At 37.1% G+C, this 288358-nt stretch overlaps 5 protein-coding genes across 13 annotated transcripts in view; 3 read left to right on the top strand and 2 right to left on the bottom strand.

Annotated features, from left to right (window-relative positions):
• Positions 1-57150, top strand: part of Ir76b (Ionotropic receptor 76b) — a 510549-nt gene extending 453399 nt beyond the window's left edge. Inside the window, exons 7-9 of the mRNA XM_081737781.1 lie at positions 15208-15304; positions 44901-45090; positions 53800-57150. Coding sequence (XP_081593907.1) covers positions 15208-15304; positions 44901-45090; positions 53800-54235 — 723 coding nt within the window. The 3' untranslated portion in view covers positions 54236-57150. The remainder of the gene's footprint in view (positions 1-15207; positions 15305-44900; positions 45091-53799) is intronic.
• A 4251-nt stretch (positions 57151-61401) lies between these two features.
• Positions 61402-106872, bottom strand: LOC145669566 (uncharacterized). Of its 3 annotated transcripts, none has more exons than XM_081737779.1 (3): positions 106744-106872; positions 79854-79991; positions 61402-61795 (listed from the first exon to the last, which is right to left on the bottom strand). In XM_081737779.1, exons 1-3 carry the CDS (start codon positions 106766-106768, stop codon positions 61554-61556), a joined length of 405 nt encoding a protein of 134 aa, XP_081593905.1. In that variant the 5' UTR covers positions 106769-106872; the 3' UTR covers positions 61402-61553. The 3 variants fall into 3 exon arrangements, with proteins under 3 accessions (XP_081593905.1, XP_081593904.1, XP_081593906.1); XM_081737778.1 differs by lacking the exon at positions 106744-106872 and adding an exon at positions 105032-105193 and having other exon boundaries at positions 79854-79989; XM_081737780.1 differs by lacking the exon at positions 106744-106872 and adding an exon at positions 88789-88937 and having other exon boundaries at positions 79854-79989.
• LOC145669565 (maternal effect protein oskar-like) lies at positions 67574-209638 on the top strand. 2 transcript variants are annotated; one of them, XM_081737776.1, is made up of 6 exons: positions 67574-67847; positions 169641-169731; positions 176221-176351; positions 181335-181515; positions 189633-189711; positions 208420-209638. In XM_081737776.1, exons 1-6 carry the CDS (start codon positions 67695-67697, stop codon positions 208619-208621), a joined length of 837 nt encoding a protein of 278 aa, XP_081593902.1. In that variant the 5' UTR covers positions 67574-67694; the 3' UTR covers positions 208622-209638. The 2 variants fall into 2 exon arrangements, with proteins under 2 accessions (XP_081593902.1, XP_081593903.1); XM_081737777.1 differs by lacking the exon at positions 67574-67847 and adding an exon at positions 161415-161570.
• Positions 135324-152676, bottom strand: LOC145670545 (uncharacterized). The gene is made up of 3 exons (XM_081739349.1): positions 152615-152676; positions 143048-143168; positions 135324-135940 (listed from the first exon to the last, which is right to left on the bottom strand). The coding sequence occupies exons 1-3, from the start codon at positions 152630-152632 to the stop codon at positions 135324-135326; spliced, it is 756 nt and encodes a 251-aa protein (XP_081595475.1). The 5' UTR covers positions 152633-152676.
• A 12357-nt stretch (positions 209639-221995) lies between the features above and the next one.
• On the top strand, positions 221996-281385 carry LOC145669563 (maternal effect protein oskar-like). Of its 6 annotated transcripts, XM_081737773.1 has the most exons (7): positions 223229-223653; positions 230586-230731; positions 231654-231744; positions 235624-235754; positions 238932-239112; positions 246617-246695; positions 281113-281385. In XM_081737773.1, the coding sequence occupies exons 3-7, from the start codon at positions 231696-231698 to the stop codon at positions 281240-281242; spliced, it is 570 nt and encodes a 189-aa protein (XP_081593899.1). In that variant the 5' UTR covers positions 223229-223653; positions 230586-230731; positions 231654-231695; the 3' UTR covers positions 281243-281385. The 6 variants fall into 6 exon arrangements, with proteins under 6 accessions (XP_081593897.1, XP_081593896.1, XP_081593901.1 ...); XM_081737771.1 differs by lacking the exons at positions 223229-223653; positions 230586-230731 and adding an exon at positions 221996-222049; XM_081737770.1 differs by lacking the exons at positions 223229-223653; positions 230586-230731 and adding an exon at positions 222578-222742.
• Positions 281386-288358: the final 6973 nt, after the last annotated feature.

Genomic DNA, 288358 nt, shown 5'->3' with positions numbered 1-288358 from the left:
AACAGATTTTCTTCCATGACAGTTTTCTCCTGTTTGATTTACTTTCATTACTATAGTGTGAAATAAAACAAAATAATCATCATGTATGGCAGTAGAGACATAAATTTCAGGAATGAAGACAAATGCTACTCTACTCGCTTCAGCGATGTTTTTGATGTTATAATGTTAACACTATTACAGGCAAAAATATTCTAAACGTATATCTTCTATTATTGCGTTCGTAATTTTATTTATTTATTTATTGGAGTGAAGAAAAGTAAATTTGTTACAATTCTATTTTTTTTTAACAGCAGATTCAAAATAAAAATTCCTTGAAATTTATTTTTAGTTGAAACAAATATATGCATAAATAAGTATTTTTCCTATTCTGTTAAAAATTTGTACGTCAAGTTGAGGGGCACAAGACCCTTGTCGGCCGAGGGGCGACAAAACATTCAATCTGGTGCCACTAACTAGGAATCCTCACAAAGACAACATATTTTGTCCACGAAAAAATTATACATTTTTCGAACGTTATCGTGGAATAGACAAAGAGACGCACGAATACGCTTTACGTTAGATAGTGAGTGTAAACAGATAAAACGTTCACAAACGTATAGTAATCAATGTTAAGATGACATGGTTTAGATTGATTACAGTAGTAATTAATCATTTCTTTTATTTGCAAATGTAATTATTGTACTGTTTGTGGCGTATTCTACTAGTATGATATTGAACCTAATATAACACAATCAGTTTTCTTTTCTTTGTGTCTGACCGGTGAGACACACAATTGTTTCCATTTGAGAAAATGAAAAATAATATAAAAAGCAAGTTAGGGGGTCTATTAGAATAATATGGCACAAAAGCCTTCTTTTTATCCTCTCCATAAAGCTACCGGTACATTTATTAATGGCAGTTACAAATTATTCATATTGTGTTGGTACGTATTAATTCCCATCAATTCCAACTTATCCTTTAATTAATAGGGGACGCTACAAAGTCACCAGTGCGAAATACAAAACTACGGATGGCAGAGTAGCCATTTTGTAACTAGGTAGTTACAAGGTCTTTGAGACTTGAAATCTCTTCATTCCTTCCTTTCAATTTTATTCAACTTACCCCTGGAACCTGGCTTGTGTCAACGCAATGCAAAAACTGCATTTTAGTTTGCGATAATAGGCATAGCAGTTATTGATTTTCGCATCTTTTGCGTTGCGTTTCCCTTCGCAATTTTTGCGTATGCTGGCATGAAAAGACCACTCCTTTTCTTTTTTTTTTATTATCATAATGTGATATCCCAGAGCCTTTTTACAATGGTAAAGCTTCACTTTGTGAGTATATACGCATGATTACAGATAGTAGGCTATGCACGTAACTTTGAGGAGTATGTGTGTCACCGTCAGAAATTTACCAATTGCTACGTAATTGCAGGCACGTAGCCAAGGGGGGGAGGTCCGGACCGCCCCCTTCGAGACCAGAAATGAAAAAAATAGGGAAGGATGAAAGAAAATGAAATGAAGAAAAGAAAGATCAGCGTTAAAAATAAACTACAGGAAGCTTTTGGTTACTCTTTCTTATGAGGAAATTTGTATTACTTGCAATACATGGTTGCGAAGTGAGCGATATATCCTGGATGAGTCAGGGAATTTGAAATTTCTAGAAAAGTTGTGGAATTCTCAGAATTTCTGCTACTAGTCAAGGAGATTTCAAGCTTCCGAAAGCATAGTGCTGTTGTGTAACAGCGTGGACATTTTTTATCATAATTTTTCGTCATCGCTTCCTTGCAGTATCAAACATGTTATTTCAAAAACAATTTTCTACTGCTCCTTCAACCTGTCATTTGAAACAGACAGTAGTTGACGGAATAATAAAAACAAAAATATATGTGGAAAGAAAGTTCTGTTAACATTTGATTCAACAAAAAAAGGAACGCAGATATTGCAAAATATTTTACAAGACATTATTGAGTATGTACTTTTTATAATAGTGAATATGTACTTTTTATAATAGTTGAGGTCATAATGAAAGGAAAATTGGTATATTTGAATAAACAGAGGAAGGATGTAAATATTGTATAATCTTTTTCAATACTTTTTTTACTCGAGATTTCTTCATAGTTTATTAAAATACTTACCAATATATCCTCACAAACCAATATATGTTGATAGTAAAGTAGTTTAGATTGATCGAGCTCCTGGGCCTTCAGAATTTCATTATCACCCCCCCCCCCTCTTCCCCCGTTATGAAATCATGGCTAAACGAACCAATATATGTTCCAGTAAAATTGTTTAGAATGATCGAGCCCCTGGTGTGATGACCACAGCATTCCATGTCACGGACCCCCCCCCCCCTTCACGAAATCCTGGCTACGTGCCTGGTAATTGTATATTCTTGCTACGTAATTGTATAGTGAATACAAACTATTAATTATTTTTGGCAAACTGTTAACATACCTTTTAACGTCATAGAAGTTAATTTTAACTATTTTCCTAAAAGCAACTCATCTGAAGTTTCACTCAAGTATGTCTTTATTATGTTCAGCTCGGTTGTATACACATACACACATACACATACACATATATATACCCTGGGCCACCCTATATATATATATATATATATATATATATATATATATAGTAAAGTCCCAATTATTCTCGATAGCCACGAAAAAAGTAACTTGCTTTTTGTGCTCAGTTACTTTCCATAAGTAGTCGCTGCAGACTGATATTCCGCGTGCAAATAACTAGTTATGTTTTAAAACATTAAAATAAATTGCATTGTAAAAATCAATATTTCCCACGTTTCGAAGTGCAGCTCTACTCTGATACGCAGAAGCCGATTGTTGAAAGGTATAAAAAACGGGAATTGGGAAGAGTGAATTTGTGATAGTAATTAGGCCTACATTCATTGTTTACTGGGGAGTGAGAGTCTGCGGGAGACCACTGGAGGGTTAATTACGAACCTAAAACATAATAATAATAATAATAATAATAATAATAATAATAATAATAATAATAATAATAATAATAATAATAATCTAAGCCAACAACCGTGAAATTACAATGGATCCTATGGTGCGAATGTCGAATATTACTGACAGCTTTATTGTGCATCTAATCAAGCTTAGAGCTAAGGTTTCTGCTGTACTCTACACATTTTAAAAGTTTTATCATGTTTTCTGTACAATAAAACACTTTTTTATGGTGATTTTTTTCGTTCTTATGCCTTATTTTTAGTCCTTTTTCGAGTTATCCGCAATTTTCGTTATCCGCAGTGGCCTTGCCACCTAATTCCGCGGATAATCGGGGCTTTACTGTATATAATTTTTTCGATATTTTTATTGTTGAACACTAGTAATATTCGAGATATCCATATATTAAGCTTTTACGCTTTAGTTTTACAAGGAGTTTAGTTTACCAAAACTCCTTTATACCTATATATTTACGCTGTCCGACTGTTCGTCCGTCCTCAAGAACTAGATGATCATCAGTTTTGGCCAGATTGTAGCGTGTCAAATAGTAAGAAATGAGTTCATTGGTGGAGGTGATTCATCCACCGGAAGTAGTAGGAAGCAACCATTTCCGGTTCTACGTTGATCGCTATAAAGCAAATAGGGTAACTGATACTAAAAAGCAATTTCCTACAATTGATTAAGAATACCAACAATGTTAATATATGATCTCCATCCTTGAAATTTGTACTAAAACCGGAAGTGACTGAAATACACTCTAACTTCCGGTTTCAATATTGATCTAGACAGAGCAAAAACTATAAAAGCGAGAAGCGGTTTCTTGTAATTGATTTATCGCCTTCTAACAAAAGGAACCATCTTTTTTTAAGCTTGAATTCAAATACCGGAAGTAGCAGAAATCAAACCCTTCTAGTTTTAACGTTGACTATTATAAAATATAATTGCTCTATCACATGTGCAACACATGCATTTGACGGAGCGGTGAGTTTCGAGGGGCGGCAAAATCTGTCAAAACTATATTATTTAAAATAAAATATTTCTTCTTGGAAACAGACTTTATGATTTTGGTAGTTAAATTTACTAAGTTGACTTTCTATTTCAGTATTACATTCATAAATTATGTTTAGGTCGCATTAGTTTAAAGTCACGTGGACAGTACTAAAGCACATGATCAAACAAATCCCAGCACGAATTGCTTGATTGTTGTCAAATACAAGAACTCAATTCTTGAACAGTGGTAAACGCCTGTTTCCATTTAGTTAGTTATCACAGTTTTGATATGAAAACTAGTCTTGTCTTTGTCACAAAGAAGTTCCTTATCATTGAAGATGAAAACAAGTTTTTAAAAATTATTATTATTATCTTAATAAGTGTAGAAGGAAAATCAAGAAATAAAGGTAAAAGAGCTACTTGCACTGGAATTACAAACTGAAATAATTGAGATTGATGTTCGATATTGAATTCTATAAAAAGGATCTTTGTTTATGATGGGATAGCATAATTAAAATTCTGACTTTTAAGATATGTTCTTTCTGGAGAAAGAAAGGGGAATAAATTATGTCATTGCAATGCTGCGGCAAATTGCCTAGGTGCTGCCCTGGTAAAGATAGCAAGACGACCCGCTCGGGAGAGTAATACTCCCGGAAGTACGTTTTTTCGCGCGCTACTCTAGCCAGCTGTTTTACGTGCTATCCTAGCCAGTTGTTTTAAGTTGGTCACAAAATTTATATCATGGAGTACAAGGGGAACAAAACTAGCCCTATATCGTGGAGTACAAGAGCTCTGCGGGGCTTCTAACCCGTTCCTACTACTACTACTACTACTTATCCGCACAAAAGTAAGTAAATCACTTTTTTGAGTATCATTTTCATATTATTGTAATGTAAAAAGTGTTATAAAACTAAAAAAATGTTAAAAAAACTTTCCTCGGGCCGGGTTTGAACTCACGCCAAAAAAGATTTTTATTACTAGCATATAGCGCTAACCAGCTCTTTTTTTTTTTAAGTTCGTCCCAACCGGGATACTGTTCGCCATTGGCAATTCGCGCAATTTCTGCGTAATCCAAACATGACAGGGACACAAACACAGAAAGATCCAGGACAGTTAAAATTCCGACCTTGCTCTTCAGGGGGATTCGAACCCCCAGTGGATTGCGCCTCATGATCCGAAGCCGAACGCCCGAGACCACTCGGCTATTGCCACCGGCTGCTCTGCCACGAAAACCGACAACAACAATCGTTTGATTTCTGCTATTTCAATGCAACGTGGCAAGAAATGGATAACGCCAACCAATCAGAACTGTTTTTTTCGTTCCTACTTCCGGGAGCATTACTCTCCTGAACTAGTCCTATAGCAAGTAGCTGTTTTCTGCAATCAGTGAAATATCTCAAGAATATATTCCTTTACCACTCTAAATCTCTCTACTAAACCTAGAAGCGGTTGAAACCTACTACCACGTCCGGTTTCAGCATTTTGGTAAGCTATCACACCGTACAAACCAAACTTCTTCAGTTGGAGTACAAGTGACACTACTTGTTTAAAATTATTCTTTTGGAATTAGTTTTATCTGGATCCTTAGATAACTGAAATCATGATCAGGTCAGCAACCATATGGCTGACGTGGTATTATGCTTTATTATTATTATTATTTTTTAAATACTTTGTGTTCTACTTAGTTACGACATTTACTTGGTTATAATAAAAGTCATTTTTGTAACGCATATAGACATCTATGTATTGATTACTGAAAAGACCTTTAAAAGAAGTGCCTTTTTAAAAGTGTCACAATGTAAAGAGAGAAATATAACCAGTTAGAGGCGGAAAATGTGACAGTCAGAAGTTATATTCTCCAAGAAACTTATAAACATGTCAAGAGGATAGAATGCTATTTATTACATAAAAGTTTCAAAGAAATGACGCAATGTCTCATGTCACTGTCGTCGTTAAACGAAGTGTATTGAATTCAGTGTTGCCAGTTTTAGTCATTTTGGGCCTTATCCAGAGTCGTTTAGACTAAGGCTAGTTTTAGACGGAAGCATTTATCGTAGCAAAAATCGTATCATCGATATCCTACCGTGTAAAGTAGCAAATGCTATATAGCATTTCCCATTGCATGGCATATCCTATGGCATTTCTTGTCAATAAAACCTGCCCTATTTCGTAGCATTTTCCCCCAGCATTTCTAGTCCGTTTGCAGCGCCGTGGTGTGGTAAAAGCAAGCGAAAGATTTTGTACCAATTATCCATGCTCTTTGTTCTGTGTGGGAAATTGAATTGTAGTACAGAAAAATGTGTTGGAGAAGCAGGGATGCTATTATTATGCTAATTGAAAAATATGAGGAGCATCCTTGTTTGTACAAAGTTAAAAGTCCTTTGTATCATAATAAGAACTTTAGAAGAAATAGCGACTGAAATCTTTGTTTTTAGTTTCGGAGAAATTGCGCTTTTCCTTCCAGTGATTTGTTTGCTACGTCACGACAAATTGCTACCGTGTAAGATATATACTTTTGATGCCATAAAATACTATACGAGATTTTTGACAGCACATCTGCTACGAGAAATGCTTCCGTCTAAAACTAGCCTAAGGGTTTTACTAACGCATGGTTATCAGCAGGCCCGCGACTAGAGGGGGGCTAGGGGGGCCTGATCCCTCTAAAGTTTTCGTGGCTCTTCTAGACCTCAACACAAAAAAAAAAATACAATTTAGATATGTGCAAGAGAATTTTTAATGACTTGGCTCCCCTAACATATCCATGGCTCCCAAATCTCTATGGCTGGTTGCGGTCCTGGTTATCAGAAGTGTTTCCAGAATCTCTAATTGCACGTAGTAGTTGACTACGCGCCGTATGGACTTTGTGGTGGACAAACCAAGCCAACCCAACCCAGTGCCTGAAAGCAAACATGTTCCTGTCCTACCAATTGATACTTGTTACGTGTCTGGTTTTCATTTATTTATGAAACCGGAAAAGATAGTACTTAGCCAACAATGACAGAATAATTGTATATAATCATGATATAATGCTTATGGTTCTACTGTGAATATCTTAGATACAATTTTAATTTCGATTTTGTAGCTACAAAGTCAAATAAAACAAAGCATAACTAAAATATACGCCGTCTAGTTAATATGATAAGGCAACAGAATCCACCAAAATTGTTCCTGATGCATAAACCATGATGTTTCGATGTGCATTCTTTGAAAACGAACACATATAGAAATTGGCTCTATTATGTGGTTATAAATACTTCAAAACACTACAAGCAATCATAGAACGATTTTGTGTCATTATCTCTGCAAACATCAGACAACCTTCAATATTTTGTCACGAACTGTTCTTGTCTTTCAGTTTCCATAACTTCCTTTCATATTTATTGATTCTAAATGACCAGAAATAACCTGGATTCAAAAGTTAGTATCTTATCGTTTTCGTTTTCTTTTATTCTTTTTAAGAGTTTGCGTTACCAACACTTATACATATTTACCCTGTCTATCCATGTGTCTGTCCAAATTCCTTTATATATTTACTGGAGGTGTTGTCCAGTACAAACTTACAGGGGCTGGGATCGAACTACGAATCCCTGCACCGGAAATGAACGCTATATCACTTTTTTTAAAAAAAAGGTTCAACTTTTTCTTTCATTGTTAAATTTCTACCGAACTGAACAGGGACACGAACACTAAACCATCCAGAAGAGTTCCATCATCTCCTGTAGTCCTTCTGCTTTTGTTATATCCTAATAACCGTGTCATCTTCATGTCTGATCTTGTTAATGATCTGTCCTCCAATCCTGAAATCTCCAGTTGCCATTAATGCTTCCTTCAATAAACGTTTACTGTAAATATTGAATAATTGGTGTGGTACCTTGTAGGGTCTATATGACATAAATTATCGCACTTTCCTTTTATCATTTATGATTCGCTCTTCACTAGAGAAATATATTTTACGGAGAAGGAAATGCTAGTACTTTCCCTGCTACCGCAAATAGCTGCATCAGTGATACCAACCTGAAATATTATACAATCCCATCTCGACACGCAGAAATTCCCATTTTGTTCTTGAATTTCCCACGCTATAGTAAATACAAAATTAAAATTTAAAAAAAAAATGTAAAGTGAAACTATCGTATGTGATACGTTTCGGTCAATATATGAGTAAACTATCTATAAATTTCGAACTTCTACTTATCAAATGTTTGATGAATAACTAATTTTCTTAATTGAAACTAGCTGAACCTGCGCTCTCTACACAGCGCATCATTCATATATGAGCATGAATCTCCTTGTCATTACTCACAACATCTGTACATGTCCCTTTATAGACATAAGTGAAAGATACATTTCTTGCGGCTTATTTTCTGAGAATCATGAATTATTTCCGCACTAGCATGCAAATTCCGGTTAACAAAAATTGACAATCACCAGTGATTTCAGGGTTATTGAGGAGTCATTGGTCTATTACTTCTGTCCATTGAGAGTTTTATTGTTATCGGTGAAAATTATGGGCGCCCGAAGGGAAGGGCAGGATGGGGCCCGGGCCCCCTCCTGGCTCAAGAAAATGTCCTAAATTTCTTAAGATTTTCTTAATAGAAATTTTAAAAAATACCAAACATAATATAGTAATCAGCGGGATGAGCCCCCGTACGAAATTTTCTTCGGGTGCAATTCCATATTTGCAACCAGTTGCGTCGAAAATTCCTTTATCCCTTTGCGAGAAATTCTTTTTAAAAAAATCCCATAGAATAGGTTTTTCCTCACGGGTTGGCATCATTGAGCTCCATGAAGTGTTTCTACATTTTTCTTTCGACAGGTGGCAGCTCTGCTGCTGACAAATGAATATACAAAGCAATCAAACAAATACAAGTTTCGAGCTGATCGCAAATTGTCTATGAAAATTTTCAAAGTAACATTATTAGTCCTACTTTTAAAGCTGAATACGTATTAGTTTTGAGAGTTATACAGGCCGGTAGCCAGCCCCAAAATTTAGGGGGACTTGGTATAAGTTAGGGGGGGTCCTGATCCAACCATATTATAGTTCATTTGCAAGCCTACCGTCAAATTATTAGGGGGACCGGCCCCCTAGAGCCCCCGTGGATACGGGCCAGGAGTTATGTGATCATGCTAAGTTGAGAAATCAACACTTATTTAAGTGACAGTCACTTTTGATATAAAATTGAGTGGATTTTAACGTGCTTTTTAGCAGTGATGCTATATGAGACCACGGACCTACTGATTAATGTGGAATCCGAATCACATGAGCTCCCGCCGGGAATTTTTGGTAAGTTTATAAAGTTATTTGCAAATAGTATGTGCATGTATAATAATCATTAGGAATGTATGGGTCAATGTTAGAAGTATGTATGTCAATGTCAACAATATATGTGTCATCGATAGCAGGAGAAAATAGCCACAGATAAAATCAACCACTTAACATTATTGCTTTTACATATAGAGTCAGGGTCATCTCCCACTTATGTTAGACCTTTTCATATCAATGATAGTGATATTCCAGTAAATTCGCATTTAAAACAAGATGGAAATAATACAGTGAAACCTCTCTTAAGCGGACAGCTGTGGGGAAACAATAATTGTCCGCTATAGAGAGATGTCCGCCTTAGAGAGGTGTCATTATTTTCTTACATAAATTAATAAACAAGGTGGTATGCAATTTAAAAAAATGTGTTTTTGCATGAATCATATTTACGAATAATACCAAAATGTTACTGTACCTGCATTATCCTCCGCCATCTAATACTCTGTGTTCGAGGTACAATATGTTATAGTTCTCTGCATTTTTCACTTGTCACTACTTACTACGTTTTCGGTATATTGCTTTTATTTGTGAGTTATTTGCGGTCCAGTAATGACTTTTCTGAGACAATATGTGTACCTGTGGGCAAAAATTACCAAACTTGTTTTTTGCTTGGTTAGAGATTCCAATAGAATAACGTGGTATCATTCCAAACGGCGGGCAATTGTCAATCACTTTTGTGTCTAAAACAAGTTGGGTGGGAGTGGAATGCAAACAAAAGACATGAAGGTGTTGTTATATAGAGACGCTTCGTCTGGTTTGCTGAGCAGACAGTTGACGAGACAAAATATTGTCAGGGTACTTCCTTGGTGACACACGTATGAATTACTAAAATGTGTTTTTACTGTACTTTTAAACTTGTTTCTAGAGAAAGTGTCTGTAATACAGAGGAAAATAACAGACAAGAAAGGCTATCCGTGTCCGTACTAGAGAGTGTCCGCTTTAGAGAGATTTGCCAATGTGTGTGTGTGTGTGTGTGTGTGTGTGTGTGTGTGTGTGTGTGTGTGTGTGTGTGTGTGTGTTTTCCTATCACAGTGTTTGGGGACACAAAATATGTCCGTTAGTAGAGGTTTCACTGTAATTAAATTATCGGTGCATTCACTTGGGAAATACTCACCCTTCCTTTTGATACCCACCCATTTATTTCCTTATTATTATTATTATTATTATTATTATTATTATTATTATTATTATTATTATTACAAGTTTTATCGCAAACTAAAACGAAAATTGTGCGTTGAGCTGATGCAAATTGTTACGGAATGAGGATCCAGGTGTGGATTTTCTTTAAAGAGGGATGAATAGGGTGTCTATGTATGTCAAGGTGTCATTTCATTCCATGTAAAATATAGTCAAATATAGTGTTGCCCTTGAGACTAAATAAGATGAGAATTTGGAGCGGTAGCTCAGTGGTAGAGCGTATTTGTAGTACAAGGGATCTCTGGGTCGATTCCAGCTTGCACCAAGTAGACTTTGTGATGGATAAACATCGTGTGCGTGGGTTTTCTGGGATTCTTACTTTTCTTCCACTTTCTTCATTCCACTATTTTTTATTCATTCTCATCACCTCTCCTTTAGCCTATAGGGTATAACCAAGGAATGTAAAAGTGAATGAATTGTAATTTCACTTGGAAATTTGACAACCCATCATATCTGGTAACACTGATTTGTGGTATCACTCTTCGGCAAAGGGAGAATCGGAGTTCCAATCATGAGTTAAATTTTATGTCTTGATAATTACAAAAATATGTTTTATGTAATTAGTTTTGTAAAAGGAGATATAAAGACAACCATATGGACTATTGCATTAACTCCTGTGGAATTATATCTTTAAATAGAAAAGTATGACTGAAACATTGACCTCATTTTATTCCCTTTTATCCTCACAAACAAGGCAAAAGGGAAGTTTATTCTTTGGAAATAAATGTTTACACAACGTCCATTTTTATACATTCTATATTGTTCACGCAACGTTGCATGTGATAGGTTTCACGGTCAACATAGAGTGGACAGAAGAATTAATACTCAAAAGGCATTACAAGCGAATGTCACTGAATGTTAGTTTGGTAAGAATTTTTCGTGTTGTTTAAAATTATTTTAAAATTAATCAATAATCAATAGTGAAGACAAGTATATAAGAATCAATATTGTAATGTCTTCCTTATTGTAACTTTACCAATAGGGATGCGCACGAGACGAGTCGAGATAGGATTTTCCTGACAAAATTCGAGTCGAAACACGGCTCTCCCAATAGTGAAATATACATTTTTCGAGTCGAGACATCACTTTTACAGAACATTTTCGAGACGAGACAGCCACAAATCTTGTCTCCTGCGCATCCCTATTTACCAAGTATGTATCGTTGCTAAATTTGCGAAGTATGCATTCATAAATCATAACATCGTACTTGCTTTTTTTTAAAGGATACACGTAAAAGAATAGTGCAATTTTGTAAGGGATTTAAATAGCTGTTTACTACGTGATGAACCCGATGTGGATATAATCAATCATTCTTAGATGCGTACGATACTTCATCAAGCAATAAACAAGGATCTTTACAACGTGGTAGCTTTTGACGATGTTGAGTTCTATAAGAAGTTGATTCCTGGGAAATATAAATGCCTTGTACACAAGGGCGCCCATGTTGGGGTTTCCAGGGGGCGACGTTTCAAAAATAGTTTAAAATTTTGCTGTAACTAATTCGATATTCTGAAGTACAATTTCCTCTAGGGGGCGAGCGCCCCACCTTGTCCCCCTGATGGGCGCCCTTGCTTGTACAATCTGCTGATATGATCTTTCGTCTATTCAAAAACATGGTTAAGTTCGCCATAGATACATACATTAGTCTTATTATCCATCATTAAAGTGTGGCAACCACTGGCGGATCGAGGGGGGCGATGCCCCCCTCCAGAAGAGGAAACATTCTTATTTTATATTATAAATAAAACCCATCTCACAGTTTGGAGCTCTTAAAAGTAGCTCTAAGTAGCAGTGTTACAACCCACCGCGCCCCCCAGAAGTCCGTCTTGAATCCGTCCCTGGTGGCAACGCGAGGCCTTTCTCCGCCTCAACCATTTGTTCACTAGCAGTTTTCCGCAAGGATTCACTCAAGCTTCGCAGAACCAATAAGAGCAACGAAAATTCTTATGAGATTTATTATTTATTTTGTTCGAAATGAATAAACACGGGTTTATTTTATTCGAAAGCCTCCACAATGACGATTCACTTAGGTCTTAACTCTAAAAATGCGTTTAACTTCAGATGTTTTCAGTTGAATCTAAAAACAATCTTCTTTCACCCAATCATATAATGAAGAGTAACATGATCTAGTTTATGCTTTATCCGGAATTTCAGAATAGTTGTTCCTTACACCCTTCAAAATTGTTAAACTACTTGAAGCAGTTCAGTCTGATACAAGAATTTTGAGACAAGTTCAGACTTACTATTTACTTACCAGTGGATCGTGAACCATAGATTGAGAATCGCTTTTACATATATATAAACAAGGGCGGATCCAAAGGGGAGGCTATAGGGGCTATCAGGTATACACTGGATAAAATGGACTTCAATCCTGTTTTACACTGGATAAAGCGGCAAACTATGGTTTAGCCCCTCCCTTGATTATATCCTGGATCCGCCACTGTAACACTGTGATTAACGTAAGGCATTCACATGAGCTCCTACATATTTTAGACTCAATCATTAATCATATTTAGTACATTCAGCGTTTCAATTTTCCCGTTTCTTTTTATACCTTATCTAGAAAATTGGCCCATACTCCACTAACTGGCGCCGCCACTGCTTGACTGCTTGGTTTTGCATGGAAACGACTATCACCACTAGATTCAGCGACCTCAAATTAGTTAACTGTAAAATTTCATCCGGTTTCTCCTGTTCAAGTTCGCGGGTGTCCCTTGTTAGTGCAAAGAAATAAGTGTCTATCAAGGAAATAAGTAAATCAAATTAAAATTCAACTTTAAAATTACACACAAACACACACACATCCCTCCCACTCGTATAAAGTGATTCTATTGATCGTTACGTATATGAAAAGGATAACATTTAATAGGATCTATATTTAACGGAATCCATGACATATTGTACTGTAGAATATAATATAATAATTGACAAATGACAATATAACTAGAAAGGCTAAATTTATATATAATGTTTAAACGATATTTCACTAGGAATTGTTTTATGGTAATGGCGAGAATTAACACAAAGCACACTGATTTTTTAAAAAAGATAGAAATATAAAATTGTCAAACCTACGAAGTTAAATTACGACTCGGCACGAGGACTCAGGTCCAGGCACGAGCAACTCTGGGCGGGGTGCCTTGTTTGGTGGAACCCGTTCATTAAAGAGACCGAACGATCGCGGGCATGCGATTAAGCGTGGACTAGTAGACCACTAGCATCAACGTGTTGTTGTCACCATCACAACCAGTTCTAAACCATCACTTCCGAGCTCCGCGCAATGTCTGAAATGAATTGCTTATCATATGCTTGGTAAGGTCGAGCAATTGTTTAGAACTAAAGCAGTCATGAACCAGTGGTGCCAGATTTTAACATGAGAAAGGTTACTTTTATATAACGCGTATTCGATGGTGAAAGAAGAGCTGAAAATCAAGTTGAAAAATACCAAATGTTTTGAAATTCATAACATTTCACAATTTAAAAACCATATGTAAACATCTTTCTTTTCAGAAATATTGTGACTCTCGCTAAATCAATCACATCAAAGTCAGACCGTTATTGAAAATTAGGAGGAATATACATGGAACAAACCTATTAAAACGTTAAGTAAATACCGTGTGAGATCATAATAAAAATTACTAAAATTAATGGACAAATCTTTTCCTCAATCACGAAACTTACTTCTATTAATAGCGATAATAAACAAACAGTGAAAAATGTACGACTGGGTTGTGAATCGAACTTGGGTCTCTGACTTATGATTCCGATGCGTCAGCGTGATAAGCTGGAGACTTGAAGTCGATTCTTAACGCAGTCATAAAATTTTTCACTCTGTATATAACTGAATTTACACTTGGAGAGATTTGGTGAGATATGAAATTAGTTATTTCTTTTATTCATCATATATAGTTAACTTAGTGTTAAATTAGTAATAAAAATATATAAACATAACAATTGTAATTTTTGTGTGTAGCATTATTTTTTTAAACCCACTGCAAACAAATTTTGCAGGAAATTATGACTGAAGCAACTCCTGCTTGACACATTCATAAATAATTAATGATGAAAAATTTTAAACTCTAACCTTTAAAATACAGGGTGTTTGAAAAAGAACTCCCTAATCTTAAGTATAAATTTAATTGGAAAATGAATGAAAACTTACATTAATGAGTACATATCATGAAAGAGAATTCCTTCAAGTTTTGTTTAATGTTGGTAAACTTCAACGTGGGATCCATTTGTACACTACCGGTTTCCATTTGTACACTTCCGGTTTCCTTGAAAGACTTTAGCTAATGGCGGATAGTTTTAGCTGTAGGTGGTTCACCACCATACTGATATCTAAAATTGCGTTGCACTGTTACAACTGACTCAGTTTTCACGAGCCAACTAACACACTGCGCTTTCTGTTGCGGAGTACACATTGCTGCTGAGGCGCTCTGCACTGCACGCCTGCCTGGACTGAACTGAGGAAACAGAGGGAAAAAAACAGGTCAAGCAGACCTGCCAACTGCAGAGGAGCCAGACTTGGAGAGTTAATGGATCAAACACCACAAACTAGAATAGTGCATGTCACTTTGTACAGATTCTAGGACACATTAAAACTAGGGAGTTCTTTCTCAAACACACTGTATATTTTGCTTTACGGCAGAGATTACATATATGTATTGATAAAGCATATATTGTAGTATAAAATCTTAACACCAATGGTCTAATACGAATTCTTTTCTCCATCTATCTTTTCTAGTTTGATGAAACGTTTGACTACCTGAACAACTCTAGATATGGAGTGTTTGCGTCCAGTCCAGATCCTATGATTATGGAAAAGGAGATCATGAAACAAGGTAAATAATCCTAATTTGTATTGAATCTAACTTTATATTCGTGTTTCAATTGTCTGTTTGAAATAATAATAATAAAAGTGCCCTTAAAGTTACTGCAAACTGAAAAATCTGGGATTATATGAAAGTGTTATGCTACGGTACATTTAGTTAATGACAGTACTATTAATGACAGTTTAATGAGTGTAAGGTTAAAGAAAGTCGGTTTCAACATGATGGAGTAATGACACACATGACTGGTCCACCATTATAATTTTTGGAAAGATTCCTTAGAATTTTGGCCTCTTAGATCTCCTGATCTCACTTCCCGGAATTTCATTTGTTCTACAATTAAACTGTGGACATATAAGAACTGAAGGATATGAAGACGGTACGAATCAATCCTCAACAATGTGTTCGGTAATATACAGACAGCGTTTATACACGATTGTAAACACTCTGAGGGGAACATCTCGAGTATTTGTTGGGAGTAATTACAATTACATAAGTACAAAATTTATCAAACGTCCTTAAATAAATATTTCACTGAAAGAGATATGGAAACACGTCTTCGGCGCACATCTACCATTATTGAACATCACTCATAGTGACGCTTCGCAGCTAATACACGTTACCACAGCAGTAACAAATCGAACTCACGAACATCAAACACAGCCTTAGTTTCCAACATGATAATGTTCCGATACTTACGGTACGGATTAGCGCACATTTAATGTGGGCCAAACACGATTCAACCCTGCTTAGATCTGATTACGGCATGGCTCAGCGATTGTTATTTCGCACTGACGAAAACGTGCTGACTCAGGTCAATTTGGACTAGGGTCACAATGCGTAATGGCCTAGAGTGAACTTGTGTGAGGCTTATAGAAAATAGTCATTCTTAAACTACAATATACACTATACGACTAAGACAACAAGCATATTTGAGTGAGGAATGCCTTCTGAGCAATGAATGTAAAATGCACACTTTGGAGACCGTCACATTTATATATTATCTGGCCTTAAGGCATATCGCTTTTTATGAACCACATCATTTAGATTTTCATTATCATGAAATGCTCATTGTAGACGCTGGTAATAGTATGGTATTATGTGTTTCCTGCTGTATATCATCTATTTCCTCGTAGATGCATTGCTGGTTTTAAACAACTTTTTCCTCTGTGAAAGGTCTCGCTCCGCGACATTATGGGAAGTCAGATAGCTTTACACAGCAGGAAGATGAACTGATTTAAACAAGAGACATCTGTACAATGAATCTATAATTACGAAATTTTTACATACGTGATACTCTAATCCTAATTCGCTACCAGCACCACTATTACTAAACGCAATGTTAACTTGAGAGCCGGATCACAAGCGCATTACTACATGTCGGCACGCGAACTTTTATCAGGGAAGCCTTTGTGTGTGTTTTGGTTTGTATCGTCTGTTTGGTTGGTTCTCAATCACAATTATTTTGACTGGCGCTGCTTGGGTCGCAGCTGATATGCACGGAGCGGTGATTTCTTGTCCATTTCCTGCCACTAACAAAAATATGTTTTTTGGCCTGTTTGTTTTAAATAATTCATGAAGACACAACAGGAATAAATGTAATGGTAATTCGCACGTGATTTATTTGGAATCCTCACAATTAAAACCCGGGAGCATGTACACTATTTTGCTTATTCATTTTCATTGATTAAGGTAAGAAAGGATAAGAAATGAAGTTACATTCATACGTCTACCTGCAAAAGGTCAATCGTAAACAGAAACACACGAACAGCTACCCTCACACACAATACATTAAAAACACCTTTTTTTTTTTAACCAAGCACCGCAACTCCTACCTTAGCAATGAGTAAAGCAGCAGCGACCCGACAAAACAAGCGCTACGTTACGTTGTTAAAACTTCTCCCGAGTTTGATTCAGCCAGGATTTTCAGTTTGGGAGTGTAAATAGAGTTTTGCACGATTTCTATGTATTTTTGACCAGTAGGGACAGTTTTTTTTCTTTTTTTCTTTCTTTTCTTTCTTTCTTTCTTTTCTTTCTTTCTTTCTTTCTTTTTCTTTTTAGAATTTTGAGATGATACACCTTAAAAAGGCCGGGGGTCTGGCATAATCACTGTCCCGGTCCCCTATTAACTACAGAGAGAGTGCCAGACAACTTATGATTTACTGAAGTTCTTCAATTCCATCCATATCATCGGAATCTGAGTCACTTCTAATTTTGGATTATCACAGGTTCTATATCATCCGTCAGCCCATCCATTCTCCACAATTTTTCCACTTCTGTGATGGCATGCGACACATAGAATTTCCATCTTTGTGCTGTTACTTTACGAAGTCCCTCTCTCAGAAAATTTTCAACATCCGACATTTTGAACGTGCTATTTTTAACAGCAATATATCTTTTTCACTTCGTTCCAGACACTCTCGATAGGGTTTAACTTGCAACGTCTTGGTGGCAATCGTAGAATTTTGTATCCCGTCTTACAAGCCATTTTATCCACTTTATATTGTATCTACTTAAGTTTAACTTTTTTCCACAATGTCCAGCAGATCGCATTTCAGCATTTGCGGAGTACATGTTAGGAGTTGCCTTTCTTCTTCAGAAATCGTCTCTGCTTTCTTAACGTCCAACCATTGTTTAATTTCCTCTTTTTTTACTTTGAATTTGGAATCTTTTCAACGAAAACAGTGCGATATGGTGTGTTGTCCATTACAATTACACTATTTGGGCGTAGTTTTGGAAGAACAGATGCAAACCAAGCCTCGAATCTACTACTGTACATCTCTTGATGATCGCTATGTCCCTTTTTCGCTCTAAATATTAATTTTGCACCAGTCACAAATTTCTCTTCACTTCCAATGTGCGCAACGATCAATGTTCCTCCTCTTCCCGACAGAAGTTTAAATCCAGTTGTTAATTCTTCTAGAAATGCCTGTTTACTACTTTTTATAGTCGTATCTGTCCAAACATGCCCCTCGTTGATCTAAGTTTAATACAAATAATAAATATGTATATCCTTCTCCCTGTACCGCCTAATTTCGCGACGATATCTATGTCGCCAATTAATTATGTCTTCCCTATTGCTCATGGATGATGAGTGTTTTATACGACCATATTTAAAACCAATTTCCTTCATTATGTTTCGGGTTGTAGTATTACAAAAGGCAACTCTTCATCTTCAGCAATAGCACGAGAAAATTTTTTTCTACCGTTGGTACTTCGTTTCTTCTATAAAACTCATGAATTTTCTTCCATACACTACCCCTCCCAAAATTATCTAATTTTTCTGCACTTACTTTCCCCACGATCACTTCGATTTGGCCGCTTTTTGCCCGGAGTTGTAAATTCTCCTGCGCTGTTGAATTCACGTTTCACGCGAAATATTGCTGCGGCACTAACACCAGTAAAGTACGCTGTCACATCAACAATTTCCTCAACAGTTTTGTCTGCATATTTTTCTCTTAGTCGAAAGTACGCATTGATGACAATTTGCTTTGCTTGACTTTGAAGAGGTTTCCCTTTCTCGTGTTTTCGATAATACCGAGAAGGTGAGTAGAGAGGGAATGGGGATTCTGCAGACAAATTTATTATTAGCCCATTTTAACTATATGTCACCCTATCATCTCTAATAACTTCTTATCTACCCCTAATAATTTCTAGCGCACTTCCTATCCCAAATAACTTCTATCACATCTCAAATAACTTCTATCTTACTCATAATAACTTCTAATGCATTCTATCACTAAATTTAGTTCAAAAAATCACTAAATCTGGTTACAAAAAAATCACTAAATCAAGTTATAAAAACAAAAAATTACTAAATCTAGTTACAAAATCTGGTTATAACCGGTTTTGACTTCAAAAAATCACTAAATCTGGTTAAAATCACTAAATCTAGTTACAAAAATCACTAAATTTAGTAAAAATAAAATTATAAAAACACTTTTATGATTTTACCATAAAAGTTAACTAAATTTTACCTAAAACTAAACTATACATAAAAGTTAATTAAATATGACCTAAAACTAAACTACACCACACACAAAAGTTAATTAAATTTTACCTAAAACTAAACTATACATAAAAGTTAATTAAATATGACCTAAAACTAAACTCGCATAAATACATTTTAACTACATCTTATAATGCCCCCAAGCTAATGTACTTACACCACCCTCTAGTATATATCTTTTATCATCATTTGAATCTAATGCTAACTTATTTACAGCTATGGTATACACATCATGCTTATAACTTCGAATTAGATTTATATTTTTATATGTTTTCACATCATTGAATAGGGTTTGCTTATAATCATCAAATTGTAACTTTTGCTACTACACATTTTGTTATTCCTTTTGCTTTTTTCTTCTCTTTATTTTCAACTTTAAATGCATACATCTTTGATCTTAACCCAATAAATTCTGTCATTATTTTACCATTGTTTTCATCCTTCATCTTTCCTAATACATTTTTGTTTACTAATGGTATTCCATATTGATTATCCTTTCCATATTCACTTGTATCAAATAAATCAACCATTTCTTTTAAGTCTTTGTAGAAGTCATCTGTCTCAATTTCATATATAAAACTATCAGTATCCATATAACATAATCCTATACCAATATCATATTTAGGTTTCATAATGTTGTAATGGAAGTCATATATTAATAGTTTTGACAAATCTAGCACACTCATACCAACATATATTGGTTTGTTGAAGATCAATTTTTCTTTTTTCATATGTATCGCACACAAATTTTCAGTAAATATTGTTCTGTAATCAAAGTTCGGTTTCGCTATTAACTTTTCCACCCTCATTGGATCACATTCTAAGGTAATAGATGGCCTCTTTCTAATGTTTTCCATTGTTTTACCAAGTACACTATTGTTCATTAACTTGTAAAAATCTTTCTCGAAATCATTCTTAGCTTTTGTTCTCATATTTGTATTTAGATCAATATATTCCTTTAACCAGTTTGATTGCTTGAACTCTAATACTCTATGAATTTTCTTTAATATCATCCCAAGTGACATATACAATTTTAAGTTTCTGTAGTGAATAACATATCTTTCTTTATTGTAAAGCGTTGTTAATAATTTTGAATGTTTCGATCCTGGTGGACACATATTTTCTGGAGCTAATGGTAGATCTGAATGTTTATCATGTAAGTATTCTGGATATTCTAAATCAACTTCTAATATGTAGCCAGTTTCTGAATCATCTGGAATATTCATTATATTTATGTAAGGTTGAACCCATTTAAAGTCTTTGTAAGGCATGTGCTGACTCATAGCCCATCCATATAAATTATTTGCATCTAGATAAGCTAAATACTTTGAAGGTTCGTCTTTGTTGTAATTTTTCATATACTTATTATTTGCTTTTACATATCTCTTACTACATTGTGAAATTCCACCTCTTATACCTTTTTCTATCATTAATATTTTGTCATAGTCAGTTAACATTTCTAGTTTAATCTTAGTCATCTTTAACATTGAATCCCACGATAAACCAGGAGCAGTGAAATACCAAGCAGGATCTAAACCATATGCCTTTAAACACACATCTCTAAAGTTTTCAAATATATCTGTTAATTGAAGGACATCTGTTTTGTTATAATGTTCAGTTAAGTCCTCCAATAACTCTAGATTGAATTCTTCACAAACTCGTACATGAAGCTTATGACGTTCAGGACTCATTTTTTCTCCTGTTAATCCGTTTGTAAATTTGTCTGGAGTTAATGGAACAGGTTCTTTCAATTTTTCAAATGAATCAACATAATCAAATGGATAATCACCTTTAGTATTAACTAGATCAAGTTTATCAATCGGGAAAATCTTTAATGTTTCTCGAAATTGTTCTGGCTTTAAATTCTTTGTTAACTCTGCTAAACTCTTTGGCATAAATCTAAATGAATCAACAAATCTTAAATTTATTCCATCTTTTTTTGGTCCTGCTTTTACATATTTTTCATATGTTATGTACCTTTCTTCATTGTTTGCAATCAGTTTAATTTTCTGTGTATCATAAGCTAACTCCCTAATAAACAAATGTGTATCATAGCCAGTTAAGTTGTGAAGAAATACAGGAACAAAGTTAGGATTTTTATAGTTTAAATTGCAATAACTGTGAGCTGCACCTCTAAACTTCCCAGTTAAATGATCATGATCTCTTACTTTTGCTTTATTTTTATTTATATCCTTTAAACATTTTCCTAATTCATGTTTCCATTCTTTTAACTTTTCAATCATGCTATCATTATCTTTAGCGAATTGTATTTTCTTATTTAACATATTTATTTGTTTTTCAATTGCTGGTGGTAAATCATTCAAGTTTCTCTCACATATATGACAAATATTGGAATTACTATATATCTCGTTCTCATCTTTAGTTAGGCCATTCATTTCAACTTTTTTGTTATATATTTTCTTTATTTCTATTGCTTCTTGTTTTAAATTCTCCACAAACACCTTTGCAGCATCTGGACCTATATAACTAACAGGAGCTTTATAGTTCCCATTTGAATATTTGACATAGTAACAAAAACTCATTGGCTTATTCTTTTGATATTTTACTGTTTTACTACAATTATGCTCTATTTTTAACTTACATAACATACATTCAAAATCGGCATATATCGCAAATGGTACTCTAAATGATCTATTATAATTTTGGAACTGTATTTGATTGTCATATGGTTTTGGAAGTTCTATTCTAACAGATTCATGCTCCTTACAATATAGCTCATGTTGTTGTAATTCCTTCTCATTTCTAAAATGTCTTACCAAACATCTATCACAAAAGTACAATTTCTCCTTATATTTTGTTACTTGACTTCTTATTAATCTCGATACATCCTTTATCCAACAAAAATGACTATTATTTTCATCTTTTACATATAATAAATTGACGTGTTTGTCCTGCTTATTTTTTGTGATTTGAAGTAGGTATATATTATATTCATTATCATAACTATACACGTTAATGGATATGTTACTTCTCTTTTCAAACTTTACTATATCTTTTAATTGTACAGGAAATTCAATACCATTACAATATTTATCTTGTAACTCATTCACAATTTTTGTATAGTGTGAAGGTCGTTGATATTGAGAACATCTATCAATAGGTTTTAAATAACTTGCAATTGAATATAAGAAACATTTATTATCTTGATTTTTAATATTGATTACTGCTTTCTTATCTTTAATTGGTTTAGGAAGGTCAATATAGGAAGAAGCTCGTAATGGTACATATTTATTTAGTCTGATTTCTAAATGTTTAATTTGATGTAATGTCCATCCTGATCCTCTACCTTGAAATTCCTCCATCTCTCTACATAGTTTTTGTTTAGCATGGGTTATATATTCATCTAAGTCAGTTGATTGTAATATTCGTTCATTCATAGTTTTAAAATTGCGTTCTTGTACTTCTTTATCTTTAATATAATCACAAATGAATACAAGGTTGACTTTTAATGGGTGGTGCTTTAATTCTTCCTTGATTTTGTTAATAACTACTTTCCCACTTATATTTAAAAACTTCACCGGATCTTTATATCCTCCTATGTTTTCAATTGTGATAGTTTGTAATCGTTTCTGTATTGCTGTTTCCTTTGTTTCTACTTTAATTGGTATTCGTTGTGGTTTCGAATCTTCAAAAACATCTTGTTTAAATGGAAATGTTTCTAATTTGTGATCTGTTTTGTTCATCTTCATATTTTTAATACGGTCAATAAGTTCAGCCTTTCTTAATTTAAAATAACCTTTTATTCCTTTCCTTTTACAATGTTTTTTTAATTCATCAACTTTCATTGTGTATATAACTTTCAATTCATCTGGTTCATTTTGATATTCGATTTTTTTGATTAATTCACTCTTATTTAAAGAACTATAGTTACGGATTTTCTTAACTTTACATATTAGTTTTAGTTTTGTAATCGACATCTCCCTCATCTCTTCACCAGTAAAATTAACATTATTTATATTCATCTTATATGAAAAAGTACTGTATCGTTTTTTAATATTTACCAAATTTTTTAGTTCATTTTCATAATATTTTTTCATGTTATATATACCAACATTAGCATACTTATTTTTCCTAACACAACTGCTAATACTTATACACTCCTGCCATTGTCTACATATATTAGTGTGTTGTGTTAGTATAGGGCTTTTATGGGATCACCCCATCAAAGTCATTATTAATATGATAAAAACTGAATCATTTTCATAAACTCACTCATCATCATAATTATCATTCACCTACTTACCCTATTTACCTTTAATGAAATAACTATAAAAGATAACATTTATAATATTATATTACTTATATTTATTTAATTATTATGCAAATTATTAAACCCTAACCATTTAATAAACCCTAGTTACTTAACAAACACTTTATTACTTATATTTATTTAATTATTATGCAATAATTAATCCCTAACCATTTAATAAACCCTAATTATTTAGCAAACACTTTATTACCTTTTATGAAATAACCAAAAAATAACATTTATAATATTATATTACTTATATTTATTTAATTATTATGCAATAATTAAACCCTAACCATTTAATAAACCCTAATTATTTAACAAACACTTTATTACTTTTATGAAATAACATTTATAATATTATATTACTTTTATTTATTTATTTAATTATTATGCAATTATTAAACCCTAACCATTTAATAAATCCAAGTTATTTAACAAACACTTTATTACCTTTTATGAAAATATTCATAAAAGTTAAACATTAAATTTACACTACAACATTTTCCTTATCTTATCAAACTATTATGTGAATTATTAAACCATAAATTATAACATTTATAATATTACATTATTTAATTATTATGTGAATTATTAAACCATAAAATATATAATTTATAATATTACATTACTCTTATCTATCCAACTATTATGTGAATCATCAAACCCTAACCATTTAACAAACACTTTATTACCTTTCTTTCTCAATATTTTTTCAACCAAATACTCATCCTTATATTTAGTTTTCAATAATTCTGGTTCATAAAATCTTCCTCTAACTTCTTCATTGTTTAAATCTTTAATTTTATATGTTGGTGGATTAGATGGTATAACCTCATTAATAACAAACACTTCTGCTGACCAATTTGGTGTATAACCTTTCTCAAACAAACCTTTAATTTTACTTATACGAACATAATCACCAACCTTATACTTTAACTTAACAGACTTATATTCTTTCTTATATACTTTTTTCAATATCACATGCTCATTTTTCTTATTCACTTCTACAGGTTTCACACCAATTGTTCTATGTACTTTGTTATTATATTCATCAACCAAACCTTGCAATATTTTTAACCACTTATAATTACCTTGAACAGTAAATTTCTTCCACATATTTTGTTTAAGTGTTTTGTTAAATCTTTCAACAACAGAAGCTTTTTTACCACTATATGTTGAGTAATGATTGATATTGTTTTTTCCCATCAAATCTTCAAATTCTTTATTATAAAACTCTTTACCTTGATCTGTTTGTAAGTTACTAGGTTTTCTTACTTTTAACACTGATTCAAATCCTTCTGTAACATTCTTACCACTCTTATCTTTAACAGGAACAGCAAATGCATATTTTTGAAAACACATCTATAATCGTTAGCAAATACTTATACCCTTTATTGATTTTGGAAATACCTTTTAACACACCACTATCCATTTCCACAAGATCTGCCTGCCATAAATCATCTATACCTTTAACAATAACACTTAACCTAGGATAATTCTTTCTAGATGGTTTATGAATTTCTTCTATAATGTCTTCTCTAATACCTTCACCTTCATATAGTCAATCGGGGTTTTTAATGAATTGGGATTTATTAGTACCACATACAACACATATACCTTTCTTAACATATCTCCCATTCTTTGTTTGTTCTATTCTAATGTTATCTATTTTTGTATCTGTTGATTTCTTACACTTAACACAATACATCATACTATTTATTATATGGAAAATTATTAACCTCAATCTATAATTCAAACACTATATCAACTAACAACATCATTCTAAAGATCGGCCTAATTCAAACTATAATTCAACTAACAACATCATTCTAAAGATCGGTCTAATTCAAACTATAATTCAAGCATATGTTTGTTTGATGCTGTTGCCGATATTTGATGATTAATACTATAATTAACGGGTGTCGGTATTTGATGATTAATACTATAATTAACGGGTGTCGGTATTTGATGATTAATACTATAATTAATGCTGTTGTTGATTAATACTATAATTAATGCTGTTGTTGGTATTTGTTGATTAATACTATAATTGATCATGAACTTCAATCTATAATTCAATCTATAATCAATCTATATAATAACTTCTACAATTCAAACACTGTTCATCTATATAATTTAATCAATATAACATTCTATAACTTAGTCTATAATTCGAACAATAATTCAATCTATATAACAATTTATAATTCATCTGTATAATTCAATTTAGAATGTTGTTATATAGATTGAATTAAAACGTTGTTATATAGATTGAATTAGAATGTTGTTATATGGATTGAATATAGCAAATGGTTTTATGAAAGCTCTCTTTCCATATACATAATAACTTGCAATGGTTGCCCTTCTTCCATAGCTGAATTCTTATTGCTTGAAACCTAATTATATCACCCTTTTTAATGTTTACAGGTAAATTTTCAATCAAAGTATCACCTAAATATATCTCTAGAAAGTATTTACCCAAACTTAATTCCATGTGCATTATTTTCCCATTATAGAGAAATTTGTAACCATTAGAGAGATTAAATATTCTAAAGATTGGTTCCTTAACATTTTTAGCTCTCAATCGACATATTAAGGGTATAGTTTCTTTCTGCATAATCAATTTAGTAGTATCCATTCTAATCTTTTGAAAATCATCTTTTTTTATATATGTGTCTTGTAATGTTTTTAATACATCTTCAAATTTGTTTCTATCACCTTCCAATTGACTATTAACATTACTATTTATTAAATCTAGCTGTTGTAAAGTTACTACATCATGTTGATCAATTGCATCACCTACATTAACAAGTCTTTTGTTTTTGAAATCAACCCATGTTATATTATTTGATGTAAAAACTTCACTTACATGATTGAGGTTTGTAGTCCCCCTTTTAGTATTACCAAAGATATCCATATTTATTATATAACAATTCAAATTATTTAACAGCAAGTAAAACAGTTATACGAGCTCCACCAAAATCAATCAAATTACCATTCTCATCTTTAATTGAAACTTTGAAATTATTAAATTTATTGTGATGTATTGGGAAAAATATCTTTTCATCAGGTTCATATATAATTGGTTCTCTAAACTCTGCATTTGTTCTAAATGTTGCAATTAAGTCTGTTTCGTTGTGTGTTGTATCATTGTGTTTTAAAATCATACCTTCTGCTAAATCACAGTGAATATTTATAGTATCAAACGGATGAAACTTTGGTGGCTTATCTCCTACATGTTCTATATTATTAGTTAACTTTTTCTCACTAAAACCTAATACAGTATTAATGGTATCTAAGGTTATATCACAAACCTCACTAAATATTTTAACTCTATTTCTCTTCCTGTCTTCCGTAATTTCAAAAGTATCTTTGAATTCATCAGTGTAGAATGGAAGGTTTGATTTAATATATTCTTCTGATTCTTTTAAACTATATTGACCAGGTTGAACTATGGCTTGTCTTGTAACTTCAGGTTCTTCACTGCAAAATGTCAACTTATTATTTTTTCTGTAATGTTTGGTGTTAAGTATGTTGTGTAAAATCCTGCAACTGCTACTTCTAAATCGTTTTCAAATGGGAAATGCAATGACATGTTTAATACAGATGAATAACCATTTAAATTAAATACCTTCATTTATTATATAATAAATAACTAATATGGATAATTGGGATATTAAAGTAAGGTTAACAGAAGAAACAGCGAAGAGAAAGAGGAATGGTGAGTTGTTACCTGATGATATAAGATGTTTAATAGTTGGGCCTAGTGGTTGTGGTAAAACAACGCTAATGATTGATAATTTTTTGTTGGCACCTAAATGGTTAAAATATGCAAATGGTTATATCTATTCTAAAAGTTTAAATCAACCTAAATACCAACACTTAATACAACTTTTTCGAGATATAGAACGTAATATTAAAGACACAATAGCAATAATAAAAGGAAACAATGAAGAGATTATTCCATTAGATGAATGTGAGGACTATTCTGTGGTAGTATTTGATGATTTCATATTAGAAGAACAAAACCACGTTAAAGAATATTTTACTCGAGGTCGTCATAAGGGTTTGAACTGTTTCTATCTTGGACAAACATATTCTAAAGTACCAAAACAATTAATTAGGGACAACTTAAACTTTCTTTGTATATTTAGACAGGACAATGTAAATTTAAAACATATATATGATGAATTTGTTGCATCTGATATGTCGTTTGAAAAATTACAATTATTATGTAGCAAGTGTTGGAGTGAAGAACATGGTTTCTTAACAATAGATATGACTAGGAAGGTGAATAATGGTAAATATAGAAATAAAATTAAAGAATTTCTAAAAGTGTAAACAAAACGTATATGAGTGAACGTATATGTTATGTTATGTTATGTTATGTTATGTTATGTTATGTTTTTATTTTTTCTTTATATAATAAATGGGTGTTAATAAAGCTAAGAAGTATATTAAGTTAAAAGAAGAACTTATTAAAAGATTTAAGGAAATTAAACAGAGTAATCGAAGTAAGTATGAGAAATTTAAAGAACAAGATCAGCCTGTTATTGATGCAATTAAAGATTTAGGGCAAGATATATCAAAAGTAGCAGAAGAAAATAAAAATCTAATTCAAGAGTTAGTTCCAGTTGTACATAAAAGTGCGAGAGTGGATTCAAGCTTATTAGAAACACCACCTATGTATGATAGTCCTATAAATGAAAGTAATACGCCTATAACAGAAGAAATAAAACACATGAAAAAACAAATTAAATATAAAGTAGAAGGAATAGAATCTTTAGCAACAACTCATTTTGGTAAGATTGCCTCAAGATATTATGCAACTAGAGATGATAAAAGTTTTGGAATACAACCATATGATGAAGATGGGAAAATTATACTCGTACATATGATAGGAAATGCAGAAGTTAAAATTCATGGTGACGATTTAGTTATTAATAATCGACATTATACAGGAACAGAAGGTTTATGGGAATTATTGACAAAACATAATCCAACAAATTATAATGATGATGATCTAGAAAAATATAAACAAATAGTAATTGATTCTAGTGTTGCATTTCATAATAATGATCCAAGTACAAGAAAACAAAAATCTAGTAAAGGTAAAAAATATAAAGAAATTATCAAACCTATTTGGGATGAATATATAAAACCAACAACACCTTCAAAAAAGACACCAAAATCTAGAGAAGGAATAAAGGTATATAACGAATTATCCAAAGAATATATATGGATGGATGATGTGAGGAAGTTAATTGATCGCTTGATTGTTATTGATGGGGAAGAAAAATCTGGAAATGATAACTTTTATAATGAGAAAGTAGGTATTATGGATATGATTAATTCTAAACTCATACAATTTATACCTAATGATCCAAAAGGTATAGGTTATTTGATAAAGATATTGAATACGCTACCACCAAAATTTTGGAATAGTGAAAAGTATGGAAAAGGATTAATGAATAGGATTTTAAACATGAAAGGAATTCCAGAGTTACATATACCAGGTTATGAATTTTGCGGGACTTTTACTAAGTTACAAGAAAGATTAGAAAGAGGTGATAAAGGTATTAACCCATTAGATGAGGGTTGTAAAGAACATGATATATACTATAGGGATAATAAAGATACAGAATCAAGACATATTGCAGATAAGGAATTAGAAAATAAAGCTTGGGAAAGAGTTTTTGCTAAAGATGCTAATTTAATAACTGAAAAACTACCTGCTCTTGGAACTGCTTATACAAAAGTAAGATTTGGTTTAGGTTTATAAGTAACAAAAGTAAGGTTTGGTTTAGGTTTATAAGTATTTTTTAGATTTAGGTTTATATGTACTTTTTATGGAAATTTTTCATAAAAAGCTTTTAATTATATAATAAATATGCAGTTAAAAGGTTTTACATTTACGATTCCTAATCAGGAACTTAAACAATTAAATATAGATCACATTTTAACTAACAAACAACTCAAACAAAAGGAAGCAAAACTAAGTAAAGGACAATGTATGTCTCTATCTCTTTCTATACCACAACTTAAGAAAATAAACAAAGAAATGAAGGCAAATGATAATAAAGCTCATTATGGTGGTTTTATATTTACTATTCCAACGATTTTAGCTTTAATAGGTGCTCTAGGTTCTATTGCTGGAGGTGCGGCTGCTATTGCTAAGACTGTAGATGATGCAAAAAAGAATAAAATGGAATTAGAGGAACAAAAGCGACATAACTTAGCAATGGAAGAAAAACAAGGTGGTAAGCTTTCAAAAAACGTAAACTCCAAAACAGTAAAGAAAAAGAAGAAATTAAACCTTTAAGTAATTTAGACCTAATACAACTTGTTAAAAAACTTAAGATAAGAAACTTTAGAGGTGTATTTATGAGTGATGAATTGCCTAAACAACCAAGGAAGAATGAGTGTGGTATTGTTAATTTTGATACGTCTAAAAATACAGGAACGCATTGGATTTGTTATTAAAAAAAAGGAAATAGAAAGTATGTGTTTGATTCATTTGGAGGTAATCCGCCAAAAACACTCGTAAAATATCTTGGTCATAAAATAGAGTACAATAGCAGCCGTATACAACATTTTAACGAGGTAATTTGTGGACATTTATGCATTACAGTGTTAAAAATGTTTACAGATGGGTATAGTTTTTCAGAAATTATTAGTCAAGTGAATAGGAATAAGGATATTTGAAGAAGTTATATTTAATTTTTTATGGGTTTATTTTATGGACATAATTCATAAAACAATTACAAATATTTTTATAATAAATATGGATAAGATAGAATCATATGAATTACAATCCTTTAAACCTAATCAAAAAACAATCGAGAATTTAAATAAGCCAAACAGGTCTATTGAATTTGATATTGACGTGGGTGATGGCTTCATACATCCTTATTTTGCTGATATTTATGTAACTTTTGAAATTAGAGGTAGAGATGCTGATGGAGAATATACTACTGGCCAAAATATAGACTTATTAATAATTTCTTTCCACATTTGTTTTCTCAAATTCAAGTTAGTAAGCATGGACAGATATTAGATATTATTGATTATCCTGGTTTAACTTCAACAGCTGTAAACACATGTACGATTTCAAAACCAGAGGCAAATTACTATGATGAATGTGGATGGGAAGGAATTACGTGGGCAAGAACAGATGAAGAAATAGTGTTTTTGCTCAGACTTTTGCCAGAATTTTGTTCAGATTTTAAAGATATTATGTGGAAAGGAGGTTTGAAATATATATTTAAAAGAAGTGGTTCTGATGATAATGCATTTGCTATTTGGAAAACAAAAAAGCAGGATGGAACATATGAGAATGATCAACCGCATCCAGGTAAAATTAAGATTACAAATAAGGAGTTAAGAATGCCTATTGTTAATTATGAACCTAACTATGCCACCTTGTTAAGATCTAATATGTTAAAAGAAGGTAAGATTCCTATTTCATTCAACACGTATCAATGTTTACAGAAATCAGTTACAGGCAAATATTTAGAATTCGATTTAACCACACAATTTAACTCAAGTGAATATGATATGCCTAATTTTGTGATTGCCTTTTTCCAAACTGATAGAAATGATAATCAAGAAAGAGATTCAAGCTATTTTGATCATTGTAAAGTTCAGAATATCCATTTTCGTAATTCTAGAAATGAATCTTTCCCATTAGAATCTTTAAACTTAGATTTTGCAAAACATAAGTATTTGAAAGTTTATGAAATGTATACGGTATATAAGCGAGCTACAATTGGAAATACTGAGATGTTTTATTATCCTAAAGAATTTTTAGAAAATAGACCGATGTTCGTAATTAACACAAGCAAGCATAAATCAGTAACTGTAAATGATAGAACTAATTTGAAACTGACTGTTAATTTTGAAAGCGATGTACCAGATAAAACAATTTGCTATGTTGTTATGATTGGTAAGAAAAATTTAGAGTATGATGTTGAGAAAGAAAAAATAATTGAGAAGATATAAACCAATTATATGTTTATTAGATTTGTTTAGTTTGTAAGTGTTTTTTATGACAATATCATAAAAAACTTATTTAATAAAATGACTATTCCAGATAACATTCCACGTGAGAATTTAATTGTGTTAATTGAAGATACTATATTAAATCTTGAGAAATTATTAATGAAAAACAAAAGGAAGTTCAAGAGAATAAAATGTGTTTATACTACTCTTATTACGTTATCAATTCTATTATCAGCTTCTACAGGGTTCATCAATGTATTTATTCCTGTTACAGTGTATTCAATTATTACAACTGCATTTGCTTCGGCTTCTGCTGTTATCACTGGTCTATCAACACGGTTTAATATAGCTTCAAAGAAAGAATATTATAAAAATATGGTAAATCGAATTGGGCTATTTAAAGATGAGCTTAATGTAATTAAGCTCATGAATGGTGAATTAACAGATGAAAATGTAAGAGATATTGTTAACAGAATCAATGACATACTTAACGAAATTCGAGACTATTAGAAAAAATTCTATATAATAAATACGATGGCGAGTCATATTGAACTTTTAAATAAACTTGGAAGTCTTGAACAAAAACAGGTTATTGGATTAAGAGAATTAGAATTAAATACAGAATATAAGATTGTGAAAATGGAAAAGATTAAAACTAAGTTTGGAAAGAGTATTTTAGTTGAGTGTGAGGAGTTTAAGGTATTTCTTCCACCTAGATTTACAAAACACTTAACAGATAAAATGATTGATGAGATCGTTAAAGATGGAATAAAAATCAAATACACTGGTTTAAAAGATAATTATCCAACTGTTGAGTTCTGTATGTGAATCCAAAGAATGATAAAAATGATCAAAAATATGTCGTCAGAAGTAAAAAAATGGAGTGAATAGAATGGATCCTCAAAAGAAATTTATACTTACTAATAATTTCAATGTAATTGTTAAAAATGTGCAAACCGAAGTTCAAGTAGTTTTTGATATTAATGGCTGTCTATTCAGCTTGAATTATGATCAGTGGACAGAGTTTAAGAAGTCATTGTTTCCTATAGAGAACGAGGTTAGCAGAAGATTCCATTATCAATATCCAAACTTGTAACTATCAATATACTAATTTGTAACTATTATGTAATTATGTAGAATTTAGTTAACTTTTATGGTAAAATCATAAAAGTGTTTTTATAATTTTATTTTTACTAAATTTAGTGATTTTTGTAACTAGATTTAGTGATTTTTAACCAGATTTAGTGATTTTTTGAAGTCAAAACCGGTTATAACCAGATTTTGTAACTAGATTTAGTAATTTTTTGTTTTTATAACTTGATTTAGTGATTTTTTGTAACCAGATTTAGTGATTTTTTGTAACCAGATTTAGTGATTTTTTGAACTAAATTTAGTGATAGAATGCATTAGAAGTTATTATGAGTAAGATAGAAGTTATTTGAGATGTGATAGAAGTTATTTGGGATAGGAAGTGCGCTAGAAATTATTAGGGGTAGATAAGAAGTTATTAGAGATGATAGGGTGACATATAGTTAAAATGGGCTAATAATAAATTTGTCTGCAGAATCCCCATTCCCTCTCTACTAAGGTGATAATTCGGATTCGTTCATATTTTCAATTTTGCGCTTAACACTCTCCATGGTTTCAGTTTCACTACAACCACGTACTCACCCTCACTCACGCGCGCAGACGATATTTAGTAGAGTAGTGTTACCATCTGCACAACAATTGCAGACGTTACAGGTGACTCCCGTCCTTTGTTTTGTTTCATTTGCAAGCAGGCAAAGAGGTTTCTTACGGGGTAGCTACTATATTTAATTTATATATAAAATTATTAAGCCATTTCCTATCCATTGTAGACAATTTCCAACATTGATCAATCAACTAATTTTACTGGTCTTCTGTTTCTGATATAAGATTTTTCAAGTTTATAATTTTGCAACACTTGCAAGAGACTCGCATCTTAGCTGCCGGCCGCCTTTTCACTCCTTTCTTTCCTTCTCTCTTTCCAGTTCTGAATCGTAACGTCATTTTCATAACCCATTACTAATAAATCTAGTATCTTTTATTTTAAATATTGTTCCTGTATTGGCATTTTTATATATTTACACTCAATTGGCTCTTTGAATTGATCTCCCTAAGTAATGTTTTTCGTGTGTAACGCGAAGAACTGTGTAACGTGCGCGGATTGGCTCGAATTGAAGCTGCGTGCAGCGTTGCCAGATCTAGCATAATGATGCTAGATCTAGCATAATTTGCATGTCTTTAGCATCTAGCATCTTGCTTTTAGCATCCTGCCCAAATCTAGCATAATTGCAGCAAGTTTATCAAAAAGCCGTAAAACCTGGAGATGAGAAAGAAGTTGGTCATGGGAAGAAAAAGAACGGCAGAAATGTATCCTCTTCCATTGATTCATACAGTTGGTAAACCATACAGTCAGTCTTATTTTCCGAAGTAAGTTAGAAATTGCTTTGGGCTTTTTGTGGCTCCACCCAGGGTTTTCTAATCCTTTAACTGCAAGGCATATGCGGAGCTATGGAAGCCATTCTACCCCCAACTTTTTGACAACTTCACCATCTTTATTTCTGACTTCATGACCATCTTTATTCCTGAAATAAAAGGTCCGAGACCGACCAAACATCTGCCCCCCCCCCCGCAAAATTCCCAACTCCGCTTATGCTGCGAGGTAATTTTCTTTCAAAATATGTAAACAAACACTTTGCATTCATTTATACGATATATACGCCATTGAGTCTGGCAACGACTGCACTAGTTTAGTTGAGTTAAACCTTTGGTGCGTGAAGTATTATTGAGTTCTATCCACGCATTCTTGCGCTCTGCGTATTTTAAGTTACGTTATCGTATCTCAACTTCGTTTTTTTTTTCTTTTAAAACTCCTGAATTAGTAATTATGAGGATCTAGCATAATTTGACCGAATCTAGCATAATTTCGATCAGGTTTTGGAATAATTCCGAGCTGTGAGTCTGGCAACGCTGGCTGTGTGTCTCGGCTGTCAGGATAAGGTTGCGTGGGGAATACTCTGACAAAGTTCAATGTGTAGTCTCAAACGGTTATAATCTCGTGTAATTATTTCTTTATTACTAGGACAATCGTAACCTACTAGGCTATGCAATCATCTTAATAGCTAGTTTGTTAAGCACAAAACAATCTGTTTTCTACACATTTAATAATTTACTAGAATTCTTTCTTTACACAACACAAATTGCAGTGATGCCCACCCCCCCTTATGTCCATGACGCACCTTCCAGCAATTGTCTATCCATAGGTGTTCTTCCATGAAAAAAAATCTTTTCGATTAATTTCTACACCCCCTCAAACATATATATATATATTTTTACCCCCCCAAATATTTCAATGACGCAGTTTGCGTCATAGCCCCCCTTCTTGTGGGCACCCCTGCAAATTGATACATCCAATTCTTTTAAAAAGTATATACTTCTAGTACTTACACAATTAACCAGCTACTGGTGACAGTTCGTTATACACTGCAGTATGCGTAAACTAACAAAATTGCAAATAACACTTTTTCAAATGCTTATAAACAACATAAACTAAATGACGTTAACACTTGGCTTTTCACGCTGACCATACAAACTTCAGCTCTTAATTTCCAGTTTTCTACAACCCTTTATGTTTGTATATGATCATCCATCTAATCTTAATTCTCAACCTATTCATTTATTCCTGTATTTAACTTCTAGATTGCTATAGCTCTTTGTATACATAGGGTTCTGTTGGATTATGTCAATTAAGGTGGATCACCACCCGGAAGTCAGTACATATTTTAGCTTATTTCCTAAACTACTGCGCAATGAAACGTTACATGATATAAATATTGTACTATAAGATACAGTTATGTTTCAGCTACAACACAGGACACTAACTTATTTGGTTGTGTCTTCTGATATCGGAAAAGGTAACAAATAAAAGAAAATATTAGATTCGTTTTACAATGAGCACACAAAATGGCACTTGTTGTTAGATCTTACTAGAAGTGCCCATTTTTATGACATGTTTATTTGTATATGTAAAGTATGTTAAACAAACAATCTTATTATGAAATAGATATATTGTTTGACAGTTTCTCGTGTTATGTTTCACATTTTATTTTAATATTAATTTACATTTGAGGAAATAGATTTTCAGAAGAAACTTCCGCTGAATGCGTTGTTGCCAAATTTGTACATTTAATTCCTGGATTCTAGCGTTGCAATTCGAGAAGCGAAACTTAGCTGTGAATTCCGGTGAGGGTCTAAAATTAATTTCTCCAGTAAGTATCCTAGCAGAATTCTATGATAACTTCCTTTATTATCTGGCATAAGTAAACACTGGATAGTATCTGGCAACGCCACACTATACAAACAACATTTAGCATAGCACTGAGAACACCTAGTGATCCACCTTAACCGGACAAGGTGTTGATTTTGAATAATCGGACGAAGTTGGAAAATTGTAACAGCAAATGAAGGATGTTACTATACAGAAATAAATAGTGTGTTTTTGTATGAATGTTTGGAATGGAGCCATAAGCACTGATAACGCTGATGCACCACTCCGTATATAGACAGGGAATATTCACACTTGCCTCAATACTTATTGTTATTTCTCTTTTTAAATTTATTTATTGAAGCAAAGATTTAAGTTACCCACACTGCTTCTTCAAAAATTACATATATGTCTTTTATTGTATTATGTATATTGACATTCATGACAGGCTGCTTTTTTTTTTTTTTTTTTTTTTTTTTACACTGTTAAACCGCAGACGATAACGTCGTCTCTTCGGGAGTGATATATATGGTAAACATTGGTTATGATTGATACACATATATGGTCTATGAGATTCGGCTACAACAATAATAAAGAAAGTCACTTTATTCATACAGAGGTGAATTATTATTGTTGTGAAACATGTGATACAAAACAAGAAAAACAGATATGGATGGGGAAGGTTGAGATGTAAGTGCGTAAGACAGACAGCGGTCAATGTTTGGTTGAAATAATTAAAGGTATGTTTATTTGAAGAGCGGAGCGAATGATGTGATGAAGTGCATGGACGCCACAGTACACAGGGATGTGTTAGTATTCACAAATGAGCTTATCTTCTGTGTTGGGGCTACTCAACACTGATGATAGACATGGGGGAAGCCCTTGTTAGAAGGAAACTCACTGTGCAAACGATGGGTATATGTGCGGATTGAATTCTGATGGATGATAGGTAGCGAAGAAATGATGGTCAGGGTGCTCCGGATGTTTCTGGCCATAGATGGAGAGTAGATGCCGCAGTGGAGGATAGTAATACTTCGGCGAGGTGGAAAAGTTACTATCAAGATATATAGTGTCCATAAGCGTATGGTGCTGGGTTCTCCATTTCTTATCTACGTAGCGGGAGCGAAGATCTTCCAGATGGCGTGTGATGTGCGGAAATGTGATTCTTTCGTATAAGAGACGTGTGGGACTAGGCAAGCTTATTCGAAATGCGAGTCGCAAAGCGTGGCGTTCTATAATACGTAGGCGCTCGTAGAAATCATCATTCGCACTAACCCAGGCGGTGTGACCATGAGTGAGACATGGGCGAAGGAATACCTTGTAGGTGTTTAGGACGGTATCCGCGTGCAGGCCCCAGGTAGTACCAACCAGGCGTTTCAATAGATTTAATCGGTTTTGTGCTTTCTCTTTAATAGATAGAAGGTGAGGTTTCCAAGATAATTTGGCATCAAAAACTACCCCCAGGTATTTAACAGTAGTGCTGGGGTGGATAGGTACACCATCTACGTTAATAGCAAGTAAGGATGGATTGCGGCGTACTCGACTGCGTCTCTTATTTGGAAGTATTACCAGGGCTTGTGTTTTAGTACAATTCAATTTTAACTTCCATCGATTGCACCAGTTGCTAAAAGCATCTATAGCTTTTTGCAGAGAAATGTTGATTTGGTGCATAGTTTTGCAACAAGCCAGCAGTGCAGTATCATCTGCAAATGTGAAGGTGTAAATAGGCTCAGGCATCACGGGCAGGTCACTAACATACAATATATATAATAAAGGTGATAAGGCTGAACCTTGTGGGACACCAGTACAAGGAAAAATTGGAAAAGATAAACTATTATTAATGGAGATATATGCGAGACGATTCGTAAGAAAGTGGTACACCATACGTATATATGCGGCCGGAAGATCGAAGAAGTGTAACTTATATATAAGGCCATTATGCCACACGCGATCAAATGCCTTTTCAAGATCGAAGAGAAGAAGGCATGAGGGTGCAGTTCTATTATAATGGTTCGTGATGATGTTGCTAAGACGTAATAAGTTATCGAGGAGGCTATGTTCAGGTCGGAAACCTGCTTGGTGTTTAGGCAACAGATCATGAACTAACAGATGGCTATGGAGTCTCCGGACTATAATGCGCTCAAAGATTTTCCCCAGTGTGGAAGTGAGCTGAATGGGCCGATAAGAAGCTGGATCTGTTTTATCTTTATTAGGTTTCAGAAACATAAGTACTTTCGATACTTTCCAATCAGGTGGATAGTAGCCAGTTCTGAGAACAAAATTGTACAGGGTTGCCAAAATATGAAGTAAAATAGCAGGACCTTCTTTAATATGGCGGTAGGTAATGCCATCAAACCCTGGTGCCGTGTTTTTCTTGTGATTTATCACTTTCGTAATATCCAGGGGCGTTATTGGTGCCGTTAAAGGTTGCTGATCATCCAGTGTATGGTCCATGTTAATTCCAAGGTATCCATTATGAGGGTTTGTATATCTGGCAATGCGCCTATAAAGACTTGATCCATCTCGGAGAGAGGGTTCTGGCGTGAAGGTGGTCTGAAGAACTTGGGCAAATGCGTCAGCTTTCGCAGAGTCCGTTGTAAGAGCAGAATTCTTGTCGAGGAGAGGGTAGTGAGGAGTGCTGGTTTTCCCAATTAGCCGGTTGAAATGTTTCCAATACTTAGTTGGATGACTCTCCTCTGCTAAAGCATTAACTGTCTTTATCCAGTTGCGCTTTTTAAATGCTCGGATGTAATTTTGAACCATGCGAAGATACTGACGATGAAGTCGCAGTGTGGCTTCGTTACGGCTGTGGAGGTAATCCTTGTACGCTGTTCGAGCTAGAGATATGAGAGAGAGATAGTGAGGTGGTAATTTAGGCCGGTAAAGATTACCTGTGGTTTCCGGAATGTGATTGGCACCGCTGGTTTGAATGCTTTGCGTAATGCGATCTAAAGTCATGTCAAACGTAGAAATGTCAGATGGAAGTTGAATATCTGACAGGCTGCAAGGTTTCTAACCAGAGTCAGAGGACTTCCCTCATCTTCTAGCAGGTATTTCTAATTTCCTCATTCATATATAATAAGGGATTAGTATAAATGTTAACTAATACAAGATAATTTTAGCGAAACTTAATCTATGGTTAAAATTTTAGAGAATATCAGTTAAAAACCAGGATCTAAATAATTATATTCAGGTTAATAGAAAACTCTAATATGCTACCATCTGTGGAGAGCATTTATACTATTGAAAATATCAAAATAGTGACCAATATCTCGAGTTCCCTATTACATATGATTGAACTATATACGCAATTGAAATTCAAATCTTTCCCACTATACTGCCAGCTAGAGTCGTATTGCAGTGCAATGTTGCCACAGTCCAAGCTCTGGAGTGGGCTGAAAAATAGTACCAAATTGAAACAAAAAGGGCTGAATTCATTATTTTATACCAGTGTAATACATGGCTCTATAACACGAAACTAAAAGAGGTAAAGTTCTAGAACACTCCCACCTCCTGCTTTCAAGAGTCTAAATCAAGAAAGTACTCTTTTTAAAAATTACTTTTTAAAACATCCAAATAGAAGGAACCCGAAAAACCTTGGAAGTAGACGAAACTTTTCTCGCATATAGGAAGTATAACAGAGATGGCAAATTTTAAAGGGAAAATAGTTCTAATCTTCGGTACGTGTTGTAAGGAAACCAAACGCGCCTCTATTTCAAAGTGACCAATAAACCAAAACAGTATTACCGCTATATATGAAAAAATATATAAAACAAGGAACAAATCAATCATCTCCGAGTTCGTGTGTAAACAGTACGCTATAATAAAATATTAAAATATAAATTATTGCACCTTATTCTTGCTCATTTCACGATCGAAGCAGAATAATAGAATGTAAAAAGAATATAAGGTAAGTTAATTGATATTTGTAAAAAAAAAATGTAAAAGCGGTCCAGGGTCCTAGAACCTTCTCTGAAAGACATCAAAAGAAAGAGATGTAGGGAAAGTCTTACTGACACTTTTGAAAATGTGACATGTATTTGTTAAATGGTGCTGAATTGGGTAGAACGCCGACATACGTTTCACTCATCCAGCAAGCTCGCCGACATCTTCGAGAATATTATAGAACTGGGAACGAAGTATATTTACGCCTACACCACCAATGGCAAAGAACGGTGCGTAATTATCTTGTTGCTTATAAACGTCGAAACTGGATAAAATCTTGTAATACCTTATCCGAGGAAGCACATCCTTCTCGCTATTGGAAGCGGTTTCACCAACTTATTGGCAAAAGCACCAAAGTCACCTATCCTCTAATAGCCGACGGTACTCCTCTCTTCTCTGACGAAGACAAAGCAAACGCTTTTGCTGCTCAGTTACAGGACGTTTTCACCCCTACAGCTGTTTCCAAATGTTGTGAACGGACAGATATCTCTTGTCTTCCTGCCTTACAACCTTCCACGGAGCATATCATAGATCTAGATCATCCTCTTACTTCATCCATCACTGTGGATGAACTGCACTCTGCTCTAAAACGGAAAAGAAATACAGCACCTGGAATCGATAAGATATCTTACCGACATATCAAAGAAGCCCCGCCATCTCTCTTGTTGCTCCTCGTCACAATATATAATTTCATCCTCAGAACCGGGCTTTACCCCTCAGATTGGAAAGTCTCCAAAATATGTATGTTCCATAAACCGAATAAACCTGTACATTCAGTAGCTTCTTACAGACCAATCCAACTCACCTCAGTTTTCAGTAAGATACTGGAAAAAATTCTAGTATGCCGACTCCATAAGTATCTTGACGCCACTTCTCTGCTACCTGTTCATCAAGCGCGATTTCCCCCTGTTTTTTCCATAAATGACCAGCTACTTCGTCTCAGTTCAATAATTACTAATCAATATAACAAAGCTTTTCCATCCTGTCTCATTCTCATGGATTTAGAGAAGGCATTCGATAAGGTTTGGCATTATGGCCTCATTAAAAAATTGCAGTCGTTTAATCTTCCTATATGCTATCTCAGGCTAATATATTCTTTTATTTCCAATCGCATAGCTTATGTTACAATTGGTACAGCACTCTCCTGGCCGATTTTTCCTCTTACTGGAGTACCCCAAGGATCAGCTCTCAGTCCTTTACTATATATACTGTATGCTTCCGATATCCCTTCTGTACCACGTAATGTCTTTATTTTTCAATATGCCGACGACACAGCTTTTCTTGTTCTCGGCAAAACTGTACATCAGCTTAACATTGCATTACAAACAACAATCGATAATTTTGTCAAGTGGTGCAAGAAATGGCAGTTAACGATCAACTCCGAGAAAACGCAAGCTCTGGTATTTCTACCACCTAAGCGTCGTTCCAAAGTCCGTAGAAACCCAACTCTGTTACAACTAACTGTTGATGGATATCATGTACGCCCTTCCACCACTGCTACCTATCTAGGCGTTGTTTTCGATTCGAAGCTCAGCTGGAATGCTCACTTGAAAAAACTAACGGATAAGGCCAATCTTAGATTAAATCTTTTGAGACGTCTCACAGGAACATCTTGGGGACTAAAAGCAGATGTTTTGCTTCAAACATATAAAGCATTCCTCCGTCCGATCCTTACTTTTGGGCATACCGCTTGGTGCAATGCTTCTGTTTCTTTCTATGAAAAACTCAGCATACTGGAACGACATGCTATTCGACTGGCGTATCGAATTAAACTTCCATACCCAACGTGGCTCACATACGAATATATAGACTTTACAAAGATCACCGAGCAGCTCGCACAACTTCGCCTGAGATACATCAGCTCTCGCATCCCAACAGGCCATCCACTTTTCTTGGACATCCTTCACGCCGACGCTCTTACTGACGCAGCCTATCGATACAAACATTCACCTTTAAATATTTTTGTATCTCTATATGTGAAACACGAGCACCTTCCTGCGGCTGAAAGGGAAATATATGATATATACGTCATTGATCATCATATACCGCATCTTTTTCCATCTCAGCACTAGATCCTCACTATTAACAAGGGCTTCCCCATGTGTTCATTAGTCCCGAGTCGCCCCGGGACAGAAGATTTAACCCTGCATCTGTCTCACTAATCAAATTCTGTTTGTGATGTGTTAGCACTTCACCTCATTCATCATCATCATTTTTCTTTATTCTATGTATTTGAATGCCTATTAGCACCTTAGCACCTCAATCATATATCTGCACTCAACTTCAATATATATTGTGGCATTATGATTACTATTCCTTATGTTCATACTTTCTGCACTTAGCCCATCTGCATTTATCTTATCATCAATAGAAATCCTTCAAGAATCTATGCCAAAGAGAGGGCGTAACCCTCTAAAGGCTGGGAGTAGAGGTCTCTTTGCTCCTATAAAATAATTGATGAATAAAGAATTATGAAGTTAACCCTATTCCCGCACCCCTAAAAAAAAGAATTGGGTAGAATTGTACCAACTTTTTCACAAAAGGGGCTGAAAATGCCAGGGTGGTACCAACGGGCCGACGAATGACAAAAAAGGCTGGATTTGCTACAATTGTACCAAGTATGGCAACAGTGCTGCGGTGCATCGTCTGCTACTGGCAGTAGCTAATTGTGTCATTGGCTACTCTGAATGATTTGATTCGTTCTTGCTTTTAGTAGGAGTTCATAGTACCCAACTCCTTTGGGTGGAGGCGACACAGTCTCCACTCACGCTACTTAGTTTCACTGGAAAGAGCAGCTGAAACCTGTTATACACTATCCTTACTCCATGGCCATAAGTGGTTGAAGTTGTTTGAAAATGTGATATGAGCCATGAATGCTGAAGATATTTGTAAGTTGGAAACGAGCTTTTAGTGGTTGAAGTTATTTGTAAATTGGATATTAGCCAAAGCCCAAAAGCTGCTGAGGGTATAGTAAAGCTGTTGATGTGTAGTATCTCTGAACTTACAAGCAAGGGGTGCGATATCGGGACTCGAATTGCGCAATAAGAGTTACATATACTGAAAGAGCATCAGGTAGTTAGTAAGTTACCAAATTATTAGCTGCAGTCCACCAGTAGGGAAAAAGTTGTGGGACTGTAAAGTTCAGAGCCTGGCGTACCAAAACGACACAAAACTTAGCATTTTGCTTGTTCCTCTTTGTATTGACAAGAGATAATGAACTCTAACGTATTCCCATCACAGAACATGATGTTTGACATAAGGAAATCTGTATAAGAAGAATTGTCAGTGTTGCCATCCATAGAAATTACAGTGTTGCCAGAATAAGAATATCTCGAAAAGCTTGCAAGCAAATAGTACGTGATCGGGACTTGCGTTGCACAATACGGGTTATAAAGTATATTTTGAAAGAGCATCAATCATGAACTGACCACGTCATTAGCTGCAGTCCGCCAGTAGGGCAAAATTATGGGGCTGCAAAGTGAAAATTAGAGACTATGACAAACTGAAGGAATAACCTGTTTGTGTTTGCAATAGCAAATGGTATTTGTTTGGGAAGGGGAGATAGCTATGTAAATGACAGTGTTAAGCCACACAATTGATATGAAGAGCAGAAAGTATCGAGTAATCCAAACAAAAACAGTTAGTACAATATGCACATCGGACGATAGCCAGCGACGCGCAGTGATAACACATTTCTGTGGTAAGGGAGTCAAAACAGCGCTCTGGGAGACTTGCCATTGGTGTCATCTATAGACATTACAGTGTTGCTAGAATACCCTACACTCTTCATTAAGGCACGGACTACAAGAATGAATTCAACGGTGTTGGATGATATATCACTGACAACACGAACGGAGTTTTACGATTCGCGATGCTCGGCATTTGTGTTGTCTGTCTGTCGGTATGCCTCACGATAAATGCCCAACGAACAAACCGATTCGAACCCGAATGACATTTTCACAGGTTTATCGTGAGGTCTACTTTCCGAAGCACCTTCATAATAGTGTTCTCTTGATAGCTTTTGCACTTCTGTTTAAATAATATCCTGTAATGTTAATAAAAGTATATTATAACTGCTTTGATTCTTACCAACTAAATAACGTATTATGTAAAACGTGGTTCCGTGCGAACCATGAAAACATGATGTCACAAAACACCGTTGTGTACAATCTTTCATTCGCTGCAAACCAAGCTGTTCGCGGTATTCTTATTCGGGCAATACTGTAATTTCTATAGATGGCAACACTGACAATTCGTTTCATACAGATTCTCTTACGTCAAACATCATGTTCTGTGATGGGAATACGTTAGAGTTCATTATCTCTTGTCAATACAAAGAGGAACAAGCCAAATGCTAAGTTTTGTGTCGTTTTGGTACGCCAGGCTCTGAACTTTACAGTCCCATAACATTTTCCCTACTGGCGGACTGCAGCTAATAATTTGGTAACTTACTAACCACCTGATGCTCTTTCAGTGTATGTAACTCTTATTGCGCAATTCGAGTCTCGATATCGCGCCCCTTGCTTGTTAGATGGTTGTAACAGAGTATGAAAATGTACCCAGAGATGTAATGATACATTAAAGGTTTGAGATAATCTGAAGTTGTTAAGACATTCGTTAGAGAATACTAGCAATACAGTAAACTTATTTAGAAACCAATGCTTTGCTTTCATTATTGACAACCTAACAGGTTCATAATGCTAATTCTTAACTGATTCATCTATGCTAGTTCATATTTCATTTAAAGACAAATTCTGATCAAAGCATATCCTGTCTAATAAATAATAGTGTTACAGTTTCGGCAAAGTAAGTTTGCAGTCTTCAGACACATTATCTGACGATCGTGTGCTACTCAGCGTTAAGTGACTACTAACCAGAAAGACAACAGATGAAAATCGTGTAACGTTCAGTGCTACCAACTTACAAAAACAAAAATGACGAGCATTTCAAGAGTCTCATTCTTTATGGAACAACCTTGCTGGAAATTTTGGATGAGGATCGATTAATTAAAGGTTATATGTTTAGAATTAGTATTAGAAGCACTACACATATAAGAGCAAAGCAACTGATTTCTCTGATTTTTTTTTCGCAGGACGAGTATATTTCCGAGAAAACCGCATCATCCAGGATCTGCTCTACAGAGACTATCTAAACAAGACCAGGAGAAACGTTGATGAAAACAAGAGATGTACGTTTGTGGCAACCCCGAAGCCGTTCTTAAGCAGACCCTTGGCATTTGGCTATCCAAAAGGAAGCAATCTACCACCGCTGTTCAATCCGATGTAAGTATATGTTCAATATTATCATCATCATAAGTATTCCTCCCTTATTGGCAGGTCACTTGCCGCAGCTGAGAAGCTCCCATGCTCCACGGTCCTCCGCTAATCTCTTCGTCTTGATGCATGATCTTTCTGTTTTTATATCATCCATTATTTGTAATCTCCTTCGCCCCCTCCCTCTCTTTCCCGCTACCATACCCTCTAGGACGTCCCTCATGATACAATTTCTTCTTAGGCAATGTCCTAACCAGTTTCTCTTCCTCTTCTAAATAATATCTAAAAGTGTTCTTTTCTCACCCACCATTTCTAACACTCTCTCATTCATTTTCCGCTCGACCCAACTAATTCTTTCCATTCTTCTCCACACCCACATTTCGAAGGCTTCCAGTCGTTTTTCATCACTTTTACGTAATGTCCACGTTTCCGCCATATACAGTGTAACACTCCACATGAAGCATTTTATGAGTCTTTTTCTCAACTCTTTACTCAAGGTCCCATAAAACAGACTCTTCTTATTCCTAAAGGCTTCTTTCGTCATTCCTATCCTTGCTTTTATTTCATGTTCGCACTTTATATCATTACTAAGCATACTACCCAGATATCGAAAACTATTCACTTGTTCTATTTGCTCCCCTCCCACTTTTATATTTAACACAGACCGTTTCGTTCCAATCACCATCGCTTTTGTCTTTCTAACATTTATTTTCATCCCATATTCTTCAAAACCCTTCCTCATGTTTCGTAACATCTTATTGATTTCCTTTTCAGATTCTGCAATAAGCGCCATATCGTCTGCAAATCTTATGCATCTAATCATTCTACCTCCTACTGAAATGTCGTCATCATCATGTAGGCTCTTTTTCACTCTCTCTTCTAGAAAGATATTAAATAGTGTTGGCGAGAGACGGCATCCTTGTCGAACTCCCCTTCCAACTGCACTCTCCTCCGTTATCCCCTATCCTAACTCTTACTTGTTGGTTCATGTATAAGTTTCTTATGAGTCTTCGGTCTTTCCATTCCAACCCAATTTTCTTCAGAATTCCTAACAACAATTCTCAATTCACGCGGTCAAAAGCCTTTTCTAGATCAATAAATACAACATACACCTCTTTCCCTTTTTCTATAAATCTTTCACCGATCGCCCTTAATAATCCAATAGCATCTCTTGCGCCCTTACCTCTTCTGTACCCGTACTGCTCCTCCTCAACTTCTTCATTTGTTCTTCCATATAACCTTCTGTTCAGTATTCGGAACAGAATTTTAGCTGCATGAGATATGAGACTAACAGTTCTATAATCCTCACATATCTTTGGGTTCGATTTCTTAGCCATCCGTATCATAATCGTCTTCAGGAAATCTTTTGGCCACTCTCCTGTTTCATATATTTCATTGCAGAGTCAAAATAATTCTTTCTTTCCCTTGTCTCCCATGTTTTTAATGAAGTCGACTGGTATATTATCTATTCTGGTTGCCTTTCCATTCTTAATCTCAGATATAATCTTTTCAAACTCACCCCCACATACTAAACCCTTTATCATCCTCGCTTACTTCATTTTCTACTTGAACATTTAGGCTACACGGTCTGTCCTTACTCTTATATAAGTCTTCAACGTATTCTTTCCACCTTCCTATGACCTCATTTCTTTCGCTGACTACCTTCCAATTCTTTTTTCTACTTCCATCGTAATACCCCTTTGATTCCTCTTAAATTCCTTAAATTTCACCTCCTTGTACATTTCCTCATATTTCCCAACTCTTTCTAATTCTTCTATGTCCTCGCATTTTCTTTTGTAAAACTCTTCCCTTGCTCTGTCTGTTTTCTTCAAAATTCATTATTTAACTTTCTCTACATTTTTCTCCAACATCTGCTCTGCAACCCATGGTTTCTTAGCCATTTTGTGTTCGCGGTAACCTACTGCTTCTTCTACAGCCTGCTATGAATATGTTAATATGTTCACAGTGCGTTACTACCTGCGCCTATCCTTTTCTCGTTTGAATATTTTTTTTTCGAATTTTTCAACGAAAAAATGTCATACTTCCTCTTTTTGCAGCTTTTCAGTATTCAACACTTTGTTGCCTACTTTTCTTCTGCCTATATTTTTCAGTTGAATATCTCCTTCGACCTGCACAAGATTATGATCACAGAAAATATCAGCTCCGGGAAGGGTCTTCACGTTCTTTAAGCTATTTCGATACCTGTCCTGAATCATAACATAGTCTATCTGATATCTTCCGCCGTCTATTAGTGATTTCCATGTATATCTTCTTCTCTTGTGCTGATTGAACCAAGTGTTCCCAATTACTAGTGAATTCTGTCTACAGAAATTCACTAGTCCCTCTCCTCTCTCATTTGTTTCTCCTTAGATAGTACCTTTCTGTTTTTCTCCCACAGCTGCATTGAAATCTCCCATTACAATTACACATGCACCCCACTTCTCCCTGCCTATAATTTCTTCTATTTTCTCACAATTTTCCTCTACTTCTTCATTTGCATGCGAAGTCGTCGGTGCATATGTCTGTATCACCACTAGATCCTTCGTTTTCCCTTTAAGTCTTAACATCATAACCCTATCATCAATAAATTGTACTTTCACTACCTTCTCCTTTAAGCGCTTTCCAAGAATTATTTCTACGCCGTTATGACCACCCTTTTCATTACCTGAGTAAAACATTCTATATTTTTCGCTGTTCAACACCCCATTACCTTCCCATCTAACTTCACAAACTCCTACCAAATCTAGATTATTTTGTTTCTTCTTTAAGATTTTCTAATTTTCCTCCCTGTAACATAGCACGTACTTTCATGTCCCTATCATAAACCTTTTGCTCTTACCTGTCTTTCTTTCTCTACCTGTCTTCCCCCATTACTACTTTCTCGTCCAATAGTCCATCCCAAGCCATCCCTCTCCCGGAAATCCGAATAGAGGGATATTTTACCTCCGGAACTATAGTTTGACCTGCGAAAGACGATTGTACATATGTTCTCTTTTTGCTGCCATCAAACTAGGGAAAATAGAGTTGTCGTTTCCCGTTACCTTCCACTTCGCAGTATCTCAGCCATTGAAAGTCACTCTGACCACGCCTGGAACTAATGTCCAAGTTGCCGTACCAATCACTGATTTCGTCCAACTTGGCTACTGGAGAACTGCTGCCTTCTCCCAGAACACTCTTCGTCTGGCTACTCCATTTACACCAATTCGGTATGGAGGTGTCTCTTCGGGTGTGTTTATTAGGCAGGATGTTCAATATAGCAGATATAAATAACCTACATTTCAACTTAGTTATTACCAAACCAGTTTCAATTTAGTTGGTCAGCTTACTAACCGATTTTGTTAAGGAACCCAAAGATTCATCAACACAGAAATACAAGCTCCCTGTTGGATCTTATGCTTTATTAATCAGTAAAGTTATTACTCACTACTACCTGAAGGAATTGATTTAGTAGTCGTGCCAGAGGGACTAAAAATAATCTGTTTGCACATAACCTAAACTGTACAAGTTCTTTGAAAAAGTATCTACCTGCATAAGTCGCATCTAACTGCGAAGACCGAATTATCTAGCTTCACAAATCCTAAACTGCATAAGAGTTCAAATTTAAGACTTGTGTATTTTAGGGCCTATAAACGTCATCCCGTGGTTTATACTATCCTCTTACCTTCTTTTTGATCAAACTAGGCAGACCATTAGACTGACATCAATGAGGAACAAAGAGAGCACAAAATACTGGAAGATTTTAGGCTAAAGTGGTGAGAAATAAACATTCAATGCATCATCTGAAACCGAATCAGGACCAAGTAGAGTACTACATCACGGCTGTCTCTCGCAAGGTCAAATTTTATCTTACAGTCGTCAGTAGTCCACTCGTGTAGCAATACATAGCTCCCAGCTAGACTTTGGAAATTTTCGTAGATGTGCTGTTCTTTAGACAAGTTAAGCATCTTCTGTAATTTCCGTTGGATCTTCTTCATGTTTATGAAATTGTTATTTCTCATCATGAATTTTGTCTTTGGAAAGGTGAAGAGGAGCCGAAAAGCCAATCCCAGTGAATAAAACTAGTAAAGGAATGTGATCATGATATTACAGCCAAGAAATTTACGTATTTCGACGCTCTGTGAGCTGATTAATTATCATGGTGAAGTTTCATGTGATCTTGTCGCTACAGTTGAGGTGTTTTGAGTCTCAGGATCAAAACCAAGCGTTGATAGTCTCTATGTATGGGACAATTCAAGGTGTACAGACCCCCAAATTGAAAAATACAATGATTATGTCCTTAGTCGTTTTCCTGATTGCCTCTCCTTCTTCGGTCTTGGGAATTATCACTCTAGTACTATGGAGATCGTTGTTTATCCTTCAGGTGGCAGTCGTAGAACCAACTCTTGTCAACGGTACTCGACCAAAAGGTGCTGGAAACCTTCCGTCACCTTTCCCTTAATGACGGCTATAGAAGATGCTATCTGTAATTTGGAAATAAGTCTATGATACAGTACAATAGATAGAAAATTGCTTTCTTGAATTAAAATGTCTTTGACACAGAAGTCAACAGGATAGTTGTAATCTGAACTTTAAATTCTTCTTTTCTATGTCCAAAATTAAATTGCTTTCCATTGGGGATCCTAGAAAATCTTCAATGAGTAAAAACAATCGTCATAAACCTGATGTATGGTAGAGAACTAGGTCTGGAACTTGTTCACTTCTCTGGCAAATTTACTCTTCCTTAGTGGTTGCAGTTCTTCCTGTAACTTCAATGACCCTATAACCCCAAAGGTGCAAACGTAGTTTATTTTAAGATAACAATTTCAAAGAGGAAGTTTCGAAAATTCCTCCAATAAATTCAACATTGATTACAGCATTTTGATATTAACATACTTTTACATTTATACTTAATGTATTTACTCTCAAGGATATTATAAAATAGAGGGTCTGTCCTTATCATAAAATGTGAAGCCATACGTCATAGTTTTGCCACACCTACTCCGCCCGCTCCCGCTACTAAGATCGCAATGTTTCGAGCCAAAACTTATGGCGGAAACGAGAGTAGCCAATCAGACGTGCCAGCTCAGACGATGCTCGGTTGTTTTTTGGCTTCATTGAGTTCGTAAGATGAAGATACGTATGGGCAGATCCTCTATTTTATAACATCCTTGATTTACTCTAGACTGCAACAATTACCGCATAAGCTGTGAGTTTAACCCCTCATTTATACTGGCTTTCTAACTTTGTTTAACCCCTCATTTATAAATAAATAATACTATTCCATCTGTAGCTATTATTCAGATATGTCACTGTAATACAAAAGCATAAGCATAAAAATTATGAAAATTAGCTTAAAATGAAATGCTTCTCTGAGGATTTAAGCGACAAAATCTATTGAAATTTATTATGAGGATAGCATTGGTAATGATTTACTTTAGGACGACAAGTTTTCAAGGGATACTTCAGGGGAAAACGTAATGATAGCCAGAGCTTCGTTTTGACTTTTGCTTTCGACTAAACACTTATGCTCTAAAGATTTTTTAAAAAAAGATAAGGATGAAACGGAGCGTAGAGAAGGTGCACAAATATATCATTTTCGGAACTATATTATAGCCCCCGCTAAGAATTTATCGGAACAATACCAAAAGGAGCATAATTCAAAAATCGAGTACGGTGTCTCAGTGGTAGAGCGAATACCTCTGGTGTGTGGGGTCCCTAGGTTCGATCCCCAGCCCAGAAAGTTTGTGGTGGATAATATCGTGTTCGTGGATTTTCTCGGGGTGCTTCCGTTTCCTCCCTCATTCTCGTTCCACCAAATCTTCCATTATCATTCACTTGCCTTAATCATCGTCTCCCTTAATCTAAAGGGCATAATCGTTCGACGTAAAAACCTTAAAGATTTAATTTCATTTCGAGAAAATCCAGAACGAACTATCGGATCAAGGTCAAGTAAAATAACGTAGATTCCATTAATGTACCAATGAATATGAATATGCACCAGTTTACGGTTATTGTTTTATAATTTTTCGTTTAAAGATCATGTCATGATTTTTTTCCCCCTATACTTTGTGATTAACCCTCACACACCTCCTGCTTCCACATCTACTCAGTGGCGTAACTAACGGTCCTGCAATGCTGGTAGCCCACGATGAAATGAGACCCATTTAAGTTTCGAAAATTAACATTATTGATATTAGGATGTTAAAATCAGTGATTTAACTGAAAAAATATTTTATTTATTAGAATGGCTATAGTGCATACCCCATCAGGATCCTGCCACCTACAGTCGGACAATTTGTCCATGCTGACCAGATGCCGCGGTCGGGTTGCCGGCGCCGGACACCGGCGCCTTTCCGCGCGATTTTCGACTGCGACGAATAGTTGCCTTGCCTAGCGGTCGGCAAACAGCCGGAAATGACCATTAAATGCGTCCGCCCCGGTCTCGAAAAGAGGTCGGTATAAGGAGTCGGCAGAGGGTCGGAAAGAGGCCTTTCCGACTGTGTCTGCCGACTCTGACGGTTGGCAACAGTCGGCAAAAGAGTCGGCAAAGGGCATTTTCGACCGCTTGCCGCCTCGGCGAAAGGTCGGGAACTTGGAACAAGTATATTGTCGTGCCGCCGCGAACGAGTGCCGGCTGCCTCCGGCGGCAATCCCTCTTTCCGACCGCGACTTCCTGATGGGGTACGTCTCCAAAGCAAATTTGTTACTGAATACAGAATACCTAACAAATGTTTTCCAGTCCAACTAGGCCATTGATTAAAATCCATTTTCATTTTTTTTTTTTTTTAAGTTATTCGTTGGTCTAGCGGCTATAGCTTGGAAGTTTTGTTCGCTGGTAGGAACTGGACTTTGACATTTTTCAGAACAACTAGGCCTAACGTCACTGTGAGCTGTTAGATGAACAAAAGATTTTTCTTTTGTTTTCTTCTTCTTCATATCCTTGTCAAGATTTTTAAGCCACGATCTAAACAGTGGAAGTCATCCATGCTTTCCTATTTGCTTCATAGCCAGTCAAAAAACTTAAGGCCCATTATTATATCGTTTCGATCCATTTTCGCCACACTATAGCTCCGAAATGATGCCTCTCTGCACTGAGGTTACTTCATACTTTCGTTTTGTGTTTTCGTGTAAAAAATAATTTTCTAAAGCTTATCAACGTTATATACACATTTAAAATGATGATTCAAAATAAACTGTAAAAAAAAAAAAAAAAGAAAGAAAGAAAGAAAGAAAGAAAGAAAAGAAAAATATCTGTGATCGCTATAAATCAATTTATTATGGAAATCCGATGCAACATCAAAGGTAAACTTTATTTGGTAACACTGAAGAACTTTGCATTTTCAAAATACCCACTAGCTTCGCTGATATACAAAAGGGTGGCATCAACAATAGAGAAGGTTATGTGTTCGAAAACTCCAGGGTTACCATGCGTCAGAATGTATGTGATATGTCCGCATTATGTGAGCAAAAACTTGTGCTTATCATATGCTTTCAACATATCAGCCAATTAAAAAGGACATTACATTCTGAATGGGGTTAGCCAGCTGAAGGTGTGTCTGCATTTTATTTAACAATAAAGCACCAGTTACAGCTCAGAGGCCATTTTAATCTGGATATCCAACAACAACATCAACAATGGAAAGGATTTGGGAAGATATCTGCCAGGGCCTGTTTAATAGGTACCATCCCAGCATTTGCCTAGTGGGACTGAGGAAAACCCTGGAAAACCTCAATCATAATCTCGGCAGCGGAAGTCGATCCCACAATCTCCCAAATGCGAAGTCAACGTCCTACCACTTGTCATTTCAGAGTATGGTAACCTTATTAATTGGTAACTGTTGTCATACATTTCCAGACAAAATTTGGAAAACAAGCACTACAGCGGTACAGCATCTTCAGGTAGGCGAAACACTTTGAGGAAATAGACTGATTATGTAAGGCAAAGTGAGAAGTAAAGTACTTCTTTAACATGTAAATATACGCTTGTGTCACAAAAGGATCATTCAAGATTTGTGTATATCTGGGATTCTGTGCATGTGTCCGTAAGAAAAATTTAGAGAAGGTTTAAGCATAGGTATTTCAACAATACATTCATTTAGAGCAGTCTCAATTAACTTTTCTTTTCTTACCATTCATTTTTAATATATATGGGATGTTAATGAACTAAACGGACAAACTGTACAAGTGATTCCTCACATTAAAGGGGGGGGGGAATAGGAAAAGAGTATAATAGTACAGTGGGAGAAAAGAGAACTCGAGAAACCATGAAGTAGCTGCCTTTATCGGTGTGAAGGATTCCCACACATACGCCATGCAAAAATGTATATTCCAGCGATGTGCAATGGGTGCGGAAAAGATTCCCCACAGGACATAATTCCCATACATACTCCCAACAGAATCTCCAGATATAGATGAAATTAAAGATGAGTCCAAGATAGGTGGGGAAAAAAAGTAAGACGACTGCAGTCAACACGGAATCTGTTAGTAAGAAGTAGGAAGTGTTACAAACTGTCAGTTCCGCTGTTCCTGGTGTTCATCATAACGTGCGTATTTTTCCACACTGTGGACATCACTAGCTTCGAAATTATGCACTTTTCCCTACATGCCAATATAGATTTGTTTTTCTCATTTTCATGTGAGGAATTGTTTTTAAAAATTGCTGGTATGCATATAAAGCACATGGATATTGTAAAATTCACGAGTTGTTTCTGATTTCACGATACTCTTACTATTTTTCAGATTGCTGTCGTTAGTGGAAGCAGGCATCGTCCATCACAAACTACATGAGCTGCTACCTGGCACTGACATATGTCCTCTGAATCTGGGAACCAAAGAAAGGAAATTGAGGAACTCAGATCTCTACACAACGTACGTGGTCGTCTGCGGTGGCTTTAGCTCGGCAGCAGTGGCGTTCTTCGGAGAACTGATCCTGAAACTCATCAAGCACTGCAAGAACAAGGACAAGAAGAAGGTACCACTCAAGGATGACGTCCTATACAACCCCAAACACCAGTTTGTATACGGAGGCACTACACGGGATCTCGAAATGGGCGAAGACTACAAGTCAAAGCAGATCAATGGCAGAGATTACTTTGTGATCAACGCGAAAGATGGTGGGCAACGGTTGATCCCTGTCAGAACGCCATCTGCATTCTTGTTCCAGTACTCCGCCTAAGGTCTGAAAATGTTGGGAAGAAAGGTACACTTGGTGTTAAAAGATTTGTGAATTGTAAATTTTCTGTCTTGTTTTTAGTTTAAGCATTTGTAACGTATTTGAAAGCTCACCAACACAAGCTATTGTATCGAGCAATACAGCTCTATTTTCTTTGTGGTTATAAGAAATTAGTCTCTAGTCACAGTACCTGAGGGAATGACTGAAAGTGTGAAAATAGTAAAATAGTTTTGTACACGAATGGCAAACTTGTTTATAAGTTTTGTTATTATTTCAAAAAAAATGAAAAGCGAGAAGTGAATTGAATTATTATTGTTTTTTTTAAAAAGAATAATACATGTAAAAATTTCGTAATGATACAAAGAAAATTGCATAGTATACGATTGTAAGTAAGTGTAGAGGTAATTAAAATGAGAGCTGAAAATTTCTATTGAGTCAGAGAAAAGATGAAGAAAGAAAGAAAAGTATGTTTTGAGTCAAAGAAAATAGGAAGAAAAGTTTGTGTTCAAACAAATCAAACCGGAAAAGAAATTTGAAAGTCTGCATTGAGTCAAAGAAAATAAAAAAAGAAAATGAAATATTTGTATTGAATCAAAGAAAACAAAAAGAAAATGAAATGCTTCTATTGAGTCAAAGAAAACATGAAAAGCAAGTAAAAAGTATCTATTGAGTCACAAAAAAAAAAAAAAAAACACGGAAAGAAAGTGAAAACTGTATTGAATCAAAGGAAAGGGGAAGAAAACGAAAAGTCTGTATTGAATAAAAGAAAATGAAAAGTCTAATTGAATGTAAGGAAAGAAGAAAATTGAAAATCTGTATTGAGTCAAGGAAAACAGGAAAAGTCTATATTGAATAAAGAAATTTAAAAAAGAAGAAAAAGGTCAGTATTGAATTAAAGAAACCGAAAACGGAACTACAAAAGCCCGGCTCTATCACATAAATTATCACGATCCATAGAAAGAAAGCAAAAAAAACTGTCAGAAATTATGTATTCATCAATTTTAAAATTTACACTCAATATACACAAAACCATGTTCTCTATACTATCCATAAACCTTATTCAGGAAGAAAAACTTTAGATGACATTATATCCTGTATGTGTTGTGCCCATATCCTTTAAAGATATCAAATTTAAACTTCAAAGTTGTGAAGTAAGCGCACACATTTCTGCAACTAATTTATTTATCTTAATAGATAGTAATATATAGGGGTATAACTCTATCCATCACGACTCTGAAACTCACTAAAGGAATACTAAACACTTCTGACCAGAGTATATACACATATTTATTAAAAGCTAAATTACAGTATAACAGGTTTTACGGTGTAACGGCTTTTACACCAAATTACAGTGTAAGAGTTAGTGTCTGATGAAGACAACGTTAAGTTGTCGAAACCGTTACACTGTAATTTAGTTTTTAATAAATAAGTGTGTATATATTCTGGTCAGAAGTGTTTATTATTCCTATAGTAATATATGTTTTGAATGTAATTGCTTTTTTAAAAAATCAATCATATCAAGCATATCAAAATAAAATTCAAGCTTAAAAATGCAACTTTATGTTGCAATATTTATAGATTCTGTAAATTAAATTAATATTACCAGCATGTCGTTTCACTACTTTTCCAAAAGAAATTAATAACAAAATTACGAAAATAACAAATGTTCAATTGGATGTTAATTTGTAAGATAATAGCGAGACACTTTTTGAACAACATTGCACTGAACGTTTGTAATATTTAAGTTTCACCTTTGTAATATTTAAGTTTCACATATCTTTGGAACTGCCTGTAAACTGCAATAGCAAAATTTTCACAGGTAGTAATAATTATTTGAACTGTTCTAAATTGTGGTTAGTGGTATTAAAATCGTAGTTTGATATTATTAACTGTCAAAATTAATTTTGATTGTTACGGTGTGTGTTAGTGTTTCCAGTACAGTAAGGAAATTTTAAACTCACTAATAATAATTATAAAAATGAAACTTGAGTACTTTGTTACTGAATTTAACATGTCTTCAATAGTAAATTTGAATCAGTTTGTCACTATTGCACTTGGTTTAATTCTGTTTTTGGGGCAAATTTAATCATTTGTTTTTTTCTTTCGTCTTGTGTAAAGTAATAAATATTATCCAACAACATTTAGTGTTACAGATTTATCTAAAAACGTTACTGAAATATATTATAGAAATGAATTAATAAAATCAAATATATTTCAGAAGGGCTTGTTTCTTTGTAATTTTCAACAGATTGAAATGTCCCTAAAGTGTCCGAATTAAAATTGGGTAATTAATTTTAAGCATCTTCAAAGAATAGCTTTTTGTTTCCGAGAATGCCTTAAAAAATATCACATACATATTAGCTAATCCTTTAAAGATTCAATGAATTGATTCTAAGCTCTAACTATTGTTACCACAAAATGTTGTTGGATACCAAGAATGTTTTGTATTTTTTATCAACTTAAGAAGTGTGTTTCTGTTTGTATGTGTCTAAAATGTGTTGTTTGATGCTCAATACTTTTGAAACGTATTTAGCAGCACCCAACTTGTGTATGTGTTGGTGCTCTATTCGCTTGCAATAACCTAAAAGAATGACTGTGCCAGGCACACACACATATATATATATAAATATGTATAATATGTGATCAAATTGCTGTGATATATACGTAAATCTACTGAATATTTATGATAGTTGTTGTAGTTGAAATGTTAGTAGAATATAGTAATACATTCATCTGGTAGTTTGCGTTTTTGTGTAAGTTGCAAGAATATTTTTGTGCTTTCAGAGATGCAATAAATATTTTTTTTAATTTTTCAAATTGTATTTAATTTCATTTTTTGCGAACACTAATGATTCTAGCTACGGAAACAAATGCATGCATTTTTAAGTCAGATTTTCAAATATTATGAAATCAATATATATATATATATATATATATATATATATATATATATATATATATATATATATATATATATATATATATATAGTATGTTGTTTGCACAGATGTTTTCAGTTTTTCAGACTATTAAGAGCCAGATTTTGATTTCTTTTTTTTATTTTTTCGTTTCTTTTCTTTATAATTTTCTATTTAAAAAAACAAATTACGATCCACAAGGTAATAGAAATTCAAAAACGAGAAAAATTTAGAACGAATTTAGTTTTTGTTGGTGCACTAACTAATATTGGAACTTAGTTACTATGAAAATATAATCGTGATAGTATATTTGAAAACTCATTTTGTGTCGTCTATTTTAAGTAAATTATTATTACAATTTCTGGTAGTAAATAATTATAATTTTATAATTCCTTTTTTCAATAATTTAATTGTTTTCTTATTAACAAAATTGTAATACATTGATTGTCATACTATAATTGATATAAAATTAATATTTGTGTATTAAAATTGTAGTGTATTAATTTGCGAACATAATAAATGCACTTTTTGGAATGTTGAAAGTTTTCAGACATTTATAATAACTTAATGATAGTAATTAAAGCTGTACATTTCCTTACGTTTTCAAAAAAAAAAAAAAAAAAAGTGTTAAGTAAAGATTAGACTAGAATGTAGAAACTGCGTACTTAAAATTCGATGATCATACCAAGTTAAGTGTAATAAAGATTTATTTCTGTACATAAAAGTGTCTGATATATTTCTACATAGCACTATATTCAGGAATTTTCCTTTTCTGTAAATACGTAGTGTTTCACAATTCCTATTACACGAGAACAAGCCAAGAAATTATCTGAGGGTAAGTAGGATATAATATAAATATATATGATTCTACTAGGAAGAAGAAGCGATTATGAATTTTTCTTTACAGAATGTCATGTTAAAGCGTATCAAAAGTAACTAATTTAGAATGTTGAGGACACTGCTGCGAAAGGAATTTTTTTAATTTAAAGTAAGAGCGTAACCTTACCTGCAAAATATGATGAATAATCTTGCCACCAAAGATACATCAATATGTAAAATATCATTCTGCCGCATTATTAACCTCTACAGGATCCGATTTTCTGCATATACTGCGTATGAGTGTTATAGTACTGATACAGCATGTATTGTGATTGCAGGTCTCACAGTTTTGCATTGACTAGTCCACATGCTTGGAACCATCAAGGTGTCATTGTTAAAGACCAAGCCTACACATTAAGACAGTTTATGACGTGCCTGAAGTTGCTCCCCCCCCCCACCTCTCCCAAATTACAACAAACGTTGCACATCGTTAGTGCATCGTGCACACTAGTGCACACTAAGAAATAACATTAGTGCTATCAGCGTTTACGAGATATTGAAGATTTTTGGTGGGGGGGCAACTTCATATGAAATTAGCCCCCACCCATCTTTGTGCATACAGATTTTCACAAAACTTAGCGCATCGCTAGTGCATCGTTAGTGCACTTAAACACACTAAACACTACCGTTAGTGCTACCATATTTTGGGATTTATTCAAGATTTTCGGTAGGGAGCCAACTTCAGAAATATCAAATTCTATACAAATAGAGGTAGAAACAGGGGTTAACGGCAATCGTTAGTGCATTTAAACGTACTAAGCACTAATGTCAGTTCTACCATATTTTGGGATTTACTCAAGATTTTCGGTGGGAGGGCAACTTCAGAAATATCTAATTCTATACAAATTGACATAGAAACATGGGAATAACGGCAATCATTAGTGCATCGTTAGTGCACTTAAGCGCACTAAGCAGTAATGTCAGTTCTACCATATTTTGGGATTTACTCAAGATTTTTGAATAGGGGTCAACATTAGAAATATCAAATTCCATACAAATTGATGTAGAAACATGGGGTTAACGGCAATCGTTAGTATCCTTAAAAATACTGAACACTACTGTTAATTTTCCATATTTTGGGATTTATTGAAGATTATTGGTGAGGTGCGCCAACTTCAGAAGTATCAAATTTCATATAAATTGACGTAGAAATTTGGGGTTAACGGCAGTTGTTAGTGTATCGTTAGTGCACTCAAACTCACTAAGCACTATGTGCAACGTTTGGTGTAATTTGGGAGAGGTGGGGGGCCAACTTCAGGCACGTCAGTTTATGATGTAGATGCTTACTCTGGGATCAGTGGCGAATCCATTGGGGCGATCGGGGCAATTGCCCCACCAGAAGAGAAAACTTTCTTATTTTATATATATAAATAAAACCCATCCCAGAGTTTGAAGTTCTTAAAAGTAGTTCTAAGTAGCAGTATAACAACCCACTGCCCCCCCAGAAGTCGGTCCTGGATCCACCCCTGTGTGAGATCATATCCATTAAATTTTGTCACATATTAGTCTTCTACTTCTTTTACAATGATGGGTCATAAAAGCTTCTCAAAGTGGGCTAAAAATTTGTTGAATCAAAAGATCCAATATATTTCAATCAAAAATTTTCTTGTAGGCCTAATATCTAAAGAATTACATATAGTGTAGGCAAACTCAAACTATCACTTAACGCAGTATGATGTGCTTATTCCGTAGAAAATGCAAAAGCTCAATTTAGGAGTGGTTCAAAAATTTTGTATCCTCTGATCCAAAAACTAATTATTGGTCAAGACCGCAATCTTTTGGTACATTTTCTTCTTTAAAATTCTTGTTTCTGCTTTCAAACCAAAGAAACAGTTTATTATACTTTTGGAATTTATTTGTTTGGGAAACAATGTTTTTAGCATGCTACAGATAACAAATCCAAGGAAAAATATTTCTTTTACCTGTTTGTTTTCTTCTGTGCGTGCAGGTTATATGTCTGTTAAATAAAGTGCTGTCAACTCTGGATATTTTCAATAAATAACACACTGTCGGGCGGAGTCGAAAATTGACGTAAAATTTCCATTAGAATGGATGTTTCTCAACGTGAAAGCAAAGAGCCACAAACATACAGTTTTCAATATTTGAGATATATAAGTATATTCATAAGCCAAACCACGGTGGAATTCTTCTGGTTTTGTGTGTTTCTTTCAATTCGCTTTGGGGCCACGGTGGCTCAGTGGTAGAGCATTCACCTCTGGTGAATGGGATCCTTGCTTCGATCCCAGCTTTGTGGTGAACTTTGTGGTGAACAAACACCGTGTGCGTGGGTTTCCTCTGGGTTTTCCCGTTTCCTCTCACTACCTTTATTCTATCATTTCATTCATTTCTCATGATCACCGTCTGCTTTAGCCTCATTGGCATAATTGTGGGACGTAAAACATAAATATTTCATTTCATTTCATTTTTAATTCACTCCACATATAAAGGATTGTGACCTTTGAAGAAATATGAGTTCTTCTAAAAAATCCTAGTAAGGGGAATTCACATATATGAAGGACATTTTAACACTCTAAATTTGAGAGTTATAACTTTTTAATTCAAATTAATTGATATGCAACCTTCCCAACAGTAAGACTCAGGATGGAACTCATCAAACACACAGAGATTGGGTTTCGACTCTGGTCGACCACACATTGTTCAGAGGGCATGATAGTTGATCCGAGGCATAGTACTGTGAGTAATGCAACAAAGCCAAGGTACAGTACTGAGAGCAATGCAACAAAGTCGAGGTACAGTACTGAGAGCAATGCAACAAAGCCAAGGTACAGTACTGAGAGCAATGTAACAAAGTCAAGGTACAGTACTGAGAGCAATGCAACAAAGCCAAGGTACAGTACTGGGGGCAATGCAACAAAGTCGATGTACAGTACTGAGAGCAATGCAACAAAGTCGAGGTACAGTACTGAGAGCAATGCAATAAAGTCGAGATACAGTACTGTGAGCAATGCAACAAAGCCAAGGTAAACTACTTAGAGCAATGCAACAAAGTCGAGGTACAGTACTGAGAGCAATGCAACAAAGCCAAGGTACAGTACTGAGAGCAATGCAACAAAGTCGAGGTACAGTACTGAAAGCAATGCAACAAAGTCGAGGTACAGTACTGAGAGCAATGCAACAAAGCCTAGGTGCAGTACTGAGAGCAATGCTACAAAACTGAGGTACAATATTGAGAGCAATGCAGCAAAATGTCGTACCTCTTATTCACTCGAGCCGTACTAGACAAACGTTGTGATTGAGACACGCACTCAATGCACTGACATACGTCTCTCTCTCTCCGCAACTTATGCCTCGGTTTGGCTATCCTTCCTCTGGTCAATATGCGGTCAGTTTGTCTGTGACAAGAGACAATGAAGTACATGAGATTAGGTTTTCATTTATTCAAAATAAAGCTACGCAAGTAACTTAATATTTACATACAGAACGCACTTATTCTGTATACACACAATACAGGTTTGAATAATGCCCGAGTTCTGCTCCATTAGTCTTCCATATCAGTCAGTTACTTTTAATGGTGAAGTCCAATTCCTCCATAATGGTCATGATCGAATCCATAACCGTAAGCGAGACCGTGGCCAAGCCCGTAATGCCCTAATCCGTATCCATATCCCAGTCCGTGGCCGAGTCCATACAACCCATGGTGGCCAATAAAACCATGGTGTCCATGGTGAACGATTGGAATATGTCCGTGATGGCTATCATATCGATGAACGTAACTAGATGCAGGGTAGCCATATCCATGAGCATATCCTACAAAAAAAAATATATATATATATATATTATGAGAATAATACAAAATTAAAGACTAGATGCTTTAGAAATGTGGTTTCGAAGAAAATTAGGTAAATTAAATGGGAATCTATGAGGCGAAATAAAAGAAAAACAAGTGAATTGCATTTTACATTGTGAATCTATAGTAGAATTCGAAAATACAGTAAAACCTGCCTTCAACGGATCCTTTATTAAACTGAAACTTGTCTTAAACGGAATTAATTCACGATCCCTTGAATATAAGGGCGAAACACCTGCTAAATTCCCTTCATTTATCGCAAACTGTATTACGCGGATAATAGGAATCAAAATAAGCCTTTTAACGGAACAATTCAAGTTCCAGATCGAGCGATTAGAAAGTTGCTTTTAGACATCCACTGAGAGATAAGATACATATATACATTACACTACATTGTCAGCGAAAGAAGATAGTGATTTGTAAACCGAACCAGACACAACTGATATAGACGCCTTAATTAAGAATTATACGGAAACTCTAAAAGGAAACGAGGAAATGGAGGAACAAGACGAATATGCCATTCAGCTGGAAGAAAAGTGTATTGTAAAGACTTATCAAGATTCTGGTAAAAGTTTAAAGAAAATGTAACAATTTGCTTTACATCAAAGAGACATTGATATATTTAGTGTGGTTTCTCACGTTAAAGGGTTTGTGGAAAGTAGTGTTGTAAAGGCCTGGAAAAAAACCGGAAATTTTGGGTAAAAAAAACAGTTGGGAAAAATTGGAAAAAATTGAAATTTTCGAATATTTTACTACATTATGCTTTTAAAATGAAAACTATTTTATGTTTACTAGTTTACAGTTAGGATCTTTTAGTAGTTACGTTTCTTGTATTAGAATAGGGAAATTTTGTGGCAACAAATATATTTGTACCACTCCTTTAAAGTTAGCACCGTCATAGAATAGAGTTATGGCTACTAAAGATACTAAAATATAATCCTAGTTAGATTAATTAACATAGACGCATTCAAGTTGTCTTAAGTAATCTTACAAATTTACCGTTTTATGGCAAGGAAGTGTTAAAAAAAAAAAAAAACAGGGCCAGAATCATTTTAGTTAATACCAGCATGTTAAAATCAAATATATATATTTTATTGAGATACGTATCTTCATTTTGCTGTGTAAAATTTCCAGAAATTTTGAAGCCATTAAAAAAATCTTTTGTTCGGAAAATGTTCACAAGATTGAAATTTCACACGTTCGAAAAAAAAAAAAAAAAAACGATTCCATTGCTGGTAAAACTAACCTAATACAGAGATTTTTGTTATTTTCCCAATTTTTTTGGAAAGAAACCGAAAAAAAAAACGTTTTTTTTACCAGCAGGTTCAAAATTTTACAACACTAGTGGGAAGTCGAGCAGATATTTAGTAATGTTTACAGAAAACTTTACTTTACTATGGGAAAAATAACGTTAACGCGCGTATAGTAATTTTTCTGTTAATTGCATGTTTTGTGTGTATTAACTCGTAGTAGAAATACTGCAAATTGAATAAGGTACGTACATCATTTTTTTTATTTCAGTATGTCCATTATATACTTTCTTTTTTCTTTTGCATAGGTCTGCCTTCGTTAACAGGGAACCTATCTTTATTGGAAATTTTTTGCGAGTTGCATTAGATTCCGCTAAAGACACGTTTTACTGTATTAGGATCCAATATGGAAACTAGAAGTAGTAGATGTCACTTTCACTTGCAGTGGACTGGTAAGATAAAACCTGTTTCGATAAGTAAGGTCGAAGATACAAAGGGTGTTCAAAAAGTTTTGCACAGTGCTCTCATTTTTTTTTTTTTTTTATTTTTGGCAGGAGGAGAATGAGATTTCTTGTGAACATAGTGGAACATTTAGCTATACACTGAGCCTACTCAATGTAGCCTCCATCAGCTGTGACGCATCTGGTCCAACGTTCTTTCCATGATGTAAATGCACTTTGGTAAAATTCTGGGAATTGACTTTTACACCATCGCTTGACACAGGATATAATGTCTTTCTCACTATCAAATATTTTACCGCGCAGGTGGGCCTTCAGACGTGTTTTGTCTTCAGATTCGGACGGAAACAACCATGTTTCATCTTGGATAATGACGCCGTCAAAACACTATTTCCACTCTTCACTAAAGGTCGTCATGAGACCCTCTCACACATCCTTCCTCATCTTTTTCATTTCTCTTGTCAATAATCTAGGCACCCAACGTGCACAGATTTTTCTGTACCCTAGTGACTGTACCACTGATACCACACTACCCAATACCAGTCACTTCAGGAAGCTGTCGTGTCGTCACACATCTGTCATTTTGGACGATTTGATTAATGGTCTCCTTATTCACATCACTCACTACCGACGATGGTCTACCGCATCTTGGATTGTCCAGTAGAGAGAAATCTCCTTTAAACCTCTGCAACAACCGCTGGATATAGCTGCGATCCAATGTGTCCTTCCCATAAACTGGGAGCAACTTCCTGTGGACCAGGGTTGCCACACTCGAGACTCGCGATGATACCAAACATGGGTCTGAATTATGCTAGATTTTCGTAAATTATGCCCGATTTTCAAATTATCTTTCCTAACTAATTTTAAATACCCACTCCTACTTATCTTCATTATTTTAATGAAGTGTTTTAACTGTATTCATGTACAAAGCTAATATGACGCTGTCAGGAATGATAATGAAAAAAATTGGTAAATGGCACATTATAGGGGAGGAAGGTCGAATTTATGTTTTATGAATGGAAACATTTTAAGAAATATATACACAATATGCCGCTTCCGACACAGCCATGAAGCATTTTTTTTAGTGTATTACTAGCTGTTTCCTGACGCTCAAATCCCTCTTCTCTCAAGTATAAATTGAAAGGGACAGAAACATCTCAGATAACCACACATTCAGGTGTCAGTTGACAGTAATAAAACTATGGATAAGTAAATATGATTTGCAGAGTCACGTTTGCTTTTTTGAATATTTGGGTTTGCTCTGAATTCAACAAAAAATTACAACCGCAGAAATACTGACTGGCTTCATTGCTCCAACCATCGCTTCAACTAAAAAGAATAATTCCCGACGGTCCTTGAACCATCTAAATTTTCGTTCTTTTTCTGTTTAACAGAGGGAAGAATGAAATTATGCTAGATTTGGCCAGGATGCTAAAGTCAAGGCGCTAGATGCTAAATGCATGTGGATCATGCTAGATCTAGCACCAAGATGCTAGATATGGCTTCACTGCTATGAATCGATGTGGCAGAGTCATCGCCGGTCTTGAAGAGGAACTCCATCACCGACCGTTGTCGCAACCTGGCATCTACTTCACGATCCATTATGGCCCAATTGTAAACAAAAGAAAATATTTTTATATACCAACTTATAGCTAAATGTTTCAAGTATGTTCACAAAAAAATCATTCTCCTCCTGCAACAAATAAAAAAAAATAGAGACCACTGTGCAAAACGTTTTGAACACCCTTTGTATAATCTGTTTCTTAGACGATAAACCCATGTGAAATGAAGACTACTTGCTACTTAACTTATTGCTGTTCTTGACCTGAACGGGTTCAAAATTGAAATTGAAAATAGGAGTGAATCTTCCGGTTTTTGTAGAAATATTAAGAACTGGAACTCGAGATTCCAAGTGTGATTTTTTTCGTTATTTTTCCATTGTTAGCATGTGAATACGCAACTTTTGAGCCCTATTAGAATTCGATACTCGAAAATTTGATTTTTTCGCATCAAGATAGACTTTGATGTTATTTGTCATTTTTTTCAAACTTTAGTCTGCGCGAACTGGAGATTCCAAATGTGATTTTTTTCGTTATTTTTTCATTGATTAGCATGCGAATACGCAACTTTTGAACCCAATTAGAATTCCATACTCGAAATTTTGATTTTTTTCGCATCAAGATAAATTTTGGTGTTTTTGTCATTATTTTTTAAACTTTAGTCTGTTTACGCGAACTGGAGATTCCAAGTGTGATTTTTTTCCGTTATTTTTCCATTGATTAGAATGCGAATACGCAACTTTTGAGCCCTATTAGAATTCGATACTCGAAAATTTGATTTTTTTTTCGCTTCAAGATAAATTTTGGTGTTTTTTGTCATTATTTTTCAAACTTTAATCTGTTTACGCGAACTGGAGATTCCAAGTGTTTTTTTTTTCGTTATTTTTCCATTAATTAGCATGCGAATACGCAACTTTTGAGCCCCATTAGAATTCCATACTCGAAAATTTGATTTTTTCGCTCCACCCTATTATACATATACCATAATATACTGCAATGGCTGCTATACCGTCTCTTTACACACAATGTTCCATTCACAGCTTACACTAGGTTTGCGTTCACGAAAAAAAAAAAATGTTCGGGAATCCTCTGGCAAGTGCCAGAGCCTACGATAGCATTAGCGAGCAAGGACAGGCAAGTTACCCAAAAAGTTACCACATACAAACAGGCACAGTTTGCTGTATGACACTTAAAATGAATTATGGAAATGCACACAAGATGTTGGAGCGTGTGTAGTATACCACATTTTTCTTATGAAGGATAACATGATAATGACTCTTATCAGTGTCGGATTTACGTTTAAGCTAAAGAAGCTATAGCTTAGGGCCTCACTCCTTTGGAGGCCCTCAAAAAATTAAAGAAAAAAGTGGCGGTAATGTAATTTCAAAATAAAGAAAGCAAATACGATAAATCGCACACACAACAACTGTTTTTTTCTATTATGTACTAGTTTGTTATGAATGGGGCTCCTTTTTTCCAGCTTGGCTTATAATTTGAGCCAGTTTCTCAGCCCGTTTGTGATGGGATGGAGCCCCAGTAACCCAGCTCCGCATGTAATCGAGCCGTTTCCCAGCCCCGCTTCTAGGGGCCACATCTTCAATAACTTAGGACCCCATCAAACCTAAATCCGGCACTGAGTCATATTATTTGTGTTATTTCTATCTTATTAATACAGTTAGATATGTATGTCTTCAACACAAACAATTTTCCTTAGACATTAGTCTGTTTTTGTGAAACAATAGGTTTTATTCGTAAAATTTCAAAACATTGTCCCTCAAAGAGGTCTAATTCCCAAAAAAGTTGATAAGTTTAAAAGAGATTCATGCAGTTGTTCTCATATAGTGGATGTTACCCCTACAGTCTGTGCAATATTTTACATCCATAAAATTTTTACTTTTATGCTAGACTATTATCAATCTGTATCAATTTTAATGAATGAATGACATATTAAATTGCCTTACTTTAAAAATTCGTATTTTTTGATAATTTTATCCAAATAACATATTTACCTACATTACACTTCCATGGTTTAATTTCAGTTGCCATAATTAACTTAAGATAGCCAGTCATCTGGAATCTTTTAGAAACATTAGTCAACTTTATAAAAGAAAATCTTATTCTATAGCTAATTTTCTACGACAGGAGCATCTGCCAATAATTATCGACAATTTGGATATAACATCTCAAAAGATGGATTCAAGGGCTCATACTTAATAAGGAGAAAAATACATATTCACATCAGGGATAACTTTATCATGAAAATATCAGTTTACAAAGAAATAGTTTGACAGTACATCTCTCTCTTGAATCCCTGTAGAAAAGAAATAAACAACTAAACAAGCTACAATTCAGAACATTGGCGATTCGGATACACGATCTGCACCTCATGAATAAGGTACCTCGAAAGTGGTTGATATTCTGTGATATGTGCTGATTGGTTGTTGGTTCAGAAAATATCGTTGCTCTTTTGTTCGGTAAAAAGTAATCGGATTTGAAATCGTTTCTACATTTTTCCGTTTGATCGTTTACAATTTGCAAATTGCAATTTGTCTTTTTCTAGAGGTGCGTCTTTGTGAGTGAAAATCGGGAAAAATGCAGAATTGGTACGAAGATTATTACGCGTACCAAGATTATTATTACTATTATTATATGAATCAAATGTTCCCCAATGCGGATTGGGCACCGTGTGTACCCTGGGACTACTTGGAAATTTCGCCGTGGCCTTACTGGAGACCGCCAAATCAGGTAAGTAGAGAACTTATTATTTGGTATTGTAATCTATATAATACGAGTACTATATAACACGATTAATGAACATCGTGGTCGTCATTGTACTAATTTTGTAGGAGTGCCCGAGGACGCCCATCAGAAGGGGTAAGTTGGGGCGCTTGCCCCCCTTAGAGGAAATTGTACTTCAGAATTTCGAAAATCCAATAGATTTTTTACATTAGTTACAGCAAAATTTAAAACTTTTTGAAACGTCGCTTATACTTGCCCCCTTGGAAACCACAACATGGGAGCCCTTGGGAGTGCCCCAAACAATTCAGTTTTTTCTCGTATTATGACTTTTCATAATGATGGAAAATTCGTGCAGATTTACAACTATCCGTCAAATTATTCAAAATCAAATTTTACTTCACTTGCTTGAAATTATGCTCTACATCATTCTGCATTCTTATTTGCCTGGTGCATGCCTAAATAATTAATAATATGGATGCAAACAGATGTATCAAGAAAATATTATTTATGCAGAAATAAGCATCAAACTGTACTTTTCATCCTTTAAACGATATCCTAAGACATATTTCACTCTCATTTCCCTTACACATGCCCAAATAATTACGTACAGATTGATTATATGTGTACACTTTATATCGAAGCAGGGAAAAAATGGAAAACACTCCATGTTGTGAATTCGTAATGTGCATGCGCGAAGCGATTGTGCTCACTCATAAAAACGATTATTCTTGCGAAAAACACGAAACAATCACACTAACTTGTGCTAGCTGGCCACTACAAGCAGCAGCTTAATCGCGTTTGTATGTTGTATTCAGGGACGTACTCAGGATTTATTCTTGGAGTAGTTCAAAACTTTTGGGGAGTAAAAACTCAATATAGGGATAAATTATGTCGGTAATAAATTTTGTAAAATTACCCCTAAAATTAGACAACATTTACAGCAAAGTCCGGATTTCGTGGGATTCCGGATCCCTCCCCTGTGTACGCCTCTGGCTTTGTTTACAAGTTTCTTATAGTGTTTTTTGCAGTGTTTCATATAGGAAATGATATATAGGAAATAACTCTTGTGATAGAGACAACTTAATTTCTGTACAAATATTATTGTAACTACAAGAATTATCAACAAGTATAGACTTTTTTATAGCACTTGTAATGCTTCCACATTATTCCTATTCTTGTGGACATGAAATAAATTTGAGAAGTGATTTTCACAGCCTTGTTTCGAAAGTAACGCCATTCAAGGAAGTCTGCAGAGATCGTATCAAATTATAATTTGACGGTGCCAGGTCTGGGCTGTACGGTGGATGCGTTGAAGGCTCCCAGCTAAGTTCTTTCAATATCTGATAGTTCGTTCAAGATGTATGCTGTCTGGCGTTCAAAATGTAGAGCATGGTACACGGCACCACTCTTTCTGCTACCAGTTCCTACCGTTCGTTTTGAATTACTAGGCGCAGTCGTACTAATTGTCGACAGTAGAGATCCAAGTTTATCTTTCTGCCCGTCGGTAGCAGCTCGTGATGCACGATACCCTTCCAATCTAAACAGAGCATAGCTTTCCTGGGCATGAGTGTGGGCTTTGTCACAGACTGTGAAACTTTTCCTCACTTCAATCACGATCATTTTCGCATTTTATTGTAGTAGGTTATTTACGTTTCGTCAGTCGTGATCAACTGCTTCAGAAATGGCTTGAGTTCGTTCCATTTCAGTAGGGAGTCGCAGATAGAAATTCGAGCTTTTTTTTTTTTTTTTTGTTAAGATCATATGGCATCCAAACCTTAAGCTTATTTTTGTAGCCAGCTTTCCACCAAATGGTTTAACGCTCTTTGATGATAGAGCTAGGAGCATCTGGGCATCGAAATTTCCAGAAGAAAAACGAATGAACCATATTTAGGCTGTTGGTTTTGATAACATATCTTACTCATAATCACTACAAGTTTATTTGTGGGTCTGTGCAACGTTGTCTCCTTTATCAAAATAAAATTGTAAAATGTAGTGCAGTTTTGCGGTAAGATCACTCATCTGCATGACGCATCCTTACGTATAATTAAAGGAATTCCTAAAATTTGGCAAATCTACTAGCTTCAACTGACAGCTGTGAAATGATGTTAGACCAGACTCGCTGCGATTCATATACCCTGACATTTGGGATTCTAAAGTCATCTCGAGCACGAAAGGTTCCATACTTCTTAGACCGAGACTCGTAGCTAGGGGATGGCCACTTTGAGTCATCTCCTTAAATTTCCACTTCTTCGTTGGTGTGTAAGATAAACTAAAATTAGCTCCCTAAAAATGATCTAGGTCCTCTTCCTGGTTTAGTGTTCTGGCTACGGTCTGCTACGTGATATTTACACCTAAGTATATATACCAGATGTGTTCAGAAAAGATTAAACTTTGTAAATAGCAGGCCAACATCTGCGCGCTCCGGATACCGTGGGCACTTAAGTGATAAATGTGGTAAAGATCTATGCGTTAGTTGCAAACAACTACCGATTGAGTGAGATCATGTGTTAGGCTAGTCGGATTAGTGAAAAACCAGCAATGAAGGGGTTAGAGGAACAATGCGTCTGTGTGAGATTTCGTTCAAAACTGGGAGAAACTTTCGAGGGAACATTCCAAATGTTTAAACCAAGCATTCAAGGATGGCTGTATGAGCCGAACGTAGTGCTATGATTGGTTCAAGCGTTTTAAGGAGGACAGAAGTTCAGTTTCCGAAGACACAAAGACCGGACGACTTTCAACGTCAACAGTCGACCAACATCTTGAAATTATGCAAGCTGTGGTTTGTGAAAAATCAACGTTTAACTGTCCATGAGGTTCCTGAAGACGTAAGCATAAGTGTAGGATCTTGCCATCAAATCCTGATTTGAAAATATACAAATTATCTGGGGAAATATCGCTCTTTCGTTGAGTCCCATGCATCCTATTCTCCGAACTTGGCTTCCAAAGGCTTTTTTTTCTATTTCTCAAACTTAAAACCGCTTTCAAAGAAGTCGTTTTCGGTCCATAGAGAAAATTCAGAAAAATGCGACGAGAGTACTGCAGGCAATCGAAAAAAAAAAGTTATTTCAAGCGGGCGTTCCAAAATTGGAAGAAAAGATGGCAACGTGTATTGACAGTAGAGGGAAGTACGTTGAAGGGTATGGTGATTGAGAGGGATCCCTAATTCGAAACTAACTCCAGGTAAGTAGGTTTTGTCGTAGACAAATATTGTGTGCGTGGGTTTTCTTGGGGTTCTCCCGTTTCCTGCCGCTTTCGTCATTTCATCATTATCATCCATATCATCACCGTCTCTTTTAGGCTAGTTTCAGACGGAAGCATTTATCGTAGCTTTTCTTGTAGCAGATGTGCTGCCAAAAATTTCATATAATATTCTATGGCATCAAAAGTATATGGTGCTTATACACTGTAGCCTTTTGATAAGCATCTTGTCGTGACGTAGCAAAGAAATCACTGGAGAAGAGCGCAATTATGGCTCCGAAATTAAGCGTGAGGTAGCTAAAGCTATAGTAATTGTAACAACAGTTCTCGACGGTCATATTAAAAAACGAAAATCACAAAGAAGTATATGGACAAAGGGCATCCCTACTCCAACTCATTTTTATTTACTACAATTCAATTTCCCACACAAATCCAAGAGTGGGGGGCGCGGTGGCTCAGTGGTAGAGCGTTCACCTCTGGTGCTTGGGGTCCCGGGTTCGATCCCAGCCCCCGCCAAGTGAACTTTGTGGTGAACAAACACCGTGCTCGTGGGTTTTCTCGGGGTTCTCCCGTTTCCTCCCACTTTCTTCATTCCACCATTTCACTCATCTCTCATAATCACCGTCTCCTTTAGCCTAACCGGCATAACCGTGGGACGTAAAACTCAAAGATTTCATATTTTTTTTTCAAAACAAAGAGCATGGATATTTGGCACAAAATCTTTCGCTTCTTTTTAACACACCACGGCGCTGCAATTGGACCAGAAATGTTGAGGAAAATGCTACGAAATAGAGCAGGTTCTATCGACAAGAAATGCCATAGGATATGCCATGGCATGGGAAATGCTATAGCATTTGCTACTTTACACTGTAGGATATCGATGATACAATTTTTGCTACGAGAAATGCTACAATAAATTCTTCCGTCTAAAACTAGCCTTAGACTTGGTGCATAATAGTAGGACGTTAAACTAAAGCACGCAAGCACACTCTACATTTTCACTACTGGTTTTGCCCACGAGACGGAACTACAAATTCTAACAATACTCTGTGGTGTTCGAGTCGAGATTAGACAAGTAATTTAATGAGTCCTGTTAAAGGTCGGAAGTTTGGTCAGAAGTATTTTTGCAATTCATATACTCCGAAGATTTGCCTCACTCAAATACGTTGCTAATATTTCTGTGTTATGAATACTTTTTTATTATATTCATTTGTTTTTGATTTGATTTGTGAGTTTAGCATCCCGTTCAGCGCCGAGGCTATATGAGAGGTGCACCTACAGTTTTAACATGAAATGCGAACCACATGAGCTCTCGCCGGTAATCGAAACTGTGTCTCCAATGCTAAAGGCCTTACGATAACCACTACAAGCCGCGAGAGAGCTATATAATTAATTTGGGTATCAACATCGATTAAGAAACCTGGCCTGTGACTTGTATTTTTCTTGAATTATCCTAATTATTCAACAGTTGCCTGTGTATAGTATTTGAATTTCCTTTCACTAAGTCAGGCACGTAGCCAGGATTTCGTGAGGGGGGGGTCCGTGACATGAAATACTGTGGTGATCACTCCAGGGGCTCCATCATTCTAAACAATTTTACTGGAACATATATTAATCTGTTTAGCCAGGATTTCGTAACGGTGGGGGGGGGGAGGGAAGGGTGACATGAAATTCTGAAGGCCCAGGAGATCGATCAATCTAAACTACTTTACTATTAACATATTGATTTGTGAGGATATGTTGGTAAGTATTTTAATAAACTATGAAGAAATCTCGAGTAAAATAAAAAAAAAGTATTGAAAAAGATTATGAAGTATTTACATTCTTCCTCTGTTTATTCAAATATAATAATTTTCGTTTTATTATGACCTCAACTATTATAAAAAGTACATATTCACTATTATAAAAAATACATACTCAATAATGTCTTGCAATATCTGCGTTCCTTTTTCTGTTGAATCAAATGTTAACAGAACTTTTTTTCCATATATATTTTTGTTTTTATTATTTCGTCAACTACTGTCTATTTCAAATGACAGGTTAAAGGAGCAGTAGAAAAGTGTTTTTGAAATAACGTGTTTGATATTGCAAGGATGCGATGATGAAAAATTACGATAAAAAATGTCCACGCTGTTACACAACGGCACTATGCTTTCGAAAGCTTGAAATCTCCCTGACTAGTAGCGGAAATTCTGAGAATTCCGCAACTTTTTTAGAAATTTAAAATTCCTTGACTCTTCCAGGATATCTTGCTCACCTCACAACCATGTATTGCAAGTAATACAAATTTCATCATAAGAAAGAGTAATCAAAAGCTTCGTGTAGTTTATTTTTAACGCTGATCCTTCTTTTCCTCATTTCAATTTCTTTCATCCTTCCCTATATTTTTTTTCATTTCTGGTCTCGAAGGGGGGGGACCCCCGGACCCCCCCTTGGCTACGTGCCCGACTAAGTGTAAAATTCTGCCAAGAGTACTTTCAACAGTCAAGTATATAAGTTACATTTACAAAATAAGAAGAGAAAACCTTTTCACGAATCGAGACGAGCGGAGATTTCTACAAAGAACTAATGGTCATGTCATTAGTAAAAAGTCCCCAGACTTGAACATATTTCTAATTAAGCTTTCTATACTAATTTAAGTATGCCGAATCCAATGTAACTATTTTCAAACATATCCGTCCATTTTGTCACGGAAAAAACTACCTCCAAATTAAGATATTTAGTTATTTATATCCAAAATTTGAGATCACGTTTCCAGACAGAGATGTCATGTAACCTTGTCCAAAGAAGAATCTCAACATGACGTAGACAGTCCATAGACCAGAGGTGGCTAAAGAAGAAAGTCACATCAGTAAAAATTAAAGCTTTTTTCACTTGAAACTAAAAGGAGGAAATTTTCTGAATGCACTGGTAGTTGTATACAACAATTAATACATTAAACAACCTTTATTTCCTTAGTTTCAAGCAATACAACTTCAACTTTTACCAGTGTGACTTCCCTCACGAGCCGCCTCTTCGATAGACACACTTGTCGTGTATGGCTGAGCGTTATCTTGTTGAAAGATTGTGTCAGCACCCTCTTTTAACGTAGGGCAACACATTTGGACGCATAATCTCATCCACGTATCGTTGTGCCGTAAAGGTTCTGTGAATTAGTATGAGACGTGAAGGAAGTCATACGCGATGGCTTCCTATCCAGGATGCCAAGAGTAACGCCTGTATTCCGCTCCAGAATATTGACTGCATGTGATCTCTCCAACAGACGCTGCCTCATAATTAATCTGGTCATCTGTCATAATACAGAATCGAGACTCATCGTTGAACACAATCCGTCGCCATTCATGAGAATTTCATGCTGCCCGAGTAAGACACTACTCTACATTTGTCGTTTATGCACTGATGTTAAATGTGGCCTACGTAGGGGATGGTGCATCCGCAATTCAACTGATACCACTTGTCGAAGCATGGCAAGGAATGACACAGAGTCTCCTACTTGTGTCTAGATGGCAGGACAAGGCGTCCCAGGGTTGCGTAGCGCTTCACGCACAGAGTAAAGATCCTCCCATGTTGTGGTCTGTCGTGGTCGACTGAAACGTCCACGTCGTACGTTGGTATCTTCCCGTATGTACACAGAGAATACTCCATTCTCCGGACAGCGGTATATTGTACAAATATATGGTATCCTCTTGCTTACTACAGAAATCAGTACGGAGCATACGTTATCCGTATATTACATAGACACTGCCCGTAGATGTTACATCATGCCGTTGCAGGATGTCTGACATCTAACAGTTTTCCGTATATCCCATGCATATACTTATGTTACCTTCGTCAGCTATATGTTATATACGTCCATTTGTATGTGAGATCCTGACCGTCTATATTGTTTCATAAGGAAAGTACGTATAGATGGAACACTTATACAGAAAGTGTTATAAAACATGCGTTTTCAGTTATACATCTGCTGTACGTTAAGACCAAAAACTACAGGAATTACGCATGTAACCTACCTTTTTAAGTACGCCACCTACAAGTTTTTTCTCAGTGCCCTGGCTCCAACATTGGGCTTCCACAATGATATTGGAATGCCCCACATCTCTGGCAATAGCACGAAACGCCCAGCTGACTTTGTGTAATCTGACGATATGGCCCCTTTTGAGCGTCGTCACATGCTGGTAATACTTCTTAATGCGGAGCCGAGGTATTATGTGTGTTTGTTGACCTTTCTGTACTGTTCTGGCTCATTCTCTCCCAATTCACAACTGACTGACACAACCAGAGCTGTTGACATTACTGCCCATTCGTGGTCATTTGCGATGTTCCCAATCTTTAAAATTATAATCCTTTACACACCCTCCATAGCGCTACACCTTTCGATTTGCAGTTGAATTGGACGATCCTTCTTGGGACTTCAATGTTTTTGTCAGTAAGTGTAGAGTGGTGTAAAAAGAACTCACCCGCAAAATAAACTATCCCTTCTAGATTTTTTCCTGAGTAGTGACTTTTCTATATATAGAGTTGTTACTGAAATACTGATTTGTGCAAAATAAAAACGTTAAAGCCGTTTTCGAGAAAAATAGCATTTTCTAGTTTCATCAATCAGTAAACCAGTGGTTCCCAACCTATTTGGACTGACGGTGCACTTTACTAAATGCCCATGATTACAACACATTTGTTTGTTTGTTTTTTAATTAATAATGATAATAGGCCTATAAATTATAGTAGTATAAGATTAGACGTTTCTATAAAGTAGTGATTCTATTACGAGAAGTATTGAGCATTGTTGCTATCGCTAGAGGCATTGACTGGTATAGTGCGTTCACTCAACAGAAGTGCAGTTCGGCATCAAAATTTCCATGCTCATTTTTTACAACAGCGTCTCTTCCTCCCTTTATCACTCTTTTCACCACTTTTGCGGGGTTGCAACGTCTTAACACGTACTGTGTCTGCTTTTCTTCTTCTCAATACTATGACCGTTATGAAACAGATGCCAGGCAATGTAAGAAGAAGGAAGCTCGTCTTGGGAACAGGGAATCGAACACTAACTTAAAGGATAGTATTTGGAACTGTGGCAATTAAGGTCCCACCGTGGAGTTGACAAGCAACTGTCAATCGTTCGGAATGAGGGTTCTGGTTCTGGTTGGCCATTTAGTTACCGGGTGTGTTTTCCGCAAGATTTCTCTGGCGATAACTTATTTATGGCACGAGCCACCACACGAAAAGGCGGTATTCTTTATATGTGAACTGCGCTTCCGTTGAAGAAACGAAGTATACAGTCTGTCACAACCTTGACTTTAACTAATTATTATTAAATGCTTCTTAATGTTTAAATTTTAAAAATTCGCGACTCGTCCTATGGGATTACGCGACACACCGGTTCGGAATCGTTGCAGTATGTTGCATGCTGTGGTCTCTAGCCGAGCGTACGAGTACATCAGAATTAGCGCACGAGGAGATGGAGTGGCTTCGAAAAATGTTTTGTCAGTATTTTGAGGAACCATGAAATGTGTAAATCCGTTGAAATCTTGAATTCTATTTTCTGTAATCACCTCTTATCGTTGCTCGAAAGTAAAACAAAAGAGAATCTATAATGATTTTATTAAAGAAACATGGTTTTCATTTGTTTTGATATAATACCCTGGAAATTTACAGCGTAATGTTTTAGTCAATTAGGGAAGCCAGTTTTTAATTATTTCTTTTTCATATACGATTCCATCTCGATAGACTTGTTCTATGTAGAAATATCCTCTAGTCAGTAGTTAAATATAATTTATTCTACAAATGACATGATAATAGTCATTATTTATGCTGAATTAGTGTATGACGAAGTAGTGGGAAATTTATAACAAGGTAAATCACGGTCCACATTATTTAGCAATATTGTATTACCCCTTTCAATTTTTTTGCATGCAAAAGTTACGGAACATATACAAAATATAAAGGTAGAACATTTTCAACTTTATCCTCATTTCCCGAAATTTACACTTTCTCCAAATTTACATAATTTTCCTTCTGGTCCCTTGAAATGTATAAAAGCAAGGTAATCTTTCACTTATCAGCAGATCTCTGAAACCGTCAGATCTAGGAATTTCATATCTTCTATAAATGTTCTTTCTGAACCGTAGACTATAGAGAAGACGAGGTTTCGCACAATGGGAATCCTAAGGTAGGAAAGGGGGCTTGAATGCTTTTTTTCGTCTTTCACCAGATCTCTGAAACGTAGGCGTACAAACTTAAAATTTCTGAATAATTGTCCTCCTTCGATAATAGATGCAGGGTAAGACGATGTCTAGCGAAATGCAAAACTAAAAGGAAAATTGGAGCTTGAATGTGCATAGTCGTTCAGTAAGTAAACTCTCCTCAAAAGTAGTTCCATAGTTCCAGTGTATTGGAAATTATTAATTGGTGGTAAATGTTCATTCATGAACTATATATCATAATCAGGTGGTTATTAGGCGTCTTCTTAGCACATAAACTTCAACGAATTTACACACATGAATTCTTTTTGAATGAATACACGCTATGAGATATGTTGCCTTTAGGGATGCACGCGAGACGAGACGAGACGAGAAATGGAAAAGTCTCGTCTCGTCTCGCAGCCTCAAATGTTGGTCGCGTCTCGCATAAAATTTTGAGTCTCATCTCGCGTCTCGCGCGAGACTTTCGCATGGTCTCGTAGTCTCGCATATATTCTGGGTCAAAATTTTGCAATGTGTTATTCTATGGCTGTTAATGAATAATGATGTGATATTCTGTCCGAAGGCAGTTATTTGACCTAAAAGTCCCTTGTCAATGTGAATTCATGGTGGTTTGCCATTGCTTTCCATGGGATGAATGTTCATAACATCCTAAGGAGACGGAACCTAGAGTTCAACATGGTATCCGAACTTGTATCCCCTCCGCTCCAAATTAAAAGAAAAGTTGTGCTGGAATTTGATTGCTGGACCATAATTTTCGTCAAATTAATAGCATAATTTACAGCAAAACCAGCATAAATTGTTGCTGGATCCAACATTGTTTTCCAGCTTAGAGGTCTCCAGCAATATTTGGCTCTTCTAAAATATCGTCGCCACTATCAACATTTACGCGTTTTGGTCGTTTCCTTGAAGAGTGATTTTCCATTATAAAGATGTTTTTATACCACCAAAAGCGCTTGTAGACGACAAAAGAACTCCTCACAACACAATACGACCCAATTCTTTCGGTTCGTTCGCGCTTGTAGCAATCTTGCATTATCGCATTTTATCAACTTTCGCCTTCAACTTATAGTGTTACCAGATCTAAAAAATAAAATTACTGACAGATATAGGGCCATTCCTACCATCTCCCACCAAACCTATAGGGCCATCCTACCAAACCAGTGTTTTAATTAAACTTCCGAACTAGAGATGTTTTTGATAAATATATAGAAAGAAAATACTTATTCCATGTAAAAATATCATGTTATTTCTACGACCCGGACCGGGGATAAACTTTGACGAGAGGGGATTTCCCCGAAATCCCCCAACATTAATCGCTAGTAGTAATGTGAAAAAGACAGAAACAACAGAAATATCACATTTCGCAGCAATAAGGAGTCTTATTCGCTTTTCAGACCAAAAACAGAAGTTCATGTATTCGTGCGTGCCCACGTGTATGTGTTTGTGTCGCAAAATAAAGTCCTAAATCGATGCTGTAATAAATTTCCAATTTACAAAGCTTTTCATTTTTAAAAATGATGTTTAGAAACTAAAGAAGGCTTTAATTCTGAAAATCAACCTTTAATAATAATAAATCTCATAAAAAGTCTATTGCCTCAATCACTTTTTTGTTCCTGGAGGCATTAACGCTCAACTTAGATAACTCAATAAATGTAAAATCACTAAATGTACAATTAAATGTAATTCATAAATGTTGCGAGACTGCGAGAAGTCTCGCAAGACTTAACCGAATCTCGTCTAGCGTCTCGTCTCGTGTCTCGCATAAAATTTTCACTCTCGTCTCGCGTGCATTCCTAGTTGCCTTCTCTATTTTAAAAACCCAAATTCACAATATCAAGTAGAATAGTTAACGCAGAGCAGATATTTCGAAGGAGGGACATCAAAAGGGTCCTGAATCCCTATACTGTTCTTTAGAAAAAAAGTGATCAACATGCTGAAGTTTTAAAAGTCATTTAGCTGCACAAGTCCTAAAATAGAAAAGTCCAAGAATCATTTAGATGAAGTCCAAAAGTTTACAAGTCAATAAACCATTTATCGGTATAAATCCTAACTCCTAAACTGCAGAAATCCTTTAAAAATCCTCTACATGCGGTCCCAAAGTATGGGAGTCAAAAAATCATTTATCGGCACAGGTCCTAACTATGCAGATCCTAAACTGCAGAAGTACTAAAAATCATCTAGATGCAGTCCCAAAATGTACAAGTCAAAAATCATTTTTCGGCCCAAGTCCTAACTCCTAAACTGCAGAAATCCTAAAATCATCAAGATGACTCTAAGACTTGTGCGCTTTAAGGCCCTTGTCGCTAAATGATTTTTGTCGCTAAATGATTCTGAAGTGTTCTGAAGTGAATGATTCTGAAGTCCTTCTACGCTTTAGAACTTCTGCTGCTAAATTATTTTTATGATTGCTGCACTTTAGGACTTGTGTTTCTCCTTTGTGGATTTCTAGTAGACTCATATGTAGTGAGTTTTGAGCTTCTAGAACTAAAGTATGAAAAAACAACTTTTTCCTAGAAAATTTGCCGCTCTGGGTCATGCGTAAACACTGCTCTGTCAGCATACGCATTTTATATTTCGAGAAATGTTAACAGTAGCTATATAAATGACAACATACCTAATCCAATGAGTCCATATCCTGCCGCTGATTTCTGTAAGTCACCGTCTTCATTGTCATTTTCACTCTCTTTAACCTTTGGCCCATCATCTCCTCGGACAACCAGCAAAAGCGTCACAGCAACAAACAAGCCAGACTTCAAAAGAAAATTAGAAAAAAAAATGTTCAAATAAAATAATCTTTCTCCAGTGGCTAACATTATACAATTGTAATTACAATAGCTTAAATTTTGCTTGATTATTTGTTATTCTAAGTCTATTTTCAGAACCGAGACCATATAAGAAATGTCACCAAATTAGCGATTTTATGGTGTTTAGTCAGTAAAAGTGAAGTTTAGCTATTGGCTATTATATTAGCCAATTCTGTGTTCAAAGTTGCCAATTTTTTAAGGATTTATGTTTAGCGGTAATTGTGTATCTTTTCTAATCAAAACGTTCTCTAAAACTGTGAACAAAAGCACGATATAGGGCAAGTCAAAATGATGGATCGGATTTCAAAAATGTATTCTGTGAAATCATTAGAAACATATGTTATTGTGTAAGGAGTTGAGAAAAAGTGCTCATAAAATGCTTCGTGTAGAGTGTTGTATTGTATGAGGCGGAAACATAATCATTACACAAAATGACAAGCGACTGGGAGCTTTCGAAATGTGAGTGTGGAGAAGAATGGGACAAAATTAGTTCGATCGAGCGGAAAACGAATGAGAGGGTGTTGGAAATGGTGGAGAGAAAAGAACACTTTTAGGTACCATTGTGAAGAGGAAGAGAAAACTGGTTCGGAGATTGCCTGAGAAGAAACTGTATCATGAAGGACGTGCTAGAGGTTATTGGGGCAAGAAAGACAGGGAGGTGGTGAAGAAGGCTATAATTAATGGGCGATATAAAAGCAGAAAGATCATACGTTAAGGGTCTTCACTACAGCGAAATTAAACTACCGCTAATTTTAGAGTGTTTCTGTAATATCTTCAAAGCAAATAAAAATATTTGAAAAGCAGAAACTGAGTGAAGTAGACAATACGATTTTCCATGTGATACCGTTATCACAACATCTACCTGCTTTCCATTTGCAACTGTAGGTAGATTTAGCATTTTTTCTGTGGGTTCTGTAAATAGCAGCATATAAAAACTGGCCCGTAGCCAGCCCAAAACTTAGGGGGCCCGGTAGAAGTTAGGGGGGGGGCGACTCAATCATATTATACTTCATCACCATATTATAGTTCATTTGCAAGCCTACCGTGAAACTTTTGGGGGCCAGCCAAAGTTTAGGGGGGCACGGCCCCCTAGCCCCCCGTGGATATGGGCCTGTATCAAAAGCAGATAGGGGAATTGTGGTAAAGGTATCATATGCAAAATCGAATTGTCTAGTTCACTACGTTTCTGCTTTTCGAATATTTTTATTTGTTTTGAAGATATTACAGAAAAAACTCTAAAATTAGCAGTAGTTTAATTTCGCTGTAGTGAAGACCCTTAAGATGAAAAGATTACTAGAAGACCGTGCAGCATGGAAGCTTCTCCGTTTCGGCAAGTCACCTGCCAATAAGGGCAAAATACCTATGATGAATGAATGAAATTAATGGTTTAGAGATAGGTGTGGCGTATAAACACACAGTCGATCGTTCTTCGGAGGAGGGGAGTGGTATATAAGTACAAAATATGAATAGATAGGAAGTCTGTAATCTATTCTAATTTGAGTTTAATTTGTCAAATAAAGGGTTCAATGCCTAATCATAGGCTAGAATGCCTTTTAGGGTGTCAATCTTTTGCGTCTGTGAACAAAGATTAATAGCCGTCCCTAAACTTTTAGAGAGGATCGTGGCATATAAAAATAGTCAATCGTTTCTAGATTACAGGTGTGGTTCATAAACACAATCTAGAGGAGAAGAACGAGTGTTGTTTATAATTTTTATTTGCGTTTAATTTGTCAAACAAATCATTCTATGTACTTCAATGTAATAACAGCTTGATTTTTTTTTCATTTTTTCATCTTTAAGGCAGGCTCGTAGCTAGGTTATGGGTAGGGGCTGAGTTATCCACTGTCATCACTTTAACCTCCCAGGGCGGATCCAGAACGGACTTCTGGGGGGCGGTGGGTTGTAATACTGCTACTTAGAGCTACTTTTAAGAGCTCCAAACTCTGTTTTATTTATATATAAAATAAGAAAGTTTTCTCTTCTGGTGGGGAAGGCGATCGTTCCCCCTGGATCCGCCACTTTAACCTCCTGAGACCTTCACTTGTTTGTTGTAAACTCCTATCAGTCTCACCTCAAAAATGATCTCGCTTCCCTCCTTCTTACTTTCGTGTTCTCTGCAACGGACCTGCTTTGAAGAAAGGCTGATTTGAAATACCGGTCCCTAAACGGTTAACTCGAAGTTTTGCAACTTGAGTGTCGCGTGGTACAATCAAGATGTCATAAAATTTCTTATTATACATTCCATAATAATAAATCACGAGCGAAGAATTTGTGATAATGTAACACTACATTAATTTCTACAATGTTATGCGAATAGCATTCAATGATAGCTCCAAATGTCTTTTTTAATATTGTATGAACTAGGGATGGCCAGAACCGGTTCCTAGTGGAACCGGTTTTCGGGTCTGAACGGATCCGGTTCTAGAAGATCCGGTTTTTCGGATCCAGGTCTGGAACCGGTTTTTCGGATACAGGTCTAGAACCGGTTTTTCGGATTCAGGTCTAGAACCGGTTCTTCGGATCCATGTCTAGAACCGGTTCTTCGGATCCAGGTCTGGAACCGGTTCTGAAACAGAACCGGTTCCTCGCGGAACCGGTTCCGCTGGAACCGAAACTTTGTGACCATCCCTACGCTAAACCCGAGCTGCTGGCAAGCTGTGAACAGTATGCTAGATGAAATGGTGGAAGCGACAGGCAGGCGCCCAGGCGGCGGCAGCTTGTCTCATTTAGCTAAATAAACTGGGTAACTGGCAAACTCATTGGTTAAACAGACAAACTGGCCAACTCATTTGGCTAAACACCCACTGGTGTACCAAATTTTTTTTTTCTGGGGGCACAAGCGTGTCTGGGCGAGGAAGGCACAAGCGCATGGTTCTCTTTGCATTACTTTTGAAGGTGATCTTTATGCCTCATTTACGGGTCTTTGGGGGCTTTCGGATCCAGGTCTGGAACCGGTTCCTAAGATCCGGTTCTGGAACCGGGTTTTCAGATCCAGATCTGGAACCGGTTCCTAAGATCCGGTTCTGGAACCGAGTTTTCAGATCCAGATCTGGAACCGGTTCCTAAGATCCGGTTTTGGAACCGGGTTTTTGGATCCAGGTCCGGAACCGGTTCCAGAACCGGTTCTGAAAACCAGATCTCCAAGAATCGGTTCCTAGCGGAACCGGTTCCGCCGGAACCGGAACTTTGTGGCCATCCCTAGTATGAACACGAAAGTGCGACTGTATAATGATTAATGCTTAAAAATGGATTTTGCGAGGAATCAAGGCCCTATACCGGGATGTTTGATATATGGACAACCAGTGAATGGATTTTGTGTAAAACCTTATGCAGGGATGCCCACAAGGAAGGGGGGCTATGACGCAAACTTCGTCATTGAATTATTTGGGGGGGTAAAAATCTATATAAATATGTTTGAGGGGGTGTAAAACTTAATCGAAAAGAAATATTTATTTTCATGGAAGAACACCTACGGATAACACAATGCATAAAATTTTTCTTCTGTCCTTTATACCACGATACTGACCATTTTGGTTAATGGTTAAAACGGTTTTAAGGTTTCCGGTTGTTAATGATTTCTCATACTGAGGATTGGGGTGGGTAAGTCAGCCAGTTGGGGGGGTGCGTCATGGACATAAGGGAAGACACCACTGTCGTATATTCTAATAGGGTGTCGTCATAAGTGAAAAGTTCAGAAGCTCTGGGTTCAGTTGTTATATAGCATTATTTTGTTATGCTGGTGTTTCACTTGAACAAGCCGATTCTTTTCTTTTACCTTTATCCATATTTTTTTAAAGTGGACGTATTCGATTCATTTGCAATGTATAATTAAACAATGAAAGTGTGTAAGAGTGGTCACTCAGCATTTATTCATCCATTGATTGTGTAACTGTTCGTCTTAAATAAACGTAAGCGTTAAACAATTCTTTAGGAAGAATGTTACGTTAAAATAAGCGTTATACACGGTGTTTCAAAACAACACCGACAATGTTTGAAAGGTGATTCCTGACATTAAGATAAGACGAAAAGTATAGACCAACCTAGTTGCAGAAATCTGTCATTTCCGAGTTATAGGCTGCCGAAAACATGAAAAAATGAACTTTAAAGGTTCATAGCTCCAATACTATGGGACCTACCTTAGTCGGGTCAAGACTTCACTCAGGAACTAGCATGTGCCCTATCCAAATATCGAAATTTCAGACCGCATCAATTTTTATAGAGATGGTTCGTAAGTACTTCAAATTATATGCCCGTAGCCAAACTCTCTGTATAAAAATTGATGCGTGAGTACCTTAGGATTCTGAAAGATGTACTTTTGGATACCGCACATAATAGTTCCTAAGTGAAGCCTTCATCCGACTACGGTAGATCCTATAGTATTGGAGCATGGATCTTTAAAGTTTATTTTTTCATGTTTTCGGCAGCCTATAACTCCGAGAGGAAGCATTTGTGCACCCAGGTTTTGTCTATACGTTTTGTCTTATCTTGGTGTCAGGAATCACCTCCCAAATGTTGTTGGTGTTGTTTTGAAACACCCTGTATATATGAGAATCGAAAAACACGTGACTGGGACGTTCCGTCGGTTGAGATTCGACTGCATTTTCATGACGCATTCGTACTTTTGTCGGTTAATATCGATAGTTTTCGCCTATCTTTATATGTCATCCCTCGCCACCTTCTAAGGGAGCCTTATTCCCAATTTATTTGTTTCCAGATTGTAAGTCATATGAGTAGCAAGTTTTAGAAATTGCTTCAGGTGTTCCATAGTTATGCTTCAATATTCACACCCTTGCTAACTCCTAAATTAATGAACAAAAACGCAACTATCGGCAGGTTTACATTGTTCGACATACTCTGTGATGCCACAAAAGTTAACAGTGTCGGTAATCCAACATAAAGTTGCATTTTGTAAATAGCACTAAGTCAGATTATTGCGTATTTCAAATCTACTTGTAAAATGAAAACATACAATACCACACTTGTCATGCTGTGTTGCCAACTAAAGACGCTACAATATCACAAACATCGAAAAACAACCAAATTTTCGAGGGTTTTACGACAGTAATAATACAAATAAGACGACCGAAGTAATGCGTATACCAAGTACCTTAATATCGAATACCATGGTCATCATATGATAGAACAAAGGTACAAGGAATTGAAATTTTGACTTTATACAAAGGACTTTATCTAAAAAAAAAAAAAAAAAAAAAAAAAAAAAAAGTGTTTACATAAGTAACATATCGAATTTCTACATTATTTTCAATAGACATAAAGATGATAATGCCGTTTACAGCAACTTAAGTCTCTCTATCACTGCGAAATTAAAATACCGCTAATTTTACAATAATTATGTGATATCTTCAAATAGATAAAAAATAATCGAAAAGTGGTTCAAGACCTCCCTAGACGATGTTATTTTCCATGAGGTAACGTTATCACGAATGACCTAGTAGCTTTTCGTTTGCTGTTATTTAGAAACGCGAAAATAAATGCCGATTTTCTAAATGGCTGGAAATCGAAAGTAGATAAATGAGTCGTGATAACGGTATCTCACGCAAAATAATATTGTCTAGGGAGGTCTTGTTCCACTTTTCGATTATATTTTATATATTTGAAGATATCACATAAATACTGTAAAATTAGCGGTATTTTAATTTCGCAGTGATGAGGGCTCTTAAAATCTCAAACCGTTCGGGAAATATGAAAAAGATAGGAGAATTTGATATATTGCTTAAAATGGAGTATTTGTGGAAACTTTTAAAAACAATTTTTGATTTACTTTGTTTCTATAATATTACAATAGTACATTTTGATAAGATCTCGGAATTACATAATTTTAAGTAATGTTGCTAACTTTCAAACAGTTTGAGATATTAAATTGTTGTGAACGGCATTGTGATCTTCACATCTTTTGAAAACCATCTATGCAATTGTATGAAGTACTTATTTAAGCCGTTTTTCGAAATAAAGCCTTTTGAGAAAAGAAAAATTTGCAATCCCTTGTAACTTCGTTCGTATTCATTCTAAATCCGTCATATCACACAGAGAAAAATCCGTTCTCCGGACAGCGATATACTGTACAAATATACAGTATCCTCTTGCTTACTATAGAAATCAGTACGGAGCATACGTTATCCGTATGCTACATAAGCACTGCCCTTAGATGTTACATCATGCCGTTGCAGGATGTCTCACATCTAGCAGTTTTCTGTATATCACATGCATATACTTATGTTACCTTCGTCAGCTATATGTTTCTATACGTCCATTTGTATGTGAGATCCTGACCGCCTACATTGTTTCATACAGAAAGTACTGTACGTATAAATGGAACGCTTATACAGAAAGTATTATAAAACATACGTTTTCAGTTATACGTCTGCTGTACTTTAAGTCCAAAAACTACAGAATTACGCATGTAACCTATCTTTTTAAGTACGCCACCTACAATTTTTTTCTCAGTGCATGACTATACAGTTAGATACTAAGGTACTTTGAATGTGCATTGGCTCATCTGTCTCAACTGAGTTATAGTTGCTGTAGAGGCCACCAAATTATAGGTGTTTGTGACATTATAGCGTCTGTAGTTTGCAACACATGATGACAAGTTTGGTATTTTGTATTTTGCTTTTATATTTAGATTTTAAAAGTGTTATCACCTGACATGGTGTCACTTGAAAAAATACGACTTTATGATAGGTTGGCAACACTGGTAACCTTGTTGTATTACAGATTATGCTAAGCAAAGTACTTTGCGAATATTTGCAGGATGTTAAATTCAGCGTTTTTTAAGTATATATGTCCATCAGTATAGAAGTTATAAGGTTGTATCAAGATAAGTGGTCCACCCTGTATAAATAAATTAATGTATGTGTAAATGGTGTAGCATAAAGGTCTGAAGCAATTTCCTAAACTTTATACTCATATAAATTACAATTTGGAAACAAATACATTGAAATAAGGCATCCCTAGGGTTGGAAAGAGGATAATATGTAAAAATAATAATAATAAAACACCAATATTAGTGTCGAATCCATAATTTTCGAGTCGCTGAGATGAATAGTGACACTTCTGATGCCATATTGTGAGGGAAAGACATCCTTAGCACCTGCAGAGGGTGAGAAAGTGTGACATATAAATGATCTCCTTCTGAGTACTAAAGGACCCTGTACAACCCTTATGGAAATTAGATTTCGGTGGAGTTGCTTGAAGCCGTGATATGTTGTAGATATTGTGATCCTCAGAAAAGTCTCAATGGAGACAACCACCAATTACTGACAGTTTGGCCACTACGAGGCAGTTTTTACAAAAACAGCTAGAGATAATTATGTTATGGAATTCCATGGAAAAGACTGAAACCGTGATATGTTGTATAAGCCACAACTTAACACTTTTCTCAGGATCACAAGAGGGCCGCGGTGGCTCAGTGGTAGAGCGTTCACCTCTGGTGTCGGGGTCCCGGGTTCAATCCCAGCCCCTACCAAGTGAACTTTGTGGTGGACAAATACCGTGTGCGTGGGTTTTCTCGGGGTTTCTACCGTTTCCTCCCACCTTCTTCATTCCACCATTTCATTCATTATTCATCATCACCGTCTCCTTTAGCCTAACCGGCATAACCGTGGCACGTAAAACTCAAAGATTTCATTTCATTTTCAGGATCACAACATCTACAACTTATCATAGTTTCATCCACTTTCATCGAAATTCAAAATATCGTTATACTTTATTTTTTTCAAAAGAGTGGCCAAACAGTCAGTGATTGGTGGTTGTGCCCATTGAGACTTTTTCTCAGGATCACAATATCTACAATATCTATCACGGTTTCAATCAATTCCACTGAAATCCAATTTCCTTAAGGATTGTGCAGGGTCATTTCAGCTCGATCGGCTGAGTACTTTTTGCTCTGTAGCGAAGTGCGGTTGTTACATTCATTATTTCCTCGAAAGATTCTCTTTGTAATCGAATAAATCATTAAAACGAGTAATTATTGCAGTTACTTTTTTAATTTTTTTTCTATAATAAGAGAGAATCTTTCTTAGCCACGTCTTACTTCCTTATTTCTTGCATTGGAATATCCGTAAAGCTCATATAATGTAATATCGTACATTGTTTATATTCCAATCGCCTTTCGGGTCGAACGATCGCGAACGTGTATGAAAAGTGACTACCATATCATCTAAATAATAAAATAATGTAATAAGAAAAATATTTTTATTATAAAACACAACGATTTTCAATAATATTTTGAAATAAATAATGTTAAAAATTAGGCAATAGAAACGAAATTTTCATGCAACTGAAAGTTGGAAATTTGTTAAAATTAAATGTTTTAGCACACGTTAAATAGAGATTTAGAAAATAATTTCGTAATTCTTAACATTTCGTTATACGGACGTTTGTTACAGCGAAAGTTTACTAGAAAGAAATGAGAATACCCAGATAAAATCCGTAGACACAATGTTTACCAACGAAATCGCACTAATCTGGGAACGAACTAAGAACCTTTCTCGCTAGAGACAAGTGGTATGGTACTCTACCATGAGTAATAAAGCTTATTCGGTACTTACCTAACCGTTGGTAACATTAGAAGATCACTAATTACTCAAGAATGTTGTAACATTGGATTTCTGCTTCAAGTTTCAGTACCCGTAGAGTAATGAGTTTTGGAGAATAAGCAACAACGTCCATTACACTTCACTATACATAACCATTGTCGACATATGTTAATACAAATTGACTTACCAGATTTTTAGGTGACATCTTGTTCTCGTACTAAAGTTACAGAATCTTTTGACATGAGAAGACACGAGAAGTTTTCTCTTATAGAAACTATTGTTTCCGCATGCGTGCATTCTTTAACATCACAGGAAATACTTAAATCCTGTCTTGAGACTCGCAAACCGGGGAAGAAAAGACAAAACAGATTATGACAGGCTGTTACAGGAACTGGCTGCGAAATAAAATGGTCCGTTGTGTTGTAAAAAGAGGAAACTGAAATCTAAAGAATGTGTTAACATTCAGATGTCATCATTGTCTGATCGTCATAGCATTTTCATACCATTTTACAAAGGAAATGGATTTTTTGTATAGTCGTGTCTTGAAGAAAATTTATTTCTTTCTGTTTATCTCTGATTTTTGAAACTCAATTAGCATACATCCATTTTCCCTTATAGTTTATTCATACTCAACACAGATACCTCTTTTCTAGGTCAATATGGAACGATGACGTTTATGTACAGTATATTTAGTTATATGCAACAGGGACAATAGTCCGGTACCGTATGATAACAAATCTTGTGATCAGACTTATTTAAGAGGCCTAATCATTGCGAAATTAAAATACCGCTAATTTTACAGTAATTATGTGATATGTTCAAAATAGATAAAAGATAATCGAAATGTGGAACAAGAGCGCCGTAGACAATATTATTTTGCATGAGATAGCGTTATCACGAGTCACCTTGTAGCTTTCCGTTTGCAGCCATTTATAAACGCGAAAATAAATGCCCATTTTCTAAATGGCTGGAAATCGAAAGCAGATAAGTGAGTCGTGATAACGGTATCTCATGTAAAATAATATTGTCTATCGAGCTCTTGTTCCACTTTTCGATTATCTTTTATTTATTTGAAGATATCGCATATTCCAGTAAAATTAGCGGTATTTTAATTTTGCTTCTTAAACGTATTTTATTTATGCTGCTAAAGATATAATAAGTGAGGAAACCATAAGTGATTGAAGTGTATTTTCCATTTCTGGAAAATGAATGGTAAGTATTAAGGAAATACAGAGTTTAAAAGTAACAAAAATAGTTTAATTTATTGAAATATTTATCGTGATAAGTTTTGATGATTATTGAAGTAATTTTAATCGAACTGCGACCACAATAATTAATGTGTGTTACAAGTGTTACTCAAATTTCTAACAAGGGAAGTTCTTGAAGTGGTACGCGAGGATGTGCATGTATTATATATCTTTGGAAAGTAACACCGAAATGTGAAATAACTCGCTTGATTGGGGCCTGTAGGGGGCGTGGAGACCATTTGAAGATCGGAACAAGGTACGCTCCGAAATGCCCGAAAACATGGACAAAATAGGAAGCCATAATGTAATTGTTTTGAAACGTGGTATGTATAGGTTTAAAAGTTAACTGAATACGAATCTGATATCAAACGTTTACAAATTAAAATAGCGGGTCCAACATGACGAATACAAATTACCAAAAACAAGGATACCCAATTTCAGATCCATACCTTGTTTTTTGTAATTAGTGTCTGCCATGTTGTATCCGCCATTTTGATTTGTAAACATTTGGTATCAGATTTGTATTCAGTTAACTTTTAAACCTATATATACCGCGTCTCAAAAAAAAAAAGAATTGCATTATGGCTTCCTATTTTGTACGAGTTTTCTGGTATTTCGGAGTGTGCCTTGTTCTGATCTTCAAATGGTCGCCACGTCGTCTACAGGCCCCATTCAAGACAAGACATATTTCACATATGAGGTTTACTCAGTGTGATCTTTCCAACGATATATAACACATACAGATTCCGCGTACCACTTCAAATACTTCCCTTGTAAGTGGGCGTGGTGGCTCAGTGGTTAGCCAGTGCCAATAGTGGTCTCGGGCGTTCGGTTTCAAATCTATAATTCTATGGCTTATGGAACCCGAAGGTTCAATGCCGCGTTCACAAAAACTCTCCACTGACTTCTGTCCTTAGCCAACTGAATCCAGTTTCTAATTTGTATTCCTGTTTCTTCGAGATTGTCCTCATATCTACGTCCAGATCTTCCTAATGGTTATTTTTCGATTGGATTTCCATTTCAGACTTTGAAAGCATTCCTACTTTCTTCCATTCTGGCTACATGATCTGCCCGCCTGAGACTTAACGACTTTAAAATTTTGGTAGGCGGTATATAAATTATGTAGTTTCTGATTATGAAGTTTCCACCATTTCCCATTTCCGTTCCTCTTAGGTCCGAATATTCGTCTCAGGATCTTGTTCTCATATATGTCCAGTCTGCGTTCTTCCTTCAGAGTAAGCGACTATTTTTCGAAACCATTTGGCCTCAGATTGAGAGGCATAATTCATTGTGGGTTCGAGTCCCTCTGAAGAACATATAGGTATTTTTAGTTATCTTGAACATTCTGTGTCCGTGTTCCTGTAGCGACTGGTGGTCATGAAAAATGGAAGAAAACGGAGCTAGAGAAAGAAAACAGTTAAAGAAAAAAGTAGTAGAGCGTTTATATCTGCTGTGAGGATTCCTTTTTCGATTCCAGACAATGAGAGTTTCTAGTAGACAATTTTGGTCAGTGGGTTTTCTCGAGATTTTCCCGTTTCCTTCTACATTCCCATTCCCCAATTCTTCCATAATTAACTTTCATTAATTATCCGTTTCCTGCAGTCTTAAGTCAAATATTAAGAGGCCTCATCACTGCGAAATTAAAATACCGCTAATTTTGCAGTAATTATGTGATATCTTCAAATAGATAAAAAGATAATCGAAAAGTGAAACAAGATATCCCTAGACAATATTATTTTGCGTGAGATACCGTTATTACGACTCATTTATCTGCTTTCGATTTCCAGCCATTTAGAAAATCGGCATTTATTTTCGCGTTTCTAAATAACTGCCAACGGAAAGCTACTAGGTGACTCGTGATAACGGTACCTCATGCAAAATAACATCGTCTAGGGAGGTCTTGATCCACTTGAAGATATCACATAATTACTGTAAAATTAGCGGTATTTTAATTTCGCAGTGATAGGAATTCTTAAGTAATAGTTGCCCATCTCATATAGGCTCGGTGATCAAACAGCACACTAAACTCCAAACCAACCACTAGACGACATAACTATGGGAGTATAAACGAGAAATTGTATTTCACTTTTTCCATTTTTTAAATTTTTACTTTATAGTCACATACTCTCGCTCTCGTCCTCCAATTGGTTTTCTCCTGAGAAAACCAATCACATTAATACTATACATGATACGAGTTCACCCAATTCTTCCAATCTGGATAGAACTTACAAGTTAGTATGGTGGTATCCCATAAATAACGTAACTTTTGAAATGTCCGCCATTTCTGTTCTACCTAGGTAGTAAGTTGGCAGCACTGAAAGTTACACGATTTTCATCTGTTGTCATTGTGGTTAGGAGTTACGGAGCGCCGAATAGCTCATGACCTTTATCTATTTTCTGTACGAATAGAAACGGAACGCTTCATGACTGAACAGCGTGCTTTCAGAGTGGTGGTAAATGTTATGCAGAAACTGTTCACAAACTGCGTGGAATGTTTGGTGAACGTAATGCACTGAATACGTCGACTGAGATCAGACTGATTGCTAAATTTGAGAAAACCGGTTCAGTTGTGAACTTTAAACCCTCGGGTGGGCCGCATTGGCACAGTGGTAGAACGTTCACCTCTGGTGCATGGGGTTATTGGTTCAATTTCAGCTCGCGCCAAGTGAGCTTTGTGGTGAACAAACCGTGTGCGTGGGTTTTCATGGGTTTTTTCCGTTTCCATCCACTTTCTTCATTCCACTATTTCATTCCTTTCTCATCATCGTAGTCTCCTTTAGCCTAACGGGCATAATCATGGGACGTTAAATTCAAAGATTTCATTTCATTTATTTTTTTTTTTTTTTACAACACCCGACTTCAAAATTCACCGACCACCTCTGACAAGGGAGGTAAGTTTTTATCGAGTCCTCCCTTTCCAATAATTTTTCCACCCACTCCTTCGAATGAGAAAAGGAATAAGACTAGAGAGAGAGAGAGAGAGAGAGAGATCGTTATGGAAACTTAGATTTATTTAAATCAGTAAAATCAAAGGAGGCGCGGTGGCTCAGTGGTAGAGCGTTCACCTCCGGTACTTTGAGTCCCTGGTTCGATCCCACCTTGCGCTGTATGGACTTTGTGGTGGACAAACACCGTGCTCGTGGGTTTTTTGGGGTTCTTCCGTTTCCTCCCACTTTCTTCATTCCACCATTTCATGCATTTCTCATAATCATTATCTCCTTTAGCGTAACCGGCATAAACGTGGGACCTAAAACTTAAAGATTTCATTTCATTTTTTCAGTGAAATCAAAGGATTCGATCCAGAGAAACAAATTCATGTTTGAGAGATCAAATTCTTGAGCTACATAGGAACTGGAGAAAATACAAAAATTTCAGTCAAAGAACTTGATCTAGAGGAGCAAATTCATTTTTGGATCAATCAACTTATTTATTTATTTATTTACAAACATAATTCCAGACACAGCTGAACGCCAATTTACACTGGAATATCTAACAAATCTAAGAGATGTTAACATATAATAATAATAATAATAATAATAATAATAATAATAATAATAATAATAATAATAATAATAATAATAATAATAATAATAATAATAATAATAATAAAACTTGGAGAATCACATAGGAACTATGCGTTATTTAACTCAGCGGGATCAAAGGATTTGATCCAGAGAAACGAATCCGTGTTTGAGGGGTTCAAATTCTAGAGCTTCATAGGAACTGGGAAATATTCAATAAGTGTAGTCAAAATATTTAAGTTAATGAAGACGAACAAATCCATTTTGGGGGCAATCAAGTTGGAGGACCAGATAGGTAATCGGGATTATCATATTCAATGAAGTGGAATCAAAGAATATTCGACTCTTAGAAACCATTGTTTTCTGTGGAGTGGATTGAAAGGAATCGATTCCAGAAAATGAATCAAAGTTCGCACCACTAACATTAACAAATAGCCTAGCGAGAAGTAGCTACTGGTTAACATGACCCCAGAGTAAATGAAATTTATACAAGTAATGACGTAGTAGCCATTTTGGGGATATCTGGGAATTGTTTCGGACATCTTGTTTGAGTAATCGTCCATTTCAGTGTTCTTCATTGGTCATTGAATTCTCGTTTAGAGAATGGGTCGTCATTATTCGCACAACTTACAGTTACTCTATCATGACTTGGACTGGAGCGCCATATCGTAAACTGTATTCGTTTTTCCAGTTCGAAAAGCATGTAAACTTTTACAGTAAAGAAGCAATAAAGATAATGAAATTAAAAACAAATGGGTGTTTAAACACGACAAAAAGATTTCTTCACTTGTGTGGATATCCTTACTTAAAAGGTCACGTAACGGGAATTGTACTTTCTCCTAAGAAATTTCCTTTACAAAATGGCAGAGAGGAAATGAAAGCAAAAATGCGATAAGGACATTTCTGTTTTTGTGAACGTTGCATTGGATGTTAAGAAAGTTATTCCTGTAAGTAATTGAGGAGCATGGGCGGGTATCACAGCTACTAAACAGCGTAGGGGTTAAGAAAACTTTGAAAGGGGCGATATATATACAAGGTGTTACAAAAATTTGTCACAATTGTTTGGGAATAGATTTCTCATTTCAAAATAAGAAAAATACTTCATATGGACCTGTGGTCGGAAGTGCAAATTTTCGTAGTTACAGGGTGTCGAAAACGTAAAAACGTTAACTTTAAAGGTGCGTAATTCCACTACAATAGGACCGATCGTAGTTAGGGAGGCGCACGAGACAAGATTTGTGGCTGTCTCGTCAAGAAAATGTACTGTGAAAGTCAGGGGCGGATCCAGGACCGACTTCTGGGGGGGGGCGGTGGGTTGTCATAATGCTACTTTTAAGGGCTGCAAACTCTGGAATGGATTTTATTTATATATAAAAAAACAATAAAGTTTCTTCTTCTGGAAGGGGGCGAACGCCCCGATCCCCCCCCTGGATCCGTCCCTGGTAAAAGTGATGTCTCAACTCGAAAAATGTATATTTCACTATTGGAAGAGCCGTGTATCGACTCGAATTTTGTCAGGAAAATCCTGTCTCGACTCGACTCGTGCGTATCCCTAATTGTAGTCGGATCAAGACATTACTAAGGAACTAGTATGTCAAATATCCATCTTTCAGGGCCTCCGGTACTTGCACAATCATTTTTAGAGATTCTTTTTGGGAGTACTTGATCACTCTCCATCTACCTCTCTAAAAATTAGTGTGCAAGTACTGGAGCATTCTTAAAGATTGATATTTGGATAGTTCGCATAGCAATTCCTCAGTGATGTCTTGACCCGACTACGATAGGTCCGATAGTAGTGGAGCTATAAACCTCTAAAGTTCATATATTTCACGTTTTCGGCACCCTATAACTCTAAAACTATCCACTTTTGAGCACAAGTCCATATGAACTTTTCTTTGTTATTTTGATATAAGGAATCTGTTCTCAAAATATAGTCACACATTTTTGTTACACCCTGTATATACTAGCAAATGCCTTTGCATGTAAATGGACAATATTTTGCCTTCTTCATTCTGTATATTTCATATAAAATTCCTCTGAACTTGAGATCTCGCAAAAAAAAAAAAAAAAAAAAAACCGTCTTACAGACATCTTAAAGAAGTGCTCCACCCCTTCTTTTTCCATTCAAGGTCGAACATCTAACCAGTGCCGTGCCGTGGAAAATCAGCGCCCGGGGCGAGAGTATACGACGGCGACCCCATACATATATTCCAAGTAATTTTTCCTTTATTTTGCCCCTTTTCCTCCCGATTTTTCGCCCCCCTTACTTCGGCGCCCGGAGCTGTCGCCCCGCTCGCCCCCCCAAGGCACGGCCCTGCATCTAACTTCATGTGTCTAATCTTAAGGGATTTCGAGATATAGCCATCTTATGATAGTAATAGTAATTCCACCCTTTCTTTCCTGGCCGTTTCATTTTCTTCATTTCTACGCCTAATGTAAAAAAAAATAAAAAATAAAAAAAACTGAAACATATTTCTTATTGTGTGAAATGAGAAATTCAAATACCAAATTTGATGTCTCTATCTTAAAAGGTTCCGAGTTATGGTCTGTCATTATGATGATTGTGGTCCGTGCCAGAGTCATAGCTAGAGATTTCGACGCGTGGCGCAAAGTAGAATTCAGCGCCCCTTACACTCACCTTACAAAGCTTTTTTTATTTATTTATTTATTTATTTTTTAACATAGAGAAGCAGCTTTTGTTGTAATGTTTAAGTCATAAGTAAAAACTTGTTGTGACTCTTATTGAAACGTTTGGGTAGCGAGTGGAGCGAGCAAGAAAATTTGAAACAATCTATAAATTTGAAACAAACAGACAACAATATTGACTTAATAGGGTGCCAATACTTTTTAGGCGTGCCGCGTAGTTTACTCTTTTTCTTTTGCTCGTATGGAATCCTCTTGGTATCAGCGCCCACGGTAACAGCCCCGCCCGCCCTCCTTCCTAGCTACGGCGTTGGGTTCGTCTCTTTTTCCTTCTCATCCCGTTTTCTTCTCTTCTAGGTCAAATATCAGAAAGCGCTATTATTTTTAATGAGAAGTCCACATGGCCAATTTCATGAGTTCATGAGTTCGGATATATGAACGTTTTAATATAATAATTGCTACCCCTATTTCCATTCTTCTCTGTCATATTTCCAAAACTCCTTCCATAGTGGTACCTTATGCCATAGATCTAAATTTCAAGTTTCTAGCTGAAGCAGTTTGGTTTGGGCGTTGATCAGTTAGTTAGTCACCACTTTTTGCTGTATATTAATAGAATGCTTTAAAAAATAATTTAACTTATTTAATAAACATCTAAATACAACCCCTGGGGTTAATTTAAAATGTAGATCTATTAGTTAGTTAGTAGGAATAACAACAGTGAGTACGAAAACTTATACCTTTGTAGGAGTTTAAAAAAAATAGCCCTTCATTGATTTTTATGTTACGTATAATTTAGAAAGAAAAGATCTGCGCACCATACTACTTCACAACCTTCTATAGAAGGACAAGGACACTCATCACGCCAAGTTTGATCCAAATCGGATTACTTCAGTGAAAAATCAAATGAAGGAGGTCGGCGAGGGCTTACATTTAAAGGTATTATCTAGGCATTCACCTAGTAGAACAAAGGAAAAAGTCTTCGCTAAAACCAGTTGCTCGTAATCAGAACCGGATCCAGGATTCTCTAAGGGGGGTGCACCAATAACTACCAGTAATTTGAATTAAATTTGAGTTTTTTTTTTTAAATTCCTTTAGGCATCTGTGATGTGAAAGAGGAATTCCTTTGGAAATGCTAAGTGTCAGCTCTCGATGAATTGTTTTCCTTCAACCTTCAGAAAATTGACTTAAACTATTGATTTTGCAAAACTCACTGCTAGCTTCCCACTTCAGGTAGTGTATATTTGCGACGAAGGGGGGATGCACGTGCACCTTTGCACCCCCCCTAAATCCGGCCCTGCTCGTAATGGCCAATTGCAGCACAAAGACACTGACCACTAGGGTGGGCCGAAAAATTTTTTTTCAGATATTCAGGATTGAGTAGTTATCAAAAGTTATGCATTGGTACGAAATGAAGCCATGTCAAATATGTTGATTTTAAAACAATATTTAACCGGGCCCCCGTGGCCCTAAAGTGCCTAATTTTTTGTTCAAATAAAATGATTTTAGGTAATAAAAACATTTTACCAGACAATCCTATTAATACTCGTACATAAAACATGAAATACATGGTTTTAATATACGCAAATAACTATTAAGAGCTTAACTAACTTTGATAACTACCATATTAACACACGAAAAACCTTCGTGTTGAGCCCAGCTCAAAACTCTCAAACTTTAAGAGAATATCACTTTTTCGCATCTGGATGCAAAATGCACAACACTGGCTTTCCGAAGGCGGCGCTTACATTGCTGAATTCAAACAAACTAGAAACGATATGGCTGCGAGCCTCTTTTCCTGTATTGTCTTGCCTTCGAATTAAGGATATGATGTTGAATTACAACTCAAAATGCAAAACGATCATTAACCCCATTAAGAAACAAGATACCTCCATTAAGAGCCAAATTAAAGAAATTTAAGAACGGTGTTCAGAAGTTATTTGATATTTTCTCTTGCAAATGCTGCGATAGATTAATTTGTAAGTGTGATAAATCAAATTAAATACCGCCGTGGAGCTCATATTAGATCAGAGAAATCAGAGACAAATGACGAGTTGCAAGGTAGATAAAGCAGAAACCCATAGGTTCAAAAGAAAGCATGACACACAGATCGATTATGATTAGTGTTGTAAATAGAAAAAAAACGGTTCGTATTTTTTCAGAAATGTACGTTTTTTTTAGAAAAAAAACATTGCCTCTCGTTTTTTTTCTAAATTTCGTTTTTTTTCAAATAGTCATTTGTAATGCATCTAACGTCTATTTAAGTATGAAATATTTTTATGTAGGTGTAATCACCATAAAATGCAACATAAATTAAACGCTAGATACTGACACGCTACAAATATTTTACAATTTACATGAATACCATACCTATTAACAATTCGGGTTTCAGCAGTTTTCATCAATATCAACTAAGAAATAAACGTAGAATTGAAATTTTGTTTTTTCGTGAATGCAGGCCTTTAATAAGTACGAAAATAATGTCACGAGCAGTATAAAATTCCAATAAGTTGTCTAAAGGTAAAAACTAATACTAATTTGCCTAATAGTATTTTTCTAAATGTCATATATAAATAATTTGTCGACTAGATATATATGATATGCAGAGCCGGCTCTACCATATATGCAGTGGCGTATTTACAATTTTGTTTCGGGAGGGGCTTTGCTAACTTTCGGGGGGGCTTTGCCTGAAAATGTGAAAATTCTGCAAGATATTTCATATACTTTACTATAGTAAGTAAGATTTCGGGGGGGGGCTTAACCCCGGAAGCCCCCTAAATACGCCACTGTATATATGCAACACGTGCATTTGCGTGGAACGGCAAGCTTGTATGGTCCGGCAAAATCAGTCATAAGTATATTATTTAAATTAAATATTTCTTGTTGGAAACAAACTTCATGATGATGGTAGTTACATTTACTAAGCTGACCTATTTGAATAGGCCTACAACATTCATAAATTATGTTTAGGTTGCATTAGTTTAAGGCCACATGGACAATGCTAAAGAAAATGGTCGAATAAATCCGAGCACAAATTGCTTGATTGTTGTCAAATGCAAGAATTCAATTCTCGAATAGTAGTGAATATCTGTTCCATTTAGTAAGTTATCACAGTTTTGATATGAAAGTAGTCTTGTTTTTGTCAGAAGCAAGTTCCTTATCATTGAAGATAGAAACAAGTTTTATTTTAAAAAAAATGTTAGAAGATGTAGAAGAAAAATCAAGAAATAAAGATAAAAGAGCTAGTTGCACTGGAATTGCAAACTGATACACTGAGATTGAAGCTCGATAGTGAATTCTATAAAAAGGATTACCATCTTTTCTCTGCAGGTGTGTTTGCTTTATCTTTAACTATCATAATAGATTAACATTTAAAGAAAAAAACAGACACAACGGAACTGCATTTTTAGTAAGTATTTAAGCCTTTCTGAGTGCGACTGCACTTACATCACCTTTGTTGTTCATGCTGGAGTAGCATACTTAAAATCATGACTTCTAAGATTTGTTCTTTCTGGAGAAAGGGGCAGGCGGCAAATTATGCCATTGCACGAGGCGACAAATTGACTAGGACCTGAATATAGGATGACTCAATTTGAACTAATGCAGGGTGTTTCAAAATTAATATTAGGGTTTTGAATCTTTGTAGTATCTATTACAATTATAAATATTATATCAAATGAAAGAGCAACTCAAACAGTTTTGTACGCACGCATGTACAATGCGCGGCAAAAAACCTGCAACATGAGGATATAAGTTTATTGTGAAACTACGCCTAATAGCACAGGGAATGAACATAACGTCTAAGTGAAACGAATCACGCCAGGATAAACCTCGGCCTCCTCCCGTGCACACTTATTTTGGAGCAAAAGACTTCGTCATTTCACAATAAACTTATATGCTCATTTTGCAGGGTTTTTTGCCGCGGATTGTACATGCATTGTTTCTTCTGTCTGCCGTTAGAAAGAGCAAGTAGCAAAGATGGAGACTAGAGAGCAGAAAGCTTTTTGTGTTTTAATAAAGACTGAACCTGTACAGTGCAACCGTCTGTGTGAAGAATATTAAGGAGACGCTTGCAACTACGTCTTTATTGTTTGCAGTTGCTACAAGTCTAAAGCCTACAGACTACGCTTTTCGTGCCAATTTCGCAAGTGAAATATTCCTGCATAAGAATGAAGATTTTCTGGATCGTGTCGTCTTCAGTGATAAATCGACTTTTCACCTAAGAGCTAATGTGAACACTCATAATGTTTGCATCTGACCGTCAGCAAATCCTCAGGAGATGGTACAATTGAAACGAAACTCCCCTAAATTGAATGTGTTTTGTGCCATATGGCGGAAAGTTTATGGGCCTTTCTCGCCTATCGACTAGACGTGTTCCGTGTGACGAATGAATCTCACATTAAACACTTGTAGCAAAGACTGTTTGAGGTGCTCTTTTACTTGATGCATTGCTTATAATTGTACGTAAAATGTAATAAGTACTACGAAGACTTATACCCCAAAATTTATTTTGAAACACTACATTTCTCACCAACAGTGTTGGAACTAAGATGTAAAAAGGAGAGAAAATTTTCCTTATAAAGTTATTGTTTACAACGATATTATTATTAGTCGAGACTATAACTACAACAACAACACGAGTTAGTAGTCAAAAAAATGTAATCAAATGTATACTCGGTGGCCCAGGTGGCCAAAGTGGCACACACAGGTGTGTCACTTGTTTAATCCGCTCCAGTGTGGACACTAATTAATATATCGGGATATTATTCTTGCAAAATGTGGTTGGACTATAGTTTATCATATTAATTTCTTTTTCTTCTGGTGTCCAATTTCCTTCTCAAATTTAACCCCAGTCAAAAATTCGAGAATTTCCTAATTTCGAATTTCCTTTACTTTTTTTTCCCTGTAGCTTTCTTTGTTGTAGAAAGACATTCTTAAGACTTGCCAGGAGATACCTCGGATGGATACCTAACTGTTGACATCAATTGGACGGGCCTGCGCGCAGTGTTGCCAATTAGGGAAATTAAAATTTCCTATATTTTGGCAAAATATTAGAAATTTTTGTTTACAAATCCGTACCTATACGTCCGAGTGCAAGTCAACTTACGCCAATCGAACATTTGTCCTTATTTAACAAACGAAAGTACAGATCGTTACAATGGGGTAATTAGCGGGTGCACGTAAAATTCGTATTTAGGTTCTAGCCCTTGATTTTTCCAGTTTTCCCTTACTTTTCTGTTTACCGTAATATATTTTTGGTAATTAGAAGCTTTGTTCCTTAAATATCGCCATAATACTTGTAGGATATATTAGTGGTGTACCAATGTTTAATTTAAGATAGTTTGCGTCTGTTTGGTAGCAGTGTTGCCAGCTACAGAATATTTTAATTCCAGATTTTAGCGGGAAATTTTGGAAAAATTATATGTTTTGTCTCTATTATTTCCCTCTTGTTGGCTATATCGGAACAAACGTACCAGTATCTGGAAGTCTCGTCTTTGCTCTACACAACGCACTATAGAAAGTTTCAATAGGATAATTAGGGGAAGTACAGTTGAGGTTTACAGTGGACCTTGTTCTCTAATTGGAAAGATAACTGTGATTTTTTAAAAGGTAGAATGAGATATTTTTATTGACATGCTTACTTTATTAGATATCGTCACAATACCTGTAGGATATATTAGAGGGATACCAAAGCTTATTTTAAGATAGATTGTGTGTGTCTGATAGTAGTGTTGCTAGCTACAAAAAATTTTAATTCCAGATTTTAGTGGCAACTTTTGGGAAAAATTCCCTTTTTTATTTCTATTATTTCCTTCTTGTTGGCTACATTCGAACAAATGTACCAGTGTCTAACAGTCTCATCCTTAGCCTACACAGCGCACCATAAAAAGTTATACTAGAATAATTAGGGGAAGTACAGTTGAGGTTTATAATAAACCATGTTCTGGAAATGGTAAGAAAATGGTGAATTTCTGAGGTAGAATGAGATTTTTTTAAAATTTCATGCTTACTTTGTTATATATCGCCATGATACTTGTACGATATATTCTTGGAGCACTACGGTTTATTTTCAGATAGTTTTCGTCTGTCTGACGGCAGCGTTTCCAGCCAAAACAATTAATTCCCGCTATTAGGTGAAAAATTCGGAAAATTTCCCTTTTCCCCTCTATTATTACCATCTTACTGGTTACATTGAAACAAACGTACCACTACCTGAAAGCTTCCTCTTTGCCCTACAGAACGCACCATAAAAAGTTTCAATAGGATAATTACAGAAGTTGTACCCCGTCATATTTGATTTTTGCTTCTGAGGCGTAAAAAGTGTCAAAATTTCATGTGTATGACAGAATTTTTTCTTTCCCTCTTTGAATGGAAGCCAGCGACTTCAGAATTTCACTGTACCTTGTCAACACACCAAAGATTTGTTTAGGTGACTTGAACCCATATAGCAGCAGTGGTGCTAGATACAAAAAATTTTTGAAATTCGGTTAGGAAACTTTTTGTAAATTTTCATCCCTACATTTCCCTCAATAATTTCCCACCCGTTGGCAACACTGCAATACAACTTACACCAAAAAATAGCCACATCCATTTTCTTAAAAACAAGGCCTTAACCATATCAATCGAATGAATAGTTTTTGAGCAATAATTCACTAACTGGAAATGTAGGAAAACGCCAAAAATGACCTGGGGCTGAAAGGAATAATCACACAATTTTGCTCGTATAAGTTCAAAGAAACAAACGATTTGTAAGTTACGAGATCTTCGACTCAAGTTCTGTTGATTATTTCAATGATCTGCAACATAAATCAATAAATAATAGTTGCCAGAAAAAAAACAGACTTTTGAAAAAAAAACATGAAAAAGAACGATGTTTTTTATTGAAAAAAACTTCACAGAAAAAAAACCGTTTTTTTACAACACTAATTATGATGCTGCGGTACAAAATAGAAGAGGGTTACAATCGTTAGCCTCAATCCCGCAATTGTAACATACATTAAGTGCTTCCACCCCGAATTCAGGCGATGAAGAGTTCGCATAGAGCTATCGTTTAGAGAATAAAATCTACAGTTAACCTAAATAAACAATAGTGAGCCCTAAACAAATGAGTACCGCAAAAGATTTAACAGGTGTCTCGAATAGGTCGGCTGCTAAAATTGTATCCGCTGTTTTAAAAGATATGAATTTACTGAACAAAACTAACCCCGACAAAGTAGTAGATAAAGACAAAATCCGTAGGAAACTAGCAAAAAAAAAAAAAAAAAAAAAAAACGTCTACAGTGTAAAGCTACTAATTTTAAGGGTCTATTTTCATGGCCGAAAATATCAAACTATAGTTCTAATTGACAATTGCAGTAGGCAAAGCACTGAAGAATATGCAGATTATATCGATTTGATCGATTGGTCAGAAGTGACTGTAACGAAACTTCCAGTTTTGGCTAACGTATCAAGAGAAGAACTAACCGAAATGATTGTGGAAAAGAGGAGGTTTCACAGTTTGGCACGTTCCCCTTCCACACACAGGCTTTGGAGAGGTGTGTAAAGGTAGTAACAGAATCTTCTTTAGAAGTATGCGGTAGTGTTGCACGAGACGGTTATATTCGCGCAAAACTGGAAGCACGAAAGTATCTACCAAGCTTCGAACATAAATCTCAATATTTTGTTCCAAAATTCAACTAAGGAGCTTTAAGTAAGAGGAAGGTGGGTGGGAGGAACTCGCTGTGTAGCCATCTCCACGTGGTGAGTTCTGGGCTGGTTTGGTGTTTGTTGGTCAATTTTTCAATCTTACCTATGTATTTGTGTCCGTACTATTATATCTACTAAACACCAATCAGACGAAGAGCTGCACATCAGATCAGAACATTTAAAATCCTGGGGTCAAGTTAAAGTATTAGGAATCTTAACCAATTTTCTATACATACTTAAAATAATGGTATATATTTAAAAAAAAATAACACTTTTCGGACACGCAGGGCCTGGTGAAATATTTTTATCTGCCTCTGTTTTGGGGAAGAAACATAGCATTATACAACTTTTGCACGATACTCAAATTTAATTTTTTGAAAACAAATATTTCAATAATATTTTCACTACTCACAACCATATTTTTTCAGCATTAACGTTCTTTCGGGCTCCCAGGGCCCGGTTAAATATCTTTTTATCCGACTCTGTTTTGGCGAGGAAACATGACATTATAAATTTTGCACGGTACTCAAACTTAACTTTCTAAAAAAAAAAAGAAAAAAAATCAATAATATTTTCACTATTTACAACTATCTTTTTTTTTTTTTTTTAAATAAACGTTCTTTAGGGCCCCCGGGCCGCGGTTAAATAACTTTTATTCCGGCTCTGTTTCTGTGAAGAAACATAACATTATACAACTTTTGCACGATACTGAAACTTAACTTTCCAAAAATATATTTTAATATAATATTTTCATTGGTCGCTACTTTTTTCAAAATTACCGTTCTTTCGGGCCCCTGGGGCCCGGTTAAATAATTTTTTTATCCGGCTCTATTTTGGTGAAGAAACATAACATAATATTATACAACTTTTGCATGGTACTCAAACCTTACTTTCTAAAAAAAATATTTCAATAATATTTTCACTACTCGAAACTATTTTTTTCAAAATTAGCGTTCTTTCGGGCCCCCGGGGCCCGGTTAAATGTCTTTTTATCCGGCTCTATTTTGGTGAGGAAACATAATATAACATTTTACAACTTTTGCACGGTACTCAATCCTAATTTTCTAAAAAAAAAAATTTCGGCCGTTTTCGGCCCACCCTACTGACCACTACCCTAAATCGGGTTTAATTTTGCTTCGCAACACTGCTAATTCAAGGCTTTTTAATAGGATGTTTGTAAGTATAGTTTTCAATGGGATCATAAGAGACTTAATTGTATCAAAAGAATACAACTGCTTAAAATTTGTGAGATTTCCTTAGCGCAGTGTTTCTCAAACTGGGGGAAATTTTACAAGTGGGGAGAAGCGGCACAGTGGCTCAGTGATAGAGCGCTTACCTCTAGTATGTGGGATCGCTGGTTCGATCCCTGACCATGTAAGTTTGTTGCGGACAGCATCGTGTATTTGAATCTTCTCGAATTACTCTCCTATCCTCCCTCATTATCATTCCACAGAATTCTTCCATCAACATTCCCTTGGCTTAATCATCGCCTTCCTTTGCCTAACGGACATAATCGAGAGACGTTAAACTGAAAAATTTCATTTCATTTCATTTCAAGCGGAGACCACTTTTATTAGAATGTTATAGTGTCATCACTTCAAAAGAAAAATTTTCCCCTTAAAATAAAAAATGCGTTTTTTCTTTTATTTTGAGTATATAAAAGAAGTAGTATTTTTTAATTCCAATATACAGCGTGGTCCGGAAGTGGGCGTACCCTTAATTGGTACTTTTTGATGGTTTTAGGTTTTACACACATTTGTTTGGTAACATTGCTTGGCATTGTCTGGCAACATTGCTATCCATGTTCATTTGTTTTCTGCTTTGCGATTCACGTGCGCAACTACCTGAATCAGACGTTTTCTGGCCGCTAGATTGGAAGAGGTTGTACAGCGGGGGACACTTCTAAATGGTACACCTTAGCCGTAAATCTCCATATGGCTGTACCATTTAGAAGTGTCCCCACCCTGTACATCTTCACCAGCAACCTTTGCAAGTCCCGATCTGACGACACTATACAATGTTCTCTTAAGGGTTTCATAAAGCAACAAGTAAGAAACACTCGATATCACACAACGCAGGAATTAAGAGCACCTGAGAAACACGCCTTCACCCTCGTGACTCCGAAGTATCTCCACAAAACTCTCTGCGAGAACTTGGCGCAGAATTCAGCTGTGTTACGACATGGATCATACCGATCATACCGATGTTTATGACTCTTAAGACCCTTAAGACTTCAAGGTAACTGTGTACAAATATTCTACCATAACTAAAACTATACTGTTGAAACCAAAGGGAGGTACGCCCACTTCCGGACCGCCCTGTAGTTTATATATATATATATATGTATGTATGTATATATTAAATAGCGTTAATAGAAATATTCATTAACTTTATACTAGCAGTTGTTGCCAAGCCTTCGGCTTGTTGTACACTATAGGTCAAACGCTTCCTTAAAAAAAATTGTAATTGTTTATATTTAACTTTTTTTAAATTATTATTTTGTCGACAAACTAACTTAGGGCTACACAAATAATAGTGTTCAAATATAAATAGGTTTACGACTTTGTCCTACTTTGGAACAGTGTTTATAGGATTTCTTAAGAAAATTTCCCTGGATTGACACAAATTTTCCCATTTTCTTATCAAATTTTCCGTGGTTTGTGGAGTGTCCAATTCCTAAGTTACGGGATAAGATTAATTTAGTTATATTAAAGGAAGTGTCAACCTCATTTGTTGTTCTGCTTCTACTTCTTTTACTTTTTTCGTTCTTTCTTTTTTACAAAAAATACATACCAATACATACAAGCAACGATGAGTACAAGTTAGGGCTGCTATACAATAGCCCTATGAGATAAATCGTAGGAAATATCTTAGGATTTATCCGAGAAAAAATGTTACGACATATCTAATAGGAAATCCTACTCTTTTGTACCATACACATAACTACACTGCATATCCTACCGATGTTGATACCAGGCGCTTTATTGTTAAATTACACACCACTAAAACACGCATAGAAATCAGAAGATAAATGAGCAAAACATATCTCATCAGTCTCTGCAACACTCTTCATTTTATCGAGTATTTTTGCTCTTTCACCCACATGCGGTTGGCGGGGAGAAAACAGAAAACGAATTTGTTTTCACTTTCTCTCACCTGATGTCGCCTAAATCAAAAATCTTACGAGTTTTCTTTCCGAAATAAAGCGTGCTCCAAACAAAAGAAGTCTCATAGGATCGTTCAGAACATAGGAAATGATATGCGATCTGATGCCATATACGTTGAAATTTTGACTCTAGGACAAGTCGTAGATTTCCTAGGATCTATCTTGTACTGTATAGCTTGCCTTACGCTACTTTCAACACAGACACAGACACATATATACACACACACACTTTACTAATGTTGTATTGGTTTATTTCTGAAGAACAGAGAAAAATTTAAACATTTATATTGGTCAACCAGTCTGAGTTAAAATTTCCTTGGATTTTCGCATTTTATCGAAAAAATCTCTTTTCCCTTTTTGCTAAATTTACTTACGAAATTTCCCTAGATTAGAGAAATTTCCCTCAAACTACGAACACTGCTTTGAAATGATAAAATTGAAATAATTCAGTTTTTCTGTTGCGATTAAATCGTAACAATAGTTTTAAATCTCTTAATGGCCCACACGCTAGCGTCATCTATTAAAATTAATTACGCAGAGGAGTGGCGAAGCGTACTATGAGGCTCTGACGCCGGGCCTACCCTCTTTCCTATCGTATATTTTCTTTATCTTTGGTTCCTTATAAAATAAAATCAAGACTTCAACATTTCGTTTTTTCGGTAGCAAAATAGTGGGTTGGAAACACTTGGAGACCCTGCCGTCTGAGCCTCACCAGTTCGCTAGACAGGTTTACGGATTATGCTTCTCAGGGAGCGAAGCTATTATCGCTGCGGATTGCACGCATTGTTAGGAAGTTGCGAAGGCTCGCCTCTGGGTGTTTAGTTTTAGCGTTGAAGTCATCTTTCGATGCTAATATGTTATAAAATGATTACCTTAACACAGAGTAAGAAGTTTTAGTGTAGAATTATGTATTTTTATTAGTGATAACTTGTTTAATTTTGGTATATACTTTCAGAAGTTACTCAGAGTAGCTGTTCTTTTCCTCTGCATGTCTTTAATAGCTTGTAGAATATGTCTCAAATATTAAATATATACATAAATTTACCAATATGAAAATTCTGCATTACATATAAAACAATAAAAAGTTGCGATTAAATTTCGGTGAGTGCTTAAGCCCGAAAGCCACCCCCTTAAATACATCACTGCATAGAATACAATATTAAATATCTTGGCGTTGATTTAAATGAAGTTCCTTCTAAGCATTGTCATTTCTAGTGAAGTCATTATCACATGATGCATTAATTAAATGCAGTCTACTTACTTTATAGTGGGAGATGCAAGTAACAAACGGCTATCCAAGAAGTTTGACAGCTAACTGTAAGAATATACTTTCTCCCCCCCCCCCTCTCTCTCTGTCTCTCCATTTTCAAATATGCAGGAAATAAAAACAGCTAGTGAGGAGAAAATTCCCCTCATACTCCCTTACAAATCCCAAACAGAAGAAAATATTAACTGCACTTCAAAATGTTTTTAAAAAAGAAAAGAAAAAACTACTACCTATACATGCGCATAAATTTAACTCTAAACAGTGATAAAATACAGCTAAGAAAGTTCTTTAAAATAAATCGATTTGGGAATTTCTTTTTAACTCAATAAGGAAAATAGAATTTTGACTATAATTTTAAACATTTTATGATACATTAAAATTTATGTTATTAGTTCATCGGGCCTACCCTACTTGTGGGATTACGCTTCGCCACTGTCACTGAGTACGTAGCGAAGCGGCGAGTATTCACTATTGGGAATAAGAGTTACTTACAAAACCTGAAATATTTTCATTTTATAATAAGGATTTGTATTTATTTGGAGATCATACTACTTTTATATTGAAGGCAACAACGATATTTTATAATGTATTTATATAAGTTATTACAATTTCTATATTATAATTATTGTGTACTTTGTGACGTGTAAAGTCCGCCATAGTGAATTATACACAACATGTCCAAAATGATTGTCGCATATCTATAACTGTTTTTAGTAAGAATATAATTTAGTAAAGATTTTGCAGGGTACTTTTAATACTGATACTATGTATATAATCGGAAAATATATAGGCTATTTGTAGTAAATTTCATAGGGAAAGAATTATAAATACGAAAATTAGAGCGAGTAAAACGAAATATTGCTAAATGTACCAGAAAGTTTTATTTTCGTGTTATTGTTCTTATTTACTGCTCTTTTGACATGAAATTTGCCATATACATGTCTTTGAAGATTAAACACATACTAACATTATAAAAAATACCGGACAAAGTCGTTATCAAATTATATTTCTACAACATATTTATAGACATGCGACAATAATTTTGGACATGAGTGTACGACACGCCACATATTCAGTGTCACTCCCGTTAACATCTTATTCAGCAAATTGTGTAAAACCAATTAAATTCTGCGTGTAAATTTGGGTTACAAAAATGTGGCGTTCATTATCCCCCATATTGGATTTGACGAATACTCTGTGTTATTCCTGAGGTTATAACAAATCTATCAATCCCTCACTCGTTAAACTTTTATCAAACCGTTTTAACTCTACCTGAGAACAAAGGAACACAAAACTTTCATGTAAAGAAATACACAACCTCTTTATAAAGAAACACACAAGCTTTCATACAAAAAGAAAAATACAAATACTTGCAGCTAGAGAAACAAGCAAGGTTTCATATAAAGAAACACACAAGCTTTCGTGTATACACGTAAAAAAATTCCACCTTTACGCTTCACATCTCGGGTTAAGAGATATTCGATTTTAAAATACAAATACTTCAGTTTTTAATATCACTAATAAATTTGTTAGAATTCGAAATTATATTCATTTTGGTAACTGTGTGTTTCTGTCGAACAGTACACACAATAGCTTCAGCGAAATGTCATTACGAAACATAATATTGTTCAGTGTTACATATTTCACTAGATATGAACTAACTTTCTCACTTACGTCCATGATGATGGTGATAATGATCTACAAAACCTTGTCCATAGCTTGGATGATGATAATGACTACACTTACACCCAATCTTTTCACCAGATCCATAAAAATGATGGCCTTCGTTTCCATGAGTATTAATACTTTTAAATCCATGGAAACCATTGGGAAGTGATCCTTTTATGAACCCGTAGCCTAAATCGCCTTTTGTGTTACCATAACCATTGTAATATCCTTTTAGATCGCCATAGCCGTAGTACCCTTTCAAATAGCCATAGTCGATATATTGTTCTTTGACTCCTTTCAGATTGCCATAACCATACTCCCCTTTAGAGTTTCCATAACCGTTGTACCCTCCTTGGTGTCCTTTGGAATTTCCATAACCATAACCGTAGTAGTTGCCTTTTATAATTCCAGGATCATTGTAGACTCCTTTTGTTCCTTTGTTATAATAACCATACCCTTGCGTATAATCAGGTGGAGATGGTTTGAAGGGTTTATAGTTGTCGTAGTATAGCCCAACGTCAAATGCTACACCTGCAAAAATAATAAATAAATAAATAAATAAGGAAGCCGTTAGGTGTTGAATAGAAGGATAGTCTGATAAATTGGCTCTCACAAGTTTGAGCTCAATGTTATATCACTGACAGTATTATTGATGCATGAGGTTCGCAGATCACTAAAGTCGTCGATAGAAACCTGAGTTGAAATTACTCGCCACAGCCTGAGAAAATGTTAAAATCTAGAGTAGGCCTATATACTCCTGTTGAAGAAGTGCATAGTTTCAGAGCTAGGGCTGACCAAAATCATGGAAAAGCTAAATTTCAGCACACACTTTTTCGAATTCGAGAAACTATGACCAAAGTGGCTGTTCATATCAGCGTAAAGGAAAGTCATACATACGCAATCTAAAATTGCATATTGTATTTAGTCAATGTGCAATGGATGGGCAAGGGATTTCCTATAGGATATGATTCCCAAACATGTTTTCACAGGATTCCCAGATATGCTCTGATTACAAGGTGGCTCCAAAGTTAGCAAACGGTAAGTGGGTACGGAATGCTTCGGCAGGAGGTCATAGGTGTTAGGGACCCTCTACACCACGGTCCCTTGTGTTCGGAATAATGTGTTCTGTGGTGTATTTTATTACGGTATACTTCACTACTTTTAACGTATAAGCATGAAACAAAACATTGCAGCATGCGTTATTTCGAATACGAAGGACCATGGTGCTGACGGTACGTAACACTTCTTACTTTCCCGCCGATACATTTTGTGTCCGCTGTTGTCAAGGTTTATCTTTTGCCTACTTTGAACCAACCTTGAAATCAGAGCAGATCTGGATTTCTATTAAGACCATGTCTTCGAATTATATCTAGGGCCGTCGCGTGGGCGGGGCGACCAGGACGATCACCCCGGGCGCTGCGACCAAACGGGCGCCGAGACGACAAATAAACAAAATTCAAAGAATTCAGATTATGTTGATAAATGATTTTTTTTTTTTAAAAAAATAAAGTTAATTCAGATATTTTAATAATGATCAGGCCATGTCTAAGTAAAATTTATTTATTTATTTTTCGTAAGGACAACACAACAGCTTAAAGCCTAGTTATAATGTCGTCTACATACTTATCTAACAAACACAAATATACGTCGTTTAGTTATGCAAAAGTTATTGCCTAACTGTTCTTTTGAACTTGTTTTCAGACGTACTAAATACATCTACTACATGAAATCTAATCATTTCGTTGTATGCAATACACATCATCCACAGAGGGGGCTTATGTAATATGTTAGTTCTTGCTTTTCTACAATAGAATGTCCCAATGTTTACTGTTCTAGGAGAACTAATTTTAGCGTTTAATAATTTATGTAAACAGAACAAACACCCGTCTAATTTTTTCTAATGTTTGAAAATTAAAATTCGTTACTAACAAGGGACATCACCCAATTGTCCGGCTCCGATTTCAATGAAACTTTTCTAGCTGATAGAGAACATATATGTATTATTTATGATGACAGAAATTTTTGCCATGGTGCATGTTTTCTATTTTTTATAATTTTTAAAAGTTGTGATGTGGTTATTAGAGATTTCTGCAGAAGTCCCTTACTAACCTTTGTAAACGGAGCGTTAATGAAAGAACAACCATGTAGATACATATAAGGCTTAGGGGGAAGTTGTATGGTAGGTATGACCTTGACGGTAGCCATCTTGAAATTCGCCATTTTAAATTAAGATCAAGTTTTTTAAATAGGAATAGGGTAATATGATACATAATTTCGGGCTAGAATTTAATCAGGAAGACAATGGTGAAGCTAGTTTTGAGATACACTCATTTAGGGAAAAGTTAAGGGCATTTAATTGTTCACTTACTACGTGCGAAAGTCCCTTACCTCCACTTCTAACACGCGTATTACTGATAATAAGTGGATAAAAAGCTTCGGTAATACATATTATGTCTAGAGGGAAGTGACACGGTAAGGATATCCTTGACGGCAGCCATCTTGAAATCCGCCATTTTGAATTAAAGTGAAGTTTGAAAAATGAAAACCATAGCATGTGACACCTCATTTTAATAGCAAATTTTCCCAAAAAGCCAATGGTATTCTTATTATTGTTCTATAAGTAACCAGTGTGAATTTAGGACTGCTTCTAATGAGCACCAAACGTCCATTATTCGATCTTTCAAATTGGCAACACTCCTAATTTTCACCGCATGTTTTAAGATTCCAACTGTTACTCTGCAATTGTTGCCATGGCTCATGTTTTCTAAATTTATTACATTTTTTAAGAGTTACGATTTGTCAGTTCGTGAATAGTGTTGGGATAAGCATCCAGCAATCTTTCTGAATTTTGAAGACTTGCAATGTGGTTATTTATTTTAAACGAGAATACATGAAAAAAAGAACCTATTGAACTATGTGACGTAAAGAAATACAAATGAAATTATAACAAATTGGTGTTATACGAACACAAAATTACCAGGAAATGCAGCCTACATGTTGCGCAAACGATAAACAATAAAATATTTTTAATAAATACAACATTAAAGTAACACCAGCAATGCTAGAAAATATCAAAGAGTCATTATATGACTGTTCCCACAATATTGTTTGTACCATGAGCATAATATGAAAACAGGCAACTTGTTTATAAAGAGGTGTAACTTATTGAGTGCCCGATCAATACTGATTATAAATTTTACAATCATGAATCATCGACAACAATCGCTAGAAAACGAATGACTTTTTTGTCTGACAAGCTAAAAAATTGCCATAGAAAATACATAAATAAATAAATAAATAAATATACAATAAATAAATATATATAAAACAAAACAAAAGACCCTTGATTTACACAACAATCATATTTCGTTTTCCTTTTTGAAGTGAATTTTCATTTCATTTTTCGTCCCATCTACTACACAAGCCACGTCTTCGGTATTACCTGAATGCAAAGTTGGAGTTGTTTCGTTGTGCGATGATTCATGTCAGTAAACGAGTTTTTGAAGGGCAGGTATAGGAAATTAATAATTACATGGCAAGTCTTCAAAATTCAGAAAGATTGCTGGATGCTTATCCCAACACTATTCACGAACTGACAAATCGTAACTCTTAAAAATGTAATAAATTTAGTAAACATGAGCCATGGTAACAATTGCAGAGTAACAGTTGGAATCTTAAAACATGCGGTGAAAATTAGGAGTGTTGCCAATTTGAAAGATCGAATAATGGACGTTTGGTGCTCATTAGAAGCAGTCCTAAATTCACACTGGTTACTTATAGAACAATAATAAGAATACCATTGGCTTTTTGGGAAAATTTGCTATTAAAATGAGGTGTCACATGCTATGGTTTTCATTTTTCAAACTTCACTTTAATTCAAAATGGCGGATTTCAAGATGGCTGCCGTCAAGGATATCCTTACCGTGTCACTTCCCTCTAGACATAATATGTATTACCGAAGCTTTTATCCACTTATTATCAGTAATACGCGTGTTAGAAGTGGAGGTAAGGGACTTTCGCACGTAGTAAGTGAACAATTAAATGCCCTTAACTTTTCCCTAAATGAGTGTATCTCAAAACTAGCTTCACCATTGTCTTCCTGATTAAATTCTAGCCCGAAATTATGTATCATATTGCCCTATTCCTATTTAAAAAACTTGATCTTAATTCAAAATGGCGGATTTCAAGATGGCTACCGTCAAGGTCATACCTACCATACAACTTCCCCCTAAGCCTTATATGTATCTACATGGTTGTTCTTTCATTAACGCTCCGTTTACAAAGGTTAGTAAGGGACTTCTGCAGTAATCTCTAATAACCACATCACAACTTTTAAAAATTATAAAAAATAGAAAACATGCACCATGGCAAAAATTTCTGTCATCACAAATAATACATATATGTTCTCTATCAGCTAGAAAAGTTTCATTGAAATCGGAGCCGGACAATTGGGTGATGTCCCTTGTAAGTCTTCGTAAGGGACATTTGTGTAGAAACTGGTTTTCTTGAATGCACGCATTTAAAAAATTAATCTGTATACTTTCTATTGCATCAGAGTATTTAGACATTTGGTGTCCAAACAGTACGTACAACAGTATTGTAATTTTAACCTCACATATGAAAAATATAACCTTATAAATATTGATTTTTTTTTTTTTTTTTAGAAATCCTGTCCTATTCTATAAATTAAACCTAGGTTTCTATATGCCGTATACTACTCGATATTTCGTGAACGTGTTGAGCAAAGGTTAATTTGCTATAAAATATAACTCCTAGATGTTTGATAGTATTTGAGATAGACAAGGAAGTGCCACTGATTGTATAGGTAAAGTTAATTGGATTTTCTTTCTTTATGAAAGATACAGATTTACATTTGGACACATTCAGGACTAATTTATTCTTATTATACCATATTTGAACTCTCTGTAGATCCTATTCAGGTTTCACGCAGTCATACATTGAACTTACACTGAAGTATAATTTGAGATTGTCGGCAAAAAGAGAAGTTTTAATACTCAGAGGAATATCATTAATAACAAGAAGAAACAACAGAGGACCTAGATTAGATCCTTGAGGGACTCCCGATAGAGTATTGAACTTGAAAATTACCGGTAATGTAAAAAGTCGTCTTGACCTAGGATTATTCAACTGAAACTCTCTCCAGCTCTCTGTCAGAAGATTTTTTTTTTAAATCTTGGAATTTAATATTTGTATATTCTATGCTATTACTATGTTGATGTGTATCAAGTTCAAAATAAACAAGAAAAGCACTCGATTTAAATAATTCAAAAACCACGTTTTCATTAACTTTTATGCTTGAACTACAAAAGCCATTCACTTTTAAAAAATTGACATAATACCAACTTCTTTTACCTTATATTATGATTTTACATTCCATATTTAAATCTAGGAGTACAGAATAAACTCTGATTATTTTCATAATACACTGGGGGGGGGGGGCGTCTGGAAATTCTCGCCCGGGGCGCTTTCAAACCACGCGATGGCCCTGATTATGTCTTTAGAAAATCCCATGCATACCCATTGCACATTGACGAAATATGCATTTTTGGATTGCGTATACATGACTTTCCATACGCAATTTAAGCAATTTAATATATAAGATCATCTGAGGCGTAAGAATGATCATTATGCCAAGTATTATTTTAATTGGTTATTTGAGCAAAATCAATTCTCAAACATTCAAAATTTGTACAATTTTAATAAATAATTTCCATTATCTGTTGACAACTTTTACAATGACCTCCATTTCATCTCCTCAACACTGAAATTGAAGTTGATTGGAATTAGGAATGTGAATTCGTTATGTAGATGTTATCTAGTACTAAGCATTATGTTTCTTTTAACTTAAAGATGACAGTACCAGTTGCTAAAGAAGAACGTGAGTGACAGTTAACGTTTTCTGTATTGGAAATTTCTTAACTCGTTAAGAAGTTAAGAGTGCTTAAATGGAAACAATGCAAATTGATGTATATAAGTGAAACTTCGTGTATTATTATTATTAAATATTCTGCCTTTTGGTAGGCCCTGGGGTTAATGAAGTTTTCTTTCTTTTCTTCTTCTTACTTTTCAATTTGGGCCTGGAAATGTTCCTTCCAAATTTTTCGATTTTCAGTTTCCTCTTTTAATTCCCAATATTTTCTTCTATTTTTCAAGTCATTGATCACTTCTGTTCTTCTTCTTCCTATTCCTTGCTTTCTTTCCATCTTTCCTTCTATGGAGGTGTGAAAAACCCAACTTCTTCGCAAAATATATCCAATTCAATTGGCCTTTCTACGAAGGGTGGTGGCTAGAAGCGTCTTCTTCTCTCCTATCCGTTTTAAAACGACTTTGTTTGTTACTCTTTCTGTGCATTTTATCTTTTCCATCTTCCTCCAGCATCACATTTCGAAGCTCTCTAAATATTTCTTCTCTAACTTCCGTAATGTCTAAGTCTCTGAACCAGACAGTCCAATACTCCAGATATAGAACTTGACCAATTTCTCCCTTAGTCTAATATTAAGGCTGCTAGTTAAGAGTGGCCTTTTCTTCTTGAATGCTTCTTTCACTATGGCAATTCTTCACCTGACGTCTTTGGTCCAGTAAGCGTATTTCGTCAAAATTCTTCCCAGGTATTTGAAATGATTAACTTCTTGAAGTGCTCTTTGTTGTACTCTGACCCGTAAGGGGCATTTCCACGGGATATGCTCATGACTTGCTATTTTTCAATGTTGATTTCCATTCCATATTTTTGTGTAATGAAACCCAAATTTCTCAGTTCTTGTGATAATATTTTACAATATATGTTCATTCTAATTCAAATTCCCAATCTGTGCATTCATTCAAGCTCCTCAAATCTCTTACTTATCTCTACGTTAGTTAGGTCTCAGTAGCCTGCCTAGATATGATAGGTACATGGTTTAGAATGACCTAATTGAGTTAACCTAGAGTTCTGGTGAGATTCGAACATGTCTACAAACCCAACAGAGCTTAAGCATCCTTTAGTTTAGTCCTTCAACATCGTTCTTTCTCAACTTTATTTTATTAGCAATGAAAGTTAGCGAAGTAGATGTCAAATCTCAACGTTTGTGATACTTCAACTCTCGTTCTTATAGGTTATAACTCCATCTACTCAAATATCTAGCTTTCCATTTCCAACTAGAATGAAACTGTCATCCTGTCTCTGCTCTACCTGCTTAGTAGCTTATCTAGCTGTTAGAAAAATGGGATAGAACTGCCTCCAGGAGAAACACTCAGATAAAACAAAACTCCTGTAGTTGCCTAATTATGTTAACTAAAGACTCGATAAGATATGGACATTTCTGAAACCTAATGGAACTTCAGCATCATGGTACTTTTAGTCCCTCAACACCGTCCTTTCTCAGCTTTGCTTTATTAGCAATGAAAGCCAGTGAAGTTGAGGTCATATGTTAACCTTTTGGGGTTCTTTACCTCTTGGGCATTAACTCTAGCTCCTTAAGGGGTTCATTTCGAACAACAGGGTAACTACTACCCTTCCTGCTTAGTAACTCTCTTTGCAATGCTAGATAAATGGTCTAGATGTTTGGAAAACTTCAGTTTCCCATTGAACGAACGCAGGAAATGAAAATTTTGGTTATGGGCTTGACGATATATATTGGATATTCTTAAATGCGTTTCCACCGATATAATAAAATAAACAGTTCAACCATAAAACTAGTTACCTCCAATTCCCGAATCGAATGGTTTCTTTCTTCTGTCTCCACTGTAGCCTACTTCAACCACTGGAATGTAAGGTTTAATTGGTCTGTACTGGTTTCCATACGTATGACCAATATTTAGCCCAAGTCCAGCTGAAAAAAAAAACAGTTGAAAGAAGCAATGCTTTATGTTTTCATTTTTATAAAGTTTTTATCTTCCGAATTCGATCAATACTTTCGATTCTTTACTAACTCGTTGTAAATCTTTCTTTAACCATTTTTAAATTGTTGTATCACTGTAGGGTCAAAAACTAGTATTGCCATTCTACTGGCCTTACTAGGGATGGGCAAAACCGTTTTCAATTTATAAAAACGGACACCGGTTTGTAGAAAACCGAAAACCCGATATTTAAATTTTCCAAAACCGTTTTTTATGGAAAACCGAAACCGGTTTTGATAGAAGACAAAAATTGGTTTTCAAAAACTTGTTTTTTCAAGTTTTCAAAAACCGGTTTCGGTTTTTCGAAATCCTAGAAACTGCTTTCTGTACCCACTACTCGTATTTATATGCACTTAGTTATATGGTAACTGCGAGTATGCAATCAATATTGTATTTAAGGTTACATGTTACCATTTACATATGAAAATATACCTTCTCTTCTTCTAACACCCTCAATGGTTCCTGTATATCAAAAATTAATTTTTATATGAAAAGTATTGTCCTTTGTTAGGGAAACTTGGTTCCTCGTAACTACTAGCCGTATTTCAACGAAACTTAATAAATACGGTATATATCCTAGTATACAGTGGCATATTTACAATTTTATTTTGGGGGGCTTTGCTAACATTATTCCTGGAAATGTGAAAATTCTGCAAGATATTTCATTTACTTTACAATAGTAAATAAAATTTCGAGGACACTTAAGCCCGGATTTCCCCCCCCCCCCTTAAACATGCCACTGCTAGTACATGTAGAGTTTTTTCAGGGTATCTTTTGTTAAAGTATTTTATTCTGAGGCCCTGCTAGGGGTTCACAAATGTTTAAAAATATTTATTTTTTTATGAAACATACCCAATCTGTACCAGTTCTCCCCCTCCAGAGTACAGATACAATCATAATATTCCGATTTAAGGCATGAACAGATATTTTAAGTGTATTAGCGTAACAAATGGTATTATAAAAGAAACATGAATTTTAAAATGTAAATTAAACTAAATAACTAAAGAGATACCGGTACATTTTTTTATTCCTTCAATTTTAGTTTGCATTTCAAACAGATTTCATTTCCAAAAATATTTTGGTAAATTAAAGATTTCATTTCATTTTTACAAAAATAATAATGATACCAATTTAATGGAAATACCTAAATAAGTATAATATTCCATATTAACAAGGCATTTGGCCACATTTCTCCCTCAGAGCAGCTCTGATGCAACGTGAAATGGAGCCATAGAGGTCGTGAATGGTAGTAAGTGCAATATTACACCATTTCCGCTTGCACTACATCACTCAGTTCCATGACAGATGATTAGGGTGGAAATCTGCGCCAGATTCATGACTTCAACACGAACAACAGGTTCGTGGATTCAAAGAGCCAGGGGAAGGTATTCAACTTTATCCCGATATTCCTCAAACATGCCGGAACAAATTCAGCTGTATGAATATAGGCGCATTATCGTCCTGGAATATGACGTCATCCGAGAAAGGATATCTGGACCATAGAATGCCCTAAAATGGCGATTTCCTAAAATGGCAATGGGTAAGCGTTAGCACAGGACTTACTGGAAACCAGGATATTGCAGACGCAAAGCATCACAAAGCTGCCTCTATGCTTCAACGTTGGACAAAGGCACTGTGGATCATAAACCCACGGTTTGAAACAAGGCGAACAATGACTGTCAAGGTGAAACAAGGTCCAACCATATCACACATTTTCTGTCGTCAGCGGTCCATATTGAATCTTCGCCGCACAATTGGCGACGTGCTGAAGCGTTGTGGTCCCTTATCAACGGTTTCGCTTAGGCAACAGGACCCTTTACGTCCATGTTTTGTAACTAGCGGCGTACTGTGATTGTCAACACAGGCTGTGGGAAGTGCTGCTTGAGTCCCTCCATTATTTGCACCGCAGTCGCAGGACAGTTCTGAGCGACAATCTGCTTTAATATTTCGAAAGGTCTGTCACTTGGAATTTTCGTCCGACTACTGTTCCACTTCGCCGATGTTGTTTTGTCGCGGGCTTTGTAGGTCGTCAGTACCTTGCACATTGACCCTTGGGACACATCCAATACAGTTACGCTCGCACCACATAACTTTGCCTTCTTTGACAATCAGAGAGGTTCATATCTTACACCATAAAAATCTACTCAGCTCAGTCCACGCTCCCGTGCTACTGCTCCTACCGTAGTACAAAGTTTGTTTTAACACACCACACACCTAGGTCGCCGCCTGACTGTTGCCAATCCGCCTAGCAGACGTGTTTCCAACTCTAGGTGTGTCCATTAAGTTGATAAGTATGTGTGTGTGTTTCCTGAAACAGTTTTCATTTTGTATTTGAATCGAAGAAAAATTTACAAACTTAAGTTGGTTTAAAAGAAAATAATCTTACCTATTCCAGGTCCAAGTGCTAAAATATCTGTGATAAAACTGGATGAACCTTCAAGATTTCTGCCGTCACCCTCTTCTTTCGTGCGTTCAGCGTCTTTTCCATTATTCTCAGTTTCAGCTATTACCAGAATTGATAGTGTTGCCACTAATTTTATCTAAAATAGGGAAATACGGTATATTAATGACAAACATAGTTTAACTTGAAAACTGGTCAACACGAAAGAAAGGCTACGCGAATACGAAAATAAAATTAAATGTTTAAAATACATATGTTGGAAATTGCTTAATCTAGATGAGTCTATTAATTTCGTCACTCTTAATAAGTGTGCAGTTTAAGTATCAGTATGATCCACAAAACAAAACTCTGCTTCAGAATAGTTAAATAAATTTTCATCCTCTTGAACATTTGTTATCTCAAATTTGAGTTAGCTGCTGTCACCACTTGACACTCAGTATTCGGTACATTCTTGCAAGACCTCAGAGAACGCTTAGAAATGCCTGAAAATCTTGGATTTTGGAAAATAATATGGTCTTTAGGCAGCGGCGCAAACCTGTCTTCAACATTGACGGGGACGGGTAAGACCGTTCATATATATATAAGCCTTATTTCAAATATTTATGAAGTTGAAAAACAGTGCTGTAGATCTGGGAAGCTGAGTTGTCTTCAACATTGGGAGGTGGGCAGATTTGAGGCTTATTTTTGGCAGGGGCGAGGAAGATGATGCTCATATTACAGTAGATGAATCTGATTTCTGAAGTGAACCTGTTGTATGTTATACATCAGGTGATGTAGACAAAGTGGCAGTCGGACACAAATCATCACATTTCTCCCCTCCCCAAAAAAAATTCTAATTTTATTATTGGGGGGACAGTCCCCCCTTAGTTCCAAGATTGAGGGGGGACATATGTCATGGGATTTGCGTCAGTGTCTTTAGGGACCATATTCTCACATTTGTTCATGAAATTAGAGTAACTAACATGCTCTGAGTCCCTTTGTCTTAGCTTTTCCGTTAGTATACTATTGCTATTTTCGAGTTACTTTTCTTGTTAGCTTATATATACTTTTTCCTGTTCTTTTAGCCCTTTTCTTGACCTTTGATTTCAGTTTTATAGTTTATCTCTGTTTTGTTACCTTATTTTGTTTTGTAGTACTTTTATTTGAATTTAAACTTCATACTTTGTTAGTAGAAAATTTACGATGGCAATTCGGAAACAAAACTACATGTGGTTATCAATGACATACACATAACATTCAGGCAGACATAGAACTTCTATTGTACACATTAGAAAAGTATAACATTACATTTCTTTTCAACATATTCATAATTCAAATTGAGGTACTTGTCATAACGTTTTACAAGGTTTGAAATTCCTTCTGGAGAAAAATACCCTCCTGGGAATGAAGCTACCAGTCAACAGCATTGTGAAGTGCATTATCATTGTCGAAACGGTGCAACGTAACCCATATCCCTGAAGACGTGCAGCCGAGTTCATTGCCTGCACGAGTTCATTGCTGACTACACACGGGCGCCCACTTCTCGCCGCTTCGTGCACGTCAGTTCCTTCATCTTTGAACATACGACACCTTCACTTTCACTCATCACGTTTGGTCCGTAAACACCATACAGTTCGCCATGAATCTCAGCTGCCGAAAGTTTTTCCGCACTCAGAAATCGTATTACTGCACGCACTTCATATTTGGTGATTTTTTTTTTTAGAGCGTTCATTTTCAATTGTTATAGCGGACGACTAAACGTCAACACAACCTTCTCCTTCCATTGCTGACTATGTATTGAACTACTGTACACATAGCTCCATAGGACTGACGTCGTTCTCTCCGGTCATTTCTCGCACATGCGCAAACGGAGTTGTGTTTTTCGAATTGGCTTCGTATTTTTAATTTTTAATGGTAATATATGTCGGCAATTTGTCTTATCGTGACGAGAACAAATAATTTCGCTGCTGACACCCCAATGAACCATATTTAATTTATTTATTTTATCACTTAAATAGGGGGGAGAGTATGTTTTTTTAAAGATATTTTTGATCGCTAAATGTCTCTTCCTTTTGTGCGAAACACTGAAATTCGATTCAAGTGGAAGCTCATGCGTCTCGGATTCTACGTTAAACTGTAGTCCTACTCTCATATAGCCTCGGAGCTATAAAAATAAGACATGTACCTTCTAACAATTAACTATATTTATTCCTAACAGTGTAGGCTACCTGTTCCATCTTTGTTTATATTATGTTGATTAATACGGGGATTATTTTTCGCTTTTCTTTAAAGTGATTTGCAATTTTTAATTATATGATTTTTCTGTTGTGTTTATTTTTCCTGCAAACCTAGTTAAATGTTCCTTGCTGTTTTAAAATAAATTCGTATTAATCATAAATTTATTGTTTCTTAAATTCAATTTAATTACTTACTCTATATGTAAACGTGTATATTAAGTGTGTATGTAACAAAATTTAGTTTTCACGTGGTAAGGGACGTTTAAACAAGAGTGTTGAATTGGTGTTATTTAATCCCACATAACAGAGAAGGCAGTTGATAGCTATAAGAGTGTATTTACCGGAGCCAAATTCAAATTTTACGATTTCTCATTTACCGTATTATCTGTTACACTCATCTTTGACTAATGGGTTCCACCACAGAAAATCACTTATTATTTGAGTGCACAGTGGCTCCTGTCAATATCGATGTCATGGAAGTATAAAGCCATACTGCCTCGGACTTGACTCAAATGGAGAGAGAGGGTGACTGAGTGGTAGAGCGTTCATCTCCGGTGCATGAGGTCTTTGGTTCGGTCCCGGCTCGCGCCAAATGAGCTTTGTGGTGGATAAATGCCTTATGCGTGGGCTTTCTCAGGGTTTCCCCGTTTCCTCCCACTTTCTTTATTCCACCATTTCATTAATTTCTCATCATTGGCGTCTCCTTTAGCCTAGTCGGCATAACCGTGGGAAATAAAACTTAAAGATTTCATTTCGTTTTCATCTTTTTTAAAAGTAAAAGTATACTTCTTCTATCATCTTGCCCTATCCTATTCCAAAATTTCTGCTTCTAATCAACAACCTGAAGATTTTAATTTGAGTTTTAACACTTTCGTTGGCTGCATTTTTCTAGAAGTGGATTGGACGATACCTCTTAAGGAACACATACTTTACGCGCTACGCAACACACACTTTACAAAAACTCAGTTTTCGAGTATAAGTCCCATTCTAATTGTGAAAACGATTCATGGTATAATGGGAATAACACTTCCCAGTGAAGAAAATAAGAGTACATTTAGGCTCTTTTAGTGGAAACTCCTCATTGCCCACGCAAGGATTAAAGGCAAGTTCGTATCGTTACTTATACGAGCCGATGTAGTAAAAGAACAAGAATTTTAAAACATATTCTTTCCTGGGTAACTTCGGAACTGTGTGGCAAAAATATTGTTGGGAGGTTGGAACCTCATGTGATGGTTTACAAAATTATGTTTCGGAGTATGTTGGCAATGTTCTTTGAGTAATTAAAATCACTGGAAAGAGAATAAAATTTATTGGCTCTCAACTCAAAACTGTATCCCTTTTAAAGCATTTTTGATGTGCTTCGTGATCAAAGATGACATTTTCCTCCCTCCTTTCTCCTGTATATACGCCCATGACTATGTCTACCGAAGGGAAATTGTTCCATCATTATGTATGTAACATAACAGTGCACGAATCTTGAGTAAAAGTAGTTTCAGCATTTTCTTTGCCAATATTCGAGCCGAGACCGAGACTTTAGATATTGGCCTTTTCTCGTCTTGAATTACAAGGGTTTGTCTCAATTTCAGTTTCGTCTCGAAGTTTCGAGACAAGACGGGACGATACAGAGACTAGTCTCTATGTTTGTCCTATCCCTAGTTGCAGGGACACACCCACGGGGACCCATCGGGTCCGAAACCCCCGAAATTCCTGACTCACATATGTACATTTTCATAATAAAATTATACGTGTTTAACAGAGAAACGAATGATGTAGCATGAAAATTTGATCTTGCGTTTTCTCTGTACTCTTTCTCTTATAAAACAATCTAGTTCTATCTTTTTTTTTCTGAAAATATAGATGGAAGTATTTTATAATTACTTATCGTTTTTTCGGGTTCAATAGTCGTAGTGGCTTGTAGTATTGCCCCCAAAGCTTGGAGCCAACAACAAAAATTTCGGAGTGTATTCCTACCTAAACGGCGTGACAAACATCTTGGCATTTGAAGGCGGCGCTCCAAGTTCCCTTTAAATGCTGCTAGCAAATGAGAGGCCTGCGATTTTGCCACGGTTATTTTGTACACATTCACTTCAGTCTATTCTTGCCACCTGATCGCGCTGTATTCGTCTACTTAGCCAAGCCATAGCCACACCCCTTTACCACTTGGCAACGTCGCGTCAGAGCTTGCGTTTTTTTCGTTTAGCTGAAATGCCAAGATGTTTGCCACAGGCTTTAGTTGCATGTTCTTACTGTGTCAGTTTTACTTTAATACAGTCAGTGAGTGAGGGTAGGGACATTTATAGAGTCATGAATTGAAAAGAAAATGATCATACAAGAATTTCAAAGTACAGAGGACAATTCCCCCTCATTCCCCAAGTAATTCGAACACAAAGTACAGTATTCCAATATCAATCTATACTTACATTTATATGTTTACTGTTGACATCACAAGTGCTGTGAGTAATCTAAATATGTGTAACCCAGGGCTGGATTAAGGGAGGGGCTTAGGTGGGCTATAGCCCCGGGTCTTCAGGTAAATAGGGGCCTCTACTCTCATCAAAATATCAACTCATCAAAATATATCTAAGAAGAATCACGAAGATATAATCATCATCATAAAATAAAATATGACCAAAAGTATGAAATATATTCCCTTAACTTTCCTACTGTACTTTTACAGAAATGCATCATTATCGAGTTACTGAAAGGTGGCTTCTGACAGATAGCTGCACATGTAAACAAAACGAGAAGGAGCATTGTTCGCCAAATCACAGCAGTATTCTTTCACGTCGTTTCTAGGCAATGAAGGTCACTGACCGCGCTGTTGCCGGTAGTTGAGACGACTTGTTAAACGTCTCAAGTTTGTCGCCTGAGCTGCTGTCTTTGTTCCGGAGCCTCTGGCAACAGCGCCTCCAATACTCCACGTGCTCTGTCCAACTGTCAGAAGCCACCTTTTCTTGCGCACACAGTAGGTGAAGTTAGCAGCAGGGACATATGTTTTCTAGCCCCGGGCCTAAAGATAAGTTAATCCAGCCCTGGTGTAACCTCTCGGTATAGTGAAATCTTTATAGTTTAACGTTCCACGCATACGCCCTTGAGGCTAAGACGGATGATTTTGGCAAGTGAATGATGATGAAAGAATCGGTGGAATGAAAATATGGGAGGAAATGAAAGTTAACTAACTCTATGGCCTATGGAACCCGGAGGTTCAATGCCGCGTTCACAAAAGCTCTCCACTGACTTCTATCCTTAGCCAACTGCATCCAGTTTCTACTTTGTATTCCTATCTCTGCGAGATCCATCTTAATATTGTCCTCCCATCTGCGCCTAGGTCTTCCTAATGGTCGTTTTCCGATTGGTCTTCCAGTCAAGACTTTGAAAGCGTTTCAACTTTCTTCCATTCTAGCTACATGACCTGCCCATCTAAGCCTCCTAGACTTGACCTCCCTAACAATGTTGGGTAAACCATATAACTTATGTAGTTCCTCGTTATGAAATTTCCGCCATTCCCCATTCCTGTTCCTCTTGGGTCCGAATATTCGTCTCAGACCCAATATTCCTCTTGGGTCAGAAAATCTACGAACACCATGTTGCCCCGATATAAACTTATTTGGACGAGGATGTAAACTCTGTAATAATCGCCTCTTATTTACAGACAAATTATCGTGTCTTATCAGTCTGTTGTTGAGAGGTGTCACTGTATGCCAGTAGATAGATCATACCATGGTAAAAACAAAAACAAAAAAGTCTTTGAGACTAAATTCTGATGCGTGGTTTTCGAGAAAATCGAGAGAAACGAATTTTTATGGTTCTAGAAAGTATGTCCAGTGGCGTATTTAAGGGGGGCTTTCGGACTTAAGCCCCCTCCCGGAATTTTATTTACTATTTTAAAGTAAATGAAATATCTTGCAGAATTTTCAATTTCCAAGACTAACGTTAGCGAAGCCCTCCCCCCACGAAACAAAATCATAAATACGCCACTAAGTACGTCGTACATTGTCAATAGTGTAGTTGATAGTTTTTATTCTCCTGGACCAGACCAGATTGTTTATTTATGTTATGTATTGTCTATGTAGAAGGAACACACTGTTAACTAACAGAGTGTATCTGTTAAGTTATTAGGTATCTTCTCTTCACGTCACACATCTTTCTAACATCAGGTAACCAGGCGTCATATATATAACGATTAACGTTATCTTTTTTTCAGAAATTTGTTTGGTGTTTCAAGGAAAATGCAAACACGACGGCAAAATAACTTTAAAAAAGAAAAAGTCCCGTTATATTACAGTAGTAATTACGCAGTATACTAGTTATTTCTTGTATGGATTTATACAGTACTAACATCAAGTACCCGCTTGACTGGGTTAAATTAAGAAAAAACAGTAACATGTTCCTTTAGTCAGTCACTTTTTATTATTATTATTAAAGTGCTCTGTGATATCGGTCATTTTCAGTCATTTTTATATTTCTTCTCCTCCTCCTCTCCATGTTGCATGGCTGAATTTGAATTTGAACGGCATCGGAAGTGTCACTGTTCTTCACAGTGACCCCTAGAACTATGAGTTCGGCTCTATTATCGCTCATTTTAGATTATTTTTGTATATCCTCCCCACCTCTCAAACAAATTGCCTGGCATGGCATCGGAAGTGTCAGCGATCCCGAAAACTATCAATTCGACACTGATATTGTCATTTTCGATCATTTTTATGTATCTCCCCCTCACCCCCCCCCCAAGTTGCGGGGCTGAATTGGGTTTTTAAACAGCATCAGAAGTGTCACTGTTCATCTCAACGACCCCGTAAACTATAAATTCAACAGTAATATCGGTCATTTCCAATCATTTTTAAATCTCTCTCTCTTTCTCCCTCTTCTACATTGCACCGTCAAAGTAAAATGATAAAAATCATCCCAGACCCGAGTCTCATCTATGTTGCAGTGTCGGATCCAGGGGGGGTGATCGGGGCGATCGCCCTCCCCCAGAAGAGGGAAGCTTTTTTTATTTTATGTAAAAATAAAACACATCCCAGAGTTTGAAGTTCTTTAAAAGTAGCTCTAAGTAGCAGTATTACAACCCACCGTCTTCCCCCCCCCAGAAGTTTGACCTGGATCCGCCCCTGCTATGTTGAAAATATGACCGAGACCGGTCGGCTGGTTCAAAAGATTAAGAGTCATATACATAGTTCCTTTGAATATAGATTTTGAAGGGAACTATATTTGAAACTATATTTGAAACGTTGTTTATACTTGCCCCCTTTGGAAGCCACATGGGCGCCCTTGCAGATAGGACTTGTAGATTTTAAAAATAAGCTTTTTACGTAGCAAATTATTGCAGTAAATATTAAAATAGAATACTTACAATAGTATATTTTGCCATTCCTGTCCCGTAGCTTCTCACAGAATCCTGTTAAATGAATTGGACTCCATGAAGAAAGTTTTGGAAAGAAGAAATCGCTATATATGTGTCAAAAGAAACAAACAAAGTCCTGTTTTCATTACCAAAACTCCAATGACAATTCAATGTTTTTTTTTAATTTCCCTTTATAAGAATGAAAGTAAAAGAAAGCTCCTTTTACAGTCCGGCAGGAAAAAAAAAGGAAACACTTTCTTTGTAATCATTTCTTCTGTCTTCATCAATGGAAAGAAGGCGAAATTGGTGACCTGGTGGGGTATATCATGGTAACAGTACTTTGCTCTTAGAGTAATTAGCTTCAAAGGATTGTTGATAGCTATTAAGTAGAACACTTAATGTATCTCTGGTTTTGTCCCCACTTGTCCGCTCTTCTTGTAAAAAAAAAGTATCTTATCAATAAAGATGAGTAGGTTTTATTAGGTTCTTGTCGGAGCACTATCACCTGTCTTACACGTGGAATAAGCAAAAATCGCTATTATTAGTAGGCATTGGATTTTTATGCAAATGAATATTTTGTTTACTTATATGTATGATATCTATATTAAACTTCGTAGGAGTTCGCAACAACAATAACACAGCTCGAATTTGAAGATTTATAGTGCATATAAATGCATATTTCAAAGGTTAACGCATATTTTGGTGCTTAAGAGCATGCCAAAATATTCTGTAAGCAGTGCCGGATCCATTATTGCCTGAGGGGGGGGGGGGAAGGTGCACCAAAAACTATCAAAATAACCAATCACACTGAAACTCTTCAAAGTGATATGTTGCAACATTTTTTACCTCTGACAACGCTGATGCATAGAGCAGGGGAGTGGGAGTATTTTAAAAAGGGTCGCAAGTAATATGCAGGAAAAAAAAAGTTCTCTCTTCCTGGCTTTTGTTTTCTTTCCTATTTGACAAACGCTATATTGTTTTGCTTGGTGAATCCTTTTCCTTCACCCTTTAGAAAATCGACTTAAACTATTGCTTCTGAAAAGCTCTGATTTCCTTTAAGCATCAAACGGAAACATGTTGGCAGAAAGTTTCGGAAAGTGTTGGTATTTTCACTACTAGCTTCTCATTTTAGATGGTGTATATTTACAACGAAAGGGGGTGCACGTGGACCTTTGCACCTCCCTAAATCCGGTCCTGTCTGTAAGGTTTTCTTTAAGATGTATGCATATAGCATGCAATAAATCCAGTTTTAGTTTGTATTTTTAATACATTTAAATGTCTACGAAACCCAATGACTTTTTTTGCAAGTGAGGATGAAAGAATGTCTATTTATGAAGGAGGACCAAGAAATCTGATACAGACAAAAAGACTCATTATAATATCGTGTTGACATCAATTGAGAAACAAGAGACGTGAGGAATGGTGCTCAGTGAAAGCTCAACTCTAATTAATGAAGTTAAGCAGAGCGTCAGTCAGTTTTTGGTAAAAACTTTTTTTTTTTTCTGTACAGTGGAAAAATGTAGAAAAGTAAGTCTCGTATTATTTCGTGTAAAGTAAATGCACTCGAAAATATGAAAATGAGAAGAAAAACTAGAGATCATGGTCTCATTAATGTGTTTATTTTAATCTCAGAATTTGGGTGGTTTTTTTTTTTTTTTTTTTTTTTTTTTAATAATTGAAATATATAAACTATTACTATCATAAAGGCAGGGCCGTAACTTGTAGGGTTACAGGGAAGGCAATTGCCCCCAGGGAAGCTCCCCGTCGTTCGAACTGGGTCCATTTTAAGACAAAATTTTCTTACTCCATATACGATACGAACGTGAAATTATAAATGAAGCATCAAACAGGTTCACTACATTACGTAATCAAAACAACACACAAAAGGTAAATAAAACAAAAATGAGTCATGGGTCCATTTCAGTAAAAAAAATGTCTACTATTAGGGGTCCTAGAAATAATATTTATTCGTATGGCTTTGAGATTTGACAACATTGTCCCCTTAGTTAATTTGTCATGTGTGGAACGGGGCCAGGGGCGTAACTAACGGCCCCGTAGACCTTGCCGTGAGGGAGGGCCACAGGCTCTGGGGGCCCATAAAGTGTAAGAGAAAGATGGAAAAAGGGGCCCAAGAATTAGATAAAAAGAACTTTTGTAGGGGGCCCAAATAGCGTATTAACGCTTGCCCCTCCCCCCCCCCCACACATACACACGGAAAAAATTTAAGTTACCGCACTGCATAAAGGTAAATTCTGAACAAAAGTTCCTCAAAGGTATGCTTTAGTTAGTTAAAATATAACTTCGATTTTATATTTCACCTACGAAACTTTGTAACAACTTTACTGCATGTTTGAAAATACTCTCTTTTATTGCATTGGTAGTCCATATTAAATGCGTATTTTAAGACATTTAACAGCATAGGTGCATGCATATTTCATGAATTTTAAGTGCATAAAAATTCGATAACTAATTATTAGTTACACCTGCTTCTGTTGAGCCTTCAGCCCGCTGTATATTATAGGTTAAAGACATGTTTAATTAAACAATTCTAATTCTTACTGTTTTTCTAAAATTGCATTTTTAATTTTGCCTACCAACCGATTTAACCCCTTCAGTGCGTAATTTTCAGATACAAACCGTTGTAAGAAGTGTAGTTTTTTTTTTTTTTTTTTTTTTTTTTTTAGAACTGGATTTTGTTACTTTTTAATAACTTTTGAACCTCTCAAGCAATCACAATGAAATTTTCGACATTATGATCTTTGTTGCTTCTAATAAGCTAGTATAACTTGTCGTTGTTGTATTTATGGTTATCATCATCATCATCATCATATGGTTAGGTTACACATAATTTGGAAATGCCTCAACAGATCAGAATGCCCAATTTTTCTGTGTGATCTTTTGGGGTTCCTAGGTGAGCGCAAACTCGCTAAATATTGTCGGGAATAACATTACTCATACTATGGGCAAGTATATTCGCCATACGCAATACAAAATAGCCAAAGCAAAATGAAAGCGTATATATACGCCATCCGCACAGCAGGTGCGTTTTGAAGACACGAGTTAACTCGCCACCCACACTCAAGGGGTTAAAGTCTATACCAACGGTTCCGAAATACTTCAGAGTTACAAATCAGCTTTTTGTTTTTAAGAGAAGATATGGACTCTACATCTTTAAATTTTGGTCTATAAATACATGGATAACTGGAGGAGAAATAATGTTGGCAACAGAGGCGGGTCTAGAAGGTAAAAATCTGGGGAGGGGGGGTAGCCAGAACCCAGACTATGATAGATATGTCATGAGTTAAATATAAACTTTCAAAAACATATAAATAATAGCTTAAAATTTTTTGTCACTCAAAAAACTGGGGGCCTAGGCCCTCTGTTCCGGGCTAGATCCGCCACTGGGCGGCAGGAGCGTGATATTCAATAGAGATGAGCAAAAAAAAAGGTTTTTGTAAAAACCAGTTTCTAGAAACTCCGACATTTCGGCTTTCAAAAACAGATTCGGTTTTTCACCAAAACTGTTTTCAGTTTTCTCCAACAGGTTTACTGAAACCGGTATTCTTTCTTGTTCTTGTAGTGCTCATTTAAAAACAAATTAACGAATTAAATTGGTTTAAGAGTCTTCATCCCGGCGAAATTAAAATACCGCTAATTTTACAGTAATTATGTGATATCTTCAAATAGATAAAAGATAATTGAAATATGGAACAAGAGCGCCTTAGACAATATTATTTTGCGTGAGGTACCGTTATCACAAGTCACCTAGTGGCTTTCCGTTTTCAGCTGTTTAGAAACGCGAAAATAAATGCCGATTTTCAAAATGGCTCGAAATCGAAAGCAGATAAGTGAGTCGTGATAACGGTTTTTCATGTAAAATAATATTGTCTACGGCGCTCTTGTTCCACATTTCGATTATCTTTTATCTATTTGAAGATATCACATAATTACTGTAAAATTAGCGGTATTTTAATTTCGCCGGGATGAAGACTCTTAAAAACGAAACTGGTTTGATAATGGTTTTTGAGCATAAAGTTTTTTAAAAAATCGATCTTTCTAAAAACCGAAAATCTGATTTTTGTGACCACCACTAATGCTGAGTGTGTCAACTCTTGTACATTCCCAAGTCGAGAAAGATTGGAACAGATGTACCCAATTTTGTCCTTACCTTACTCAACCCCACAGTCACGCCATCTACCCAAAATTGCGTCCACTCGTTCTCACACAAATAACATCATCTCGACATAACCTGTCTCAACCTCATGCACACATTATGGCTTGGAGTTTAATCGTGAGGTTGACGTAGAGTGACATTGGGTTTCGCCCTCATGAATTCCCTCATCTCCATATTCCCTTTATCTTTAAATGAACTCTGGTAAATACAGTAAAGAGGATCACACGCGAAACTCACATTTATGCACAAACCTATGGTCAGTATTACCCCAAGTATGTGAAGTTTTAACATCACCAGGTGGCTCATTGGTAGAGCGTTCACTTCCGGTGCTTGGGGTCCATGGTTGGATCCCAGCTCGCTCCATGTGGGCAAACACCTTGCTCGTTGGTTTTCTCGGGGTTCTTCCGTTTCGTCCTACTTTCTTCATTCCACCATTCACTCATTTCTCATCATCACCGTCTCCTTTAGACTAACCGGCATAAGCTTGGGACGTAAAACTCAAGAAGTTTGTTACTGAATTTTCTATGTCTGCGTGTGTCTGTCTGTTATTTGCGATTTTTTTTTTCAGTTTTGAGCCTTCCATTCGTTAGAGATTCAAAAACTATCTCTCGCGTCTTACCGTTCCCGAGATATTGGCTAAGAAAGTAACGATTTCGGGAGATTTAGGGAGCCATATCTCGGGAATCATAAGTCATAGAGAAATGATATTGGTATTGATCTCGGTTCAGTAACAATTCCAGTTATTGATTCAATAACTATTGCGGCATTAGTTAATCAAATAAATTTAGTACACAATTTCGTATAAATTTCGAAGAAAATAATTCTTTTAAAGACGTTCTGGCAATGCTCTTGGAGCATTCTCAACTATTTTGATTATTAACTAAATAATCTGTTAATCTCATAAAATATTTTACCTTTTAACCTCAAAAAATTTCTAACCGCAGCACATGTTCATGTATAGAATGTAGTGGAGTACTGGGATCGATACCCAGCATCTCCACCATGTGCCGGTGCTGTGTCATCAGTTGTAGCTCAGAATACTTATTAAATGAACGCAACAAAATGGGGATGAAACTGATGCACAACACGGTACTTAACTGTAAAATTATGTTTGAATTTAAATAAAATTCAAATGTTTCTAATTTTGAAAAATGACTAGTGGGAAATAGGTGTGAGAGAGAAAGGATATAATTAAGAAATAAATGAAGGGCACTAGTCTGACATTCCGTTATGACTGGTGTCGTCCTGGTCATCTGAATGATGAAGGGTTTGCCCTGGAGGAACCTGATGTTCTGGAATCAGCCAACAACTGGAACTCAATCCTGCTGGACTGCTAGGGGCGTCGAATTTTCTCTGTGATACGTCTCTGTGATAATATTCCTCTACACCTTCATACCACAACTCTGCTGTCAAACTCAAAACATGTCTGCAGCGATGTATCGGCAGAATGATATTCTCAGGACATGGAGTCGGTCGTCCTCCAATGGTGGGATCTGCTTGTCTCGTCGATGATCCTGCACCTTCCTCAACTTCGTGGTGAATACCCCTTGCCGATGTGCCCTCCGTGGTTTTGTCTGGCTGAAGAATGATGACTTTGGAGTTCAGTGAATCGGGAAGTATCAGGCTATGCCTGAAAGTATGCGGAAAGGCAGTGAAGAGACTAGTCGAGTTTATTAACAAATATGTGTTTACAGAGGCTGTCTGAGAATGTACAATCTTAATAAAAGTTTTCTTCCAATGAATTTTAAAGAGAGTTCATGATTCTGTAGAACATAGCCGCAATTAAAAAAAAAATAATTGAATTTGGCGAAGTAATTTAAAGGTTTACACAGTTATCTCACAATCATGTCACTATGATTACACTGATACGTCACAGTAGATAGCCATCCTTATCTTGATTTATGCTTGAAGCTTAGGTTATTCTTACTACCAGATACACACACACTTCACAGCAGTGTGACATCCTTGCAGTAACACGTGTTCATGAAGTCAGCTGGAAGAAGTTTCCACTCTCTTCGAAGGACAGTACGAATACTGGAATCGTTCGAGGAGGCGATTGTCTGGATGTAATTCGTCTTCCTAATGCATCCCACGTAGGCTATGTTCATTCAAGCCCTGTGACTGTTTCATACATTGCATATCTTCCTCCTGAAGAAATTCCTTCACCAAATTTGCTTGATGACATAGTGCGATCGCGTCCATGAGAATGAATGATGAGCAAGCCTCACATGACGATACAGCATCCTATCTATGTATTGCCGATCAATGAGAGCACTACTCTTGATGATCTGTAATTCTTGTTTGGTTGATTGGAGGTGAGAACTGAACGTAAGCAGCTTGGTCATTAGTTCTCATCACGATAAAGACTACTGCCCAATGATTGAGCTCTGTGTTGTGTTCATTAGCTTGCGTACACCAAAACATCACCATCATACTGGTCCTTTTCCATGGTGTTATGAAAATTGTAGCGGGTCCACTGTCCTTCCCAGATCAATGTGCGTCGAGAATCAGTCTATGAACTGAGTCACTACTCGTCTTACAAGAGCACATGCCGCTCTGGTCTAGTGACAATATTTCTTGCTCCACTGTAAGATAGTCTGCCTTTCCGTAGGGATATGAATGACGTGCATATTACGGATCGTCTGGTGTAGATACTAGCTACATACAACCACCAGTATATAGTTTGCCTTGGAATTCGCCGTCATAATGCTTCAACGAGCTTTGATGGCAGTTGATGATTGACATCCGTAAATTACGTGTTTCCGTTAGTAACAGATAACGATTTCACTGAAAGGTTGTGACCCCTGGCTGGCCTGGTATGAGTCGATATCGGAAGTTTCCCATACATTGAAATTGGTACCATAGATGACACTTTGCGGAATATTTAGCGACTGAGAAACCTCCAATTGTATCCAACTCACTTCCTACTTCCCGACTATCATGCTCTTCAACACAGGGGACAAAGATATTCCTTGATGCATGTTAAAGTCAACTAAATCACTCAGACCACAGAAAATACCTCTGCATTTCACGCGAGCACTATCTCAAGTACTATATGGTGAGCTGCTTTCAAGACTGCAAAACTATTGCCTATGTAACTATTAGATCACTCGATTACAAATAAAGTTAAGGTTATAGGAGTCACTAATACAATGTCCAGTGAGGCCTCATATGGTTCGGATATTGGGTTAAACTTTAGGTTACGTCTTGTATAGTCTTGGTACAGAAAAAGAACACTTAACTACGAAAAAATTAACCAATCGCAAATTCAAACTTTCTCAATTGATAAAAGTACTGCATTATGTTTCGACGGAACAAGTAAGTGACATGTTGTCATAAAGTTTTAATTTTTCAATCATCTTCCCATTCTTCCGTTCTCACCAATAAAATAAACGCACGACTGATAAATATGTAACATTTGTTTATTGGTGGTAATTGACTTTACATTAATAAACAGAAATAGTAAGCCATTTTAAATTTATTATAAGAGCAACAATTATCGTCCAAATCCTCCTCCTCCTCCTCCTCCTCCAGTTCCTCCACCGCCGATTCCACCTCCTCCACCACCGATTCCTCCTCCTCCAATGCCTCCACCGCCGACTCCTTTTATTCCAATTCCTCCTCCTATAATAAAACCGCCAAATCCTCCTCCAATTCCACCACCTCCGATTCCTCCTCCTCCTCCTCCTCCTCCTCCTCCTCCAAGACCACCACCGCCGATTCCACCTCCTCCAATTCCACCACCGCCAATTCCTCCTCCTCCTCCTCCTCCAAGGCCACCACCACCGATTCCACCTCCTCCAATTCCACCACCGCCAATTCCTCCTCCACCTATTCCTCCTCCAATTCCTCCACCGCCGATTCCTCCGCCTCCAAGGCCACCACCGCCGATTCCTCCTCCTCCACCAGCTATCCCTCCTCCCCCAATGACACCGCCGATGATTCCTTTTCCAACAATATTGCCACCGCCGATTCCTCCTCCTCCTCCGCCGCCGCCACCACCGCCGATTCCTCCGCCGCCTACAAAGCCTCCGAATCCAAGAGGATAGATAATTATTGGCACTTCAAATGTATGAAAGCGGGTTTGCGTCGCATAACTGTGGCCTGTAAATCCTTAAAGAAAAAAAAGGAAAGCACTTAAACACTGCTAAACACAAATAAAGTGCTCAAAACACTTTTAAGTATAATATCACTTAAAATTATATATATATTGGCAGCGCACTGAGCTGCGATTACCCCTCCTCACAAATAGTATAGCCAGCAGCCGAGCTTATAAAATGACCACCCCGACTGGGAGTATTGCAGAGAAAGAACACACTCCTGGCTACATGTTGGAAGATAGCACACTGTTAAATGGGAGATAAACAGGATTTATTCGCATTCCAATAGGGCATGATTGTGGGTGTCTGAGCAACAAGTGCGTCAATAACCCAAACAGCAACACTTGTCGGATTCCCCCTTTTCTGTGTAGTGAAAGTGTACAAGAAGTGGCGAGAAAGTGGGGTAACGGTCCCAAAAAAAGACAGGATTGTAAAGGCGTATAGAAGTTCGAAACGTGGAACAAGCATAGCTCGTGACAGCCAAACGAATCATCAATGTCCAGGAATACAATAGTGGATCCACAACAACCCTATCATACGCAACTATACGGCGTACATTAGTTACGACTTCTCACCGCTAATTTCGTCATGCTTGGGCACAGAAACACGCTAATTGGACCGCGGACAATTGGAAAAGAGTGTGTTGGTCCGATGAATAACGGTTTATGCTACATCACTCAGAAGGACGCGTGCGTGTGTGTCGTCAACAACACGAAGCTATGGATCCCTCGTGCATGGTGCGTAATGTACAGGCAAGTGGAGGCTGTTGTGTGATTTAGGGATGCTTCTATTGGCATGGACTGGAACCGTTGGTCTGCATGGATTCCATCTATTGTGTATTTGCAGATGTTAAGGGATCACACAATGCAACACTTCTACCCACACGAATTTGTATTTTCCAAGATGACAATATATGATGTTACTAAACCAGGACTGTATTTGCTTGGCTTAAGAATCACTCCACGGAGGTGTGAATTGGTCTCTTAACTCACTGGATCTTAATCCTATATAACATTTATTGGATGTTGTGGAACGAGCTCTTCGCACCATAACTCCTGCATTGATATCTATATGCTCATTGTGGGAGCCATCAAGAATATATGGTGCCAGATCCCCGTGGAAACGTATCGGCAACTACCAGAATCCATGCCACGCTCTGCTCTGGCCTCCTCTGAGCAAAAAATGGATCAACAAAGTATTACGTAAATAGTCGCAATTCAGCAAGCACTCCGTACATTGGCAATGCTTTATTGATTTGCCCATGAGTGGGCCACGGAACTCAGTGGTAAAGTGGTAACCTCTGATGAGAAGGATCTTTAGTTGGATCCGGGACCATGTAAGTTTGTGTTTGACAATATCATTGTAGGTTTTCTTGGAGTGCTCTCATTTTCTTCCGGATTTTTATTCCACCTCTTATTTTATAAACATTTACTTTCATTAAACAGCCGTATTCCTTTAGCCTACAGGACACAAACGTAGGACGTAAAACTATACATTTAATTACACTTATTTTGAGTTGTCCATGGGATAAGATGAGTGAGCATTTTCGTGACCTAATACGAGACGAGACGATACACTTTCCAAGATAAGACACATCAAGTCTTCTCTTGTAAGCAACCCTATGTCCCTTAGGCTCATGTAGACGGATAATTAAAGTAAATGAATGATTGTGAAAAAATTGGTAGAATAAGAATGGAGGAGAAAACAGCCCACATAGCACACATACGTCCACGGAACTTCCGAGACTGACCCTCAATGAACAACAGGACATCCTGGGACATCCGAATTTGCTCCCGGGACATCCATAGGAACTGCGCGGGTTATCCAGATGTCCGCTAATATTCCGGGAAACCGGATATTCTACGGGTCCTCAAAGGGACGTGCACTGGTAAATCAGGTGATAATGTGGTCCAAGGTAGGTCAAGCATGGGGTTTCCCTGGGATCGCTTGTCCCATCTTCGATGTGCCGTGGACATCCTACGTAGAAATCCTTTAGGACAGCTCATGCAGTACGTCCATGGGATGTATACTCATTGTCCCAATAATCCCGGGAACTAGTGAGATAATTGGGATCAAAATGGGACATCCTAGGGAAGTCATGTGCTATGTGGGAGAAGGACTCCGAGAAAACATACAGACACGATGTAGTACACCACAGACTCTTGATCTTGGATCGAACCCGGGACGTTCGCATCAGAAGTGAGCGCTTTACCTCTGAGCCACCATACTCCATTATTTTCTTCTCTCTTTCTTATTGCATATCATGGAGAAATTACACGCCATGTTATAAAATTTACATGTAAAAATCAGATTTAAAAGTGGATTGTAGTTTGGCTTTCCTTGTGACTTTAGAAGTAGCAAAGTTCAGGAGCAACATTGTGTTACATCATGCGGACTAAGTGAAAAGTGAGTGCAAAGTTAATTGACTTTGTGCACAGTTTGCATTTTAATAAGAGCAATGAACTTAATTGTCTATTGAGTGAACTTAATTGCTGTGAATACATGTTTCAACCTCGGATACAGTAGAAAAATTACGAGGAAAATCGCGTGACAGAAAGATAACGTTAGGTTAGCAAAACTCACTCTCACTTACCGAATGGCTATTTGAGAATGCGTTACCCCCCGCAGGGAACATGGTCAAAGTTGCTACTCGGTAATTTTACTTTTGTCAGAGTTATAAATTATACTGTGAGCCAGTCAGGGTTTCCCGGTCTTTTTGCCAGGTCTAGGTCTATACTAGCAGAGTTCCAATACTTTGCACAAAGCATCTTCCAAGCAGCTGTTTCTTTCTAAAAATCCTCTTGCCTGGCAACACGTCTTTCCTTTTTGTCCTTCCTTTAGACATCTTTTAAACAGCAGGTGGTCTATTGTTCCGAAACGCACCAAATACGCTCGAGCTGACGTTTTCTCCGCGTTTTTATTGCTTTCGCGTTTGTGATTAGCCATCTACATTTAAATACATGGTCAGAGTATTCCAAGCGTACGCATGAGCAATAAATGCGCTTTGCAAACGCTACCCAATAGCCGAGTACTTAATGTAAGCAGAATATACCAGCAGAGTCAGATTTGAGACTGATGAGGCCCTAAGCTATTGAAGGTAATGGGACCCTTTGTATGTCTGTCTGTGCAACCAATCCATGCAGAACGTAGGGACCCTATATACAAAAATAGGCAAACTAGTGACATTTTAGGGACCACGCCAACAGACCCCATTACTTACATCATAGGAGCATATATAATACAAATTACTATTGCTATATGTAAGTTTTATTTTATTTGTTTTGTTTTATCTTAAGTATATTTTGAAATTGTACATCAAGTTCTCTTTTCCTTTAATTTTTGTGCTCCCCAAGAGAGTGGTGCCAGAGTTATAGCTTGTTTAGCTTATACGTAAATGCGTCACTGTACACCAGGCAAAGTTGGAGCACTTGTACTATTTTCAGACTTGTAAACATAAAATATACTTTTGCTACATCGTTCGGAAATACTTCACCGGTGGAATTTAGTGTTACAAAACGTCATCTTTGATATGCACTCCTACATTTTAATCCTATTACAGCCTTTGTAATGATTATACACTAGCAACATTGCACTTGCAAATATGAAATACTGGTTTCTTCCGACAACAGATTAAAAAAAAAAAAAAAAAAAAACTTTACACAATCTTCTTTCATAAACACTTACTCACTTTAAACGTAAAATTACCATTTTTTTATGATGGACTATTCTTAATTAGTACCTTTTATTCTACTCGTGATAATTTTGTCGTTCTGGTGCACATTATAAAAATAAAAATAAGCATTCTGTGTACCATTTTTAAAACGTAAATATGTAACAATTCAAATCTTTACTCTTTGTAGTAGATTCAGAATGAAAATGAAAATTTAAATAAAAAGTTGAAACAAAGGTATGTATAAAATAGTTTCTTTTTTAAAAATTAATGTTACATTGTTTTTAAAACTTTGTACATCGGGTTTAGGAGCGGGAAACACCTTTCGGCCGGCCTGTCCTAGTGGAAGTAAAATATTAAATCCGCTTCTGCATGTGAGGCCATGTGCTAGTAATAAATGTTTTAATCCTTCAGTCAGGGGTGCCCACAGAGGGGGGCTATGACGCAAACTGCGTCATTGAAATATTTGGGGGGGTTAAAATTTATATAAATATGTTTGAGGGGGTGTAAAATTAATCGAAAAGAATTTTTCATGGAAGAACACCTACGGATAGACAATTGGGGAGGTGCGTCATGGACATAAGGGGGGTGGGCACCACTGCCTTCAGAGGCAACCTTTAAGTGCTCATTGACGCAACTACTGCGTCAATGCTTTAAACGTTAAGGGGACAGACTACTAAATATTTTTCAAAAGCTAACAATTTTTCTTTTGCCTGTTTTTCATAAGTGAAAAGAGATAATGAAAGATAACTTACCACAATAATAGATAATGTTATTCTACATCTGAAAATACGTATCGGAAGAATAATCAGTCTTGCCATCCATAGAAATGACAGTGTGGTCAAAATTTGAATTATCCAAAAATCTTGGTTAAGTCAGAGACTAGAAAAATAAACTCAAAGGTAATTGATGACTTATTATGATATCTGTGTTCCTTGTTAATTACTTTTTAAATAATAATTTTATTTATTTGGTAATAACTTACATAAATTTTTGCAAACTAAGTAAGTTATTATAAAATAAATACAAATAATATTTAAAAAGTAATTAACAAGAAACACAGATATCATGATAAGTCATCAATTACCGTTGAGTTTATTTTTCTAGTCTCTGACTTAACCAAGATTTTTGGATAATTCAAATTTTGACCACACTGTCATTTCTATGGATGGCAACACTGATTATACTTCCGATTTGTATTACCAGGTGTAGAATGACATTATCTATTATTGTGGTAAGTTACCTTGTATTATCTCTTTACTTACGAAAAACAAGCAAAAGAAAAATTGTTAGCTTTTGAAAATTTTTTAGTAGTCTGCCCCCTTAATAGCTCAGCCCCTAGTTAAGATAGGAAGATAATTTTGAGATTAATGTGTTTCTTATGGCTAAAGCTTTATATGCATTATATATGTGTGTGAGGGATACCACAGCGGAGGGACAGGGTAAACTTGTGTTTTTTGTTTGTTTTTGCATCCGATTTTTGGGGGCCATTCCTCTCCCTTTGGGGATACAGTCATAAAAATTTGTATGTGAAGCAATGGAGTAGTCCACTACATGATAATACCCTGTATGAGTACTTGTTTCTTATACGGGGAAGGCAGGGGTAAAATTGGCCTTTTTTTTTTGCCTGTTTTTTGACGTAAATTACATTTAAGGACGGTTCCGTATGACACAATATATCCTTCCACTGAATTGGTCTAGAAACATAATGCTTGTTCCTGCACATGATGAGTGCAGCAAAAATGATATGCATATGACATAGAACTATGGTGGGGGTAGTGGGGCCGCGGTGACTCAGTGGTAGAGCGTTCACTCCCGGTGCTTGGGGTCCCTGATTCGATCAATGTTCGCGCCGTGTGGACTTTGTGGTGGACAAACACCGTGCTCATGGGTTTTCTCGGGGTTCTTCCGCTTCCTCCCATTTTCTTCATTTCACTCATCTCTTATCATCATCGTCTCCTTTAGCCTTACCGGCATAATCGTGGGACGTAAAACTTAAAGATTTCAGTTCATTTCTAGGGATGGCCAGAACCGGTTCCTGGTGGAACCTGTTTTCGGGTCTGAACGGATCCGGTTCTAGAAGATCCGGTTCCGGAACCGGTTTTTCGGATCCAGGTCTGGAACCGGTTCTTCGGATCCAGGTCTAGAACCGGTTCTTCGAATCCAGGTCTAGAACCGGTTCTTCGGATCCAGGTCTGGAACCGGTTCTGAAAACAGAACCGGTTCTTCGCGGAACCGGTTCCGCTGGAACCGAAACTTTGTGACCATCCCTACGCTAAACCCGAGCTGCTGGCAAGCTGTGAACAGTATGCTAGATGAAATGGTGGAAGCGACAGGCAGGCGCCCAGGCGGCGGCATCTTGTCTCATTTGGCTAAATAAACTGGGTAACTGGCAAACTCATTGGTTAAACAGGCAAACTGGCCAACTCATTTGGCTAAACACCCACTGGTGGACCAAAATTGTTTTTCTGGGGGCACAAACGGGTCTGGGCGGGGAAGGCACAAGCGCATGGTCCTCTTTGCATTATTTTTGAAGGTGAACTTTATGCCTCCTTTACGGGTCTTTGGGGGCTTTCGGATCCAGGTCTGGAACCGGTTCCTAAGATCCGGTACTGGAACCGGGTTTTCAGAACCAGATGTGGAACCGGTTCCTAAGATCCGGTTCTGGAACCGGGTTTTCGGATCCAGGTCTGGAACCGGTTCTGAAAACCGGATCTCCGAGAACCGGTTCCTCGCGGAACCGGTTCCGCCGGAACCGGAACTTTGTGGCCATCCCTATTCATTTCATATCGTGGGGGCGGAGTGAATGTGAAATTCAATTACTTTTTCTTCTACGCATAACACTTGTTGATGATTTTTTTTTACATAAAACGAATTCATTATGTTTTTCTTTTTAGTAAAACACAAATTCTCTATTTTCCTTCACACACACACTCACTCACAGTAATTTATTGTAGAAAGAAAAAGTTACTAAAATTTTCACCCCTACGTTCTTGTCTATATGCAAATTCATTTGTTTCATATTGTTTAAAACGTTTTTTTCTTTCTTCTTCTTCTTCTTCTAGGAATCGGGCGGGAATCAGGCCCTTAGCTAGCCCAAAAATGTAGGGGGGACCGGTATAAGTTAAAGGGAGGCCGATCGAACTATATTATAGTTCATCACTATATTATAGTTCATTGGTAAGCATACCATGAAAATTTTAGGGGCCAGTAAAAATTTAGAGGGGCCCAGCCCCTCCTACCCTCCGTGGATACGGGCCTGGCGGGAATTGCAAAAATTCTACCTGCTTGGAATATGTGTTTCATAAGCTGTCCAAGAATGGTAATCATGACTCTGTGGTAATTAGGAGGTCACCAGGGCCCCCAGCGTGCGAGTCTACGATTTCGTTCACATCCCTGGCGGGCGTAGAAAGGTTAAACACTTTTGAAGTTACGAAATCATAAACCTACCGAAAAACCCAATGCCAGCTTCTGAAGTTTTCAAGTCATCATCATCTTTCTCTTCTTTCTTCTCGGAGTCCTCACTGTCAGCACTATCACTGAGAACTGCTCCAACTAAGGTTATCAAAATCTGTGAAGAAAGAAAGAAGAAAAAACTTAATAATAGAATTATTTTACAATTTTGAGAAAGGAAAGGCTGTGAGCAAATATGTTCCTAAAAAAAGAATTGATTGTATAAAACTACTTACTCGATATCATTCTAACTTCATTATTTTACGATTTTCTTTTACTTTTGTGTTATTCCCTCGATAAAATAAGCGTTTCGAAAAATATTGGAAAAAAGTTCTTCTTGTTGTTTACCTTTATCATAGGTTGGTGGGCAACATGGAAATTTTAAAACTTTTCTCTCCCTTGGGAGACCTGTTTTATAATTTGATAAGGCTTTTTCTTCGTAACTGCATCTAGATATTCTATCCTTGGTCTTCCTTTTGCTGGTTTTCCTTCTGCTCTTTCCTCTGTCAACACGGTGATCAAATCGGAGTGACGAATAAGATGGCCAAGCATACTGTTTCTTCTTTTTCCTATTATCTTCATGATCTGTCTTCCTTCATTATCTTCCTTTAGTACGTCTTCATCCCTTTTCCTTGCGATCCATGATATGAGCAGCATTCTGCGCCAACACCACATTTCTAATGCTTCCAGTTCGGATATTTCAGCTTTTCTCAATGTTCACGTCTCTGATCCGTAATGGGGCGTTTACACTTAGTCGATTTAGTCGCACGACTAAATCGACTCGCTGCATTTGCCACTAAATCGAAGCAACTAGGCCGAATCAGATTGATGGATGTGTTCAATTATTTCAACCACAGAAAATAGAACGTCTTTTAATTCAGTTGCCAGTCGATTAGTCGCCTTCGATCAACAAGCGATTAAGTTGAAGTCCCGTTTACACGGTCGATTAAGTTGAAAGTGACGTCAATTCAACTGAATCGAACGCAAATCGACTAAGTGTAAACGCCCCATAAAGTACCACGCTCCATATCAGGGTCTTAATAGATCATTTTCGAACGTCCAACGACACATTTCTTGATGTTAGCAGCCCTCTTTTCCTATCGAATGCTTGTTTAGCCTGTGCTATTCTGGAACTTAGCATCTTTTTCATTTCTTCCGTCCGAGGATATTAGACTTCCTAAATAGGGGAACGTCTTAACGTCTTCGATTTTCTCTGCCTCTAGCCATACGTTTGCCCCTTCCTGTCCTGTTCTTGTGCACTTTATCACGTTGGTTTTCTTATTTATCTTTATTTCCATTTTTAATTAAGGGAAAAGATTAAAAGTTTAATTTTCTTATTATTTAGGAAAGGCGTCTCCTAAGGTATTCGACTACCTCAATTGGAAAGTACTCCGACTGGAATCAGGGGCGTCATTTAGGGGGGAAGGAGGGGCAATTCCCCCCCCCAAGAGTTTGAGGAATACATATACTTTAATAGATTGCCTACTAATATACTAGTACAAAACGTGAAAGCCTTGTGTCAGTGGTGCTTTTGCCCCCCCCCCCAAAGCGAAGTCTGAAATGACGCCCCTGACTGGAATGTTAGAGGATTAAAAAAAAAACTCTGGTCGAAACAGCCAGGAGAATTACACAAAGTTTACATTTATGCTGGTAGTTGAATCGGTCAGTAGCCAAACAATAGTCTATGGCGCTACATTCGTTGTACAAAAGCAGAGGAGTGATTCCTGAGAGTAAAACAAACAAAAAAGTTCATACAAACATAGGGCGAAAACCCCATCGTTTACGTGTTTATAGGCTGCCGAAAACACGAAAAAATGAATTCTAAAGGTCCATAGCTCCAAAACTATGGGACCTACTGTAGTCGACTCGAGACTTCACTTAGAAACTAGTATGTGCTCTATCCAAAAATACATGTTTTAGAATCCTAAGGCACTCACGCAACAATTTTTATGGAGGTAGTTGGAGAGTACTTTATATCATATGCCCGTAATCAAACTCCCTCTATAAAAATATTTGTGAAAGCACCTCAGGATTCTGAAACACGCATTTTTAGAAAGAGCACATACTAGTTCCTAAGTGAAGCCTTGACCCGACCAAGGTAGGTCCCATAGTTTTAGAGCTATGAACCTTTAAAATTCATTTTTTCATGATTTCGGCAGCCTATAACACGTAAACGATGGGGTTTTCGCCCTATGTTTATTGGAACTTTTTTGTTTGTTTTACTCTCAGGAATCACTCCTCTGCTTTTGTATATACAACGAATTTAGCGCCATACTGTATATATCCTCTCATACCCAGCAAGTATGTAAGGTTTTAATATCATAAGTGTTTGTTGAGGTTTTACCAACGGTTTGCAGATGATATGGCGCTTGTTGCAGAATCTGAAGAGAAAATTATTAAGATGTTAGAAAATTTGAGGAAGGACTATGAAGCATATGGGATGAAAATAAATGTGAGAAAGACAAAAGCCATGGTGATTGGAACGAAGCGGTCGGTGTCAACTATAGAAGTATACCTTGTTCAAAATAAGAAACGAATTGACATTAGAGTAAGACGAATTACTCTGTTACCGCATCATGAGTATTCCGCTAAGGCGTCCCCTATTACTTTACCCTCTCTAATGAAAAAAGAGTAACAGAGGACACTTCAGCGGAATAATTCATTATGTGGCAACAAGGTAACAGTCTTTCTCTAAATGTCAATTCGTTTCTTATTTTGAACAAAGTATAGGAGGGGAGAAATAAATAGAACAAATACTAGTTTTCGACACTTGGATAGTATTATTAGTGATCGTATGAAGTGTGAACGTGAAATTAAAGCAAGGATAGGAATGGTGAAAGAAGCCTTTAAGAGGAAGAAATAGTTATTTTGTGGGAACTTGAATAAAGAGTTGAGAAAAAGACTTATAAAATGCTTCGTGTGTAGTATTGTACTGTATGGGTCAGAAACATGGACGTTACGTAAAAATAATGAGCAAAAGGACTGAGAACTTCCGAAATGTGGGTGTGGAGAAGAATGGAGAGAATTAGCTTGGTCGAGGGGAAAACAAATGAGAGAGTGTTACAAATGGTGGATAAAAAAAGATCAATTTTAAATATTATCAAGAAGAAAAAGACAAATTTGTTGGGACATAGGTTAAGAAGGAACTGTACCATGAGAGAAATGCTAGAGGGTACGGTGGCAGGAAAGTGGAGGAGGCGAAGGAGACTACAATTAATGGACGATATCTAAGCAGGAAAATCGTACATGAAAACGCGACCGTGAAATCGCACGTGAAATCGCAGGAAGACCATGGAGCATGGAAGCTACTCAGTTGCAGCAAGTGACCTGTCAATAATGGCAGAATACCTGTGATGATGAATATGACCATTACAAAAAAAAATCATATACTTGAGGTTAAACTAATGTCAAACAATACAATATTCTGGGCTTTATTTGCTCTCTAACACTCAAAGTGTGTGAAGTTTCGACATATTCTTTGACCAATATTCTTTGAGATTTAACCAAAAGGTCTATAAATTTCAAAACTTTTAACCTCAAAAAGTTATTTCATCTTTTAACCTTTTAAAAATCTAAGCTTAGCACATATTTCTATCAGATTAAATTTTTTAACATAACAAACTTGGCCGATATAATCGTTCTAGCTTTGTAATAAAAACAATTCAAAAACACGCGTTCATTCAAGACTTGTTGTGTAGAGTAACAGACAAACGTACAAACTTTACAGTCTCAGAAGATCTACTAGCAAGATCCCAATAATACGAGGAAGAATCAAATAGTACGGTTACAAGGCCAATATTTCTGGGGTTTCACTGTTGTAGATGAATGAGGAGTGTCTGGTAATTTTCCCTTACTACATGGAGTTGGCAACTCTGCAGAGTTTCAGCCATCCGCCACCTACGGCGCTAGTTGTAGGTAAACAAATGGCGACTCGTTTGGAAAACTGGTCTCTCGAAGAAGTCGGCTCAGTTATTCGATTGCTGCAAGCGAAACATGTAACCATGGTTGAAATTCACCGCTAGCTGGCAAAGGTTTATGGCCAGGACTTCTCACCGAGGGCGTCATTCTGCTTCACGACAACGCGTGCCCGCATATAGCCCAGAAGACCACCGCGCTGTTGAAGCAGTTTCGCTGAGACATCATCGACCACCCTCCCTACAGCCCGGATCTCGCTCCAAGCGACTTTCACCTGTTGCCGCACTTGAATGAGCACCAAGGATTCCGTCGCCTCGCTTCAGACGAGAAGATGAAACACTTCGTGACAACGTAGCTGAAAGCGCAAGGACAGAGATTTTATGGGAGGGAATCCTCACGATGCAATAGGTGATTCAAGGGATATGGAGACTGTCGAAAAATAACCAAATATACTGTCTATTAGGTGTGTTGGTTGTATGAAATAATATATGAGCCGCTCGGGGGAACATAATGATATATCACATTTTCTAACTTTCGAGAAAACTGAAGAAAAAAAGATCAACGTTCCCATACACTTCAACGCAATGGCACATAGCAAACAAACCTCTTCTACCATCTGCACGTACATATGCGAAATTAAACTACCTACATACTATTCTGTGGTTCAATTCCAACCCATTCTGCCTAATAACTCAATTTCGTTAAAAAGTGGCGCTTACCGTTATGTTCCCCCGAGCGGCTCATATATACGTTTCACTGCAGACTGTGTAACCTTACTTTCTTATTACTTCCCGAATTTATTTATTAATTCTTTGTGGCATGTGCTATTGTACACTGATGACTATTTGGTTTACTTAACATACTGAGTTTGACTTGCCTGATGTAGAGGATCAAAAAGTAAGAATCGATTTCGTTGGTGGGGATATCTATCCACCGGAAGTGGTAGAAGCCAACAATTTCCGGTTTTACCGTTGATCAGTAGAGAGCAAAAACTGTAATAGATGGCGAGAAGCGGTTTGTTGCAATTAAATAAGCGTCCCAACAATACACTTTATCTCTTTCCTTAACCCTCGACTAAAACCGGAAAACAGGATACCGGGTCAACGTATTTTTACACCGTAGACGAGAAATATTTCGATGTCCTCTGTACCTCCTCATGTCAGAGCTGCCAATATCAATTAGTGACATTACTATTGTCTTTTAAATTTTGGTAAAAGGCCTATGTCTAAGCAAAAGTACTCTCCGTTACTCTCCTGACCTGAACATAAGTTGCCTGTGGTGTGCGGGGTCTTTAGTTCGATTTTAGCTGGCGCCAAGTAAATTTTATGGTAGACAAACACCGTGTGCAGGAGTTTTCTCTGGTTCTCCCGTTTCCTCCCACTTTCCTCGTTCCACCATTTCATTCATTTCTCATCATCACCGCCTCCTTTGGAATAGCCGGTATAAGTGTTTGACGTAAAACTTAAGAGTCTTCATCCCGGCGAAATTAAAATATTGCTAATTTTACAGTAATTATGTGATATCTTCAAATGTGGAACAAGAGCGCCCTAGACAGTATCATTTTACATGAGCAACCGTTATCACGATTCACTTATCTGCTTTAGATTTCGAGCCATTTTGAAAATCGGCATTTATTTTTGCGTTTCTAAACGGCTGAAAACGGAAAGCCGCTAGCTGACTTGTGATAACGGTACCTCACGCAAAATAATATTGTCTAGGGCGCTCTTGTTCCATATTTCAATTATCTTTTATCTATTTGAAGATATCACATAATTACTGTAAAATTAGCGGTATTTTAATTTCGCCGGGATGAAGACTCTTAAAGATTTCATTTCATTTCATTTTCTGAACATAAGTTAAGGTTATTTCGATTTCATGTACGCGGTTAAGCTTGCTATCATATATGGTTTTAAGATTTTAAATAGCTTCTTGTAATAATTGTTCATCCTATTAATGCTACAAACTCTGCAAAGCGAAAAAAAAAAAATATGCGCCGATCCTAAAATTTGCGCTCCTCGCGGCTGCCTAGTTCACCTACATGGACGAACAGGCCCTGACCGGAAATGATAGAATTCCAGTACAACTTCCGGTTTCAAAATTGATCTACATAGAACAAGAATCAGAGATAGCCAGAAGCAGTTTTTTTTTTGAATCGATATAACGTTTTAAGAATATGTACACTCATGTCCAAAATGATTGTCGCATATCTATATCTACCAGTGTTGGGAAGTAACGTAACGCAAGTAACGCGTTACTTGTAACGCGTTACTTTTTAAGTAACGTTTCCTAGTAACGCGTTACATTTTTTCCAAAGTAACTGTAACGGTAACGCGTTACAAATTTTTAAGTAACGTACCTAGTTTGCGTTACTTTTTTCGCGTTACATTTCGGATAAGTAACTACAATATATGTATATTTTTTTCCGAAACAAATGTTTCTTTCCTGTAAGTGAATTTCTCAGAAAAAAAAACAATCGAGCGACCAACAGTCACAGACACACAGAGGAACAGATAAGTTTGTAGTGCCACTTGCTGTTTTTTTAAAAATGAGGACAACATTAGGGAAATCACGTGTACTGATCACCCGGAAGATTTTGTCGTAGATTTTGACAGCTCCAAATCAATACATTCAGTGAGTGAACTAGGAGTGCAATGATACCGGTAGTCTATTTTACTTTGATTGGTGTTGTTTTTATAAAGATGGAGAACGAAAATATTTTACCGTTCGAATATTTTACTCAGTTCTTAAGAATACTTTTTTCTTAAGAGCTGAGGATGATGGTGGACAGAATTTAAAAGTAAAGTGTCTGAAGTGCCCCGGCGAAAAATGTTTATCAACAACTAGCTTGCTATAATTAACGATTTACAGTAAGGGGTTAATATGAATAAACTGTGTTCTGATGAGCAGGCCTACTTTATTACTAGAAAATAGTTTGCTGATGGTATGTAATATTGGAGTTCTTTCAGATCAGTTTGCTTATTCTAGAGTCCCGTTGATTATAATCTATAATTATAGAGTAGTGTAATGTTTTTCTATATTCTTTATTTTTAATTTTACTTAACAATAATATTGTTATTATTATATAATTAGTTTAGCAGAATAATAATAAGCAACCATTTTTTTCTAACGCTAAGGGATGAGCACGAGTCAAGCTAAAACTCGACTAGACTCGAATTCAGGTCGAGTTTCGAGTCAAGTCAAGGGTAATATTCTCGAGTCGAGTTCCGAGCCGATTCAGTTTTTCGCGTCGAGTTTCGAGTCCAGTCGAGTTTGATAAATGGCTCAGTCGTTTTAAGTCGTTTTGAAATCATGGCCTGATTAAACTGGAAAACGAAAGCCATAAGAAATGTAAGCTAAACAGTATATGGAATACTTTTAGTGTTGCTCACGAGAGAGGACACTGCTTGCATCTCGTCTCGTCTCGATAGCAAGACAACAAGAGATTTTTTTTATAACAAGCTCAGCTCGGCTCGGCCCAACTAAGAAGATGGCTCGAGCCGGCTCACTTGGGGTGAACCATCGGCTCGAGCTGGCTTGGTAGGGATGAGCCATTTGCTCGGTTCGGCACAACTGAGCCGAGAGCTCTAGCCGAGTCGGTTTTGTGAGCTGTTGGCTCAGCTCACTTCTCGGTTCGGGTCGATAGTGAATGAGCTGTGAGCCGAGCTGCTCGAGTCATTGACAATTCTAAACCCAGGCCGAGCATTTTTGAAGATATTTGGCCAGTGCCCTATAACTTTTAACAGTGTTTGGCTCGAGCCCGAATACTCAAAACCCTCAACCCAAATTCAGGAGCTCGTGAACAATGTCCTTGACTCCTTGACATCACGGCTACCGAGGTTGGCAATCAACTAGTTTTTTAGTATTCAAATACAAACCGCCTACCTTTCTTTTTATATACAATGTTGTTATAATTAATAATAATAATAATAATAATAATAATAATAATAATAATAATAATAATAATAATAATAATAATAATAAGTTGTAGTAGCAGTAGTGTAATTGATTATAATTATACTGTCTATGTAATATACTTGAAGAATGTACTCGAAACTACACACCGGATTTGGCTCGAGTTGACTCGAATCTCGACCCCAATTCAAGTCGAGCTGGAGGAAATTTTCCGAGTCGAATTCTCGGGTCGAGCTCAAAGATGTCTGTTTCTAGTGGAATCGAGTGTCAAAGGAAACTCGCACGTGTTTATCCCTACGAGTAACGCAGTATGGCATTTTATCAATGTTATATTATATGAAAATGTTCATATATCAAGTAAAAATTTGTCCTTGCATTTACATAAAGCGATTCAGATCGTGCAGTAATAATAATAATAATAATAATAATAATAATAATAATAATAATAATAATAATAATAGCTATAGTAATAGTAGTACGGAAAATTGAAGCCATATTTTTTTCACATTTTTAAAGTTTCGGACCTAAAAGTAACGCGTTACTTGTGAAGTAAAGTAACAGTTACTTTTTGAGGGCAAGTAACGCGTTACTAACGCGTTACATTTTAAGAGAAAGTAAAGTAACTTGTAACGCGTTACATTTTTACAAGTAACTTACCCAACACTGATATCTACAACTGTCTTCTTGTAAGAATATAATTTGATAATGATTTTGCAGGGTACTTTTAATACTGATACTACGTGTATAATCGGGAAATGTATATTTGTGATAAATTTCATAGGAAAAGAATTATAAATACGAAAATTAGAATGAGTAAAACAAAATGTTGCTAAATGAACAAGAAAGTTTTATTTTCGATTTTTTGTTCTTATTTACTGCTCTTTTGACATGAAATTTTCCACATACTTGTCTTTGCCGATTATACACATACTAACATTGTAAGAAATACCGGACGAATTCGTTATCAAATTATATCCTACAACAACATATTTATAGACATGCGTCAATAATTTTGGACATGAGTGTACCATTTTAATTCTTATCCCTCTATTTAAACTGCCATTTCCGATTGATTTCAGCCACTTCCGGTTTTAATGTAGACCGCTATGGAGTAAAAAACAGTAATATATATCAAGAACTTATCTGCAATGAATTAAGTGCCCCAAGAACCATTTAACCTCTAATTTTTCTAGTAAACCGGAAGTGGTAGAAATCTACTGTTTGTTCCAGTGTCAATATTGAGTTTCACACAGACCAAACTTCTTCACTTGATGCACAAACATGACAACACTTCTATCTGTTAAGACAACGTTTATAAACAAATGGGTGGAGCTCGCGAAATCGCGAGTTTTTTCGCAGCGCCTGGAGTTGTGTAGCACTTGTTTCCACTCACGTAGGGGCACGGTAGCTCAGTATTCGAGCGCATACCTCGGGAGCATGAGGTCCCTGGTTCGAACCCTGGCTAAATAAGTTTGTAGTCGACAACATTATGTCCGTGGGGTTTTCTCGGGGTACTCTAGTTTCCTTCCACTTTCTCACTCCACCATTTTTTCCCATTATCATTCACTTGGCTTTAATCACCGCCTCTCTTAGCCTAAAAAGAGGGCATAATCGAGGGACGTTAAACTGAAAGATTTCATTGCACTCATAATATTCTAATTGATCCACTAAACACTGTTTTTTTGTGCTATTCCAACGTTTCAACATAAGTAAATGCATACGTTCACATATACTTACCAAAACTTTTGCGAACATAATTAGTGTGGTAGGATAAGAGAAGCTGTGCTTGCTTCGTTTCAAAATACACTAAGCTGAAACTAGGAAGCAACTGGTTGTATATTTATATATATATATACACACATAAAAGCTTGGAAAAAGAAATGAACTCTTTCTCTCAAATATTCAATAGCTAAGTGTATTTTTTTTTTTTTTTTTAATTTACTTCAGGAAGGGAAGGAAGAAAAGTGAACGCATTTGAGCCTGGGATGCAATCACACAGAGCCACGCGTGGAAACATTTTGTGCAAATATTATTATTCTTTAATTCATTATAATTAGAGTTGGTTCTATTGCATCTGTCAATATATTTCTCTTTCTTTTTTACTTTATGCTCTTAGGAATCAGTTGTGCTTATTTCTCAGGATAATTATTATCATATATTTATCTCGTGGTGGAGTTCCCGCACAATTTGTGTCCTGTATCCCATAATTAAGATGTGAGAATTTACATTTTAAGTTCTCAGGCAATAAATTTAATTAAAAGGAAGTTGGTTTTCATGTCCGTTTTGACTTACCAAAAGTTACTTTCTCCCAACGGCGTATCTCATATGCAGAAATCCTAACATTATTATTGGCATCTAGCAGGTCGGGGGAGGGGGGAGAGATTTGTTAAAAGGTGAGATACACATCGATAATAGATATGACTGAAGTATAGAAAGCGCGTCCAGACAATAGCTAGTCGGGAGACTTTGAATTTAGCACAACGAAGCCGTCATAAAGTTGGTGGTTCCTTTGGAAAAAGAAAAAGCTAAACGTTGCCACACGTAGTGCCACACGTATCTCATATGCAGAAATCCTAATATTGTTATTGGCGTCTAACAGGTCGGGGGGGGGAGATTTGTTCAAATATGAGATACACATCGATAATAGATATGACTGAAGTATAGAAAGCGCATCCAGACGATAGCCAGTCGGGAGACTTTGAATTTAGCACAACGAAGCCGTCATAAAGTTGGTGGTCCCTTTGGAAGAAGAATAAGCTAAACGTTGCCACACGTAGTGCAATTCCTTTCCCTCTCCTTCTCTTCCTCTCTTTCTCTTCCATCCATATGTTAGAGACCTGCATGGGCTGGGCTCGGCCCAAAGCCTGAAGCCCGGCCCGCCCTGCGGGCCGATTCTGTGTTTCTTTGAGCCGGGCCGGGCCGGGCTTGGGCAGGCCGACACTCATTTCTCTTCAGGTCGGGCCGGGCTGGGGCAGATTAATTGCAATTCTTTAATAATTATTGACTTTCGTTAAACGATAATTAGAATAAAGGCAAACGTTGAAGAAGTGTGCCCGTGGAAAATGTTACAAAATGAAACTTTTAAAATTTATCGGGCCTGGGCAGGGCTTGGGCCAAGAATTTTGAAAAACTTATCGGGCCGGGCCGGGCTCGGGCTGAAAATCTCCAAAACTTTTCGGGCCCGGGCTGGGCCGGGCCTAGGTACATTCGGGCTGGATTGGGCTCGGGCCTAAACATTCGGCCCGCGCAGGTCTCTACCATATGTCTATCAGTGTGTGTGTGTGAGGTTGCGTCAAAGAAAAAGGATCATTGACAAAAAATTGGCAACAGTTTGGGTTCAGTTTATTGCCCGTCAATCAGTTTTTAAGGGAGAGGAAAACCAAACAGGGCAGCATGAAAAGAAACCTCACACGGGGGCGGCATCGCTTTGTGAGCAAGTGGGTGTCTTTAGACTGAAACTATTTTACACGAAGTGATATGCGTGATTATAAGTATCATGCGTAGTTTTCGAGAAAAACGAATGTTTTTGCAAAACAAAAATTTATAACAGCAACAGGCGTACAAAGGGCTGTACAACAAGGGGCGTCATTTAAGGAGGGCAGGAAAGCAACTACCCGATCCCGAGTTTCTGACACACATGCTTTTTAATAAATTGGATACTAATACACCAATAAAAACAAGAATTTTAGCAACGATTAAAAAAAATGGATCAAAAGATTGCGAGTTTGACCGATAATTAGTTTTTGGATCAAGGGCCACAAAATTTATCCTAATATCGAGATTTGTACCATATTCTCTGTAGAATGAAGGAAGCCCTTTAAACAGCAACTGTGCTACAATTGTGTACAGTTGGTTGACCCACGTTATCCACCAACACCCCCACATATACCCTTTTGTTCTCTATTCCGTTCTTACGGTGTCATACTATATCTTCTCTCTTGTTAAAACGATATACTTCCTATCCGTATACCTCATGGTATTTTTCAACATATCTTTTAATTGTGTACTTCTGCCTGGATCCGACTTACCAGTCAGGATGTGGGGAAAATCCCCCTCTGAAGAATTGGGTGTCTCCCATAGCCTAAGTTTTGAACTTCCGCATGTTAAATTTCTCGTATGTGCATCTTATAGCCCCTTAAAATGTCCTTTAATTCATACACTGACTCCTACCGGCTCCGATCTTGCTTTAGAGGACGCAGAACTTCACAATAGAGTTATTTTGGAAGCCATTTTCCCGACTAATCCCCAATTTCCCTCTCCACATGTCACGGAACAATATGCGTGATAACTATTTGAAACGATTGCTTCATTTTACAGATGATGTGGTACAATTCTTGATATCAGGATAAATATTATTGCGTTTATATTTTTATATTATGTTCTCTTTATAGGTCAGGTCATAGGTTCGGTTTTGTATGTACACAGGTGTTGGTATACAACCTTTCCCTTCATACCTATTCCGTCTATCAAAACAAAACTTCGAGATAACTTGTATTGTGTGCTTTTACCCGGGGCCACTCCAGAGGGGTCCAAAGTTGATGGGAGGGATTTCTCGACATTCTTCCAATTTTCCCTGTCCAAGTACGCTATGGGTTCCAATACACAACACCTATGGAAAGCTTGTTTCATGCTGAAGAGAAAGAACTATAAACCATAACTTTCCAATGAACAGTTTTGATACAATAGCTATATCATTGCGAATCTACGATATTCGTAATACTAAGAGAGTTAATGAGTCCCAGGGACTTACTCCGTTGTCCATGGCACCTAATGTTTTGTGCATGAATATATCTTTATTATGTTTATTGAATGGACTAGGTTTGGTCCGGATGTCACGGACCTTACCTATCACGCTTATTTAAAAAAAAAAAAAAAAAACCGGAAGAGTAGAATGGGCGAAAAAAAAAAAAGAAAAACGCAGTTCTTACATGGAATGAAATTTAACAAATACAATATTATTTCTGAACAAAGAACTTAACGACACGGAAAGTGAATGAAATTCTTAGAAATGGTAAGAAGGATTATTGTTGTACGTGGAATGCGAAAAACTAACAAATTTATTTCGGGGAGGGGGGAGCCTTGAGCCCGATAACCCCCTAATATGCCACTGGGAATGATGATGGTTGACAACTCAATAATGAGATATATGCATCTGAAAAGCCTTTAAAATAAAATCTCGAGTATACTCGTGTTGATAAAGGGACCAATATCACCTATAGAATTTGTGAAAATAGGCTAGAAATGCATTTGAATAATCAAAATGGACGCAAGTGAGAAGAGGAATAGCTTCAAGAAACAAGGAAGAAAACGAAAGCGCCAGAATTTGTTTTATCTAAGAATGTTATAAAATAGAAGATCTACCCATACAACAAAATCGTGAAGCCAAACGTCATAGCTTCGCCACACCTACTCTGTCCACTCCGCACCACTAAGATCGCAAAGTTTCGAGCCAACAATCATGGCGGAAGCGAAAGTAGCCAATCAGACGTGCCGGCTCAGACGATGCTCAATTGTTTTTCGGATTCATTGAGCTTATATGATGAAGATAGGTATGGGCAGATCCCCTATTTTATAACATCCTTGGTTTTATCAGAACCACTACTGTGTACAGAGTTGGCAACTTCAGATAACAAAATTATCGATTTTTGTCTTTAAAATTATTGTATATTACAAAAATTATCATATGTGCGTTATGCACGTGATATACCTAATTGTAGAAACAAGCAAAATGAAACTACTAATAATAGCAATAATATATGATAAACTTACCTAGTAATCTTCAGTTTCGAACCAATATTTCTTTCAAAAACAATGTACCGGGGGGCACATTTAGTATTCGGAGGGGCACATATTATTTTCACACGGTACTATTCTATTTGGTCTAGGAATTAATTCGTGCGGTTGGTACGCACACATTGAAGCTGTAGTACAAACACAAAATACATAGATACCTTAAGAAAAATATTGTCCATCGCTAGCCACCACTTTCGCCCATCTGTCAGGCAATGTACGGATTCCGTGGCGAAAGAAGTCCTCATCCTTGGAAGCGATCCAGTCAGAGACCCATGTTTCGATATCTTCTGAAGAAGTAAACCGCTGTCCAATCAAATCGTTGTTCATGCAATCGAACAAGTAGTAGTCCGAAGGAGCAACGTCTGGTGAATACGGCGGGTGGGGTAAAACTTCCCATCCGACATTTTCTAAATAGGTTTTGACCGGTTTTGCGACATGTGGGCGAGCGTTATCATGTTGAACAAGAAGTTTATCATGTCTGTTCTCCCATTCTGGTCGTGTTCTGGCCAGAGCTTGCTTCAAACGCATTAATTGTCGTCGATAACGTTCTCCATTCATAGTTTCACCCGGTTGCAGCAGCTCATAGTACACCACACCTTTCATATCCCACCATATGCACAGCATAACCTTTGCACAGTGAATATCTCGTTTTGGTTGTGATGGACCTGGTTCACCTGGTTTCACCCAGGCCTTTTTTCGTTTAGGGTTCTCGTAATGGATCCACTTCTCATCACCCGTAATAATTCGATGCAGAAACCCCTTTCTGCTCTGTCGTTGAAGCAGCAATTCACAAATGGTTTTTCGTCTTTCAACGTCTCTGTCTTTCAATTCATGTGGAACCCAATGTGACATCTTTTGAATCATTCCCATGGCTTTCAAGCGTTTGGAGACTGTTGTTTGATCAACGCCTAATGCTGCTGCAAGTTGTTCCTGCGTTTGACACGAATCCTGCTCGAGCAATGCTGTCAATTCTTCGTCTTGAATTTTTTTGGCTGTCCAGCTCGCTCTTGGTCTGCCAAGCCGAAATCACCACTTCTAAACCATGCAAACCACTTCTGACATGTTCGCTCAGCTAGAGCATGGTCACCATACTCTTCCACCAAAATACGATGACTTTCAGTCGCACTTTTCTGCATGTTAAAGTAATGCAGCAGGACACCCCGCAAAAACACTTTATCAGGCACAAATTGCGCCATGTTCACTTAACTACAAACTGGTGTTGTTGACGCTTTAATCCACTGCCCTATACTACGAACGATACGCGATGACAGGGGTTTGCAACACATGTGTGGATACACGGAACTGTGGGACGCTCCGTTCGTTGCGCCATCTCTTGTCCACCCGCACGAATTAATTCCTAGACCAAATATTTACTATTATATTATAGACGTATTATTTTGGTCTCCTCCAGGTGGTACCTTCAGAGCCCCAAGGGGCAATGTCCCCCCAAAAAACATGTCTGGAAGAAAAACTATTTCGAACTCCAAATCGGCGTCACTACCCTCACAATTTAATACTTATTAACATTACTTTCAACAGCATTTCAACAGCAATAATATTTTCACCCCCTCGTAAAAGTAATTGAATTTAAAGAATAGCTGCAGGGTTGCCATTTGTCAATTCTCAAATTGTTATTGATTTATTTTAGTGGAAATAGTTGTTAAAGACCTTAGTTGTGTATTGAAGACCCTGCCAGTTTAATAAACAGGCTAACATACGTTTCCTGTAGTAGTCAGGCCTTTAGTATGACGCTAATCATACGTCAAAATGACTCTACATAAGGCCCAGTGTGTTTAAGGCGAGTTTCGCATCAGTTTACAGTGGAAATGAAAGAAGACCACACAAATGCATATGAGCAAAATTTGGTTCGTTTCAGCACTGAAAGAGATGCCTTTTTCATCCGTCTCGTAGATTGGATTGTGAGAAAGAACATCCTTCCAATCATTGGAAGGATGTTCTTTCTCACAATAATGCCATCCGTCAACACAACAATGCAAGGCCGGCCACAAAGCGGGAGAAACTTCTTCGTTACCAGGAACGTAGCTAGGGGGGCACGAGGGGTACTGGCCTCCCCAAATCTTGGCTTGCCTCCCCCCAAATATTTATTTAAAATGTTACTTTTTTTATCCGACAATAAATGAAAAAAATTATCCGTAGTAAACAGAAATTATTCATACTTCTAAAAAAAGATTATTTTTTTAAAACCATTTATAGGCTCTTTCTTCAAAGTTAAGTGAACCGTAATAAGTGTATAAGATCAGTAACTTTGGGGGCTGGGCGTCATTTTCGTTAACATTGGGAGGTTCTTCCAGCCCTTAGGCTAGTTTTAGACGAAAGCATTTATTGTAGCATTTCTCGTAGCAGATGTGCTGCCAAAAATCTCGTATAATATTCTATGGCATCAAAAGTATATTGTGCTTTTACACGGTAGCATTTTGATAAGCATTTTGTCTTGACGTAGCAAACAATTCACTGGAGAAGAGCGCAATTATGGCTCCAAAACTAAAACCAGATATTTCAGTCACTATTTCTTCTAAAGCCCTTTTTCGCATATGCTTATTATGATAAAAAGGACTTTTAACGGTGCAGTTATACTATACAGATCCATAGATTTTAAAATTTCCAGAAGAAATTTCTAATATTTTAATAGAGTAGTGTATAAGTAATGGAAATATGGTGTGCACTTACATCTGAGATGCGTATTTACGTGGAAATATAGAAATTAAAGTCGAACCTGAAATGCACGTAATCTTCAATAAGCTGCCATAAAATTTTGGCAAGTCTGTAATTTCCCCATTTTGTATCGAGAACAGAACCCAACCAACCCCTTCGGGGCTTCTAACCCGTTCTCACTACTACTACTACTACTATCACTGCTACTCCTACTCCTACTCCAACTATTACCACTACCCGTTCCTACTCCTACTCCTACTACCGTACTCTTACTATTACTACACCTACTGCTACTGTTACTATTACTAAGTACTCCTACTTCTACTCTTCGGAATACTACTACTTACACCTCCTACACCTACTACTACTACTTCTACTACTATTACTCTTACTACTACTACTACTACTACTACTACTTCTACAACTACTCCTACTCCTACTACCTTCGGATAGTATTCCGAAGAGATACGCTATCGGGTAGTACTTCACTATCCAAAAGTACATGTTTCAGAATCCTAATGTACTCACGAAACAACTTTTATAGAGGGAGTTTGGCAACGGATATATAATTTGAAGTACTCACCAACTACATCTATAAAAATTGTTGCGAAAGTACCGAAGGATTCTGAAACTTGGATATTTGGATAGGGCACATAGTTTCTAAGTGAAGTCTTGACCCGCCTACGGTAGGTCCCATAGTTTCGGAGCTATGAACCTTTAAAGTTTATTTTTTGTATGTTTTCGGCAGCCTATAACTCCGAAAGGAAGCATTTGTGCACCCAGGCTGAGCTATACTTTTTGTCCTATCTTGGCGTCAGGAATCACCTCCCAAACGTCGTCGGTGTTGTTTTGAAACACCATAAAAGTTATTTCAGCATTACTCGAGCAGACGGCTCTACCAAATTTTCATACATCTATTGCATTTTCCGGTTTCTTCTTGCACAGCATGCACTAAATAAGGAGGTAATGCATAAACTACGATAATATTACGCTCTTTATCGCACAATGCTTTGTAATAGAATCGTATATTGCATTACATGCAGCGCAAACGTCCATTGCTAACAGAATATTCCCGCAGTTTATTTCCACCTTTTTCGCGCCCTTGTACTCTTCCGCCTCCCGCTTCAGTAAATAGTTACACTTATAATACGTTCATTACCATTCAAAATATATTTCAATATGATATCCGCTGACTGAAATTACTTATATTCACACTTCTCTTCTTTTACGAAAAGTGTTTGACATCGTATTTTACCTATAAATTTTGTTTTTGGTAGAGCTGTCGGTTCGAGTGAACCCGTTATTTCATTTACAAATATGCCCCCTCCCCCAAATTCAGAACTGGCTAAGTCCCTGTTCGTTACCAAAGATCCAATTTCAGGATATTTTGCCGCACGAACTCACCTTATACCCCTGACCTTGCCCCACATGTTCTAAAAGTTTAAGGAACATCTTAGGCCAGTGTTTCGCATCCGACTTGCAAGTTATCAAAGCACTGCTTTTTTGGTGCCATCAGCAATTGGGCTCATTCTTCATTGATGGCATGCAACAACACAAATGCGTGCAATGTTGGCGCAAATTCATTGACGCCACTAGAGACTATATAGAAAAGTACGAAGCTTTAATTCGATGTTAAAAAAAAAAATCACGTAGAACAATTGATAAAACAATTAGAGGCTTTCAAAAAAAAAAACATTGAATAAATCTCGTATACCAAACGTTAGTGTTACTATTATTATTTCAATCTTATTGCTTTAGAAAGATAATTGTTGCCTGCATAAAAAGAATCCTTAAATATTAGTCTTTGTTTAGATTATATTTTATCCTAAAATTTGGGGGTCCGATATTGTTTTATGTACAGTATTAACGATACTGATGTTTTTTAATGAAGGATTTTCTTTTCACACAGTTTGGTGAAGTACTGTGATGATTGTTGACGAAGTATCTGATAACTTAGATAAAAACGAAAATATAATTTATTGATATTTCTCTAGTTTTAATACTGAATATGATTTTTTTTTTTTTTAAATAATTTTCATTTTAAGAAAATTTCCATATCAGATATTACAATGAAAGACTGAAGCTATTCTTTTTATTTCTCGACCTGGCAATACTGAGTCAGCGCTCGATTTATCCCGCGTGTGTATGATTAATCTGGGAGTATATTTATACAGTAGTTTAAAGTTTTAAGAATATAAATGTAGTATTTGATTTTTTGAAGATGAAGGTAAGTTATACAAGTTGGTGTGTAAAATATTTAAGTTACAAGTCTTGTCTTTAATTGGTAGTAAATAGTTACTCAATAATCATAGTACAAGGGTTACGGTATCTTAATATATATCCCTTGTACTGTTTTTCTTCATTAACATCGCACAAGATAAATCAATTTGAATTCAAATGTATAATACAAAGCACGGTAATAGAAGTTCCTGAAATTTCATAAGAGAAATTCGAAGTGTTACGAAAACGGGGGACTCACACCGACGTCAAAAGATTGAGAAGTAAACTCAGAAAATTGAAGCGTAAATTGCTACTTGAAATCATTTAAACATCCCTGATATTATTAAAAGGCATTACTTCAGCAGACAGCTGTACCAAATTTTGACACATTTCTTACATTTTCAGGTTTCTGCTTTGTATATGTTTTAGCAGAAAATGCACTAATTGAGGAGTTCCACTACTACTAGCAGATTGACTTCAGGCATAGTATAAATACAGTGTGGATGTATGGCATAAAAACTACAGTGCATGGAAGACGAAGCAATTTGTGCTAGGTGGCCACTAAAAGCACGAATGCTATCTAACCGAGTTAGGGCAGGACGGCTCGAGCGGCAGCGAGGGGGCGCGTACGTATGGGGTAGGCGCGTTAGCGACGGAGCGTATAAGCATAAACGAGCAGACTTAAACATACAATACTTTCACTAACACAATATGGTGTGCTCTGACAGTAATTGCTTATATTCACATCCTCATTCCTTCACGAAAAATGTTTCGCATTGTATTTTACCTGTAAATTTTCTGTTTAGTAGAACCGTCTGCTCAAGTGATCCCTATTAAAATTCGGTGCTGTCCTTTTTCGATTAGATTTGCGAATTTTATAAGAGGAATAGTGCATTTGATTTTTTTCTGAAAATTGATATGTATGTAATACAAGTACAGATGGTGATCAGAAAAATAGAAACACCTGTAGTTGGCAACACGTCAGATGTATGGGTTGGTAGTGATATCGTGGCGCCCGCAGCACCGGACTGCTGGTGGTGATGTGTTAGGTCGGTTTCCATACTACGTCAGGCGCAGTGGAACACCAGTGTCCAGTGGCTGCAGCAGACGGAGGTAGTGTAAAATGGGAGACCTCTCAGATTTTTAAAGAGGACAAATGTTGGTGCGCGGTTATGTGGAGTGAGTGTGACGGCAGTGGCTACTGTGTTAGGTGTGTCGCGTGGGACAGTGTCGAAGGTGATGACGGCCTACACAATATACGGGAAAACCACATCGGGGAAGCGGAACAGTGGGCGGAAGAAAATAATGAGTGACAAGTCACGCCGGGTATTAAAGCGCATTGTCACGCAGAACCGTCGTGCCACTGCTGAGCAAGTGACGGAGGAACTCAATCAGCACCTCCCCCACCCTGTTTCGACAATCACAGTCCGTCGCGAATTACATGACATGAACTTACGAGGTCGTGTTGCACAGGCCAAACCGCTCATCAGGGACCATAACGCTTTCGCACGCCGCAAATGGTGCCGCGACCATGCAACTTGGACCGTTGAGGACTGGAAACGTGTGATATGGTCGGATGAGTCATCCTTCACCCTATTCCCAACCACGGGCCGTGTTTATGTGTGGAGAACGCCCAAAGAAGCTTATGATCTGTAGTGTCTCCGCCCAACTGTGAGACATGGCGGCGGCTCGGTGATGCTGTGGGCCGCCATATCGTGGTTTTCATTGGGTCCTGTGGTCACACTTAGCGGACGAATCACTGCCAACGATTATGTCGCAATTTTAGGAGACCACTTGCATCCTATGGTCCGAATATTGTTCCCGGACAATGACGCCATCTTCCAGGATGATAATGCAGCCATTCACACAGCTGGCGTTGTTGCAGCGTGGTTTAAGGAGCATCGGGGTGAAGTTCAACACCTCCCCTGGCCCGCCCAATCCCCGGATCTCAACATAATTGAACATCTGTGGTCCGTCTTAGAAACACGACTCCGGCGACGATTTCCACCTCCATCCTCTCTCACAGAACTGGCCGATGCCCTGCACGAGGAATGGTGTAAAATTCCACTTGCTACCATTCACGACCTCTATGCCTCAATCCCACGTCGCATCAAGGCTGTTCTGAAGGCGAAAGGTGGCCCGGCACCATATTAATCTGTTAAGTTGCAATTTGGTTCAGATGTTTCCATTTTTCTGATCACCATCTGTATATGGTGTCATTACATTATTACAACCTCTTTACGTCATTATTGGGGCCGCGGTGGCTCAGTGGTAGAGCGTTCACCTCTGGTGCTTGGGGTCCCGGGGTCGATCCCAGCTCCCGCCAAGTGAACTTTGTGGTGGACAAACACCGTGTGCGTGGGTTTCCTCGGGGTTCTCCCGTTTCCTCCTACTTTCTTCATTCCACCATTTCATTCATTACTCATCATCACCGTCTCCTTTAGTCTAGCCGGCATATGCGTGGGACGTAAAACTCAAAAATTTCATTTCATTTTTTCTTTACATCATTAGTTTCACGGACACCCAGCGTCTCTAAAGCGACTGCGCTCCTTTCCTGAATCGGTTGGATGGTATTCATGCTGTTTTGTAGCCACCTAGTATATTGGTTCGTATTTTTGCACAGTTGTTTAATGAGTTACAGCTGTATTTTATGTTTACAAGTGTAGGGTTACTAGTGTAAAACCATTACAAGTGATATACGACGATTAAAATAAGTAAATATATATGAAATTGGACTGTATTAGATATTTTCCGCTGGTGTAGTATTACTCCAGTCCATAACGTACAAAGTCTGCATTTTATTTTATAAATGTGACATTGCTATTGTGAAACCATTACAAGTGTTACAAGAACTCTAACGCGCATTAAGTTACTTGCAGCATACAAGCAATAACCTAACTTATTGTACTATTGTATCGATCCTTAACTATAATGGTTTCCAACAGATAACGCATCTAGTAACAAGAGGAACAGTTTCCACTATCCTCACGTACGCACATACCTACCGTCGCTTACACAACCACGCGGTCCCACCTGTTTCGCTCTGCCCTGACTATTAGATAGTGCTTTTTACTGGCCACGTAGCATCTTTTTTACTGTTGTTTTTTTATGGCATATGTCCCGACAATGTAGTTATACGTACATCATGAAATAATTTTAATATTTCAACAAATATTTCTGGTAGTCCCCTTGAACTTAATCTATACTAACTGTGGTGCTATCATGTCGCGCTTTTTTTTTTTTTTTTTTTTTTTTTTTTTTTTTTTTTTTTTTTTTTTTGCAATAACAAGAAAGTTATTGGAAGAATTCTAAATTCTCAACAATTATTTCCAGTGTGTATCTAAATTTGACCCCACGAGACTGAATTTACTGATCAAGAAAGCGAGTTTACAATGAATTTAAGTGTGCAAATCTAAATTAGGATAGCCCAAAAGTTACTTTGGATTGTTTTTATGTTTCATTGTCAAATCAAAAGTTATAAAGTTCAAATACAAAGTAGGCATAAAGGAAAATATCAAGAATATGATGAATACTTAGGTCCCTCATTACTGTGTGGTTAGCGTACGTGGCATTATGCGCGGAGGACCAGGTAGGAGCTCATAGGTTCGAATCCCGTATTAAGCTGTAGGTCCGCGTCTCATAAATCCTCTTTTCTGAAAGGGACGTTAAAGTTCAATCTAAACAAACTAATAATGGAGAAGAATACAGCATGATTTAAGTTTTTAAACACCATACTCAAACAGGGTTCATACATTACCTGGAAAACCTGGAAATCTCAGGGAAATTCATTTTGGAAGAAGAAATTCGGGATAATTCAGGGAAATCGATCATATCTAGTAAAAAATCTGGAAATATCAGGGAAATTGAGTTCAATATTTTTGTATATTTTGAATATATTCGAGTATGGAACAAAAGCATTTACTTTGTAATTCCCTTAGTAGGTTTCTCAACTTTATTTATTTTAATTATTTATTTTCTTGTGACTCAATATTTAATTGAAATCGTTCATTAGGAAGAAGGGTGGCCATTTTTAAATATATAAAGATATTATTCTTAAAATTTATGTGTTCTCTTACTGTTAGTTTCTTCCACTAGACCTGGAAATTGCAAAATTAATACCTGGAAAATTCAAGGAAATTGAGTTCAATATTTTTGTATGAACCCTGTTAAAAAATACTGCCTCACAATCTGCTGAGGTATAATTTAGCCAAAAAGAAAAACGCGATATAAAAGAAGTATTAGAGAGAATGGTAAAAGCAGAAGACAGGTTGCGTTTGCCATAGATAAGACCATAAGAAATCGGCAAAGGCAGGGTAAGTGGAGGCTATAAATAAATCAAAAATATATCTTTCCAGGTGTATGTAACAGATACAAGATAAAAAAAAAAAAAAAAATACAGGAATAATGTTATTAGAAACAAAGTAACAAGCTTACATGGAATTTGATTTAATCTCCTTCAAAGTACTGTCCTTGGCTAACAATGCATTTATTCCAGCGTTGAATCCATGACTGGAAGGCTTCTTTTGGAAGGGCATTCAACTCTCTGTTGTGGCCGCCTTAATGTCAAGAATGATGTCAAAACGTTTTCCCTTGAGCTTTGTTTTAATTTTGAGGAAGAGCCAGAAGTTGCATGGTGCTATATCTGGAGAGCACAGCGAATATGGACAGACAGGAATATTTTTTCGTCCAAAAGCTCGCGGATCAAAAGCAAGGTGTGGCACAGTGCGTTTTCGTGCTGAAGAAGGAAGCCATTTGACCATTTAATCGGCGGTTTAAATGTTTTTCACGGACAGATACGAGATGTTTGCTTCTTCGGAAAGGTCTTGAATAGTCATTCGTCTGTCTAGACATATCATTTGTGCCACTTGTGCTCATTTTCAACCGACTACTTGCCGCTCGTACCACTTATAAACAGTCTTCAATGCCACTACTTCATCGTCATACACTGATTCTAACATCTCGTGAACTTCTTTGGCGCTTTTTTTTGCAGCTTAGAACAAAACTTCGTGCGACAGATATACTTTGAACACGTACTCACTCTTCTGTCTCTAGAAGCCAACTAACATGTCACATGTCGTTCAAACTCGACACTGACTGTACCAAAGGTTTAGGTTACCGGGCTTACTAGTTGAAATAGATGCAACATCCATAGATGGCACTGTGCAACTATATTCACCGTGCTTTTTGATCATACCGTCTATTCTTATGTGCATAAACCCAGGTACGAATTATAACAATATTGTCATTACTTTTTATTCAACCCTCGCATATGAAGATAGCATCATTGTTATAATTTAGAACAATTTTTTGTAGACTCAGTAGACAAAGACCTTTTCAAGGTTTTCATTTTTTTTTTTTAATTGTAGTGGTTGAATTCCTTCCTTCGTTCTACAGTGTTTGTTCGTTTATTTATTTATTCATTAAAGCTCAAAGTCCCTTTCCAGCAGCGATGCTACATGAGACGTGGACCTGCAGTTTTAGGTTGAACACAAACCACCGTTATGCGTTTGAATTTCAATTGTCTCCAAGCGAGAATCGCAAACAGCGACCCACTACACTAAAGTCTAGCACGCTAGCCACTACACCAATGTGTTGGGCTGGATACAATATGAGGGGGCGCGGTGGCTCAGTGGTACAGAGTTCACCTCCGGTGCTTGGGGTACCTGGTTCGATCTCAGCTCGCGCCGTGTGGACTTTGTGGTGGACAAACACCGTGCTCGTGGGTTTTCTCGGGGTTCTCCCATTTCCTCCCATTTTGTTCATTCCACCATTTCATTCATTTCTCATCATCACCGTCTCCTTTAGCCTAACCGGCATAACCGTGGGACGTTAAACTTAAAGATTTCATTTCATTTTTGGATACAGTATGAGGATTACCTGAAGTACCGTATCTTGCTATTAACACAATCTATCAGCCAATCATAACACGCCGTGACTACGCCAAACCGTATATATATAGTTTCTCTGTGTAGTCGGAAAATAATTCTAAAATGAAAACAATCTCTTTTGTAGACGCTTGACGATGTACACGGCATCCAGAGAGCAGCTATTTTCAAGACATTTATTATTGTGGATATAGTGAAAACGATCCTACAGAATGAAGACATAAATGAACTTTGTGGTGGACAAACACCGTGTGCGTGGGTTTCCTCGGGGTTCTCCCGTTTCCTCCCACTTTCTTCTTTCCACCATTTCATTCATTTCTCATCATCCCAGTCAGTCTCCTTTAGCATAACCGGCATAACCGTGGGACGTAAAACTCAAAGATTTCATTTACAAAATGAAGACAGAATTTCAGTAGCAGGCAGAATGATTAGGTGTATACGGTTTGTAGATCATACAGAGCTTGTTACAGAATCTGAAGAGAAAATCAGTGAGATGTTAGAAAACTTGAGGAAGCGCTGTGAAAAATATGGGATGAAAATAAACGTTAGAAAGACAAACGCCATGGTGATTGGAACGAAGGGGTCGGTGTCAAATATAGAAGTAGGATGGGAGAAAATAGGTGACTAATTTTCGATACCTGGGTAGGTAGTATTATTAGTAATGATATGAAATGTGAATGTGAAACAAAAGCAAGGATAGGACTGCCGAAAGAAGCCTTTAGGAGAAAGAAAATACTATTCTGTGGGACCAGACCGTCAAACCACTCCTAGGTGAGTGGCGTACGTCCTCGTCCGCTCGTCGTCGAGATGAAGTGCTCCTGGCGCGTTTGCGTATCGGACACTCTCATCTGACGCATAGTTACTTGCTACGGAGGTTGAACCGTCCGTATTGTGAAGAGTGTATAGTTCCCCTGAGTATTCAGCACATTCTTGTGGAATGTCCTGAATACTCAGATCTCAGAGAACGTTATGGACTGCCTTCTGTTCTCACCCGTGCTTTGGGGGATGATAGTGATGTTGTTTGCCGGGTACTTGAGTTTGTTCATGTTATTGGCGTTGCTCACGTTCTCTGAGCTGTTTTTAGTCTGTTGTCCTTGTTTTATTGCTGCTAAATTTTTATATTTTGTCACTTGTTTTAAGTTTATTTTTGTATATTGTTATTGTTATCTTTTTATCTTATTTATTCTTTTATCTTACACTTTTGCTTTTTTCCATTTATTATTCATTTAGCAGTACTCTCGTTCCTTTGCACTGTCTTCGTTTTAACGTGTAATTCATTTTTAATCTTGCAGTCCTGAGCAACGTTGTTCATCGTGACGGGGACATATAGCCTCGTTGCTGACGTCCCCACTAACCCCCCATTCATTCAATATTCTGTGGGACCTTGAACAAAGAATTGCGAGAAAGATTGATAAAGTGCTTTGTGTGGAGTATTGTACTGTATGATAAAGTGCTTTGTGTGGAGTATTGTACTGTATGGATCAGAAACATGGACATTACGAAAAAAAATTGCGAAAAACGACTGGAAGTTTTCGAAATATGGATGTGGAGAATAATGGAGAGATTTAGCTGGGTCGAGTGGAAAACGAATGAGAAAGTGTTTGAAATGGTAGGGGAGAAAAGAACAATCTTAGATATTATTAAGATGAGGAACAGAAGCTGGTTGGGACATTGGATGAGAAGGAACTGTTTCATGAGGGACGTACAAGAGAGTATGGTGGCATCAAACAGAGGAAGAGGGCGAAGATGGACTATATCAAAACAGCAAAATCGTACGTGAAGACGAAAAGGTTAGCGGAAGAACGTGGAGCATGGAAGCTTCTCAGTTGCAGTAAGTGACCTGCCAATAATGGCAGAATACCTATGATGATGATGATGATATTTTGGAAATAAATCTTTAGTTCAGCGAAGATATGTTGTCCTTAAATTGCATCCGTATTTTAATATTCATGAGAGACTGAAAACAACTGTTGTCTTTGCCTTCCGTACCTAAGAGGTTAGCCTGCGCGCCTTTGACATACGAAACCCTAGTTCGATTCCCAGCGGGAGCTCACGTGGTTCGAATCCCACGTTAAACTGTAGGTCCACGTCTTAGAATAGCCTTGTTGCTGAAGGGGACGCTAAAAATCAAAGCAAACTTTTCCTTCCTTTGTATACATGAAAATTGATATGCTTCTTGTGAATGGTTACAGGATCCTAAACTGGGTGAATTTCAACTTTTGGGTGACAGTATGCTTCTTCGGTTTTCAGAGCAGCTTCTCGGATACGAATCACATTTGTCAGGTAAGTTATTTCATTGTTTCCTTTGTTAAGTTTTAGCGACAGGGTGTCTCAGGAGGAAGAGCCAATACTTTGGGGAATGGTAGTATGGGCGATTCTAAGCAAAACGTTTCTTATGAACATGGGTCCGTATCTCAACGGTTTGCGAGCTACAGGTTGTGAACGTTTTTGACTTTATATTGCGTATTGCCTGTATTTTTTTTCTACAGAGGTGAGACATGGCGGATTTGGAAGGTGATGAAATGGCCTTTCCAAAGGTATGCATCATGTAACAGTGTTTTCTTTGGAAGAGAAGCTATTGAGGGAAATTTTTGGAAAATTGTTATTTTCTTTAAAATGGATGGCAATACTGATTCTCAAATATCCCTCAATAAGTTCTCTTCCAAAGACAACACTGCGACATATTGCATGCTGTTGGGAAGGCCATTCCCTCACCTTTTAAATTCGCTGTGTCATACCTCTGTAGAATAGTGCTTAAAGTGACATCAGATGAGGTGACAGTGTGGAACAAATATAACCACTTAGAGCAATATTTTTGACACAACCCTAAAGAGCATCTCTATTCCTGATACTTTTGCACATTTTTGACGTATATATATATCGCAATGATTTTATAGGTAGAGTCTAAATGATGGTCCGGGCGACTTTTCCCTTCACCAAATTTTATTACAAAGTAGAATAAATACAAATGCCTTTGATTTAGTGTCTCTTCCTTAATGACCAAGTGAAGGAATAACAGTGTTTTACCGGGCCCCTTCCACTCATGACAGTTTCCAGAACACATAGCAGGTTGTAGGTGAGATTGGGATAACCCCCTCAGCTCACGACCGCCTTGCAAGGTTTTTCAGTTGAAGATAGGATCCCTAGTCCAGTGCGACATAGGGTATAGGAAGAGGTGTGCTCCTAGTCCACAGCGACATAGGAAGGTAATGGTTAAGCGATCAGTAGGTCGATTGATACCAGGTCCCTCGGTGGTTGGGCTTTTATCTGTCCTCTTCGGTTAATTTGATTTTTAGAGTTTAACGTCCCGTTCAGCAGCGAGGCTATATGAGACGTGGACCTACTGATTAACGTGGAATCCGAACCACTTGAGCTTCCGCCGGGCGCTTACAGGCGCGTATGCTAACCGCTTAGCCACGAAGAAGCTCCTCTGTCCTCTTCGGGTCCTTTCGTGAGGTCCGTCTTCTTTCGGCGCTCCTCGGCGTCTTCCGTGTCAGATTCTCGTTTGCTACCCTATTTACACGTGTTCTGTTGACATGTGCTTTTGTCATGATGTGGGGATCCTTACAATATATATATATATATATATATATATATATATAGAGAGAGAGAGAGAGAGAGAATGAATGAGGACTAATATGTAAATGTTTTACTCCCCATTATCATCAAACTAACCGAAATAAATATTTATAAACGTATTCAATGAATATTGTTTTCCGTTGTATTCCATTGCATTGTACTGCATTCCACACAATATGATGGAAACTTTAAATATTGCTAATCATCACATAATACAAATCCAGTAAACAGAAAAATCTTTTGTGCAGCTTGTTGACGATTAAAAAAAAAAAAAAAAAAAAATCTGTCAGCTCAAAGTGTGAAATTCTTATACTTTCTACATAAGTGTGGACTCCTAAAAATATACAAAGCACATTAGAACACGATTAGAATATTAAACTATATTTACCAATCTGGCTTCTACTAAAAACAATGTTTGGTATCCAGAACGTTAAGTCACAGTATGCGTCACAAACGAACAAAACGAACTGTTCTTTTGAATTGGTCGTTATTCCGAACTAGTTCCTTGGCAACTAGTCCCGGCAACGAACTAAATTTCCCTTCTCTAAACTGAACGAACTTAGAAGGATATTTTTTTTTTAATATTCAAATATAAAACTATAAAAGGTAAGTAGCTCGCAAGGCGTAGGCTTACTATTATTGAACCAGCCTTTAGACTTCTGCCGCCAGATTGACTGTTGAGCAATAGTGATTATGAAGTGAGTAAAAAGCAGAGGTGGTATGCTTTCCTAAGATTTTGCTTGAGCATATTGGCGATCTGAATGTAGAAGAACACGAATGGTACAGTCCGCAGCAGAAAACCTGCAACATGAGCATGTAAGTTTATTGGGAAACTACGCCTAACAGCACAGGGAATCAACATAACATCTAAGTGGCACGAATCACGGCAGGAGAAACCTCGTTGTCCTCCCATGCATACTTATTTTGGAACAAAAGACCGTCGTTTCACAATAAACTTACATGCTCATGTTGCAGGTTTTTTGTTGCGGGTTGTACACTTACGTAAATATCACTATTGACATATTGATCCAACGCGGCCTTCAAGTTGATTAAAAGAAGAAAACACATACATGCCCATATGCTTTTTCGTCTCGTTTTCAAAGCTTTGTAGCCGCTCTCATCTCATCTCTAGTATCTAGTGTTTAATTATTCTTTCCAATCTCATTTCCAGTTTCGAAAGCTTCTTCTGGTCTCGTCTCGTCTCGTGGTCAGCACTAATTTTCGTATAATTGTAAACACAGAAGTCCAGATAATGTGAAAAGAATAATTTTGAATTAAAAAAGAGTCTTGTCAATGTCAGGGGCGGATTCAGGTTAAACATTTTAGGCGGGGGTACGGGAGTTAAAATTTTTTGAGAGGGGATGTAATTCCTCGCACAAACGTTGAAAAAAATCAAGAGCACAAATTCTGCCATTGAATAGGGTGATGGGAGCAGCAGCGACGAAATCTTTGATAGTACAAACATATTTGTTGACTCAATGCTAACGTCGTACTTGCTTCTATGTGTAAGATCTGTTTTTTGTACACGCAAACTACAATTTAAATCAGCTATTTTTACTGGTATGCCATCCCCGCCGATTTTCTAACTTTCGGGTGCATAACCGGCTCACTTTAAGCACTGATACAGGGTGAGAAATAAGCAACATGAAATCAAAAATGGTTCACAACTTGTAGCTCTCAAACCGTTCAGACTAGGACCCATGTTCATATGAACTTTCTTGCTTAGAGTCATCCATACTACCATTTTCCGAAGTATTGCCCCTTCCTCCTGGGACACCCTATACATTATATATATATACCTAGGTATATTATTTATATATCGCTAGACAAATTAATAATGATGTTCCGGTGGCGTTGTACTGTAATTTCTCTCTCTCTCTGAAGCAATTTCTTGAGGAATGGCCTATGGCCCATACTGTCAGGGTTCATTTTACACGATGGTCTGTGTACAGGCTACAGCCCATGTTAATAATATCGTTGTCCTTCATAAACTTGGTATTGCATAAGGACGACAAAAATGAAAATGAAATGAAATCTTTGAGTTTTACGTCCCACGATTATACCGGTTAGGCTAAAGGAGACGGTGATGATGAGTAATGAATGAAATGATGGAATGAAGAAAGTGGGAGGAAACGGGAGAACCCCGAGGAAACCCACGCACACGGTGTTTGTCCACTACAAAGTTCACTTGGCGGCGACTGGGATCGAACACGGAACTCCAAGCACCAGAAGTAAAAACTCTACTACAGCCACCGCGGCCCCCACGAAAAAAAAAAATGAAATCATGAGATGAATCGTAAAGAAATATTATGATTAATTTTGCTTCTGTTCCATTTCTTCTGCGATTAATTTCTAGTTTTCCAGAAACTCGTTTATAACATAATATACATAGAGTGAAGAAATTGCACGACTGGACAAAAAATTCGAACCTAGGTCTTCGGATTACTGTGCCGATGGATTAAGCACTGCGCTTCCCGGTCTGCTTCTCAAAACAGCTATACATTCTTCCGGTCTTGATGTCGGAGCTCAACTACTCAGACTACAGGGGCCGCGGAGGCTCAGTGGTAAAGCGTTCACCTCTTGTACTTGGGGCCCTTGGTTCGACCCCAGCTCGCTCCAAATGACTAGTGGTGGACAAACACCGTGTGTGTGGGTTTTCTCGGGGTTCTCCCGTTTCCACCCACTGTCTTCATTCTACCATTTTACTCATTTCTCATCATCACCGTCTCCTTTAGCCTAGCCAGCGTAATTGTGAGACGTAGAACTCAAAGATTTTATTTCATTTGTTCCATAGATGCTAAAAAGAGAGGAGGAACGAATGATTGTTCAAGAAGTGGACTAGGAAAGGCAGTAATTAACGCACATAATAAAGGGCTTAACCGTGGTTTGCTGAAGTCTGAGTCGGCCCTTTTCAGGAAAAGAAAAAAGAAAAGCTGTTCAACAAAAGCACTTCTCGTAACCAGAGCAACAGCCAACCAGGAGCTAATGTTTCCCTCAGTCAATCACAGGTTCTCATTCATAGCTCCGCCTATACCTAGACAATATATATGTATTTCCACACATCTCCGGTCTCTTCATAACAGTCATTGAAGATGAATGCAACGTCTGCATTCAAAACGTTGAAGTCGACATTTTCATCTGGCTGACAGCCCACGAAAACTTACTTGAATCTCGTTACCAGTAAAGATCCAACTCTTTCTTTAGAAATGTCATTTCTTCATCCCCCAATATCTGTTTCAAGTATTCTAGCAAAATCACTTTTGCAAGCAATTCTCCGATCTTTTTGGACAGCTGACGTAAGTTATGATTTCATTCAGAGGTTGAGATTCTTAACCGAAAGTCATGTGATTCCATTTTTAATTCTTTTTCGACTCTCTTTGAAGAACTTGCATCAATTACAGGCACTACAGATTGAGAAAGAGACGCTAATTACCATACTGCTTTGAAAGTCTCCTGTAAAGCTGAAATGGCTTTACATATTCATTTGTGAAAAAAGTAATAATAATAATTCGTTGCGTAGTACTGCTATGTGCCTCCTACAACTGACAGGAAGGCAGAAACAGGAGCTATTAGAAAAAAGAGAAGAAAGAAAACACGATTCCGGGAGCAGAAGCCAAAGAGCTTTTCTCATAAAAATAAATAAATAAATGAACTGTTTTGGATCTGGTAGCGAAATTGATTTTCTGAGAGAAGTAGTTCGGAACTGAAATCAATATTGAAGTGGAAGTAAAATTATTGCGAAAAGAGAAATAGTTTCTTGTAACAAAAGTGCGGTTAGGTGTTTTCCTCAATTCATCTTTTCACAATTAATCAACGTCGTTTGTACCTGGTAAGGATCTTAAGCTGTTAAAACGTTAATTTAGGTTCCGGAACCAGAAATCAAAATATTTTCAATTCATGTCGTATTATACGCTTTTGTGAAATGAAACATTACAGTTTTACGTCCCACGTTTATGCTGGGTAGGCTAAAGGAGATAATGATGATGAGAAATGAATGAAATGGTGGAATGAAGAAATACGGAGAAAAGGGAGAATTTCGAGAAAACCCATGCACACGGTGTTTGGCCATCAAGAAGCCTACTTGGCGCGAGCTGTGTTCTACGCTTTTATCTATAAATAAAGCAATGTACACTCATGTCCAAAATTATTGTCGCATGTCTATAAATATGTTGTTGTAGGAATATAATTTGATAACGAATTCGCCCGGTATTTTTTATAATGTTAGTATGTGTATCATTGGCAAAGACATGTATGTGGCAAATTTCAAGAGTAGTAAATAAGAACAATAAAACAAAAGTAAAACTTTCTTGTCCATTTAGCAATATTTTGTTTTACTCATTCTAATTTTCGTATTTATAATTCTTTTCCTATGAAATTTGCCACAAATATACATTTCCCGATTATACACATAGTATCAGTATTAAAAGTACCCTGCAAAATCATTATCAAATTATATTCTTACAAAAAAACAGTTATAGATATGCGCCAATCATTTTGGACATGAGTGTACGTATCTGGTATGTAAATTACTTCTATTAAACACAAACAAACTATTTGCTGAGCAAAACAATATATTCACATAAAAAACTACATACGTTTTACAGTTTCGCCAACTAACATTTTGGCTTCATCAAACCAATAGATAGTGTCTGATGAAGCCAAAATGTTAGTTGGCGAAACTGTAACACGTATGTAGTTTTTTATGTGAATATATTGTTTTGCTCAGCAAATAGTTTGTTTGTGTTTATGTATATACAAAGCAAAGCTTCTATTAAAGAACAATGAGCCGAAATTACTGCCCTTTAATACTAATAATTATACGCCAAATATGTAATTCACTTTATTTTCAGTTCCATTAACACTGCAGCAAATAAATTGAAACACGCTTCTGCTTTCATTATTCACCTTTTACCCTTTACAAGAACAGAGCATGAAAATTTTTGTTCATACATGAAAGCTTCACGTAACATATTACAAATAATATTTAATACATTGAGGAAATGAATGATTCGCATGTAACACCAATTTCTCTATAAGTGAAATTTTAATTATATTGAAAGAGTGAAAAAATCAACGACTAGACTGAGATTCGAACCCGGGTCTCTGGCTTACCGTATCACACAAAAATATAATATTTACACTAATAAAGTTGTTTATCCATATTTTTCAATCTTTTTATTATTTTACTTTCAGAGACTGGCGCCAGGACATTAGGCTTGTGTACAAGTGGCCATGTGATAAAACAGTTAATATCCAGAGTACGTGAGGAACCTCCTGGCCTAAGGAAGGTGATTATTCTTATTGGCACCAATGATCTCAAAATGGTTAGTATATGAACCAAGTTCAATTTCTTCTATTTTTAGACCTCCAAACTATGCTATGAATAAGTGTAGAAACATTATAGAACGGCTGTGTATATCGGTCTTTCTCGTAACAGGAAGTAAAGAAAGAACATTAAGAAATCTTGGGAAGCCATAGTATACAAACTTAATGGATAGCAACAAGCAGTTTTGTGAAGTCGATTCAGCACCGCAAGAAAACATACCATAACCACCCATAACAATCAATCGAAACCAGAAGTGGTTCAAATTTATTTTACTTCCGGTTTCAGTATTGATTTCCATAGTACAGAAACGGTTATTTAGTAGAGAGGATTTTTGGAATCGATTCAGCATCCCAAGGATAGGTTTCATCCAGTCTCGGACTAGGGAGTATAGGGAACCGGCAGGAGCCTCACAAAGTTTCATCTTTTATATATATATATATAATTATTATTATTATTCTGCTTGTTGTAATGACACTATTTCCAGCATCATTTACATGTGGTAATGGGGCCCCAGACTGGGGACCTGTTCTGTTTCTTTATGGTGTTGCAATAACATGTCAAACGACTAACAGACGGCTCCAACAGGACTTCATAAAAGTCAGTCTCATTTCGGCATTCATGAGGTTCCAATATATATTTAGACAGTATAATGCTGGGGCACCATTCTTCATATTGTTGAAATATATTCTTACTAGGTCCCAAACAGGGCTTTATAATACTGTTAGTTTCATTCCAATAATAGGAACCCAAGACTACATTCAATGCTGAGGGCCACTGAACTCTGGGAACGGAACGAACTACAACGAGTAACTATGCTCCAACACAGCAGATATGTTTTATCTTACTTTCCATGTTATTCAATATTCATTATTATATATATTTATTTAGAGAGGGTCCCTGCAGGAATCCCTGCCCTCCTGCCCTGGCCAGTCCGAGTCTGGTTCCATCTCCTCCCTTAATCCTTTATTGAAACCGAAAGGTATGGAAATCAACCGTTTCTAGTTTCAGCGTTGAAAGCCACAAAATGAGAATTACAATAGATTACAAGCTGCTAAAAAAAAAAAAAAAAAAAAAAAAAGTGCAGTATCTATGTAATCTTTTCCTTATCCCTCTATTAAGACTGTAAATGGTAGAAGTTTACTACTTAACAGGTTTCATCTCTCACTATCCCTGAGTTGCATCCGGAAGTTACAGATCTGTTTCAATATTATATGCATTTACTAAAACGCATTTAATATTGAAACGAAATTCATTTGTCTTATTAACAAAATGAAAATTCCGTAGAATAGAACATTTAAAACTTTTATTTATTTAAGAACTAGCTGCGTTGCTCCTGCTTTGCTGGTCAGAACTAAGATCTAATTAAGTCATTGTTTTCCATCTTTGCGCCGTGGCCTCTTGACTGACTTACAAAATCCATCACCATGAAGATAGTGTCGAGAATATGCAAAGTAGACCATCAAAGATTGGAAGTAAGCAATATACACTCCATCTAATATGTTTCGAAATTGTAGGCGTAAAAAAAAAAAAAAAAAAAAAAAAAAAAAACAATAACTGTAACCCTATGTTATTATTATTCCACATTTAGCCTCCTCTTTCGATACAGGTAGTGGGATGAGTAGCTGTAACCTCCCCTTCTCTGGAGGTCTTTTTCAGTTTATTGGTAACAACCAACTGATATCAGAAATTGTGTCAAACCTCTGCCCCTTTTGTTTGGATATAACAACCTTGGGGAACAGAAAGAAATCTGCAGCTAATTCGGGAGAATAAGGGTTGGTTGATGCAGGCAGTTTGTTTCTTGCCAAAAACTGTTCAACAAGAATCGCGTTGTGACAGGTCGCCTTGTCATGGGGAAGGAGCTACCGTGAGAATCAACACCTTCCGATTTCACACGTCGAAGTCTCTTCAGTAAGCGATTTGTAATGTCTTTGTAAATTGCTCCTGTCATGATATGACCCTTGGGTGTGAATTCTTTGTAAATCACACATCTCCGGTCGAAGAATACTACCAACATCGTATGACTTCTGAAGGCAGAACCGAGCATGCCGCTTTGAAATCATTGGCTCGAGAAAGGCCTCCATCTTCGTATGCACTATTAATCATTTCCACCGTTTCTGCCGCATTTTTATCAAGTTTAATGTAAAATTTGAGTGTTATTGTCTGTTCTGTTTTCGTACTCACAACAACACACCGTGCAATGTGTTACTTGAAGCATCATAACTCACACACTTGCTGCAGCACAACAACGAACTCTTCACAGCAGGTTCATCAAATGTTACGCTAAATAATTCGTATTTACTTTGCCAGATTCCGCTATCCGTCACGTAGCACTGTAGTCAGTCTTGAAACTTAGTAGATGGACTGTGTATGACATGGTTTGTCCTCTCACCTTAATTCCAAGTGTTTAAGTATAGCGGACGTTTAAAGGAGCTTTGGCTCCCCATTGTTTCCTCCGAATCGCGAAACATGGTGGAAGTTCTCAGATGCCTGTTGGTTGCAATTTCCTATGGTTCCGTTGATGATGTGATTATGCTCATAAGACGACTTACAGCCATTGTTCATGTGGATATTTTATATGACCATGTGCATCCTATGACGCATTACTGTTGGTGATCGTGTTTACTGGATGCATTACTGTCGGTGATCATGTTTACTGGACGCATTACTGTCGAAGATCATGTGAACATTTTAGGTGACCACTTGCATCCTATGACGCGTTATTGTTGGTGATTATGTTCCCTTAACGCATTACTGTCGGTGATCATATGTACTGGATCATGTTCCAGATATTGCTTCCAGCCAATGACGCAATTTTGCAATATGACAATTCGCCAACTCACTCTGCTGAAGCTGTTGAGGCATGGTTTCATGAGCATCACGTTGAACTACAGCATCTTTCCTGGCTCACGGAATCCCCAGACTTCAATATTATTCAACACTTGTGACCAGTGCAGGAGCTCAGATCCTCCTCCATCCTCGCTGATAGAACTGAATACTACATTGCGTGAAGAATGGTATAGCATTCTTCTGTAAATCATTCATGGCTTAGGTGCCTAAATTTCATGACTGTTAGTAGTTTCACGTCGTGTTAAGTAAGTTAGTTGTATTTTCTTCAGGTGTTTCAGTTTTCGTCATAATCATCAGGTGTTTCAGTTATCTTCATAATCATCAGGTGTTTCAATTATCTTCATAATCATATGGTTTAGCTGTACAAAGACTGTAAAAGCAGAACATGAAGTATTATAGGGTGATACAGTGTCTTCCAAACTTTTTTTTTTTTTTTTGTTACAAATGCGTCTTGATTTCTGAACTGGGAGACTCAAGATATAAATGTAAACGAAGAACATCTGACTCCATCTTCGTTTCGCTGATGACATCAACAATTCAAAATTGCAAGATATGATAGAAGAGTAACGAAGTAAAGTTGAAAATGGAAATGAAAATGATGTTCAACAACTATGCGGAATTAGAATAAGTGAGTGTCTAAATTGGCAATTTTAAACTATACTACCTAGGTATAACTAACTAGCTAACTAACTCTATGGCCTATGGAACCCGGAGGTTCAATGCCGCGTTCACAAAAGCTCTCCACTGACTTCTATCCTTAGCCAACTGGATCCAGTTTCTACTTTGTATTCCTATCTCTGCGAGATCCATCTTAATATTGTCCTCCCATCTGCGCCTAAGTCTTCTTAATGGTCGTTTTCCGATTGGTCTTAGAAATAGTGCAAAATAACATCGTGAGAGCTGATATGTTTTGCCAGTAAGTGAGGCAGTTCTGCTGAGGAAAATAACAGGAGTAACCGGAACCGTCTACAATATTCAATGCAGAACCCATTAAAGGACTAAATGCAAAGTTTATTTTATCTCTACTAGCTTTTTTTCCCCCTTTTTTTAGGATTACATTTTACAACGTATTACATTGCTGCAGTAAGGTGGGAGTTCAATCTATTTTTAAATCTAGCTGTTTGAAAGCAATATACACTATTCTATCACGCACCTCCTGTATTTGGAGAGGGGGCCGCGGTGGCTCAGTGGTAGAGCGTTCACCTCTGGTGCTTGGGGTCCCGGGTTCGATCCCAGCCCCCGCCAAGCGAACTTTGTGGTGGACAAACACCGTGTGCGTGGGTTTCCTCGGGGTTCTCCCGTTTCCTCCCTTTCTTCATTCCACCATTTCATTCATTACTCATCATCACCGTCTCCTTTAGCCTAACCGGCATAACCGTGGGACGTAAAACTCAAAGATTTAATTTTTTGTATTTGGAGAGGGCGCTCTGCGAGTTGTGGAGGGGTATCGGATACGGCGGCGGAGTAGTATCGATCGATAGTGGTATACGTACTATTTTCAGTAGTCGCAATGATGTACACGGAGAGCATCGTGTGTTTGTTTGTGGAAGAGTATATTCGTAATGGTGGTTCTGTAATTACTACTCAGCGGGCATTTCGCGTGTGGTTTGGACTTGGCCAACATGATTCTTTTCTAGATAAGAAAACTATTCAACTTTGGGGTATCAAACTTTAGAGCAGCAGGTCTGCACTGAGAAAAAAAAATCGCTTGGCTGATCTCGGATCGTAACTACGTATGTGAGAGCGTCCATCCAACGATCTCCAAAGCGTTCATCACTTAAACAGGTCGGCCAGGTGATTTTGTTCGCAGTGCAGAACCTCTTGCTGTAAACTACCCAAACTTGAATAGTTTTTTTTTTTCAATCCGGAACAGAATCATGTCGGCCAAGTCCGAACCGAGTGCGAAATGCCTGTTGAATAGTAGTCACAGAACTACCATTACGACTACTGAAAAATAGCACGTATACCGCTATCAATCGATACCTGCTCCGCCGCCGTATCACCATCACAACTCACACAGCGCCTTCTCTAAATACGGGAGGTCTTTTTTACCGGACCCTATATTAAACATTATACAGTAGTTTAGAATGATTGAAAATATTGTTTGCTATTTTTTTTCCTCTCTGTTTCACAGGGTAAAAAAGTGGAAAGTATGAAGAGGCGGATGAATAGGCTTCTGGAGTTATTAAAAGATAAAACTGATTTAATCGTGATTTTGACGCTGCCTCCTATTCCTAGAGTCGCTCGTATTTACGGAAAGGATCATTGGGATAAATTACGAGCGTACAACAGCTTTTTAAAATCACTGGATAATGGTAAGAACTTGTTAATATTGCTAAGACTTATAAAGATTTTAAGGGTAGCGTAGGGTAAATTTGTAAGTATAACGCAAGAAAATAACTTTAAATGTAAATCTTATATAATTATATATATATATATATATATATCAAAAAAGAAGTTTGTTTGTTTCCTTGTCCGGTATGCAAATCCACACCATTTCTTGGCATACTTCCAGAAATCATGGACTGTAAGAGACGGTCTGTTTAAAATTTTTGATGTGTATCCTAATGTGAAACAGGGAACTTAGGGGAAAAGATGGTTTGGTTTATCTTATACATAAAAGTGAATGTTTGTCCGGTATACAAAGCCACACCGTTTACTTGACAAACCTCTGTGTTTGATATACAAAGACACACCATTTGCTTGGCATACTTCTTTGTGTTGCAGTGAGCACTTTTAGGCTTATTGCTATTTTTTTTGTATATATTTACATATATTATAGAGTAATTTAATATTCATATTATATCTTTGATTCTATTAATAAATATGTAATTGGTAGTTAGTACCAGCGCTAGCAAAATAAGGTCAATCTTATTAATATTTAGTAATAATCTTATATATACACAGATATATATTTCTTGTTTGATCATTTTTTATATTGTTATATATATATATATATATGCTTAATTTGAAAATTATCTTTACAGCTTTAGAGTTTTCTATTTGGGCACTAACTACACTGTAAAAAATGAGGTGTTGAAATAACACAAAATGACTGCCACTTTAGCGTGTTACTTGTGTGTTAATTCAGCACAAAGACATCGCCTTCCGAGCATATCAAAAATAACTAGTTACTACCCGAGAGAATTTGCATTGGTATTTATTGTTTAATATGAGCAAAACTTTACGAAATATCTTTGGGACTTCTGCCAAGTAACGAATAATGTTCTATGTTTTCAGTAATCGGTCACAATAATATTGTTGTAAACCTGTGAATCATCTGACAACAATAACACAGGCAACAGTTCTGCCATCTTGTGTTCATATATGCTAAGACACAAGAATAACAGATAAAGAAAACAGATGGAAGCACAGCTATCTGTGTAACTGTTGTCAGATGATTCACAGGTTTACAACAATATTATTCTGACCGATTACTAAAAACATAGAACATTATTCGTTACTTGGCAGAAGTGTCAAAGATATTTCACAAAGCTTTGCTCATATTAAACGATAAATATCAATGCAAATTCTCCCAGGTAGTAACTACTTATTTTTGATATGCTTGGAAGGCGATGTCTTTGTGCTGAATTAACACACAAGTAACACGCTAAAGTGGTAGTCATTTTGTGTTATTTCAACACCTCATTTTTTACAGTGTAGTTTAGTTAGAAACACTACCAAGCAGAATGACAGCTTTCCCGTTGTTTCGGAGTACGGGGTTGTAAAATCATATATAAGGGAGAAGGGAAATGGCAAAGAGGATTCAGATTCATTCATTCATTTCATGCTGCTGAGACGGAACTTTCTTTCAGGTCGGCCAGGTCTTTAAATTCTGGTTGTATGTCCCTGGAATTTTGGCACTAAGGCTAGGAGTTCGATCCCAGGATAGGAAAATTGTGTGGAAATTAATTGTAGTAGGAACTATTAGATCTTCTAGAGGCAGCGTCCAATTTGGGCGTGTGCTGTTATTTGAATCGTGGTTAATTTTTAGGGAAGGCTGTTGCTATTGCAACAGGAGCCAAATAAGTTTTTTAACAGTTAGTTGTGTTTGACTAGCCGGGTTGGAAAATTTGCCGCAGCTGATTCCTCAGGAAAAAGGATGACAGGCTGTGGGTTTTGAGATTGTTTCCTATTTATCGAACCTTGAATGAAGGTGCTGTGCTCCTAAGTGAAGGAAATTTGACTATTTCTCTGTACCAGATATAATGATTTTTTTTTTTTTTTTTTTTTTTTTTTTTTTTTTTTTTTTTTTTTCATGAAGGTTTGTCTAGTAGAGGGCAATACCTGAATTTGAGATTTTAGGCCAGACAGTTTTCAGAATGGTGGGTCTATCTTTAGAGATTTTGAGGTTTATGATGGCTTGTACGAGAACGCATGTTCAGAACCTCTTTTAGAGAAGACCTTAGTTTCGTTTTAATTGAACGCTTCTGGACTGAAGCAAACAGAATTTAAGGATTTAAGTAGGTACTGTACTGAAGAGGTAAACCTAGTCTTCACAGGCAACTGAACAATTAAAGAACTCACTTTTTTTATTTTAATTAAGGAATTTTTGATTCAGTTAGAGAATTTTTCATTCCCTGAATAAAATTTGGTCTAATTGGAAAAGCCTAATTTATATAAAATTCCCTGAACCTTGGATATTCGGACATATTTTTATTTTATATTATGTAAGCGTCGCTTGAATTTTAGTCCAGGGTTCCCACATTCTGGAAAATCAGGGAAAGTCATGGAAAGTCAGGGAAATAGAAACATGTCAGGGAAAGTCATGGAAATTATGCATTTTGTATAAAATATCATGGAAAGTCAGGGAACGTAAATGTGCAAGGATGGAGTACTGTATGTAAATGTGGACATGTGAAGAGAAAGGCAATGATACATTATTCCCAGTAATGATAGTGATAGTACAGTGTTGCTATTTCATACTGAGGGAATGAGGTAGTGTATATATATATATATATATATATATATATATAGAGAGAGAGAGAGAGAGAGAGAGAGAGAGAGAGAGAGAGAGAGAGACGAAGGGGGAGGGGATAATAATTGATAATTGAAAGTAGAAGTGGAAGTATGACGTGTCATTTAGAATTTTTCCTTATTGAAAGCATAAGGTTCTAAAGTCGCACAGGTTCTGAAAAATACTAGCTCTATTGTTGAATGTTTACGCCTACATAAAGCTACCATGCCTACATATCTTGAAGAATGCATGTATTTAAACTTACGCCGGTGCTACACTGAGTGAAAATTCTCTTCATTCCTTTTCTCTCTTTCTACTCCACAACTCCTCCTAAAGGGTTGGAATGATTTTAATGAAACTTGTCAGATGGATATGATTGTGAGATACTTTGACTGCAGTACAAATAGAGTGGCAAATCAGCATTACAATATTGTTTTCTTGGATCATGGAACATCAACAGTTCTACTGCAATCGTTTCTCAGCGGACTGTGTCCTCTTCCGCCAAACAACTTGCTGCAGGTGTCAATGGATGGGCCCAATGTTAATCATTGCGTCCTAAAGAACTTGAAAGAAAAACTGAATGAAGATTTCCCAGATGAAAAAAAAAAAAAAAAAATTGGACATTGGTGTGTGTGGTTTACATGTTATCAATGGTTCAATCAAAAGTGGTATCCAGTCTGCTGGATGGGACTTTCACAGTTTTCTTCGTGACATATACTATTTGTTTTGTGATTCTTCAGCTCGTCGTGCAGGTTACACTGCTTCTACTGGTAGCAAGATGTTTCCTTTAAAACACTGTGCAATAAGATGGGTAGAGAACGTAGCGTGTGTGGAACAGGCTCTACTTATTTTTGATGACATAAAGCAGTTTGTACGAACAAATAAAGAGATCAAGAGTAAACCATTTAAAATTGTCGTGGAAGATACAGGTGATGCTTTCATGAAGTGTAAATTATCTTTCTTCAAGACTGTCTCAGCAGAGTGTGAACCAATTTTTAAAAAATTCCAGAGTCCTAAGCCATTTGTTTGTTTCCTGTACTCAGAACTTCTAAGTCTTTTAAGGAATCTAACGACTCGTTGTGTCAAACAAAACAGTATGAAACTTGCTGACAGTGCAGTGAAGCTTCTTGCATTAGATTTGACATCCAATGAAAATTTGTTGGAAGCAAGAAAGGTAGACATTGGTTTTAAGACAGAAGAACTACTGAAAGAACTTAAAGCATCAGATAAAGAAAAACTATCTTTCAGGCTTGAGTGTCAAAACTTTTTGCTGGGCACAATCAAGATGATTGTGTAAAGGAGCCCTCTGAAGTACAAACTGGTACGTGCTCTGTCAGCTTTGGATCCCAGTCTACAGAAGAACAATCCAGAACTTCCTCAGACTAAGATGAAATGCATTCTACAAATTCTGCATGAGCATAACAGGATATCTGATTCTATAGCTGAGAAAGCAGGGAGTCAGTTTATGTCTTTCTTTACTGAAATTCAAGGATCCCTTGCAGTTGACTTCAGAGAAAATGTGCAGCACTAGGTTAGATGACTTCTTTGCAAAGGTATTGTCCAAGAAACAAGAATATGCTGATTTGTGGCATATTGTGAAAATATGTTTAATTTTATCTCACGGCAATGCCTCAATGGAGGGCAGGTTCTCAGTCAATAAGACACTTATTGTAGAAAACCAAATAGAAGACTCTCTAGTTGCACAGAGGCGGGTGCATGATGCAATTATGTACTATGGAGGTGCAGAATCTGTTCCCATTGATCGAAGAATGCTTCTTTCAATTCGTTCAGCTCGGAGACGCTATGATGAATACCTTCAGCAGAAACGAATCCAGAGTGCAGAGGAAAGGAAAGTCAAAGCTGAAAAAAGAAAAGTAAGTGCTGAAGTCAAGAAATTAGAAGCAAAGAAGAAACAATTGAAATTATGTTATAAACAAGAATAGGACGCTCTCGGACAACAAATTCAAGAACTGAAAGCAAAACAAAGTTCTGTTTAAAATGTGTGTAATATATCTCAGAGCTGTCACTGTTAGGATTTCTTGACTGTATATTTTGTTGTTTTGTCAAGCCAAAAAATAACTAATTTCCAATGTCAAGGTATGTAGTATTGTATCATACATATATAATATTGTTATATACTTAAATATTAAATTTTGTCTAAATTGTTGAATATAAAAAATACATAAATGGTAATTAAAGGAGTGTAATGGACGGCTATGGGGATGGAGGAGGCCATTAAAAAAAGTGTATGAAAGGACTTACCACATATCTTCCCATTGATATTCAAGAATTCAAGTCAGGGAAAACAAGAATTTGAGTCAGGGAAAGTCAGGGAAAAGGATCTTAACTTTTCTGTGGGAACCCTGTAGTCTTAAGTTAAGGATAAAGAGAGGAGGAGACGAACCATTTGCAGTGTCTGATATACAAAGACATACCATTTGCTTGGCATACTTTTTTGTGTTCGATATACAAAGCCATACCGTTTGCTTGGCATACTTCTTTGTGTCCGATATACAGTCATACCGTTTGCTTGGCGTACTTCTTTATGCCCGATATACAAAACCACACCGTTTGTATAGCATACTTCTTTGTATCCGATATACAAAGCCATACCGTTTGCTTGGCATACTTCTTTGTGTCCGATATACAAAGCCATACCGTTTGTTTGGCATACTTTTTTGTATCCGATATACAAAGTCACACCATTTGCTTGGCATACTTCTAAGCAAGTGTATTGGAAAGACGGTAGGCTGGCTATGTAAAATTTTTTGATGTGTATCCTAAGGGGAATGAAGGGGACTCAGAGGGGAAAAGATGGTTTATCGTATATATAAAAATGAATGTTTGTTTATCCCGTCTAATCCATACCGTTGACTTCTAAGGAACTCTGTCAAAGAGATCCTAGCCTGGAAGAGACCTAGCTACTTACAATTATTTTTGAAGGGGGGGGGGGGAGTTTGTACAGCGATTTCACTTGTGCAGTTGTGTATTTTTGTGTCCTTTTGAAGTGGTTCTTAAAACAGTCACCAATATGCAAAATCAATAGAAGATATTTCTATCAGTTTGTCATCCAAAGATAAGTTGGTGGACTCCTCGCCTTTGCAATCAAGGGGTCCCACGTTCGAGTCCAGATGGGAGGGCAGTTTCTCTCAGATGCAAACTGAGTAGTGGTTCGGATCCCACTGCTAGCTCAGGGTTGCCAGATGTCAGAGAGAAAAAGTAAGATATTACGACTTTTAGGGGAAAACAAGCAAAATCGTATAGAACCATTATGCTATCTTTTATTTATTTGAAAAAACGGAAGAAATTGCTTTAAATGGAAAATAAAAGCCTATAACTTACGAGAACAATGTAAGAACTACTAACCCTATATTAATGAAAGAACCGATTTAAACTTATTTTTGTACACCAAATCCTCTGTAGGTGCGAATTCAATAACATACAAAGAGTGAAAAAGTGATTCACTGGACGCGGACTCGAACCCGGAATCTCCGGCATAACATGCCAGTGCGTTAACCACAACGCCACCCAGTCCGCTCCCAAGAACAGCCAAACACCCCGTCACTCCTGTAGTCTTTGCTCTTCACTCAGACCACATGGCTTGTACCACAGCCTAGCTGCTGTGCGTGGACAATCCAGGTGTCCATATTGAGAACGCCTTTTGACGGTTGTGATTTCATAATATTAATAAAAGGAGGAAACAAGTGAATTTTGTGGTGGACAAACACCGTGTGCGTGGGTTTCCTCGGGGTTCTCCCATTTCCTCCCACCTTTTTCATTCCACCAGTTCATTCATTTCTCATCATCACCGTCTCCTTTAGCCTGGCCGGCATACCCGTGGGACGTAAAACTCAAAGATTTCATTTATTATTTTTTTTTTTTTTTCGGAAATCCCGGGCTTGAGTCTGGGTCCAGTCAATCACTTTCACTCTTTGTATGTTATCTGGCAAACCTGTTTAAGCTGTAAGTTCCGTCCTTCATAACCGTGTTGCTACATAAAGACATTAAGGGTAAACAAATTTATTTCCATAAATATACAAGTTAAATAAACAAAACAAATTATTTAAAGAAAGAACTTGAAAAAATATATATGGTTTTTTACCGTTTCTGGATTGTAGTGAATTTTAGTTTCTATCAAAAAAGAAATACAAATTTTACATGGTTGGTGTTGGAAATTAGCTGATAATTTAAAGTATTCACAGCAAGAAATTTTTTTTTTTTTTTTTAATATTTTTACACAAAAACTATATTAATTTGGCAAAATTCATTAGCATTTAGCAACAATTACGTCATGTATGCTTTAATAGTATATTTAATTTTATTTTCAATTTTTGTGTTCTTTTTGCGGAAGGTAGGCTTATAATCGAATAAATACGATAACAAGTCCTAATGGTATTGAAAGTGACTTAAGATTTTTTTTTTTTAATCGAGAACATACTAAATATTAAATTATCCATTATCTGTTTACTAAACCTGCAACTAAGGCAACGGCTGAGTACTATAACGTTAGACAAATTACATTAACCTATACTGATTAAAAGTCACGTGTCTATCGTTCTTTTTTAGTTAATCTTTTTTTAGATGCTACATTTTGGTGGAGTGTATGGACAAGATGACAGTAAAAGTTTTCGTGCAGGCAAAAACTAACCAAAAGGAAATAACTAAAGAATTCTTTTTCCCTCAACACTATTACCTTCCTGTGAATTCGTATATTTATGCATTTTTATTTAATTATTTATACATATTCCTGGACGGTACCGGCATCTGTAGCCGTAAGCCCGTTACTCTCTCAGCGATCACATTGTCCGAGGAAAGAGGAAAGGAAGGAAGCAGCTTGGGACTCGTATGTTGGTACAAAAATGAAATGAAATCTTTTAAGTTTTACGTCCCACGATTATGCCAGCAAGGCTAAAGGAGACGGTGATGATGAGAAATAGAACGAAATGGTGGAATGAAGAAAGTGGGAGGAAACGGGAGAACCCCGAAAAAAACCACGCTCACGGTGTTTGTTCACCACAAAGTTTACTTGGCGCGAGCTGGGATCGAACCAGGGGCCCCATGCAGCAGACGTGAACGCTCTACCACTAAGCCACCGCGGCTCAATGTTGCTACAGTATCATCCCGCATTTGTGTGGTGTGAATAAAGAAAACCCAGGAAAAGCTGTTACATCTTTTCGACCGAGTGTTCCCACCGGGAAATCTTTCTGTATTAAATCTTCAACTTTGAGCTTGGTAATACTATGAAATCGGGGTGGATTGCTAAACTCGTTAGTATAATTGTCGTGTTACATTATTATGTTATTTAGAAAGTATTTTTGAGTTAGAGATTGCAATGTGGCTTTCAACTCATATGTATTAGTTCATGATCTTTTCAATATTGGTCACTTCAATAACAATATTGGTCACTTCTGAGTTTCTGTGTATGTATGTTACATATATATATATTATGATTAAGTTTTTAAATTTTATTTTCAGGTGAAACCATTAGAGTTATCGACATTTGCCCATTATTTATGACAGGGTCGACTGATTCCAACCTGAAGTTTTTTGAATCGTAAGTATTTTGATCTTAATTCCGTTAAAAAAAAAAAAAAACTAATATGCAGGGTGTCCACCCACCGGGAAAAACCGGGAAATAGCCGGGAATTTCATGGACCGGGAAAAAACCGGGAATAAGCCGTGAATTTCTCCAAAGAACCGGGAAACTCAACGATAATAGTTGAAGAAGGCCGAAAGTTAAAACCGCAAAGGCGTAGCTCAATTGTTTTCTACCGATAAGTCACTGGGCGCTTCTGAATTCATGATTCGTTGGGTCGGTTCCAGCGTCATCCGGTCGGTATCCACCGTTTGGGGCATTCGAATTCAGCATCAATGGTGAATCGCAAGTGAACGTGGCAACGGTGAAACAGGCGCTCGCTTGAATCCTACGTTGTGGTTCGCTTATCGACCATGTTTTGTATTTAAAAAAAAAAAAAAAAAAAAAAAAAAGTAGTGATGCGTCAAAGGGGGTTGTTTGAAACCTGAAAGAGCGCTGTGTGTAGTCAACAATCATGTGTGCGGTCTTTTGTTTTGGCCTTGGTCTTTTAAGAAAAAAAATAGATAATTATTTAACTATAATTCAACTTTAAGTAGTACGAATTGTTTCTTTGATATATTCTTTATTATTATTTTTGTTTAAAATGAATAGCAATGTAAAGATGAGAATAGTAAATGGCGGGAATGAGATTGTCTAGTTGGCAGTTATGATTGCTTGTTTAGTAATAGGTCTGGTTCTATAATCTCCTGATATCTTTAACTACCAGATAAGTTAGCAAGATGTTGCTGCAGTAGTTATTATTTTACGTAAAATAACACATTAGTACTGTGATAAGTTGTACCATTCCATTATCTTATCTGACGATTAAGACGCTTCAGGAAATTGTAGGGCTTGCCCTAAGGGAATATTTATTGGTGTACAACTTTATTGAGTAATTTAAAACTTTCAGCAAGATGTTGCGGCAGTAGTTCTCATTTTACATAATATATTAATATTGTGATCACTTATCATCCCGTTCTTATCTGACATTTAAGCGGCATCAGGAGGTTGTGGAACTGGTCCTCATAAAACATTTATTTATGGCATACAAGTTTATTGAGTATCTTTAAAGCTGGTTTTAAAAATACTTCAAATGTACGGATGTGAGCAAATATGTAAAACGAAAGCAGTTTTCAGGCGCGGAATGCCAAAATAAACAGGGTATCTACTGACCTAGAAAACCTTGAAAACCTGGAATTAGCCTGGAATTTACTTTTGGACCTGGAAAACCTGGAAATAGCCTGGAATTAGACGAGAAACCTGGAAGTTTTAAAATTGTTTTTAAAATATTGTTTTTAGGATTGGTATGGAATAAGTATATTTTTGTAAAATGCAAGAAAGTTATATACTACATCATAAGTTAAAAGCCAGTAATAACTTATTCAGTGGAGACGTAGTTGAGAAGTACAGACAGACGTGAGCAGAGTGCAGGCGGTGAATGTTTTTGGAAAGTATGTTGAGGGTACAAGAAGAGAAAATAAGATTTTATTTGTTTGGCATAGTCGTTGTGAAGAAGAGTGACTACAAAAAGAGCTAAATTAGTCCCCGATTATGAGAGTAAGGTAATTGAAAAAGTTAAATTTCATAATCTATTAAGTTTGTGTCTTACACTGAGGGGATACTGGCATACAAGCCAGAAGCTTTCTCTGTAGTTGCTGCTTTGTAAAGACATTGGTTTACATGTTTCTGTAGCAAGAGTAGTAGACAGGTCTGGAACAACATTCCGCTTATACTCCTGTGCCGAAGCTTTTTAACAGGAGTTCAAGCCTGCGGATGTCGCAGTGAATACCATTCCCGGTGGCCGAAAGGTGTATCATCGGAAAAAAGTAAAATTGCCTATATCTTAACGGAATAACTTTTTGTATATAGGTTAACATTTTACTAGTCTTGCAATAAATCCTGTTACACACTAACAATTAACATTTTATTTTTCAGTCATTAAAATGGGGAAAAGTAAAACGAAATTCCAGGACTCCTGAAAAGTCCAGTGAAAATAGTTATTAGGTCCAACGATCCACTTAAAGCGGGTTGTAAACTCTGCAGAACTGATTTTGACACTTCAAATATGGGAGCTGGATCATTGAAATCTCATGAAAAAGGAAAGAAACATCAAATAGCTGTTAAAGCTCTTAATGCACAATTTTCGATCGTAAAGTTCTCAAGCAATGTTAGTAAGGAGCCTTCCTGTACAAAAAATTCTACAGCGTCTTCCAGTTCAGTGACTGGCACATCATCTACTCCAGTTGTTGAGAGGAAAAATGAAAGCCCAGCAAAATCTAGTGATGTAATAAATAGTTATCTTATCAAAGATCAAGTGACAAAAGCAGAAATAATCTGGACATTACACAAAGTTACAAGTCATGCATCGGCCAGAAGCCAAGCGAGTGCAACGGATTTGTTTCCTTTAATGTTTCCAGAGTGTGAAGTCGCTAAAAATATGCAGTTACACAAAGACATTGTCATCATTTTTGGATTGGGTCCAAATATCCAACAGACGTTACTTCGTGAACTACAAAATTGTGAATTTTTTTGCAGTATCGTTCGACGAAAGCCTAAACACTATCTCACAGAAAAATCAAATGGACTTAGTAGTTCGTTTCTGGCACAGTGACGAAAATAAAGTTTTAACACGTTATTTAACATCGTATTCCTCGGACATGCTACTGCCCAGGATTTGTTAAGTGCATTTATAAATACTTTCAAGTACAAGGGTCTCGATTTTTGTAAGTTACTTCAGGTTTCTCTTGATGGCCCCAACTTTAATTTGAAATTTCTGAGTGATTTGAAGGCCTATCTGAGTGAAGAAAATAGTGAAGGTCCACAGCTTTTGGAGACAGAAACATGCTCTTTACATATTGTTAATGGGGCTTTTAAGACTGCGCATATCAAAGCTGGTTTGAATGTGACAGAGTTTTTGAGAGCGTTGTACCATTTATTCAAGGACTTCTCTTCAAGAAGAGCAGATTTCATGGCAGCATCTGGAACAGCAGTTTTCCCTCTTAAATTTTGTTCTATTAGGTGGGTGGAGAATTCTAAAGTTATCAACCGTGCCATTACTATGATTCCTGCCGTAAAAGTTTATGTTGATGCAGTGAAAACAAAACCTCCTGAAACATCAAACTTCTCTAAAGTAAAAGCCCACATCTCTGATGTAATATTGCCTGCTAGATTAGGGTTCCTTCAATCCGTATCTGTAGAACTAGAAGAATTCCTCACTAAGTACCAGACAGACTGTCCATTACTACCGTTTGTATGGAATGACCTAAACACGTTGATTCGTAGTTTGTTAAACCGCTTCGTGAAAGATGGTGTCTTAAAAGTAGCTAAAACTTTTTCTTAAAAAAATTGACCTCAATAGATGTTTTTGATAAGGACATCTTAAAATCACTTAATCTAGTTGATGTTGGATTTTCTGCGGTTACATCGCTTAAAGGAGTGAAGGATGTTGATATATTGAACTTTAAGAAAGAATGTAGAAGATTCTTGCAAGAACTGTGTAAAAAACTTATGATAAAATGTCCTTTAAAGTACAGTGTAACAAGAGCCGCAAATTGCTTGTCTCCAGAAACTATGACAACGAAACCCTTCGTGAATCACGTATCAAACTCACCCTGGAGAGATTTGTCGAGAAGGAGCAAATAACACCTGTAAATGCTGATATGGTGAAACGGGAATATTTAAAATTTTGTTCAGGCCAAAACACAGCACGAAAACTGTCAAATTTCAGTTACAAAAATGACAGATTAGACGTTTTTCTCCATAATCTGTTAAGTAAAGGTGTCTCCAATGCGTTTAAAACATTCATGCGTAAGATATGTGTACTTTTCCATAGCAACGCAGCAGTGGAAAGAAGATTCTCCATTAACAAAGAGTGCATTGTTGAAAATCTCCAAGAGGGGTGCTTGGTTGCCCAGAGAAGTGTGTTGGATGCTGTGCGTGTTGCTGGTGACATACGTAATATGAATATCACAAAGAGTATGATCCAGTATGTGAGGAATGCATCAAGCAGAAGAAATGAATATCTGAAAGACCGCGGTGAAAAAGAAGAGAAAGGAAAGATATTAAGCTCGATAGCAGCTCGAGAAAAGAAAGATATTAAGAAAAAAATAGAGTTGGAATTAAAGAAGAAAGGAATACTAACTGACGCCGAAGCAGAAGTAGATGCGTTGGAAGAACAGGCGAAAAGGTTAACTCTAGAAGTTAAATGTCAAAAACTGTTCACTGTGACCAAAGTTGTTTTCTGTATTTGTTCATATAATGTGCGTGGCTCCATAACATTTTCAGTTTTTTAAACTTTCATGTTACAATACATTTTTAAATAAAATATAACTTATGGCCAGTCCCCATCCAAGAAGAATGTGCAGTAACGTGTAACAATATGGACTACTTTGCGTTAAGAATTTATATTATATATGGTCATTTTCTTTTTACTTCTAAACTAATACTAGTTTGACAAAAATGGTGGGAAAATAGCTTACTCATCGCTAAGTCCTACCAGTACTTAGCATAAAATACCACAAGAGTACTTTAAAGGGAAGTGCTTGTAGTAAAATACTCTTGTGGTATTTTATCCCATAACTTAGAGATAAGTAAGCTATTTTCCCGCCATTTTTGTCATTGTTCATCAACACTCACGTGCTACTACTATAATATTAGTTTATTTGAAGTAATGTTTTTGACGGAAATTTACTATTATACAGGGTGAACCTTAACTAAATCGATAAACTTCGGGAGGTGATTCCCGAGCCCGAAACAAGAAAAAAATTCCTCTAACTTTTCTCCATGGTATATAGTTTTGGAGCTACAAGGTACCGAAAGTGTGGAAAAATGAACTTCCGAGGCCTATATTTCCAAACCTATCCAACGTAGAGAGTGCAGCTTAATATCTCTTTAAAGAAGTCTTATCTGTTCTGAACATATGATTTCCTTTGTGAGAAATTTAAGCAGCACTCTCTACTTTGGATAATTTTGGAAATATAGGCGTCGGAAGTTCATTTTTCCACACTTTCGGCACCTTTTAGCTCGGAAACTATGCGACCTGGTGGAGAAGAGTTAAAGAGGATTTTTTTTTTCTTGTTTGGGTGCCAAGAATCATTTCCTGAAGTTTGTCGGTTTAATTAAGGTTCACCCCTGTATAGTACATTAGGATATTTAAAGCTACTGCACATTTTTCTCAACTGGCCTTCTGGTAGGGTATATTTTAATTAAACATTTTCTTGTGTAAAATGTTTTGAGAACCTACATTTCAGTCATTTTTTTTTTCTTTCCATCTTGTCACTTAAAGAAACTATCACTTCCATATGCATTCTCTAATTATAACCAGTTTTTGTTAAAAACTACGAGGGCTATCCAGAAAGTAGATTACGTTTTCGTCTGTGTCCGCTAGGGGCGGGGCTAGCGCGGCCATCTTGGGGTCAGAGCGTTGCGCAGCTCAGTCGGCATCTAGCCGTGCTAGTGAGAGGTTCGTGCTGTGCTCCGTTAAGATACTGTGACGGTTTGAAATGTCTGCGTTAATTGAAAATCCCGCGAGCTGCGAGGTGCGTGCAGTAATAAGGTTTCTGACAGCAAAAAACTGTAAACCGATAGAAATCTATCGGCAGCTGTGTGAAGTGTATGGGGACAACATTATCACTGAAGGTGGAGTGCGACAGTGGGTCATAAGATTTAAAAATGGCCGAACCAATGTTCACGACGAAGATCGAAGTGGGAGACCCAGCAAAGTGACTGCCGAACTTGTCGAAAAAGTCGATGTTAAAGTCCGTGAAAATCGAAAGTTCACAATAACGGAACTTTCTTTGAGTTTTCCACAAATTTCGCGAAGTTTGTTGCACGAAATCATCAGCGAAAAGCTTGGTTACCACAAGTTTTGTGCAAGATGGATTCCAAAAATCTTGACAGAGGACCACAAAAATCAGCGAATGGCTGCAGCGTTGCACTTTTTGGACGCCTACAATAAGGATGGTGACTCTTTACTCGATCGCATCGTTACTGGTGACGAAACATGGGTGAAACACGTGAACTGTGAAACGAAATTGCAATCAATGCAGTGGGGGCACACATGTTCTCCCCAAAATCCCAAGAAATGCATGCAAACAATGTCGGCAAGGAAGATGATGGCGACTGTTTTTTGGGACAGAAAAGGTGTGATTTTGGTGGACTTCTTGGAAAGAGGCACTACAATAAACGCTCAAAGGTATTGCCAAACTCTGCAAAACCTCAGAAGAGCAATTCAAAACAAGCGCAGAGGAATGTTGAGCTCTAAGATCTTGTTGATTCACGACAACGCCCGGCCCCACACGGCAAATGTCACGCGTGAAGTTCTTGAATCTTTTCAGTGGGAGTTGTTTCCTCATCCGCCGTACAGTCCCGACCTGGCACCGAGCGACTTCCACCTATTCCCAGCAATGAAGAAGTGGCTGGCTATGCAGCGTTTTGATGACGACGAACAGCTGCAAGAAGAGGTAACGAAGTGGTTGAAGTCGCAGGCGGCCGAATTTTTCGACGAAGGAATTTCCAAGCTCGTACATCGCTACGATAAATGCCTTAATTTGAATGGTGACTATGTCGAAAAGTAGTATTTGTGTGTGGCTTTCATCTGTATATAATAAAATTTGTTTCCTATACTTTGTTGATTTTTTATTCCAAAACGTAATCTACTTTCTGGATAGCCCTCGTATATAAAATTGCATCAACTTGTACGTGTAACAATAAATGTCACTCTACTGAATAGACCTGGAAAAAAAGGAAAATAAACCTTGAAAACCTTGATAAAACCTGGAATTTGAAAATGAACATTTAGTAGACACCCTGATAAAGGAGGGCATTAATTTTCTGGATTAGGCAAAAGTTACTTCTGCATCACGAAGTGACTAAAAAAGACAAAATAATCAGTAAGAAAGTCATTAGTCCATTTTTTTTTTTTTTTTTTTTTTTTTTTTTTATCACGCGTGGTAACATCAGCACAATAAGTACAAGGGAGCATATTACGTCTTGATGGTCATTATTCTCTTAACAATATGAATAACAGTAGAAAGGCGTTTGTTACAGTGATTCCACACCACAGAAAATAAATAAATTGTTCATGAACATGTGTGAAACTGAGCGAGTGTGGGATTGCGTCTGATGAGCAATTGTCACTCCGGTTCCGGCAATAATCCACTTTAATGTAAGCGAAATATTGAAGTTTCTTGCACAAATTCTTGCGGGCCAATCTATACAAACTGTGATAGTAAGTACAAACAAAAATAACGAAACAAATCTAACCTAACCAGACCTGACCTAACCCAACTTAACCAAAACTGGCCTTATCTAACCAAAATTAGGCATTTAAAAAAAAAAAGCAACATTTTTTGGTAAGAAATTCTGGCGCCTATCAGACCGACATATCCCGAGATATTATTATGATTTCTTATTATTGTTTATTGCCTAATACAGTGGAAAAATCAGCTGGAGAACTTTCATTTGCGTTGTGAATGGATTAACACATGTTGCGTTTAAGAAGTCGTCGAAAACTAATAGTCATCAAAGTTCATCCACCGATCATTGTTATAAAAAGTCGTCCGACACTAATAGTAAGTAAAGTTCATTCACCGATCATTGTCAAGTGTCAACTTCTGCTTCTTCGACTGAGAATGACACATCTTTTTCTTGTCAATCAGGCAGTATTCATTCTACTTCTTAACCGACTATTAAACGTTACCTATTAGCAGATTCAGTTACTAAAGCTGAGGTGCTGTGGTGTTTACAAATTGTGATGAACCATATGTCTCTCCGAGAAGCTGAGCGTTGTGCATCAACATTTAAATTGATGTTTTCTGACAGTGATATTGCAGAAAAAATGCAATAGCATCGAACTAAAGTGGGGTACACAGTAGTGTTTGGATTAGCACGCTATTTCGAGCGAGAACTTCAGAGGTTATTAAAAGACTGTACCTACATTGTGATCTGTTTCGACGAATCATTGAATAAAGTTTCTCAGAGGCAACAAATGGATTTACATGTACGATTTTGGGATTCAAATAAATCTCTTGTTACAAGATACTTTACATCTGTTTTTCTCGGACACTCAACAGCGTCAGATTTGTTAAAGGTATCAGTGAAAAGGTACTTTCGGATGTTTTAAAGAAACTCATTCAGGATGGGCCAAGTGTCAATTTTAAACTATTGTCAGATTTGCAACTTTGAACAGCAACATACGCCGGAAAGTCCAGTGTTGTTAAGCATTGGTAGTAGCGGTCTTCATGTAGTTAATGGGGCGTTCAAAACCGACATGCAGAAGACAGATTGGGACTTAGTGGGGTTTTTACGTGCTTTGTATTATTTATTCAAAGACTCGCCAGCACGAAGGTCGGACTACACTTATTACACTGAATCTGATATTTTCCCAAAGAAGTTTTATGCTGTTAGATGGGTAGAAAACAGTGACGTTGCATCTTGAGCCTTATTAATGTTGCCTCATTTAAATATATATATATATATATATATCGGGTGTTGCAAAATAAGTGTTACAACTCTTGGGAGGTGACTCCTGCCACTGAGACAAGAAAAAAAGTTCTCTTGAACTTTCGGCTATCGGACATAGTTTCGGATCTACAAGGTGCCGAAAGCGTGGGAAAATGACTTTCGGATGCCAATAGTTCGGAAACTATCCAACGTAAAGAGGGCGGGTAAAAAATTTACTGAAGAAGTCATACCTGCTGTATTGAATTTTGCATGTTTCACAATCCTACCATGCACGCGCAAGGGATTCCCCAAAGGAACGTAGGGAGTCCCGGATAATCTGTCAAATGAAAATTGGTCTAAATGGATATGAATTGGTAGGGTTTCTCTCAAGTAACCATAATTCGTTTGTATTGAGTCGATATCTGGAACAAATACAAAATGGCGGACATATTCATGCCCGTTATGTGTGGTTGCATAATCGCCAGGTACGGATGCTAGCCAACAGTGACGTTCTGAGTATTACGTGTAGAGAATTTGTATTCAAATGCTCTAGAAAGACATCTGGAGTGTCGGTAGAGCACAACAGATGAAGCAGGGTGATTCACATGTGTGGAAACACTTAACGAAAAATGCCCAGAAATGCACTCATACTCAGTAAACGTGAGTTCAAACTATCGGAAATGTAAAGATTAGCGTCAAGAACATGAAAGCCATTGCCGATTCACCAATAATATTCCCTCAATCCGATGCAATATGATGTGCACGGTTGCATACCAATAAGGATGCAACAATTGAGGCCAAGTTGAAATTGTGCAAGGGGACTCAGAAAGAAACTGGGTAAACTAAATGAATAAATGAATGTTATTTTTCTTCTTTTATTTTATTTGTTTATTTATTTATTTATTTATTTTTTTTTTTTTGTCTTCTTTGGAACAAATCCATTCTTCAGAGATAAAAATCTCTCGACGAAATGGATTGTTACATAGTGGGATCGCATGATCGATATTGAAATGTGACCAATGTGTGTGTTGATAGCAACATGTAGCTAATGGACAAATGTCAATATGTCCCACTACTGCTGGGACACCGTCCCACGTGCGAAAAATAGGAAAATAACAACTCGGGTCTTGAATCTGAGGCCGTGAGATCCCAGTAGGTTTGGAAATTGCGACCACGCGAGCGAAAGTGAGCGCTGTAGTCCTGAGGCTTCGAGGGTGTTTGGCAAGCGCTCTTGTACAGCCTCCCGACATGCTTGTGTGTTTCATTTTATTCCTACTGCATAGTTGTAAATAATCAGAGCTTTAAGACATTGCTTCCTATTTCTCATGTCGTTTTATTTTCCATATGTATGGTGTTCCAGCAGTAGTGTTACATGTGCTAAATTGGTTCATTTTCGTCTTTAACTTGACATTGTGTGAAAGATACGAATTTCTGGCGGTATTTTCCTATATTGACGTGAGACATGATACAAAACAAAAGACGTGGGACATGATACAAGTTTGTTATTTTCATGCTCTATCATAATTTGAACCATGGATTAAGATATTTATTTTCATATGTGTCGACTGTGGGACAATGTCCCAAACAAAGAGGAAGATTGATTCAATCTTGTGCTAGTTACGTTCTACCAAAAAGTGCACCAAATGTATTAGCAGAATCTACAACGTTATTTTCCTAGTTTTCGCACTTGGGACGGTGTCATAGCAGTAGTGGGACATGTTGACATTTGTCAATTAGATATATGTTGATATCAACACACACTGGCCAAATTTCAATATTGATCATGCGATCTCACTAGTGACATTGATTTAGTTTACCCAGTTTCCTTCCGAGTCCCCTTGCACAATTTCAATTTGACCTCAGTTGTTGCATCCTTATTGGTATGCAACCGTGCACATCATATTGCATCGGATTGAGGGAATATTATTGGTGAATCGGCAATGGCTTTCATATTCTTGATGCTATTCCTTACATTTCCTCCGCTTTGAACTCACGTTTACTTAGTATGAGTGCATTTCTGGGCATTTTTCGTTAAGTGTTTCCACACATGTGAATCACCCTGCTTCATCTGTTGTGCTCTACCGATACTCCAGATGCCTTTCTAGAGCATTTGAGAACTAATTCTCTACATTAATACTCAGAACGTCACTGTTGGCCAGCATCCGTACCTGGCGATTATGCAACCACACACAACAGGCATGAATATGTCCGCCATTTTGTATTTGTCCCAGATATCAACTCAATACAAACGAATTATTGTTACCTGAGAGAAACCCTACCAATTCATATCCATTTAGACCAATTTTCATTTGGCAGATTATCCGGGACTCCCTACGTTCCTTTGGGGAATCCCTTGCGCGTGCATGGTAGGATTGTGAAACATGCAAAATTCAATATAGCAGGTATGACTTCTTCAGTAAATTTTTTACCCGCCCTCTTTACGTTGGATAGTTTCCGAACTATTGACATACGAAAGTCATTTTCCCACGCTTTCGGCACCTTGTAGATCCGAAACTATGTCCGATAGCCGAAAGTTCAAGAGAACTTTTTTTCTTGTCTCAGTGGCAGGAGTCACTTCCCAAGAGTTGTAATACTTATTTTGCAACACCCGATATATATATATATATATATATATATATATATATATATATAAAATGTATATTGCGTGTGTCAAGAAGGACAACAAAACACCTAACTCGACAACGTTCTCAGTTATAGAGAAAAAATTTGCACGACAAAATGCCAACACCAAAATTAGCATTTTTCTCAGCTATTGCTTCAGTGGTGGAACCATTTCTGACCGAATTTCAAACAAACCAACCCATGGGACCCTTTTTGCATGAAGAGCACACTTCTTTCGTACAAAGATTAATGGAAAAAATAGTGAAGGGTGATGTTCTTAATAAAGCAGGTGCATCTGTTCAAAAAGTAGATATATCAGATCCAAACAATCTTCTTCCTGCTAAAGATGTGGACATAGGCTTTGCAACTAGGGATGCCATGTGTGGAATCAAGGAAATAACGGATCTAGACAAGCTAACACTGCGACGAACGTGCAGAAACGCTATCGCAGCGGTGATTAGTAAAATAATGGATAGGTCACCATAGAAATACAAACTTACTCGAGTTGTTTCGTGTCTCGACCCTATGCTTATTGGTTACAACCTGACACTAGTGGAGAAGCGTTTGACATTATCTTTGGAGGAGATGATAGCTAAACGATGGTTTACGGGAAGCAAAGCAGATAAAATTATGGGACAATATTGGAAGGTATTGTCGTCACCTGAATCTATTCATCAGTGCAAAACGTTTAAAAGAAAGGAGAAGCGTCTGGATGCATTTTATGTTGAACTTCTTAGCGTATTCAGTGAGGACAGTGTACGAGAACTCAATGATTTTATGCAATGTATTTTGATACAGTTACACGGAAATGCATCAGTAGAGAGAGGATTTTGTGTAAATTCTGAATGCATTTTTGAGAATCAAACAGGAGAGCTTTGTTGCCATGAGACAAGTGTATGATGGTATGAGTGCATTAGGCGGATTGGAGTCAGTTAAAATCAACAAAGATATGATACATGCGGCCAGAAATGCACATGCTCGGTATACTGGACATTTGAAGAAAAAGGCGAAGGATTTGAGTGAAAAGAAAAAGATGGAAAGAGAGAGAAAACGTGTAACGCGAGAAAGACTGGAATTGGAAGCTAAAAAAGCAAAGGCAATTGCTGAGGGGGGGAAAAAAGCTGCTTTTCTGGAAGAAAAGATCAATGCACTTATCGGGAAGTAATGAAAACAGGCAAGAAAATATAATTTCTTTCGATAGTATAATTTTACGTTGTTCGAGTGGGAACTAAATAATAATCCTTCCGTCTCTTTCGCAAAATATTCGTCTTTTACTGCCCGTTATAATCGGGAATTTATCTAGTAGAGGCGGGAAAACCGGAAATTAACCGGGAATTTCAAAACGCTTTGAGAGTGGACACCCTGATATGACTGTCATATTAAAGTGCAGGCTACGAAACCTCTGACTCGACAAAGTTTGGTATTGTTCCCTCCCCTCTAAGCAGCTTGCCCCTTTCACAGTGTTGTCGGATCTCACTTTCACCCACACAAGCAAACATGACACATCTCGTACATAGCTCGATTGACCTCGTGAACGCACACAATGATGAGTAGAGAAAGTGGAACAGGCCTTCAATCAACCAGAGCCTCTCATTGTGGTTCGATTTTGCAACATAGGGATCAGCTACAGTTGAAAAGATAAGCCTTGCAGAAGTATTATCAGCATTTACATTAAAAGAATGTAAAATCACAGTAGTAAGACACGGTAATTTTCTGTTTTAATTTCTAGCGAACTGAAGAGCGTGTCTTGCCATTTTAATACGGTAGTGTTGCCACTTTCCAACCCTGCTTTCAATTTGTGATTCTAGATCTAATTCAGAAACATATTTTTAAAAACGTTCCCTGATGGCTACATGGTTAGCATACAAACGGCGTCGGAGGTCCAGATTCGGTTCCTAGAGATCTCACATGATTCTAAATCTTACATTCAGTTGTAGCTAAACCTAACGTTTCAGTGGCGCTAAGGGACGTTGAATTGAAACAAATAAATATATCTTTTTAAAAAATAAGAGCTCTGTTTCTGCCAAAGACGGTGCCGATATCAATTACACATTATTAATAATTAAAAAAACTAAACTTCAATATTTTCAGGATGTTGCTTGGTTAGATTTCAGTTTAGTGATCCTTACAGCACAAGGCTATAAGCCTACGATACATAGACCGATAACTTAGCATGCGATCCAAACCAGGTAAGCTCCACAGAGAATCGAACCCTGGTCGCTCGCACTAGAGGTCATACGCTAACCATATAGCCATGAGTGAACTAGTTTAAAAGATTATTATTTATAATAATAATAATATAAATAATGGTTGCTTTTTCATTGCTAGCTTATATCAGAGAGGAATTTATATGCTGTTTCGAGGCTATACTTTGAACTAAAGAACAAAAAATTAAATAACACTTTTAAATGTCATTTCAACAAGCAGCGCAATAAGTGCACAATGAAACCTGCACAATGTTACCTCAATAAATCCTAAACTTCAGCCACCCTTTTCCATCAAGGTTGTTCGTTCGTTTTTAGTTTAACGTCCCACGAATATGCTCCGAGGGTAAGCGAGACGGTGATGATGACAGTAAACTAAATGGTGGAATGAAGAAAGTGGAACACCGAACGAAACGGTAATACTCCGAGAAAATACCCACACACAGCGTTTGGGTCCAAGACAAAACCCATTTGGTGCGAACCAGGGACCCAACCGCACAAAAGGTGAACGCTCTACTACTGAGCCACAGTGGCGCGTTCTTGAAGATTTATTATGAGTATATAAGAAGACTAAAGAGACTCATTTGTCAATTACTTTCACATATGAAATACATGTCACTTTCATATAATTTCATACTACAGTGCCATAATTTTGGTTTTAATATTTCATACTTTATTTCCTATTCTATGAAAACTTTTTTTTTTAATTCATCAATCATTGGAAAATTACTTCATAATCATATCAAACTGGTAAGAAAAGGTAATGATGGAAACACTATTTCAGGCAAGGACGTGAGTTTTCTTCTGCTTGGTTAGAACGGACCAAGAGTCTTGGTGTATACGTTAACCCGCCGTATAGAATGTAAATTGCTGTCCAACCTGTATCCATATATATATATATTGAACAAATTCCCAGATACAGCATAACTTTGCCATTTTACACAGGAAAATGTTAACAAAAGAAAGAAAAAAGAAAACAAGACAACAATAACAACAACAACATAGAACAGTATCAAAAAAGAGTGTAAAAGTAATATTATTCCGTTAAAACTCGTTTAATTGCTTTTTCAAACACCGGGTAGCTTGAAAAAATGTTCACATCAGTTGTTACTTGATTATAACAGTTTGGTATTCTGTAAAAAAGAGACCTCTGTATAATTGCCAACCTAGGACGGGCAAGATGGAATAGATGGGTATTCCGGGTGATGCGGGAAGGGACACGTAAGGATAGTTCCCGAAGTAATATTTCCGATCTTAAGTTTCCATTAACTATTTTATGAAGATATTTCAGGTCATATATATATACAGAGAGAGAGAGAGGGTGAGGGTGGTAGGCAATTTCCCCGAAAAACTTGAAGAGATGATTCCATATTAAGTATAAAAAAATTTCTAATAGATATTGGTCTTAAAAAAAAAAAAAAAACGAAAATGCGAAAAATCACGTTTTAAAATACCCTAGCTTGAAAACTGTAGGGCCAACCGCAAGCGGTTACAAAGAATTTCACAAGAACCAATACGCGGCGCTCTTATCTAAATATCCATGTTTTACAATCCTCCGGTACTGGCGAAACGCATACTTAAGTAATACTTAGAATATATCCTAATTTCTACTATATAATTCGGCGCTAGTACCAGAAGATTCTTGTAATAATAAACAACAAAAACACGTTTGTGTTCAGCAACCATTTTGAGATAAGTAAATTGAAATAATATAGTTTAAGTTGCAAATAAATCGTCACAACACAGGGTGTTTCGAAATAAATATCGCGGTTTTAAGGCTTTGCAGTATATATTACATTTAACGTATAATTATGAATAATACATTAAATGAAAGAGCAACTCAAACAGTTTATGCTACAAATGTTCAGTATGAGCACTATTCGTCACATGGCACGCATCGAGTCGATAAGCGATTTTTTTTCCAAACCTTGATCAGTGTGTTTGGAGTAATTGTTGCAACAACTTTTTTAGCTGATAGCGGAGGCGCACATACACAATCCTTTATGAATCCCCAAAGATAAAAATCGCATGGCGTTAGATCTGGTGAACGTGGAGGCCATGTGAAACAAGCTTTGTCATTCGGCCCCTTGCGATCATGCCAGGGGTCGGGTAGAATGTCGTTTAACCAATCTCTTCTAACGGCAGACAGAGGAAATAATGCATGCGCATGCGTGTGTACAAAACTGTTTGAGTTGTTCTTTCATTTGATTTATTATTTATAATTGTAACTTAATCGTAATAAATACTACAAAGCCTAAAAACCCCGATATTCATTTAGAAATACTCTGTGTATGAATGTAGAAAAATACGTAAATATTAATGTTTAAAAATTATTGAAATGAAAGTAGTTACAGCCCTTGTCCGATTGTGAAATGTAATTAAATTGAAACTGTGCAGCTCGGAAACATCATCATCATCATCATCATAGGTATTCTGCCTTTATTGGCAAGTCACTTGCCGCAGCTGAGAAGCTTCCATGCTCCACGGTCCTCCGCTAACTTCTTCGTCTTCGCGTATGATCTTTCTGTTTTAATATCATCCATTAATTGTAGTCTCCTTCGCCCCCTCCCTCTCTTTCCCGACACCATTCCCTCTAGGACGTCCCTCATGATACAATCTCTTCTTAGGCAATGTCCCAACCAGTTTCTCTTCCTTTTCCTAATAATATCTAAAAGTGTTCTTTTCTCACCCATCATTTCTAACACACTCTCATTCGTTTTACGCTCGACCCAACTAATTCTTTCCATTCTTCTCCACACCCACATTTTGAAGGCTTCCAGTCGTTTTTCTTCACCTTTACGTAATGTCCACGTTTCCGCCCCATATAGTACAACACTTGGAAACAAGTTGTAATTAAATGTTCACAGTAGTTTTAAATTGACAAATTGCATGCTGGCGACATCTGTTAGCGTGACTGTATACTATTAGGCAGTGCTTTTTTTCTCTAAAATATAGTTCAGGACTATGGTCAGCTTAACTTTACAGCTACTTTAACCTAACTTAGTCCTTGCACTTGTAAATAGTTTCTACAAGGGCGCATAACCAATTATAAAACGGTTACTATACAGAATTAAAAACAAGCGAATGTGCCAGACCCGATAATTAGGATTCAGATTATACGTGAAGAATTTCCATGTATAAACTCTCGAGTTGTATTTAGAAGTGATTTTGACATAGGTATATCCGTATATATTAACTATATATATTTGGTCTAGGAATTAATTCGTGCGGGTGGACAAGAGATGGCGCAACGAACGGAGCGTCCCACAGTTCCGTGTATCCACACATGTGTTGCAAACCCCTGTCATCGCGTATCGTTCGTAGTATAGGGCAGTGGATTAAAGCGTCAACAACACCAGTTTGTAGTTAAGTGAACATGGCGCAATTTGTGCCTGATAAAGTGTTTTTGCGGGGTGTCCTGCTGCATTACTTTAACATGCAGAAAAGTGCGACTGAAAGTCATCGTATTTTGGTGGAAGTGTATGGTGACCATGCTCTAGCTGAGCGAACGTGTCAGAAGTGGTTTAGAAGTGGTGATTTCGGCTTGGCAGACCAAGAGCGAGCTGGACAGCCAAAAAAATTTCAAGACGAAGAATTGACAGCATTGCTCGAGCAGGATTCGTGTCAAACGCAGGAACAACTTGCAGCAGCATTAGGCGTTGATCAAACAACAGTCTCCAAACGCTTGAAAGTCATGGGAATGATTCAAAAGATGTCACATTGGGTTCCACATGAATTGAAAGACAGAGACGTTGAAAGACGAAAAACCATTTGCGAATTGCTGCTTCAACGACAGAGCAGAAAGGGGTTTCTGCATCGAATTATTACGGGTGATGAGAAGTGGATCCATTACGAGAACCCTAAACGAAAAAAGGCCTGGGTGAAACCAGGTGAACCAGGTCCATCACAACCAAAACGAGATATTCACTGTGCAAAGGTTATGCAGTGCATATGGTGGGATATGAAAGGTGTGGTGTACTATGAGCTGCTGCAACCGGGTGAAACTATGAATGGAGAACGTTATCGACGACAATTAATGCGTTTGAAGCAAGCTCTGGCCAGAACACGACCAGAATGGGAGAACAGACATGATAAACTTATTGTTCAACATGATAACGCTCGCCCACATGTCGCAAAACCGGTCAAAACCTATTTAGAAAATGTCGGATGGGAAGTTTTACCCCACCCGCCGTATTCACCAGACGTTGCTCCTTCGGACTACTACTTGTTCGATTGCATGAACAACGATTTGATTGGACAGCGGTTTACTTCTTCAGAAGATATCGAAACATGGGTCTCTGACTGGATCGCTTCCAAGGATGAGGACTTCTTTCGCCACGGAATCCGTACATTGCCTGACAGATGGGCGAAAGTGGTGGCTAGCGATGGACAAGGTATTTATGTATTAAGGTATTTAAGGTATTTATGTATTTTGTGTTTGTACTACAGCTTCAATGTGTGCGTACCAACCGCACGAATTAATTCCTAGACCAAATATAAAACTACTTTAAGTCACTGACGTAAAATAAAGTCTACTACCAGTTGACGTGAAAAGTTGAAATGTGGCACGATTGTAGTTTTTCGGAACTAACCCACAAGAACATTGCCAAAAGTGAATATTTTTAATTTTTAGGTGGTCAAAAGGGGGGGATGAAGGAATTTCCAATGTTATTTAAATGAGCCTCTTTTTTTTTTCCTATAATCTCATATTTTAGGTACTTGAAATTGGAATAACAACTTGAAATTCGGTATGTTTGTACATTATTGTTAGCGTTACCTAACTAAGTTAATTTTTTTCAACTTTAGAGTAATCTTATGGAGAACTGAAAAATCTTTCCAATGTTACTTTATATGGGATACATTCTACACCCCAAAATTATTGGCCGCTTCCTGGAGGGCTATAATGATTAAATTTGGCATGATTGTAGCTTTTCAGGACTAATCCAGTAAAATTGCCAAAAGTGAATATTCTCATTTTATATGTGGGTCTAAGAGCGGATGTAGAAATTTCCCATGTTATTTAAATAGGCGTTTTCTTGGAATACAAAATATTATCTTTTAGGTAGTTAAAATAGGAAAAGAAACATGAAACTTGTTAGAATTGTAGGTTTAAGAGATACAAGGCCGTAGGCCAAGTAAACTCAGGAATCTAGGGGGTGAAACTTGCAGTTGGCCAAATTCAGGGAATATTAAGAGCAAATGCACGAAATTCACTCTTGATACAATTCTGATACCTAAGAGATGCGAGGCGGTAGGCCGAGCAAACGGGGAGATCTTGGGGGGCCGGGCCCCCAGCTGGCCAAAGGCTAATTTTATTCCTAAATCTGCAGATTCCATAATTCGAGTTAGGTATTGTTTATGAAGTATTTGTGAAAGTTTCTGTAACTGTTTGATAATATGAATCTTTTTCCTTTCGTAGATATATGGGCTCCCCAGCAAGACGACGTCCCGATCTAATCCATTGGAACAAGAAAGGGATGATGCGTGTTTTAGACCTCCTGCAAGAACAGACGTGGATGTTCGCACCAGATGAAGATATTCGTAACTATCTGACACCGTCAGCGTTGGAAGAGTACGACAAGAACGAATCTAGTTATTCAGAAATTCAAGATTTGAACTGATGGAAGTGGTGTGTTGTATACTTGTATGATAGGGACTGCCAAAGAGACGTGTGTGTATATCGTATACGTATATTTATTTTAATTGTTCCAGTTTCTTATATATCCTGGAGTATGTGGCCATACTTTAAAAAAAAAAAAAAACACACACACACACACATACATACATATACACATCATTATTTTCTGGAAGAATTGATAACTTGCATCATCTAGATATTTAATAATTAAAATATCACTGTTTAAATTAATGCAAAAGAAAAGCTTAAAAGATATTTTCTGCACTTCTTTTCATCACGTGACAATATTTCTTTGTGTTTTATAAGCGAAAAAAGAAGCTAATTATTATATACTACAATAGTATTATTTCAAATTAGTGTGTGGTATGTTTTATTATCAATGTATTTGTATTATGTTTTGAATGTAAAACTGATATAAATTAGTGATCCCCTAATGGTGTCCAAACGTGAATAGTATTCTAGAAAATTTGAGTTTCTATAAATGAAATACACAAGCCGTTCGTCGTAAATTATGTCCTACGGTTTTACATGTAGCTCAAACTATCGGTTAGAATATGTGAATAACACATAAGAAATTATGAAATCGCTATGGTTGACTAAGAAGAATGTATATGTTTTTCACGTAGACTTATAATCCAGTAGAGTATGGTTCGTTTTTCTCCCCTTCAATGTTTGTTTGTCTTTGAACCAAATTTAATCATATTCTGTATCTGTCGAGAAAAATTCTGTGGATGCTCTCCTAGTTACTACTTTGAGTGTATAGTAACAATCTGTTTTTATATGAAAATCCTCAAGTATTTTAAGTTTTAACTGCATTTTGGTGCTCTTTCTGTGGGTCTGCTGCTTTTCTGTAGTAAGTTCGCCCCCATCAGAATGTGATATGTAAATACATCTTTTTATACATTTTTTTTTCAAAAAAGAAGAAGAAGAAAGTTTTATGTATCAATGTGAATAAATAAGATACCTATATTTTTCTTGCCAAAAGAATTTTTAATTCATAGAGATGTAAGTTACAAGTTGTTTTAATTAGTGTTATATTGCTTTTAAACCAGTTTCAGGCAGTGATGATTCCTTTTAAACTGTGCTATGCTTAAGTATGAGAATCTCATAGAACAACCATGTCCGTCTTTCTGTTGATAAGTAACAAAGCATACACATTAAGAGACACCAAGAAATTGTTTCTAACATGGATCCCGCTTCTGAAGAATGGGATACATTCCGTTCTTATTCCTTTATTAGCAGAATGTCCGTTTTTCGCACGGAGACGTTGCATTTCAGACATAAAGGGCACCATAACTGTCACCAATCAACTTAGGGACCCACAAACTATGAATTCGACACTAATGTCGGTCATTTTCAATTTTTTTTTTACATATCACCTTTCCCCCCTTAGAAGTACTAATGGAGGCTAAATTTGAATTTCAACGGCATCGGAGGTGTCATTATTCATCTCAGTGACCTCAAAAACTATGAAATCGACACTAATATTGGTCATTTTCGATCATTTTTATATGTCTCCCCCTCCCCTTCCCCTATGTTGCACCGTCAAAGTGAAATGATAAAAATCATCCCAGGCCAAGCCTCACCTATGTTGAAAATTTGATCGAGAACAATCGGGTGGTTCCAAAGTTATTAAAACATACATAGTAACTTTCATTTTTATATATAGATTCTGCTCGAGATGGCTCACTTCTGGTGTGAAGGGCCCCTGGTTCGACACAGCCCGCTACAGTTGGACGTGTGGTATACAAACACCGTGTGTGTTTTTTTCCTCGGAGTTCTTCCGTTTCCTCCCACTTTGTTCATTTGTCCATTATCATTAATTCATTCCACGGATTTTGTCTTCCAACAAGACGGGGCACTCCTCACTGGATTGTTCATGTTAGTGAGGATGACAGTTTTCTTCCCTTGGGCTCTTAGATCACCTGATTTAACGGCTTGTGACTTCTTCCTTTGGGGATACATTAAGGACCTTGTTCACGTACTCCTACTACCACAATCCTTAGTCGACCTAATTATAGGATGACACTACAAAATGTGTGGAACGATGTCGACTACTGTCTGGACATGTGTCGTGTGACCAAAGGAGCACACACATATTATATGTCTATATCTATTTATAGATAGATAGATATGAAGACTCCAAAAATATGGGCCAATTTGTAATTGAATATAAAACATGATGAACCTCGCAGTAAGTGTATTCATGCAGAAAACAAATACAGGCCCATCTTCATTTTATTGGGTTTCACCAATAAAACAGGAAACCAAATTTCCGATTTTGGGCGCAGAAATCAACAATTTAGTTCATCCGAGCCTAAAAGAAGGTGCTTACACAAGTTATCACTGGCGTTGCTTCGTTTATCTGAGTTCTGCAACTTTATCGAAGTGTTGGTTGAAAAATGTTAGGAAGACAGTGGGTGAATAGTCCTTATATATTCTGTTACGTAAGTAGTATTTACGTGATAAAGACAAGACGCCGACAAATATCGGTATATGTTCAGGAAACCATGTTTTTTAATCTATGTTGACACGAAGTTGGGAGATCAGAATAAGACATTTGCTCCAAGCAATTAAGGAAGTGGAGCAAAGGTAAAATGAAGTGTTTGAATTTCGTTATTCCCATGGTATGAGTTAAGCAGAAAAACTAAGTGAATAGCTGTTACTCCAGTATGACGAAAGTAACAGGCTTCAACAAAATTAACATGTATCCGAGTTCAGAATCGGGGTCTCAGTGGCAGAGCGTTCACCTCTGTTGCATGGGGTCCCTGATTCGATCCCAGCTCGCGCCAAGTGAACTTTGTGGTGGACAAACACCGTGTACGTGGGTCTCCTAGGGGTTCTTCCGTTTCCTCCTCCTCCTCATTCCACCATTTCATTCATTTCTCATCATTATCGTCTCCTTTAGCCTACCCAGCATAAACGTGGGACGTAAAACTCAAAGATTGCATTTCATTTTCCGAGTTTAGAATCAGTGATTAGTTTTATCCGCCTTGGTCCAGACTCCGAATCTCCTTTTCAGCAACACCAATGGATACATTTGAAGCCTATGAATTGGAGGTAAGTAATAAAAGTAGTGATAGCAACTCAAAACCTCTCTTTCAAACAGTACTTAATTTGGTGAATGATTTGAAACTCTCGAAACACGCAGAACAATTCCTAGGATCACATCTCAGTAAAACTAACTTGCTTGCTCCCGATATAGTTGATTTCTTCTACACATGGGCAGTTCGGTAAATTCTTTGAACTTCCCCTGCTGGATTTTACAACAGTATCTCTTCCTCCCCCTATCGCTCTTTTGACCGCATTTGCAGGGTTGCAATGTCGCAGCACCCACTGGGTGTCTCTGTCTCTCACATACTATCGCTAATGTGAAACAGATGTCACGGCTCCACATTTTGCTACAATCGCGTATTTTATATATATATATATAAGCATGGGAGGCAGTTCCCCCCCCCCCACTTTTTTGAAGTAACCCGTTAATGTATATAGTTTCATTTGGAAATGTGAAGTTTTTGTGTGTATTACTGTTTCATAGAAAAAAATGGTACCATATAATATTTGCCGTTGCATGAGTACATACTGGTTGTCTTCCCGTGGAGTTAAGAAAGCTACAGAAATTGCGTTTTAATTGTCACGCAAAATAACCCAAAAATTAACCTATTGGAGCATAACAATTCCAGCATACTTTCACTTCTTCTTACAAGGGGTTGATATGTAAGTCAGCCGCTTTGAAACTAATTGAGAGAACGTTTCGAAGAAAGAAAAAAAAAAGTATTTCACAAGTTATTCTTTAATTGCACAAAAATTAACAGTTCCTAAAATATCTTTTCTTCTATCTAGTAATAAAGAATATTGATTAAAAAGAGAGTAATAAGAAACAACTTCTATCTTTTTCATTGTTTTGCACTGTAATATACGTTGAAGTGATGTGTTTAGGGGTGTGGGAGCACGGGCGTCTCTGGAGGGGGGACGCGTCCCCCCAAATATTTTGAAGTACAAAATATTCAATATTTTATTCTAATTTAATTTATTTACTAACGACAGAATATCACAAATAATAATATTTATATTTATTTGGAATATTCAGGCTGTGAAACGATTGTAATCGAGTTCTTGATATACCTTAGGGGGTCCGTGAAGGTAAGCAGAAGGATAACAAATAGAATCGAAGTTAATAAACAGGTTGACCTAGGTAGTACCATTTAAATCACTTTCTTTGATATCCCCTCAAATTTTACATGTCAGAGACGCCAGTGTGTGCGAATGTATACACAATTAAATTTAGTGAACTCAACATAACTAGGTTTTGGGATTGTTTTGCATAACTGGAATGTGGAGTGATTATAAGTATTGTTGTGTTTTGATGTGTTCCAAAAAAGGGAAAACTGCGTCTAATGCGAACGAACATGTTTCGGGAAGCTGCAAAAGCAAATATTGCTTTAAAGTCGTAGCATATGCTTGTCGTATTTACTGTCTTTCATTTTCTAAGAGTAACAACATACATTTAAGAGCATGTATGGAATTAAAAATATGAGTTGTTCATTAATCCCCAGTTTCAATATAACGTCTATAAAACAAGCCTCATTATTCATTAGTATGATTAATAATATCCTTTCTATTTATTTGTTTTGCAAATTTGTTATTAAATAATCTAATCACACAATTTTCCAGACAGAATTTTAAGATGTTCAAGAGCAAGGAATCAAATCTTTCTTACATCTTCGTTGTTTAAGAGTACAAAGGGTTAGTACCTACTTGCGTTACTCTTATCAATTTACTTAATAAAATATGAAATACGATATACGGTATTTTAACAGAAAAAGATACTATCCTATTGGTTATACAACCTTTCGTCAATGTGTTAGAAACAACCAGAGAAACTAAGATTGAAATACAAGTACTCAGATCATGTCTTGCCCCCCCCCCCCCCACACACACACTTTTAACGTCCAATCGCCGCCACTGTATATAAGAAAACTATATGTTAAACAGCAATCTTCTAATTATTGACTGAAAAGACAGCGTTTGGATCTGTGGCAACTAAGTACTCCACGTGGACTTGACGAGCGGCTGTCAAATGCTGGAAATGAGGGTTCTGGTTGGCCATTTTGTTATCGGGGGTGCTTTCCACAAGTTCCCGTGGACGATGGCTTATTTATGACACTAGCGACCACACGTAGAAGGCGGCATCCTTTATACATGAAACTGCACATGTATAGAAGGGATCAACTTTACATCGTATTCATCATCCTGGGTATTCTGCCTTTATTGGCAGGTCACTTGCCGCAGCTGAGAAGCTTCCATGCTCCACGGTCCTCCGCTAACTTCTTCGTCTTCGCGTATGATCTTTCTGTTTTAATATCATCCATTAATTGTAGTCTCCTTCGCCCCCTCCCTCTCTTTCCCGCCACCATACCCTCTAGGACGTCCCTCATGATACAATCTCTTCTTAGGCAATATCCCAACCAGTTCCTCTTCCTCTTCCTAATAATATCTAAAGTGTTCTTTTCTCACCCACCATTTCTAGCACACTCTCATTCGTTTTCCGCTCGATCCAACTAATTCTTTCCATTCTTCTCCACACCCACATTTCGAAGGCTTCCAGTCGATTTTCGTCACCTTTACGTAATGTCCACGTTTCCGCCCCATACAGTAAAACACTCCACACGAAGCATTTTATGAGTCTTTTTTCTCAGCTCTTTGTTCAAGGTCCCATCGCATTCAATGTACACTCATGTCCAAAATTATTGTCGCATATCTATAACTTTCTTCTTGTAAGAATATAATTTGAAAATGATTTTGCAGAGTACTTTTAATACTGATACTATGTGTATAATCGGGAAATGTATATTTGTGGTAAATTTCATGGGAAAAGAATTATAAATACGAAAATTAGAGTGAGTAAAACAAAATGTTGCTAAATGGACAAGAAAATTTTATTTTCGTTTTATTGTTCTTATTTGCTGCTCTTTTGACATGAAATTTTCCACATACATGTCTTTGCTGATTATACACATACTAATATTATGAGAAATACCGGGTGAATTCGTTATTGAATTATATTCTTACAACAATATATTTATAGACATGCGACAATAATTTTGGACATGAGTGTACATAAATTGTGATGAAGACTGCAGGGGCTTGTTTGTATTCTGCAAAGACTTCCGGACTATTGAGAAAATCGGAGTTTAAACATATGACAGTAAGGAATGGATATTATTTATAGAGTTGTCGAAGAGGAGTTTGAAGACCTTATTACTACTACATATTTGAGGACACGGTGCCTCAGATTTAAAACACTTACATCTATCTAGTGCGTGGTGTCTCTGGTTCTCGCCCCGGCCAAGTAAGTTTCTGTTGTATAATATCGTATCCATGTTTTTTTTCTGGATACTCCCCCTTTCCTCCCACATTTTCATTCCAATAATTCTTGCATCACTCACTTGCCTTCTGAAATGTATTTTATACACAATTCCAGTTGTATATTTTCCAATTCGCAATTTTGGATGCAATTAAATCTCATAACTTCAAGAATCGCGAAATTAAAGTTTTAATGTACAAAAATGAAGTTTATAAGAGTTCAAAAACAAACACAAAAGCACATTTAATTTAAGAGAAAAACAAGACAAAACTATATTTGGATTATAGTTATATCAATGTGTTTTCATTTTACATATATATGTTTGAGTAAATTTATTTACTATACATATTCATTTATTTTAACATACAAAGCAATAAGATACATACAAATATTCTCTGATAATGAGAACAAGTCAAAAACCAGACACCATTTAATTTGTGATAATTCATTCAATCTTCGTCGCTGTCTTTGTTGATTGGAATATTTTCAACTTTAGAGCTTGTTTTAAATAAATTACTGACGAAAGAGAAAAAAATTGTGAACTCTGGCAAAGAAACGTTCGAAGTTCTGACCTTGAAAGTCTTACAAATTCCCCCCCTCCACCAAAAAAAAAACTGTAAAAGACTTTTTTGTTTTAATTTTTTTTACAATGTTGCCATCAATTTCAGACCCCGAAAAAAAATTTGTACCAAAAGGTGTTACAATATTTTGAACAAAAAATCAGCGATGTCCCCCCCCCAATTTTTAATACTTTTTTTGAAATTTTCTACTCGCAGAAAAAAAAATACGCATCGATTTTTTGAAAAAAAAAAAGATTCACATTTACACCTATATATTATCTACAATCTGGGAAACTTTCAAATTATTTGGACCACCTTCACCAGAATTATAAAAATTCTAAAGTTTCAGCATATATATATGATAATTCGGTAAGAAGTGGGGTGGAAGTATGGGTCGAAACTTTTTTGGGATGGTTTTAGGTTAAAAGTAACATTTTGGGTTAATAACGATCCAATTTGTATCAAGGGCCGATTTCACTATCTTACTAAGAAGTCCCTTTCCGAGATTATTTTCCCGAATTTATGGATCGAGACACCGTTGCTATCGTGGCAGCTTCCTGATTCCTTTGAGGTAGAAAGAACTTGGTTGTTGTTGTAGCCACTGGAGGACATCATTCCGCAGTACTTCATCTGTCGTGAATTTCTTCCCTCCCAGATGGTCTTCAAACAAATGATAATCACTGCGGGATTGCAACAATTCATCACCTTCGACTCGAAACCGATTCAGAAGCTGTTCACAGACCGTCATGCTTGTCCAGTTCTGATTAAATGTCAGCTGGCGGGGAACCCACCTTGCACAGATTTTGCGGAAGTGTAAGTGGTCGTGGTTGATTGTCTCAGCACTCCCGACAGTGATATTCGCCTCGGCAGCAATATCCCGCACTGTTACTCGCCGGTTCTCAAGAATCATTTGCTCAACACGTGCGATATTCACTGGTGTGACTGCAGTCGGGCGAAAGTGTCCATGCGCTTTATTTGTCACCAGCTCCCGTCCTTCGCGAAACTGTTCACACCATTCGCACACTCTTGTCCGTGACATCGTTTCTTCACCATACTGTGCTTGCAATCTTCTGAAAATCTCAGCTGGTTTAACTTTCTCCTTCACAAGAAATTTGATTACACACTGCTTCCTGCCATGTTCGCTGCAACTGCTGCGCATGAGCCAAATACGTTATGCCGGGCGCTAGTTACTCGAGAAGGAATACATTACGTCCAGGGGCGGATCCAGGACCGACTTCTGGGGGGGGGGCGGTGGGTTGTCATAATGCAATTTTTAAGGGCTCCAAACTCTGGGATAGATTTTATTTATATATATAAAGTGAGAAAGTTTCCTCTTCTGGGGGGGGCGATCGCCCCCCCCCCTGGATCCGCCCCTGATTACGTCACCAGCAAGTTTCATCATGATCCGGTTATTTCTTGATTATTTACGTACGAAAATCCCGGTCAACGTTGAATGACCCTTGTAAATGCATTGCTTCGAAGGGGGAAGTCCGGACCCCTTCTTGGCTACGTGCCTGTCAGACTAGACATTTAGGGAAGAAATGAAATGCAGTACATATGGAGTAGAGACAGTGTGCAATTATTCTAATTTAAAATGGTACAGATTGCGCCACATGGGAAAAGGAGAAAACGAAAAGAGAAAAAGATTCTCTTTGGAGTATGTTCAGACAGCCACACAAACTTGGTCCTCCTGCCAAAAGAACACCGGTATGAGTCTCTCATGAAAGATGTGTGACCTCCTCGAACACTAGCGCACATTCTACATCTCTTATTCATGCTGTCCACTAAATTAGTGAGGGGTCCTTGGGGGATATTGTCCCACTCCTCTCGCAAGGCGTTTATCAGTTCTTGCACGTTTCGAGGAGGGGAAGTTCGTTGAGAAAAACGTCTACCAAGTACATCCCAGGCATGCTCAACAGGATTAAGGTCCGGGGGGTAAGCCGATCATTGCATACATGTAATATCTTCACTTTGAAGTATGTCCGAGCACGGTGTGTTCTTCAGTGATCCTCTGTGGGCGCGTATTGTCGTCCATACACAAAGTCCGAACCTACCGTACCCCAAAAATGATGAACATGATTCAGAAGAATCTCTCTGCAATACTGATGCGATGTCACGCTACCTCGCTCAAAGATGTGAAGCGGAGTTCTGCCATTGTGCATAATGCCTGCCCACACCATCACGTCTTGGTCATAGCGATCACGTTCATGTACATTCTGTTGTGCATAACGTCTTTCCCGCTCTCTCCATAGTAAGTCTTAGCCAGATAGCCAGAATCACTTATCACAGTGAAACGGGATTCGTTGGAGAACATCACTCTGAACCAGTGTTGCTGATCCAAATCAACATGTTCCTGACACCACTGTAATCGTTAGTGACGATGGCGTGGTTGAAATGGGATGCATTTAACAGGCTTCTGTGCATACAAACCAACCTGATTTAAGTGCAGCGAAATGGTTCTACCAGATACATGTGCAGAGATGGAGTGGGTCAGTAGGTCAAGTTTTCTGGGTGGGTCAGTGGGTCGTACATGTGTACCGGGACTGCCGTGTCGTGACAAAACGCTGTAACTTTGGCGGAGCAGTTTTGCGAAAATGAGCCTTAAAGTTTTCATCCGAAAATGTGATCTGTATCGTGTAGAACCAGTGTATCTTGACTTTGGAAACACGTGCTTACATGTAATGTTACGTAAATGCATGTTGTGTGATTAAATTTGGTGAAAATTGATTGGTTGACCATTATTGCCTAGTTACACTGGTTCTACACGATACAGATCACATTTTCGGATGAAAACTTTACGGCTCATTTTCGCAAAACTTCTCCGCCAAAGTTACAGCGTTTTGTCACGACACGGCAGGGGAGCTGTTGCAAGGTCTGCAACTATCTGGCGTGAAGTGCACTGTCTATTCCTTTTCGCCACTAGGGATACATATCGATCGTCTTGAGGTCTAGTCTTCCTTCGATGACCATCAGCATGCTTCTGAATCGCCTTTCCGGCCTCTTTCAATCACGAGATGACACTTTTTGATACTCCAATTGCTGTCTTCACAGTAGTGACATTTTGACCAGCTTTCAGCCATTCAACTGTATGTCCACGATCGTACGCACTCAAATGGTGCCTTGAGACCATTTTGCACTTAATTATTGCCCCACCACATTGAATTCCGCAGAACTAAGTTCCATCACCTACAGTGCTATTTACGTCAAACACGTCACTGCATGAATTTTTGACTGAAAACAGAGCTTTCGTGCACTACCTTTTATACAGATAACAGGTCCTGCTCAACTACGCCCTCTACATTGCATTTGACTGTGGTCAACTGCTGGGAATGCTACGTAGCAGAAGTCAGTTGTTCCTTAGCAATTGTCGAGCAGTCTATATAGCAAACATTTTGAACATAACTATACTCTAATTAAAATGGTATTACTAACCTTAAAGTGCTCCATATTCAACCCTGACGTCAATATGACTAGTTAGTACTAGCTATAGTTCAGTAATATTGGAAACAAAATACTGAAAGAAAATTAGATTGGATGCACTTAATTTACAGTAGGTCTTTGCTGAAAGAGCACACTGGAGACCTAGCTCGTAGCACAAAACGATGTAAACATAAGTTCTAACCATTCCTTTTTATAGGCCTATTACCGTTTCTTGGAGGAAAAATCCTTGATATTAGTCAAAAGAAGGAACCTGCCAGGAAATCCCGAATTTTTATGTTAGATTATCCTCAAGTTCTCCTTGATTTGTTATACTTGTGAAGGATTACAGGAAATATCATACGTTGTTCGTTACTCGAGATAAATGTTAAATATACCGCGTAGGCCTAAACTTTTCCTCTAACACAAATTCTCCATGTCTGTTAGTACATATTTATGCTATTCTAGGAAGGCCATGGCCTTGATGTTGAAACAATATGGTAACATGATAGACAAATTGAATTGCCGTAAAAGAAAAATCAGTAAAATCATCAGTTTTTTGCTGTGTAATATAGTCATTTTACATGATGGGAAGAAAGTTGTGATTCGCCTGGTTAGGCTGAGGAGGAAAAAGAGGATGGTGAATCTCAGTATGATGCTTTCTTCCAGAAATCTTTGTCGTAGAAAGATAAAATCACAATGTGAGGAGGATAGATTGGGATATTAGTGACAGGTGGGCACCCAGCAGGTCCGGATGTCCCTCCCAAAAAACTTCGTAACTTAATATACATTTGTACTACACTTTGTCGACAAAACTATTCTTGTTTAACAGGGAAATGATTGAGGTAGCATGAAAATTTGATCTGTACTCTTGCTCTTATAAAAACCATCTAGTTCTATCTTTTGTTTCCTGAAAATATAGGTGGAAGTATTTTACAATTATTTACCGTTATTTTCGGGGGCAGAATAATACCCATTCAATATTACATAGACGTAAGCTTGTAGTATTGGTCCTCTCCCAACAAACATTTCTGGACGCGCGCCCGTGTAGTGATTAATCTTAGCTCGGGAGGAGAAAATGTATTGTTAATGTATCAGTATTAGCTACTACACATTTAAGAACAATCAACCCGAGTGCTGTGGTTCCCAGCCTTCCTAGCACCCCTTTTTTGAACCCTACATACTTCACACCAGAGGCGTAAATAAGGACCCCGCATTGCTCAGGGGTTCCTCAAATTGTGAAGTAGAACATAGAGAAGGGGCCCCACTGTACGCTGTCTGCGGGGTGGCCTCTGAGCCTTTACTTACACCACTGCTTCACGCATGGGCGGCGATTAGGGGGGGCAAAGGGGGGCATTTGCCCCCCCCCACTTTTTTTAAATGACCCACTAATGTATATAATTTCCTTTGGAAGTATAAAGTTTTGTATGTATTATTGGTTCATAGAATAAAAACTGTGCCATAAACTATTTGCCGTTCTGTGAGTACGTATTGGTTGTCTTCCCATGGAGTTAAGAAAGCCACAGGAATTGCGTTTTAATTACCACGAAAAGTGGCCCAAAAATTAACTTATTAGAGCGCCACAATTAGAGCATACTTTCATTTCTTCTTACAAGGGCTCGATATGTTAGTCAGCCTCTTTGGAACTAATTGAAATAACCTTTCGAAAAAAAAAAAAAAAAAAAAAAAGTCCTTCACAAGTTATTCTTTAATTACACAAAAATCGACGGTTCCTAAAGTGTCTTTTCTTCTTTCTAATACTAAGGAATATTTTGATTTGATTTTTTTTTTTTTGAGTTTAACATCCCTTTCAGTAGTGAGGCTATATGAGATGTGAATCTAATGATTAACGTGGTATCCGAACCACATGAGCTCCCGCCGAGAATCGGACCTGAGTATCTCACGTCAAAGTCGCGTGCGCTAACCGCTTAGTCACGAAGGAGCTCAGTAAGAAATATTAACTAAAAAGAGAGTAATAAGAAACAACTTCTACCTTTACCATTGTTTTACAGTGTAATATACGAATTTATGGGTGCACATATATAATAAGTTTATTGAATTCAACATAGTTCTAGGTTTTAGGATTATCTGTATAACTGGAATGTTGAGTTTTGATGTATTTCAAGAAAGTGAAAATTGTACCTAATGATAACGAATATGTTTCGGGAAGCTGCAAAAGTATTTCTTTAAATGTCGTAGCAAATGCTTGTAGTACTCGCTGTCTTTCTAAGAGCATAATAACACATATAACTGCATGCATGAAATTAAAAATATAAGTTGTTCATTAACTCCCAGTTTCAATATACTTTTGCAAAACAAGCCTTATTATTCATTACTATGATTATTTGATTAATATTATCCTTTCTATTTATTTGTTTTGCAAATTTGTTATTAAATAGGCCCCTAATCTGATCACACAATTTTCCAGACAGAACTTTAAGATGTTCATAAACAAGGTATCAAATCTCTTCTTTCACTTTAGTTGTTTAAGACTACAAGGGGCTAGTATCTACTTGTGTTGCTCTTATCAATTTACTTAATAAAATATGAAACACGATACACGGTATTTTAACTGATAAAGACAGTATCCTAATAGTTATACAACCTTTCGTCAAACAAAGTGTCACAAGCAACTACGAAAACTAACATTGATATACAAATATTCAGATCATGCCTTCCCCCCCCCCACTTTAACGTCCAACCGCCGCCACTGGTCATACTAAAGACCTGACTACTGCAGGAAACCTATGTTAGTCGAACTCTTTAATATGACACTAATCACGCGTCAGAACGATTCTGTATAAGGTCCCATGAAGTTTACCGGTACAGGGTTAGAAAATATTAAGCGCAGCATTCTTTTCTGCTGAAGAGTATAAATCAGAACAAGTACTAGCATAATACGCCGCGAAATAGTTGGCGGTGCTGAAACAGGTTGAGTGCCTGAACGCTTATAACCCGCTTTATAACCCCGTTGAACGTTCGTCTGGCGGTGGTCGAAGTTGCATGAATGCTGCATAATTGTAATACAATGAGTGAGGAAGTAAAAACGGATGCTTTGAAAAAGATGGTTAGTTCTGGTATTCAATGAATTTAATTTAAATTTAATTTTCTCCCAATTTTAGGATGATTATGAGAGGGAAAAAATAACATGCAATGTGGTGAAAGAAATGCTAGACATGTTGCAATTTTTAACGATGATAAGCAGAAAAGCTTGCATTCTGGAGGTAGAAATGTATTCAGACTTTCTTTCAGTCTTAGGAAAAGGTTTCATTGCTTTCCGAGATGTGTATTAAGGGTTGAATTATGTTTCATCAAGTGAAAGAGTAGTATGATAAAGGTTTATTTATTAATTAGGAATACGAGTAAAATTGTTTATGACTTAATGCTTGCCCTTCCTGCTAAGATATTGGCAAGCGTGTGCGTAATTAGTGCATGATGATACTTCGGGTTCGATTCCCGGTGAGATCATTGAACACAGTACAGTAATTTAAATTCGATCTTAAAACTAAATGTATGTCTTATGCTTCGCTGCTGAGAAGGGACGCTAAACTTCAGCGCACTCATCTGCTTATTACAGTTCTGCATCTCTTCAGCACCTAGGCTATATGAGATGAAACTTACATATTTAGATGGTGTCCGAGCCACTGTAACGCGTTCAAATTTTGATGTTTTCCCTCCGGAAATCGAACACAGGACCACGCCTACATGCTACCAGACCAGCGGGGAGAGTTTTAATCTTCGTTATACCTGCAAGCTAGAGGTATGTATTTTATATTTAGAGGGTTCTTGGTTCCATCCTCTAGAGGTTGTGGGTTGGTATAAAGACATCTTTTCTGTGAGTTTGTGCGGGTTCTTTTTTCCACTTTTTGCACTTCTGCCATCATGATTCATTTGTAAATATTCATGACGTAGTTTACATAACATAAGCACGGGACGTTAAAAAAAAAATTGTATTCAGTACCCAAAGGTTCTGTTTTAAATCTGAGGCGTCTCTATGTTCCATGTTCATTTAATATTTTTAGAAATAAGGTACAATATAAGAAAAAAATAAGACATTTTGTAAGTTAAATAGTTTTAAGTTTGTCCTAATGATTTGTTGTGATTAGAACAATTTCAAGTGCATTCGAATAATGAAATCTAATCTGACCGCCACTATTTTCAGGTTTATATATCGAAATGTAAATTGCGACTTAAAATTGCGTTATGATGAAAGCTTGTATATATCCTTGTTGCATAGCAACTGTTATTCGATATTGTTTTGTTTTCGCCAAGTACAACTTTGTTTTTTGATGGCTTTTTATTTTTCAACTGTAGTGAAATCGGTGAAACGTAAAATAGATTTTATTTTAAACTTGCGAAATACGGCAAAACATGATTTTGTGCAATATCTGATATTTACTGTAGACAAACAATATTAAATTAAGAAAAAAAAATGTTGATAAACATCATGTCTGGAACTAAACTTTTATCTCCGGGATACCCCTTTCAAGCAGTCCGGTAGCAAACATTTCCTCCATACGATGTAGAAATGGAGAGAATTAAATACCTTTGTAAATCAGTTTCCATTTCAAGAGAATCAATGTTGAGCTCGGATTCTCCTTTTCTTGTGATTTCACTTGATCTACAATTGGGACAATGCATTGATCGCAGAAATATTTTATGTAACAAGTGGTATGTATGTAGGTTGCATTTTACTGATTTTTTGCATTATAAATATATTTAGTATATCCTAAAAACTGCACGTACCGGTACTTTGAAACTAAATATGGGTTAAATTCCAAAGTTGGGCGTCCGTTTGCAGCGAAATTTTTAAAATTTACAGGAAAGATATGGATAATTTGATCGTTTGTGTGCTTGATAATATATAAGAGCCTCGAAAAATCTGTTTATTTGTTATATATAAGCGGTTATAAACATGGGACTATACGGCGAGCGGAGGAAACTACTTGGCGCAAGGTAACCGAACAGTTGCATTGTGGGAAAGAAACTAGCATTTATGTTATCAACATGGCGAATGTACAAGGGCAATGAACTAGCAGTTTTAACATTTGTGAAGCAATATGTTGATAACGAGCAAAATATTTTAAAAGTTTGTGAAGAGCACGGATTAATGAACCTAATAACAAATTGCAGAAAGTGTGGAAAGGAAATAACAGCGAAGAAACTTGACGAAAGCGGACGCCCAACTTCGGAATAAATGCCCTAAAGATATTAGAGTATGTTTTTTTCTATAAAATTAACAGCTTTCCATGTACCGACCAAACGTTCCGAATCTAATGCTGCTTAATCTTTCGATTGCTTGAGTGGTCTTCTCAAGGTCCCATTTCAGTATTGAGTCTACATGAGGTGAGACATACTTAATGAATATTAGGCCTATGTTTAGTTGAATGAGGCCAGCCCTTTTTGCGAAAAAATGTTGCAATATCGGTAAGTTCTGTTAATATTACGTCAGGTTAGGTTAGGGGTGACTACTTGCATCATTGTATTCATATTCCCTTATGTGTGCTTTCGATAAGTACATATAGTCTCTACTGCATTTCTCGACATTTACTTCTATTTGCAAGGTTCTAGAACACGGTCCCCCTTCCCATTTAGCTGTAATAAAGACCGAAAACAACGTGCCCTGCGGGGCTCTAACCCGCCTTCACTCGCTAACGCTCGCTCGGCAATACTGGCTGAATTAAATATTAACCTTTGGTACACAAAGGAACCAACCTAGGTACTAGCCTATATGGGGGACCTGTATTCTAGAACCTTCCCACTTCTATTCCATTTTTAAATGATACACAAATCGCATGGCATTTAGTATCTTCCCCAAATCCATCGACTGCTCCGGAGCCAATACTGTGACTTACAGTGAGCCGTAGTAAACGGCCTCGTTTATACATATACCCACCATTGCCTGTTTCTTACGAACGCACCCCCTTTCTATCACTTGGGCCTTCCTGCTGCGCTCCTGCCCTGACTCGGTTTGCTTTCGTGCTCTTTAGTGACCACCTAGCACAAATTGTTTCGTGTTTTATGCACTAGTTTTTATACCATTACGTTCACAACTGTATTTATTCTCATCACAATTACAAATAACGAATCCTACTTAGTACAAAGTGAACCAGAGTCACTACCAAGTGATCTGGGGAGAGGAACTAAATAATATCCCACAAATCAATTACGTTTCCCTTAATTCAGTTCATTTCTTCTGTAAATCTTCTATTTTTTACGTAATCTGGCACCTTCATGTAGACATTCTCCGAATATTATTGTGAAGATTAAATGATTTTTTTTATAGTTTAACTCCCAGGATTATGCTCTTTGGTTAAAGTAGACGGATTACTAATGAAAGTAAATTATTGTTAAGTCAAATTTTTGTGCGCCACCGGGAATCGAACCGATGGGTTAAGTTTAGAGTTGCCCCTCCGTTTTTTATATATAAAAAAAAGGAAAATTTACAGGAGAAATGATGATTTGGATTTCTTATGTAATGTTTAGGTGTGGAAGTTGGTACTATTTGCAAGGCGCGGAAGGTTTCATGATTCAGCAGCATGCCCATTTTATGGTGAGAACAGAACCCAACTACTACTACTACCACCCCTACTATTACTACTTATACTGTGGATCTGTATCTGCACGTTTCAATGTTTTACTGCTTTTTTGTAGGTTTGAAACTGGAGGGCAACTCTAAACATGAGCCGAACGCAAGACTACATGTACCAGTCACACGCACTAACCACTAAATCAGCGGGGAGGGTAAATAGTATTGGAATTGCAGATTAAGAATAGGTCTGTCAATAGGAAACCATTCCATATCTATCCTACCCAGGGGCGGATTAAAGGGGGGGGCAATCGCCCCCTCCCCAAGAGCCCTCCAAAATATTAAAATTACACACACTGCTGTTTGTAGTTTACCGCCACACGAACGAAAGTTTGGGATCGTTCTTGCGTTATTTCAAAAGAGGGTTAATTCTTTAAATTCTATTTAAAAATTGTGTCTGTCCAGCATGCCGCGTTTACGCTAACGATAACTCGAGTCATAATATCAGATAAATTTAAGGAAGGAGGACGATTTTACTTGAGGCCATAACATCAGGAAAACTATCCATGGCTGGTTCTTTCCCATGAGAGGTTTTTCTTTGGGGGGAGGGGTATAAATATTGCTCATTTTTTGCAACGGGTTTGGTTGGGGGCTATCGAATAAACATGCCTCTCCAAACTCTTGTGACTAAACCTTTGAAGAAATTCGCTACTTTCTACGGTATTTTAAAAACTCACAACAATGCATAATAGTACATTAACGCTGTTGAGCTCGGAAAAACGTTTCTGAAAAACTACTGGGAACCAGTGAAACCAGTCGAGAATCAAATCAACTCGTCAAGAACACAAGTAATCCTAAATCGCGACAAACTGAAATTAATGTTGTAGAACGTGATATTCCTTGGAAGGCAAGGCCACAGGGAAGATGCTTGTGCGGATAATTGGACCTCATATGGTGACGGTGTAGAAACTAAGTTCAACGAGGGCAATTTTCGAGAATTGGGCATATTTAGAATGACTTGTGGTAATTGAGGGTTGTGGATGAGAAATCACGTCTATAATATTGTCAATCGAGTGCAGGGGGGGGGGGGAATCAGTTTTATTCTATTATTTTGATGAGACTATGGACGTTTCGCATACATCTCAGCTGTCTTTGATTCTAAGGTACGAACATGGGTGAAATAAGAGAAGACTGCTTCAGTTTCATTGATCCTCGATCAGCAGAGCTGAAACGTGAGGACATTGGTTCGAGCTCGGAATCCGAAGACGCAGAACCGCCCGAACTGTCACTGACTGGAGGGAAAATTGGAGAAATTGTTCTATCTTTGCTACGAGACTTCTCACTCGACCCGAAAAACTGCGTTAGTATTGGTACAGATGGTTGCGCCGTCATGACCTCTCAAAGTCGCCGGGCAGTGCAGGAGATCCAGAATGAGGCTTCAAACGCGCTGCACTGTTCATATTGCAATCAAAGCCTCAACTTGTCCATCTTCAGGTCATCGTCAGTATAGTGCGTGAGGAAATGTCTAGGAACAATGAAAGAGATCATTGCGTTTTCCACCGCATCGTCAAAACGTAATACTGTCCTTAAGCTTACACTTGGTGACCAGTTGGAGACATTTTGTGAAACGAGATGGGTTGAACGGAACGACATGGTGTTACAATTTCACTTGAAATTTTAAAAAAAAAAATTAGTGAGGCTCTACAGTGTGTTCCAAGTAGTCCAAGTTACATACAGCCAAAGCACGGGCACTTTCTTCTGCTATGCACGACAGGGAGTTTATCGTAACTATTACTTGTCTTCAGGATGTTCTCATGATAACTCCCCCTTAAACGACTTTTGCAGAAGACAGATTTAGACATGAACGCAGCGTCAGATGTCATTCAGGACACTATCGCAGCATTAAACAAGAAGCGTTCAAACAGCAAAGAAGAATTCAAGGCAATTTTCGAAGCAATATCCAGAATGGCTGCCAGTATCGACGTGCAGATTCGAACTTCTCATCTCACCCAACGACAAACAGATCGTACTCACATCAGGGCAGGTGACACGACATCTTACTACTGAAGAACTGTCTACATTCCGTTGATAGAGTCGGTTGTAGAAGACCTCAAAATGCGTCTTGCGCCGGAAGTTTTAAACGTATACGGACTCAACATTCTATTGCCAACACGTGCAACTGACAAAACTCTGAGCAACACATCCGCGTTCTAAAACTAAAACAAAAAAAAAAAAAATCCCTCCTTAGTTCTGAATTTGCAATCCTTACTTCTAAATGGAAGAGAATTATAGAGGAAGGTGAAACTCTATCATGGACTGCGTTGCAAGCCTTGGCCACCAGTGGCGAAGATCTTCACGTGACTATTCGAAAATTGCTGTGCATACTTGTAACCCTGCATTCGAGCGTGGCCAGTGCAGAACGATCTTAATCCACATTGCACCGACTGAAAACGTGGTTGCGATCTCGTTCTGGCGAAAAGCGGCTGAATGGAAAAAATGAAAATGAAATTTTTGAGTTTTACGTTCCATGGTTATACGGGCTAGGCTAAAGGAGACGGTGCTGATGAGCAATGAATGAAATGGTGGAATGGAGAAAGTAGGAGGACTAGCACTTTTGAATGTCACAGGAACATTGTCGTAGATCGCAACAATATTATATCGACAGATACGCCTTGGGTGGTATTCACCGAAAAGCGCATTTTGCGTTGTAACTTGTAAGTTCTTTTGTCCTTTTGTTTAATTCATTTTACTAGAATACAGAAACATTATGAGCGTTCTAAGAAATGTTTAACCTGATATTTTTTCTAGCGAAATATTTAGTAAAGCATAGCCATGGACAAAATATATTTTCGGGAGGGGACATTGTGGTGAAAATTCCGTAGCAATTATATCTTTTACCCTCTTTTCCTGAATCTGTTTTACCTTTCTTTTTCTTTGGGGGGGTTAATTTATGGGAACATATTCCACTCCACAACAAAGAGCCCCTCCCAAGACGTTTGGTTTAATCCGCCAGTGGTCGTACCTTTCGTTAAAGTTGACTCTTAATACGTTGGAAGTGTTATTGTATAAGCAATTACATTTATCGGTACAAGTTTAGTTCAGAGGGGCGTAATCATTATGGCTATAAACACAGCGTTTTTTTTTTTTTTAATTCGGCTCAGTGAAAAGAAAAAAAAACTTCTGTTGCACTCAGCGGTGCCAGACTCATAAAATACGAGAACTACACGCAATGTAAGAACGTCCGTTTTATCTTCCTGGAAACAGTACAATATAACTAATTTAAGAAAGGTCTTTATTTTATAAGCATGCATAATTTTTTAGTACTGTATTCAAACATGTTTATTCTTTTGCTGTGAAATTATGTACGGTAAAATAAAAAATAATAGAGGCAATATTGCAGTTATTTTAAAACGTAGTTTTAATATTAATTTGCAGCGTGGCCAAATAACAGAAAAATCACACTAAAGTTGATAATTTTTTCATTTCATCGTTCAAAGGAATGTCAACTTTATGTAAGCTGTAATATTGTGTTCGAACTATAACCTGCAGACTTATTTTGAAATTATGTTAAACTGTCACACATGAACCCAGTATCTTGCATACTGACTGACTCAAACACGTGCATTTACTGTCATAGCTAATAAGTTTATTCCGAGTTTTCATTTTTAGTATACTGAATGACAAAATGTCTGTCAGCTCTCTAAGTATCACTATAACGGCGAGATTTGGACCAGTACTAGTCATTGAGAAATGAAATCTTTTAAGTTTTATATCCCACGTAGACTAAAGGAGACGGCGATGGTGAGAAATAAATGAAATGGTGGAATGAAGAAAGTGGGAGGAAGCGGGAGAACCCCGAGAAAAAACCCACGCACACGGTGTGCGTCCACCACAAAGCTTACTTGGCGCGATTTGGGCTCGAACCAAGGAACCCATGCACCAGACACTCTACCACTGACCCACCGCACCCTCTAGTCATTGACAGATAGAAAACATGATAAAAGGTAACTTCTTGCTTAAAAATAAGATATTGCTACCAAATTTCAGTAAGACTGTACATAGTGCCTACGGTCAATTTATTGGACTATATACCGTACAAGACGGGCTAATTATCATATTCGAACGGTCAAGACCGTACGTCTGGCAACGTTGCTTCCACGACTATGAGGTTTGTTTCGTGACCCAGCTTGAAGCGTAGAAGCCTACATTAGCGAAGACAAACGAGTAGAATAGGGTTAGGTCACTGAGGGAAGGAGGGGGGGCTATTTTCAGTCAGGCTTATTTATACGCTAGTTTATCAGAGAAACAACTTACTATTCCTATGTTTTCTTTATTTTCTTTGCTGTTACACCTTTTCACGGCCCTTGACCTCCAGTCCTTCATTTCATATGATCTTAAAACACTCACGACACACGCGCCCTGTTTGCATCGAATCCACACGCGGTACGGAGATTCTCATGCTAGAGCGCTTACCTCTGGTGTGTGAGGTCACTGGTTCGATCCCCAGTAAAGTACATTTGTGGTGGTCAACATCGTGTCCGTGGGTTTTCTCGCGGTGTTCCCGTTTTCTCACTTTCCCATCCCACCAATTCTTCCATCATTATTCACTTGCTTTAATCTTCCGTCTCCCTTAGCCTTAAGGACATAATCGTTGGACGTTAAACTGAAAGATTTCATTCCATTTTCATTTTTGACATGTGTGGAAACGGCAGCCTTCCAGTTGCATCTTCGGGAAAGAAGTCGACGAAAGCTATATCTAACGGGTGCAGAAACGACAATATGTTGTGGATGACGAGAAGTTCATGAACGAGAAGAGAGACAGTGCATTGTCGCGGTAAAATTTATTCTTCGTTCGCGCCAGATTTTGTCGCTTTCACCGAATATTCTGCCACAAAAGTCGCAGTAAATCGATTTGTTCTGGCGCTAGAGAAAGACTTCTCCATAAACAATGCCACTAATGTCTAAAAAACACAGTGACCATGGTGTCTTCGTTGAGCTGTGGATCGTTCTCGCCGTCTTCGGTCGTGGGATTATTAAGCTTTCCCATTATGCCTTTTTTTTTTCTTTCTTTCAGGATCTTAACCTGAAGACGGAAAACTTCGTTCCCAGTGCCACCTGGACGTGAAGGATTAATCATCCATAACACGCTTACGGAGATTTTGGCGCACTTGGATACGATGTTCCTTCTCATCAGGAGTCAGCAATCGGGGAAGAAACTTGGTAACGACACTCCGTATATTCAATTCCAACGTTAGAATTGTGTACACTGACCCTTACAACACATCAGCAATCTGTAATATCGTTGAGCGTCCTTTTACGATTCTCATCCACAAATTTCCTAATTCATTCCGCATCTTCCTCAGATCTCTTGTCGTCCTCAAGGGACATTCTTCCACCTTTGAAGTTCGTGTGCCACTCCAAATATTGCGTACGGCTCATTACCTGTTCGCCATAAGTTTCCTTCAGTGTGTTCACTGTCTCTGTGGCCGATTTGCATAGTGTTATGTAAAATTTCACGTTAGATGCTTGTTCTAGGTTTTGTCCATAATATAATCGCAAATAAGCACATATACTTGTTCACGCAAATCAAGATTGAAAATCACTATACCTGCGACCGCAACCTTGTACGCCGTCTGTTGGCATGCCACAGAACTAATCCGGAACTGGCGATATCTGCAGTTGAGTCATAATTAAAGTCAGTTTATGGTAGTCTTTTGAGTGGTTGTTATTTGTGAAGTTAGACAGAAATACATACCAAAATTGTTCATTATACATAAAATCGAAACAGAAGAACTTCTTACTATCAAATTTTAGCTTCGTTCCATTCGTTTTAATCTACAGAATGGACAAACAAAGAATTTCATATATTATCTCTTTTATGAAACAGGAAGTTTTCTTCAGATACACCGACGAAGAGCTGAGGAGAGCCTCGAGACCGTACGCAAATGTTACGTCTTTTGTGCTTTAAACTTTTAGAGTTTTTATTTGCAGTTAGTTGATATGTCCCATCGTATTTATTAATACTTAAATATAAAGGTTATCAATGGTAAGAGTTAACGTTCTTTCATTGTTATTATTATTATTATTATTATTAGTTTTAGTTTGCCGCAGTTTTAATATACATATCCTTTTATTTTTACAGAGGCCAGAATTTTCCGGCTTCCAGTTATTAGGAGATGGCTTGATGCTCCGCTTTGCTGAGACTATGTTGGGCTACAAGTCAGAAGTAATAAGTAAGTGATTATTCAATTTAATGGTGTTGCTTACTTTTCTGTAAGTCCAATATCAATGTGATTTTTTTATTTTATTAGTTCGTCCCATAGCCGTATGAGTGACATCAACAGGTGCCCTGTGTATACAGAGAGCGAGCTCCCTCCCAAGTGGCATAAAAAGAGATGAGGTGGAAAGCACTCCACTGACTTGTCCTTAGCCAACTGTATCCAGTTGCTATTTTGTATTACTGTTTCTACAAGATCTACCTTTTAATATTGTAGTCCCATCTGCGAGTAGGTCTTCCTAATGGTCTTTTTCGGGTTCGGTTGCCATTTATTTTGAAATATTTCCTACTTTCTTCCATTTTGACTATCTAAGCTGCACACCGTAGCCTCTTAGACTTGATGACTCTAACAATGTTAAGTAAACGGTATGGATTATACAATTCCTTGTTATGAAGTTTCCACTATTCCCTATTCTCGTCCTTCTTGGGTCCGAATATTCTTTTTTTTTTTTCTTTCTTTCTTTCTTTCTTTCATTCATTTTACGTTCCTCTCTCAAAGTAAGAGACCAGGTTTCACAACCAAACAACACAACAGGCACACAATCACTGTTTTATACTTTAAGCTTGAACTTCGACAGCTTTAATTTGCGTAGTCCGGACTAAATAATAAATTACATTCCAAAATATAAGATTTATGGTCCAAAATAATATGTGGTTCATGAAAGCTTTGTTTCTTCACAAAAGTAAAAATCTGTGAGTAAAGCAAGTTTACACTTGAAGTATATATAGACATTTGAGAACCAAACAAGATCACAAAAGTCATAGATACAGCCACAAAATATTATAACATGTGTCACAGATTCATTTCAAGTCAGAGTGCATTTAAGCTTTAGGGACAGTGTTTTTTTTAATCTGTAACACAACTGAATATGACAATTTATGAGTTATTAATAGATAATTTTCAGGGTTTGGAAAATGGAATAATTATTTTAGACTTAATTGAGATGTATTTAGACATTATACCACAGCAGGATAGGACTTAAATGATGTTTTCTGAATTGGACTTTTCAGCAGTAACAGCACAAAAGCTTAACCATTGTAACTATCCCAACATTGTAAAGGTCATGTAAGATATTCACTTGAATCTGCTGTGATAAAGTTTAGCGTTTTATTTATTTATTTATTTATTTATTTATTAGTTGTGTTGACTTTACATTCTTAATTTAAACTCAGCTAGACTTCCAATTATTACCAAACAATATTTTAAGAAAATTCTCTAATTGGCCTAGAATAGGTTGGGAAATCTGAATCGTTTTTGTAATGACAATTTAACACAAAGGTTAGGCAACAGTAATAAAATTTTAATTATCCAAACTTGCAATAAAACTTAACACTCAAATTCCTATGTTCTTCTTTAAGAAGTGAGTTAGGCCATGGATCTTTGTGACTGCAGTATCTCGTTCGACTCCCGAGATGTGTATGGTCACTTCCCGATTACTCTCTCTCTCTCTCTTGGGTTTCTGGTCCTCTCTGGATGTTCGATTGGGACGTCGTCATCGGACTGTAACATCTAAATTCCTCCTCATATTTGGGCGTCTCTTCATAGGTTGTCTCGGTCAAAGTGATTCCAGAAGTCCAATTTTGGTGCATCCAACTGATGAAGTGACTATACGCACAATAATTATAACCACAAATCAAAGTTTCGTTGCACTTCATCAAAATCTATACAAATAATTTTTAAAAAATAATAATGTGTTGTTATTAAGGAGAACGTCAGAAATTGATTCAAGTCGAATTAGTGTTTAAGTGAACTCGTTGGACAGCACTACTGAGTGGTATTAGCTTCTCATTATGAATAGTTTGTCAGCACACTAAATAAATTCACTTCGAGCCTGTGTGTGTGTGTGTATGTGTAAGATATAAACTTGCAATTGTGGAGCGTATCACTCCTTGAAGTCAACTGATTTGTCTCTGAGTACTTGCAACGGTTTTTCTTTATTAAAAAAAATAAAATAAAATAAATTAAAAGAATAAGATATGCTCTCCCAATTCGAGTTTTAAAATTTTAAAATTTGCCGAAATAGGTTGTTGTTTTGCATTGTGCTTTTATTTGTTCTTCCTAAATTTGTTGCAGTGTACTAATGGACTTCTAGCTTGCAGTATCGTGCCGGTGTGGTTCCTTTCGTTTTTTTTATCATGTGTTTATGAATATCCCTCTTTGCTACGAGCGCTATTGTGTAGATTCCTTTTCTAGACAAATTGTCTAGCTTTAGAATAGAACTTGAGTGAGGCCCACTGGCTGTGGGTGGTGGTGGTGAATAAAGACCTTTTAAAGACTTCCGTTACTCAGGTGTCTTCTTTACCTCTGAAAGACTGGATGCCGAACCGTAGGAAAGCGAATAAAGAAAATAATGTTTGAAGAAAAACAGAAATACAGATTCTTCATTTTATAAAAGAATTATATTTCAAAATATGCACTAAAGAATATAAGAATAAATGATTTAGTAAGTAATTTGGTCGGTAGAGCAACTGTCACATATGTACGGTGTGATTAATAATAATAATACGTAATATTGTGTAAGCCGAGCCGAGTATTGGCTTGGGACGTGTCGCTATTAACTACAATCGTAAAATGGGGGCTCAGAGATAGAACGCTCACCTCTAGTGCGAGGGGTTCCTTCTTCGATTTCTAGTTATACTGCCCGTGAGTTTTCCCGGGGCTTTCCCTTTCCTCCCACATTCTCATCCCACCAAATTATGTTTCCTTTAGCCTATAGGGCTTAAGCATGGGACGTGAAATTAGAATTTGTATTTCATTTGGTAAGTAATATGTAACATAGCAAGACATTGGTAGCATATTCATTTGTTTAAAAAGTTATGTACGTGCTTGTCTCTACGAAATAGCTTCGATTATGCGGAAACTGTTTTAGTTTTAAATATTATTTCGCTTAGATTAGAAGTACCCCAAAAATACAATTCGACACTAATGATGTAATTTTTATTATTATTACTAACAGAACCTGCACTCTCTACACAGCGCATCATTCACATATGAGCATGAATCTCCTTGTCATTCCTTACAGCATCTGTACATGTCTCTTTACAGACGTAAGTTAAAGACGTCTTGAAGATCAGCAAGGGGTACCATAAAGGGGAGATTTTTCGATTATTTTTTTTCAATATCTCGCACCATTTGTAAGATTTGAGCCTACTTCCGGTTGGAGTTTCAAATTGATATATGTTCAGTATTGTTTTCTTTCTTCTTGTATGCAGTATGTAATAAGCAAATACATTACATACACAATTAATTATAATGCCAATGACATATGGTGCTCATTGGCCAAAACACTCCAATCAATAAGATTCATCTTAAACTGAAGAAATGGTTATCCTTCGTTTTTCATTATCGTTTGGCCATGAAATAAACGCTTGAGATATACAACCGAGTATATAAATTTGTGGTGTTGGAATGTATAACTTGTATGATATGATGCTTTACTTTTTTTAAAAATTTCAACACTTCCCGTGTACCCTTAAAAACTGTAATAAGGAAATAATGGTCATGTTTTTTTAAATATTCAATTAGAACTAGGTAAGCTGCACAATTTGGAATTGACAAGCCGAAACGGCAGTTCCTAGCACTTGTGGTTTTCGAGATCCCATTGTCGAAAGAATTGGAGACAAACATATAAACTTTTCTTGACCACAAACATATAAAAGTAACATTTTAATCTATAGATTAGTTATTTGATTTCATTTTCTATTATTATTATTATTATTATTATTATTTATTATTATTATTATTATTATTATTATTATTATTATTATTATTATTATTATTATTATTATTATTATTATTATTATTATTATTATTATTATTATTATTATTTTAAAGAAGGTAAAGCTGTAGGCGTTGGACTGTGTATCACGGACCAGTCAATAAGACATCTTATAAGAAGAGTTCAAAGAGGGGCATCTGTGGCAAATAAAGTCATTCTTCTCATTGGAACCGAAGACTTAAAACTGGTATGTAAATGTATACTTTATCGTTATATTAATTTCTGTTCGTAAAGAATTACATGATTGATTATTTTATGGAATAATTGTACCGTACACTATTAGTGCTCCTAATTATTTGAAGGATATATACAGTATATTCGTGGGGCAGTAATCCCTTGATTAGTTTCTCGCATCTTTCCATTCCTCTATATCCTAAACCAGACATTTCATTTACTTCCAGTTTTTCTTCCATACATCCTGAATCATTAGGGTTCCTCCGATCTGGAAAACCTGGATGGATAAGGCAGGAAATTCAGCTTACTTGTAAAAAGTCAGGAAGTTTCACGAAAAGCTGTAAATACATGAGTAAGTCAGGGAAATTTAAGTACGGATTTTTATTCTTACAACCCATTTTTCTGTTTGCTACTATTTGGTAGGGGATATTTTATAAAATAAGTTAGTTTATTTTGAAATACTTTTCTATCATACACACACATCGTATACATGTACAGTATTAGCCAGAATGGATGACTCATCATGTTTTTTCCCATCACGCGGTGGGCATTCTCTTTGCACGTGATAGTGTCGTCTGCTACGTTGGTAGATTATCTCACCAGCCCCTTATATAAGAAAAATGAACCTTGGAATATTAACATTTTATTTATTTATTTATTGTGTTTGAAAAAGCATATACTCCATTATCTTCAAAAATTCCGCTTTTAAGGGCGGAATATTCGGTCCGTATACATAAAAGTGACATCTAGGTTGTCTGTCTGATCATCACAGAAAAATGAGTGAACTGTTTGAAATGAACTTTTGAACATGTTTAGTATATACGTACTAGCAAATGGTCAACTGGCACCCGCTGGGAATTTGACCAAATTTGGAAACAACTTAGATGCTGTCCAACTGAGCCGAAATATAACATTTGAGGTGGAAGTGCACACGGGAATAGAAGTAATGAGGATTTGAAGTTTTGCATAGGAAGCAAATGAGAAACATAATTTTATGTGCACGGAAAAAAAAAAAACTTTTTACAGATTTTCAATACATGAGCATCTGATTGACAGTTTACTTACCCACGCTGCACAGGTGTTTGTTTTGTGAATCTAAATTGCTCAACTGGGCTTTAATTGTTGCTGACTGGTTAAGACTGCATGCAGATCTGCTTCTCATTGACTTTCAATGCTAAATTTCACTTTGTGGTTCCCTGTGTACACTTTTTTTAAGGCTTAGGTGACCATTCTTTCCGTTTCTTAGCTAGCTCGAACCCAGTTCTTACCATGTTACTTTTATTACAATCCGTATCCTAAGCGGAGCAAGGAATATTAAAAATTTACACCAAAATATAAAATATCTCATGAACCTGTCGTCATAGGAAGATGAAACTCGGCATATAAACTCGTCATGAAAAATATGTGACCACGTGCTTCATCTTTTACGAATATTTCGCCTCTAAAGGAGAAAAGAGAGCAGTTGCTAGCTACAATATCTTAATTCTGCATTTTGTATTCATAAAATGGCGTAAGCGAGGAAACGTTTTAGCTGTTTAAAATGAATCTTGAACGTACAGTAGTTAGCAGCCCCGAAGCAGAACAACAGGCAATGGTGCGACAATGTCGCAGAAAGAAAATGCGGGCTGCAGTAAGATTGGCTAAGCACTAGACGAAAGTTATGGTCGCAGGAAGATTGTCTATTCTGTAAATAAAAATTATGGTTTGTGATTTAAAAAATTCAGAATAACGACTTTTGAGTTAGTTCAAACTCTCCACTGGCACTGCACACACGGCCTTGCACAAGTGTTTGATATTGTACCCCTTTAAAGTTAAGAGTAGTCCAGCAACTGTCCAGTCTGAAGACATGCATAGCTGAAAAGATTATTGTGTTTGATTCATGGAATCTGCAACGCCAGAAGGGAAGAAACTCGATTATTGGTATTAGACTGATGAAGCATAGTTCCATCTGATGGATACATTAATGCCCACAATTCTTGGGTATGGGTATCGCTAAATCTCAGATAACATTGAACAGAGTTTTCAGCAACATGGTTTGTCGTATCCACATGTGTTTTAAGAACGAAGCGGCAGTTTCTTTTCAGCACATAATGTAGAAAACGTACAAAAGTGTTTTCCCAGAAGATTCATAACATTTTGAACACGCTGTATTTACACACGTTTCATACAATTTAAAATGTTGCACTTTACTTCGGTTGCTTTTTTCTTCTTCTATAGGCCATGGACATTCATCATCATCTATAAATCTGAAAGGTTGTGTTTCCTGTAAAATTTAAATTCACCTAGGTTTGCGTTTTTGAGTGAAACTGTACATAACTAAATCTCAGTTCTTGTCCAGGTTGCCTTCATGTAAATTCAGCATTGGGTGTTTTGCGTTCAAATGTAATGTGGCTCGCTGCTTTTCTAGTGTTAACATTTTCTTAATAACTTTGACCTTCTTTTTAAGTTTGATTACACGTAGATACAGAATCAGTGGTAGCCCGCTTACCTCTTGTGCGTGAGGTCCGTGGTTCGGTCCCCGTCCAAGTAAGTTTGTGGTGGACATCATATCCGTGAGGGGGGCGGTGGCTCAGTGGTTGAGCGTTCACCTCTGGTACTAGGGGTCCCGGGTTCGATCCCAGCCCCCGCCAAGTGAACTTTGTGGTGGACAAACACCGTGTGCATGGGTTTTCCCGGGGTTCTTCGACTTTCTTCATTCCACTATTTCATTCATTACTCATCATCACCGTTTCCTTTAGCCTAACCGGCATAATCGTGGGACGTAAAATTCAAACATTTCATTTTTTCATATCCGTGGGATTTCTCAGGTTACTCCTGTTTCCTCCCACATTGTCATTCCAACAATTCTTCCACCATCATCATTCAGTTGCTTTAATCATCGTCTCCCTTAGCCTAAAGGACATAATAATGGGGCGTTAAACTAAAAGATTTCATTTCATTTCAGCGCTATAGAGCAAAAACTGTAACAGATGGAAAGAGGCTTCCCGCAATCAACTATGCACCCCAAGAATATATCCCATTTCTAGTATAATCTCTACTAGAGTCGAAAGTAGCAGAAATTACTACCACTTCTGATTCCAATGTAGAAAAATCACTACACACAAATTAAACTCGTTCATGTTTTGAACACCTGACAATGCTACCTGTTTTTAACTGTTGCGAACGTGATGTGTATATTTTTTGTTTCCAGGGCAGACGCACTGCAAAGATGAAGAGACAAATGAAGAGATTGATAGCGATGCTATTGGAGATATCAGAATTGCTTGTCGTGTTAACATTGCCTCCGATTCCTGTAATAGCACGATTACGAAGGAAAAATCATTGGTGTCGATTAGAGTCGTATAACACCTTTCTCAGGTCACTGGATAATGGTAAGCAAAAGGAAGTTGCATTCATGAACTTTCTGTTAACTATAAGTAAAGGGACGTTGCGTTTATGAACTATGTGCTAACTATAAGTAAAGGGACTTTGCATTTTATGAACTTTGTGCTAACCGTAAGTAATAGGAAGTTGCATATTATGAACTGTGTGCTAATTATAAGTAAAGAGGTCTGTGTATGGACGTTTTACTAACGGTAAGAAAAGCGAGGTTATATTTATGATCTTTTTATGCTACATTAATTATCTACATGAGAAACCCATTGTTGTTTGTAGCATAGCGTTCACTCTGGAAAATAATAATAATAATAATAATAATAATAATAATAATAATAATTAGATGTTAGGTCACGTGAACCAGTTGTTCGCTAGAGATCGAATCAAGAAGACTCCATTAAGTCTTGACAGTGATTTGGTTTGTGGATGATGAAATAAATTGTGTAAAATTAAAAATGTATGTGTAGTATAATCTTACAACTTATTATTTCTCGTGTATTTTTTTCAGTTTATTTTTGACCAGAATTATTGTAGGTCGTATAACTGGCTAAAGATCGTATATTCTCCACATACGGTCAATCCACAGTGGGTGTACAAGCCTGACACAAAACTCTCAATAATGATTCGGATCCTACTGTACTTTAAGTAGTAGATCTTTCTAAAGCTCTAAGTGATTATCTAGTGTAATCTGATGCTTTTTCATCTGTCCATGCTTTTGTTCGCTGCTTCTGCTCACCTGCAATCTGATAGTTTACTCTCACATCTAATGGAGAAGAGTTCAGTCGATTTTGAGGTTAACGTCCCGTTCAGCAGCGAGGCTATATGAGACGTGGACCTGCTGATTAACGTGTAATTCGAACTACATGAGCTCCCGCCGGAAGTCGACCCCAGGTCTTCCGCATCAGAGGAACGTACTCTAACCGCTTAGCCACGAAAGAGCTCTTCTAGTTGAGAAGAGTCACACACACACACACAGTACTCGTTGTCTCTTGCTGGGAAGTAGTATACAGAGTCCGCCACAAAAATGTATACACTGTTTAAGAGAAAAAAAACAATATATCATATTTCTTAATTACATTTAATTATTGTTCAAACATGTGTTACAAACCTTCAAGTAAGCATATTTTTACATTAGATGTTCAAAATGTTGGCCGTTGGTGGCCAAACAGCTAACAGAACGATGAATAGTCGCTGGAGTTACAGCAGTCAATGTATCAATGAAGATCGATGCATATGCCTCTGTAATCTCCTGGCGAAGGTTCTCGAGCCTGCGCGGCTTAGTTCGATACACTTCATCTTTCACAATTCCCCACAAGAAGATGAGGTTAAGATCTGGCGAATAGGGAGGGAACTCAATGGGCCCTCTTCTTCCAATCCAATGTCCCTGCAGATTGTCATCCAGGAAAGCTCGTACTAATAGGTGGTAATGGGCTGGGGCCTCGTCCTGTTGATAGAAGACCTCATCGTCTCCATAAAACACACATACGCCTGGTAGAGTTAATATACGTAACATTTGCAGATACACTTCTCCAGTGACAGTTCCACTAAAGAACAAGAGACCTGTCAAACCCCGAGCTGGAAGTCCACACCAGATAGTAATCCTTGGTAGATTGACTGCCTTATCAACATGAACGTGCGGATTTTCCGGTGCCCAGTAGACACAGTTATGTCGATTGACTGTTCCATTTATAAAGGTAACCAAGAAAAAAGTTCTGTTCCGTTTTGTGGAAGTCTGTGTTCAATTGGCCCTCACACCGTGAGTTGAACGCGAATGGCAAAGGTCAGTTGTTGGTGTGGGTATATCCAACATACTACCTGGTTGTAGCAGTTCAGTTACACCGTGAACTTGTGTTAGGACAGAGTGAACACGGGACCTCCACAGAGCGTCATAAGGGCGTGTATGCTGTACGAGTTCAAACTGGGGTCAAACACCGCAGCAGCGGGGCAGAAGATATGCCAGGCCTTTGGTAATTGTGTCGTGACTACGCGAACAGTGCAGCGGTGGTTTAAGAAGTTTAAGGACAGTGACACACACTCGAAGACGCGCCACGTGCCGGAAGACCAATAAATGTACAAAATGAAGATCTACAAGCAGCAATTGAGGCGAGCAATGGCCAGACATGTGAGGAACTGGGACTACAATTTAGTGTGAGTGGAGAAACCATTCGGCAGCACCTCCTTCAACTTGAGAAGCACTACAAATTGGGTCGATGGGTCCCACATGATTTGACTCCAGGCCAGAAGGCAACGTGAGCAGAAACCTGTGTTTCTTGGCTGTCTTGTCTAAGGAAGGAGCCATTTCTGGACAGGATGTTGACATGTGATGAGAAGTGGGTCCTGTACGAAGCTCCTCGATGTCGTCTTCATTGGTTAGCGTTCCATAAACCGGTTCCAAAACAGCCCAAACCAGCACTTCACCAGGAGGTCCACCTGTGTGTTTGGTGAACTGCTCGCGGTACTGTGCATCGGAAACTGCTATAAACTGAACAGAGCATCAATGCAACTGTGTGCTGTCAGCAGATAAGCCATATTAAGAAAAACTCAAAACTCTGAAGGCAGCACTTCTGAATCACAAAGGGGTCCTCCTGTTACAGGACAACGCTAAGTCCCACGTGACTAGGATGACCCGGGACACTATTCTACGCCTTGGATGGGAAACACTACTGCATCCGTCATACTTCCCAGACATTGCACCGTCCGATTATCACCTGTTCCATTCCTTGGACAATCACCTTAGAGGACGCCAGTTCAAATCCCTACTGGAGGTGCAAAATGCACTTGATAGTTCTTCGCTTCACAGCCCACCTAGTTCAACCGCGATGGAATCCATAGCCTTCTAGAACGTTGGCAGAAGGTCGTCGATGTTCGAAAATGGTAGGTGAAAAAGCGACAGAATTTTCTTGGTTACCTTTATATTATTTGGTATTTTGACGCATCCATAATTTGCAGTATTACAATCCCGACGAACTTCTTGTATTTAGTTTTTACGAATCATTAAAAGCAAACTACTTTTAATAAATACGAGGGTGATTCAGAAAGCAATGCCTCCAAGCCCACTACTTGGCCAGTAGTACTGCAAACATTCTGAACTGTTTATCATTAATGCATTGATGTTTAAGCTATAGAATGTCACTTGTTTCACCTTCCTATCTCTTCTCGTTCCAGAGTAATGGGGCAATCCATGGCATACAGTGGTAACGTCCAATTGAAACAGCGGGCTGTCACTGAATTTCTGACTGCGGAATTTTGTGCGCCCAGAAACATTGATCGCCGGCGACTAGTCGTGGATATACCATTGCGACCCGGAAACAAAGCGTCAGTCGGTGGAGTACCGCCACACGTCTTCTCCGCCTAAAAATTCAGTTGTCCATCTGCTGGCAAAGTGTTGTTGACATTCCTGCCTATGGTCCGGATCTTTCGCCCTGCGATTTTTGGTTCTTCCCAAACTTAAAGGTCACCTTAAGAACCAACGCTTCAGTTGTGACGCGGAGGTGGAAGTAGTAGTTCGGCAGTGGTGTCGCCAGTAGCCACCACAGTTCTTCACCGTCAGCATGAAAAACCTTGTTTCATGTTGGCGCAAGTGTGTTGCACGTATTGAAGACTATGTTTTAAAAATGATGGCATCATTTGTAGAGCTTTTCACTGATACCTGTATCGGTGCTGTCAAACACAAATAAAAGTATCACCTTGGAGGCATTACTTTCCGAATCACCCTCGTAATAGTGTTAGTTTCGGCAATGTATTATTGCGTTCGTAAGACAAAAGACACTGATTCATTGCCGAAACGTTAACACTGTTACCTATTGAAAGTGATTTGCTTTGGTCTGGATATATTTTTAATTAAGGTAAAGCAGTTCCAAAGCTAGAACGGACGGTATTTAGATATATTCGCTCAATTTCTGAAACTTCACGGGAGCGAAGTTTGTTCAGATGGTATTATGCAGATAACATTTAAGTATTAATTACGTGTTATTTTTCCGAGTAGCGATACTAGTTGTGTAGAGTTAGAATATTTGGGTACAGTAACATTTCTATGTATGCCAACGAGCAAATAAAAAACCACAAACGCGATGGTACTTTGAGGAAAGGACCTGGTATATGGAAAGTTGGTCAGTGAATTAAGGTTTATGTATCTCCTTCTATCTGTCTATGTAGATGTCTCCTGCTGTCATCTCTCCCTCCTCTCTTCTGAGTCGGGGCTTGGGGTAACTATTTTATTATTATTTATATCTTTTATTCATCTATTGGTAGTTTTACCACATTAAGGTCAATCGCAAGAAAGGGATTGGTGATCCATATACCAAGTTATTCCAAATAGATATTGTTTTGTAAATCAAATACAGTATTCATCACATCCAGATGTTGTTGGTCCATTTCTATTTTCGGAGGATGGTGCGGTGCATGTGTGACCTCTGGGAGACTTTTGTATGTTTTCCTTTCTCCCTCTCTCTCTCGCACTCTCGCGCGCGCTTTCGCTCTCTCTGCCATAACCAGCAAATAACAAAGTTATGTCACAACCAGACAGTGCATGAAACAGATAAAATGGAAGTACAGGGTGTAAGTATAGACTGGAAAATTTTGTTCTATAAAACGTCAAAATTCACCACCAAAAATGTCCATGGTCGGCTTTAGACGCTACCAAATCGCAAGCAAAGCATGCTTCTATCGCAAGCATGAAAATTCGGCTCAATTCGCACTCAAATTCGCTCTTGAGAATGTTACTAAATTTTGTTTTGGGAGAAAAGAGGTCACAAAATAGTCGCGAATACAAGAACAAATAATAAAGAAAGTAAGTCTACCTGATGGATAACAACAAGAAATGATGCAAAATGCAATTAGCTAATCAGTAAGGTATTATAGGGAGCTAGCTTGTTTACCAGCGGGGGCTGAGGTAAAGGAATAAAAATTTCAACAATCTTTGTTCTTGACTCTTGCAATACTCCCTTACCCTCCTTCTATATGTCAGCGTTGCCAGGGTTAAAAATTTGTCACATGAATGTCATTTGGAAGAGTTAGTGTGAGTTTGTTATTTGTTGGGTGTTGTTGTGGTTGCGGTTTTGTTGCTTATTATTCATTTGACAATGGCTTCACAGCGTAAGAGAGGGCAAACTATACACAGCGAAGCTAGAGAAGTAATAAGGAAGGCCATAGTGCAGTGCGACGAAGAAGCGAGGTAGAAAAAACCGGAGCATTTGTTATGACAGCCTAATTTGCGTGTGTCCACGTATACAGAGATCTTCGATAGGGATTGCATAATTGCATAAACTCTTTGAATTAAGTGAGTATTAGCTGAATTTTTTTAACAACGCACTGGCAACCCTGCCTAGGACCGTCGAGTGACCGTTTCATGGCGACGGGGTGGGGAACGTGCCAGTCAACTCTGAATTCCTCAGACTCGCATTAAAGCTAGCTCCCTATAATACTGTATACCTACTTTTGGGCCACCCTGTAAAATGGTACTGATCGTTTGTGAAAATTATTCAGATTTATCAACTTCATAATAGTTCCCTTCACTATTAATACGTCGTTCCCAGCGCGTCTTTTGCAATAGCCTGGAGGTCCTACAGCGAATCTTTTGTTCTCTCTTCTATGGATTCAAAATGGCAACCGTTCAGGACGAATTTCAACTTGGGGAATAGAAAGGAGTCTTCAGATGTCATATCGGGCGAGTAGGGAGGTGGGATTACAATAGTCGTATTGTTGTTAGCCAAAAACTTCTTAATGAAAAGCGCTGAATAGCTAGAAGCATTATCATGGAGCAACATCTTAAGAGCCTGAATTACTTTTTAAATAGTAGTTGTCTTTAGTTTGTAATAAACAAAATAGTTTTAACATACAGTTATTAAAATTAAATAATAATGTTATTGAAAAAGTAGTTCACAGGATACCAAAACAACATGATACGTAATCAAATGCAGTAGAGTTGGTTCCTCTAGTCGCTGCCTTAACTTAGATTTTGGGGGAATTATTCTGGCAAACACTGTAATTTCTGTGGATGACAACACTAAAAATTGTTCAGGTTCATATTTTCTGTTGTAGAATAACATTATTTATCTATGATTGTGGTAAGTTGCATTTTATTATCTTCTTTCACTTATGAATAAACAAGCAAAAGAAAAATGGTAAATTTTGTATTATTTTTAGTAAGTCAGGTTCTTAATGAGGAACGCCGAATGGCTAGAAGCATTGTCATGCTGCAGCGTCCATGTTCCGTTTTTTCAATTTTTTGGTTTCTTCTTCCGTAGAGCCTCTTTCAAGCGCCTTGTCACTCTTGGTTGATAGTTCCACCACATGATATATATTCATAATGAACATCACATGTATTCATAATGAAATGAAAGGAAACAAGAAGCATTACTGTAACACTTGAGGAACTTTGATGTACTTTTTTGTCTTGCCGAAGATTTTTCCCCCTGCCATTAAGATGACAGTATTTTTGTTTCAACGTCATAAGAACCATAGCCATCCTAATCTCGTCACCTGTTGTGACGTTTTTCAAGAACCTATCGTCTTTGTTTGCACACACAAAGTTCCGCACGTGTTTCTCTTTCTTCATTTGTTAGCAACCGTGAAACGAATTTTGCGGCAACACGAATGCATACTTCCTCAGTTATTTCGCGGATGGTTAAATAACAATTTTATCGTTCAAAGTCGTACACTTTCTAACGTGAACGTATGATGATGATGATGATGATGATGATGATGATGATGATGATGATGATGATGATGATGATGATGATGATGATGATGATGATGATGATGATGATGATGATGATGATGATGATGATGATGATGATGATGATGATGATGATGATGATGATGATGATGATGATGATGATGATGATGATGATGATGATGATGATGATGATGATGATGATGATGATGATGATGATGATGATGATGATGATGATGATGATGATGATGATGATGATGATGATGATGATGATGATGATGATGATGATGATGATGATGATGATGATGATGATGATGATGATGATGATGATGATGATGATGATGGAGGAGGAGGAGGAGGAGGAGGAGCTACCTGCTTGGAAAAGGCTGAAACCACTCATAACATTGGATCTGGCTCATACATTCTTTCCTGTACACTTCCTGCAACGTGTTTAAAGTTTTATTGTAAATGTTTTGCTCAATTTGGAACAAAATTTGGTGTACACTCGATGGTCTTCTGAAGTCTTCATTTTCGTAATACAAAAGTACGGAACGCAACTTCCCTTCGAGGCTTACAATATCAACGTTGAAACAAGACAGGATGATACACTTACTGTTAAAATGCTTGAAAAAATCCCACTACTACGCGGCACTGGCAAGTAGAAAGTCATGTACACTTTGGTTAATCGTATTTTTTAAAATGTCGTCTTCTTTCTAGACAAATCTCACATGTATTGAAAAACTACGTATGTATTGAGAAATTTCGTATTTTTGCTGAAATGTGTACCTTCTATGATTTATTTATTTTATTTTATTATTATTTTTTAGACGAAACTATTCGAGTCGTGGACATTGAGCCATTGTTTCTCACAGGCGAGAGAGAGCTTAACTGGGACCTATTCGAAACGTAAGTTAATTAGAACTGTATGCGCGTAGAATTAACAAACATAAAAAGTGTGTATACGACTACTTTTAATTTAGTAGCATCCTTAGATATTTATAATTTAGTAGCATTCTTTGTTCCTAAAACGTATGTTATTCGTAACCTATTAGTACTTGACACCTTTTATTTTGCTAGAAAAATGTGTTATTCACTTCCGTACTGTATATGTAGCAAAGTATGCTGTTAACTAGGAGATTGTTTCTATTGTATTGTCTTTTCCTACCAGTAGCACACACATCTCTTTATGCAATCTACTGTATTGTCGTCTTTTCCTACCAGTGGCACATAGACACACCTTTACGTAATCTATTGTATTGTCGTCTTTTCCTACCAGTAGTACACAGACACACCTTTACGCAATCTATTGTATTGTCGTCTTTTCCTACCAGTGGCACACAGACACACCTTTACGCAATCTATTGTATTGTCGTCTTTTCCTACCAGTAGCACACACACACACCTTTACGTAATCTATTGTATTGTCGTCTTTTCCTACCAGTGGCACACAGACACACCTTTACGCAATCTATTGTATTGTCGTCTTTTCCTACCAGTAGTACACAGACACACCTTTACGCAATCCATTGTATTGTCGTCTTTTCCTACCAGTGGCACACAGACACACCTTTACGCAATCTATTGTATTGTCGTCTTTTCCTACCAGTAGTACACAGACACACCTTTACGCAATCTATTGTATTGTAGTCTTTTCCTACCAGTGGCACACAGACACACCTTTACGCAATCTATTGTATTGTCGTCTTTTCCTACCAGTAGTACACAGACACACCTTTACGCAATCTATTGTATTGTCGTCTTTTCCTACCAGTGGCACACAGACACACCTTTATGCAATATATTGTATTGTCGTCTTTTCCTACCAGTGGCACACAGACACACCTTTACGCAATCTATTGTATTGTCGTCTTTTCCTACCAGTAGTACACAGACACACCTTTACGTAATCTATTGTATTGTCGTCTTTTCCTACCAGTAGTACACAGACACACCTTTACGCAATCTATTGTATTGTCGTCTTTTCCTACCAGTGGCACACACACACACCTTTACGCAATCTATTGTATTGTCGTCTTTTCCTACCAGTAGTACACAGACACACCTTTACGCAATCTATTGTATTGTCGTCTTTTCCTACCAGTGGCACACAGACACACCTTTATGCAATCTATTGTATTGTCGTCTTTTCCTACCAGTGGCACACAGACACACCTTTACGCAATCTATTGTATTGTCGTCTTTTCCTACCAGTAGTACACAGACACACCTTTACGTAATCTATTGTATTGTCGTCTTTTCCTACCAGTAGTACACAGACACACCTTTACGCAATCTATTGTATTGTCGTCTTTTCCTACCAGTGGCACACACACACACCTTTACGCAATCTATTGTATTGTCGTCTTTTCCTACCAGTAGTACACAGACACACCTTTACGCAATCTATTGTATTGTCGTCTTTTCCTACCAGTGGCACACAGACACACCTTTACGTAATCTATTGTATTGTCGTCTTTTCCTACCAGTAGTATAAAGACACACCTTTACGCAATCTATTGTATTGTCGTCTTTTCCTACCAGTGGCACACAGACACACCTTTACGCAATCAATTGTGTTGTCGTGTTTTCCTAGCAGTGGCACACAGGCACACCTTTACACATATACTAATTGCAAATTATTAACAAAACTTGGTGACACAAATGTTTGCAAAGTTATCATCACAACTTCGTCTGCTTCGCGAAGAAGTAGCTATAAATTGTCCTTTATTTTCTACAACTCTGACTGCAGGCGATCTCTCTGTTATATATACAAGGTGTCTTAAAATTTCTTTAACATAGGGAAACTTTGTTATTATCATAGTTACAACAAAATGTAGGAGTGGAAACCGTCTCCGAATATGATGTTTTCAATCTAATGTGAAGGATTTTTTTTTTTTTTTTTTTTTTTTTAAATAATCCGACAAGCCGTTTGCGCTGTATACTCTTTATGAGCTCAATGTTAAATGAAAATGCAACGTTGCCATTTACCGAGAGATGAATAAATTTTGTAAGAATGTGGTAAATGCGGACGTATCTGAAATGAGGGTTTGCCATCGACATGGAGCATAAAAGACAGTAAATTGATTCACTTACGCTATTGGTTCAGGTAAATAGTTTTCATTCAACATTAGGCGAATAAAGAGTGTACAGCCCAAACGGCTCGTCCGATTTAAAAAATTCCTTCACTTTAGATTGAAAACAGCATATTCGGAGAGGGTTTCCCCTCTTACATTTTGTTATAACTGTGATAGTAACAGTTACCCTATGTCAGGGGACTTTTGACACACCATGTATGTTGACACGAGGTGCACTAAAAGTACGTACCGCTTCATTCTAATTTCCAAGAACAAGGAAATACAAAGGACTAACCTATGTCTATTTCTCAGCTAACTTTTCCTCTTTATTGATACACAGTTGACATCGCTCCGTCTATTTTGTATAGCGCGTAGTCGTCTTTAGGGATACGTTTCAGATACTGGAAACTAGCATTTCCCTAGGATGACTTACTAGGCAAATGGCGTCCACGAAGAGAATCCTTCAGGTTTGAGAACTGCCAAAGTCATTCGGGGTTAAATCTGGTCCCGAATTACTTTGAGTGACAGAAGTTCAATACCGTGGTCAGCCAAGAATGAAGTTACAACATTAGCACGGTGTGGCGGTGCATTGTCCATGCGGGAGATGAAATTGCTATTTGCCATTTGTGGTCAATTTTAGCACAAATTATGTATCTAAAAGTGTACGAAAATACTCTCCCGTAATTGTTTGACCTTTTGGAACAGGGTGGGACAATATCACTCACTGGGAATCCAGAAGATAGAGTTTCCATGAATACAGTTCCTTTTCATTGGATGCACGTGACAAAATGTTTGCGAAGGGGTGAATCTGTTTCCATTGTATTGACTACGTTTTGTTCCTGGGTTGAATAATGAAATCTGTGATTTACCCATTGTCATAACACTTTCCAAGAAATTCCGTCTCTTCTTTTTTGTAGTGTGTCAGATTTGTAACACTTGATTGAATCCCTGTGGCGTATACTGGTTTGACGACGTGAGCTACCACTGACCTTGTAATAATAATAATAATAATGATAATTTACAAAATACGCACAATAATGAACAAATAGTGGTTGATGTGTTTAGATTAAACTTTTGTTTTCAGACTATTAATGTTTTCCACCGTAAATGAAATTAGGGCTGCCAGATTTGTAAAATCAGAAAGGATGATACTTTGATTAAAAACCACTAAAAGAATGTTTTTTTTCTTTCTTTCTTTCTTTGTTCGAAACTTAAGTTTGCTTCCAGATTATATCAAACAATATATTTTGAAAAAAAAAAAAAAAAACTATAGAAATTAATACATTATTAAACTAATAACAAAAGGTATAACTACAAAATGATGACTTATAACAAGCAGCAATACTAATGATACTTTTTGTCTGTTTGAGCTGTTTCTATCTATGATTTGTCACTTAAGAACCTATTATGCATTGTGGCACACAAACATGCCTCAGAATCACCATCATTGCTATAATTTATACAGATTTGAAGCTCAGCCTTCACAGTATCAACACTAAATCTATTTCTAACATCCGCCCAAAGTAATTTCATTCTTTAGCATATTCTTTCACATTCTGTATTACAATTCGATATGGAGAAAATGTAAGATGCTACGAGTTTGAAATTCCTCAAATTTGTAGGAGACGAACACTTCTTAAAAATTCGTGCATACTTTTCTTCATCAGTTCAGACTAATTACAAGCTCTTTTCGGCATATCGTCAAATTCTTTTCGTTAATAGTAGTTTTCTTGAGCACTAAAAATATATGACAAAGTTGACCCTGTCTTCTTCTGTGTTCCCACATTCTGGAAAATCAGGAAATGTCAGCGAAATAAAAACATGTCAGGGAAATTATGCATTTTGCGTAAAATGTCATGGAAAGCCAGGGAACGTAAATGTGCAAGACAATTCATGAAGTGTAAATTACATTTCTTCAAAACTGTCACAGCAGTGTGTGAACCATTTTAAAGGAAATTCCAGAATCTTGAGCCATTGCTTTTTTTCCTGTACTCAGAACTTCTCTCTCTCTTAAGGAATCTAATGAAACCTTCTGTCAAACAAAGCATTATGAAACTTGCTGACAATTCAGTGAAGCGTCTTTTATTTGGATTTGATTGAAAATCAAAATTTACTAGAAATAAGAAAGGTGTACATTAGTTTTAAGACAGAAAAATTACTGAAAGAACTGAAAGCATCAGATAACGATAAACTAGCTTTCAGGCATGACTATCGAAACTTTTTGCTGGGCACAATCAAGAAAATTCTGGAAAAAGTAGCCCTGTGAAGTACAAACTAGTACGTGCTTGCAAATTATTCATAATAGCTTTGGAAAATTCAAGATTACTAATAAAACTCCAAGTAACCAAAGCAGTATATATATTTTAAGATTATATATTTGTGTTACAGTTTCGGCTATGTAACATAGCCTTCCTCAGACACATTATGAGAGAAATATCCAATTTTAACAGCTTATATACAATATGGATGCAAGACACGCCCACTTTCTCTTTACAAAACGTAAACTTTCAGTTGGCTCTAAAAAGTAAATTTTAATTACTGTAAACGTAAATTTTTAATTGGCTGAGAGAGTAAATTTTTAATTACTGGAGTCACTTTCTCTTTTTGCGCACTTGTTATGAAACTCTCAATTAGGTTTTTGTCACTTACACTTTCTATTCGCTATTGCCCATCTGCTGTTCTCCGTAGTACACACCTGCTCCGACAGCTCGTGTTGATCCTTTTAATTCTTTCTTTCTATTTTGTCTATCATCTTTTCCCATAATTCATGTATTACAAGTCCACTAGACCAATTCATCAACTTCTCCTTTTCATATTTCTTAATCCACTGGGCTTCTTTTCACTTTCTTATCACACTCCTTTTCTCTCTTTCTAATCCTTTTATTCCTTCCCAATCTGTCTCATGTCCCGTTTCTTTAATGTGTTTAAGTATTGCGTTGTTCTTTCTTTTTAGTCTGGGATCGTCCTTATGTTGTTTTTTTTTTTTTTTTTTTTTTTTTTTTTTTGTTCTAATCTCTTTCCTGCTTCCCCTATGTACTTTATATCGCACTCTTTACAATTAATCTGGTACACTACTCCTTCCCCTTCTGATCTTATCTCCTTTTCTTTCTTTTCTCTCTCACTAAGTATATTATCCTCTTTCCTCCTTTCCTGTATTTTTTAATCCCTTCCTTCCTCAACAGGTTCTTCAGGATCTCCGTTTTCTCGCCTAAACTTTAAATACCAAACCATCCTTTTCCTTCTTTCTCTGCTTCTTTTTTTCTTTCTCTTTCTTTCTTCTAAATCTTCTCTTGTGCATCCGTTTCCCTTTAATAATTGGCACAGTATTTCTATGTCTTCTTTCCTTCTTTCTTCTTTACTATCTATCATTTCTATTCTCTTTTTCTTGTGCTGTATAAAATTCTTCTTAGTTCCCCTGTCAACGTCACTCCTCTTGTGGCAGTATATCCCGGCTTCACATTCTTTCCTATACCATCTCGTTCCGAATTTTTCTCCTATTTTTTTCTATAGTCATGTCCATGAAGTTGACTTTTCTCTCTTCTTCTATATCCATTTCTAGCCTAATCCCTTTATCTTCGTCCTCAATTATTTTAACAAATTTCTCCAACTGCCTCTTAGTTCCTTTCCATATTCCAAGGCAATCATCTACATATCTACAAAACCTTATAAGATTTTGTCCTCCTCCTTCTTTTACTTTCTATTCTTCACGCATCAAGAGAGAGTACGTGTTAAAAACAATAGAAGAAGAAATGGAAAATTAGATTATAAGAACTTTCTGTTCCCACCTGTTCATTACAAGCTCTGCTATACTGCTTTAGTACGTCCTCTGTCAACTTTGGACCCCATTCTACAAAAGAACGATCCAGAACTTGCTCAGACTAGGATGAAACGCATCCTACAAACTCTGCATGAGTATAACAGAACATCTGATTCTCTGATTCTGTACCTAAGAAAGCAAAGTGTCAATTTATGTTTTTCTGTACTGAAACCCAGGGGCCTCTTGCGGTTGACTTCAGAGAATACGAAGAGATGGGCAGCATCAGGTTAGACGACTTTTTTGCTAAGGTAATGTCCAAGAAACAAGAATATTTCGATTTGTGGCATGTTGTGAAAACATGTTTAATTTTATCCCACGGTGGTTCCTTACTGGAGAGCGGGTTCTCAGTCAATAAGATCCTTAATTCTCGAAAACTAAATCAAAGATTACTTCGTAGCACAGAGGTGGGTGTATGATGCAGTAAATGTGCTATTTAGGTGTGAAACTTCTCTCAGTTCGTTCAGCTCGGAGACGCTTTGATGAATACCAAAGCAGAAATTAATCAAAAATGGTAAGGAAAGTAAAATCAAAGGTGAAAGAAGAAAACTAAGGACTGAAGTTGAGAAACTGGAAGCAACGAACTGAAACAAATGGAATTACGTCACAAACAAGAACACGATGCTCTCGTAGAACAAATTCAAAAATTGAAAGCTACACAAAATTCTGTTTAAAAATATGAATGTGAGGATTAACATATCTCAGAGTTGGCATTATTAGGATTGATAGTATTAGGCTCAGGGAGAGTTGGCAATATATTCTTCACTGCTTTTTTTTTTCTTCTTTTGTTAGCAAAAGAGTCTTAAATTAAAATGTCAGGGTATGTGCTACTATATCATACATATATTGTTCTATACTTACATTTTAAATTTTGTGTAAATAACAATTACCCATATTGAACTAACTAACTAACTCTATGGCCTATGAAACCCGGAGGTTCAATGCCGCGTTCACAAAAGCTCTCCACTGACTTCTATCCTTAGCTAACTGCATCCAGTTTCTACTTGGTATTCCAATCTCTGCGAGATCCATCTTAATATTGTCCTCCCATCTGCGCCTATGGTTCAATACCCATATTGAACAGGGTAAATATAATAAAAGATGTGTATTGAACAGCTATGGAGATGAAGGAAGCCCTTAAAAAAGTGTATGATAAAACTTACCCCATGTTAGTCCTCACATTCATATTTTTAAACAGAATTTTGTGTTGCTTTCAGTTTTTGAATTTTTTCTACGAGAGCATCGTGTTCTTGTTTGTAACGTAATTCCATTTGTTTCTTCGTTGCTTCCAATTTCTCAACTTCAGCCCTTAGTTTTCTTCTTTCACCTTTGATTTTACTTTCCTCACCATTTTTGATTAATTTCTGCTTTGGTATTCATCAAAGCGTCTCCGAGCTGAAAGAACTGAGAGAAGTTCCACACCTAAATAGCACATTTACTGCATCGTGAACCCACATCTGTGCTACCAGAAAGTGTATGATATAACTTACCCCATATCTTCCCATTTATATTCAAGAAATTATGTCAGGAAAAACAAGAATTCGGTCAGGGAAATCGAGCTTCACTTTTTTGTGGGAACCCTAAGAAATAGGACTAAAATTATATTCTGGATCATAGTTCATAGACGCACTTGAGTGACAATTACAGGGTTTCAGATCAAAGCCGAACTGTTTACGTTACGGACAAATGATAAATGACAATCGATATTATTTCAATGTTGCCACTACTGTTTTTAAAAATATACATTGGGTTCCCCAAGTACAGTATTGTAGTGTCCCGCGATCAAGTATTTAACGAAGTCATGGTACTAATAACTTATTTATCCTATCTCCATTCTGGTGATATTTTATGCATCTTGAAACTTTGTTGACCTGTTTTATTAATTTAGTCTCTAAACTCGGAAAGGAGGACAAAAGCGCGCCCGGCTCGGTTACAAAGCCGAACATCATCATGTTTTATGTCCAATAGCCGGACGTCTGGCAACCCTGAAAAGCGCTGGTTACGCTAGTTCGATTCCATGGCTGGGTAGCCAAACTTCAGGCGTGACAAAATTTCCCTTAAAATCCTGGCTATGGGAACCGAACCTGAAAAGCGCCACCTTGCGTCTTATATTACCTTGAATTTGTATCCGTAGCTGACATTAAGGAAACGAAGGAAAAGAAAAGGAAAAAAAAAAACATTGGGTCGCCGTTATTCCTTCTTACACTATAATTTATAGACCAGTAAACACAACGCTACTTACTCCAGATTCTTGTACACTACTTGCGTTGTCAATGCTAAGGAAAAGACGAGGAAAGAAAAAAAAAATCATTTAAGATGACACCATATATCTTGCATCTCTGTTTATTTAACTTTCCTTGTAATAAACGTATAACAAAAGACTCTCATTGACATTTATGATCGTGGATAGCTAGATTCAGGAAAAAAAAATCCTTGTATTCCGTTTAAGTTTCTCAAACCTTTTAACGCCAACACAACTCAAAGGTAAATAACAATATAAATTAAGCCACACTGTACTAACAGTGTGGAGTTGTTTACATTTCTAGACAATAGCACAAAGTCCTTGGTAGGCTATTTCACCAAAGGAAATTTACCAATTACATTACCACTCGTAACCATCTCCTTGCAGAGAGAGAGACCTACGGCTGCGTCGATTAACCTTCCCCCTTTTAGTACATAACTTCTCCACTTCACCCGCATCCAACTGCTAAGAGGGCATTTCCCTCGACATTTACTATTAGCAGCGGCGGTAATAACATTAAACTCTGTAGCACATTATGGGGAACACAAAACCAGCCAATGAAATTAGACTCGACTTCTGACACTCCCGCATTGAAGTACGAGTGGTATCGTACACCCACCGTCTTAACGTGCCTCACTGATTTAGTGAGCAACATCACAATCAAATGTAACAGGACAACTCGAGAATGCAAACTTGGGGTGCGGCGACTTAATGCTTAGATTGTAAATGATATAGATATACTTATGTATATAGTTATTGATGAACAATACGGAATGCCCGCTGCTGGACAGACGTAAACTAGCCATCGCTAATCAATCCTTAATTTATCAAATAGAATACCTGAGAGAATAAACAATACGGAATACCTGTTGCTAACATACATGTGCTAGATGGCAGCGAGTAATATATTATACATCTAGACAACTCTAAGAGATGATTTTTATTCAGAGCAAGAGAGAAACGGCTTTGATATCAGACTATCCCGCTGGCGTATGATTCAACTTACTGGACAGAGACTCACTCTCGTTTACTCGGACATATTACGGACAAAACTCATTTCGGACAATATTATGGACATTATAAACTGACTCGGATAATATATATATATGTATACACCAAGAAAACTGAGCATTATTAAACGTATAATATTGTTTGTTCATAAGTAATCTGTAGTAAGATAATGAACACACGAAGACATTAATATGACGTTAGACGTTATATTTAAGACAATTTGGACAACTATAAACGGTGGACAATTTCTTCCGCAACTTCCCGGATGATACCAGTTTCTTCACAAGACGGAATAAAAGAAATAGACATATTTACCTGGTAGACAGTTACCAAAGCTCACCCGACCGTGGTTTCACTTTACGAATAGGGACACTGAGGAAACACTGTGAAACCGCACTCCAGGGTGGCGACCGGTCCTGACGACTCCTCCAACATCTCACCATGTGTACAGCCATAACCTCGGCGTGGATTGATCACACCCCCTCCTTGGTTAACAGCAAAGCATACGTTCCACTGCTATCTCCACCAGGTAGACAAACAATCACTGCAAAGCTGCTGCAATGTTCATCCTCACAACAGCGACCACAGTTAGACACATTAAATTCCGGAGAGGCAGGCTGAGCTGACAACAAGTAATATAGGACGAAGTCCCTTGCCAAGAAAACGTAGTAAGGGTGGACGGAAATTTACAACGTCAAGAGAAGGAAGCCATACATCAATCGAGTTCGGTCTCGGAGACAGCACAAAAGGGATTTCTGAACTTCAGCTTTCATCACATTAACAGTTAGGAAATATCTAACCAATCCCAGCCATATTCCAAAACGCACAGGTCGAATATTTGAGTAAGTTCTCTTGTGATTCTTGTTTATACCCGCTGGCCTAGCATAACGTTCGACTAAACAGCTTCTTTAAATATTTATATTAAAGAACGGCCACTCACTGCATAATTCACTGTAAATTAATATCCGAAAATATGGACAATCGTGCTTTTTACCTCACCGCGGCCATGTTCGCAGTTCGTAGTACAAAGAAAAGGTGAACCAGAGGGGGCTCTCCGCAGCCCTCTCACTTCCGGATTGGTCATTCCATACTACGCATCAGAGCGTAGAATGGAAATAACAGATTTTATAATAAAACAAATATAACTAAAGGAGAATAAAAATTATATAAACGGGCATTTATATATGCAGATTCATAATAATCCTTCCGTTTTACATGAAACACAAAAATTTAAATTATTTCAAACGATCCGAGCTACTCTCAAAAGCCGCTCAACGCAAACCATAGACGTACAAAGGAAAGTAGCATACTACATCTACATGCACTAGTCCAATTGTCGACCATCTTGAATCCTTCATGAGAGTCGAGAATTGAGAAAATAAAAAGAAATAATATTAGCTGAGAGCTAATTGAACATTTCCGCAAATATTCTCTTTGAGAAAATGTAACGCTCAAAGAGGAACGTTACATCCACCCAGAGGACAAGAAAAAAAAAATTTCTCTCTTTTTTTTTTTTTAACCCTATATATTATTAGTTAGAAGTTATTTATATGGATAATTTCGAAGAAGTTCATCTCTTCGTTCTTTGGAACAGTTGAATTTCTTCAAATTATGAAAATTCTGCGTTCCCACACTTTCCCCAGTGAGGGTATGCAAAATTACTGAGTTTTTCAGAACCCTTCTAGCCAAGAAAGGGCCCGAGAAACATTTCATATATTTAGCAAATTCTCCTTTAATTGAAGAGGAAAGATGGTGAAGTTTAACCATTACTAGGTCTCCTTCTTCTAACTTAACCTCCCTTCCTGTTCGTTTTAAAGATTTCTTAGTTTTATTAGTAACTTTAGGATACAATGTAATATGACGATCTTGGGTAGGTGTCTTCTCTAAAACACCAGGCCAAGGAAAATTATTTTTAAATGCTTCAATAGCAGAATAAGATAAAAATAGCTCTGCAGGCGTACAATCAATACTACTACATAATGAATAATTTAGGAGTTCCTGACATCGCTTCAGTACAGTACTCCACTTAGAATGATTACTATGACACTCTAAACGAATAATTCGGTTGAGTTCTTTATGGCTCCTTTCTGCCAAACCATTCGAAGACGGGGAATAACTAGACGTTAATACGGATTTCATATTATGCTCCTTACAATAGTCCTGCCAGAGGCGCGAAATAAACTGTGAACCTTTATCCGAGACAATGGCATTAGGATAAGGGAACAAATAAAAATAATTCTTTTCCAACACTGAAATTATACCTTTAACGTGAGCAGTCTTTAAAGGAAAGAAACAAACAAACCTAGAATAAACATCAATAATAGATAAAATATAATAATAACCGTTACTAACTGGGAGCCTCCCAACGAGATCTACCGCTAGGCGGTCGTGAGGTCGACTAGCTTCTATATGAATTTCTTCTTTAAGTATTACCTGATTGGCGAACTTTGTCTCAGCACAATCAAGACAATCTCTAATATACTGTCGAATTGACAGTCTTTGTTTCTTCCAATAAAATAAAGAACGACATAAAGACATACATTTCCTAGCTCCAAAATGACCACGTGAATGGACTATTCCAATTATTTCTTTTACTAACTCTTGAGGAATAACCAAAAGCCATTGGTTCGAATTCCTATGCTTGAAATATAACAAACCTTGATAACAAGTGACATGTTCCGAGGAACTATCCAATAAAGCTCTTAACTTAATACAGAAGTCGTCATACTTCTGCTTTTCCCTGACTTTCTCCAGGTTGAAAAGAGACGAATCTTGAACAGACAAGAAATTAACATGATACTCTTCTAACTTCGAAGGCACTTCCGGCGGATTTCTACTCAATGTATCCGCAACAAAATTCAGACTCCCAGGACAATGCTCGAAGACAAGGTCAAACCTTTGTAATTTAAGAAGCATACGAGTCGTCCTAGTATCTAAGTTCTTCATAGAAAAAGAATGAGTGACGGCAGCATTATCCGTATGGATATACGCAGTTCTTCCAAGAATATATTGTGAAAAACGTTCACACAAAAATAAAACAGAGAGCAATTCCAACTGAAAAGAAGACAATGAAAGTTCGTGAGGTTTAACTCTACGACTAGCGTAGGCGATGACATTTGGATGATCAGACCCATCAGGGTACTGTGCCAGAAAACCAGCCAAATTCTCAGAACAAGCATCCGAATGGATGTGAAATGGCAAATTGAAATCTGGTTGTCCCAACGCAGGTGGATTACTGACGATTTCCCGCAATTTATAAAAGAGATCCAAAACTTCAGGAGTGAGTTTGTACTTAACATCCTTCTTAATAAGATCATACAACGGAGAAGTAAGAGTCGAATAATTGGGAATGAACCGCTGTCGCCATCCCAATAATCCTAGAAACTGACGCATCTTTTTCTTGGTTTTCGGGATGGGATAGCAACGGATTGGCTCATTATGACGTGGGTCAACTTTAACAGTCTGACCGCTAATGATATGTCCCAAGAAGTTCACTTCCGTTAGAAGGAAACGACACTTCCGGAAATTCAGGGAAAAATTCCCACGTTCAAAAATTTCGAACACACGCTCCAGATGGGCGAAGTGTTCGTCTAGAGAAATGCTAGATATTAAAATATCGTCCAGAAACAAAGTGACAAAATCTTTAGTACTTTGATCGAAGTAACTATGCATGACGCTCTGGAAAATAGCGGGCGCACTCTTTATTCCTTGAGGTAAGACCATCATTACGTATTGTCGCCCTTTATAAACAAAACTCGTACAGGGGTATGACGAAGGATGGAGACCTACGCCATAGTATCCTGACGAACAGTCAAACTTCGAAAAGTATTGCGCTTTCGCTACACGGTTCAATATATCACCTATTGGTTCCACCTGAGCCTTAGGAGCTCGGACACGGTGGTTCAGTAGGCGAAAATCAATTACAGGTCTAATAGCACCAGACGCCTTGCGAACACAATGCATGGGGTTCCGGTACGGTGAGGTCTGTTCACGGGCTATGCCTAATTCAATTCATTTTTGTAATTCTGCCTCAAATTCCATTTCCATGGATTTTGGCACAGAATAACACGGTCCTACGACAGGTTCTTCGTCAGTTAATTCTATCTTGTACAAGGGCGTTCGTATCCTACGAGGATACTCGCAGAAAATATTACGATATCGGAGTAACAAATTATATAAACGTTGCTTAACGTTAGTATCTAAATCTTCTCGAGATGAGATATAATTCTGAATTTCAGTATCTGAAAGGTTAGATTCAGGAACTATATGCACATCTGACACAGAAAAGGTAACTGGATTTTCTACTGAAGGAGGAACCTCTAAAATGTTGACATCAGAACACAAAAGTTCGGAAGGAAGCAATTCCTGCTCATCGGACGGCCATTCAGTCCTCCCGATCTCAACCTTGTTCGAAGACAAAGCTACTATAAGAATACTAGGTTGATTAGTCGGAATTACGACATGACTACCAGCATTATCACGCAATCGGATTTCTTTCCTCTCCCTGTCGATAACAGCTTTGAATTTGTCTAAAAATGGACAACCCAAAATAAGATCTGTTCGAAGATATTTTATGACAAACAACGGAATATCAAATAAATGACCCTGAATATTTAAACTAAATATCTGGACACCTTGAACCGAAAACTTCTCTGTACCAGCAAAGGCACCTAACGACAAACCAGTATATGGTCGCAATTTAGCAGATGAAAATTTTAATTTTAACTGCTTCCAAATATTCCAGTCCAAAAGGCATAAATCTGATCCACAGTCAATAGTACAGGTTAATTGGACTCCGCCAATGTTTCCTTTGACAACGGGGGAAGAAGAAAAATAATAGTCGGGCTTTTCTTTTTCTTCATCCTCCTCAACTACAAAGTTTACGTTAAATGATATGACATTATTACTCTCGTTATTATTTACATCTCCAGATAATGACTCCACCAAGACATTATAAGTTTTGACATTAGTTTCTGAATCATTATCTACGGGGACCGGAGAAATACAGCAGTCGTGTTCGGAAAAGACTGCAACCTTAGTTTTCCGAAGTAGATGAAGGTTGATCTTCCCTTGGATTGGAAGATGCTTCATCTCGTCTCCTATCATTATTTTGATATCTTCCGTTACGTCCTCGATTTCTTCCACGATAACGGTTTCTACCATTTCCTCGATATCGATTATTATACTGATAATTATTACCATTATTGTTACTGTTATTGTTATTCCTATTTTCAGTCTGAGCATAGCTTAAAAATTCAGTTTGACAGCTACTGTCAACATGTTCTGAATTACGATTAATGATTTTAGCTTGCCTAGCGAATACTTTCTTTGTCGGAGGCCTAACTTCATGCATAGAAGTATCCTCAATCCCAGATAATAACGCTACTTTACTCATTAATTCATTAACACTATTATACTGCTGAACGGACAACAAACGCATGTCCCTAGGCGGTAAACAATTCAAAATTAATTCCACAAGTTCCGAAGTACTCGGGGTTTCGCATATATTGTAGTAGCTTTCAACTACAAACCAAACGTAATCTAACAATGAAGCAAATTTCGTCTTATCATAGCGCAAAGATTGCAACGACTTCTTCTGTGCACGCTCTATCTGAGGCGAACAATACTGATTCTTAAAAAGACGCACAAAATCTTGATAAGTTTTAATTTCAGGAGCTACTGAACTATACCAAGCAAACGCGGCTCGCACCATACAATGTTCTACGACCCGTAGTTTATCTCCATCAGTAAGTGAATACATACTTAAACATTTCTCAAGATCCCTCAAAAACTTCCTTGGGGCTCCAGGTTTGATATCCCCAGAATACGAAGGAAAAGATTGTAAATCTTTCTGCTTAATCGCAAAAGGCAATGAATGCGGTGCTATATCACTAAAGGTGGCAACACTGTTTCGCGGTACCGGATTATTCGGCACAATAGTAGTGTGAAAAGTACTAGAATCATAACTAGGCTTTAAATAGCTAGTATTAAACACTGGTGGGCTATTCCCAACATAAGAAGTGATCCCTCTCGACATTGACCATGTGACAGTGTCAGTAGTACGAGTACTATTACTTACATTATTGCTGTAATAAACAGAAGAATTAACATTTGGAAAAACATTTAAAGCACTAGCAATTACTTTGGTTTCACTAGGACTAGCTGGAAACTCGTATTTAATATCTGGTTCTGATTGCACAAACACAGGTTTACTTAAATAACTAACAGAACTAGTAATAGACACATTACGTTCAGCAGACGTACTAACAATAGTATTAACAGGCAAATTATCCCTTGACTCAGAAAACGACACTACAGAATTTTCACTAGTGCAAGGACGTTTACAGGGAACACCTTCTTTACTCAGGCTCCCACACTCAACTGACGTAAATTTAGGTTTCTGCAATTTATCCACTTTATTAGTTAGGGTTACCACTTCAGAGAAAAGCTTAGATTGACTATTATTGCACCCTTCTAGTTCAATTTTCACTTCTCATTTTTATTTTCAAGTTTTTTTTATTCTATCAAAAACAACCTTTAATGCTTTATGATGAGATTCAGCCTCATTTTCTATAGAATCAACACGAGATTCCACGGAGTCAATACACAACTTATTATTTTCAACTTCCGTTTTCACAGACTCAATACATAACTTATTATTTTCAATACATGACTTATTACTGTCAACTTCTACCTTAAGAGCCTGCCTTACTAAAAATAATACAAAATTTACCATTTTTCTTTTGCTTGTTTAGAAAATAGAACAATAGAACAACAGAAAATATGAACCTGAACAATGATCAGTGTTGCCATCCATAGAAATTACAGTGTTGCCAGAAAAACAATTTCCCTAAAATCCAAGTTAAGGCACTGAGTAGAGGAACAAATTCAACTGCATTTGGTTACGTATCATATTGTTTTGGTTTCCTGTGAACTACTTTTTAAATAATAGTTGCATTTAGTTTGTAATAAGCAAAATAGTTGTAACATACAGTTATTAAAGCTAAATAATAATGTTAATTAAAAAGTAGTTCACAAGAAACCAAAACAACATTATACGTAATCAAACGCAATTGAGTTCATTCCTCTACTCGCTGTCTTAACTTAGATTTTAGGGAAATTGTTTCTCTGGCAACACTGTAATTTCTATGGATTGCAACACTGAACATTCTTCAGGTCATACTTTCTGTTGTAGGATAGCATGATCTATGATTGTGGTAATTTGCATTTTATTATCTCCTTTCACTGATGAATAATCAGGCAAAAGAAAAATGGTAAATTTTGTATTATTTTTAGTAAGGCAGGCTCTTAATGTTATCTAACTGCACTTGCAAATCCTTTTGGTTAACAGTTAGCGAACTACAAAGGTTTTCTACACTACCTATTCTTTCATCAATCTTATGCATAGTAGTGGAGAGGCTATGTACATTTTCAACAATGCATTCCTGAATTCTAGCATTGTTAGCTTCGTTATTTTCCTTTATACTTTCTATTTTACTATTAGTATTAGCATTACTTTCTTCTATCTTACTCAATACAAGAGCGAACATTTCAGCAAGTTCACTAACGTGCTCTGTCCCTTTTTCGCTACCTTGCGGGGACTTAGGCGAAGAAAAATGCTTGGGAGGTGATTCGTTCTCACGCTCCAACACTTCAGGAGAAACATGCACGTCGCATTTAGGACAAACCCAAACAAAAGAATCTGAGCTAACAGCTTCAAAAACACTAGAAGTATCTTTTAACTTAACACAAACAAAATGTGACCATTCGTGACACCTGTCACAAGATATAGCACGTTTCTTATCAGAATCAATTTGTTCCGCGGCAGCAAGAGGTTCACTACAACAAACACAAATAATATCATCTCCATTAGGAGGAAGATTCCTCGACTCAGCCGACATTCTTACTTACTGACTTATAAGTCTAATAAACATAAACATATGTGAGCTCTATCCAGTATATCTCATCAACACCAACGCGACAGTCCGTATCACTCGTTTCTTCCCGCATGACACGACAAAAATAGTGTAGCATTTTAGACAATAAAATAATCCTGGCTGGGTCGCCAAACTTGAAAAGCGCTGGTTACGCTAGTTCGATTCCATGGCTGGGTAGCCAAACTTGAGGCGTGACAAAATTTCCCTTAAAATCCTGGCTATGGGAACCGAACCTGAAAAGCGCTACCTTGCGTCTTATATTACCTTGAATTTGTATCCGTAGCTGACATTAAGGAAACGAAGGAAAAGAAAAGGAAAAAAAAAACATTGGGTCGCCGTTATTCCTTCTTACACTATAATTTATAGACCAGTAAACACAACGCTACTTACTCCAGATTCTTGTACACTACTTGCGTTGTCAATGCTAAGGAAAAGACGAGGAAAGAAAAAAAAATCATTTAAGATGACACCATATATCTTGCATCTCTGTTTATTTAACTTTCCTTGTAATAAACGTATAACAAAAGACTCTCATTGACATTTATGATCGTGGATAGCTAGATTCAGGAAAAAAAAATCCTTGTATTCCGTTTAAGTTTCTCAAACCTTTTAACGCCAACACAACTCAAAGGTAAATAACAATATAAATTAAGCCACACTGTACTAACAGTGTGGAGTTGTTTACATTTCTAGACAATAGCACAAAGTCCTTGGTAGGCTATTTCACCAAAGGAAATTTACCAATTACATTACCACTCGTAACCATCTCCTTGCAGAGAGAGAGACCTACGGCTGCGTCGATTAACCTTCCCCCTTTTAGTACATAACTTCTCCACTTCACCCGCATCCAACTGCTAAGAGGGCATTTCCCTCGACATTTACTATTAGCAGCGGCGGTAATAACATTAAACTCTGTAGCACATTATGGGGAACACAAAACCAGCCAATGAAATTAGACTCGACTTCTGACACTCCCGCATTGAAGTACGAGTGGTATCGTACACCCACCGTCTTAACGTGCCTCACTGATTTAGTGAGCAACATCACAATCAAATGTAACAGGACAACTCGAGAATGCAAACTTGGGGTGCGGCGACTTAATGCTTAGATTGTAAATGATATAGATATACTTATGTATATAGTTATTGATGAACAATACGGAATGCCCGCTGCTGGACAGACGTAAACTAGCCATCGCTAATCAATCCTTAATTTATCAAATAGAATACCTGAGAGAATAAACAATACGGAATACCTGTTGCTAACATACATGTGCTAGATGGCAGCGAGTAATATATTATACATCTAGACAACTCTAAGAGATGATTTTTATTCAGAGCAAGAGAGAAACGGCTTTGATATCAGACTATCCCGCTGGCGTATGATTCAACTTACTGGACAGAGACTCACTCTCGTTTACTCGGACATATTACGGACAAAACTCATTTCGGACAATATTATGGACATTATAAACTGACTCGGATAATATATATATATGTATACACCAAGAAAACTGAGAATTATTAAACGTATATTATTGTTTGTTCATAAGTAATCTGTAGTAAGATAATGAACACACGAAGACATTAATATGACGTTAGACGTTATATTTAAGACAATTTGGACAACTATAAACGGTGGACAATTTCTTCCGCAACTTCCCGGATGATACCAGTTTCTTCACAAGACGGAATAAAAGAAATAGACATATTTACCTGGTAGACAGTTACCAAAGCTCACCCGACCGTGGTTTCACTTTACGAATAGGGACACTGAGGAAACACTGTGAAACCGCACTCCAGGGTGGCGACCGGTCCTGACGACTCCTCCAACATCTCACCATGTGTACAGCCATAACCTCGGCGTGGATTGATCACACCCCCTCCTTGGTTAACAGCAAAGCATACGTTCCACTGCTATCTCCACCAGGTAGACAAACAATCACTGCAAAGCTGCTGCAATGTTCATCCTCACAACAGCGACCACAGTTAGACACATTAAATTCCGGAGAGGCAGGCTGAGCTGACAACAAGTAATATAGGACGAAGTCCCTTGCCAAGAAAACGTAGTAAGGGTGGACGGAAATTTACAACGTCAAGAGAAGGAAGCCATACATCAATCGAGTTCGGTCTCGGAGACAGCACAAAAGGGATTTCTGAACTTCAGCTTTCATCACATTAACAGTTAGGAAATATCTAACCAATCCCAGCCATATTCCAAAACGCACAGGTCGAATATTTGAGTAAGTTCTCTTGTGATTCTTGTTTATACCCGCTGGCCTAGCATAACGTTCGACTAAACAGCTTCTTTAAATATTTATATTAAAGAACGGCCACTCACTGCATAATTCACTGTAAATTAATATCCGAAAATATGGACAATCATGCTTTTCACCTCACCGCGGCCATGTTCGCAGTTCGTAGTACAAAGAAAAGGTGAACCAGAGGGGGCTCTCCGCAGCCCTCTCACTTCCGGATTGGTCATTCCATACTACGCATCAGAGCGTAGAATGGAAATAACAGATTTTATAATAAAACAAATATAACTAAAGGAGAATAAAAATTATATAAACGGGCATTTATATATGCAGATTCATAATAATCCTTCCGTTTTACATGAAACACAAAAATTTAAATTATTTCAAACGATCCGAGCTACTCTCAAAAGCCGCTCAACGCAAACCATAGACGTACAAAGGAAAGTAGCATACTACATCTACATGCACTAGTCCAATTGTCGACCATCTTGAATCCTTCATGAGAGTCGAGAATTGAGAAAATAAAAAGAAATAATATTAGCTGAGAGCTAATTGAACATTTCCGCAAATATTCTCTTTGAGAAAATGTAACGCTCAAAGAGGAACGTTACAACCCTAAATGAAATGCCATCATACCTCTGCGCACTTGTCGTGGATTGCATCCATAAAATGTTAATTTTTACCAATGCCCTTCCATCAAAAGCCGTTCTGACATTGGTTATCATTCTGTACTAGTCTTTACAAAATTTTGCGTACAGTAACGCAACGTTAAAAATGCAAAAAGTCATTATAATTGCTATACCGATCATCACAACCTAAGTCGCAAATTTAGCGTTGCTTTAATGCAAATAGTCACAGAAAGCCAAGTTATCCCATGCACTATTTTTCTCGTGTTTAAACAAATCAAGAGCAGTTTTCCGTTCATCAGTTTGCATCACGAATTATGTATAGTAATATTGATATTTGATTTTAAATCCATTGTTGTACTGATTTTAGGCTTACAAACAAACGTACTATAATCAGTTTACTTTGTAACAAAAATAAAAATTGTCAATTTTCTTCGCAGTATTTCATTTTCCCGCTTGATATCAATGACAGCGTTCACAAGAGTAAATAAAAGTCAACATACGTCTATTTTCCAAGCGACAATACTCCTAATTTCTATTGCCTAATTTCGTAAAGGTTCGCGCAAAATTTGCGGATTATAATGCAATTCAAATAACGCAATAAGTAATTGTAACTACAATACCAACAATCGCAATGTAAAACACTAATTTTAGATTGCATTGACCCAAACCGCTACGGAATGATGCCCCGAAATTCTCAGATATCTCCAAAATGGATGCTATGTGATTGTTCTGTAATTTCTATTTACTCTGTCGCTCCGCCTACAGAAACCGATTCATCCAGAGGAAACCTGCCTGGCTGCCAGCCCGTACCTCGCTAACACATTGTTAAGGCGGAACCTTTACAAGGACACGCAAGCAGTTACACGATTCTTTCTGCTGGCAACTGGTGGACAGTAGAGAGTGGTAGGCGAGTGGGTTGCCACATCATCAGTCTCGAAGAAAGCGAGAGAGATTGCATTCAGAGCATTAACAGATGTGTCTTACGCAGTTAGTACTATTCGTGTTTTGTAATAATAATAAAAAAAAAAAAAAAAGCAAACTAGTACCAAGAAAACAACATAATAAGCCGTACATTTATTATTCTAAATTAGTTTATACGTGTTATATTAACTTTCTTAATGTTGAAGGGCTACCTTGATTGCCCATAAAATACGCCCCTGTTGAATCCTTGCCTCTTTTTGATAATCATTAAGCATTCGTGAAACACAGCGAAAAGAAGTTTTCCTTATGTCCAGTTGATTTGTAATTATTCATTGTGCTGTTCCCATTGCTAGCTCCAGTTTATCACACATGCCCTGCGAGGTGATACATCTATCTTCCATGATTGAGTTTTCAACACGGACAATGGGTGATATCAATAAAACAGAGAAGTTAATCATTATTCCCAATTTTGTAGTAGTTACTCGCATTGGTATCAATAAAAAGAGAATTGAGCACTATTCGTCTCAGCTGACCTCGGAGAAGCCCCGCCCCTTTGGAGTAACCACACCTCTATTCTCGAGCTGAGTAACTACTCTGCGCTTGATATCAATAAAAACCAAAGACTCCTCTTTGATGCTAGTAACTTCTCCAAAATTGTGGAGCAAGCTAAATAGGTGACTCCGTGCGAAATATGGCAGAGTATATGATTGTTTTGCTACGTAGAAAAACTTGTAAACTGCATAGAAATGTTGCAAATGTAGATTACAAAAAAACATTATAGGTTAATGAAAGAAAATGTAGAGTGATTAGCACAACATTTTTGTAGGAGAATCAACTGAAATTCGGGGTGGTGCAATACGTAGTGAGGAAAAGATGTGGGTTTTCTTGCGTTACGTGAGTGATCCGGGATTCCAGGCCGGAATGTTAGGGGATTCTGGTGTGGCTCAAGGTACTGTGTCTATGACTACTACAAGTGTAATGGATGCGATTATTGCGAAATCTGAAAATCCGGAAGTGTGCGTAATATGCAAACAGCAAAGGCAGAGTGGCAAGAACAATATACATTTCCGTGTGCTATCGGAGCACTTGACTATACACACGTGGCAATAAAGAAACCTAGTATTTTGGAGACGAATACACCAATAGGAAGGGCTCATTCGTGGCTAAGCGGTTAGCGTACATGCCTTTGACATGGGAAACTCGCGTTCGATTCACAGCGGGAGCTCATGTGGTTCGGATTTCACGTTAATCAGTGTGTCCAGTCTCATATAGCCTCGCTACTGAAAAGGACGTTAAACTCAAAATCAACTCAACTCAACATTGATAGGAAGGGTGTATACATGAGAATGTATTTTGTTTATGTCAAGGCGAAAGGGTACACGTATGGTGTGCAAAACGCAATCAGATGAACGTACTTTATGACGTGACTGGCTTGACTTTTTTAAAAAGGAAACAAAGGGGCCAAGTGTCTGATTTCGTTCTTAAAGCCAAACAATCTACAAAGACCTTGGACAACACGTGATATGCACTTGTGTTAATCTTGATATTGCTGGATTCGAATCAACATTCATCAGCTCCAATAGGTTCGTTCCCATAATTTCAGTGTTACTTTCTTGTTTCCCGTTTTTTTTTTCTTTCTTTCTTTCTTTCTTTCTTTCTTTCTTTCTTTCTTTCGTTCTTCCTCGCTCGAATATTAAAGATCCTCTTTTGGATTTGTGTCTCAGTCGTAGATGTTTTTGATATTTCGTTGCATTTCACTGTAATTGCCTTCAAAGCTTTGACTTTCCTTCGTTTACTTTCTGGTAACTGTGACTTTGAAAGTACCACTGGAAACTCTTTTATAACATTCACAAATGCACTTTGATTGAAGCTGTCGTTGCTACTTGCCCGTTCCATGGCGTTTAGGATACTACACCATAGGTTAAAAACAACGAAATGACCGCGTGACGGATGAGAGAAATGAGTAATCACTTCTTTTATTGATACGACTCACTGCTACGCGCAAAGGAAACGCGAGTGAACGTTCATAAATCTGGAGCAGTCTAGTCCTGAGTAGTGGCTTGTTTTATTGATACGAAATTGAGGGAGGAGATTACTCCAGCTGTAGTTACTCTGATTCTCGAGCAGGACTTCTCAGGAGTAGTTACTTATTTTTATTGATATCACCCAATTTAGCATAGGTTGATCCTGTTTTTGTACATCCAGACTTCCGCTCGTCTTTCACACTCGTTCACCCTGCTTTGAACTCACATACCTACTTCCTAATAGTGTCGTGACCTTTCAGTTTCGGCACCTAAAAGTTTAACCAAAACAGGGCTATCATCATTGTAATTCTTTTGCTTTGTTTATTTGAAGGACAAGGACGAGGGAGGGAGTTTTGGGACGAAACCACAGCACAAATAGAAAAAGTGAAAAAAAAAAATGAAAAATCATCAAATACTAGCCATATACTTGTTACTTACCTAACTAACTAGTGTTATATTCAAAAGCTAACTAACTATACTTTTTCTATTTTATTTTCTCGACCCAAGTTAGGCTTTACTCCAGTCTTCCATTGTTTCCATCATTCTTTGCTGTTGTGTGTCATACTTAGCCTTCCAAGTTTCATTGTATCATCATCTCTACATTCAAGTTCCATTTAAGTTCAGGTTTCACCTGTATGACATGGCTTTTCAGCTGTTTGTTGTTTTGGCTCTCTCACGTATAGAATTCAGCACATTCTCGTAATCAAGCACTATGCTTCCACATATTTACTTAAACACCACTAAACACTTTTACGACACTTATACTTAACATAAGCACTTTCACACTCCTGTGTGTGGATACAGATACTAGCACCTAAAAACGAAAAACACTACACTATACTTTTACACATTTCACTGTTTCACTTGTTGTGTAAACTTTAATGTTCCTAATTGATCCCATGCTAAAAGCAAATACTTAATGTTCCTTGGTTGACTTTATGCTTATATAGTCCTCAGTGCAGCGGCTTGAGGTTCAAGACCCACTCGGAGCACTTATTGCGGACCTGGTCAGTTGTGTCCTACCGCCGTATGCACTGGGACCCCAAGGACACTGTCCCCCCCATACACCTTTCAATTGGTGATGAATATCAGTTGCACAACATCCAGCTGCGGTGAGGAATTTCACAATTATCCGTGCTGCCACCTAGTAAACAAAACTTGCACTGCTTAGAGACAGAGGATGAAGGTCTTGCTCGCCGCAGTTATTTTCCTGAAATAACAAAAAAAAATGTGGACTTTAGACCCATATGGCATGTACTTTTGGTGTGCAGCTCGTTTGCTACACAAAATCATAGAAGTGCGATGCAAACGAAATATTAAGTCACAAAGTGCGATGTATTTATGATCATAATTTATTATTGAAGTAAGTTAATTCTACAGTAAAAACAGTATATCATTATCTCTCATTTAAGACAGAACGGTTCTCTTTCGATGTCATACTTACTAGTAAGCGTTCAGTGTATTTTGATTTTATATTATATCTGGAAATAAAATGGCGTAATGAGATTTCGATATACAAGACCCCATTTTACGTTTCGGAAACAAGATCTCTAGCAAAAACAGGAGACTTTAGCAGTACCCTCTTTTCTGTCCTATCTTTCCATAGTTCTTTCAAGCTCTGGTAAGAAGGTCATAGACGATGTATGTACCTAGTTGTTACACAACATTGGTTCAGAAGTATTCTTTTCGTCAAACTCTCATGCTTTCCATTGAAAACGAAAGGGAAAAAAATAGCGTTTGGTGTAGAACTTTTAGAAAGTGGGAAAATGAACTGGATTCAAGTAGAATTTAGCTACAGTATCAGTTAGGAAATTAACTCATTGTTTTTTTTTTTTTTTAAATCATAAAAATGGTGGTTCACTTCGTAGACTGCATAATTCTATCTGTGAAATTTGTGAGTTTAACGTCCCACGGTTATGTCCTTTAGGCTAAGAGATACGATGATTAAGGCAAATGAATGATGATGGAATAAGCAAGTGGGAGTACCCCGAGAAAACCCACAAGCACAGTGTTGTCCACCACAAACTAACTTGGCCGGGGTTCGAACCAGGGACCCCACACTCTAGAGCTAAGCGCTCTACCACTGAGCAACTGTGCCCCATTGCATAAGTCTAATTCTCCATTCGTGATGGCGTTACGGATTTAGCACTTAATTGAAAACGCGATATGCAATCATTCAGAACCAGTTACCACCTTAGATAATCTACAGGAAAATTTGTTAAAAATTACAATTGGCATTATTTTTGTCTTTGTGTTGATTTTCTTTATCGTTACTGTTTGTGATGTAAAGAAATGTTATTTTTATTATTTCCTATCCACATAAAACAGTAAAATACGAGGGGAAGTCAGAAAGTTCCCGGAATGTTGTTATAGTTTCGGCACTTGTGATGCAACTACAATGAATCTTGTGCAGTGCGGTCCTTAGGTTACCTAATTATGTATTTGACATATGTAAACACGTCATAACAGGTAGTGTACGAGTAATGTAGTTGAACAGAGAAAGTGTATGGTGATCAGTTGGTGCAATTTCACAAATCGAGTAATGCACAAACATCAAGTTCATATGCAAATTGGAGAAAATCTGCTTTAGAGACTTTGATAGGAGCCCCAACTCGTACAGTGGGACGCAGACATGCCCCACTCTATGTTATCTGTGGGGAAACCCAAACCTTTAGTTACGCCACTGTGTAGTACAAAACAGATCACAAAAGAACTTACAATAATATCAAGACAATCAAACGTAATCGTGAAGTTACATCAGTTACTTTGACAGTTTCTTACGCAGACGAATTTGGCTTCCGCAACCTTTTTGGTAGGTAGACTCATCAAGAAAGTATTTGCGATCGCGAAAATTCGACCAAGGTACAGGTCCTGATCTCTGCGGGGGCCCTCGAATCTCGGGCCCTTGGCGATTGCCAGGTAGCCAACGTGGCCAGACCGGCACTGGCAGATCAGATGTTTGGCTTTTCCCAAAGCTAAAAAAAAATTGGCCTTTTCCATTTCGCCACCGTAGAAGAGATCAAAACCTACGTGACGCCTGAACTTTTCCATTTCGCCACCGTAGAAGAGATCAAAACCTACGTGACGCCTGAACTTTTCCATTTCGCCACCGTAGAAGAGATCAAAACCTACGTGACGCCTGAACTTTTCCATTTCGCCACCGTAGAAGAGATCAAAACCTACGTGACGCCTGAACTTTTCCATTTCGCCACCGTAGAAGAGATCAAAACCTACGTGACGCCTGAACTTTTCCATTTCTCCACCGTAGAAGAGATCAAAACCTACGTGACGCCTGAACTTTTCCATTTCTCCACCGTAGAAGAGATCAAAACCTACGTGACGCCTGAACTTTTCCATTTCTCCACCGTAGAAGAGATCAAAACCTACATGACGCCTGAACTTCGAAAGATACTAAAACAAGACTTTCGTGGGTGTTTCCAGCAATCGCAGGATCGCTAATCAAGTGTGTGTGTTCCGAAGGTGCCTTATTTTAAGACTATGAAGTAAATTTGACTTATATTTGGTAAGAAAGAGCTACAATAAAATTTCAGCAACTTCTTGACTGCTCCTCGTATAATATTTTCGTATGCTGTGGAAAATGCGATACAGAACTTATATATATATATAATATGAGAGAGAGAGATAGTTGAAATAAGGGAATTCGGAAGTAGGCATAGAAAACAAACTACGAACGCACCGGATAATGACAATATTTTCACAGCACAAAAGAATGTACACTGGAAGCACTTTCGCTAAATACTTCATCGGACAGAAAACAAAAGAATTAGAAGGAAATATAAAATTCAATAACAAGAAAATAGCTCTGAAATGTCGAGTTGGGCATGAGATTGAAATTTATTAAATAGTATATTAAATAGTATCCAACCCAATGCTTCACAATTGCTTTCTACTCTATTTTTTTTCTTCATTTATCTGATAAAATATTTATTATAAGTGCTTTTTGACTCATAACGAGAAAGTGATTAGGATTTCATGATTGTAAAGACCGCTAAAGAATGTCTCGTGTCCTAATAAACGCTTACAATAAATTGCAACTCGCACCATGCTCAGTGGTCGTAGAAATAAAAAGAAGACGAGAACATAATATAATCTTTAACCTCCGGACGTTATTCGGCGGTATAGCCTGGTAAAGATACGACGATATGGCAATATCGTGCCGCATTACAAGATAAGTATGTAACAGAGTAAAGTTGCAGCTGGTTGGCATGGAATACTGGTAACATGTGTGATTAGCAACCAGCCGATCCGTATTTAAGATTCCACACAGCTTTTTGTTTACGGGGCAAAATGTTATTGTAAGCTATATGAATGGAAACAGTGAAACAGTGGAAATAGCGTGAAGAAATAGAAATAAGCACTCTGATGTACCATGTAAATGATTGAATTATTGAATTTGTGCTACAAAGTGAACATACGGTTGTAGATTATCTGACAAAGACGCAAGCAATTTACGTACGATAGGAAACCCAAAAATAACCGGAATTTCCTGAATGAAAGTATGGACTTTGTTTTATTTTATTATTATTATTTAAATACAACATTAGTCGCTCTCAAAGTAATCTCCATTAGTATTAATGCACTTCTCCAAACGTTCATTCCATTGTTGGAAGTATCTTGCGAATTCGGCCTCTTTGATACCTGCTGGATTCCATTGACCTGACTGTTGTTTACTTTCGGGATTGTATCCATAGCACCATGACTCATCACCTGTGAGGATTTTGTTGAAAAACTCTGGATCGTCTGTGACTGCGTCCACAACAGGCTTACACGCGACGATCCCTTTCCTCTCCGGTGAGAAGTCTAGACACAAACTTAGCAGTCACTCATTGCATTCCCAATCCTTCGTCCAAAATGCGCTGAATGGAACTCTGGGATAGGTCTGAGATTTCTTCTCTTGAGGTCTTCTTTCACTTATATTTCTCATATCTATGGATCAGTTCATTAATGTATCTGGATAAAAATCTGCGGAGTTGGGCGCAAAGCAGTTTTATATTGCATTAAAGACCTGATCATCATTCACAAATGCCTACCCGGCAAATGTTTCTTCGTATTTGGGGAGTGGAAATAATCAGACGGAACCAGATCGTGTGAATATGATGGGTGGGCATGTACATTGCCACATTGGCACGTAGAGGTGAATATTTCTACTCCTCTTTGCGCCAGTGCATTGTCACTAGCAGCAACACATCTTTCGAAAACAAACCTTGTCTTTGCTTTGATAGGATTCCGTAACTTTTGCAGCAGGTTTCTGTAATGTGATCCTGTGTTTATATCCCGTTTTTGTAAGTATAAGATAATCAGTCAAGATCACAACTTAGGGTCCCAAAACTCGGACATCATGGGCTTGCTGGATGAATGCTCCACTTTAGTCTTTTTCTTTTATTCATTTTCTTTGATTTCAGGATCAAGCAGATCATCCATAATCACTAATGTGTTTACAAAAATATCTTTGTCCTTATGATATATCTGAAAGGCTTTGTATGCATTTCACACATCGCTAGTTTTGAAAAGGTGTCAGCACTCGAAGAACCCAGCTTGCGGCCATTTTGCTCATATGCAGAATGTCATGTTATATGGTTTGAACGGATCCCCTACGAATGTTCACCTCCCTAGCTAAACAATGAATAGTCACACATATTTAAGCACTAACTAATCAACTTTTGCCATCACGCTTGGGTTTATAGCAGTTGAGGGACGATCTCCTCTTGGGCTATTCTGTAGACATGTGCAACTACATTTGAATTCTTTCTTCATTGTGTCTTAATTTGGTCATTCCTCACCATACTGTTTCGGTAATTAAAAAATGGAATAAATGATATGATATTTTGTTCTTATTTTGAGAGATTGTTTATGATAAAAACAGATAAACATTATGCTTGAGATATATTGAGTAGCTAAGCAATAGAATATTGAATACAAGCAAGCTATTGGAATTTTGGCAGTAAGTAAAAACTACATAAGTTTAGATGCATCTTTTTATTTTACATTAAAGAAGTACAAAAGATTTACATTGAATTTAATTCATAATCAAAATGTTATACTAGAATAATTTAAGTGTTAAAATAATAAAAGCTTGTTAAGGAGGAAGACCTCCATGCATAGTGAACTTTTTGTTAATGTTTTTTATATAACTGGTAAAAATAAAAAAGCAGCTTACAATTTGAAGGATGAACATGTTGATACTGAGTTGACTATGACTGCTACTTTGAACTGTTTAGAAACGAAGAAATTTAAGACAGTCTAAGCGTTAACGAAGTCTGAATCCAGTCTGACCAAGTATTCAAGAATAATCAAAAATGACCTTTTGTTTATTTTTTGGTTTCCTTATATATTTTCCCAGTTTTGTCCTTTCACTTGTATGTTTCCTTGTTTTCTATAAAATTGTTTTGGTGTTTTCCATTTTCGCTTTCTGTTTTTCACTTCCTTGAAAGTGAACTTGCTTATTTTTCTAGAAACTTCTTTTTTTTTCCATTATATTTACAATAATCTAAAAATTTTAATATACATAAAATTAACTAAATTATATTACAATACACACCTGCCATTTCTTCATGATGTATGGATCGATTTTTCTTACAGATAGAGGAACCTAATTCAGGGGGTATAGAAGCAAAACCTGCTAAATCCATTTTTTCAGTTTTGTCAGGAAAAAAAAAAAGTGACTCCCTTATGTTTCAGAATTGTTGAACAGTTGTTTTCGTTTAGTGGTAGATTTCATTCATCTGCATTAAGTAGTGGCCACTAAACGAAAAAATGTTCAATTCTGAAACATAAGGTAGTCACTTTTGTTTCGTCTCCTGACAAAATTGAAAAATGGATTTAGCAGGTTTTGCTTCTATACCTCCGAATTATAAGCTCGGTATCCGATTTTGTCCTGCATGCTGCGGCCGCCTAGTTTTTTGGCTGTAACATAAATTCATTGTCAAATTATAGCTATATGCTGCGTTGGCAACATTGTTAACTTAGTAGTATTGCAGAGTATGTCAAACAATGCCCGTTTGTAGTTATTTGCATCGTACAAAATTTAAGCGTTTTTTAAAGAGTTATAGTTGTTTTACAAGATAAATGGTCTACCTGTACGTAGAGAGAGGAAATGTCAAAGAAAACAATATTTTGTATTTAACACGTTAGACGAAAAGGATGAATCTTTTTGTTCGCCGGTAGAGTGCCAAATGTACGTACTTACATTATTGTTTTGTTCTAATTTTTTAAACATAGTGTTAATGTTGAAACATAATTTAAGGCAAGGTATTGAATCCGCGCACATGAATTTTGGGGGCCTGATCGGAACTATGTGTGTTTTTTGTTTATAGGCAAGGGGATAAATTACAGTTGAACTGGCAACTCTGTTTGATAGTCATTTGTTCATTATTTCATGTGCAAACTAGCTTTGTGTGAGAAATGTAAATGAATTCCTCTTGCTTTTAATGCTAGTAAATAGTTTCTTTGGAGAATGAAAAACGAAGAAATATGGTCTCATTCGCAATAACAGTATAGTGATCTAGACCTTTCAGAAAATTCAGTAAATGACGGGGACTTCACAGCAAATAAATTGTCTTGCCAGAATAAGTAATAAATCCATTGTTAAACTTCTAACATGTCATTCAAAAATCAACACGCAGGTCCTATCGGCCCTATAAAAACAGCAAATGCTTGTTACTTGGTATCAGCGTCCCTAGCGTCGTTAATCAGCAACATCTAACAACAAAACCTACAGAATAAATCTCTTATATTGTGTGATCGTTAACACTAGAGGCAGTACTTTACATTACAAGTACTCTAACGACAACTCGACGAAATATAAATTGAGAGTCCGATCGGACCTACAATGACATTTTCTTAGACCACTCCATTGGGTCCGATCGGGCTTACATGGCAGCTAACTTTTAATCATTACATAAAAATTATAATGTAACTTTAAAAAGTTTTAACTTAAGTTAGTACACTATAGTTCAGTACACTTTGCACATGGGTGGATTTGATGGCACGAAGAATGTCTGACGTGTACTTAACTTCACGACGGAATCAGTTCTGATGTGACAGAGATTATCGAATTTTTCATGCGATGTTTTAAGTGTAATATGTTACCAATTTATATAGCATACACTTTGCGTTTGGACGTACCTCCATTAGTAAACAAAATTCAATGAGGTAACGTCGGGGGAACGTGGAGGCCAAGAAATTCGTTCGCCGGGGCCAATCCGACGATTTGGGAGTGTGACATTTAAAATATGTCAGACCTGAATTATCCTATATGGTGGGGCATCATCCTGCTGAAAGGTCACTGTCGGCTGTATGTATGCTGTATTGTATACTCCAACATGTGACAACGGTTCCGCGGTGGTTGAGTGGTAGATCGTTCACCTCTGGTGCGTGGGGTCCCTGGTTTGATCCCACTTTGCGCCAAGTGAGCTTTGTGGTGGACAAACACCGTGTGCTTGGGTTTTCTCGGGGTACTTCCGTTTCCTCCAACTTTCTTCATTCCACCATTTCATTCATTTCTGATAATCACCGTCTTCTTTAGCCTAGCCGGCAAAACGTGGGACGTAAAACTTAAAAGATTTTATCTCATCTTCCAACATATGACAAGTAAAGATTACCGGTAACGGTATCTTTTTCAAAGAAAGTCGGCTCCGCAATTTAGTTATTCATAAGACCACACCAAACATTAAGTTGCTGGTTTTCTGAACCCTATATTCGTACATTGTGCCGATTTATTTTCCCCGATAGCTGAAAGATGGCCTCATCTATAAATGTTATGCGTAATAGGAAGGTATTGTCATCGCAATGCGGTCCAGCATAGCAATTGCACATTCGAGGGACAGTCAAAAAGTTCCCAGAATTCTGTTGTAGCTCTTTATTAGCACAATATACAGTAAGCAGACACTTACTTAATCGCCTTCAAAGTCGGCACCTTTGTAACACACGCACTTGTTCCTACCCGCTCCTGTGATTGGTGTAAACACCAGCGAAAGGCCTCTTTTGGTATCTTCCGAAGTTCAGGAGTCACTTGGTTTTGTCTGCGTTGGCGAAACGGATAAGACCCATTTTTAGCTTTGGGAAGAGCCAAATATCCGATAATGCTAAACTGTTTTTAAAGCTATCAAACTCTCTGAAGCATTTTTTTGTTAATTTGCACATGAACTTGATGTTTGTGCGTTGCTCGATCTGTGAACTTGCACCAACTGATCACTACCACACACTTCTTCGTTCTGCTACATTACTCGTACACTGTCTGTTATGACGTGCTAATACTTGTCAAATTCGTAATTAGGCAACCTAAGGACTGTACTGTACTAGATTCATTGTGATTGCATCATAAATGCCAAAACTAGAACATTATAGGAACTTTTTGACTCCTCATATTTCGTGCTTTGTTCAATATCAGGCTTGATCGTATTTCGTGCTTTGTTCAGTATCAGGCTTGATCGTATTTCGTGCTTTGTTCAGTATCAGGCTTGATCGTATTTCGTGCTTTGTTCAGTATCAGGCTTGATCGTATTTCGTGCTTTGTTCAGTATCAGGCTTGATCGTATTTCGTGCTTTGTTCAGTATCAGGCTTGATCGTATTTCGTGCTTTGTTCAGTATCAGGCTTGATCGTATTTCGTGCTTTGTTCAGTATCAGGCTTGATCGTATTTCGTGCTTTGTTCAGTATCAGGCTTGATCGTATTTCGTGCTTTGTTCAGTATCAGGCTTGATCGTATTTCGTGCTTTGTTCAGTATCAGGCTTGATCGTATTTCGTGCTTTGTTCAGTATCAGGCTTGATCGTATTTCGTGCTTTGTTCAGTATCAGGCTTGATTTTTTCCATAATTTATATTCTCTGTAACCTCGTTTTGAATGCTTTGATTTTCACCACCTTACTCTTTCATGACTGCTGATTGCCAAAAATTGGTCTCACTAGTTCTTCATAGTCTTGAATGTCGGAGGATTATTATACACATGACGAAAGTTTCGTTGGACTTAAATAATGGATTTTATTTCTGCATACCACCTCACAACCAAGGCACAACCTCGTTTGGAATCGCCATTTTGAGAACAGTGTACTGTTAGAGCAACACTGGTTCTAGCGTGAAGTTCATCACTACGTAAACTTAAATTTCTCGTGTTCATATAGTAATTCCAACAGAATGTTGTGAAATGAAAAAGAAATATGTATTTTTAATCATGGAGTTGCATGTATACAGGGCCGTGCCGTGGAAAATCAGCGCCCGGGGCGAGAGTATACGACGGCGCCCCCATACATATATTCCAAGCAATTTTTTCTATCTTTTCTTCCTTTTTTCTCCCGAATTTTTCGCCCCCTTACTTCGGCGCCCGGTCCCCCCCACGGCACGGCCCTGCATGTATATACGAGGAGTGATCAGAAAGATTACAAAGGCGCGCAGTGAAACATGTATATAATTATTCCATACAGCCAACAGCTAGTACATACATTAGGTTTTCTCTACCAGCCGCAAACTTTCGATACCATTCTGTGACATGCCAATGATGCATTACAGTCTCTTCGTAAACCTGTACCAGCCGTCGGTGAATTTTGGGTGCGGTTACATGTTTCGCCCGCAGATATCGAAGAACTGAGCGGACTTTTTTTTGGGAGACCAGTTTTCCAAACGAGTCACCATGTGTCTACCTACAACTATAATTCAATTGATACAACTTGTCCCTTGTGACAGTTGCTTTCCTCTGTATGTTCCTTCCTGCACATGGTCATAACAGTCAGCCAAGAAGGACAGTTTCTATGGCAACAGCACGTTCAGCCAATTATAGTGGCTCATTTCTCTCGCTCTGCAATGGTAAACATTCCACCCTCTCCGCACGTTGCCATTTTGAATATAAACAAATGCACATTGTTTTAGTCGAATGTTGACTTGAGTAGTGGACCTGTTGGTTATTGAGAGCATTCCTTTTAGTTCTCTTTTGTGTAATTTAATTTTATAAAATTGAGATTTACTTGCAGTGAATAATTTCGTATTGCTTGTGTGCTACTCGTGTAGTTTCAATACCCGACGCAAAAGCTGGCAACGCAGCATTGAGCACCACGTGCGCGCAGCGAGCTGTCGCAAGGGACAAGTAGTATCAATTGCACTGTAGCGCCGTAGATGTCACAGTTGCCAACTCCGTGTATTGAAATAACTGATTCTTCTATAATAGACGAAAATCCAGAAATATTGGCCTTGTAGCCCCAGTTTCAAAACCTCCGTATATGTAAGAGAGAGAGAGAGAGAGAGTAGAAATAGAAGGAACGTAGATCACCACCTTGAGGAACTCCTTATAAATATGTTTGTACTGCTTTCTTAAATATATTTTGTGTGTAATTCAAGCTTTCATTAACAACAGTGTATTTGAACTATATGTATTTTTAAGAAGTGATTTTATTCCTCATTTCCAGGCATATGGTGATCGATAAGAACAAGACGAAAATAGATTTGAAGCACTGGAACAAAGAAGGCATGATCCGTGTCTTGGAGTGCCTCCAGAAGCAGAGTTGGATCACTGGAATCGATTCGCCGGAACATTGAATTGCCAGATAAACAAAATAAGCAAAACTTTGCTTATTTGGAAATACAGGCTGTGTTGTTTGTAATAAGACTGTAAATAGTGTATTTTATACTTTTTTTTTTTTTTTTAATATTTTCTCAATAAAATTTTATACAACTTTTTAGTTCGTTGGTTTTATTAAATGTGTGCGCCTGTTAAAGACAGTCCGTGATTATTTAGTTATTTTAAAGTCTTTCCAAGCATTGCTTGAACGCTGCTGATTTGAAGGGAGTCGAAAGAAAATAATAATAATAATAATAATAAAAAGTAATGAAATATATACACTCATGTCCAAAATTATTGTCGCATATCTATAAATATGATTTTGTAGGAATATAATTTGATAACAAATTCGCCCGGTATTTCTTATAATGTTAGTATGTGTGTAATCGGCAAAGACATGTATGAGGAAAATTTCATGTCAAAAGAGCAGTAAATAAGAACATTTGTTTTACTCATTCTAATTTTCGTGTTTATAATTCTTTTCCTATGAAATTTACCACAAATATACATTTCCGGATTATACACATAGTATCCATATTAAAAGTACCCTGCAAAAATCATTATCAAATTATGATCTTACAAGAAGACAATTATAAATATGCGACAATAATTTTGGACATGAGTGTGCCTAATACTACTTTATCAAAATTTAGGGGGGACAGCGCATTTTGCCCTTGTTACTGCACCTTGTCCGTATTGCTTTGGATTGTGTTGGGAAGTTACAGGAGTCTTGGGTATCTTAGAACTTTTTGTAGGCTTGAGTCGTGGGTGTCTTCACAAAGGTTTTGGGGGATTTTACGGAAGTTTTAAGTAACTTTACACATGAAGTCTGAGGTGATTTCACAGACGTATCTGGAAGTTTCACTGAAATCTCAAGTGACTTCGTAAAGGTTTTGGGAGACCGCGGATGTCTTAGGTGATTTCAAAGAAGTCTTCGAATAAATTTTTGGAACATTCACAGGAGTCTTAGGTACCTTACGCGTGAAGTATTAAGTAACTTCACAGAGGTATTTGCAAGTTTCTCGGAAGTTTTAGATGGTTTCAAGCAACTTCACAGAGGAATTTGCAAGTTTCACGGAAGTCTTAGATGGTTTCAAGTAACTTCACAGAGGAATTTGCAAGTTTCACGGAAGTCTTAAGCTCCAAATAAGTTTTTGGAGGTTCATAAAAGTATTATGTGACTCCGAACAAGATTTTGGAGATTCACAAGGGTCTTAGGTGACTTTACAGATGTTGCAACTTCAAATACGTTTTTGGGAAATTACAGTGGCGTATTCCGGGCTTAACCCCTCCCCCCGAAATTTTATTTGCTATTTAAAGTAAATGAAATATCTTGCACAATTTTCAAATTTCCAGGAATAAAGTTGGCCAAGCCCCTCCCAAAACAAAATCGTAAATACGCCGCTAGTAACTTCATAGATGTTTTGGAAGTTTCATGGATGTCTCAGGTGACTTCGAAGCAAGCCCGTATTTATTGGGGTCTAGGGAGGACTTCCCCCCCTAAACTTTGTACGGTAAGCTTACAAATAAAATATGGTTGGGTCGTCCCCCCCCCCCTTCCTATATTTTTGGGCTGGCTACCGGCCTGCTTTGAAGAAACGTAGCGTAGCAATTTCTTAATATTTTGAAACTATCCACGTGGAGAGTAAATTATACACAGTATGTCGGAAAAGTAATGGAACTTCGTTTCTTTACAGATAACCATTAGCTTCATCTATTAAAGCAACAGATCATCAGAAAGCTGGGTATCTGCTCAACAAAACGAGACCACAATCATGTGAACCGATTAACAGTGTCAAGTTATAGCAAGAAAATCAGTGTATCTGGTGTCACCTTGTCAGAAAAACACGATGGAGCAAAGAGCCAATATTAAAATTTGTTTCAAGCTAGGTAAAATATGTATACAATCATTGGAAATGATAAAAACAAGTATATGGTGATGAGTGCTTATCTCGTACACGTGTGTTCGAGTGGTATACGCGATTCCGGGGCGGTCGGGAGTCCTTGGAAAACAACCGAAAGCCAGGCAGATGAAAAAAATCGCGATGATGAGCTGGTGGAACAAGTGCATGAAATGATCGCCCACGATGCGAATTCTACTGTGAGATGGATGGCGGAGGAATTAAATATGACGAAAGACATGATTCACGAAATTTGGAAAAAAGATTTAAAGAAACGAAAAGTCTGTGCTCGATTTGTTCCACACATCTTAACTGACGACCAACAAAGAACCGTCGCATTACGTGGCCTTTTTTTCTCTTAAAAACAAATGTGTGCTTTCACATCCTCCGTATTCACTTGATTTATCGCTGTGTGGCTATTTCCTATTCCCAAAATTAAAATCGGCCACGAAAGAAACATTTTATGGCAATGTTACACAAGGTTACATCTGCCGTGACAAGGGTCATTGAGACAATTCCAAAAAAGGACATTCAAAACCTATGCTAACATTGGTTGAACGTGTCGAGCGGTGTATTGGTGCGAAAGGGATGTACCTTTGAATAGAAAAAACTACAGTTGGTAAAATGCCTAATTCCATTTTATTTATTTATTTAAAAAGTTCCATTATTTTTTCCGACGTAGTTTTTGGATGAAATTATAGTTAGCTTTTACATCAAAATGGATGACATGATTAATGGTATTTTCTAATTTTATACATTTATTACTGTTGAGGTATGTGATTATTAGGTTTCGATAGAAGATGAGGTTCCTCTCATGTGATCTACTCGGAAGTAGCAAGGAATAAATGGTTATACTGAAATATCGAAAGTTACAACTATTGAATAATTAAATAATTTAAGGCTTATTTTCTACCATCAATATCAGAAGGAATAGTATGGAAATATTTGAAACTAGAGCCTGTGACAAACATCTTGGCATTTCAGCTAAACGAATAAAACGCAAGCTCTGGCGCGACGTTGCCAAGTGGTAAAGGGGTGTGGCTATGGCTAAGCAGACAAACTACAGCGCGATCAGGTGACAGGGAATAGACGTGGTTGTATACAAAATAAATGTGGCAATACCGCTAGCCTCTCATTTGCTAGCAGCATTTAAAGGGAACTTGGACCGCCGCCTTCAAATGCCAAAATGTTTGTCACGCCGTTTAATACTGATATCTTGGACTAATACTGCTTTATCATAAGATCACGATTAATACTCATAAACTATTGAATATTACTGTTAACTAGCCAAGTGATATTCAATTGCTGTAACCGAGAGCTCGTGTGATATATATTGACAAAGCAACTGGGTTACTAGCAACCGAATTTTGGTTAATTTAACTCTGCAAAGTTTCTCAGTATTTTGAGAGCATGTCTGGAATTATGCCCTGTAGGGAATCCCATTGCGCACTCGTTGCACATTCCTGTCGGTGGCGTATGTATGATTTCCTTTACGATGATATCGGCTCCCATTCTATGTTAGAAGCGTGTTCAGTATGGCTAAATTGTAATAGGCTGCTATTAAATGAATAAAAGACGGATGTTTTGTATTTTCATCTTAATAACAACATACATGATTTGAATGAGTGTCATTCTGTAAAATTGTTAGGAATCCACTGGGATCCAAAGTTAAACTGGAACATACATAGTGAAAATCTGTGTAGAAGACTAGTTATCTAGAGTTATATATTTATTACGTAAACTAAAAACTGTTGTTAGTGAAAAAATACTTCTGTCAGCTTATTATGCTTTCTTTCATTCTCTATTGCTCTACGGTATATTATTATGGGGTAATTCAACTGGTGCTCAAACCGTTTTTAAATGGCAAAAAAAGGCAATAAGAGTGTTAAAGGGACTATGTGATAATGACTCTTGCAGACCTTTCTTTAAAGAGATGCAAATCATGACAGTGCCCTCAATGTATATCTATAGCTGTCTCATGTATAATAAAGAAAACTTGGAAAATATCAGTACCCGAAATAAAATTCATTGCTATAGCACAAGGTACGGAGACGACCTCGATACACCATATTTCAGGTTAAGTAAAACACAAAAGAGTTATAAATACACTGCGATGAAGATGTATAATCTTCTACCTACAGAAATTCGTGGTATGTGTAATAGAAACTTCGAGAAACACTGTAAATCTTGGCTCATTGAAACAGCTGTGTATAGCGTTTTAGAATTTGAGAAAGAATTAAAAAATAAAAAGTGACTAGTTATGTATCTATATATTCAATGTATATATTTTGTATACTCTCTTGACGTTGTCTATTGCAACAAATGTTTAACGACAATAAAAATATTCTATTCTATTCTATTCTATGGTTTCTCATGTTCGAAATAATGCACGTTGCAACGTAATTTTCCACGCTTTTAGGCGACCCTAGCTCTAAAATATGCACTTTTCCCTACAGGCCTATATGAACTAAGGGCGTCTCAATAGGGGACATTCCCCCCCCCCCCGAGTTTCAGGAACATATACTCTTTATTAAATTATATAGGAAAGAACTGTATCATGAGGGACGTGCTAGAGAGTATGGTGGCGGGAAAGAGAGGGAGAAGGCGAATGTCATCATCATCATCATAGGTATTCTGCCATTATTGGGAGGTTACTTGTTGCAATTGAGAAGCTTCCACGATCTTCCGCTAACTCCGTCTGCACGTACGATTTCTCTGTTTTGATATCGTCCATTAATTGTAGTCTCCTTCGCCCCTTCCCTCTCTTTCCTGCCCCTATACCCTCTAAAACGTCCCTCATGATACCATTCCTTCTTAGCCAATGTCCCAACCAGTTCCCCTTCTTAATAATATTTAAAATTGTTCGTTTCTCCCCTACCATTTCCAACACCTCATTGGTTTTCCGCTCGATCCAGCTAATTCGCTTCATTCTTCTCCACGCCCACATTTTGTAAACTTCCAGTCGTTCAGACTACAATTAATGGATGATGTCAAAACAGGAAAATCGTACCTGAAGACGAAGAGGGTAGCAAAAGACCGTGGAACATGGTAGCTTACGAAATCCTTACGAAGCTTAGAAAAAGCTCAGTTGCGGCAAGTAACCTGCCAATAATTCCAGAATACCTATGATAATGATGACACTAATGAAAAAAAAAAGTAAATTTCTTATGTTGGTGGACAATCTTGTCCTTTGTTTCCTTGCAAAGTCTGAAATAACACTACTGATATCAACATTATTTTCTTATTTTGATGTAAGGAATCACTATTTACAGTTTGTGGCTCTAGTTCATTAAAACACCCTGTATAACAAGGGAAAATTGCACGAATTTTACACAAAATATCTCTTTAATATGTTAGTGTGACTTTCCTCGCTCAATTGCTTTCTTGAGAATGGAAAGTTTTTCGTCATAAACAAATGTGAAGTATCATTGACACAAACAGCTGCAGCGATGGGCGTTTTAAACAGCCGTGACGTGATTGGATCTCGTGGGCAAAGGCTAGTCACAACAACTGAAGTTAATGAGTACGGGTTAAGGTTAGTTCATAGACTAAGTGAATCCCACATTCATCAACACTTGGACTATATGCGTAATATTTTTGACTTGACAACGGATTAGCTATAATTTCATTGGTCAGATCGAGGAACACGCCAGCCGACGTCATATGTTCAAAGCGAAAAAAAAGGGGTCAGATCAACAAAGCAAACTCAATGTGTTTATTCCGAAAGTGAAGTCTAGATTAATGGTTTTGAATTAGCAGCATAATTAAACTACCAAATCTAACAGCGACGACTCGCAACACAAACAATTACCCTAGTACCAGAATCGGTTGGCCCAACGTTGGGAAAATGGTAGGGATGCGACATACCAATGGTGGCCCAACGTGAGGTTTCGCCACTTCGGCAACAATTTCCCAACCAAAAGAGCAGTTCCCCAACATTTAGCCAACGCCTAAATTACGTATTTCTTAGTCGGGAGAACAGTCAATTCTAATATCGTTACGTGAAGGTTGGGAGAATACATTGGTTGGCCAACCATACATTTAACCAACGTTGGGCCAACGTAAGATTTTCCGTTATAGGCTCGCATCGTTTTCACCAAATCTCACTCAATCCCCAACAGTGGGCCAACTAATTTTGCTACTAGGGTAGGCAATTAGGAATAAGATTTCTGGGCTTTTCGCGTCTATGGCCATTTAGCCCGTCACGTATGAGGGATGACGGTCCTCGGCGATCACACTACTCGGAGAATTGGGGAAAAAGAAAGGAATAGAGAAGGAAGGAAGCAGCCTGGGACCATTATGTTAAGTACCATCCCGTCATTTGCCTGGTGTGAATTAGGAAACCCAGAGAAACCTCACTGAGGATGAATAGCTTGAAAAACGCTTTTACACACTTTCGACCGAGTGTCCCCAACAGTTCATCGAAAATTCCTGAAGTACTAAGGAACATACATCTGAAGAATAACATAGGGTATGAATGTTGGTTTACTGGATACCGCTCACCTCTGGTGAGAAAGGTCCGTAGTTTGACCCAGAAAGTCCGTAGTTGAACAAAAATGTGAGCTTGTGATGGACAACACTATTTGTAAAGTGAGCTCCTTCGTGGCTAAACGGTTAGCGTACGCGCCTTTGGCGTGGGAGACCCGGCAGGCCCGTAGCCAGCCCAAAAATTTAGGAGGGGCCGGTAGAAGTTAGGAGGGCCCGACCCAATCATATTATACTTCATCATCATATTATAGTTCATTTGCAAACCTACCGTGACATTTTATGGGGGCCAGCCAAGGTTTAGGGGGGGCCGGCCCCCCTTGCCTCCCGTGAATACGGGCCTGAGACCCGGGTTCGATTCACGGCGGGAGATCATGTGGTTCGGATTCCACGTTAATCAGTAGTTCCACGTCTCATATAGTCTCGCTGCTGAAAGGGACGTTAAACTCAAAATCAACTTAACTATTTGTAAAGTGAGTTTTCTCGGTATTTTCCCGTTCCTTTTCAATTTGACCAATTGAATTGATCATTTGCTGAAAGGGGATATGCTCCATTTGAAATACATTGCACATATCCCCTTTTAATAACAATGAACGAACCGATGCAATATACATGATATTGAACCATTCATCTGAAAGAGTCTTATAATTTCTAAACTGGAGATAAAAAGCACCGGAATTTTCTATGTTTCGAATATCGAGTTTGAGT

Source organism: Thermobia domestica, chromosome 14, assembly GCF_964235325.1.
Source record: "Thermobia domestica chromosome 14, izTheDome1.hap1.1, whole genome shotgun sequence".
Lineage (NCBI taxonomy): Eukaryota > Metazoa > Arthropoda > Insecta > Zygentoma > Lepismatidae > Thermobia > Thermobia domestica.
The sequence above is the reverse complement of the archived record's forward strand: the minus strand, read 5'-3'. Positions and strand labels throughout refer to the sequence as shown.

Coding starts and splice junctions, on each gene's coding strand:
- LOC145670545 (XM_081739349.1), bottom strand. Junction 135,941..143,047: donor AGCTGGCATTGGGTTTTTCG/GTAGGTTTATGA, acceptor TTTTTCTTTAAG/GATTTACAGGCCACAGTTAT.
- LOC145669563 (XM_081737770.1), top strand. CDS start 222,593: ATGAAACTTACATATTTAGATGGTGTCCGAGCCACTGTAACGCGTTCA. Junction 231,745..235,623: donor CTACAAGTCAGAAGTAATAA/GTAAGTGATTAT, acceptor ATTATTTTAAAG/AAGGTAAAGCTGTAGGCGTT. Junction 246,696..281,112: donor AACTGGGACCTATTCGAAAC/GTAAGTTAATTA, acceptor CCTCATTTCCAG/GCATATGGTGATCGATAAGA.
- LOC145669566 (XM_081737778.1), bottom strand. CDS start 105,091: ATGCTGTCCGCAACAAACTTACATGGTCAGGGATCGAACCAGCGATCC. Junction 79,990..105,031: donor AGCGATCCCACATACTAGAG/GTAAGCGCTCTA, acceptor TTTCTTTTGAAG/TCTGGCTTGTTTGTTGCTGT. Junction 61,796..79,853: donor ATATGGACTCATTGGATTAG/GTATGTTGTCAT, acceptor TTTTTTTTGTAG/GATATGCTCATGGATATGGC.
- LOC145669565 (XM_081737776.1), top strand. CDS start 67,695: ATGCAGAATTGGTACGAAGATTATTACGCGTACCAAGATTATTATTAC. Junction 67,848..169,640: donor ACTGGAGACCGCCAAATCAG/GTAAGTAGAGAA, acceptor GAATGGTTACAG/GATCCTAAACTGGGTGAATT. Junction 176,352..181,334: donor GCACCAATGATCTCAAAATG/GTTAGTATATGA, acceptor TCTGTTTCACAG/GGTAAAAAAGTGGAAAGTAT.